We start from the raw sequence: 279,150 nt of genomic DNA, 5'->3' as shown, positions 1-279,150 counted from the left end.
CCACCGTTCCACCCTCCCCAGGAAAGCGCTGTGAGCTCTGCGATGACGGGTTTTTCGGGGACCCCCTGGGGCAGAGAGGCCCCGTGCGCCCCTGTGAGCCCTGCCAGTGCCACGGGAACGTGGATCCCAATGCCGTGGGGAACTGCGACCCCGTGTCCGGCCGATGCCTGCGCTGCCTCTACAACACAATGGGAGAGCACTGCGAGAGGTGCCGGCCGGGCTTCTACGGGGACGCGCTGGCTCCCAGCCCTGCTGGGAAGTGTGCTCGTAAGTACAGCCCCCGGGCACAGCTCACTCGCAGCCAAAATCCTCCCAGCTGTGAAGGCAGAGGGTGGAAGGGGATGCCCTGCAGGTTTAGGGGCTGATGGATGGTCCAGGTTACCCCCACGTGTTCCCCTTTGCCCTCTTGCTCCACAGCCATCCTTCCCCCGAGATACTCTGGCTTGCAGGGGCTCTTTGGAGCCTGGCTGATGGGGGAACGTGGCTCTCCACGTTGTCAGGAGCTCAGCCCCAGAGCACACCATTCCTGCAGTCCCATCCACCAGCCCCATGCTGGGATTTAAGGGTTATTTTGTCTGGTTATTTATGCTGGAATTTAAGGGTTATTTTGTCTCCCATAGCTTGTGACTGCAACCCCAGTGGCTCAGACCCGAGGCTGGAGGGCTGTGATCCTGGCACAGGCCAGTGCCACTGCCTCCCACATGTGACAGGCAGAGCCTGTGGGCAGTGCCAGCCTGGCTACTACGGCCTGGAGCCCACCGTGGGGTGCAGGAGGTATTGTGGGGCATGCCATGGGGCTGCCAGGGAGTGGCTCCATGCTCCCAGCTCTGCTCTCTGCATTGATTGCCTGCTCATGACCCTCCACTTCTCATGCCAGCTGTGAGTGCCACCCAACAGGGTCACGGGAGAGCGGGTGCCACGTGCTGACGGGGCAGTGCTCCTGCCAGCCTGGTGTCACTGGGAGGAGATGTGACCGATGCCAGCACGGCTTCTTCGGCTTCTCTGCCAGGGGCTGCCGAGGTAACGGGAATGGGCACTGCATCTTTGTCCCCAAAGCAGGGCTGGCAGCCACACTGTGATGCCTTTCTGCCCCCACTGCAGCCTGCAACTGCTCCCCGCTGGGCTCCATCACCCCGCAGTGCCACGAGAACAGCACCTGCCTGTGCCACCCTGGCTTCGTGGGCTACAAGTGTGACCGCTGCCAGGCCAACTTCTTCCTGGAGCCGCTGGGCTCCCGCTGCCAGCAGTGTCCTGCCTGCTACGGGCTGGTGAAGGACGAGGTACAGCCTTGCACTGCTGAGACAGGCACAGCACCCCTGTGTGACCGTGCTCATAGGGGTCTTAGGATGAGGGGAGAGACGAGGATCTGACTCCATGTTTCAGAAGGCTTGATTTATTATTTTAGGATATATATTATATTAAAACTATACTAAAAGAATAGAAGGAAGGATTTCATCAGAAGGCTAGCTAAGAATAGAAAAAGAAGGAATGATAACAAAGGTTTGTGTCTCAGACTGAGAGTCCAAGCTAGCTGACTGTGATTCACTATTAATTAGAAACAACTGCATAAGACCAATCACAGATCCACCTGTTGCACTCTACAGCAGCAGATCATCATTGTTTGCATTTTGTTCTTGAGGCAACTCAGCTTCTCAGGAGGAAAAATCCTAAGGAAAGGATTTTTCATAAAAGATGTCTGTGACACCCCTGCAGTGCCTCACTGTCCCCCCATGTCCCCCCGTGTCCCCCTGTCCTGCCCGCAGGCTGACCGCCTGAAGGCCAGGCTGCAGGAGATGGAGGAGTGGCTGCAGAAGCCAGGCTGTGACACACACCCGGGCCAGTCTGCCGTGCTGGGAGATGCACCCCGTGGAGATGGGCTGCCCAGCCCACACCTCCTGAGAGGTACAGGGCACTCTCCTCTCTCCTTCCTCCCACCCTCTGCTCCCTCAGGGTGCTGTGACATGCTGGGGGGGTGCAAGGAGGTCCCAGGTGGGTGCTGGCCTCAGTGTGGTGTGACCTGGGTGGGGCCAGTGGAGGGGACATGCCTTTTTGGGAGGACAGAGCACTGCAGGGATGCTCACACCACTGAGGTCTTGGAGCAGGCAGTGATGGGCATTACTGGGGGCTGAGCACCAACACATGGGTACCCTTTGGGTGCTGAATTCCTGGTCCCCCCTGAGCACCCAGAGGGACTGTATTCCCCTTTCATCAGTAGGTGTTAGGGGCTGGGGCAAGGGGCAGCTCCACTGGGCAGCAGGGAGCCCTGAGCAACCCCAATGGGCAACGAGATGCTTGTGCTGCCCACAGGTGCCTGGGCCACCCTCTTGGTGCAGGTGGGGCAGCTGGCAGGGGCACTGAACACTGCACAAGGCCGTCTCAGCAACGCCAGCCAGGCCACCAGTTGCTCTGACCACGGACCCCCCAAGACCTGCACGCTGCTCTCAGAGATCGGGGCCGTGCTGCAGTCGGCTGAGCAGGAGATCCTGCACGCTGCTGACACCCTGGCTACCATGGTGGGGGCTCTCAGGGGCCCTGGGCTCCTGGGGGGGTGGTGGCAGTCCTGGGGAGCACTGGGATGTGCCTGCCACGACTGTTGGGGTGGGATGTGACCAGCAGAGTGGGGGAGTGGGAAAGCCTGGGGTCCATGTGGGTATAGCGCTCCTTGCAGCTGAGTCAAGAGGAGGTATTTTCCTTGCTCAAGCCCTTTGGGAGGTTCTTGGTGGTGCTGGGCTGGCAGGGTGCAGGGGTGCCTGCTCCCTGCCAGGGTCTCAGTGCTGCTGTTTGCATTCCAAGGAAATTCCCCAGGAAATCCCACAGCAGCCCACAAACTGGAGCCACTGGGCCCTGGAAGCTCAGGCTCTGTCCAAGAGGTAAGATTTGAACAGGCAGAGGAAGCTGTCAGCCCAGCTGGGAGTGCAGGGGGCACTCCTTTGCCAGGAGGCCAATCCTGATTCCCTCTGTCTGGGTGTCCTTGTCCCTGCAGCCACAAGGACTCCGTGGCACAGGTGGAGGCCACGGTCAGGAGAGCGCTGCGTGCCTCCAACGCCAGCTCCGAGCTCCTGAGGAACCTGCTGGAGAGGAACACCACACAGGACGTGCAGCACGAGCTGGAGGCCGGGTGAGGGGCTGGCAGGGCACCAGAGCCCCTTTCCTCTGGCCAGGTCCCTGTTACAGGGCTCAGCCACAGGGATTTGGCTCCTGCCCAACAGGCACGTGCTGAGCACCTTCAAACTCATTGCACCACAGAGCTGTAAAGCAGAGGGACTGGGTGCTGTGTGCTGGGGGGTTCAGGAAAAGCCCCCAGAATTTCCTGCTACATCCATGTCCAGGGCCAGGTTGTCCTCTTTGTCCTTCAAGGGACCAGAGGGCCCTGGCTGACAGCAGTGTCCTGTGTAGGTATGAGGAAATCCAGCGGGCACAGGAGGAGCTGGGTGCTGGCATGGCAGAGGTGGCAGTGGAGGCCAGGAGAGCTTTGACAGCTGTGGAACAGACACATGCTGACCTGGCTGAGAGACTTTTGCAGGTGGCTGCTCTGGGGCAGGTGAGCAGCACCCAAGCTACAGCTCCTGCTGGCATCCCTGCCTCCTGCTTTACCAGTGCTGCCTCCCGAGCTGGGAGATGATCTCATGGAGCCTTTGGCACTCCTGATCCTGCAGCAGGTGCTGCCAGTGCAGGCTGGAGACCTGGCACAGGAGCTGGCAGCGCTGGAGCAGGCAGCAGCAGCCCAGGAGCCGTTGGCTCAGCAGGCTGTGGAGGCATCCCACGCACTGGCAGCTGGATTGCACCTGGAGCTGCAAAGGACTCGTGGCTTCAAGCAGGTAATTGCTTCTCACAGGACTGGGGAGCCCCATCCCTGCTGCTCCAGCAGCTGGAGGGACCACACCTGCAGCCAGGGAGCTGGGAGAAGATGTTCTGGGAGACAACTTCCCTTGGGGTCCCAGATGTCCCTAGGAGCTTGCCTGCCAAACGGGAGCAGGCTGAATCCCACATTTCCCAGCTGCCCAGCCTCATTTCTCCTCTATTCTCCTCTCCAGCTGCAGGACCAGGCTGGCTCTGCCCATGGCATGGCCACCATGGCTGTCTCCCGAGGAAAAGATGTTCTCTCTGATGCTGAGGCCCTCCTGGCCAGCTTGGAAGGTAAAAGGCTCCAGTGAGAGCATCTCCAGCCACAACCTGGCTCTCACCAGGTGACAAGGGGGGAAGTGGACAGTTTGGTGATGGCCAGGTTGCTCCCATAGGCATGAAGAAGGTGCTGGGGCATCAGAAGAGCCAGGCTGCCCTGAGGAGGAAGATGGCCACTGTGCGGGACAGAGTGGTGGTGGATGCTCAGAGGAAGATTAAACAGGCAGAGAAGACACTGGGAAACTCCCTGTCCATCTCCACCACAGCCCAGAGGACAGCTGGGGAGGCTGAGCAGCTCTCTGAGGAGAGTGCCAAGGTCTGAGCTGAGGGATTGGGGTGGAGCTGCTGGGCATGGCCAGGCTCACAGCCATCACCTACAGAACCCAGGCTGCTGCAGGCAGGGCTGTGTCTCCCCAGGTGACTGTCCCCATCTCTATCCTTTGCAGAGGGCACGGGCTGTGCTGCAGGAGAGCAAACAGGCCCTCAAACACGCCAGCCAGCTCGCCATGCGTGCCAATGAGACCCAGTGGGAGCTGTCCCGGCAGGAGCACATGGCTGAGAAGCTCAGGGGACACCTGGAGGAAGCACAGCAGGTCAGTTGGGTTCCCTTGGGCAGGTTGTGTCCTCCAGAGCATGGAAGCAGCTTTGCCCACATCCCAAAGCATAGGGAACAATCTGGTTTGGGAGCTCCACTATTAGGGACAACAGTTTGGGGATGTTCCTGGGATCTCCTCTACCATCCAGCCAAGGGTCAGTGATGTCCCTGATCTGGGTGTCTGTCTCTGTTGGAAGGTGGGGTCAGAGGTGAGTGAGATGGCAAAAAGTCTCCAGGAAGCTCGGGGCTCACTCATGTCAGACATCGAGACCCTGAACAACCTGCTGAGCAGCCTAGGTGAGACCTGGGGGGAAATGGGGTGCAGGTCCACGGGAAGGGCTGGGCTCTCCTGCTCGCTGGTAGTCCTGCTTGATGGCCATCCAGGCTGAGCTGGGTGCTCTTTGCCTGAGATCATCCATGGTCTCAGCAAGGCTTCTTTAAGGCTCATGAAGAATGAATTGGGGCTTGCTGGATGTGTGTGCTCATGTCTGCTCTGGGTACACTGACCTCCCTTGGGATCCTCAGGGGGAGCAAGGCTGGCAAAGTCTCTTTGGAACTGAAGGCTGTGCAAGACTGGGTTTGCTCCTTGTTGCTGGTTGGTCTTGCTCCAGCTCCTCCTGTTTTTATCACATGGGTTTATTTCTGAGCATTCCAGGATTTTTGCATCCAAGAAATTTTGCAAAAGCCTGGAAACCATGACCCATTTGTAAGAATGAGAAGTGCCCAGGCCCTGCCTGGAGCCATAGCTCTGTTTGCTTGTCTGTGATCAGTGAGAAGCTGCAAAGCCTCCATGCTCTGCTGCACCCACTCCTTATAGTCTGCCTGGTGCCATGCAGTACATCCAGAACATCTCCTGTCCCCTTCTCTGCTCTCATCCATGTCCTCTCCCTCCCTGCCCAGGTAAGCTGGAGCAGGACACGGAGGTGGAGGCAGTGCTGAGCACGGGGAGGCTGCAGCTGGAGCAGCTGTGGCTGCGCCTGGCCACGCCGGGTCCCCTGGCCAGGCAGCTCAGCCGGCTGCAGCAGGAGGCAGCACGGCAGCAGGAGCAGATCCAGGCGTTTGAGAGCGACTTGGCTGAGATCCGGGCCGACAAGCAGAACTTGGAGGACATTTTGCGGAGCCTCCCTGAGAGCTGCTCGAAGTGACAGGTCGCTGGCTGCTGCCACATGTCCTCTGTGCCCACCCTGCACAGGGAATGGCAGAGGGAAGGACACTCTGCATTCACCAGCACCAATCCCTCCCACTGCACTGCCCTCCTACAGCATCACACCCCAGGTCCTTCTCCACACCCGTTCAGGCACTCTGCAGCATGACTCCAGCCACCACCTCTGTCCTTGGGATGGGGGGACACCCACCCACCAGGGGCACTGATGTTTCTGTGCAGGATATGGAGCCGTTCCAGGGTTGGTCTCCCACTGCAGAGTGAACAAAGAATCCTCACAGATCTCCTCCATCCCTTCTTTCCCATCGCAGCACGGCGCACAGGGCAGGGACAGCTTACCAAGTATGCAATGTACCCAAGCTGTACTGCCTGGCACTCCCTCCTGCCCCAGGAGAAGAGAGAGGCTCTGACACGTGCTGGAAGCTGGTCCTGCTGCACAGCACCCTGCAGTGTCATGCTGTGGTCACAGAGGTGCAGAGAGGAATCCTGGTGAAGCCAGGCAGAGAGCTGCTCACCGGAAGGGCACACAGCTTGCCTGCTTCCCAAGGGAAAGGAGCTCACAGCAGGGAGGGCTAAATTAATGAGCAGAAACAAAGCAAAGATGCATCCTCACCCAGCTCCTGGAAGGCAGGTGAGACATCCTCAGCCTGCTTCAGTATGAGAGGAGCTCAGATCTTGCTGTTCCCTTGCTCCAGGATAAGACAAGGCCACAGCCAGCTCTGCTTGGCTCACTGAATGTCACCAGGCATGGCTACAAAACAGCCAATTGCCACCAATCCCAGGGAGGTGTCAGAGCAGCAGCACCCACAGCCCCACGAGCCCCACTGGAGAGGAGCTGGCTGATGGCAGCAGGCTGTGCAGCCAGTGTGGACTGGATGGGGAACAGCTGGACACCGCTCCTGCCTGTGTCACTCCCACGGGGTGGCAGAGGTCAGTGGCTGTATTGCCTTTAAAGGAAAGGCATTTATGCTCCTCTGTGCTCCCGTGTGGGCTGGGCTGCAGGACAAGCCAGGTCCTGGCTCAGCCCACCTTGTGCTGGCTGTGCTGGGACTCCAGGTAGCTGAAGTCATTCCCATGAGACCAGAAACGAGTCCCCCAGGCTGGAGCTTGCTTCATTTTTTAACCGGTTTTACCTATGTTTTTTCTGCTCACAGTGCTGCAAATCAGGTTTGCTAAAGTCTTGTGTAATTTATGTAAAATTGCTGCCATCGATGCTGAATTCCCCCAGCAACATCTTTGGCGGGTCCAGTGGCCTGGAAGGAACACAGGATTCTCCTACAGAGAACAAAGCCATTGCCCTTCTAATTCTGCACAAAAGCTGCCCGAGGAGTGGGGTGCCAGAGCTGCAGTGCTGTGGGGGTGTGATGGCAGGGGCTCCCCTGCTGCTGCCCAAGGACAGCTCTGGGAAAGCAAAACCATGGAACAGTGAGAGCACAGCGTGATCATCTCGGCCAGAGGCAGGGGGCCGTGGCCACTTACTGTCTCTCTGGGAGGACAATTATGCATCTCCAGTGAACACACAAATTTGCTGCTCTGACAGAAATGTCAAGCCTCTGCTGTGTGCCTGCTGCTGAAGATGTGGTTCACGCTGCCTCCTGCTCTCCCTGGAACTCTGTGTTTTTCGATGGTGCCACCTGCCTAGAGATGTATCCATTAAAAATTCTTAATATAACACACAGCTGTCCATCCAGGGTGAGTGGCGGCAGGAGAGCACACTGTACCTGAGTCTGCTGCTTTTAAAGAGCAGGGGTTGAAATGTGGCTGCATTTGGGGCGGTGAGGGGCAAATGTCTGAAAATTCTAGCATAAAATCATGCTAGTACATGATTTTAACATAAGGGGTCAGGCTGACACCGCGGGGGCGTGCGACCCTGGCCGGGACATCACCTCGACCCATCCCTTTTCCCGCTGCTCGCACTCCAGGGTTAATCCATCGCTTGGAAGCGGCTGTTCCATCCCGCCCCTGTGACTCTGCCGCCGGTACCGGCGGGGTGATGCTGCTCCCAGGGCAGCTCCGGAGCGATGCCCGGTGTCCCGGAGCCGCGCCCGGCGGGCGGTGCGGGCAGAGGGAGCCGCTCCCTTCCCTCCTGCGGGAAGCCCAGAGGCGGCGGTGCCTCCCCCGCGCTCGGGCACCGCGGGTAGCTCGCTGCCCTCCCGGCGCGGGGCGATGCGGGCTCCGCCGCCGCCCGCTGGGGCGGGGAACGGGTTAAGGGCGGGGGGCGGAGGGCCCGGCCCGGCCCTGCCCGCCCCTATTTAAGGCGGTGGCGGGCGCGGGTGGCTCGGTGCGATGGCGGCTCCGCGCCGGCCGAGCGGCGGGGGGCTGCGGAGAGCCCCGCAGGACGGGCGGCTGGACGAGATCAACAAGGTGGGGCTGGGGCCGCCTCCCGACCCGATCTGACCCCGTGGGGACTGGGGAGGGGGCTGTGGAGGGGGCGGGCGCGGCAGGAGGGGGAAGAGGAGGAGGAGGGGGGCGGTGGGTGCAGGAGGAGCTGGAGACCCCTCTGCCCAAATCCCTTTGGGGAGGGGATGCGGCCGCAGGAGGAAGCGGGGTTTCTACGGGAATCGCTCTCTATCTGGTATTGCCCTCTCAGGCTGCTCTTTGCTCCCCGAGCATCGCACATCGGCAGCTCCGAGCGGGCTGGTGGGCGCCCGGGGGCTGACTGCTATGAAACTCCCTTTGGGAACGTGCTCCGGCAAGAATGGGGACTATTGTTCTCCTGGAAGCTTTCAGCCTCCTCTCTGCTGTATCGAGCGCTTCAACTTTTTCTTCCCCGAATGAGAAGTTTCTGCTGCTCAGAGCTGACTCCAGCCTTCCTAGCTTTTCATTACAGCGGGTGAACGGGCTGCCCAGGGTGGCTGGACGTCCCACAAGCCTCGGGCAGGGGGAATGGAACCTCCTGGATTAGTGCAAAGTGCACTGGGCTTCGTGCCCTTCATGCCAGGGTCAGGCAAGGTCCTTTCCCCCGTGCTCCAGGCTTACCCTGCTCCTTGCTTGGCATGGTTGTGGGGGCAGCTCTGTTGGCGTCCCTCCCAGCTAAGAGCAGTTCTGAGGGTGAAAAGAAGGTTTTAACCTTGAAGCAAACAGTGCTGGGATTTCTAGCACTTCTTAGGTGCTCCTTTAGTTGGTGACACCTTGGTGTTACAAGTGCAGAAATAAAATCACTGTACAAGATGAGAGGAGATGGGCTCACCTTGCCCTCACATTGACTAAGCTCTGAAAAGTGGCAATGTGCTCCACCAGACAGCAATGCTCCTCCAGTGGGACAGCAGAGGTGAAGTTTAGGTCACTGGAGAGGGAAGTAAGTCATTAGAAATTACTCAATTAACTAGAAATCAGGATGTGCTGCAGAATAAGAGCAGAAAAAGAGATGTCATGGCATAAGGTGTAGAATAAGAGCACTTGGTTAAAATGGAGCCTTTGTAACCTGCTGCTGGAAGGCAGACACAGCACACCCTGCACCAAGGTGTGTAGCTGGGTCTAACATACATCCAAGGTGATGTTGGCCCTTAGGCTGGGGATCAAGGGACTGTGTTGTACCTAGTGCTGCAGTTTCTGCTTCACCAGAGCCTCCAGCATCACACAGGCACAAGGTGGATGCATGATCCTTAAGGTGGTGGGAGCTGTAGGACTGAGTCTGGGAAGCTGTGCTTGCTGGGATGCTGGGGGTGTGCCACTGCTGTGTCCCGAGGCTCAGGGCTGCTCCCACGCAGGGGACAGGTTCCCTATCTCTCCCCTAAGCTGACATCACTTCTGGCCTTTTCTTTGGCTGAGGTTTGAGTGACAAAAATGAAACAAGCTATATGACTTCTCACTGACAGAGCTGCTTGTTTGCATCCTTGCTGCCCTGTGTGCTGGCTCAGCGCTACGAGGTGGGGTTTGAGCAGCTCAAAACCAAGCTGCAGATAGCACGGGTGGCAGATGCCCGTGGATCCTCAGAAGCCATTGTGCTCTGGGCAGTAACCCCCACGCTGCTGTGCTCTGCCAGCTCTATGTGGCAATGGGGGAGTGCAGCAAACAGCCTCACACCTCCCTGACAAACAGCTGATACAGAAACTTGGACTGATACTGTGGCTGGAGCCAGGGAGGGGGTTTCCCCAGCACTGAAGAGCCCTAAGGCTGTAAAACAGTCAAGTGCTCCTAATAAAACCTATCAGGCCAAATTCCTATCAGGCTTAATCTCATTGTCTCATCCTAACACTTAGCTCCCTCCAGCCCTGTTTTCCTGGCTGGTTTCTACCCCAGAGCTCTCTCTGGGATATGGGTCTGGCAGGCAGTAGACTGAGTGCACATGTGCTGCTGAAGCATAGCTGAGTCCTAGTGCTGGCTTCTCTCTTCCAGCCTGAACCACTCTTGTGGGCTCCCCTCTTGGTCGTTCCCCTCTTTTCAGGCAATGCAATCACATTGTCCAGCCTCGTGCATCAAGGTGGCAGGTCTAATCCAGCACAGATTAGTTTCAACCTTGTTTTACCTTCTAATGCTCTGGGCTGCAGGGAAGGAATTCAGCCTGTTAGAGAGCAGGTGTCTGCTTCTCCCATCAAGGGCAGGCATGAGCATCCCTCAGCCCTTCCCAGCCCCTGCAGGCAGGGTGGCTGGCATTCAGCACTTAAACATCCCCGTGAGAGCTTGGCCTGCCAGTTGGAGTCACCTTTTTGGGGAGCAAGGATGGATGTGGCTTTGCTCAGGTTGTGTTGCAGGTAACTGGGACTTGTCTGACTGAGTTTATTGGCTTAGAAAAGTCTCTCAACAGCTCAAGAAAGGCTGTTCAGGGCAGGAGCCGGGAGAGGCTTTTAAAGCAGTTCTTATTAATAGAACATGCTCCTTAAAATGGGAACTTTAGCAAAGGGCTCTCGGAGGAACTTCAGTCAGGTCTAGGAGGAACTTTCAGCCACTTTGAATTTGAGTCACAGGCCCTGGGGACTGAATTCCTGTGTGCCATTGTGAGTGTTTTCCTTATCACAGTTACAGCCCAGCTCACACACAATGTGGAGAGTGGAATGCCTTTCAAGTACAGCCCCTTGTTGCTTCCTTGCCCCTGGAGCAGAGCTGTGGTGCTGGTGGGCTCTGCAGCCCCCCTCCAGTTGAAACACAAGGGAACTGAGTCCTAATCCTGTGTGCAGTGTCACCTGTGCTGCTCTTGTGCCACGCTGCCAGGGGCTGGTGGCCTCCTGGGCATGTGTCCCTCAGCCATCAGGAATGGATGCATTCCTTTCAGTCTTCACCATTTCTGTGCTGCTTTTTGCTCCCAGAGAGATGCTGTGCTCTGGCCTCACATCCCCTGTCCTGCTGGGAGGTAGAAGCTGCTTGCTGCTCCTGCAGGGCAGCAATGCAGCTGTGACCTAGTGGCCAGGAGGTGTTTTTGCCCTGTTCTGGCTTTCAGTGATGTTTGCCTTCTCCAGAGGCTGTTCAGTGGTGATGGCAGCAGGTAACACTACTCAGGTCTCTGGTGACTCCTGCTGCTGCCTGGGCCCAGGTCTTGACGCTGAATTGGGCCCTTTGTGTTGGGCTGGTAAATGATACCCCTGGGTAGAAATAACTGAGCTAAATGAAACTGAGTTTGCAAAGGAGAGCAAAAGAAGGAACTGGAAATGTTGTTTTTCACCACAGCTCTCCATTTGAGTTGATGTCCATGGTGATGAGGGAAGCCAGTGTCACACTGGTTTTGTGGCCATGGTGTCTGGTGTCCCATCTGGAGTTTCTGGGGTGGGAGGAGGGGGTGGCAGTCACTTCTGTCCTGGTGGACTTCCTACAAAACCCTAGTTCAGCTGCAGGGAAAAGACTTGCCATAGCAGTGGTTAACTGGCAGTGAAGGTTTGAGGATTCCCTGAGCAGTCCAAGCTCCCCTGTCCCAGTGAGGAAGGAGGGAGAGCTCCAGGTGTGTGGGACCCAGAGCACAGGAGCAGGATTAGGATGGCTAACAGTGATCAGCACACAAGGCTCTGGGTGACCCACTCCTGCCTTCCCCATGAGCAGTGGTGAGGAACACATTCCCAGAGTAGGGAACAGCCTCAGCCCTCCATCCACTAACCCCTCGAGGGGTTTGTCCTGGACAGGCCATGCATAAGCTGTGCAGATGTTAATGATTTCTGCACTGAAGAATGTGGTGTTGTGCTGAACGCAGATCGAGTCATTAAGCTGTGCTGGGCTGGAGCTGGGCGGTGTGGGAGGGCAGGGACAGGAGCAAGACCCTGCTGCTCACAGCTGCAGGGAGTGCTGCTGGCAGGGCACAGCACAAGAGCTGGATGTGCAAGCTGTGGTCTGTTCTCTTGGGCATCTGAAGGTTTTTGAGGTGGGACTAGGGACAAGTGACCAGAAGTGATTCAGGGCTTCCTCTCCAGCCTGAGCAGGGTAGAGGGGGGAAAATGGATATTTGGTATAAGAGTTCCTAAGCCCAAAATACCCGTCCTCTTGGGCATATGACATTCTGCAAACTTTGCCTGCTCTATTTGCAACCCCTCTGAGTTTATCTAAGAGTTTGAAATCTGAGATAAGAGTACTTTTTGTAAGGACTGGGAGCCCTTGCTGGAAATAAGTGCCCAATCCACATGCTAAGTGTGCTTAAGCAGAGAGATGGGGAGCCAAAGCCTTGGGTGAGCAAGAACAGGGGCTTTCATGCAGTTATTCCAAAGGCAGGTGGGGTCCAGTCTTCCCTCAAGCTGCTGGTGGGAAATCTGAGACATCAGAGGGATTCCCCTTGCAGTGGAATGTTAATGACAAGGTGTGGAGGGATTCAGCCCGTTTTCAAGTCTCCTGGTGCTGTTGTTCAGCTGTGACTCTCTGGGAATTGTGAGTCTTCTGGCTAGTGCTGCTTTTGGAGGTGCCCTCTTAGGGTGTTTTCCTTTGCATCTTTAACCTTGAGGATTCTGTTTTTTCTGTTTTAGGAGTTTCTCAGTGACCCAAAGTTCAGTAATGAAAAAGGCCTGGAGGAGAAGTTGGCAGTGTTCAAAGGTGAGAACTGGAGGGTAGCCCTGTCCTTTGAGCCTTAGTGTTTGCTCTGAACCAGATTACTTTCCTCAGCACTTGGATCTCACCAGCCTGAGATTCTCTGCCAAATACAAGTGACTGAGCTGGGATGGATGCCTCCCCCCTTGCTTGTGGGACCTGGTGAAACTCTCTGGAGAGGTGTTTTCCACACAAGCCTTTGTGCTTCTCCCACTTGCAGGGCAGAGACTTGTCACCCTACAGACATCCTGCCTGGCAGCTGCTGTTACTACAAAACCTGCTGTGTGGGCAAAACCCTGGGGAGCAGCAAAGGAGGATGGTTTCTGTCTAGTTACCCAGCAAGCTAACTGGCATAATGGACCATGCAATAGCTGGACTCTATTTTTTTTTCCAATATGTAGGAGGGCCTCATTCTGCAAAGCAGAAGTGTCAGCTGCTTTCTGGAGGAGTTGGGGACTTCCTCTCTCCAAAAGTTTTAGTTCTTTCCCAGCCCCTTCACAGCAGAGGGAACACAGCACTGATATGTCTAGTTCTGGCCAAAGCCTGACTCCATTGGATCAGCAGATCTAGGGCTTAGGTTTGGGCCTTTTGCTGGCACAGGGGATAGAGAAACAGCTCAAAAGCCTGGAGTCCTCTGGAGCTTGTCCCCAGACTGGTTAGAGGACAAGATCTGGCAGGGTTATTCTGGTGTACCCACTTTCTTTCCAAGCAGTGGCTGAAGGCAGTTGGGAAAACATGCCTGCGTCACACTGCCTCGAGGCTTGTGCTCAGCCTGGCTCTAACCAAATAAAACCTGACCTTGCTTCCATTTCAGACATTGTCTGCTATTTCCCTTTGAATTTTGGCTTTGCAATCCAGCGAGGAAGAAGCTGGCTGGCGTTTTGTGATCCCTTACACTGCTGGGCACAGAGGAGCCTCCTGTGCTCCCCGATCTCTTTGTGTTGCCTTTTGTGTAGCTTTGGCTTTTGGCTGCAGCCCCGCATTATTTTTTCCCATCACAATTGGGGCTCTTCAAACATTGCAACTGTAGGTCACAGGCGCAGAATTCCCTGTAACGAGAGCCTTTGGCATCTCTTCCTGCTGCCTCGTGAGTTTGTCTCCGTGGCCTGTCGCTCTCTCCAAGGCCTCCTCCAGCTCCCCCAACAATCAGCTCATTGTGTGATGATGGGGGAAATATTTCTTCTCTGCTGTCCTTCCCACTTCCTCCTCCCAGCCTGGGGGAGGCAAAGATGGAGCCCCCATGCAGTGTTTGTGTAAATTTGTTTGTGAGGGAGGGACTGTGCGTGGTTTTTGCCCCACTATATCCCTGCTGCTGGGTGGAAGGGAAATGTGAATGTGTGAGCTGAGGCTGATGTAAAGCTGCCTCTGTTCTCTGCACTGTTGGCTAAGTGTCAGCTCAGAAGAAAAGAAAACATGGGCTGGGCATGGACATGGCAGAGCAGGGCTTGTGCCCCAGGCATATGCAGAGGTGCCTGACCCTGGTGAGGGAGGTGGCAGCTAAAATGCACAAGGTCATTCTGGTGAGGCAGAGTGTGGGGAGAGGTAGTCCCACATCAAGCATCACTCTGGCCCCTAAACATGTGTGTTACAGCCCTGATTTTTTCTAGGATTGGTTGCTTGATGCTTGAAGGGAGACATTTACTCCAGCCTGAAGCATGAATAGCTTTGGTTTGTACATGGTATTTCCTGTCCATGGTATTCTGTCCTGGTCAGCTCATGGCAGCAGTAATCCATGGGCTGAGACCCAGGTGAAGACATGCCAAGCCATTCCTTTGCCTCCTGCCCATGAGTCCAGTTAACCCAACAATTTCCTTTGGAAGCACAGGAAGACTCCATTGTGTGAAATAACCACTCTTCTCTTTGGCTCCTTAAATTAACCTGTCACTTCTGTGTTCATGCTCATATCCCTGCTGGTGTCCCTGGAGCAGAGGCAAAAGGTCTTTTCCATTTCCCTTCCTGGGGCAAAGGAGCAGCCTGGAAGGGCTTGGTTAATTTGAGTCCTCCAAGGCTGTTGTGGGAAGTGAGTGCTCACTGCAGGGTGATTTCTCAAGCTCAGCATGGATGGATGGTGCCAGCAGGCATCTTGCTCTTTCCATTTAGTAGAGCTGAGGTGATGGGGGCCCCCTGTGGTGCTGGGAGCTGTATGGTCTGTAAGACAGACAAATCCTTGCCTGAAGAGCTTAAAGTCTAAATGGGGAACAGCTATCAAGAGGTGGGTGGTGTGTAGGAAGCTCAGGTGTGCCACTTCAAAGGGCAGAAACTGCACAGGACTGAATTCCTGAATTTTCTAACTCAAATCAGTGCTTTGCCTGTTGCAGCATGCAAGTTTTTGTCCTGCAAAGCTAGCCAGACCTTCTGGAGCAGGCTCTGCCTCTCTCTGACAATGCCGGAGTTGCTCGAGTCAGCAGTGTTTGACAGCAGGCTGGAAGGGCAAACAACCTGCTCCAGCATCACTGTGCCCAGGCATGTTCTTGGCTTCACCCTCTTGATGTGGTCCTTGAGCATCGCTGCTGGCAGGTGCTGCTCTGGGAGGGAGCACAGTGAAGTCTGTCCCTCATTACTGCAGGCAACTGCGTCATTTAATCCCCCTCCTAATCCGATCAAGCTTCATCTCGGGAGTGCTCAGGGGTTTGTTTTCCTTGCTACTCCTTCTGGGAGCCTGTTCCAGAGCTTTGTTTTTCTGGCTGGAAACCTTTTAACGCTGTTCATAGCCAGCTGATACCTTGTTCTCATGCCAGTGTTTTCCTTCAGCTTAAATGAAAAGCAGCCACAATTACAGAGAACTTAACTCTAGAGCCCTAGAGTTGAGATAAGGGTGCTAAAACCAGGCCTTGAGATGGTCTCCCCCTCTGAACTTTGCATTCAGCAGTATATCAATCTTATCACCAAATGCTTTATTTCAGGGCTGTAAGCAGGCAGTGCTCCAAAGCCCTGCACACCCCCCTGCTCTAGAGTCCTACTAACTTAATTCTGTGTCTCTTCCAGAGAAATACATGGAGTTTGACCTGAACAACCAAGGTGAAATTGGTGAGTGGTTCTGAGGGATGCTGGGCTGGAAGAGCCTGTCTGCTGCTTAATCTGCTGCTTCCTTCTGCATTCATGATGTTGAGGAGGAAAACTTGTGGACTTTTCCTACGTCCAGCCTTGCTTGGATCTTGATTGCCAGCCAGAGGCTTCCTTGGCTCTCCAGCCCCTGCCTCTCACCTTCTTCAGTCTCTCCTTGCCTATTTCAAGATCTAAGCTCTTCTCAGTGCTGTTCTCCTGAAGTTTGATTGATCTCCTCCACTTCTTTCTGCTCTAAATACTTTTTTTTTCTTCTCTCTTTTTCTCCACTGAGGCCTTCTTCTCAATCCTCTGCTGCAAAGCTGGGAATTCAGAGCTGGGAAGCTGCAGGACTTGGACAATCCTAGGGCTTGCCTGGCTTGAGGCAGGAGCTGTATAAATCCATGAGCACTTCTGGTGCAGAGAAGCTTTTTGCTTTGCAAGGAAGGGAGCAGAGGGAAGCAAAAGCACTTGGGTGTGAGTCTGGCTCAGCTGAGCAGCACTGCTTTGGGTTCAGAAAGCAGCAGTTACATAAAGTTCCAGCCTCCTGCAGGCCTGGTGCTGACACTGAAGTGTAATCACTTGTGCACTGTGCCCTTCCAGGAGGCAGCTGCCTTGTTCCCCTCCTCCACAAGTCTTCCAGCTGAAGTGAAGCCTGTGTGGAGCTGGAGAGGCCCGACTCAGGGCTTCCGGGAGGGAAGGGGCCCGCAGGTCTCAGCAGGCAGCAGTGCAATGGGAGGAAATGGCCTGTGGCGATGGGCAGGGGCGTCTGCTCCCCACTGCTTGTTTGTCTCCAGCTTTAACCCCAGTGTTGCTTCCCTCCTCCCCATCCTTGTGATTCTTGGCACCACAATCCGAGCTAGAGAGCGCTGTCCCCACGTGTCTCTGCAGCACTTGGAGTTGTCCCTCTTCTCTGAGTGTGTGGCACTTTTATCTTGAGCTGCACGACTGGGAAGTGATGCTCTGTACTGGGCAGACTGGCAGTGAGCTGTGCTGGGAGGCTTCTCGTGGCTTTTGGCAACAGCTTAATGCTGTCAGCCACAGAGTGAGGTGGGAACTTCTGGCTCTGTCCCTAGGGTTGGTCTGTGCCCAGTGCGGTCACCCCTTGACAGAAGTGATTGCTCTTGCAGATTTGATGTCTGTCAAAAGGATGATGGAGAAGCTGGGGGCTCCGAAGACCCACCTAGAGCTGAAGAGGATGATCTCTGAGGTGACTGGAGGGGTCAGCGACACCATCTCCTACCAGGACTTTGTCAACTTGATGCTTGGGAAACGCTCTGCTGTGCTCAAACTGTGAGTGTCCTGGGCTGGAGCTGGGGAGAGCAGCAGCACCTGAGCTGCTCTGGGGGGAAGATGGGAAGCACAGGAAGCACAGGCTGTTCTGTCCGGTGGAGCTGGAGCTGTGCACACTCAGTGTTCATGGAGGGAGACGAGGATCCTTGTGCAGGGGAGTCTGCAGTGTGCCATGAGAGGGTGTACAAGCCTGTGGTGAGGCTGAGCAGTGGCAAGTGCTCCCAGCAGAGCTGCCTGCTGTGTGTTAGCACCAGGCTTCCTCCCACGTGCTCCGTGGGAGCCATCCCCCTCCCTTCCCGAGGGTGTGCAGGCATTCAGCACTGCAGGACTTCTTCCCGTCTCTTCCCTGAGGATCCTGCTGGCTTTGGGGACACAGACTTCCCCTGTGGATGGTGGCAGGACTTGAGTGAATGATGGTCCTGCCAGCGCCAGTAGTGCTGGCTCCTGTATCCCACAGGATGCTCCGTCTCTGCCTGATCTTGAAGGGATGGGCAGTAGATGGAGATGGAGCACATGCTTAAAACAGCTGGCTCGTCCTGGGAGAGGTTTTCTGTGATACAGGCTGCCAGCACTAGCCTCCCACGGCCCCCTCTGCCCTCTCAACAGGGCTCTGAAAGTGCTGCTCTAACAAATGGCTTCCTAACACTTGCTTGGCTCCATCTCCATCCCATTGAAGCCTGGCATTTCCTTTCACAGCTCAGAGGCTGGCCCTGCTTTTGTGTCTGAAACTGCCATGAATAGGAGCTGATCCTCTCCATCCTCCTTACCCCTTTTTGAAGGCAGCTTTAGAAACACAGCCAGCCTTCCAGGCAGGTTGGGAGGAAGAATCTTGCACCCACTTCTCACATGGTTTCTCTAAGCTGGGACACGTTTTCTGGCAGATTCTCCCCACTGTGTGCTATGTCTCTGTTGTGATGCTCCTCTTCCAAGCAGACACAGACTTCTGACATCCCTGCTCCTCCTTTTTCTCCACAGAACCAGACAGAGCCTGCAGCGTGTCCCATATCTCCCATCCCTCCTCCCGACTGCAGCAGCTTTCACAAACAGGTCCCTTCTCTTGCTAACAGACACCCCATTGTCTGTTGGACCCTGTAGAGCAGGAGCAGAAATGTAAAACTCGTCCTAAGAGCAGTACAGCCCTTTGATCCATCGAGGCAGCTGGCATTCCCAGCGTAGCTGCAGTCCTCAGGGACGAAGACGGTGCTAGTGGTTACAAAATGCTTGAGATTCCTACAGCCAGTGCCTTGCTCCTTGTTTTTGCTTTCTCCCCTGGCTGTAATTGCTGTTGCTTGCTCGGTGTTGGCTTTTGAATGTTCTGTTGTGTGCTTGTGTGCAAGGTGGGCCAGGAGTGGTATTTGCTTTTACGCATCAGGAGCACTTGGCATGCAGCGTGTGCCCAGGGGATTTCGGAAGTGGCTGTCTAAATAAAATGTGCTAATCCTCTGGGCTCTGAGAGGAAAACCGGCAGAGACTTTGGGAACCCACTCCTGGTAGCTGCTGGAAAAGCCAGCCTGGCAGCACTGCCCTCTGTTGGCTTTCCCTGCTTTGTTAATTATCTGAGTGCTCTTTGTAGGGGAGCCAGATGCTCTTTTTCAGCAGACAATGCCACTCCCAGTGATGGATAAATATACATTTGTTTTGGTTTTTTTTAATTGGCAATATCTGTTGTGTTTTGCAGGGTCATGATGTTTGAAGGAAAAGCCAATGAAAGCAACCGAAAACCTTCTGGTCCACCTCCAGAGAGAGACATAGCCAGCCTCCCTTGAAGAGGACAGGCTGTAAAATGGGCACTGTTTGCTTTGCTGGTCTGTAACAGAGGTTACCTGTGCTTTGTTACTCTTTACTGTGGACAGTCCTAGTTTTCAACTAACCTGCCTTAGAGGAACAGCAAGGGAAGCTGGAGACCCCCAGCTTGTGTCTTTCTGCTGCATCCCTTAGCCAACTTGATCTGTTAGACAGAAGCCGTAGCACCAAGTGTAATGTGAGACCAAAAAGAACAAAAAATACCCTGTGATTTTACTCTTTCCTCTGCCCTTCCTGCATTTCTCAGACAAGGAGCTACTTTGTTCCCAGCCTATGGATTCAGAGCTGTGCTTGTCATGACAGGTTCCTAATGGTCCTTGCTGCCAGACATGGACAAAGTCGCTGAGAGCGGCTTCATGGGTGCAAAGAAATAAGTGCCTTCTCTGCTCCATCCTCCTGTTCCTACTTTGGACTTAGTTCTTCCCCTCCTGACCTCCCCAAAATGCAAATCAGCCTCCCACATCTGTCTGATCCTATGGGGAATGTGCTTGGACACAGAGATCTGCCTGCACAGCCTGTTGGAGTGGGGACAGTTTCTGCTCTGGGGGCTCATCCTGCAGGCAGATCTTGGGGTCCAACACCAGCCACTGCAAGTGAGGATGGTTAATGCCACCTTGGGGACCCCCTTCCTGATAAATCACCACTTGGGCCCGACCAGGAGTGTAACCTCTGGGCAGGTGATTGTCTGTCCTACCCATGGAGTCCAGAAACAAGCTGTGATGCCTATGCAGCTCCACAGGATTCCTGGGACAAGTGAAACCTCCAGGTGAAAGGAAGCTGAGTGACCAAACTGAGCCTGGCCAGAGCAGTTGCCGATGAGGATCTGTCTTCAGGCAGCTGCTCTGTCCCTTGATTTTTGCAGACCTCCCTGTATGTTTCAGCCTGGTCCCTTGGGACTATCCATTTCCCTGATGGATAAGCCCTCAAATCTGCAAAATAAGAAGGGCTGTAAGTATGGAATATGAGCTGGGACTGTGCTATCCACGCTCTGGGTACTGTGGTGATTCTTGTTCCATACACAATTTCTGGAATTCAGGTGTTTGCTCTTTGGCCTTGCCCTCTTCTTTTCTTAAATGTTCTTGAAAGCTTTTAACTTTTTTAAATCATGGTTTAGTAAGTACATTTTTTAAGGAAATACAGATGATTAACTCGACTAGGCTGATTGTTCCTGCCAAAGGCTGCACTTTTAAATAATTTAAAAACCAACAAAAACATTCTCACTACTGTTTGTGTGAAAACCAAAACTGTAACAGAGAGAAAAATTATGAGCAAAAGCAGCACCAGTCTACTTCAAGGACTGAAAATAAATCTTTTGAAGCTACACAGTGTGTCAGTGTTTACTGTTATCTCCTCTGAAGTTTGGTCCATATGACTGGTTGAAGATTAAGAGAGCTGGTTTCCAAGTCTGTTAATATAAACCCTTAAACAGATCCTGGAGATAGGTTTGGACTGTCTTGATCTGATCTTTATCTGTAATAACTGACTGAAAGCCATGGAGTTTGTGGGATGAAATTCAGAGGCCACATCCTGAAAGCTGGCTCTTTTTTCTGACTTACTGAAAAAGAAGCAGGTTCCAGGGCTTGTTTTAAGGAATAATTTGTTTATTGAGAGCAGACACTTGCAATGCTTGTCTTGAAGGAAGGTTTTTTTATTATTCACTCTGCTCTTGAAGCAATTGCCCAAGGTTCTTGTCTGATCTGAATTATCTCAAGGGGAGACCACATTTCCCAGGGAATGACTGCATGCACTTTTCCCCTGTGTTTCTCAAAAGGACAGAATTTCCCTGAGATCACAGCCCCATGTCTGCTTTCTGCTGCCTGGTAGCCTCTGGGAATGCACCTGCTTTTCTTGGCTGTGTGTTGAAGCTGTTGTTCACTTAGGAAATAAAGGAAGCATATTACACGAGGGAAACTTGGATGTGGTTTGCTGCAGTTCAGGTCACTGCCCAAAGCCATCATTGCTTGGCTCTGTGGAAATCCTTGTCCTTTTTGGTCCTGGAAAAGAGAATGACCTGCTAGAGCTGAAACAGCCCTTCTCAAAATGTCCCCATAGGGCTGAGTGCTGATATTCTGAGTGGCAGCTGAACCCCTCAAAACTTGCACAAGTAACAAAATCGGGGACCTGGTGTGATCAAGGCCCCACATTCTGCTTTTGTGTGGTCGTGGAGCACAATGAGGCTCCTCCAGCTCACAGAGCTGCTGTGTTTGCAGCTCAGCCAACTGGAGCTGACCCAGAGCATCCCTGTGCTCCCACTGCCGCCCATGCCAAGGGAGCAGGATTTTAGCTGAGGGAAAGGCATGAAACTGTGTTAGGGTAGGGTTAGGTTGGAATTAGGAAAAGGTTGTTCCCCCAGAGGGTGCTGGGCACTGCCCAGGCTCTCCAGGGAATGGGCACGGCCCCAAGGCTGCCAGAGCTGCAGGATGTTTGGACATGGCTCTCAGGGACATGGTGGGGTTATGGGGTTGTCCCCTACAGGGTCAGGAGCTCAATTTAATGATGCTTGAGCATCCCTTCCAACTCGGGAGTCTGTTATTCCTTAGCCCTTCAGCAACACTGATACGGGAAAAGCATCAAAGCCGCTCACCAAGGGCTGGTGGCCGGGAGGAGCAGCCGCCTGCCAGGCTCCACCATGGCTCGGCAGGTACAGCCAGAAGCCATCCCTGGTTCGGCCGGAGCCCATGCCCGGTTCGGTCGGAGCCCATCCCTGGTTCGGCCGGAGCCCATGCCCGGTTCAGCCAGAGCCCATGCCCGGTTCAGCCGGAGCCCATCCCCGCTGTCAGCGGGGTCTGTCCCCTCAGGGCTGCTCCCCTCAGGACGGAGCGGGCCAAGGGCGTCCTGCGGCTCCCAGCGCCTCAGAACGTGTGGAGGGCCAGAGCACACAGACTTAAGCTGCGCCAGGGGGGTTTAGGTTCGGCACTGGGAGGAATTTCTTCACAGAAAGGGTGATTAGATATCGGAACGGGCTGCCCAGAGGGGTGCTGGAGTCACGGTCCCTGGAGGTGTTTAAGGAACGACAGTCAGTGCTGTGGGTGACAGGTGGTGTTCGGTCATAGGTTGAACTCGAAGGTTCAGAGATATTTTCCAATCTGACTCTGTGCAAAGAGGGTTTATTAAGCACAGCCGCGGTAGCGGAGGAGCCGCTGGGAGGACCCGGAGCAGCGAGAGCGGCGGCCAGAGCGGCCCCGGCGGAAGCGGAAGCGGCGCGGGGCTCTCCCGGCGGAGCGCGGGCGGCGGGACCGCGGCCGCGGGGCCGCCATGGGGGACGACATGGACGTGATCCCCGAGCGGGAGATGAAGGTGAGGCACGGGGAGAGCGGGGCTGTGGGGGCATCCCGACGGGGGAAAGTGTGGACAGGCTGTTTCACTCGGGCCGGGGGGCCTTGGCTTGGTGCGGGAGGGGAACGGGGCTTGGAGAAGGCTCGGCCTGGGCTGCGAGCGGTGGTGGGTGCTGGGGGAGGCTTGGTTGGGACCGTGGGGCTGATAAACCGGGAGGGTCGGCTCGGGATATGGCGGGGCTGTTTGAGACATCCTTGCAGTGTTTGTGAAACAGCTGCAGGATGGGTCAGGCTGGAAGGGACCACAGTGGTCATCTCAGCAAACCTTCCTGCTCTGACTGGTTCATCCCAGAGCACACGGCACAGGATTGCGTCCAAACGGGTCGGGAATATCTCCAGTGAGGGACACTGGAGTATTTCTGGGCAGTCTTGAGGAGTTTCCAGTATGGTGTGGTACAAGCCTGTGGGGTGGAAAAGGGAAGGCTGGCATGGCCTTGGTATAGAGGGGTGTTTAATGCTTGGGGAAGGAATCACAGAATGATTTGGGTTGGAAGGAACTCTAAAGCTCATCTCGTTCTAACCCGTGCTACTGGCAGGGACACATTCCACCAGACTAGGTTGCTCCAAGCCTCATCCTTGATCAGTTCAGGGATGAAGGAGAGTTGGAGGAGCCTTGTTTTGGAAGAAGAGTGATATATTTTTATGTCTTCCTGTCAGCATGCCTTGTGCTGGGATCTCCTGGTTTGGGGATGTGTGGCTGTGGGGCAGTGTGAGCTGGAGTCTTGCTGTGTGGAGCCAGCCTAGCCCATCCTGTGTCACCCAGTGTTGGTGTGAGAAGGGACACGGGGGAACAGATTCCTGGGGTTATTATTGGTCTTTGTGCAGCTGCCTTCTGCCCTCAAAAAACGGGGTAGTTGGGCAGTTTGTTTTGCAGAAGTTTCTGAGTTCCTACATCCTCCTCAGATTGCAGGAATGTACTTATTTAGTGCAGTTATTTGGGAATAACTCAGGTGCTTTAGTGGAGTTACTGGCACGTGGGTTAGCAAATGTGTGCATGTAGCAGCAAGTTTTGTTCAGTCCTGTCCCATCTTTTCTTTATTCCTTTCCCTTTGTATCCCTTGGCTGGTTTTGGTGTGCTCCTGAGAAGGTCAGATGTCCCAGGCAGATTTTATGAACACAAGCACTGGGTACAAGTGAGATTTAACTAATGAAAAAAAAAAAAAGTGGTGTGATCTCAGTCTTGCATGGATGAGACAGAAAATGCAAGAGGCTGCCTGGGTGTGCAGGAGCCTCATGGAGAGGTTCCTACTGTCTTAGAGAAGCCAAAGTAAACTGTTCCTCTTGAGCAGCATGTGAGCAGCCTCTTCCCAACTGTCTCAAACAGGATTTTCAGTTCAGAGCACTGAAGAAGGTTCGCATCTTTGATTCTCCTGATGACCTCCCCAAAGAGCGCTCCAGCCTCCTCGCAGTGTCCAACAAATATGGGCTGGTCTTTGCTGGAGGAGGGACCAGCCTGCAGATCTTCCACACCAGAGATCTTCTCATGCAGAAACAGCTGGGAGAAGACCCCAATAAAATTGGTAGGACACACTTAAATCTCATGGGTTTGGCAGAGACAGGTTTGTAGGGGTTTATAACATGGAGTTCTTGGCTTCTGATACATGTTACAGTCCTTGCCATTCTCTGTCAGGCATTTGAATTGCCACATTTTCTTGTGGGGGAAGGCAGAAACAGTGGTTGGTGGCCATTCTTTGACCCTGTGCTTGTGTCAGGGATGTGTGAGAGTGGAGGGACACACTGAGGCAGTTTTCACACTGAGTTACCCACTCTGACTAAATGACTGTCCAGGAGAGGAGAAGCAACCACTGCTCCACCACCTGAGTGCAAAGTGGTTTTCATTCTCCTTAGTAACTGTTCCACTCTCTACATACATAAATAAAGCCAAAAATCTTTCCACTTATTATTACTCAGGTTACTGAGGAAGGAAGGTGGCGTTTTCTTTTCTTAGAAATTTGGCAACTCTCAAGATTGTATTGATAGAGATGAAGGGATTTGTTTTCATTCAGTTTTTCTGTGTGTTACCTTTGATAGCTGCTGTTCATGGGACTGAGGATTATTGCATAAATTTATTGTCTCGTTTTACAAGATCAATTCCTGCTATTTAAATTTGTCCCTTTCATTCCATCTTCCTTTCCTTTTGTGTTTTAAGTGGAGAATATTCAGAGTACTCTGGTTCCCATGAAGTTTCCTGTGCAGCACCTGGCTCTGAGCTGTGACAATCTCACCCTGTCTGTCTGTATGATGTCCAGTGAGGTCGGGTCCTTCATCAGCTTTTTTGATGTCCGCACGTTCCTAAATCAGGTACAGCCCATGCCAAGTGGGTTTGCCTTTGGTTTGGGGTTTGGGTTTTTTTTCAGAATACAGTAGAGGAGAGATGTAGCTGGGGTGGGGTTTTCTGTCTCTGTGAGGGTTGTCTTGTAAAGGAGTTGCTCAAAATCTGCTTGTTTTTATCAGTGGTTAATTTATAGGCTGGTCAAGACTGCTTTGAACTGTGGCTTCAGGAGAGTTTGGTTTTGTGCTCCACTTTGACTGTCTTGTGTATTTGTCTTCCCTAAAAGGCAAAACAGCAGAAACATGCATTTGCTTGTCACAAACTGGCCAAGGACTCAGGAGGTGCAGCCATGGTCAACGACCTGAAGTGGAACCCTGCCAGTGCAACCATGGTGGCCATCTGTCTGTCCGATGGCAGCATCTCTGTCCTGCAGGTCACAGACTCTGTGAAGGTCTATGCCACACTCCCATCCTCTGCTGCTGTCACATCTGGTGAGTGGCAGCCTTGGAGGGCACTCAGAATGTTGGACACTAAAGAGGAAACACTGATTAAGAGGTGTATAAACAGAGGTTGCTTGTCTCAGGAGGAGGTTTCTTAAAATTCTTAACAAAAAGGAAGGGTTTAAACTCAGTGAGACTCAGAAAATATGTTGCAGTGGAATTACTCTTTCCCAGTTGATTGCAGCAGCTGAGTCTTGTGAGTTACCACACGTGCCCACCGGTGGTTTGTGCTGTCTCAGGCTTGACTCATTTCCAGGAAAACATGCAAATAAGCATCATCACCTGTTGGGTTTTGACCTGTATAGTCCTGCCTTCTCTGTGACTGGATGATGCCTTGTTTGATTCAGATTCATTTTTTTTTCAGTGAAAAAATTAGCAGTTTTAACTTATTGGTCCTGTTTTTGTGGGGCGTCTCCAGTTCCTTAGGGCTAATGAAATTATCTTTTTTTTTGCCTAGTGTGTTGGAGCCCAAAGGGAAAACAACTGGCTGCAGGGAGGCAAAATGGCACTGTGGTGCAATATCTGCCTGTGAGTATTGGTGGTGTTAAGGCCTTATGAAATATGGTATTCTGTTGGATTTTTTTTCAATTGGTTGATTGGTTTTTGTATCACAAACTGCAAAATTTGGTTAGGTGGCACATAGTGTGAGCCATGTGATGCTACACAAGTGCTTCAGTAATATTCAAGTGTCTTAGGCCAACATTTGGTTTAGTTTAAGGTTTGCACTGGTCACTGAAGTCATGATTTCAGAGTGGCCCATGATGAGTGTTAAAGAATGTGTGAGTTGCTCTAAACCAGTTCTCTGGGCTTTTTGCAAAACTTGCAATTAGATTTGTTCATTGCCTTTTCTGTATATTTAAGAGTTGTTTTATTTGCAGAATCTGCAAGAGAAGAAAGTAATCCCTTGTCCTCCCTTTTATGACTCGGACAATCCTGTTAAAGGTGCATATTTTTATTACTTTTTAACTTCTTTTCTCTTCAAAAGTATTTTGCTCATTGTTCCCCTGTTGTCTTGAGTTATAGCAGCTGTATAGCAATGGTTATGAAATTACAGTGTGATTTTCTGTGATTCTTAAGCTTGGTAGTTTAGGAGTTAGTTGCCGTTTGTTTGTCATTTCCTTTTGTGTGCTGTGCACAGTTACAATCAACAAGGAAGTATTACTTTAAAGTGTTTCTGGCTGAGGTATTTGCTTTCTCTTTCAGTTTTGGATGTACTTTGGATTAGCACGTATGTCTTTGCCATCGTGTATGCAGAGGCTGATGGGACACTGGAGATGTCTCCACAAGTGGTCATAGCCATATTGCCTGTAAGTGCCAGCAGTCACAATGACACAAGTGTCTGTTGCCTGTTCCTGACTTGTTCATGACAATAGAGAGTTCCTTTTGTTGTTGATATTGGCACCACATACAATTTGAGTTTGATATTGCTATAAATCACGGGATTGAGATTGGGGGATTAAGTGGAGGAAGTAGGATCCACCTGAAAATCAATGGGTAAATTGTTTTCTGCTGAGATCCAATTATGATGTTATTGGTGTGCCCTGATACGGTCATATTTAAGGGAGATTACTTGCCCGGTGCATTGAAGGATAAATTATCAATGTTGATCCTACAGAAAAAGGAAGAGAAGCGACCAGAGAAGTTTGTGAATTTCATGGAGCCGTGCTACACGAGCTGCACTGAGAGACAGCATCATTACTTCCTCAATTTTGTGGAAGAATGGTGAGTGGCAGGAATCATGGCAAAGTCCTTCCCTTGGTATGCGTCTGAGGGGTCAGTGCTTCTCCATAGATTGTGTTCCTCCTTTTTGTAGACCTTGCAGTGGACTGTTAGTTTTAACCTGTTTGTGTCCATGCTTACAGGGATCTAGTTCTGGCAGCTTCAGCAGCTTCTACAGAAGTCAGCATTCTTGCCAGGCAGGGGGATCAGGTAATATTTTTACTCCATTTTGGAATGTATTTTGTATTGCATCTGTGCAAATGTGCATTTTCTTTCCCCAAGTGTAACCTATATAAGACCTGGAATACCATGAGAGGATGATTTTTTGAAGACATCCCAAAACTAAACAAGCTTCTAAATTGTACATAATCTGAAGATAACTCTTAAATGAACAAGAGATGTGTGTTGTGAACCAAGTACCAGAAGTCTGTTTTTCATTATTCACTTGGCAGTCTCAAAATTTGGTCAAATTCACTATAATAAAGTGATTGATGTGAGGTCATCAGTTGAAGTTAAGCATTAGAAATTTCTGACCTCTGACATGCAGTGATACATGAGAAGTCACACACAAATCTGTGAAGGACCCTGATCTTTCTGGCATTTGTTAATCTGACAAATTTAAGTAGATACTCTCTACCTGATGTTCCAGCTGTTGTAGGCTGGAGTGCTGAAGAAGGCTGGTCACAGGAAAGCAGTAGTTGATGTAACAATAATTTTCCTTTTTGCAGAACTGGGAATCATGGGTTTTGGAGGACTCTAGCAGAGCAGAACTTCCTCTGACAGATAAAAGTGATGACACTCTGCCTGTTGGTGTTGCTGTGGACTACACCAGTAACATGCCCATCGTGATCAGTAAGTCTTGGTTGTCTTTCTTGTGGAGTAGTCCAAAAACCTCATTATATTTGATATTTTTGACGGAGAGCCTTGTGATCGGAGTTCTGGAGATCATTCTGAAAGGCAGACCAACACACCTTCTGCTGTTTTAATACCAAACCCACAGCACGTGGCTTTACTTCTGTGTGAGGATTCAGGGGTGAAGTGTTAAATACATTTTTTTCCTGGAGCTTTCAGCTTCCTGGGATATGACACCAACAGACATGACAAACAAAGCTCCTGAGTTACATCTGTCCCCAGAACTGAGATTTTAGTGAGTTTAAAGGAGTCGTGTTCCAACACTGGGGATTTCAGGCTGCCCATGAGGTGTTCTTTATTCTTGTCACTTATGTCCTTTCGCAGAACTGTTTTGTATCAAGTACATTTGCATGGATCTAAAGGAAAAGCGGGTTGGTTTCAAAGCCAGAAACAGCAAAGATCGCTGAGGTGAATGCGTAGGTTTTAATTCTGCATTAAAGCACAGGGTCTGTACTGCCTAAACCCTGCTGTGCTCTACATCTCAGCTGCATTATTGCTGTACCTTCTGTGCTGCCTGAAGGCCCTTCAAAGCACTTTGTCAAAGTCTGAAGCTACATCTGAGCTATTGTGTTGCATCTCAGTGAATTCTGAGAATTCTACCTTGAAGGCCAGAGACAGATGGAAATAGAGATGCCTTCAGGCAGAGTGGAAGGTACTGCAGTCAGGAGTTCCTGAAGAGCACAGGAGGGTGCCAGTTAACTGAGACCTTTACCTGAAAAAAACCCCTGCAGTAGGGAATTGAGGTCAAACATTGTACTTGAATGCCAAATTGAATTTGAAGCCTTTTCTCTGTTAATCTATACAGTTACTGGATTAAGAAATCTGTCAGGACAGATTCTTTTAAAGCTTATGTTATGCTGCCTCAGAGTTTTTTAAAAGGTTTTTGGAGAAGCTTTTTGCTAACACATTCTCTGTGTTCTGACACAAGAGTTTGGCTACACATTAATTGGCTTTGCAGTTCACAGCAAGTTTAGGTTGCAGAGAAACCTGATTTGTCCTGGAGCTTGTTCCCAAGTGGAAACTGCCCTTCCCTAGCATGGTTTTCCTGAAGAGCTAATAGTAAAGAAAAATGGCTGTTCACTCTGCTGCCTGACAAACAAAGCACCGTGATTATAGCAGATTTTTCCTGTGCTGTATATGTGTTGGGTTTGGGTTTTTGCATGTAATTAAGCACAGTTAAACCATTACAGAATTTTAGAAATACAGAGAGTGTTCTGGAGCCTTTAACTGTTCTGAGAATTTTTGTACTGAAGCAGACTCACAAAGCAGCTGCATAAAACACAAATATTTTATGTCAGTGGTTCAGATCACGAGGATATTTGTTTGATGTTGGTTTTCTTTAAAGTTAAAAAGCTTCCTCTGTAGCAATTCCATTTTGTAGTTTATGCATATGAATGTTAATGAGGAGACAGGGCCCAATGGAATGTGGGGATTGCTGAAAGGAATTGAAGGAGGGAGCAGAGTATCAGTGAGAGAAAATGACTGCTTCAAAATCTGAAAAAGCTTGGCACAGGAATTGATGGGTGAAAGTTGGGCTTTGTCATTCAGGAGATGACATTCGATTGTCAAACAACCCTTTTATAAAACATGAAGTCAGAAACATAAAGGAATACAAAAGGATAAAGAAAGATCTGAGCACTGACAGAGAAGCGAGGGAACAAAGATGCAAATGAAAGCAAGAAGGCAGAAATGTAAGAAGTATTGAAAGATGCAATTCCAGTAGGAACAGAATAGGAAGCTTTGACTGTAGGACTTATGTGTGGTCTCTGGCAGGTGATGAGAAGATCCTTGCTCCAGCTCCAGTTCTGATCCTGCTCTCTACGGATGGTGTGCTTTGCCCATTTCACATGATCAACCAAAACCCAGGAGTCAGGTCACTTATTGTGACCCCGGAGCCGCTGCAGTTGGCAGGGGAGAGAGTTCCAAAGGCAGCAGGTGAGTGCTCCAGGGGCTCAGGGGAGCCCCGGGATTTGTGGGTCTTTGTCATACTGATCTGTCAGTTCAGTAGTCAGACACATGTGGTCACAGAAAACATTTTGTTTTTTTATAATGATAATGGTGAGCAGTTCTTGGGTATTTTGAGCTCCCAGGACTGTTCTGTCTTTTGTGCATGAGTGTGAAATTACTTAGTCCTGTTCACCAAATCACAGAATCATTTGGTTTGGAAAAGGCTTCTAAGATCATTGAGTTTGTTTGTGGGATCTCAGGCACTTTGCAGGCTGTGCATTTAGACTTTCCTGTGCAATCAGCCTTTGCAGAATAGGGCCAAACCAGTTTTAGGAGGCTCTTTGCCCAGCTCTGAGCCTGACCTGCACCCTTCAGAGAGGTGATGATTTTCCTCCATAGTTTCGCCACAGGAGGTCATGATATGAGCTAAGGTGTTTGACTGCAGAAAAATCCTATTTAAACAAAATTATTTTTAAACCTTATTTAAAGCTTTCCTCAGCACTGTCAAAATTGTGTCAGCTGGTGAATAGGAGTAGTTTTGTTTGAGTTATAGATGTGTTGCCCTGTGTAGTATGATGTAGGCAGGTAAGATGATTGTTTTGCTTGTCTGCATTCATGGAGAAATAATTGCAAATGCACCATTTTCTCCCCTGTGCCCAAATTTGCTTCTCCTTTCCCAGCCAGAAAGCTGTTTTTTGGCAGCCTGCCTTCCTGCAGTGCTGGCTAACTTGTATGCTTACTGCTTATTTTATTTGAGATGGCAGGAACTTCATCAAAATCAATGGAGGAAGGTGAAGTTTTTTCACAGGAAACTGCAGACAACATTAATCTGAACAGATTGTTGTATTGATCATGACTTAGAACAGTTTCTGTATCACTTGCTGGGATTGGGGACTGCAAGCCCAGCTCTGCCATCTCTCTTCCTCACTGTCCAGTGAGAGAAGCAGTGCTGAGCTGTCCATATTAAACAGATTTGGGCTTGCAATACCTTCTGCTGTTACTCAATGCAGCCCCATGAGCCTTCTCCTTTCCCATTTTCTTCCTGCAGGGAGTGCTGCCGCAAGTCCAACCACTCCTCCAACTTCTCTAAAGCCTGACACAGCACCAGCTGTTGCTCCCACTGTGCCCACCTCAAGTCAGCCTCCAGCAGGGAGTGGAGCAGCTGTTTTTTCCTTCATGCCCTCAGCTGTGAAGGCTCCTGGCTCCACAGGCAGTGATCCTCCACCATATTCCTTTGCGACTGATGCCTCCAAGCAAGCCCAGACTCCTGCTCTGACTGGACTAGCAACATTCTCCTTCTCCTCTGCTTCTTCCAAGGCATCCATGACTCCTGCTTCTGTGGGCAGCACTACAACAGCTCCTGCCACCTCTTTTCCTTTTGGCTCCTTGAACTTTAAACCAGCTGCAGACAGCTCATCTGGGCCATTGCTCTCCACAGCACCTGCTGCACAGAAGTCATCTTTTGCACCTTCAGCTTCTTCAGTCAAAGCGAACCTCAATGAGAAGTAAATAGATTCAGCAGTGAATGCAGGGGCTGGGTACTTGTTAAATTGCTGTAGACATGGATATTGTGTGGTGGTTCTGAAGATGGTGTCTGGCTTTTTGCCCTGACAGCAGTTCCCCACATTCCCAGGAAAGCACTGAGGAAGCCCCTCTTTATCCAAGAGTGTTGTGGCTGTGGAAACCCTCAGTGCTTCCATGCCAGAGGTTTTGTTCATGGGTACTAGTCAAGGGACAATGCCAAAAATTTAGACTGATAAATTGCCAGAGACTTAGGGGGGTTTATATCTTTGTTTCCTAGGCATCAAACAGTGATTCCATGCTTTGTTTTGATGCATATCATGGCTGAGGACTGCTGGGAAATCTCTTCTGTCTGGAATTGTTTTAGTGAGGTGGTGATAGCGCAAGTTTCTCTGACAGTTTGTTGAAGGTTCCTTACCCCCAGCCTGAGAGGAAGCTGGAGCGACAGCTGATGGATTGCTTTGCCACTCTGTGTTCAGCAGAGAAGGTGCCAGACCTTTTGATTGTGTTCTTAAATGGACACTTGCTCACTGAGCACAGGATCTGGAACCTTCAAAAGCTTGTTCACACTGACTGAAAAAAACTAATATTGATTAGAAACTATGTAAAATGGGTTTCAGTGTTCTCAGATGTCATATACTCACTCTTCCCGCCAACTCCTGAGACTTGCTCTTTATTTTTAGGAAAAGTGGTTTAAAACACAGAGCTATGTTAATTGGAGCTGCTTTTTAAGGAGAAGAACTTGCGTGTAAATGCATCAAAAAAAATTTCTGATAGTTTAAATGATTATTTTTGAATTAGAAAAATCTTTACTACACCAGAATCTGATGGGAGCTCTTAGGGCTTTTTATATTTTGTGTATAAAGCAAATGATACACCAGTGAATTGGCTGAATATTTAAATTGGCTGCCTGGAGGAGCTGAGTTTGCAAATGAATAGAAATTCATATTTTCTTGCAGAATTTCTCTTTGAGCCTTACTCTGAGATGAGCACTGAAGGGCAGCTCAGATTTGCTATACCTGGAACAAAATGATGAGGTGTATTTGAAGCAGGGTAGTATTTTTTGCTGGCATTTAGCTTTGGCTCATGGGAGGATCTAAGAAGTCTTTGTGGTTCCATGTATTCAGAAATTATCCTGAATGGCTCCTTCCCACTATCTCCAGAAGCTACACTCGTGATTTTGTATCTGGAGCTTGAGTAGCTGCTGATCCCAGGGGATGCTCATTCATTTATTCATTCATTCACTCATTCATTTATTCATTCATTCACTCATTCATTTATTCATTCTGTTGCAGGTTCAGTGCTGTAGACACCTCTTCTCCCACAAGCAGCAGTGGGCAAAGCACCTCCACAATGTTTTCCTTCTCAACCAGTTCCAAAACTGCTCCTGGAGGTTCTCTGAGCCAGTCCACGCCTGTTGCAGCCCCTCCTGCCACGCCACTGAAGACTTCATCCCCTGTGCCTGCCACAGGTAGGAGTCTGATCCCTGTTTTTGGGAATAATGCATTATAAAAAAAACATTCTAAATGTTTTAGGACACAGGGAGCTTCATTTGGCTTTTTGCTTGTTTTGCCTGTTGCTTTTCCTGCTCCAGAGGCCCTCCTGATGGTGTGCCTATATTGGCACACCATCATGATGTGAATCACTTTGTCTTGAAACTGAGCATTTTTTCCATTTGTGCTCTATTTCTGAGAGAGCCATATGTGAAATAATTATATTCAGCTGCTTAAGTTCACCCAGAAGTTCTGGCATTTTCAGTGCTCTAAGGGTTTCTGGGCAGCTGCACAAATCAGTGCCTTACCTTCCATCTGCATTGACCAGAGTTCAAAGCAGTCACAAGAGAAGTTGAATGGAAGTGAAAAGGCACCTGAGGAAGGTGTGTTCTTGCACTGGGGCCCATAGCACTACTGCTTTTGAATTTGATAGTGCTGATTGTTTCTCATCACAGCCTGTTTCCTCAAGCTTTGTTTAACTTCATCAGTTACTGTTCTTATTAAATTCTAGTGGCACGTCCTGCTCAAAATCCTCCTTCAGCTTCCTTGGTACAGAAGACAGCCAAAGTCACCCCGTCAGCAGCAAAGCCAAGCTCTACTCAGGTAACAAGAATTTGACTGGCTTCTTTGGAGGGTGAATGTTTTTCATGGCCCATAAATTGCTTAGAATTCCTTGGACTGAACTGATGTTCTTAGGTCAAAGAATTAGCTAAGTCCTGATTTTGAAACAGTAGCAAATCTGTGGTTCTAAACAACGTTTTCTGCATGTCTTTAGAGAGCTGTATTTTGACTTGTTACAACCAGAGTGTCTGGATGGAGTTTCTAACACCAGGCCTTTTTTGATATTCTCAGCTCCCCGTTGCAATGGATATATACTTAATATTGGTTTTGGTTTTGTCTTTTTTTTTTCCCCAGGGCAAATCAGCACTCCCCAGCACAGCTTTAGAGAAACAGACCCATCAGTGGAAGGAGTCAGACCCTGTCATAGCAGGAATCAGGGAGGAGGTGAGATTTTCAAGCAGTTTTCTTCATAATGCCACACAAACACTTCAGCTTGTGTTCTGATGGTGTCTGTAAGTAGTTTAGGAATCAGAATGGAAATTTTTCCTAAGATGATCAGCCTGGTTTGTAGTTGTTATTTGTGTGTCCTGTTCAGTCATCTTCAGTCACTGTGCTGAGAAGATGGAGTATTCTTTCCTGTTAATGTTCAAGAAGAATTTCCTGCTTTGGCTGCAAAGTGACCAGTGTTTATGGTGTAGTTGAGGCATGATCCAAGAGCTGAGACATTTGTTCTAGTCCCTGCTGTGTTTTCAGCGGCTGCCCTTTCTTCCACTTGGCCTTGCAGATTGCACATTTCCAAAAGGAGATGGAGGAGCTGAAGGCCAGGACTTCCAAAGCCTGTTTCCAAGTTGGGACTCCAGAGGAAATGAAGATGCTGCGAACTGAGTCAGAGGATCTTCACACCTTCCTCTTGGAAATTAAAGAGACAACAGAGGTGAGCAGGCTGTCTTCAAACTGTGAACCACCAGTGACTCTTCCTCACCTGATGGTCCTCCTTAACCTGCTATAGCTGAACTACAGAGGGAATATCTGACTCTGCTGTGTTAATGAGGGGCTGGCATTTGCACTTGTGCTTTCAGACAGATGCTTGCAGGAGCCCTTTTGCTAGAAATGGCAGTAGAAAATGTTACCTTGAACCTTGTCCCATCTGTTCCATTTCACTTTGCAGTCACTTCATGGAGATATCAGTATTCTGAAGACAACCCTGCTGGAGGGATTTGCAGGAGTAGAAGAGGCTAAAGAACAGAACGAACAGAATCGTAGCTCGGGGTATTTACACTTGCTCTATAAGAAACCTTTGGATCCCAAGAGTGAAGCACAACTTCAGGTATGAATCATGTCAGCCAACTTCTGATAGAGAGCTTTAAATCAAATACAACTTAGGCTTGTGTGTGCAAGTTCCTAGCATTCTTGTTCTGCCCTAAGTATTTGCTGTTTCAGTAAATAGTCTTGTAAATGTGTGGTGAGCTTTGGTTTCCATGAGTTTGCAAGAGCTGCTGGAAATCCTCTCCTGAAGCTCCCCTCTGTTGTTGCCATTTGCAGTGATGATTCAAAACTCCTCCTGAAGGGGATGTAGTTCACCTGAGATCTGTCTTCTAATCTTAGAATGTGACTCTTGACATCCTGTTCCTTCTCAGCCTGTAGTGTTTGCTCAGGGATTTAGTTAAAAGAATGTTGGGTTTTTTTCCTACACTTTATAGAAGAGTTCTTAGAATTATTTTTATCTTCAGCAAGTGCCTTATGGAACAATTTGATGATTTATTATGACTTACAGAATTGTGTGGTTAATTTCATGGATGGTGGAGCATAAAGCTTAATGATATTCTGAAAGCTGGGGCACAAAGGAAAATAACCAGCAGTACATAAAGAAGCTTTCAAAGACAAGAAAGAAAGAAGGGGTGAAGCACTATTTGTTACAGCTCTAGTGATGAAGGCTCTTTAACCCTAAGCAAAATAGAGTGAATGTGCCCTACAAATGATACTTGGTCTTTTATACACTGATAAGTTCCCCTCAAGAGGTTTGACTGGCAGGTTGAAGGCATAATTGAATGTCATCTTTGTGGCATTAGGTATCAAGACCATGCATGCAGTTATTAGAAATCAGCTGACACAAAGTAATTTCTTTTAGGTCTGATCTCTAATCTTCACCTGGATTCTGTTGATTGATTCACAGTCTTAATTGCATGCCTGCTTTGATGTACAGCATGTCGCTGTGACATTTGAAGCTTATGCTTGTGACTTCAGAGAGATGATAATCTTGAAGTATGTGTTTCACTGTGTACAGAAAGGACCATGAGGAAAGTAGAACACAGTGGGAGAGAAGGGGAAGTGGATTTGAATGGAATGAGAGAGCTCTTGGGTCAACTTTGTGGAAGTTTGCTTTGAGAAAGCTGTGTGCTGACTCTGAAATTTTGCTCAGTCTGCATCATCCCCATTCTCCTGGGTGTGAAGCTCCCTTAGGCAGCTTTGTGTCTTAGTTTTCAATGAAGTTTTCGATACCCTGAGACTTTTCTGATGTCCAGCTCTACCAGTTTGGTATCCAGAGAGTTGCTGCCATGTAGGTGCTGGGGAAAGGAAGCCTGGCCTTGGCAGTGTTTAACACTAAGCCCACAGCAGGACTGGGTTTGCTTTCAGGTTGGAGAGGTCCCACTAGAATCCCATGCTGTATCTTGAAAGCATTTACAGTGGAATTCTTCTCAAGCTGTGCTCCTTGGCTGCTTCATCGTATTTAGGTGAACATTCTGTTGAGATGAGCTGAAACCAGCTGCAGTTCCCATTTCCATTTTACAAGGTTGGAGTTCAGGCCAGGGCCATGCCATGCCAGGCAGGAGGGATCACAGGAATGAGACTGAGCTCTGGGTTTGCTTAGGGAGCAGAGCTTGAGGCCAGAGGTCTCTGGCATAGCTGCTGCAGTTGTGCAGCTGTGTGGTCATGGATAAGTCTCTTTACTCTCTGTCCTTGCTTTTTACTTATTTTTATTTTCCTACCTATAAAAGTCAAATTAATTCCTTGCCTTATTGTGGGAGCTTGAGCATTCGTGAGTGCTTTCATGAATCATAGTCTGTGAATGCTGATATTCTAGAGTCGTGTGAACAGCCTGCAAAGCTTTGATCACTTATAATTGTTAGAAGTTTCAGTGTTGTAAGATGGGACCGAGTGACTCATGCTCTGGAAGTGGCATTTGAAATAAGGATTGTTTTGTATAATGCCTGGTGTTTGTAAAATCCTTTTTGTAAAGACTTGGCTGTGTTTTGCAAATATTATGGACAGTATTTCTTAGTTGAGAGCTGAGGTGAAATGTCCAGGGCAAACCCTGGACAATGTGTACCCTATTGATTGTTACATAAATTTTCGCCACGTTGAGTTCTGTTGTGCTGGCAAAACTCTCCAGGCAGAAATACAGGCAAGTGTTGTATGGCTTGGATTTAATGAGCCCAAAGAGTCTTCATCTTCTTCAACTGAAACTGAGATTTCTGAAATTAATTTAAAGCTCACTTTATTTTGCATGGCAGGAAATCCGGCGCTTGCACCAGTACGTGAAGTTTGCTGTTCAGGATGTGAATGATGTTCTGGATTTGGAGTGGGACCAGCACCTGGAACAGAAGAGAAAGCAGAAGTAAGTAACTAAAACTGGAGTACAGAACTACATCTGTAAATTGGGAATTAGTCTATAATCAACAGACAAAGATCTTTTTCAAGGGATCTGGAAATAAAGTTTAGTTCAGACACCTAATGGGAGCCATAGGTTCAGACTCTCTGGCTTCATACACGTTACAAGCTTGTTGTGTGTCTGTGTACAGTAAAAATAGTGCTTATAGAAACAAACTGTAAGCTTTGCAGAAATTCATTGATGGTAGCTAATTAAGCCTTTCTAATAGATAAAATATCTTAAAGCAAATAGGCTAAATAAATAAACTGGCAGCACATTCAAAGGAGAAATCTTATGTGAAATGAACTGAACTGCTTTGGTGATTGACCTCTAGTTTCAGTAGCCAGAACCACTAAACCATTGATGTTTGCTTGCTGCCTGTGGCCCAGATGCACAGAATGGTCCTTATCCCTGTCTCTTGATCTGATCTCTGCAGGCGTCTGATAGTCCCTGAGCGAGAGACTTTGTTCAACACCCTGGCAAATAACCGGGAAATCATCAACCAGCAGAGGAAGAGACTGAACCACCTGGTGAACAGCCTGCAGCAGCTGCGCCTCTACAACCAGACATCTCAGTGGAGTGTTCCCAGTGATGCACCTCTCAACAGTGCTCAGAGGTGTGTGAAACATGAATTCCCCCCTCTCTCTTGTCCCCAGCAATGTGCATCCTCCAGACAATGATGTTTTGTGGGCATGGTATGGGAGGACAGGGTGTTCTAAAGATTATACTAAACCATGCCCAGGTAACACATAACTTTATTGGTTGGATTCTTGGACACTGTTTGATGCTTAGCAGAAATTTCCCCTAAAAGTTTAAGGAGTTTTTTTAGTAGATGGGATAATAGAGCCTCCAGGCTGAGATACTGCTAGTTGTCTGTCTGACTTCAGGGGAAGAAGTGAATGACTATTTAAGTTTCCAAAATAGTTAAAGGTGCATCAGACAGTATCTAGAGGAGCCAATTGTTCTTCTAAATATGCCAGTGGTTCTAGTGGCTACTTTGGCCCAGTTTTGTTCCTGCTTTGGTTGGCTTCTTTTTTCTGCTGCTGTTTTTTCACTGCTCTGCCTTGGCCCAGTTTTGACAGTGACCTTGAAAGCCTGCGCAACGATTTGATGAAAACTACTTTGAAATCACATGCAAAACCTCTGCCCAAAGCACCTGGTAATTTATTCTTTCTTCCTGCCATAAATGTGAACTACCTTTTTTTTTTTGACTTGCAGTTTGACTGTAGACTAATAACTGCCTTCCATTTTCCAGCTAAGTTATCCCCAGTGAAGCAGGCACAGTTGAGGAATTTTCTAGCCAAGAGGAAAACTCCACCAATTAGGTCTACAGCTCCAGGTAAACATTAGTGACTATAGAAGTCTGATATGCTTTCTGGGAGGGTGACTTAGTTGCTGTGGGACTGAGACCAGAAATTGGCTTTTGACTACTCAACCCCTACTTCTTCTTTCCTGTTCTCCCATCTGCTCTCAGAAGGACTTGCCTTCAGTTGATGCCTGGTTTAAGGCTGCCTTTCCAGGCATTTAAGAAGTCAAATCTTAAATGCATGAGTTAAACAAGTCAACAGGCGACTGCCCTAAAATAGGGTGCATTTGTCATGGCTGTTACACTGGATGGTTCCCTCAACTTAATAATGAATTTTGGTTTTGATGTTGCAGCAAGTTTGTCCCGATCTGCCTTCTTGTCCACAAGATATTATGAAGATTTGGATGAAGTCAGCTCAACATCCTCAGTTTCCCAGTCACTGGAGAATGATGATTCCCAAGCAGTGGACCAGGAAGAAGAGGCTGCCCCAGTCCAGGTCCCTCGTCATGCTCCCGTGGTCCGAACTCCCTCAATCCAGCCTGGTTTGATGGCTCAGTCTCCATCCTTTGGGAAACCACACCTCTCCCTGGGTACTTTGTGTGAGTTGTGTTTGCAGTGTCTCTTCTCAATGTGCTCTTGTGGGTAGCTTTAACTACTGTGTTATCCATTGCCAGTGCTTCAGGCCCTGGAGAAATGAGATTGCAGGATACAGATTTACTTTGCCAGGTTCCCAGGAGCAGTAGCAGAGTGGCTTTGTAACCTCGTGAACTTGAGCTAAAGGCACTAAACCACCTTGACTCACTGATTGTGCTTTTGTGATTGCCTGGTTCTTTCAAATTGCAGTGACCTAAAATATTGCCCGAAGACTGAGAAACTGGAGTACTGCTGCATCTGTGGCCAAGGTTAGGAGTTCTAAGCCCAGCAAGTCTCCGTAAGAGCTGCATTTGCATACACTCAGTTTTCCTTGTGCAGGAGAGGTTTCTTTAATCTCTGCAGCCAGAGAGAAAAATAAGGTGTCAGCAGAAGTGTCTGTTACAGCAAATTGAAAGTCCTCTAATGCATTGAAATTACATCTATTGAGACTTAGTAAATTCCTTGGGATATACCAAAATCTGCCAGGGACAGATTGTGTTGATTGTTTGAATGGCCTGCACATGAGTCCTGTCAGAAGGAAGCTGTGTACTTAGAGGAACTGCAGTTCAGCAAAGGCTTCCAAAGACTCCCTGATTTATAGAGAAACATTTAACTGATACTTTTGTTAATTTGTTTATTTTTTAGTGCCTACATCTTCAAACAGAATCATCCCACAAGGGGCAGACAGTACAATGCTTGCAACAAAGACTGTGAAACATGGAGCCCCTGCTCCCACTGTCACTGTTCCAGCACCACAAGCAGCTGCTGCTGCAGCTCTGCAGAGGCAGATGGCTGCTAACCAGTCCCCAGGTAAAAGGATGGCTAATTGCCCAAGTGACCTCTGAGCAGCTGAATGGGGCTTTCACAGGGATTTAGTGCTCTCAAAGGAGGAGATCATCAAACAAAATGTGGCACACATCTGTAGTTGTTGCACCTCTGAGCTATCCAGTGTTCCTTTGTCTTCCTTTTTCCTGTAAGCTGCTAGTACAAAATACCTGAGAAACTCCCATTTCTGTTAACAGAAGGTGTTACAATGTTGGTAAGAGAGAGTTCATAATAGATTTGCTCAGCAAACAAAAAATGTACCGACTATATAGATTGCTGCCCACTTCTTTTGTCCTTAATGAAATCTGAGGTTCCAAATGTTTCAGGCCAGGTACACTATATATGTTCTAGAATCTTGGATGGATATTTTTGGAATTATTCAGGCCATATTGAATGAAACTAAATGCTTCATATGGAGTTTTTCTTTACATCTGGTTCTTTTTGTCTGTTTTTTTCTGTTCCTTCAAGCTGTGAGCACCTCCTTGACTGAATCAACTCTGAAGAACGTTCCTCAGGTGGTGAATGTTCGAGAACTCAAGTCTACTGCTCTGACCCCAGCAGCCTCTGCAGTTATAGGGTGAGTGAGTGCTGCCCTTCTTTCTGGTGCCCTTCGGTAGCATTTGCACTGGAGCACATCTGCCAGTGGGGAGCAGTAGCAGTGTTTCACTGAGTCTGGCTGTGTAAGACCTGAAGTGGGTGCATTTAGACAAGAGTATTGGCTTTGTGAGTTGAAAGAAAGAAAAAAAGATCTTACCAGGTCATTCAAGGAATTGCTAATGGCTTGTCCTGAACAAATGATGAGACCAGTATTAACCTCCTTCTCTATTTGTCTGTGAAATGCATTTATTTGCATCCTCTCCTTTTGGGATTCAGTGGTTTTACTGCTAATAAGAAATTTGGGCCTGGTATCTCTCAAATCACTACCTCTGTTCTGCCTCTTTCAGTGAGGGAATTGCAGCCCTCTGTCACTGAGTGTGGTCTGTGACTTCAGGCTCTCCAGATGTTTTCCTTCTACTTTGTCATCCTTTGCTGAGAGAACCTTCTCTGGAGTTATGCCTCTTCTGTCTGTTCCCAGATTCACCCCCTGAAGGGAGGGAGAACTGTGCTCTGGCTTTTCTGGAAACTTGTCTCAAATGTTTTGACATCAGAATTTTGACTGAAGGGTTGGGTGTCACTGGGGGTCAGTCACTTTGGAACCTTACAGAGCTGCAGGCTCTTCCTCAGGAGTAAACTGGGAACGTTGACTTCTGGTATTTAACCTTGAATTTGTTACCATTTCTTGTGAGTTAGCTGTAACACTTGGCTTCCCTACTCTGCTTCCTGCAGACAACAGCCAGCTCAGCTCATTCCAGAGATTTCTTCCTTATCACCAGGCTCTGTCACCAGCCTAGGACTAGGCTTTTTCCCTGTCATTGTAATGACCTTGGAACTGTCTTAACTTAAAGTTCATGCTCTTGCTTAAGACCAGGGCAGTACATGGCCAGTTCTGGGCAGTAGTGAGAAGTCTGTGCAAAGTTGGGCTTACTACATGAAGAGGGATAAATTCACCACATATCTCTGATTATATATGGAGTGGCAAATGCTTTATCCATATAGCAGTGAGCTGTATGTGCAGCTCCTGGAGCAATTGCTGTTGTTGCATCACCACTGGCTTTCACACATTTGTACTTTACTGGTACTCTTCACTGTCAAAGAAAAAAGGTGGAATTCCTTTGATTTAGCTTTTTAAAAAGGGAACAGTCTCACAGTGGTGGTACTCAACTGGAGACCTTGACATTTACTTCATGGTTTCTTTTGCATTTTAATTGAGAAACAGCTTGGGTGCTTTTTGCTATTTTATTTCTTCCTAAAAGTGATAAACTGGAATGGGGAGGGGAATTGCTACATCTTTTGAAAGTCAAATTTGTAGACAGCTGTGCTTGGGAATTTTTTGGCTAAAAGTAGTGTTGTGACCAGGAAGAGCTTTCCACCCTCTGTTTCATCAGAACTATGATGAAAAAAAGTAGAAAGTACTGGCTGTGCACAGAGAAGGTTGTGAGTGAGCAATATGCAATGAGACTGATTTTTACTTGAACTGTTAATGACCTGTCTTACTTTCAAGTAGTTTTAGATTGTCAGTATTGATTGATACCTCTAATTTATAATCTACCACCAGCTAGCTTGCTATCTTGGAGGCTTTCTACAGTTTAACTTTATAGCTGACCTCATAAAAATGTACTTTCTAAAAATTCTACCCAAATGAGCCATGCTTGCCAGTCAGATTCAGCACTAAAATGAAGAGCATTCACCCAGCAAAGTTAATTCACCACTTTTTGCTACTTCAGACATCCTGGCTGTCTCTTGCTGCCACAGCACACTCTTTGGGTGGTAAGCAGGAATGATTTTTCAGTTATCAGTTGTTCAGTGGCCTGTGATTGGGTGTGTTGGTGGTCCCAGTCCAGTTACTAATACATAGTTTTCAGTGAAAAAATAATCCTTTCTCCACAACTCAGCATTTTCACAGCATTGTCAAGTGATCTTGGGATCAAGTCCCACCATCTCATGAATTTCACAGACTTTCTGTTGTTTTCTTTTTTGTTCAGCTTAAGCTTGAAATCTACAGCTGCACCATCCCAACACCAACTTTTTTCCAGTGTTAATCTTGAAGTTTTCATTGTTTGCTGTACTTCTGCTTTGGGCAGAGGGCAAATCCAGGCCAGGCAATGTAGAGAGAGTACTCCTGGCTGGAAGGAAAGGACTTTCTAGTGAAGCAAAGCTGTTCAAGGCACAAAACCATATCCAAGACCAAATGTCCATACAAAATGTGTCATATCTGTGTCTTCTTCCTTTAAAATATGGTAGAAAATTCCTGTGAATTGGCCTGCAGCTGACCAAACAGTAAATGCAGTTTGGGAATCCTCTTGCTTTAGCAGACAGACAACTTTGGATGCCCAAATTTGCTCACTGTCTGGGATTTGCAGCCTCAGCCAGAGATTGATTATTGCCTTAGGGAACTTCTGGTCCCAGTCAAGATGGAAAGAACCTGCCTGGGTAAGAAAGCTGGGCTTTGCCACCAAGAGAATGCAATCATGGTTTAATTTAAGCTTCTGAAATCTGCTGCTATTGGCCACTGAAGCTTCTGAACCTGGTGGGCCACAGCCTTAAGATGCTAAAATTGGTTGGCTGTTCCCAAGTTGCCCTGATTTGATTTGTTGGTGCCCCACAGTGCCAAGGTCAGATCCTGCAGCCCATGAGATGCTGCCATTCTGCAGCAATTGTCTGGGGGTTTTTATTTCATGGTCAAAAATACCAAACTGACAATGTAGAATATAGATTAATTTTATCACAGTTCTTTCCATGACTTTGTCAGTGTTTATAGTGCACTTCAAAGACAGGAAATGCTTCCTCCACCCCCTCCCAACTTACTCAGCATTTCTAAGCATTGCATGTACGTGTCTGGACTCCACATTGTGAAGGAAGCTGCTTAAATTTGTTATCCACTAGGCATAAAATTATAATCCCCTTACCTGCTGATTTTTCATCAACTCCCTGTAGAATAGAAAGCCCTGACTCTCTTCAGGGACAAGAGTGTCTGGAGAAGACTTGATCGTTTCAGTCTAGAGGTTTAAACACATTTACAGACTTCCTTTGTTAAATGTGGCTGATTCATTTAAGAGGTTTATTCTCTAATCAGATTTGTTCTTTTGGAGTTGTGTGTGGAATCTTTAATAGTGGCTGTTGTTCAAGGCTTCTGGGAGCTGGGCTTTCTGAGAGGAGAGGAAATCCTCCTTCAGACTAGTTATTCATATAATTGTTTAATTTTTCTTTTTAAGATCATCTGTACCTCATTCTGCAGCCCAGGCAGTCCATCAAGTTTTGGCAACTGTTGCTACAAATCAAGCTAAACAGGTATTTTGATATAGAGCCCTTTCCCTGTGGAATACTTACGTGGGCATGCTCAGTAGAGTTTGGGGTTTAATTTTCATAGCTTGCCCTGCAATTCTTGACAAACCATTTCTGTATCTGTGACCTTGACAGTGTGATGCCAGGCATATCTTATGTTATGTCTTGCCTTTTCTCACTTCTGAAGACCTGCAGCTTTCTAATGGCCACACCCTTGCTGCAGTGATGGTTGGAGCTAACAGCAAAGGAAGCTGTGTTAGGTAGTTACAACTAAATTTCACACACACAAAAAAAGAAAGTTACAGGAAATCAGGGGAGAGAGTTCTTTGTTACCCTGTTATTCTACTGAAAATATTGCTTAATAGTTGACAAGCTGCTGGGTTTTATATCTATACATCAAAAAACCCCAGTGCAGAAGTCTTTGTCCTCTGAAATCATTGAGCTGCTGCCCACAGAGGCTTGCTGACTTGTTGAAAAGGCTGAGGACTGACCCCCTATTTAAATGTCAAGACATAATGGGCCCAGGAGTGCAGAGCTCTTCTAAGTGCTGCAGCCACCCACCTCTATTTTATTCTTAAGTCGCTGCATGACACTGATAATAGCAAACCAAAGTCAGAAGGACCTTTGTTAATGGACAGACTGCACTGACCTGAAGTGGTGCTGTGTTTTTAGACACCTCTGACAAACTCAATGAAGAGCCAGACTCCACCTTCCTCTGTGTGTGCACCCCCTCCTGTGGCATCCACAGCTGCTCCAACATCATCTGGCAGCAAGATCTCAGGTAAGTTGTCTTTCTCTTGTGGAGATGGAAATAAGGCCTGGATGTCTCTTGCAAGATGTCAGGGTGCACAGTCCAGAGAACAAGGATACTGAGGAGATTTGCCTCCACTGAGAGGTTGCTGTGCCATTCTTGAGGGGGAGAATTTGTAAAAAAAAAGGTACAGAAGTGCAGGAGAGTGGTTTTCTATACTCCCTGTGTTTTGTCTGCTCCTGCATCTAGAATTTAATGACACAATTCCTTGTTCAGAGTGCACTCAGGGCTTGTAACTCTTATCAGGGAATGCTGAAAGCACATCTTCCACAAGGCTACTGTGGCTTGACAGCAAATTAAAAGCAGCTCTTTTGTTTTTAAAACATTGAAATTTTAAACATTTAAAATGTGATTTTAAACATTTTAAATGTGCCGATTTGATTTTTGGCCACACAGCATTATAGGAGTACCTAAACAAGCTTGATCTAATTCCTGTGCAGGATCTATTGAGCAGGACCAACTTCAGAACCAGTTCAGACACAGGGATCAGTCTCATAGAGTTGGGAAGCTTCTAAAGAAAGGAATGCTCAGTTTACGACTTAACAGGGAAAGAGGAAACATCAGGGAAAGGAAGCAATTGATTTTTAATGTGTATTAGATAATAATGCTTGCATTGGACATGGTTTTATAAGCCTCTTGCATAAATGTCTGCAATCCATCTCTGTTGGTCTTTTGCCTTTAATCCATGGATGTAGGTTGCCTCTTAGCCAGGGGTAAGAAGCAGTAAAAATAGCTAGGAATCATATTTGACTTGGCAAATGCTTCTTAAATTTTGGTTTATTGAAAATGTCAGCTCCTGAATTTGATAGCACTTCCTTTTGATTAGAAATTTATTAAGTTACAGACTGTGTGTGCAAGCTAATCTCTGCTTTTCTAATAGATAGATGACAGGATGCCTTGTTTATTTTTTTATTTGTAAATTTATTTTAAAAGTATATTTATTTGTTGTTCTTGTAACTTACAGGACAAGGGACAGTAAAAACAGTTACAGCTGTTTCTTCTACTGTGACATCAGTACAAGCAACAACTTCACAGCTTAACAAAACATCCTTGTTTTCTTCTGCAGGGTCTGTATGAACATTAAGATTTCTTTGTAGTTGACATTAAATATGAGTATTGGCTGTTACAGCAGGTGTTGCCTACAAGCTGTGCAGTACTGGAAAATGGCACCTGCAAATGTTAGACTGGGAGGGCAGGGGTTGTACCAGAGTCCTTTGAAGACCTTGTTTGTGGAAGCCTGAGTGAGGTCTGAAGGTCTTTGAGGCTTTGACACAATATCATGTTGCTCTGAGAATTTTCAGTGTATAACTAATCAAGAGTAAAGGATGACTGGCTTGCTTTTGGGTTTTATCTACAGTGGACTCATAAACAAATTCCCTGTTAGGGCTTGAAATATGTACTGATGGTCACACTCATTGAATTACTTCTTCATTTTAATACAGTAGAACAAATTTTGTGTTTTGGCTTGGAAAAAGTAATCAGTTCATGAAGGTGACAAGAGGGGCCCCAAGCCATCTGGTGATATCTGTTACATAACAATAACACAAAGCAAGGCACATGTTATGAACATACAGTTACTCTGAAATCTCTCTTATGGAATGGTATTTCAGGGATAGCAAAAATGTTTATTTGGTTATATCTTATGTTTAGGGGAGAGGGATAATTCCTTAGGAATGATTGTTTGAAATTCTGCATGTTTACTGGTCTACCACTCGAGTGAATTTCTCTGTGAAGTTGGCAACATTAAGTATTTCAGAATACACCCACATTCAAATGGGTGGTTTCTTCCAGCCTTACCCATTTCTCTGCACTTTTTTTAAGTGGATACTACCCAAATGCTTTGCTGGTCTCTTCAGAGGGCTAAAAGAGTCCTTTTGAGTGATGGAAATTCAGATTCAAAAAGCAAACAACCCTGCCTTTGTCCCATGTGCAGTGCCTCAGTGTGTAAACCATATGCTAAATACAGTGCTGCTGTCAGTGATGTCTTAGTCCCATGGCCTGACTTCTGTATCAGCAGCTGGTCTTTGAGAATCAGAGAAGGCTTAAAAAGCCTCAGGGAATGAAGATCTCTGCAAGACTCATTATGAAAGATCACAGTATTTTTGCAAGACAAAATACTTTCAGTGTAAAATAGTCATGATAACTTTTCATTTTTGTCTTGCTATGAGTGATCTCCTTTTTGATGGATGGTTGTATCCAGTCATTCCCTTCTGCACATGCACTGATTCTTCCCTTTTAGCTCTTTCAAACTGTAGCTGCCCCTGTGGTTTTTCCTCTCACGTCTCTCCAAATCCATCAGATTTTGGTGCATGAGGAAGAAATACACAGCAGAAAGGATGAGGATGGTCAAAAGAACTTTGAACCCTGACTCTCTTTAACCCTCTAGAAGCCTTTTCAGAGAGGGAACAAATGGAGCACAGTGTGTGTGTGTGCTTCTCTCTTCCTGTTAATCCTTGGAGAAACTGCTCCTGTGTGCCTGGCTTTGTGCAAGTCTGTACTGGAAATCTGAGCCTTAGAGTTGTGCTCATCATATGGATGGAAATTTCAGCACTTTGAGCTAAGTCATTCTTCCCCTTTCTCCCCTCTCCTCCTAGGTCTGTGTTTAATTTTAGTGGTGTCACATCAGCTGCTTCATCACAGACGCCTCCCAGCCTTGCTCCCTCACAAGGTTAGTCTGGGAGAGTTGTGCAAACAGCATCTCTTCCCTCTTAACAGAGTGTTTACTCTTCCTAATCCATGTGGTTCTTGTTCTGTGTTGCACTTCTATTACTAAAATTGCAATAGCATTTCATACACATGCTGGGTTCTCCCCTGTAATACACAGAAATCTGGGCCACCCACCTGTCAATTAAGCAAAATATTTGTTGCCAAGAACATTACGAGGCACTAGTTTATGAAAAGGGTAACATCTGTAGTCATTTCCTCTGCTGTTTTTAATCTGTAGATTTAAAGTTGCTGAGGTGGACTGACATAGAACTGTTACCCAGTGAGCATTTAGCAATCAGAGGGAAGTGCTTGGAACGGCTTTGTGTTGCTTCCAAAATTGAAGTGACAATACATAGGCTGCCTTTCTATGTCATAGGTAGACCCTGCTTGTCGAGTCTTATTAAAGGGAACTGATAAAATCTGCTTTGTAATATTTTTGAAGCTTTCTGCCTTTAATTTCAGCCTTGCAGATGAGATCATACAGTTAGAAAATTTGCTCCCAATGTTGTTGGTTCCTCTGATAAAAGATATCACCTCTTCTTACAAATCTTGGCTTGTTTCTATCCTTAGACCATCACAGCTACAGTAATGCTACTGATACTCTTGATGTTAAACAGAGAGAATGAGGTGGGCTTAAAATTTGGAGATGAACATAAAAGCTTAGGTAAATAACACAGATGAACCAGGAGTGGGAGGTACAGGAGGCAGACTTGAAAACCACAGGTTGTGTGAGGGCAGGTACCTCACTCTGTTCTGTGAACTGGTAGGAGCGCCTCTGTCTCTAATTGGTAATGGAAGAATTGCAGAATTTAATTTCAGGGCCTCAGAAGGAAAATAAAGCTACATTATTGAGTGTCAGTTACTTAAATATACTTAATGTAGAGGAAAACACAAGGATAATACCAGATCTGGTAAGAAGCTTTTGCTCTTTGTTGTTTGATCTCCATGCAGATTTCCTGTACTTTGTCCAAACACCAGTGAAGTGTTTTCTAGTCAGAATTTATTTGGTGCACAGAAATGAAATGACAGTACATGAAATAAAACTAGCTCAGTCTCCCTTAAAACTTCAGCAGTTTCACACTGTTGGACAGCAGTGTAGGTTAGAAATGGAGCTACTTTGGTAATTACATTTGAGAGTTTTTCTCTAGTTTTTCAAAGCTGAAAACAAGCTGTATCAAAACTGGTTGGTGGTCTATAAATAGCTGAATTTGTAAAGAAAGATTTGATTTTGTAGAAAACTCTTCAAGTGTCAGAAAGTGTTCTTATGACCTTAACTGTTCTGAGCCATTGGTTTAAAAAGAAAGTGCTGTAGTAAATGTCAGGAATTTTTTACCTGAACCAAGTAAGAAGAGGTGAGAGTGGTGTCAGTAGAAAATGATCTGTAATAACCAGGTCTTTCATGTTTTTATCAAACTGCTGAAAAAGAAATAGGAGCCAAAGGCTGGAGTTGTCTGCACTCAAAGAGAAGGATGGTTAAGTGGAGGCTGTGATGTGACAGTGACGGTGTTTGTCACTGCCACTCTAGCCATAAAGGCTTCAGGTGTCACTGTTGTGTCCTGAATGGATGTGAAGGTTGCAGTTACCTGATGGACAGAGGCTTTACAGCTTTGAGGCAAGAGCACAGACAGTCTCTGAAGCACTAAAATGGGCCATTATTGCAAGAATGATAAATGAGCTTTGCATACCCTAACTCGATTTGTTACCTCTGTCTCTCTCACTGACAGCTCCTGCAAAAGAATCAGCCCAGCCAGACTCATTTTTGTTTGCTGGGAGTTCCAAACTTGGAGCAATTCCCGAGGCCTCCTCCTTTGTGTTTGGGTCCCACAAACCAGCAAGTGCTCCAGGAGGTGTAGTAGGAGGTAGCTCCTCAGCAGATGGCACCCAGTCAACCAAAGCTGCTGCAACATCATCTTCTGCTCCCCCCACAACCTCTGGCAAGTTGGATATTGCTCCATCCAAACCAGGAGATCACTTGTTTCAGGGCAACCTAGCTGGCGAAACTCTTGGGAGCTTCTCAGGACTACGGGTTGGTCAAGTAGATGATAATTCCAAGACCATCAGTAAAGCACCACCCACCAGTGTTGCAGGAACACAGTCAACTAAAGTGTCTACAATATCTTCTGGGTTTAATTTTACTGCTCCCCTGACTTTAGGAAAAGCTGGAGAAGCTGCTTCAACCTCAGTCACGTCAGCTGGCTCATCATCCCTGTCCGTCAGCACCAGTGCCACGGGCAGTCTCTTTGGCAATGTCCAGTTAACCAGCACAGGGTCTTCTGGGGTGTTTAATCTTGGAAGCTCTGGTGGCAGCAAACCCACCTTTTCATTTGGTATTCAGCAAACAAACAGTATGAGCACTTCCACCTCTGCCCCTTCTACTCTCCCTGCTTCAGCATCCCTCTCGTTTGGAGGTTTCTCAAGTTCATCACAAACTGCTGTCCCTGCTGCAACTTCCACTAAGTCTGCAGGGGATGCCAAATTACCACCTGGCTCAGAAAAAACATCTGAAAATGAAGCTGGAGTAGCTGGGTCTTCACCTGCAGTGCCACAGCCCCAGGCACAGCTCTCAGAGCCCCTTAAAGAACCAGCCTTACCCCAGGCCACAGCTGGGGACGCTGTCCCAGAGGGCTGTGGGACCACAGTGGCACCTCCTGCCCCTGACCCCGTGGCTGCTCCCACCTCCACCAGTGATCTGAAGGCCCCGGTGCCTGCTGCTGTCTCCACAGCTGCCCCTCCAGATCAGAATGTGTCAGCAGCAACCTCCACAGCAAGTGTTGCCTCTCCTGCCTCTCCTGCAGAAGCCACAGGTGCTCTGGCTGCTACCTCTGATGTTACTACAGGTGTGCAGAGTCCAGCTGTTGGTGCCTCTGTGTTTGCCCCCACTTCTGCAGGCTCCTCAGTGTTCTCTCAGCCACCAAGTTCCAGCTCTTCTGGCTCAGCATTTACCCAGCCTGCTGGGGAAGCTGCTGCCACTCCTTCCACACCACCTGTTTTTGGGCAGCTCCCAGCAGGTACCACAGCATCCTCTCCCTTTGGGCAGCTCACCACCAGCACTCTGTCCACGGCCACTGCCACCAGCCAGGCTGCCACCTCGGGCTTTGGTGCTTCTGCTTTTGGCACCACCACCACGGGAGGCTTTGGCCAGCCAGCCTTTGGGCAAGCACCAGTCTTTGGACAACCTGCAAGCAGTTCTTCAAGTGGCTTTACCTTCAGCCAGTCTGGATTTGGGACAATGCCAGCCTTTGGCCAGCCAGCAGCTTCCACAGCAGCCTCGAGCAGTGGGAATGTTTTTGGAGCCCCAGCCAGCACCAACAGTGCCAGCTCCTTCTCCTTTGGCCAGCCAGCCAGCACAGGGGGGGTGCTCTTTGGGCAGAGCAGCCCTCCTGTGTTTGGGCAGAGCACTGGCTTTGGGCAGGGGGGATCTGTGTTTGGGAGCACTGCTGCTGTCACCACCACCACGTCCTCTGCTGGCTTCAGCTTCTGCCAGGCCTCAGGTAAGAGCAGAGTGTTGTCCCTGTCCCAGTGCCCTTGGAGTGTATCACTGGGGAAAGCAGGATGGCATTAATGCCTTTTTTCCCCCTATGGCACCTGATGGGTCTCATTTTTTTGGTTTGGTTTTGTTCTGTTTTCAATTAGTAAGAACAAGAGCTGCAGTGGATGTGAGAAGCAGACTAATGGTGGAGGCAAAAGAAGCTTTTGCTCTGCTTCACTATTCATTAGCAGGCCTCTGAATGTAGCCTTGTCAGCCAGTCCTGCCTTCATTTTATACTTACTAGTCTGCCTTAATTTAATTTTGAATTACATATTATCCTGCCTGTTGCACAATAACTGGAAGTGTTGTAAATTGTTGCATGAAAGGGCTAGAGTAGCTCTGAGACCATAACCAAGGCAATGAATAAACACAGATGCAGCACTTCTTCAGTGGCCTGCACTGAACACATGCAACAGTGCATGTACAGCCAGGTGTAATACTGTGCCATCAGCTAGGATGGCCAAAATAAAAAATTAAGCCCTCAAAGTGATAGGTTTGCAGGGAAAAATCTGTTAAATCCACTTCTGCATTTGGAAACATCTCAAAATTAAATATAGCAGTAACAGGAGCATCAGTTGCCTCTCCACACAGTTAGATTGGATTCTTGCACAGACCAAACCTCCTTGGTCAGTCCCTTTTTGTTCTCCACATGCTCAGTATATTGTTGGGGCTTTTCCAAAGGTTTTTCTGTGCAACCTTCAGAGAGCTCCCAGGGAAAAGTGACAAGTGCAGAGTAATAATGGAGAGCATGTATTTCCAATGAAGAAAAACTAATTAGGTTCATTTAATTAAAAATGATGGCACTGCAGGCAACTGCTTGCTCATTTTAACTACAGTAGAAGAGAATAGTTAAATGGTGGGAAGTGAACTCTGCTCGAGAAAGGTGTTCCTAATTATAGAGATGCAAGTTTTATTACAAAAGGCACATTTAAGTGAACTGGGAAATGGAAAGGGGAGTTCTTTTTTTAATCAAAACATTTCATTATCTTTAACAGGAGTCTTCAGGTAACAAAGCTCAGATCCTCTTTACACTAGGGCAATAAGAATGCTCCAGTGCTTGTGCACGACTTGCAGTATTATTGTAGCCATGTTAACAGAAATCAAATTCTCTTAGTGTTAGTAACAATCCCACGAGTGAAAAGGCCTTCTATTGTCTGTTTTTAAGTTGGCCAAAGAGAGAATGAGAATGACTTCTGTATAAACTTTCAGTGTAAATTATTATTTGTATGTTGGTACATGCTTTGTATTTGTCCAGCCTGGATATGTTTGGTAACATCATTTGTATCCCTGTGTTTTGGCATGGAAGACCTGTCCTTATCCTGTCCTGGTCTTACACTCTGGTAATAGTTTTGGTGGTTAATTTTTCTTTTTTTCTCTTAGGTTTTGGTTCTAGTAACACAGGTTCTGTGTTTGGGCAAGCAGCAAATACTGGAGGCACTGTCTTTGGCCAGGCAAGTATTTATGGCTTTTTGTAGGGCTGTTACATGTGGGGGACTTGGTCAAGGTTCTCTATTTCTGATATATTTTTTTAAAATACAGTTTGATGTGTTAAATAAAATGTGTCCCAGTCTGTACTGGAGATATTTGCTGTTGTGGTAAGCACCAAAGCAGCATCTGCATGAGTACTCCAGGGGGCATGGAGACACAAACATTTTATCACATGCAAGATAAGATAGATGCAGTAAGTCTCCTGCCTTTATTCCATGCTATGTGGAAAGTAGGGCAAGTGTAGGGCAAGTCTCAAAGGCATTATTCTGTGCTGTGGACAAGATTTAAGACAGACTTAAATAAAATTTCATGGCATTCAATTTTGGAAAGTGATTGCTGGCAGCCCCTTCAGACATCCAGAGAAAAGGCCCAGGCAAAGCAGCCTTGAGGGGAACATGTGCTGCTTTGACTTTGCTTAAATCCCTTTTTTGTCCTTTTTGTGTTCTAGCAGCCATCTTCTTCCAGTGGAAGCTTGTTTGGAGCTGGAAGTGGTGGGAGAGGTGGAGGCTTCTTCAGTGGTTTGGGAGGAAAGCCAAGCCAGGATGCAGCCAATAAGAATCCCTTCAGTTCCTCCAGTGGAGGATTTGGATCTGCAGCTTCCCAGAGTAAGTGAACAAAACAAGAATACAGAATGTGCTGTGATTTCCATCTGCTTTTGTGAGCCCATCTGCTTTTGTGCTGATTGTTTTTGAGTAAATTCTGTGTTAATATGAAAGGCTTTGAAGGAGTAACCAGTGCATGTGTGATGTGTAATCCAGAATTTTTCTTCTAGGTTTATAGAAAACAAGTAGGGAAGCCATTGAAACAAACAAGCAGATGCAAGAAGTGTGAATAATATCTATATTCTGTAGACAATTCTTGTCCAAATCCTTCCTTAAAATGAAATACTCAAAATTCTTGTCACTGAATTTCTGCTGCCGACTTGGTTGGAAGTTAGAAAGCTTTGATCATCTCTCATTGCCCTAAGACTAAAAATTGCAACGAATCAATATGAGAGGGAGAGAATTTTTGTGAACCTCTGCCTAAAAATTAATGTCTTTATGCAGCACATGCAAGGTACTTTATCAGAATTTGCTGTGACATATGGATAGGCAGGTAGGAAGCACAAAGAGGGGGAAGCAGTGGCTGAACATGAAAGTTGGGAAACAAAGGAAAGCTGTAAAATTAGTGCTACAAGTGGTTAGAAGTAGCACTTCAAGCTTTAAGAGAGAAAATCCATTTATTTTATTACATCTTTAGTGATCCATTGGGATTAATGGTTGAGGTCAGTTTTCTAACCTTGCTGATTTAATCATTTAATGCAGTTCTGGGGTTTGTGATGAAACAAAACAGATGGTTCACCAGAGAAAAGCTTTGGTGGTTCTGTGTCCTGCCTCTAGATGCAAAAACTCCCTGTAGGCTTATGAAGGATGAAAGAATGAGTTATTTCTCAGTAAGGCTGGAGAAATCTGGCTCCTACTTTAAGGTCCTGTTAGATAATCTTGTGTAGAAATATCTGAGCATTGCCAAAACATCTGAGAACCTTTAACTTGTGGTTTGCTGATATTTGTGTTGTCTGGAGAGACTGATTGTAGCTGCTGGGATTTCTCACTTGAGGAATTGTCTTTTCCTGACTGGGGCACAGGATGCATCTAAACAAATCATCCCTCCTGGTGATTTACTAGTTTGCAGCAATAAAGGGTTGTTAGTGGTCTATCAAATCCAGAATGGATCTTGGTGCAACTACAAAGTCCTGTAGGAATTTGGGAAAACTTGGCTTCTCCCTGTGTTGTTGTCAGTGTGATGTTCATTGTGTGCTTGGGGCTTGTGGAAAGAAAAGTCATTTTCTTTTCTCCTGCTTCAGCTAATGAAATGCAGTGTAGAATATTGTCTGCTCTGAGTATTGGCTGTTTATAAATATTCTTCATCTCCCCAGATTCTTCGAGCTTATTTGGAAACAGCGGAGCAAAGACTTTTGGCTTTGGCAGCTCCTCCTTTGGAGAGCAGAAGCCTACAGGCACTTTCAGCTCTGGTGGTGGAAGTGTGGCCTCCCAAGGCTTTGGGTTCTCCAGTCCAAACAAAGCAGGTACTTTGGGAAAGCACCCCCTAGGACAGCCCTCACTGTCTGGGAGTTATTTGCTGTTCTACACTTAGCTGTCCACAGCCTGGACTCGGTGCACGGACGAGAATTGTCTCTGAACAATAAATGAAAAATAACTAATGGCTGAGTGAATGGAGCTTTAACTGGTGGGTCCAAGGCTGAATTTTACTCTTTCTTATGCAGCATCCTCAGGTGTTCATTCCAAAAATTCCCATTGCACTTTAAGAGCTGAGAGCTGTGTAATTTAGTTCTGGTCTTATGTTCTGTGAAGTCAAGAGTACAGAACATGGAACTGAATACATTTTTCTTATTTTAGATACTTCCTTGGAATATTATCTTACAAGCTTTGCTCTGGGTTTTGTAACCTCTTTTATCCCCATTTCACCATTTAAAATAGTGGAAAAAGGAAAGTGAAACATGTTAATATATGTTGCTAAAGAGAGTGTTTGCTGACCAGAGCTTCAGCCCCTGGGATAAATGCTCTTAACTTCCTAGAGATGGAGGTAACAAAATATCTGATCTGCATTTAAATAATTCAGGCCTAGCATTTATTTTTTTCCAGACCTTTTGTGTTTACAGCCAAACAGTATCCATTACCTTGGCATGGACTGGAATTTCACCCTGGGTATTAAAAGGTGCAGTGGTATCCCATCCTCATCCCTGGTCAAGTAAAAGAGCAGGTGTTCTTCATGTTCCACAGTGAAACAAGCCAATAATATCAGCAGATGAACATAGAAAGAAATAATCTGGGTAGAAATACATTCAGAGCTGCAGGAGGCAGTTAGCCCCTGAACAGAAATTGCCAAGAGCAGAGATAAGTTCTCAATTCCCTGCGGGCAGTTCCACTGACCTGGCATTTAATCCTTCCATTTTAGTTTCCACCACTTAAACCAGAATTAAATCATACCCTACCTCCTGAATCTTTGCATCCTGAAGCACCTAAAACCCAAGTTTACATCTACTCTCTGATCTTAAGAGATGGGGGAGACTTGCCAGTTGCAGTTTTCTTTCATGCATTCAGGCACTTCTCTTACCCATATCTCTTGCAACAAAGCACCCTGCAGGTTGGAATTAATTCTATAAATTGGTGTCCATATGATAGGATGAACACCCCATTATCTACCTGCAAAGCTGCTCTTTGTTTTCTCTCTCTGCCTTATTGTTTATGTGATATTCCTGTCCCCTTTTTTGCCTCTGTTTTGCTCAGGTGGCTTCGGTGCTGCTCCAGTGTTTGGCAGCCCTCCCACTTTTGGGGGATCCCCTGGGTTTGGAGGGGTGCCAGCATTCGGTTCAGCCCCAACCTTTTCAAGCCCTCTGGGCTCAACGGGAGGCAAAGTGTTCGGCGAGGGGACGGCAGCAGCCAGCGCTGGAGGATTTGGGTAAGCCAGGGAAAACAGCCTGCTTGCATGACAAGGTTCTGCTTGGTTACCTCTGCTTTGACATGAGGAATATGTTCTGTCACTGACTGGTAAGCGCAAACTGTCCTTGGTTTGTTTAAAAGACAAAAATATTAAGGTATAAAACTAAAACTCGCACCCCAAAGGATGTACGTGATCATTTTAATGCTGGTAACTCCTGTGTTGAATCTTTAGCTTTAGAGATGTCAGCTTGCAGCTGTGTGAGGAAATGCAGGGGTATTTTCTCTGTGTGCATTTCTCTGTGTGCAAATCTAGGACTACAAACTATGCCTAGCAAAGAAAATAACAATTATTGTTATCTGTTACTCTGTCCAGACACTTTATCCTCAGGTTAGATTTGGGCTAGAGATGCTAATGAGAATTCAGGCTGTTCTCTCACCTGTGGGATGAGGCACTTGTAACAGTCTGTGCTCCCAGAGCTCTTCATATTTATCCCTCCCTGATTGTTTTTACCTGTTCCTGTATCCCCTAAGCCTGTGCTTGGCACCAGAGCAGACAGCACATCATTCCTTGCTTTGTTCAGCAAATACAAAATTCCAAACCTTGCCAAGCAGCTTCTGCAGGAGGTAGCAAATGCAGTTCTTCAGCATTGTGACCAGCATTGTACTGCAGTTACAGTCAGACTGAACAGAGCCAATTAAAAAGAGAAAAACTTCCAGTGAGGAGAGGAAACCGGATGTCTCCCCAGTTTTGGTGTTTATAAACTTCACAAGTGTTTGTCTCTCTGTCTGGTTTCAGGAGGAACTGCCCTTATGTAAGGCACAGGGGAGCATCCAGAAGTGTGACTTGTTCATTCCTGTGAGGTGTGGGCAGGTACCCCTGAGCTGGGGCAGGCTTCAGCCAGGTGCTCCTGCTGTCCAGAAAGTGCAGCAGCTTGAGGAGTCCCTTTGGAAAGTGAAAATACCGGCAACTTAATTAAATCTTAAAAGAAGGATGTGTTTGTAGGGATGACTTAGCTTAAATCAACTGCTAGTTTGTTCAGTTCCAACATCCAGCCATTGTGCTGCAGGATTTTGTACTGAGACTGGATGTGCTTAGTGAGAGCTTAAAGATAAAATGGGATTCAGAACAAGCAGCATGTTGATGGAAAAGAGGTCTTGCATAAGCAGTCTGCAGACTCAAGAAAGATAATTCAGTGACTTCACTTGTGGGAAGTTTTGACATTTTTTTCTCTACTAGAAAGGTACAGACTCAGTCTGATATTTTCAGAGTTCCCTGAGAATGTTGATTTTTAAAACTTTAAAAGAGTGTGCAAAATTCCCAGGCATCTTTACAAAAATCCAAATCTCACCACAAAATGTTGAGCTATAGTTTAATTCTGCAGTGTAATGTAGCATCTGTGCAGGACTTCCTTTTTGCCTTTCTCTTGAAGTGAAACTTTAAAAATCCCAATTCCAAAGAAGTTACTTGCAAGTACATGGTGTTGTATTAGCTCCCAGTTCCTGAGAATACTCTGCTGACTTAAATACATGTGATTCATACTGCTTCAATTCTGAAAAATCTGCATCACTCAATAGATTATGGGGGCGTCAGAAATAGAAACCACTACACTTCTTCAGAGCCTGCAGTTCCAACTGTTAGTGGGCAAATAATGTTTTGCTTTTATAAACTAACCTCAAGTGTATCTCAGTTGTGTTTTGCACAGCAGCTTTACAAAAGACCTGAAAATCTGGGCAAGATAGGTTGGATTAAATTGTTACCAGGCAATGACTGCATTTCATGTCTTTTATGTGTCTGGAAAAAAAAATCTGTCCATATTAAGCTGTTTCTTACTTAAACTGTGTGCAGCTTTTCCCACAGGCCTCTTCTTGTTGAAGCTGAAAGGAACAGTTTGAACCACAAGTTTTCTTGTCACTATTTTCACCTCTTCCTTACACAAGATAGACAGGATTTGTGTCGTAGCATGGTCCTGAGAAGATGGAGCACTCTAAAACCTCTTGTTCTAAACACATCACCCAATCTTGCTTCTTTTTTAAAAAAACTAAAAAAATATCTGTTCTGCTTTTCATGAGAAAAGCACATTTGTGGTTCTGAGAGGTGAGAAGCCAGAGCAGGAGCAGAGATGCAGAGTCACTGGAGTGCCCCTGGTATCTGCTGCTGTCTGTGGAGGCAGTGTGCACACTTGGCAGTGTCTGGGACAGGAGAGGTGATGTCCTTTGCCAGGTGAATTGCTTGTCACATTGCTACAAGGGCTGTCTTTTGTCTGCAGAGATAGCTTTTGATGTAGGTCTGTGTTTTGGGTTTTTTCAAGTCTCCTGGATGTGGATGGATGGAGAGGTGGGTTAATGTGCTGTCAGGTTGTGTTTTAAGTGAGAAATGACAGGAGTTTGTGTGAGGCACAGCCTTGCAGAGCTGGCACACTGTGACATGTCCAGCTCTGCTCAGGCTGCTGCTGGGGTTTAGGATTGTTGTGCACTTGCAGAGCTTTAGCAGAGCTTGTCATTTGGAAATCTGCATTTTGCCCAGTTGAAGTTAAATTTGAAGGTTGTTCTTTGAGAACACTTCTTCTGTTCAGAATGGAAGGAAGGGCAGAGGAACACTGCGTGTCATGGTCTCATTAGTGTGTCACACCAAGAGCTTTGTGCTGCCTGGTTGGACAGAGTGGGTGGAGAAAGACACATTTTCTTATATAAAAGTGTTTCTCATTTCAGTCCCCAAAGGCAATTAGGGAAGTGATTAGTTAGAGGTGGTGGGGAGAAGTGCCAGGTTGGTGCAGATCTTCAGGGAAGCACTGGAACCTTGTGTGGTTCAAAATAGGCTGGGGGGAGAAAGGAATTGAGAAATCTGCATATTTCTGGGCAGTGGGGAAGATACCCTCTGAAATTTGGGAATCTGAGCTCTATATCTGGGCTCTGCTTTGTGCTCTGGCTTTGAGCAGCTCACACCAATTCTGTGTTTGCTGCCCTGTTTGTGAAGCAATGCTGTGCTTTTGGTGAGAACCACACACAGGGGTGAATTAAAATATTCCATTTGATGGCTGGAGTTGGTATTTCCAAGCACTTGAAAACACACCCTGTGTGTAAGCATGAACATATTTGCCTGGTGTGTGTCAGGAATGGGAGCTGAACAGACCTTGCTATGTACAATACTCTCCCAAAGCAGGAAATCTCTTTCCAAAATGAACAATCATTCATATCAGCTGGTCCCACCTTTTGATGTATCCTCATTTAAGGGGTGCACTGTTATCATGGGCATGGGGACAAACTTCCAGTGTAAGTGAGAAGATGTTTGCAAACTGAGATTTTCTCTTTAAACCTGCAGGTTTGGTGGTACCAGTAACAACACGGCGTCCTTTGGCACCTTGGCAAACCAGAACACGCCCACCTTTGGCTCCCTGTCCCAACAGGGCACAGGCTTTGGCACACAAAGCAGTGGATTCTCAGCTTTTGGGACAGGTGGAGGAGGTAGGAGAGGCTACAATCACCCTAACAGCCCCCATGTCTCTGGTTTTCCCTGGAAATTGGGTGGGAATTCTCAAAAATCTGTCTGGTGCTGTAGGGAAGGCATCGTGTCCAGGAGAATGGAGGTTCAGGGTGGGGTACAGCACCTTCTCAGCCTTCAGCTCCTAATTCCATCCCTGATCTGCTGGGTGCAATGGCAGCACATCACTACTGCTCTGCACACCTCATCTGATTATTGCTTTTCACCCCTTTTTCTGGAGCTGCTCTTTCTCCTCAAAGGAAAATACAGAGAATTAAGGAATATTTCTTCAGTACCCACTTGGGTATCTGTGCTGTAAGTGCTTAGTGTTAGAGGAATATGCACTGAAAAATTGAGCTGGAACACCAACAGCCAAATGTTTTTGTGCTGCAGTTCAGTGAAGCCACAGTGATTTAGGCAGGGCTCAGAGCAGAGCCCGTGCAGGGCCACGTTCCCTGGTGGCTGCCTGACACCAGGGGCCTGCATTAAGCACAAACCTCAAAAAAGCGGCTGAGGGAGAGAGGAGCAAACCAGGCACATTGTCTGCAGGGCTGCTAATGAATGACCTGGCTGATGAGCAGTGAAAGCCAAGCTCTCTTAGGAGGCAGGCAAGTCACTTCTCTTGTAGATGGAGATTTGACTTTCATTGTTTGCCCATCGCTTTTTTCCCTGGCCTAAGGCAGGAAAGAAATATTTTTCAATCTGTGTGTGGGAGGGGACATTTACTACAAATCCTAAGCATTCATTTTCCCTTTTACCAACTATTTTTCTATCTTGCTTTTCTTTCAGGGTTTGGTTTTGGATCACCTAACACGTAAGTACCATTTTGTGTCTTAACTCTTCCTTAAAAATAGGAATTGAATCAGAATAATGAGTGGAGTGGTTTACAGGAGCAAACTCTGAAAATAGCATTTAAATACTAGCTCTGATTTCCATTTTGGTGATGCTGCAGAGGCCAAAGTCCAGGCTCTGCATGTGAGCTTTCCAGAGAGGTTTACCTGTCTCTTAAGAGAAAATTTTCACTTGGATCATGTTCCTTCTCCACCTCTCAGGGACATGATGTGTGTGCTTGAGCTGTGTGTGTGAATCAGGAGTCTGCTCCATTTATCAGATTGAAACAAGGAATGAAATAAATTGGAACTTTGGTGGCTGAAGTGAGATGATGATTTACAGTTAAAGGTTAACTCTGTCATCTGCTCTGCCTCTGCCTGGATGGATCCCTTCCAGCAAGTTTCTTAAACTTTGTTTCCCTGTCAGATAGAGAGAGCATGGATCTCTGCAGATGGCAGGCTCTAGAATAAGCACAATTATATCTAGTCAGTGTGTGTTGCTGCAGGCTCAGGTAAAAGAGGCTGGAAATACTTGTGTGTGCTCCTAAAAAGCTCCTGGTACTAGGGAGACTGGAGGTTTGATTGAGAGATCTGCTGAATTAATGCTGCCTGAGGGAGGCTCTAGCACTCACTGCTGTGGTTTTCTTTTTATCTTGCTCCACAGATCTTCCTCTGGATTTAGTGGATGGAGAAGCTAGGGACATCCTGAACTCTTCCTGTAGCTCCTGCATTCATGAGTCACCCACATGATTGAAACCCAACCAGCTTTTCTTCTAAATACGAGTTCTCAGACTTTTTTTTTTTTTTAAGAAAAAGATTTCGCTTATTTTTATGCAATACTTGCTCTCGCTCTATATTAAACTATTTTATCTGGCTTGATGTTTTCTGTGGTGGAAGGGTTTATTATCTCCCTGCATCAGGAGGAGATGGATGTGTGCTGAGCTCAGCTTTTTCTTGTCCATCCCTTGCCTGCACAGGGCAGTAGCTCCAGTTGGTTCCTGACATAAACCAGCACATTTTTCATTAATAGAATGCCTGATTATCCCAGGCTCTGAAGAAGGGGCTGAGGTTTGCCCTGCTAATTTTAAGTCTAGGATGGGGCACATGCTTATCTCAGTGAAGTGCTGAAACTGAGTCATGTGTGAGCCAGAGGCTTAGTGGAGAAATAGGAAATTATCTAGGAAGAAGCTGGCAGCGTGCAGAGCACGTTCCCATGGCAGTAACATTCAGCAAAGAGGTGGGAAGTAAAAGCTCTCCTATTTTTACCTTTCTGTAAATCTTACAGAACTCAAAAATTGGAACTCAGGTTCTGGGGAAAACTTCTGGCCCTGGAAGCAGACACATGACCTCCATCTAGAGCCATTAGTGATTTTGCTTTTTTTGGCTTTGATTGTTGGATTCTACTGTTGGATACATTTTTTTTCTAACAGAGGTGAGATTGTGCTTTTTTTCCTGTAGATTTTGGCTTTAGTCAATTTCATTTGTGAAATTCTCATGTGTTTATACTTGAACATACTAAACAATTTTTTTAAAGAATGCCCCCAAGTCTTCTGGCCTAACACTTTTTCTATTTGATGCATCTGACCTTCATGAAACCTCCAAATGATGCTCTGTGGATAGCATGTTTGAAATAGCAGCTCCTGTGTTAGCAGATTGGATGGGGTTTTCTCCTTGGTCCTATTAGGATGTTTTGGGGAGTTCTGCATTTTCTGTTTTCAGCAGAAACATTCTAATGTTTCTTTTTCTCCTTTTCTATCACATGATACGATGACAGGTGACATTTTCTGGTTTGGTGGACATGTGATCATTTTTGGGAATTGTAAATAATTGGTAACTTCTTGTTTTCATATCCATTATAAACTACTTATATTTTTCAACAGTTCCTGAAGAAATTGTTCTTTTTTTTCAAATCAGCCTAAAAATGTTTTCCTAATTCCTGTCCTTGCTGAGCCAGGTGTCCTTCCTGTCTCTGCACCTGGGAACTATGTTAGGCAAGTTTCCTTTAAAAATGAAGATATGTGGGCAATTTTATTAGCTGTGGAGAGGTTTTGCAAGGCCATGGGCTCCAAGGCTTTTCTATATGCCCTGGATTTCACACCCTGGTGTGCCATGGGTCATGTTAGAGGCAGCACTTTGGGGATTTGGTGGAACCTCACTGTCCCTTTGGGGGAAGAGGGAGAGTTCTGGTGATCCAGGGACCACAGCACTGGGACAGAGAGAATACTCCCAAACTGGCTGGTGTGGAGGTGAAGAAAAGCTGGAGATGGATTGAAGCATGCCCTTCCCAGTGTGTTCTCCTTGACAAGACAACATTTCTTAAGGCCTAGAGGTGACACTGCTGTTGTGCTTTCTTTCCTCTTTATAAATAGCAGCTGGCCCAAACCATTGACCTTAAATTCTTTGCATTAATCTCCCCTCTCTGTGGCATGTGACACCTCCTCAGAGGCCATATCAGCTGTGCTCCCCCAGATAGCTCAGAAGCCTCTTGCTATGGAGAACATTGGCTTGGTAAGAATGTGGTGTTGGCAGGCTGAGCCTTTTAAAGTTTCTCTTTTGGAATGAAGGGAGCAGTTGGGGGTGTCCCTGCTCTGCTGCTTGGTACCTGTTTAACTCCTGTGCCTTTAGAACTATCCCAGAGCCTGACTGAACATACATTTTCTTGCAATTGTTCCCAAATTCTGGCTGAAACAGCCCAGCCCCCTGAACTATCTGCCCTTGAGAAGCAGGTGCTGCTCCCTGTTTCCATAGCAGCTGCTGGAGGAGCTGAGCAGCTCAGGCTGATCGTGACCAAGAGCCCACAGGAATATGCACAAAACCCAGCAGAGTCTGCTCTGGAAAATCTGCATTTTCATTAGATGACTCAAGGAGTTGGTGAGTGTGTGTGGCAGTGGCTTGGTGGCTGCCAGAGGCTGTCACAGCTGTGTCACCTGTGCTGAGTGGCCTCTGGTCATGAGGCCTGTGCCCAGTGCTCTGTGGGTGGGCATCCACCAAGGGGTAAAGCTGCCAATGCAGAAAACCCCAGGCTTGGTAGTCCTGGGGAAAGAATTAAAGGTTTGGAGTCTAACTCAGTAGTTTGTCCATTCTGGTTAATCCTTGGATAGCCAGCAGCCCTCACTCCACTGTTCTGGAGGAGCTTTGCCTTCTGTGCCTCTTTTTTTTCCAGTATGAGCAAAAATCTTCCAAGGCTTTATCAAAAGCAAGATCTTAATTATGTCTAATGAAAGCACACACTTATTTTCCCCTCCCCTGAGACCTCAGGGCAGTGGGAAGCCAAGTGCTGGAAGGGCTCTGCTGTGACAGAGCACAGGGCTGGTGTCACTGGTGGGTAGAGGAACCTCAGGCACAAAAAGGATCTCCCCAAACCCATGGGGAGACCAAAACAGGGATTTCTGCTTCCTTGAAGGCTAAAAGAGAAAAAAAGATAAAAGCTTTTTTTTCTGGAAAAATAAGGCCAAACCATAGCTTTGTCACAGAGGTAGAAAAATTAATTACTTAAATCTCATATTTGAAAGGCTTTGAGGTTTAATGCTTGATATTTCAAAATGTGGTCTTGGCCATATCCCTCTGTCTGGTTGTGTCTCCTGGGAAGGAGAGGACATCATTCCCTTGGCCTTTCTGTGCCACAGTGGGGAGGTGACCAGAGGACAAATGCCAGCGGCATCCTGCTGTTGTTGAGCTGGGAGGGGATGGCAGGGCTGGAGTCCATCCTGTGCTGCTGGCTCACATGCCTTGGCCTGCCTGTCCCCCACAGCCACCCTCCTGCCTGGGGCACAGCTGATGTGGCCCTGACCAAAATCCTGGCAGTGGGAGGAACCTGACCATGGGCAGGAAGGGCTGCTCAGCCCCTACAGGGGATGTTCAGGCCTGGGGTGAGTCTCACAGAGGTGATGGAGGTTGGGAAGATGCTGCAGAACATTCCCTTGCTGCAGATGCTGGGAGCAGGGGGTGAGGCTGGGGAAGGGTGCAGGCAGGTGGTGGCACCACCTCTGCTGCCAGCCCTGTGCCCAGGAATCAGGCACTGGTCTCTGCCAGCATTCTGGAGCAGAGCTCCCTTCTCCCCTCAGCTGTGTATGTGCCCAGGATCAGAGGCTGAAATGACATTTTATTTATCCCTTCTTAGTTTTCATGTGTCCCTCGTGCATTGCTTCCAGCATTGCTTACAAGGAAAAATAATCCTGCATGAGGCTTTGGCATGAGTGAGCCTGGGAGTGCCAGGGAAAGTTTTGTTCCTAGATAAATGTCGTGTGGAGCCCCAGGGGCTGGGAAGAGGCAGCTGTGGCTCACAGGGATGAGCAGCCCTGGGTCAGCAGTGAGTCCATCCCTGTCCCCCCTCACAGCCACGAGGCTCTGGGCTCTTGCAGCCATGGAGAACAGGCACTCAGTGCTTTGGTTTAATTGGCATGGGGGTGTTTGGTCAAAGGTTGGACTCCGTGACCTGGGAGGTCCTTTCCAGCCTTTGTGCCTCCATGACTCTTCCTCTCCCAGGAATGAGCTTGGATGTGTCAACACATCTTCCAGCTCTGCACACCCACACGTGCCCGTGGGCTCAGCTCCCCAGGGGCTCTGTGGTCACTCTCAGCATATTCCTCACCTCACCCCATCCCCATCTCCCTTCCTGCAGCTCCCAGTAGGTCACAGAGCTCCTCCTCTGCCAGTGTGTGTCTGTCCCCTGCTGCAGAGCCAGGATTTCTCCTGCCTGCCCTTATCTCATGCAGGCTCTGTGCTGCCAGGGCCTGTTTGGGACTCCTGTGTTCCCTGACAGGAGATAAGCTCCAGTGCTGGGGCTCCACTGCTCTGCTCTGGCCTGGGCTGCAGTTCTGCCTCCTCACAGCCCCATCCCAGCAGGGACAGAAGCAGAGCCCCCCTGCACCAGTGCTGCAGTCACTGCACTCAGGGCTCCTCACTGAACCTCTCTGCAGGTGCGGGGGTGAAAGGGAAATGTGGGACAACCCCAAAATCATGAATCGTTGTTAGTCAGAGCTGAGTCTCCAGTGTTGCTCTCCTGGATTTGGGGTAACCCCGAAGTTATGAATTGTGGTTGAGTCAGACCTGGCTCTCCAGTGCTGCTCTCTCATGTTTGGGTTCTTCACAGAATCATGGAATGGTCTGGGGGGAAGGGACCTTAAAGTCCATCTCATTCCACACCCTCCCACACCTCCCAGTATCCCAGATTGCTCCAAGCCCTGTCCAACCTGGCTTTGGACACTTCCAGGGATGGGGCACCCTGTGCCAGGGCCTCACCACCCTCACAGGGAAATCCTTTTTTCCAAGACTCTGCAACCAAAAGCTTTGTGGGGAGCAATTTACAAAAGTTACTGAAGGTAGCCCTGAGAATCTCAGTGCAGGTTGTTTTGGGAGCTGTTACAATTATGTGTCAATTCATGGCACTGTATTTTTATTTTATTTTTCATAGGTGTTTCAAGGTTCTTCAGGGCATTGCTGAAAATGTTTTGCTTTAAAACTTGAAAACATGAACGAATGAAAAGAGTATTTGCAGCTGCTGCACATTAACAGCTTAAGGAGATGTGAGAGAAGAAATAGGGAACAAAACCTGATTTGCATCAGCAGAGGAAAGTCCCTGCAGAGTTTCAAGAAGGAACTGTGGAGGTCAGAGGGTTTCTTCAAATGAAGGAACCGTTGCCTCAGTCTGCTTAAAACTGAGGTTAGAAAATCACAAAACCAAGGGACAGAACTTGTAAAAAGGCAAAGTTTGAGATGTGCTGCAGTCAAGGATTGGTGTTAGCTGCAGCACCAGAGCAGAGCTCCAGCATCGCCCGGGCTGTGCTGGGCTCAGCAGCTCATGACCTTCCCTGTGCCCTCCTCATCCCCCACAGGGGCTTTTCCAGTCTCCCTGTGCAGGGAGACGTGTCCAGGAGCTGTTGGCTTTTCCAGGATCTCACCAAAGCAGCTGTGAGTTGGCTGTGTCCCCTCCCCACCCCTCCCTCCCTCCCTCCAAAACTGGGACATCTAAATTTAACCTGCTATCAACAGATGAGGCTGGAGTGTTTCCACTGTGGCAAGGAATCCCACTCAGAATCTGTCCTCTCCCCTGCTCCAGCTCCATCCCTGCACATTCCTTCTCTCGAGCTGGGAGTTTCCTTCCTCCTCCTCCCCACCTGCACTTGTTTGTGTCACTGCCACAGCACTGATACCACAGCAGCTCTTTGCTCTGGTGCTTTTTGGAGAAGCTTGGATGCTGCTTTCCCAGCTGGATCAGAGACCAGCAAAACTTCTCAAAGACCAAAACAATGTGAAAAGGAGAAACCTGTGTCTTGCTTGGGCAGAGCCAGTGGGATGGATGGGAGCCTGCAGTGGGGTCAGGCTGTGGCAGGAGGAGCTGGAGCATGGAGGTGGAAGATACCAGTGGGTTTAAGAGATCAGCAGTGGAGCTGTGCTGGCTGCTTGGCCAGGCACTCCCTGCTCTCCAAAACTCAGCACTTTCCTTTACTGGAAAGCAAACAAAACCTGAACGTGAACATTTTCGGGGGCAGGCAGAGAATAACGGAATGAGTACAGGTGGTGTTTGAAAACCAATCATGGACTGCAGCATCTTTCACCCTCTCCCCTGCCCAGGGCTCTGCGCTGCTGCCTCTCTCCAGATGTGGTATTTTCAGTGAACATCTGGCCGGGGTTTTGCTAAATGAGCCAGCGGTGTCAGGAAACCGAAGCGTGCGGAAGTTCAGCCGCTGCCTGCGCCGACCAGCCCGGCCCCGGCTGCCCCCAATGCACAGCAGGCTGGTGATGAAAAATGCAGATTGTTGGCTGGTGTTTCTCACCAGAAACCTCCTGGCTCTGTCTGCTGCAGCCCAAGAGCTGACACGAGAGAGAACTGGTGGTAATAGGGTATTTATCGCTGCCTCTAAACGTGAGCGCAGAGCTATTTGTTTAAAAAACAGCCACCGCCCAAACGACTCCAGGCAGACACGTTTGAAAATTTCACTTTATTTCTCTGTTATAAAAGCAGGGTTTTGTATTTTACATCTCTGTAAGTGTCCAGACTCGGTACATCTTGGTTTTGTTTTCACAGTATCTCTGCAAGACCAAGGACGATTCTTATTGCTGCGCCGGGAGCCAGGGCAGGAGGGCCGGCGGTGCCTCGCCTTCCCCCCGGGCTGGACCCAGCCTGGCGCCGGCTCGACAGGTCCCTACCCCTCCCCAAGGCTGCTGAGGGTCTGTGCTGACTCCCCGAGGGGCTGCCCCTCTCCTCCCACGCTCATCTCGGTGTCAAGGGTAGGGAAGGAGAACCACGAGGTCCGCAACCTACTTGGTGCCTTGGTCACCAAGCAGCCCCTGGGGGCAGGTGAGGGTCTGGGCCAGGGCTGCTGCCCACCCTGGACCACGACAGGGCTGTGACAGGATGGCCAGGCTGCACTCTGAGCCCCTGTGGGGGTTTGGGTCTATAAAGAGCTGAGAGCATCACGGATGGGAAGGGTGAGGCACAGACACGCTCACGTTCACCCGTGTTTGCCGTGTCGGTGCCTCAGCACCTTCCCAGTGTATCCTTTGTGTATTCCTGGTTCTGCCAAAAGCTGCCAGAGAAGAAGCTTGATTCACTTCTGCTCATTTGCTGCTCTGCCCTGGGTCCCCAGACATTTAAGTCCCCACTGGAACCCTGTCAATCAATCCCTGTTCTAACCACCAGCCTTAGCAACAGCGGTGTCTCAGAGCCCCTGTTACTTCCAGCCATCCTTCCTGTTACAGACAATCTGTCCCCATCAGTTTTGTAATGAAGCAGCATTGGAAAAACATCACTTTTAATCACGATGCATGAAATCTCCAAAGAGGCAGCATCACTCTCTCTGCCGTGTCTGGGGATGCAGATGGAGGTGAGGGGGCACATTTCGACCTAGGCACGGGATAAAGGCATTCTTTGGGAAGGGAGAAGTCCATGCAAAGCCGACCCCAGAGTGAAATCTGAATTTTGTATTTACTGCTCAGCTGGGTCTGTTCAGTGCAACAGGACAAATTAGCCAGGAGGTTACTATCAAATTGCATGGATGTATCCAGTCCACCAGGTAGAGGGAATAGGAGGAACCAGACTTGCTTAATGCACTGGGAGACTAAGTCCAACACAAAGCTAAGTGGAAAAGGACATAGGTGTTCCCTGAATGTGGTTTTTGGTGACTGAGAAGAAATCTTTCCTTGGAATTTCTTTGTGCAGCTAATTAAGACAACTGGGTCCAATTCCTTTGACCCAGGCTGACATCAGTGAGAACTCAAAGTACTCAGCACCTGGAGACAAAGTGAATACCAGACACAAATCCCCCTTCTGCTCCCACCCATGGGACTCAGCAGCAGCCAAGATGCATGAGAGCATCATCAGCTATTCACCCACAGCTCACAGTTTGTCCTCTTCTGCATGTATTGCCTCGGAGAAAATACAGACAAGTCCCAAAGGGCTGTGCCAGTGGAGCTATAGTTGGATCTGAATCCAGGTAAGAAAACAGAGTTTAATACAGAGAGTGACTGTGCAAGTCCAAGTCTCCCTAGCTTCATCCTTTATAGTCCCAAAGCCGAGACTGAGGCACCCTTTGGCTTGTGGATTTGGGTTTGATCCAGTCCACTCGTTTCCAAGCTGGACTTCCCACCTCGGAGCTCTGCCTGTGGAAAGGAGCAGCTCCGTGGCTGAGCATCTCTGAAAGCCGGTGCATGAGGAGGGTGGGCTCCCCTGCGGGCAGGGGAATGGCTGCAGAGCCCCAGGATCCTTGTTTGCTGGTTTGAGGCTGTCTTGGTGGGGGACACAACTTCTGGCTGTGCATTCCCCAGACAGGAGTTGGTGTTGAACCTGTTGCCAAAGGAGGTGGTGTGGCTGTGAAGTGAGGAAGAATAATTTCTTGCTGGTAACGTCCTGTGTGGAAGATGGGGGTAGGAATAGCAGCTAATTGGTGCCTCTCCATGGGGAGAGCATTTTGAGCAGCGTGTGTGGGGTTGTGAGACCTGTTCAGACCAGCTCAGCAGGGCCAGGCTTGTACCTGGCATGCAGAACTCTCCTTAGTCCCAGCTCTTGAGGCAAGTTGTTAATAGGAAGAAGAAATATTTTCTGGGGGAAGGAGCTGCAGAGGGAATTGATCTGCCTGAGGCCATGTGCTGGAGCAGGGCAGATCCTCCACTCCCCATCCTGTGCCCTGGCCTCCAGATGCCACCTCTACCACAGAACTTCCTCTGCCTTCAAACCCCTCCCTCCCATTCAAAAGGCTCTTCTGCCTCATCCTCCTCTGCAGAGGAGCATCTGGTTATCTCAGCAGCCATCTGGTCCTTATTAAAAGCTACAGGTTTCACCTCCTCCTCCTCCAAATGCTCCTTCCTCGCTGAGGATCCACACCCAGGGCTCAGGTGCTGCCCTGCCTGCACCTTCTCATGCGTTACCCTTTGCTACAGTGGATGTTTGTGCCGTGACAGGCAGGGACAGTGTCATGGCCCTGCCTGTACCTCGTTCCTGACAGTCAGGTAGGTCATGAGGTCATTGGGAAGAAAATGATCTGTGAATCCCAATGTGATTTGTTACCACAGAAGGAAGAGTTTTCCTCAGCTGTTGCTGTGTTTGCTGGGAGTGGGTCCCTGTTATTTTCAGACGCAGCTGCTCCTGAACTACAGAGCTTGCTGAGTGGGTAAGATCTGCCCTCTCTGACACCTGTGTGACTTCAGAAGGATCCTTTGGACACCCCACTCCTTGTACAGCCCCGTCATTGGGATTTCACAGCAAACGGGGCCACAGAGCTTCACCCAACAGCAGCAGGCACACCAGCCCTTGGCTCTTATCCATGAGAAGGTGAGGCTGTGGGCTAGCTGGGAAAACATCTGTGTGTCCTAAAGACAAATGTCCCAGTGGGACATCCCCCCTTTGACTGGTGGTGACTCCCAGGGCCACAATTCCAGCTGTGAGGTGATTCCCTGTTGAACTGCTAACGGGAGGCTGAGACCACCACGGGTGAGCAGCACGAGGAGCTTCCAAGGCCTCCTGCCAAGCAGGGAGAGGTGGCCTGGGAGCTCCCCCTCGAGAGCCATCCGACAGCAGGGTTGTTATTTGCATTGCTTTGAAACTGAGATTGTTTCCGTGCTTCCTTGTTCCAGGTTTTAAAAAGAGGAGGATTTTCTTGCTTCTTCCAATTTCATGCCCTTTTTATCCATCAGCCCATGCCACACTGACAATCTATTCCTTGTTACAAAACTTTTTCTCCAGAATTCTGTAGAAAGGACATTCTGCCTGGTGGTGTTTTTTGTTGTTTTTTTTGTTTTCAAACATAGCTTTAAGGCAAAAGTTTGGCAATGCAAAGCAAAGTCTACATAAGGCCGCATGACTTGGATTTGCAACTCAGAACCTTACAGCTTAAAAAAAAATACCTTATCTTAAATAGTCAACTTTTTGCTCCAGGAACTTGTTTCATTCTCAACCAAAAAGGAAAAAAAAATTCTTAAAATCCCAAATAAATTGTTCTTATTGTTCTGGGCAGTTCTGGACAAGCTAATGAGACTGAAGTTCAAACGGGAACTAAAGTAGGGAAGAAAAAAAAAGCTATAGGGTAGACATCAGTGTTAGTTTCTTCCCTTAGGAATCCAGTGATGAGACAGACCCAGTCCAAGGTCTCCTCTTTAGCTTTAGCACAGTGAAATCCGTCCCAATGGGAGAAGGTAGAATGGTTGCATTTGTTGAATGAATAAAAAGTGCATTTAGATTTTGCTCAGATTATAGGTGTGTATCCTAATACCTAAGTGATTGTTTTGCTTCGGGTTTATTTTCTCCCTCTCAGTGCCAGGACGCCAGGCGTGCATTATCGATGTTTTGGGGGTATCACCACGAGTGGTGGTCCATCCTTTGGCCTCCACATGAGTACCTGAGCATCATTGGCATTGGGTTTGACAAGGGCACTGGGTGGTATTGGCTCATTCTTGCTGAGGACCTGGGGCTGCTCTTGGGCAGAGGGCTCCTGCAGCTTGGCACGCTGCCCCAGGGGCCTGCTGGGGTTCACCTCGATGCCCAGCCTCATGCGCCATTTGATAGTCTGCAAGGTCACCATCTCGTTGGTGGCCGTGTTGGTTGCCACCAGCCAGGTGGTGAAGCTCTGATCCCGGTGGATGCTGGTGAGCTTGGCCACGTTGCTGTCGCTGACGGGCACGGCCCACGTCACGCTGGGGTAGAAGTTGTCGTTCATGCTGATGTTGAACTTGGACTCCTTCTTGGTGGGACCCACGATGGTGCAGGTTTCTGTGGTGTTCCCATACCAGGGATAGTTCACTCCATCTGAGTCACTGATGGCCTGGATTTTACCGTCCAGTAGATCTGGAAGCTCCCAGCTTGACCTGCCATAATCAATAGCAAATCATGGATAATGAATTAATTAATTAGTTTAGAAACATGCTGGATTTTAGAAAGGAGAGGGAAGAGCTGTGGATGCATTCCCTCTCCAGTTTTTACCGGAATTTGTGCCCTTTGTGCCATCCTGCTCAAAGAGCTCATCCCTGCCATTAAAAGCATCCTTCTCGTCAGGCCTGTTCATCCCCTAAATTTCTCTCTGGATGAGCCACTGTCCCTCCCCGCTGTCTGCCTGGCTCTGGAAGTGTAACCCATCCTCCTGCAGCCCTTGGAAGGACCCAGCTCGAGGGCTGCACTCCAGGCTCTGGGCTGGGGATGGTGTTACAGTAATCAGAGAGCCCCAGGTGGAGCTGCTTGTAAAACTGCCCGCGCCGCTCGCCTGCGAGAGGGACAGAAAGGTCAGTGCTGGCAGCAGGAATGTGAGTGAAAACACTCCCCTGTCACCTTGTACTGCTTGATGCACAACTTGGAGTGGGTTTTTTCATTAGCTTCCAATTTAATTTTCAATATTAGATTTGCCAATAGAGGCAAACTGCTGTAAATGTCTCAGAAGAAGGGCTGGATGTTTGCTCTGAGACGGCACAACCACAGATTGCTTGCTCAGTGCACAGCAGCTGTTTTAAGGACAGTCTTTTAAAAACCAGGCTGGCAGAGGTGCCTCTGATGTACCTTCTCCCTCCTGGTCATGAATCAGCACTCCTCACCACCCAGGGATGGTGTCTCAGCAATGAAGGTGGCAGAAGGGACTGGGTGGCAGCAGCAGGGACTGGTGGCAGCAGCAGTGATGTTCCCACCTGACCCTGCCATAGCACTGGCTGTGCTCCAGTCCCCCAAACCTTGTGGCTCCCTGCTGCAGGCTGGGACATGGGAAATGATTTATCTTGGAGAGACACAGAGGGGACGCCCTGAGGCTCGTCAGGGTCAGGGTGACTGTCCAAGCCTTTCATAAGTCTGGTGCTGCAGCTTAAAATAGCCCCTTGATTGCAGAGGAGGCTGTGGCTGGGGGTACTGGTCGGCCTGGCTGGCTCTTACACAGCTCTGGGATGAGCTGCTCTGGCCAGGGAGATGCGACTGTCTCATAAGGCTGTTTTGACTGTTAATTAGTTAATGACCGTGAAGTGCCTCCATGTTTGCACCCGCTGGATCGTTCAGCACTTAGCTGTGGCTGGCTCTGGCTAGAGGATACCACGGGGGATTTAAAGGTCTCATTTATCTTTTTTTTTCATGCAAGCAGGGGGTCCTGGCAAACACCTCCCCACGGGGGATGAAGTGTGAGACAGGAGGTGGGGTGCCCCGGGGGCTGCAGGAGCAGGGGCTGCAGGGATGCTGTGAGCCGCAGGAGCAGGGGTTATGCAAGCACAACATCTCCCTGCTCAGATTTACAGGCTGCTGTCAGCTACGGCACCGCAGCTGCAGCAATCCCTTCCTCCCGAGCTCATCGCCAGCAGGCAGAGGGAGTCCTTTCCCTGGAAGAAAATTTTTACTGAAGGCAGCCAAAAGGAGATCCCTGAGCAGTCCTGCCAGGACCCTTGTGCACTGCAGAGATGTTTATATGCTCTGCTCTGCAAACCGGAGTCATCCTGGCTCACCACCCCTCGCGCCCTTCAGGCAGAGCTGGGCAGGGGAAGGCTCAGGGCAGGCTCAGGGATGGCTCAGGCAGGCTCAGGGATGGCTCAGGGATGGCTCAAGGAAGGCTCAGGGGATGCTGAGTGACCCAGCCCATGCTGATGCATGAGTGGAGGTCCTGCTCTGCAGCCCCCACCCCTCCCTGCTGCACAGCCCAGCTCCGAAACCCCATCTGGGGGCTCTCCTCTCCCTTTCAGCTGCTGGTTTAGGATTACTTTCCATTCAGACAGTGGCTGGTAGTCAGCCTGGCTGTCACCCAGGGCTGAGATGTGGCAGAGGTTGGCTCTGAGGTGACAGCGTGGTGCAGCCACAGCATCTCTGCAGGTACCGAGGTGCCAAACCAGGAGCTGAGACGCCACAGAGGGTGAGAACCCTCCTGGGCTGCTCCAGCCTGCTCAGATCAGAGCTGCTGGCTGAATGGTAGCAGAACTGGCAGAGTATGCTCAGTAAATGCAGGTCCTCTAAGATCTGCTTGTCCCCATCTTCATTCCCAGTGCCCCAGGTCAGGATGGAATTGCAGGAGCTTCTGGCGATTTAAACAAGAGCACGAGGGTGGAGCTGTCAGGGCCTGAGCAGGATGGTGCCTGCAGAGCCTGCAGCATCCCAGGACAAAGCTGAGTGTGGCTGGGCTCAGGGTGGCCCAGGAGGACACCCAGCTTGAGGAAAGGCGTGGGCAGGAATGGGGAAGGAGACACCAGCCTGTGTTTCTTCAGAGAGCACGCTGTGCCTAATTCTAGCCAGTGTGGTTAACCCCAGGGTTTCAAAACCATCATGCTTCATCTGCTCTGCCTGGAACAAGCAGAAAAACGAGGCCTCATGATGATCCCATGACTGGAGCAGAGCAGAGGCTGCATGGTGGCTGCTGCTGGTGATTGTCCCTCTCCTGATGCTCCAGCAAAGCCTCTGGGCCAGCCAGGCTGGCAGCCTCTGCCTGCAGAGCGTGTCCATGCTAAACAATATGCCAACAACTAGATGATTTTGGAAAGAATGCTGTGGAATGATCTCTGGCTGCATCAGCATCTTTCTCTGGTAGTGTCGAGCCAAGGAGAGACCAGAAAGTGCCCAGTAAACACTTTGCTGACAATAGCAGGAAGGAGGCATGAAAAGAAACCAAGCTATCTGATTTCGTGGGTTCACTGATCAGCTCCAAGATCAGTAGGTTCTGCCTCACAACACTGACAGGCCTGTTTCTGCCTCTTCTGAAACCTTCAGAGCCAGTGTGGGCACCACCAGAGCCTGGAGCTGCCAAGAAACCTCTCCTAAATGTCTTCTTGCTACCAGAAGGAACTTTGAGCTATTTCTTGTGGTACAAGCAGAGCCCTGCTGCTGACAGCCAAGCAGCTTTGTGTAGGTTTTAGCTTCCCAGTTCTCATTCAGACACTTTTTTCCTCTTCTGTCACACAGAACGAATCCCCCAGCTCTTCCTGAGCTCCCAGATGTCTGTCCCACAGCACCCAGCAGGGCAGTGACAGCAAAGCCAGCCCTGGGCATCCAGCAGTGGGGAACATCCAGGTAACCTTTCCAGACAGGCACCAGGCACTACTGCAACCTCAGCTCTAATTGCCTAAAGCCAGCTCCTAATTAGTCACAGGCCAGATGGACTTGCACAACCTTCTGCTTTCCAACACCTTCCTCTCCAAGCTCCCTAAATAAGAGCAGCCCCTCTGGGACACAGCCCCTGCCTGGTGCAGGGACCAGGGCCATGTGTGGGTGTAGTGAAACTCTGTCTCAGGCATTTCACATCCCTGCTCCTGCCTCCCTCCACCACTGGCCTGCACTGGGGACCCACTGAGAGAAAGAAAACCTGATAGCCAGAGCTGCTTAATTTTAAATTCTCCTTTACAGTGCCTCTCTCACCTTTTCCAGCATGTCAGGCAAGTCAAGGCAGGGTTAGAGTGAAGAACAGGAAGGAAATTTAAGATGTTGCTCCCCAGCTGACAGAGCTGTGCTGCTGTGGTCCCTCTTCCTCCCACCCGCCAGCTGCGTGTTCCTGCCTCATCTCCTGAACCAGCAGCAGTGTTTGGGGCTGGGTCAGGGAGTAGAACTGACACAAAACTGGCATTAGGAAAAAGGGAACAATTCCTGCTGGTTTAGGGGAGCAGACTCAAATGCAACTGGACAACCCATGGAACTGGCTAAGGTGGGTGCTACAGCACAAGTGAGATCCTGGGGCCACTGCAGGGCAGCAAAGCCTTGTCCTCTGAATCCCTGGAGGAGAAAATTCCCACAGTGAACTGACCTCCCTCCACTTTCTTTGGAAAAGATGCCCTTGTGGTTTTTTTGATTGTGTCCTCCCTCCTGGGGACTGGGGGTTTATTCTCTTGACAATCTGAGTTCATTATGTCCCTGCTGCAGGGCATGGAAGATTTAATCTCACCGGGGAGAGATGCCTGGGAAGATGAGGTGATGATGTAAGGATGCAAGTGCCCCATCAGGTCTTCCAGGGGGAGAAACATCCACAGGAAAACTTCTCCTGATTCCTGGCTGATCAAATTCCAACTCCAATTTATTTATCTCTCTCTTTTGCATATCTCCATCTGCACAGCTTCTTGCACATCTCCATGGAGATGAAGGAGGCTGGATAATGCCATTCCAGCACGGCCCAGAGCTGGCACAGGTTCCTCCAGGTGCAGAAACCAGCACCCACCCCAGCAGATGCCAGCAGGGACCTGGTCCAGCTGCTGCTGCTCAGGCCACAGCTCTGGCCTGATCCTGCTGCCTCCCTCTGCACAGCAGATCCTTCCCTAAGGACAAGGGTAAAATCCTCACATGTAAAGTAATGCCAGCACTTATGTGTTAGCTGAGCTCTAACTCTGTCCCTTTAAATTTAAAAATGCTGCATTTAGCCCCCAAATTGTCAGTGCCACTTTAAACGTGCGTGTCTAAATTATCCCCTCTGTACTCCCATCCCTATAGCAGCATTATGCACAGCTCCATCTGCTCCAGTATTTCTCAGCTGTTTCCATCCTCAATGTAATGGCCAGCTTATGCACAGCTAACAACTTCCCAGCAGAGAAGTGAAAAATTAATCCAAAGCCTGCTGTAAGTGTTGGTGCTTCGGCTGGATGAGTGATTTTTGATTATTTGGGGGTTTTTGTTTGCCAGTCACCACATGGGGTTAAAAACATGGAGGTGGCAGTGGCCTCTCCCTGCCATGGAAAGTTGGGACTCTGCTGGCATCAATCGATGCAGCTCTGTGGAGGTCAGAGGGATTACATCGAGTTACACCAGCTGAAGCCTTGGCCCATCCTCTCTCTCAGCTTTGTGTCCTGTCTCTCTCTCCTCTCTGTAATGGTCTTCCAAGCCCACGTTTCAATGGCATTGAAGAGGCCTTTCCTCCTAAATGCCTTTATTTATAGCCTTCAGATGGCAATGAGTCTATAGAAAGAGAGTGCAGGAACAGACCAATTCCTGCTTGTGTTTGGGTAACTTTTTTTTTTTTTTTAAATCAGTTAAATGTCAGTGAACCTCCTAGGGAAAAATCTTTGTTTCCATGATTTTCTAGCTAAAAGCTCTCATACATAGCTGCAGTGTTCAATTCTACCAGTTTACAGCAGCACCTACTACTCCTTCTTTTGTTTTTTCCTTTTCTTTTTTGTCCCAAAACATTCCAGCAAGGGCAGGCTGTACCAAATCCTCATTTTAAACACAGGGAAACTCAGGTGCAGGGAAATAAAAGGCCACACTGAGGTTTGCAGCCCAGAGCAGGACTGGCAGCACCACTCTGTGCCCAGTCCCCTCTATTTCAGTGCATCTGAGCTGTATTTATATAAAGTGGACTTTTCTATTTTTCCTTTGCAGCTGGTGGCTAAAGACAGGATTCCTAAATGAGCCTGAGAATTACACATGCAAATCTAAAGGCCTGCAATTGGGAACATCTGAGCAACAAATTGTCCTTGCTAAAGATGCTGTTAGAGCCAAGAAAGCCTACAGATTTCAGGCCTGCTGTAAATACTTTTAAAATCACGATCAGCCTGCACTGCTGCTGTTTGCCAGGTACCTGTTTGCATCTCAGGAAACTTTCTGCTTGAGCAGAGAGGGGACATGGGGACAGGAGGGGGGGCAGCTTGTCACCTGGGGCTGCTCCTCCTTCCCTCGGGTCCGTGAGAGGGAAGGGAAGGGAAGGGAAGGGAAGGGAAGGGAAGGGAAGGGAAGGGAAGGGAAGGGAAGGGAAGGGAAGGGAAGGGAAGGGAAGGGAAGGGAAGGGAAGGGAAGGGAAGGGAAGGGAAGGGAAGGGAAGGGAAGGGAAGGGAAGGGAAGGGGGGCCAGGCTGTGCGTGCAGATGTTCAGGCTGTCAGGAAGGTGCTGCATTCACTCATTCCTGCTCTCCAGCCCACCTCCCCCAGCACTCCTCATTCAGGGATTTTTTAAGCTGCCCAGAAGAACCCTCAGGGGCTGAGCCAGCATCTCCCTGGCTCGGGGCACTCGGCATGAGCAGGAAGAGGATTCTCAGACCTGACCTTCCCGTCCTTCCTCCCTCAGCCCCAGAGACTGGGCAGCATCAGCAGCTCCAGCCACTGACCCATCTGCCAGCACGGTCAGGTTCTGTCCCCATGGCTGGACAGACACATTTCTGCTGCACCAGGAGGCTGCACCTGTGCTGCCCAGCACCGTGAGTTGCAGAATTGCTGTTCTGTGCAGGCATTTGGGGATCAGGTGCTGGGGCTGACTGAGCTGTGGGCCAAAGCCTGCAACGTTTGGCGAACAAGCTGGGGAGAGATGACTTCTCTTGGCAGGGAGGTGACATTCTGATTTGACTCATTCCTGTCTCACTATGACTGTCTGACCAGTAGCACGGGGATTCTTGGTGTGCAAGCAGCCCCTGGATTCCTCCCACCTCTCATATACACCCATATATTCCCATTCACATTAGCCACGGAGGAAGGTAACGTGAAATCCGCACCCTGCTCCAAGGTGATGCAGACGGTTTAATTACCAAGGGGTTAAATCCAGCTTGTGCTTTCCCGTGGGCTGCCTGCTGCTGTGGGCAAAGCAAGCAGGATTCCTCCTGTGACGTTCAATGTGCTCCCAGAGCTGGTGGGCTATGAGCTCTCAGCCACAGCTCACTGCAGCAGCAGCAGCAGCAGCAGCGCAGCAGCAGCAGCAGCAGCAGCAGCAGCAGCAGCAGAGCACTCCAGGGACGGCTCCGTGCCACAAGTGTCAGCCCTGGGCTCTCCCTGGGGCTCCTCAATGGGCACTTTTGGCATGGGGAGGGATGCAGGCAAGAGGAGCTGGAGGTCAGGAGAGCCACTCGTGTCCAACACCCATCAAAGCAGGGGTGCCTGGTGTGGCAGGGCTGCTCCCGGCGTTTCAGGATCTCCTGTGCAGCCCAAGAGCTTTTGTGGAAGAGCTTTGCTTTTGGGTTCCCACCAGAACAAGTGGGGTTTGGTTGGGGCTTGGGCAAATTCCCACTCGAGGAGAAGAACACCCACACTTTGAAAGGGAAGGCACAAGCTCTCCTGTATTTTAAACACATGCCAAAGTCCTGTTAAGTTTCGGAGGGGCTGGGTTTTTAAATACGGATTATAATTTTTGGCCTAATCCACTATTTCCCAAGCAGGCCGCGGTCCTGCCTCTCCCTCTTCCCGCCACACGCGCCCTCCCCTCGGGAATACTCACATCCCCTGGTCCCCGTAGTGATTGTAGAACTCCATGTGGCTGCAAGCCTGGATCCAGCCCACGATCCAGGTCTCCTTCTTGGGGAGAGGGGGCACCAACACCTGGGCAGAGGCTCGGAAGTGAGGGGTGCGGTAGCGCAGCACCACGCTGGAGGACTCGTCAATGCTGGTGGGAATGGGATCAATGGAGGCTTTCACCTCAACCACTGAAATGCTCTCCCGGAAAACTTTGGATTTGCAGCTAATACTCTGAATACAGCCCATGGCATACCCCGAGTACAGTCTGACGCAGCTCCTAGGGTACTCCAGCAATCCTGGGGAATATTAGGCATTGAAATTGTCTGGTGCTAGATCAATTACAGATCTTCTTGGTTTGTAATTTCAAAACTGATATCCATAGGATAGAAAATTCATCACGTAAAGCCTTAATTCGAATATCTGTCTTACAAGTACTGCTTCTATTTTTGAGGTTAGCTGCGCTTCAGAAGCAAAAGGGCCTTTAAAATTTTTTTCCCCTTTTAATGACCCATTAAATCTCTTGCTCAAACAGTCTTTGGGTTAAAAAAAAGTCTCTTGAGTTCAATAAATAAAGGTGGTGTTCTTGGCTGATATATTTAGTCCTTCCTTTGCTCAGATGCAGTCTGTCATTCACCATCAAACATAGGACTAGCCGGTATTTCCCTTTATTCTTTGGATGAAAAGCAGAATGTTGATAGACACATCTATATAAATAATGAAATAGTTTTTAGCCCCAGCTTGTCACAACCGGTGTGGATTTCCACTTCCTGACTTGCAGTTGTTCATAACTTCCTTTCGCACAAAATTACAATAATAACAGAAAGAAACGACGGCTGGAAAATGCAAAAAGTCGCCAAATCTCCGATTCTGGAGGCTCCTCCGCCAGCGATGTCTGCGCTTTGGGGATTAATTTTTTTTTTTTTTCCTCTTCCCCTTAGAAATAGCCGGACGCGGAGGGCAACGAGCGCGGTGCCGGTGGGGCCGGCGGCTCCGGGAGCGCAGCGGGGCAGGCGGCGATGGAGCCTCCCCCGCGCCCGCCGGGGCCGCGCCGCTCCGCGCCCGCTCAGCGCCGCGGCACCGCCGCCCGTGACATCCCCCGCCACGCTCCGGCCCGGGGGGCGCCGGCCCCGCCGCTCCCCTTCCTCCTCCTCCTCCTTCTCCTCCTCGGCGAGCGGCTCTCCGCAGGGGTGTCCGACCTTCCTCCTCCTCCTCCTCCTCCTCCTCCTCCTGCTGCTGCTGCCGCTGCTGCCGCCGCTCCGGGGCGAGCCGGCTCAGCCGGCGGGGCTCATGGGCGGGCGGCGGGGCTGCCCCGCACACGCGTGGGCCCCGCAGGGCGTCACAGCATCCCGGGGAGCCGCGGCGAGCCCCGGCCGCGCCGCCGAGCCCCGGCTCCTGCGCTGCGGGGGCGAGCAGCGGCGCGGGGCGGGGGGGAGGCTCCTTCTTCTTCTTCTTCTTCTTCTTCTTCTTCTTCTCTCGCTGGGTTTTTTTTCCCTTCGCCTCTTTGCTGGCTGCCCGGGGAGGTGAGCGGAGCAGGATCGGTGCCTCCGCCTCCCGGCTGCCGCAGGCTTCCTCTCCCGCAATACATTCGTGCACCCGGGGCTCAGCCTCGCCGGGGGCGCGGGGGGGCGAGGAGGGGCTCCCGCTCCGCTCGCCGCAGCATCAGAAAGGCAACGGGGTCAAACTTTGCGGCAACTCGCTCGCAGCCGCTCGCTGCCCCCGGGCGTGCCCCGCCGGCTGCCCGGGCAGGGAGCGCCGCATGCCCGAGGCTCCCGCGGCCCCGGCGGCGGCACCGGCTGCGGGTCCGGGCCCCCCCCGCCGCCCTGTCCTCCCTCCTTCGCCCAGTCCCATCCCTCCCCCTGTATTTCGCTTTTAAACTGCAGCTGTTGAAGCTAAACCTCCTTTGCAAAAAAACAGCATTTCCTCCCACATGTCCGTGAATTGTGGGTAATGTAGTTTTTTTTAATTTATTTTAGAAACGCCTTCCCCCCTTTATTATTATTATTATTATTATTATTATTATTATTATCTTTTAATTTCACTGCAATGTCCTGTTTCCTAGGTTTTCAGATTAAGATCTTCCTCTCCCGGCTGGCTCGATTTGGTGTCAGCCAAAGGGCACCAGAGGGGATGGTCTGCCTATTTGCAGAACCTGTAGCCCTGGGCTGGATGGGCTGTGATTCCAGCAAGGAATAATGTAAAGCTCTCCATAGCAGCAGTGGGACTCGGGAGCAGCTGGAACAGGGAGTGAGAAGCGTCTGAGGCAGCAGTGGCCTGTGGGAAAGTTGTAAACTTCTCTTACAGGCAGTTTTAAGGGTAATGTTGCCAGCTGGTCCTGCTGGCCATCAGCTGGCTGAGGATCTGAGCACCAGGGGAGGTGAAATTTTTGGCTTTTCAGCAATAGCTGATGGACATCAGGCATTGGGTGAGTGTGTCCTCTGTCACTTGTTTCTAAATAGGAAACCTGGGGAAATGAGAGGTAAAAATCTCTTTGCTGGTGCTGCTTGTGGTGCGGCACAGCAGTGCAGAGCTGCTGCAAATGTCTTTTAGTCCTTCTCACCCTGCACTCAGCAGGCTGGATTGGCCCTTAGCAGGTAGGAGAGACCTGGGCTACCAGGTGATCCTAACAAGCAAATGCCACAGGATGAGGGGAGGCAGATTTGCTCCTTTCCACCCACAGCAAATGGAAAAAACACAGCTCATTGTGATGTTTTTCCTCCTCAAAGCATTGAGAAGTATTTATTTTAAACTTCCCAGCTGCTGTGAAAGGCACAATTTAGTCACTAATCCTGTGACAGAGAGAATCACTAAGAACCTGCTCGAGTTACAAGGCACTTACTATCATGTAGTACCAGGAAGAATGAAATTAGCATCTTCCGAATGAAATATCCAGCAGCCTCCAGAAGGTGCTGAAATCCTTTGACATTTCCAAGACTCTTTCACACTTTTCAAACAAGCTTGTCACAGTTTCCCAGAGCATCCTGAGTCTGGTGAAACTGCATATTCTGCACCTCTAGTTCTACTGAAGCTTCAGCCAGGTCTTACTTCAACTTGGCTGTCTCTGGTCAACTAGGAAATTGCATTATCTCACTCTAATTAAATCAGCTCTTCAGCTGGAGTTTTTGTTGGGTTTTGGTCGTGCCTGTCTCCATCAGGCTGCTGTGAGTGATTAAGGCATTAGCACATCCCACCCAGCTTTTTTGTGTCCCTGGAAGAATCCCGCGCAGGGTTTGCTGGATGCACTTTGGGCAGAGGTTGGGATGCACCAACGCTGCCAGTGAAGGGCAGAGAAGAGGGGATGGGGCTGTCACTGCTGTCCCAGCCACATTCCAGCGCGGTTTGCCCGGCCATGCTGGCCACTGGAATTGTGGAATTGTGCCGGGAATTGTGGCCGGCAGCCCTGCAGGCAGGGTGGGCAGGGCAGCACAGCCGGGCTGAGCGGGGGGACACACGGAGCCTGCCGGATCTGTTTGTCTGTCTGTCTGTCTGGGCGTTCTCCAGGTGCTGGATGACCCCTGTGGATCATGTGTCAGGACTGGAATAGCCCCGCCGAGCAGCGAGCCTGTCTGCAGGGATATTTATAAACCCCGGGTTAGTTTTATGGGATGGGGCTTGTCATGGCCTCAGTGGGATCAGGGATTTTTCCCTCCCGAGCTCAGTTTCCCCAGCTGGGACTGTCAGTGACAGCCCACCCTGCTGCAGGAGAGACCAGACAGTTTTCCTTTCCCACTCCAGCACTGACAGGGCTTTTGCTGGCACTGCATCCATCCCACGCTGCCCTTCCTGCTCAGGACTGGGGCTGGAGCGCAAGGCTGGAGTCTCATGGGGAGGCTGAGGCACAGAAATTCCCTCCTATCAGTGTCAGCAGGAGAGACTGGCACCAGATTAAATTCACTCCCAGGGCTTTCAAGGTATTTTTTAACCCCTGACAGCTCCTGAGGAACGCGTTCATTTGTAGCTGAGCATCCCCAGCACAGCCTGGGTGGGGCTCTCCCTGTTTCTGCAGGGTCCTGGCCACCAGTGCCTTTATCCCTGTGCCCACTGATGTTTGCAGAGCCCCACATTTGCACAGAGTGGGAAAATCCAGGATGCCATGCCCTGGGGGGTGATGGCTACAGCCAAGTGGAAGCAGTGCTGAGGGTTCTCTGCCTGGCCCACGCCAGGTAGGCTGAGATTTTCCACGTGCTGGGCAGTGGGGTGAGGGCAGGCAGGTGGGCCTGGGGTGCTGAGTGCCCTGGTAGTGGCAGCACAGGCAGGGATCAGGCAGGAGCTGCTGGGTGTGGGTGATGTGGCAGCTCCTGTGTGATTTAAGGGCTGCCACAGCCCCACGTGGTACCTGAGGCAGGACAGGTTGGGTTTTATGAGGGTACCTGAGAAGGGAACAAGCTCTTCCTCCCACTGGGATCACAGAATCACATGGTTTGGGTTGGAAGGGACCTTTAAATGTCATTTAGTCCAACCCCCAGCCATTGGCAGGGTCACCTTCCACTCTCCCAGGCTGCTCCAAGCCCTGTCCAACCTTGTCCTTGAACACCTCCAGGGATGGGGCAGCCACAGCTTCTTTGGGAACCTGTGCCAGGGCCCTACCACCCTCATTGTACAAAATGCCTTCCCAATATCCCATCTAACCCTGCTCTCTGGCAGGGTGGAGCCAGTCCTGTCACTCCATTTCCAGCTCTCTGGAGCCCCTTTAGGCACTGGAAGGAGCTCCAAGGTCTCCCTGGGGCCTTCTCCAGGCTGAACACCCCCAGCTCTCCCAGCCTGGCTCCAGGGCAGAGTTGCCTCAGCCCCTGGAGCATCTCCAAGGCCTCCTGTGGACTCACTCCAACAGGTCCAGGTCCCTCCTGTGCTGGGGACCCAGAGCTGGATGCAGTGCTCCAGGTGGGGTCTCACCAGGGCAGAGCAGAGGGGCAGAATCAGCTCCCCTGACCAGGGATAAGTTCCAGGAGGGTATGAATCAGAAATAAATTGATGTACATTATTTTCCCTTGAAGGAGGAAAAATGAACAAAGCCCAGGACCTCAGACACTTGCTTGTCCAAGCACTGCTGCCACCTGGCTGGTCTGTCAGCCAGAAGGGCACAGCCTGGATGCACAGTTCACTGAGGGAATTTGGAGAGCTATGGATGAAAGTGTAAAGAAAATGTAAAATTTGCGTTATTATCTTTGGAAGCCTGAGAATCACCTTTCATTTAGTACTTAAACTCCCCACTGCAGTTTGGACAAGACCTTTAAAGACACCTGGGTGCCCAATTCCCAGGGTTACCTGTGCATCCACTGACCTCTGTAACCAGACAGTTGTGTAGACAAATGTCACTGGCACCAAGAGCCGTGGCTGTTCTGCTCCTCAATGTAATATCCATCTTCAATTCTCCACCCACGGGGGATTTCCAGCCTATTTGCATAGGAATAATCCTGTTTCAGGAGCCTGGGGGTGCTGTGGAGAGCCCATTGTGCAGGGGAGGTGCTGGCAGTGCAGGTGACCTGGCTCAGGGGGTGCTGCAGCTGGGCTGTCACCCTGCAGGCAGGAGGAATGACATGGGTGGTGTGTCCCAGGGGTGCTGGAGGCTCAGACCCACACAACTGCTGTTCCAGGATGATCCTTCAACCCATGAGCTGGAGCTGCAGGCTACCAGGGATGCAGGACGATCCTTCAGCCCATGAGCTGGAGCTGCAAGGATGCTCCCAGGGATGCAGGATGATCCTTCAGCCCATGAGCTGGAGCTGCAGGGATGCTCCCAGGGATGCAGGATGTCTCAGGGGGGTCGGCGGGGAGGGGCGAGGTGACAGTGATGGAGCACAGCGTGCGTGGCAGGAGGGACAGCAGGTGTTCCCTGCCCTCCCTGGGGCCTGGCAGAGCCTCCCTCCCCTCCGTGTTGCTGGGGCCAGTGGCTGTGCCGCTGTCAGGGGACACAGCAGTGGCTGTCACCTGCTGTCACCTGCTGTCAGCTGGCTGGGGACACGGCGGGGACACGTGCGCTATCGAGGCCACGCAGCGCCGGGACAGGAGGGTGGGAATTGAAGGAGGATGGGAATTGAAGGAGGATGGGAATTCATCAGCAGCTCCTTCCAGGCTAATCAGGAGGCAGGTGATGCTTCTCCGGGGTGAGTGATGGAAAACGCAGGGAGGGTGGGATTAGGGGTGCTTTGAAAGGTATCCGTGCCAGGGGGGTATTCAGGGTGCCCAGGTATGGGGGGGGAGAAGTTGAAGAACAGATTAATCAGGAAGATTTGGGGGAGACCCCCTTGAGGGGAAGTGCCTGGGTGACACCTGGTCTTGGTGCTGCAAAGCCAGGCAGCACAGCGCCCCACGGGTGCCCTGAGGAGGGAGGGGGATGCCATCATCTCCAGCTCCGACTCTGGCACTGAAATGTGAATTGCAGCACAAAAAGAACTACGTTTCCCAGTTTCCCTTGCAGCCCAGGGGAATAAGCAATTGGAAGATTTAAATAGACCAGGCCAGAAGCAACCAACCTTTGGCACAATGTTTTTCCCTCCTCTTCTTCATATCTATTGGCTGTCCAACCTTTTTCCCTGGCACTGGAGTGGCTGCCAAGCCTGGCATTAATTTTCCTTCCAAGCTTGCTAGGCCCATGAAGTAAACAGCCATGTGCATTCCTTACTCTATATTTAACAGCTGCAGTCTGTGCTGGGGGCAACTGCAACAGAGGGGAACCTTTGTAGCTTCCCAAATTCACAGCTTGTGAGGGTGGGAGTGGGGGAAGCTTTCTGCAGGGAGAAGAGGGATTTCTCTCCTTGCCGGTATTTGCAAAGCAGGTTGCGTTAAAGAGAGACTGCAATGCCAGCATCCCAGCCACGGTCCAGGGCCAGAGACAGGAACAATGTCCTCAACAGGGCTGAGTTCCTCTCCCTGAACCAGCCCTTGAAGGGGAACCAGGAGGGCAGGAGCTCCAGCAGGAAGCAGAGCGGCCAGGCCGGGGCAGCCGGTGCCCAGAGCAGCGGCCCCAAGGAGCGGCGGCAGTCGCAGCAGCTGCCCGAGGAGGATTGCATGCAGCTCAACCCCTCCTTCAAGGGAATCGCCTTCAACTCGCTGCTGGCCATCGATATCTGCATGTCCAAGAGGCTGGGAGTGTGTGCCAACAGAGCCTCCTCCTGGGGAGGTGCCCGCTCCATGATCAACCTGCTGGGGATAACGGGGCACGGCATCCCCTGGATTGCGGGCACGCTCATCTGCCTGGTGAAGAGCAGCACGCTGGCAGGCCAGGAGGTCCTCATGAACCTGCTGCTAGGTGAGTGGCAAACCTCCCTCCCTGCTGGGGAAGCCCAGCCCTCCTCACAAGGGACAGCAGCACTGGGACTCCTCCTCTGGCTGCTCCCAGCATCAGAAGTGGTCGGGAAGCAGGGAGTGACCTTTAGGGTAAATGCTGCACTTATTGGCCCTCCTGGTGCCAGGGGCTGGGGGTGATGGATGGCACAAGAGGGTGTCTAAGAGGGGTGGAGTGACCCTGGAAGCTGGGGACAGCCGTGGAGCAGGGACAGGCCCCTGGTGCTGCGTGGGGCAGGGCTGCCCTGTCAGACTGAGGGAGTGTCCGTGGTGGGAGGGTGGGTACCAGCAGTGGTGTCTTTTATTTAATCTGTGGTCATCTGCCCTGGTGTTTGATAGGATATCATAAAGATATTCGTCTCTAATATCTGGATTAATTCCTGAGCATGTTATTTCCACCCCCTTGCCACCTTCTTGACCAGACTCCACGTGATGGAGTCCTGTCACCTTCCCTGCTGCAGTTTGCTCTCACATCCTCCTTCCCTTGGGTACCTTTCTTGCTGCTGTCCCCGTTTCCATGTGCTAATTTGACCCAGAGGCTGTGTAGGCAGGCTGGGATGCCTCTGGCTCTCCTGCTAGTCCTTCCTTGCATGGTGGTGGTCAGTGTCCCTGTTTCTGGATGTGTTGAAGGGTTTGGCTTCTCCGTTGTGCAGGGCCCATCCCACCCTGATGTCCCACCAGTGACCAGGATGAGCTCTAGCTGTGACTGGCCTTAGATCCTGGCCCCAGCCTGCCCAGACCACGTGTAACTGAGGACCTTGCTCTTCTGCCTTTGGCACAGGGTCCAGTTATCCTATTTTTCCTTGTGACTAAATACCCTCTCCTCTGGCTGTGACCCACCCTGGTGTTTCACCCTTCCTAAAAACTCAGCAATCCCACTTCTGGTTGGTAGGAGAAATTGAAAACATTGGATTTAGACTCTTTCTTCTCAGGGAGCATTTTGAGAGGCCATAGGGTCACTTTATTTCACAGACACCACAGGAAAGGGACGTCCTGTCTGCAGGGGCTGACTGTGACGTGACACAGCTCAGCAACCCCACGTTTTGGGTTGTTTTTTTTCCACAAGTTCATCCTTCAGAGAGGGTGGAGACTGACCTAGACTGGCTTGAAAAGCACAGTGGTAGCTGCCTTTTCTCCCCTGTGCCTTTGGAGGAGACTGTCCTGGTGCTGTGACATCTCCTGGGGAGAGGCCAGAATAGCTCCAGCGTGATGCAGAGCCCACTGACATCAGCAGCTCCTGCAGGGGCTCCTCAGGGCTGGGGTCAGCCCCTCCTGGGAACAGAGGATCCATCCAAAAGGGCACGAGGATGAAATAGCAGGTGACTGACAGCAACCAGCACAGCTTCCAGATGTCTCTTGACCCAAGAACCTCTGACGGGGTTGGAGCCTGAAAACTCTGACTGCTTTGACTCCAAAATATTTGAGATCCTTACAAAGAGCTGGTGCCCCTTCTGGCTTAAAAACAAGGGAGGCTTTCTCACCCTTCTGTTGCTATATGAGGAGGACAAATGCAAAGCCACTTCAGGGCCATGTTCTAACTTCGTGGAGTGGTGGCTGGGAGAGCTCATCCCTGCATCACTACCCACATCTCCAGGTCTCCTGAGCTCCAGCACGGTGCCCAGGGACAAGTTGTGGGTTCTGGAGTGTTGCATCCTTGCTTAGACACATTACTCCCGCTGCCAAGACAGGAAATAGTTAATCGGTGTGAAGGGCCCGCGGGCAGCTCGGGGCGCGCTGCGTGCCCGTGAGCGCCGGGCGGGGGGGGCGGCGCTTCCCGCGGACACGTGCACAGGGGGCGCGGGGCACGCAGCGCCAGGCGCGCTCGGCGCCGCCGATCGGGAGCTGCCGGGGGCTGCAAAGACGCAGCAGCGACGGGACGGGGGCCGGCACCGGCACCGGCGCCGTGTGGGCAATGGGGGCGAGGGGACTCGGGCGGGCGGCAGGAGCGGCCGCGCTGGCGGGCAGCGGGGGAAGCGGCGGGGCAGGAGGGGGCGGGGCCGCGGTGACGCCGGTGGGCGGGGCGGCGGGCGGGGCAGCGCTGCGGGTGCCGGAGCCGGGGGGGCGTGTCCCGTTCGGGACTCGCGGCACGAGCGGAGCTCGCGGGGCAGCGGCTGCGGGCGGCCCCTGCGGCAAAGAGCCCAACGACCGCCCTGCGAGCTGGGACCGGCTCCGCGGCAGCCGCGTCCCGGCGGGAGATGCCATTAAAGTGCTTAATGCCCCCGGGTCCCGAAAGTCTCTTTACGGCAGTCGCGCATTACGACGCCTTATACGACAGTCGCGCTTCACGGCAGTTTTGCGATACTCGCCCTTCACGACAGTTTTGCGACAATCGCACTTTACGACAACATTATGACACTGCTGCTTTACGGCACCTTTTACGACAGTGTTGCTTTACTGCAGTTTGACTACAGTCGCGCTTTACAGCACCTTTTACGACCGTGGTGATTTATGGCACCTTTTACAACAGTCGCGCTGTACGACATCTTTTACGACAGTGTTGCTTTACGGTGGTTTTACGACAGTTGCGCTTTGCGGCGTCTTTTACGACAGTGGTGTTTCACGTCACCTTTTACGACAGTCGCACTTTATGGCACCTTTATGACAGTTACGCTTTACGGCACCTTTTACGGCTTGGCCCGAGAGCTGAGAGCAGGCGCTGCTCTGCAATGCCTGGGGCTCTGCCCTCCCCTCTGCTGTCAGTAACGTCAGCAGCTCGGCAGGACGGGCTCGTTCATGAATTTCTGTGCTGCAAAGGCAGCTCCCAGCTGCTGTCCCCAGCACGCAGCAGGCTCCCAGCCCCTCCCTGCACGTGGCACTGCACAGGGGCAGCACTGGCCACAGCCCCGGGGAGCTCAGGAAGGGTCTTTGTGCTCTCTGGGCTGTCCGCACCCGAGCTGGCAGCCCCGGGCTCTGCTCAGCCCCTCCCTGCCTTGTCCCTGCCCTCCCGCAGGGGATTCCCGGCTGGAATGCCTCTCTCCGGGTCTGAGCCGGCAGGGAGAGCTCTGCACAAGGAAAGCCATGGAACCTTCACTGTCACAGTGCGAGGGTGGGGAGCAGCAGGGAAACTTCAGAGAAATCAACCTGCTTCAGCAATCCGGCCGTGCAAAAAGTGTTTCCCATCCCCTTGGCTGCCAGAGAGGGCACTGCACGTGGTGGAGGCTTCTTTAACCCCTGGAGGCTGCAGAACAGGGCGAAGAGGGAGAACTGGGAGAGCCCTTGGCTCGGGGCGCAGGGCTGGGAACCTGCAGGCTGCCAGAGCTGTGTCTGTTGTCTCTGGAGCCCGGGGCTCGCTGTGTGCCAGGAGCTGCGAACATCCCACTCAGTGCCCCCACTCTGAATGTGCTGCTTCAATCTGAGCACTCCTCAATCTGCCCCCCGCCGCTGCCCGTGGTCGTTTTCCGCTCCTGCCGCCGCTGCTGCATGGCGGGCCGAGCCGCGCCTTCCCCGCCGCGGCCCCCGCCTCAGAGCTGCTGGATGGCGCGGCTCCGCCGCCTCCTGCAACCACGGAGGTCTCGTCGCTCCCTTCCACGACCGCAGCCGCAGCCCCGTCTGCCGTTTCCGCAGCTCCGCTCCCTCCCGCACCGCCCGGCCCGCACCGCCATGCGGCCTCTCTTCCTGGGACCTGTCGAGGCCCAGCCGCCCGGAGCGGCGTCCTGTCTTGTGTAGACAGGAATGTCACGGCACCACTGCTGCGTCTGGCATCCTTGTTGCTGCTGCTTTCCTGTGGTTCAAATCCACCAGGAGGTGGTGAAAAGCCCTCCTACTTGGGCACAGGTCAAAGGGAAGGGAACCTCCTGGTGTTTCCCAGCTGCAGGAGGGAAGTTGGGGTTGTCTGTGGCACCCCTTCCCTCCTCCCTTCCCCCGGCTGGCTGAGGGTTTGATACATCAAGCAGAATTTCTGATGCAGTCTCTGGGCAGGGAGCCAGCCCATCACAGAGCACTTGTTTAGGATTTGCAATCAGGCTTCCAAGGCGAGGAGACAGGAGACTGCTGAAAGGGGACTGGGAGCCTGGCAGGAGCACCACTGCAGATGGAGGAGGAGCTCCCACCAGGGGCTTTGCCAACACTTGTGGGGGCATTTCAGGTGAGGGGTCTGACCCTGGGATGCCCCATCCATCCCCTCTGCAGATGCTGATTAACAACCCCAAGCAATGTTTTCCCTCCATGTTTGTCATCTGTGATGGAATTTATTGATTCCCCTTCTCACAGTAATCCTTTCCAGCAAATGCCAAACAGCCAGAGAAGCACACACAGCCTGTTACTGAAAAGATGGAAGAAAACCAGATATCTGTGCCCACTGTAAAAATCCCTCTGCCAGGACATGTTTTCAGGAAGATTGTCTCAGCATCACCAGCCCTGGCTGAGCAAAAGTCAGGGAGAAACTCCACAACCCCTTGGCTAAATTGATAAAATCATAACCCAGGAAATCCCCCAGTTATAAAGTTCATTTTATTTGTTTGCCAGCGTTGGAACTTTTAGGGCTATTCAAGCTTTTCTCTGCAATCACAAAGGTTTCATGAAAAGGAAGGTGCTTAGAAAGTAATTTGAACTTTGCAGTTGGGCTTGCAGGGGGGAAGCAGTTATGAAACCTTCAGTAAAATGCCCAGATCTGCTTCAGAACCAGACAGAAATTCCATTAAACCCTGGGGGCAGCAGTACCTCGGTTTCTGGTTCTGATCCATCTGGTGAGGATGTGGATCCAAATTTAGTGATTCATTGACTGCAAAGCCAGCAAAGAACATTTGGATCATCGATCTAACCCACGGCAAAATACAGGCTGTAGCACATCCCTTAATTTATTCCCGTTCAATTTGTTAAGGGAAAAAACCCAAACACTCAATCTGATGTGCAGTTACAAGTGAGGGTGAACTTGTCAGAGCCATTTCTGCATTACTGCAGTGGTTGGGATTCTCAAAAGAGCTTTTAGTTGGACTCTTCCCTTCATTGCGTCTCCATACCCTTCTCTCCCCAGCTGAACAGCTCTCCCAGCCAACATCTCTTCTGCCTTTCAGTATTTTGGATAGTGCTCAAGTAATTTCTTCACCTCCTATTTATTAAGCTAAACAGATTGATCTCGTTAAACTGATGGTCATTGCAGATCCAGGCACCTTCTCACTGCAGAGGGGATGGAATGTGGTCACTGGGGATGGACTATGTGGTCACTCCAGTGAGGCCCCTCTTTTGTGTTTACAGCCAAACCACTGCTGTGTTTAGTTATTTGCCACCCAGCTGGGTGCCTTTGCTGTTGGGAGGTACCAGCTTGGGTCGTCCTTGCACGTAAAATTGTGTTTGTGCTTGGTTTGAAGTACCAGGAATGGTTCTGCTCTCTGGAATAGGCATCCAGACCAGGAGAAGAGAATCTTCTCTTTGCTTGCTGTCTCAGTGACACTGGTCCCAGTGCTCAGCCATCTCCAGCTGGCTCTGCATCCCCTTGGAGGGCAGGATGGCTCTTTGGAGCTGTCACTGAGCATTTATCCCATTAAGTGCAGCACTGCCTCGGGGTGTGGGTGTATCATGGAGCACTATCAGGCTGGGGATGGGTCAATGCCACAGGAGGAGGAAAGGAGGGAGCCCAGGGCAGCTTCTTCATTCCTGGAGGTCAGCAGGGAGGATGTTCTTGCTCTGTGCAGCCATTTTCCTGAATACTGACCTAGCTTTACTCTGACCAGGAGCCAAGCCATGATATTCTGAAGCACAGTCCCTGCAGACCCCTAAGAAAATTATAAATTCATAAAAATGGTCAGAACTCTGTGGTCCCATCCTGGCAGCTTCCAAGCAAGACCAGATTTGCTTGAAATTGGTGGATTAGGAAGGAGAGAGAAAGAAATGCCTTCCCCAAGCCCCTCGAGACCCCAGTGACCCTGTTCTAACAATACAGACGTGCTTCAGGTATTGTCGTGCTTCTCTTTGGAGGATGAAAAATCCAGACAGTGCAGCCTGGTGCTGGTAAAGGTCACGGGGTAGATGAGATGCCCAGGCAGTGCAGAGGAGCTGATCCTGTCAGCTGAGCCTCAGGGCAGCCCAGACCCAGCAGAGAGGCCGGGGAGCTGCACGGCTGATGGATCAGTCTGAATCCAGCAGAGCTTGCTCAGCCCAGAGCCCCAGAGATGGTTTGGGGCCAGATGTGTCTGTTTTTTCCCCTTTCATTCTTGCCCTGTGAGAGCAGGGATTTCCCGAGCCAGGCAGGGCAGAGCACATTCATCAGGAATGGGTAGAGCAGCTCAGGAGCTGGTGCCCTGCAGAACCATCCCTCCTTGGGCAGCCTGGCACATGGAGGGGGCTCAGCTGCTGTCCCACTCCCCTCCCAGCCCTGCCAGTGCCCACCAAGGTCTCACTGAGCCAGCAGCACGTCTGCCCAGTGAGGTCGAAACATTTCAATGCCAAATAACCCAACAGGAGTGACCCATGGAAGGTGCCAGGCAGAGGGAACAGCACAGATGCCCCTGCATCCAGCATTTAGACACAGGCCCAGCCTGGCATTAAACATTCCTCTTCATCACTCCAGGCTGCTAATCTGCCTCTGTTCTGCCCAGATACAGCAGCTGAAGTCCGTGGTCTTTGGTGGGTGCTGTGCTCAGCCTTCATCCCTTCACAGCTGATGAGCTCAGGCATCTCTGAGCAGCCAGCAATGCCCAGCTCTCCCTGCCCCCCTCCTGCCTGCAGGAATGCGTCCTGCTGCCTGCAGTGTCCCCTTGGATAAAGGACAGGCAGGGACAGCCTGGGACTCATCTGACTGTGGCTGGAGCAGGCACTGGGGTATTTCCAGGGGCCTCCATCAGAGCCATGCTCTGATCAGCTCCTCGGGACCAGGCAGCACCGATTTGCTCAGGTCCTGGCCGGCTGCAGGGGATGCTGTGAGCCCTGCAGGCAGCAGAGTGCAGCCCTTGGGGAATGTGCAGAGAGCTGGAATCCAACCCTGGAGCTGGAATCCAACCCAGCACAGCCAGCAGCGAAACCGAGCCTGAATGCAGCGCAAAAGAGAAAAGAAGTGCGAGGGTTGTTGAATGGGAAGAGAGGGAATAAACATGGGAAATGAGTCATCCTTCTGTCTGTCACTCCGGGAACGACTTCCCATTGCCCCTGCCTGCAGCTCGGAGGGGACAGTGGCTGTTCCACTCGGGCAGAGCTGCAGGAGCAGAGCCAGGGGAGCTCCCAGGAGTGGGTGAGTGTGTTTGCCTCTAACACGCCTTGACAGGAGCAGTGGCTGGGGAGAGCAAGGTGGGGGAGTGAGGTGAGCTGGGAGGAGCAGCAGCAGGGAGAGCCCTTAGGATCTCCTGCTCCAGGTCAGGATGGGTGTGGGATGGGGTGGGAAAGAGGAGAATCAGATGGATTCTCCTTTTTTCCTCCACTTTGAGGAAACCTCCATGCTTTAACCTGGAACAGAGAACCAGGGACGCTGGCAGATGTACCTGATCTGGGTCCACACTGGGAGGTGTGATGGTTGGAGATCCTCTGAGCATCACAGCATCAGACCCTTTTTAATTAATTTTTTTTTTACCTCTTTGAAAGCAGTGGGGTGGAACTCCAAGCCCAGACAGCTCTGAGGCTGAGCAAGGATCCCAGGCCATGCTGCTGGTCCTCAGCCCAAGGCACTTTTCTTCCCCCAGCTCATCCCATGCAGTGCTGCAGGTGCTGCTGGGTGTGGCTCTGGGGTGTGCTGATGGTTCCTGTGCTGCTGCCATGGGGTACAGGAGCATTTCAAGCTGTCAGAGCCCTTCTGGGAGGCAGAGGAGCCATCCTCAAGGCTGCTCAGCTCCTTTTCCCCAGAAGCACAAGCCCTTTTCACTGTGCTCCCCCTCTTGCCTGCATCTCTCCCCAGCCTGTGCAGCCCCCCAGTGAAGCCCCCACTCAGTATTTGATGCTGAGTACAAATTTCCCAGCTCCCAGGGCACAGTGTTTCCAAGGGGAGAACTCCAGGCAGCCTGTGTTTGCACTCAGGGCTGCTTCTAATCATCTAGGATATAGCAAATCTATTTTTAGCTGTTGTGGGTTTTTATTTTCATTAATTGCACGATTCTGCTTTTCCACCATTTTATCACCTCCCCATGACCACTTACCCCACACTGATGCTTGTTCAGCCAAAAAATAACCCCCTCCTCAAACAGCAAAATGCCTGATTCATTGGCTCTTCAGTGTGTAATGCCATCTTTGCTTTTTGTCAGCTCTTACACCCAATAGTGCCACATTTGGGGAGCAAAATGGAATGGAGGGGTTCATTTCCAGAGTGGACCTCTTCCAGGTGCTGCTGACTCCACTGGAGGGAGGGTGAAGGCTCTTTTGAAACCTGCATCTTTCATTAATGTCAACGAGATAAGGCTGCAAACAGCTCATTTTCCAGGTCAGGGAGCCCAATGCCTGCAGGAGATTAGGGAAGTTCAGAAGGAGTAGGAGGGGGGCACATAAGTAAAAAGAAAAATGGGGGGGGAAATTACGAATTCTAATTATGGAGCTAAAGAAACTGTTTCCTGGGAGTGGTGGCATTTGTCCAGAGTTCAGCACTGAGTGAGGGTGGGTAACCTGGGCAGTACAGCACCTTCCAAGCCAGTCTTGGCCCCACACCTGGCCTCAGCAGCTGCAGTGGGGAGCACAGGCCACCTCCAGCACGCTGGCTTTGAAGCCCAGGCAATGAGCTGTCCCCAGCTTGGCTCTGCTCTGTGCACATCTTGTCTGAGGCACATCTGCTCCCACATCGGGAGCCTCCTGAGCTCGTGTAATGAGCTCACTCTTCATTCCTGGGCATTCACCTCCCTGTGTTCCCCTCCCCATGTGCTCGGCCATGGTTCTGGGAGGCTGAGTCCAGCCTGTGACTGTTTCTGATCCTGAGCTCACAGGCTCTGGAGAGCAGCCCTGTCTCCTGCAGGCAGCCCCATGTGTGTGGAGTCACATGGATCTGGGCTGCAGGAGCAGATGAGGCCAAGGGCTTTTTTGGCTTTCTCCTCTTTTCCTCCCCCCCTGCCCCTAGAACTGCACCCAGGTTGTTTTTCAGCTTTGGTTTTGATAACATGTTTATATAAACACCCCAGCTGGAATCTGCCTCCGTCCCTGGAGACACTGCCTGGCTCCAACCTGGAGCAGACCACGTCCCCAAGGGTGCTCACACCATCCTCAGCCTCTTCCAGCCTTAAGGGACAGCAGCAGAGATGCCACCCTGGGGACAGAAAGGACCTTATGGTGACAGGGGACATCCAACTGCTTCAATTCCTTTTAAATTCAAGCTTTGGGGTTTGGTTTGGTTCTGCTGCTGATGGTTTGGGTTTGTCCTTGTGCCCTGCCTGCACAGGGCTCCTCTCTGCTCACCTCTCTGCTCCTAATGGGCTCCTAACATTTGGTGGTAGGAGCAAGGCAGATAATTGTTTTCCTTTCCTTATTAATAGATATAAAATGCCTGCCCAGGGGGCTCACTTTCAGCTCATTTACTGTGCATCTGATGCCAGATGTTGGCTTTTTACAATACCAAGGTGATCTCTGATGCTAGAATTGTCACAGGCAAGACAAGACTTGCTCTTTGGTTTTGTGTTTTAAGGAAATTGTAGATGTTAATGTAGGATTTGGGGACAAGGTGGTTTTGTGTTGGAAATCTGAAGGATTGTTTCCCTTATTACCAGGTCAACAGGGAAATTCCCGATCTTTTTTCAGAAAAATGTGAAAGGAGCAAGAATGGGCAAGAGCTAATCCTTCCTTTAGTCTCAAATACAGCACTACCTGGATTTTACATCCAGTGATGCCTCTGGTTTAAATCCAGTGCTACCTGGCTCTGGAGGGGAAAGGCATGATGAAAAAAATGCTTCACATTAAAATTTCTTGCTCCTCTCATCTCAGCCTCAGTCAGGTGGCACTCTGCCATGCCTGCTGTGCTTTTGACAGCCCCAGGGTCCCCAGAGAGCAGCCAGTGCAGGCTGCAGGCTCCTTGCCACGGGCTCTCCTGGGGCTGTGTCTGCTCCAGCCTCCAGCCAGGGCAGCCTGGAGGATTTGCAGGGCTCTGGGAGAGACCAGGGAAGGACAGAGCCAAGGTGGTGCTGCTGATTTGCAGGTGGCACGTGCAAGGCTCAGGGGCTTGGATTTCATCATCAGGAACATCCCCCAGTGCAGAGACACCCACCTGCAGCTGGAGCACCCGGTACAGTTAACCCCTTAGTGCCCACCCGAGGAGGGAGGATTTGATGTGCATTGAGGGGAGGAAGGAAGCCAAGGTCCCAGTGGGAATGTAGGTCATGGGATTGGGAGGGAATAGGGCTGGAGATGGAGCTGCTGGGCAACGGCACTGTCTGTGGCTGTTCCTGAAGGATGGGGCTGCTGGGCAATGGCCCTGTCTGTGGCTGTTCCTGAAGGATGGGCCCTGGCAGCAGCACTGCCTGCTGATTCACCCTGCCAGTGCTGGCAGCAGCAGGAGAGGGAGGGGGGAACAGCAGAGACCCAGCACTGGGAAGGTGAATAGCAGACACTGGGAGGGGGAACAGCAGAGACCCCAGGGCAGTGGGACCCCCCCATGCCTCAGGGGCCAGGAGTGGCTGCTGGGGCTGTTTCATAAAGAAATCTCCATGAAAGGAACGGAAAGTGCAAGGGGAAGTGACAGAAAAAGCACCAGACGAGGGATCTTCTGTGGGTTTTTTTTTTCTTTTAACGGCAAATTAACCCCTGGTTTTAATGCTGTCATGCCTTCCCATCCTGAAATGTGGGCAAACGAGGCTTTTTGCTTTCTGTGCATCATTTGACGAAAATCAAAGCTAGCAGTACTGAAGGCCCATTTTATTCATCTTCTGAATGAAAGGATTATTAGAACTGCTCTTTGGCTTGTTCTCCATGCCCTGAACACCTCCATGCACACATGCCTGCATCCCTCCAGTTGCCCTCAGATCACCTTTGACCGTAAAAAAATATTGCCAGTGCAAAATACTGACAGGCAATGGTGAGCACCACACATTGCTAAAGCACATTGCACTTGTGCTGCTGATCCATGGGCAGGTTTGGTGGGGAATGGTCTCTAGGGAATTTATTGAACACCGTGGAGGAGACACTGGGATCTGTTGGGGTGCCCAGACTTGTTCTGGAACCTTGGCTTGGCTTCTCAGCAATGCAATTGCTGCTGACTTCAGCAGAGCAGCTTGGGCCAGAGTCTTATCTTGGCAGCACTGGTGCATCATCTCTCTGATGCTTCTGGGTTCCCGAGAATTTGATGAGTCTGGGTTCCCAAGAGAGCATCGTGGAGCTTCAGTTTCACACAGTTCTCGTCCAGGGTGAGATGGGGCTGGTGGGAAATGCAGCTGATAAGCTCTGAAAATCCCCTCCTGAAGCACTTTGCTGGATCAGTGCTGTCTGGGGGTCACTTAATGGGGTGAGGAGTTGGGCTGGGGTGATTTAGGAAGCCCAGCATGAGCAGAGCCCTGTGTAGCAGGGCAGCCCTGCAATGGTCAGCCAGGCCTGGGCTCACAGCATTTGACCTTAACAGGGAGCCAGGGTGAGTGGCTGCTCCAGGGCTCCACAGCCTGTCTGAAATCCCTCCCTCCCTTTCTCCCCACAGCCAGCCTGTCAAAAAAAATTGCAGACAACCACTCTGCTGAGTGTGGGGGTCCTGGTGGGCTGCAGACCTCCCCCTGCTCTCTCCCTGCCTGCTGGTCACATCCACCAGGAGCTGGGCAGCCCCTGGTTGTCCTTGTCCTCCTGGACCCACTGGTGTGACTGGGCTCCTTGCAGCCCCTTGCCAGCTGCAGCCTCAACACCTTTGTTCAGGTGCCACTCATGAGCCTTTGCTCTGTGTCAATCTCCTGCTTTTTGTGTCTGTCCTGGATTCCTGCTGCTGTCCCTGCCAGGGAGGAGCTGGTACCCAGATCTTTTCCTCTGCTCTATCTGCCCTCCACAGCTCTGAGAGCCCAGGGCATGCATGACCCATTGGGCAAAAGGTTCCTGCTGTCCCACGTCCCCATCCAAGATGCCCTGCAGATGAGGGAGAAAAGCAGTCTGCCACAAGGAGAGGGTTCTGCCAGGATAAATACCAGCCCCTTCCCAAAGCAGTGCTGGAGCTGGAGGTGGCACACGGGGAAGGTGGGTGAGCAGAGCTGCTGTGACAGCTCCTCACTTCCAGCTCCTGCCAGGTGCTGAGCAGGCAGGTGGAGCTGCCTCCCATGTGCCATCTCATTTCCCATCCCCACCACCACCACACTCCCATCCATGCTCCTGAAACCCTGTCAGCTCTCAAGGAATGGTCTTTACCAGGGCCTGAGTACCAAACAAGTGCCCCTGGCATTCCTGCTGAGGGAGCAGGCTGTGCTGGTGATGGCAGATATGTCCTTGTCATTGCTGCAGGGAGCTGAAATCAGCTCTCTGACTAATTAGGAGGGTTGGGGAAAAGCAGATGAGGGGATTAAAGAGAAATAAAATTGATGCTAGGAAATAGAAATGACAGCACCTGTCGGCTGGGACGAAGCGGGTGGGCTGAAGAGGAGGGAGATGTAGACAAGTGCTGATGGGTTTCACTCCTGAAGCTGTTCAGGAAGAATGTTGGTTTGGCGTAGAGAGCTGCAGCTGCAGGGGCCTGTGCCATCACAAGCCTGGCTTTGCTGGGGTGGGAGGTGTGGTACCCCCAGTGCATTTGCACAGGGAAGGGGCTGTGTGGGGTGACTTGCAGGCAGAAAGTCACAGGGAGCAAGAGGTGAGCAGAAACAAGAAATGGCTTGTGGGTGTTTGGTGCTTTGGCAAAGGAAGAAGAAGGATGGGTGGGGGATGTCTGGGAGGATGTTACCCACCCTCCAACACACCGTGCTGCTGCTTCTAACACAGGAGCCCATTTTTCTTTATTGTTCCCCTTGGCTCACTGGCTCCTAATGCCCTGTTCTTAGTGAAATCTGCCAGCATGGTGAGAAATCTGTCAGCATGGTGTGATCCCCTGGCTGCTCTGGGCAGGAGGGGGTGGTGGGCTTGGGAGAGGACAAGGGATAACCCTATAAAGTGCTGTTGGGCACCTCTCCTCCAGCAGACTGCTCACTGCAGCCTGGTCAGCCTGGCAGGGACCTTGCTGCACGAGGTTTCTAAAGCACGAGGTGGAGGCAGCAACAGGAACACTCAGAGTGGTGGTTTGAGGGCCAAAAGAGTTTCAATTTTAGCTTTGCCAGCTGCTCTCTTCCTGCCCAGGTGGGTCGCTCGCCTCTGTGGTTTGGGGCTCTCCTCTGTCAGATGGTGACAGTGGTATTTGCCTCCTCTGTGGGCAAACTGGGAGAGTTGATCAACATTTGGGTGGTGATGTGAGGATGGGGAAGCTGTGTACAGCTGCACCACGGACATCTTACCAGAACCAAACACAAATTTTCATTTAAAGACAATGACAACCCTTTAATGTTATGCCTTGAAAATTGCCCTCAACTCTTCTGCCTCTCACTGCTCCCTCTCTGTCTCCTGTTTTGTAGCCCTGCTCCTGGACATCATGATCGTGGCAGGTCTGCAGAAGCTGGCCAAGAGGAAGGGCCCCTACGACATCAACCCTGGCCTGTTGGACTACCTGACCATGGACACCTACGCCTTTCCGGCCGGGCACGCCAGCAGGGTGGCCATGCTCTCCAAGTTCTTCCTCAACCACCTGGTGCTGGCCATCCCTCTGCGCATCCTGCTGGTGCTCTGGGCCCTCTGCGTGGGCCTGTCCCGCGTGATGATTGGGCGGCACCACATCACCGACGTCCTCTCCGGCTTTGTGTTCGGCTACTTGCAGTTCAGGCTGGTGGAGTTGATATGGATGTCTTCCAACACGTGTCAGATGTTGATATCCATCTGGTGAACGTGGAGGACTTGGAAGCTAGAAGATACTTTGAGAGTCCCCCCCCCCGCCTCAGTATTTTCTACGTGCTGTTTGTTGGAAGCAGTTGTAACTTCCATGAGTAGTGGTGTTTTTTAATGTCGCTTCCCCACCTTTAAAAAAAAAAAGTTTCTTGTAATGGATTGGGTTTTAGAAATCAAGGGCCATACCTGTGTTTTGGCCATATTCTCAAGCTGTGTTTGGACAGCAGCCTAATTAAGCTTTACAGGTGAGAGAAACGAGCTCCATGTCTGCCTTCTTTAGGTGGTTCACATTGGCACCTTGGTGTGTCCTCAGGATGGGCAGTGCCTGAGAGCTTCCTGAGAACACATTTGTGAACTTTTTAGAGGATAAATTATTTTGGCCACAGTGCTTTCTTTCTTTTTGTAAGCCCAGCAGTTGTGTCTTGTACAGAGTCAGGACACTGCTGGTGGTTTACAGATAATAAATAATCATAAAAATCCTGCCCTGTTTGGTTCTTATCATGAGGGAGGGGAGAAAACGGGGCAAGTGTGGCTTTGAGATACACATTCAGCATGGAGCAGGTCCTGCAGTCTTGCTGCCCAAGGGGATGCAAACTTTTGCTTTGGGTGGGATGGGTCTAGGTGGGTGCTCAGGATGCTGAAGGAAAACCTCTTCACCTCTTCCGTGAGGGTGCGTGAGGAGTTTTTGGTCTGGTAAGGGACACACAATGCCCTGATGTGTTGCTGTTTCTTCCCATCATTGACAAGTGGCCCCCTTGAAGCCTGGTGGATCCTTATCTATGTGATGGCCATGCTCGGTGTGCTGTCTCCTAAGTGGATCCCCCCCTCACAACTGCCATAAGAAAATCTCATCTTTTGAACAGAATGTTCCAGTTCTCTGTGGTCTAGCTGTCTCTAGAAGACAGTTTGATGCTTGGCAGGTGATGGATACTATCAGACATCTTTCCTGACTGGATGAATCCTGCAGAATGGAGGGGTCCTGTCATCCCTGTCCTCCTGTGGATCCCAAGAAAAATGCACCAGGCTTGCAATGCCAGGGAGGAGTCAGCTGGGTCCTGTGCTGTCATCTCGCCCTGCACGTTGGGAGGCCTCTTCCTCCAGGGGCTGGTGAGAAGACATTCAGCTAATGACTGTTGCAAGCTGCTGACATTTGTTGCTCTTTGATGATTAATATGAAAAGAAGCTAAACAGAAAATCTATCCCTGGCATGAGTCTCCAGCTGGGATGTCAGCACAGAGCCCTGGGAGCTGCTGGCTTCCCGCGCTGCCGGCTCCGAGGCGGGAGCGGGAGCGTGGTGAGGGGGGCATCCATGTCCTTCCAACACAAGCCTCCCACGGAGCTCACAGATGGGCTGTCCCCTGGGAAGGGCTGTCACCGAGCGTGTTGGGAAAGGGGAGAGCTCAGGGTTGTCCCTGGAGGCTGGAGCAGCAGCAGGCAGAGCAGTGGGGGCGGCGGGTGCTGTCCTGCTTCCCTCCTGCTGCTGTGTGTGGGAGCAGGGATGTGCTACCCTCCCATCGGGGTTTTCCTTTGCCAGCCTCCTTCTCCTGCAAAGATTTCTGTGAAGAAGTGAGCTGTGGTGCTTTTTCTTCCTTCCAGGCATTATTACACGTGGCAGAGTTTACCCTCATCCCTAGCAAGGATGGCAGCACGTTCTGAGCTCTGACTGTGGGTGATGCACCAATGTGTAGCTGGAGATGGCAGGTTCCTTAAGGGGCAGGGAGCAGGGATTGCCTTTTCTCCCATGGCTTTGTGGGAAACTCTCACTTTGTTGCTCCAGCATTTACTGAACCTTTGCAAATAGATTGGATGATTCTTCAGCCGTGTCAGCAGGTCCAGGTTTCCTTGCACTTGTGTTGTCTTCTCCCGGGATATCCAAGGTGGCAGAATGGCTTTGTAGGAGTTGTTCCTGATCTTTGCTGGTGTAATCAGGAGAGCATGGCCTGGAGAAGCTGCCACTGTGGGTTACATCAGCTGAGCTGGTCTCATCCCAGCAAAGCAAGGCAGGAGAGCAGGGGGAGGTGAGCTGGGGCAATTTCCAGGGGTGAGGTGGGCTTCACAGGCTAGGGCTTTCTCCCACAAGGAGTTTTCCAGGGAATCTTCCTCCCCAGCCCCCTGCAGCCTGTGCCCCTTATCCCCCACAGTACTTCAGTGCCCTCAGCAACAGAAGGCAAGATTTTGGGAGACCTTGTACAAGATGAGTGTGGATTTGGGCACAGAGGCAGCAGGAGAGGCCTGGCATAGCCTTGCCTTAGCCATGGCTGCCTTCCCAGCAAGCCAAGACATTCCTGATCCCTCTCTCCCTGCCTGCCACGCTGAAGGTAGTGCTCAGAAACAGCCAGCATCGCTGTGGAGGAAAGCAGCTTCTGTCTCTATAGCAACAGCAAGGGATGGTGGGTGCCTGTCCCCTGTCCCTGTGAGCTGGAGCAGGACACTGGGGCTGCTCTGTGCACATGCTCGCCATGGCAATGTGGGGAGACAAAAAGCCAAATGGTTTGAGCTCCTTCAGGATTGTCCAGGAATGGGAGTGTTTTGCCTGAACCTTCAGATCCCCAAATTCAGCCTGTGAGGTGTGGGAGGTCCTTCCAAGCCAAGACCTGTCCAACCAGAAGGACTGAAGAAGTCCTGATCATGGCATCTTCTGCCTTTCAGTTCATCTAAGAGATTAATTAAGAAAATGGCCAGGAGGAGACAAGTGCAGTGTGTGGGCTGGGGACTGCTGCCATCAGCACTCCGCTGGGAGAGTCCCAGGATGCTGTAGTGATGATTTCGTGTGTGATCCTGCAGGGGACAGTGAAAGGCCCCTCCTCCTCTTACCCTAATGCTGATTATGCTCAGCAGCAAAAAGAGATTTTAATTTATTAAATTCAAAAAAAAAAAAAAAGAGTTCCAGGGCCAGGGCAAGTAGCAAATCTGGATTATATCTTCGGGCATATGTGGCAATCACGCCTGGGGTGTTTAGTTCTCCTCCCCTCTCCTCAACCTAAGCTGGTGTTTTTTCCCTGACAAGCTGTTTTGTACATTTGTGGCTGGGGCTGTGCTGAAATGAAGGCAGGACAAATCCTTTCCCACATCAGGGCTGCGCTGCCCTCCCTGCCATGGCAGGGTCCTCTCTGCCCCCCAGGACTCATTCATTGTCCATGTCCTTCCCAGGATGGGGCAGCTGAAGGGGAGGGACCTGTGGGACATGGTGGAGGGTGGGTTGGCACATTTGAGGATGGAGGGGAGAATTAAGAAGGCTGTCACACAAGGTCTCCCAGCAGTAGCACAGGTGTGGCTCTAGTTCACCCCAGGCTCGGTTTTCTTGGGCAAACACACTCTTTTTGTTCAGTCAGGATGTCTCTGAGGGGGGTGGAAGGATCCATGGGTTTATCTGGCTCCCAGGAGCTCAGTGCAGGAGCCCCAGCTCTTGTCACAGCCCTGGCACTGCTCTCTGCAGCACCAAGCCCTACAGGATGTCCCTGGCAGCCACAAACTCACTTTTGAAGCTCTAAGGTTTCATTCCAATTAGGGGGAATCACCTGCATCGTTTTCAGTTAAGATTTTTAATTAAAGTGCTAATCAGCCATGTGATTTCCAGGCTACACATTTAATGTATTGGGCAAAGCCTAAGGAAATGGGATGGTGTCTCCCCTTCACACACATATATTCCAGAGGGTGCTGCAACACGAAAGATACACAAACATAGATGATGCCTTTTATGTGATTTTGGTCACCTGAACTAGAGATGCAGCCAGTTCTTGCCTCAGCACACTGGACTTCAGGCAGAGACATGGACTGCAGGTGGGAGCAGGTGACCAAAGAGGTTTTTTTCTCTGGTGTTGACCCAAGTGCCTGGCTGATGTGCCTGTGTCTGCAGACAGTGCTCGATTTAGGGGTGCTGCTGGGGCTCTGCCCCCTCAGACAGGCAGGGATGGGGTTGTTTCATTCCGTGCCTCGCTGGGAGCAGCAAAGATCTCTGTGCTCGTTGGTTCCCCAGGACACAGGAGTCAAAGCGGATTAAAGGTCCCTCGGCTGATCACATTTATTTCATTATTTGAGTGAAATCCCTTGTAAATACCGCCTCCCTCCCTTTTCTTTTTATAAAAATAGAAGGCACGAAAGAATTGGAGATTTAGGAAAAGTTAATCACAGGAGTCGCTTGAAATCCATTAACCTCACACAGCCTGAGCGAGGCTGATCCGTGCCTGAGCTCTGCGGCAGAGAGGAGATGCTGGATGGCCTGGGGCGGCCCCAATCCCACCAAAAAAGAACTTTCACTGAAAAATACCTGGTTCTTAGCAGGCTGGGTGGTATTACAGCCTTTGTTCACAGTCTGGCCATGATGAAGTGCTAATTGCAGAGCTGGAACGAATTGGCTGAAGCTCCCAGGAGGCTCCAGAGCTCTGGGATCACGTGTGGGAACCCTGCAGCAGATGCTGCTGGCCAGCCCGTGGGCTCAGGGCCATTGGAAATGCCAGTGCTCTTCCCTTTTCACTGTGATTCCTCTGAACTTCTCTGGAGGATGGGACTTGGGCTTTGCAGAGGGATCTATCCCAGTTTTTCTAACAAATTTCAAACAGGTGCAGCTGGTTTCCATTCCCCAGAAGCTGCCCTGAGTCCCATCCCTCCAATATCCCCACGCCCTTGGGACTCTTTCTGACTTCCTCTCTTCTCCCAGGACCAGCAGTTTTGTGCAAGACCATCAGTGCTGGTAAGCCAGACCTGCAGAAATTAATTAAATGAAAAGCAATGGGATCAGAAGCTGAGAGCTAAAATGATGCATGTTCATGAAACACTTGCCCAGAGCCCAAAGTGCTCTGGGCATTTGGTGATGTTTGTTTCCAGCCAAGGAGCTGTGCAATAGTTAAACACTCTCAATGTAGTGTGATTAAAGAATCAGCCTCTGATATCTGGATGTGGGTGCCCTCTCTCCATTGCAATTTGCACCTTGGAGCTGCCAGCACTGGTTTGTCATGGGTTGCTTCTCCTGGCTGTGGGGGGCTTTATTTCCTTTAAATCCTAACCCTTGAGTTGTGTATTAATAGCACAGTAATGCGTCGCCTTTGTGTCCAGCACAAGCCAGGGGTTATATAAAACACAGATTAATGGGAATCAGCAAAATGCAGGAGCATGTGGAGGGATGCCATGAGGATGCCTTGGAAGGGGAGGCAGGAGGGAGGTGGCAGGCCCAGAGGGTGGAGAAGGTGGCTGAGTGGGTTCAGAGCACTTCCTGGCAGGATTTGCTCCAGTAATTGTTCTGCAGCCCCCAATTCAGGCTATTTCCTGAACCAGCATGTCTGTGATCAGGGGTCTTTTGTCCCTGGGTGATAACAAGAAGGCAGAAAGGGGGTCTGGGAATTTGAGTGGAAATGGCTGCTTTTTTTTTTTTTTTTTTTGCCTTTTTTTTTCCTAGCTGATATGCATCATTTCTGCAACTGCAAAAAAGCAAGCATAGTGCAGGCAGGAAGATGAATGAACAAGCAGTCGTCCAAAGGAAAGGCACATCTTTCACTAGGGGTAAATGAACCTCTATTCCCAACCTCTATTCTCCCATCACAAAAAGCAAGGTGATACTTGGGGTTAAGAAAGGCTGAGAATTCTCAGGAGCTCCTTTCCCCTCTTGCAGTGATCAGTGGGAGATCAGTGCTGGTTTCCAGGGACCCCATGCACAACCCACAACAGCAGTTCCTCTGTTTTGGGCAGAAAAGCTTCCTCTTGCAGACTCCTCAGCCCAGAAAAAACTCAAGATGTGCTGAAGGGGCAGCAGGGACGCTGATCCAAACCCCTCCTGCTGCTATTCCTCAGAGCAGGGGCAGAAGAGAGGGAAAGCAACAGGTTTCTGGGCACCTGCCTCTGCTGTGACATTCCCTGGGAGGGCCTGACCCCGGCAGCTCTGCCCTCCCCACGGGAAGATGCCTCCCAGCCGGGGAGGAAGGCACAGCTGGACTCCAACCATCAATCACGTTCCAGCGGGAAGGGCTTGTATTGCTTGTGGGATTCCTGGTGGGGTGACTTTTTTTCAAAGCCTCCTGCAATAACAGCAACCGTTGCTCAGCTTCCTTTCTAGATAACCTCTTTCCTGCTGCCCAACATGCTTATCTGCTGCAGACAGGCTGGCAAGATGAACCGGAAAGCTGATACCTTATCTCTCCCTCTCAAGGAGCCTATTTAAGTGCTGGAATGTGTTGAGATGGTTAATGATTGTTAAAATCCAAGTGAGGAACACGGACCTCAGGACAGGTCCTGCTGGGAGGGAGCATTTAGTCAAAAAGGAGACTTGAGGGACTACAGCCTTTCCAGGCTCTTCTATCTTTTTTCTGCCAAAAGATGCATCACCTAAAATGTAAAATATTTATTTAAAGCTAAAAGGTATAGACTGAGTTTCTGGCTAATCTGGGGGTTACCACTGCAGGCTACTCCTAACTCAATGAGGTTTGCTATGTCCCTTGGATATGGTTTTATCTGTGTCTCAGTTTATTCACTGCAGGAAATACACTGCTGTGGGTCTGCCCTGCAAGGGATGCAGTGTGTGATTCCTCGCTCACCCCTTAATCTGCCTGCTGTGGGAAGCAGCAAGATGCTCACACATTCATAAAGGTAAATAGGATTGGAGAGCTATCGGGCTAATTGAAATGAACGGGGCTCAGCGGCTCAGGCAGCCTGATACAATGAAATGAGACCTCTCTGGGGACACAGGAGTCAAGCAGAGCTTCAGCACTTCACTTATTTCAGCCACTGCAAGTGGCAGCTACAGCAACAGCAATTGCAGGCGCTGGGATCTGAGCACCGTGACAAGAGAGGGGCCAGGGAACACCGGCGTGGCCGGGGTGATGTCTGTAACAGCTGCTGGGGATGGGTGAGAGGCTTATTTTGGTCCTGACCTGGGTGAAAAAATAGCTGTTGGAACTGTTGCCAGCCTGAAACACTCTGCCAGCAAGAGCCAGAGCGCTCTTCTTCCTGACAGGCAACTGTGTTCCAGCACACCCGGGGGTGGGTAGGATGGGGAAGGGGGAGCAGGGCCGGGCAAACCCTGACACCAGTGGGTTGTGGGGCCGAGGAGCTCTGGCAGTGCCCAGATCCCAGCCTGATGGGAGCAGCTTGTGTGTGTGAGGGGTCCCTGCACCCCCTGCTCTGGCAGCACCCCTGAGGGCCAGGCTCAGCCCTGGGGATGGTCCTTTGCCACTCCATCTGCTCTTGGACTGTGTTTGTGAGAGAGAGAAGCTGTTCAGCTGCAATGCACACTGCTACCATGGGCTGCTGCATCTGAAAGTTAATCTGTTCCACATCACTGACTACTTTTCCATAGTGATGCATAAGGAATCACCCCAGAGCAGAGCTCAGCATGTCTCAGCCAAGAGCTTCAACACAAAGTGAAACACAGAAACACAGGTGATGCTGGGGCAGCCAGGCTGGGACAATGTGCTTTCTGGGACGTCTGATCCCATCCCAACCTTGCTAGAGCTGCCCTATCCCCTCAGGCTTTTCATCCCCTGCAAAACTCTTGAAATTAGACACTGAAATACAACATCCTCCAAATTCTCTTTGCATCTTATGAGGTCCTTGGCTCCATCCTGTTGGGTAGGAGCAGATGCCAGCCTCAGTCACAGCCTTTTTGGGGGTTGCAAAGAGGACCCTGCAAGGAAGCAGGACGGGAGGACTGTGGTACTAATTTTTCTCTTCATGATGTGATTTGATTACATTGATGAGGAGCAGGGCTGTTATGGCTGCTATGTCCTGACATAGCTGATCTGTCCTTTGTGTCTCTGCCCCTGCCCTCCTTGTTTAATTCCTTTAGTTCAGCACTTGTATTTTTGGGGTCGTTGCAGCTCCAGTCCAAACCCTGCATCCCTGCTGGGTGCAGTGACTGTCAGGATGGGGCAGAGCTGTCCTGCAGAGAGAATGAGGCCATCTTAGCAGTTGTCCCTGTCAATGTAAAAAGTAGGAATGAGGGAGATCCATCTGAGCTGCTCGGCGCCTGTCTTGTGATCCTGAAACCCAAGAGCCCCCCCTGACTCAGCAGGTTATTAATAACCCCCTGGCTGTGCTCCCACCGCAGCGCCTGCCAGCCCTGGCACCGCCTAGCTCTCCTCCATGCTGAAGTGAGATGCACATCCCAGGCAAGGGCAGGAGATCCTTCCTGCCAGCCCACGCACCCCATGCTCACCCACGGGGCTGGGCAGGAATGGTGTGAGGTTCATGGAGGGATCTGGAGAGACTCAAGGCCTCTGTACCTCCTGCAGCAGAGGTGCAGCCTTGGGAGAGAGCTCCTGCTGAAGTCAGCCTCTTTGCATCCTTGTCCCACATCCTCTGTTTTTATGTCTAAAATCAGTTCTGGTCCAGGCTGCAGGACAAGTGGGTTTGGCCTCCTGGAGTGTGGGAATCAGCAGTGCCACCTACCCCCTCCCCAGGCTGGGACACACTGGGTGTCCCCAGGCTGCTGCAAACCCTGGTGGCACTTGGCCCCTGTGTCTGTTTGGACAGGACAGGGTCTGCCAGCCACTGAGTTTCCATCTGTCTCTGCTGAATCTTTTTTGTGGTCACAGCCTTTTCCTCCTTTGCTCCTCTTCCCAGGCTTGTGAGGGCAAATCAGATGAGTCACAGAACCCTTGGAGATGAGCTGAGGGGAAGGAATGGCACCTTCAACAAAACTGCGGTGATGATGCAATCTGACTTTGGTCAGTTCCAAAGGAAGCACCCGGGCTGCAGGCAGCCTGCTGGGGGTCCCTGCCAGCCCTGGTGAGCACAGACCAGGGCTGCCCAGGTTTCTTATGTCTGTAGCACATCCCCACATTAGACAAAGAGCCCTGGCCCCAGGGGCTCAACAAAGCTGCGGGGTGATTTGATGTGAGGCTGAGTCCGGCTGTGCTCACCAGGGCTGTTGCTCACTCGCCAGGTTCAGCGCTGCCTGGGCTCCGAACAGCAAAGCGGAGGTGCCCACAGCACCAAGACAAACCCACTCCCACGTGGCACAGCATCTGCTCGACACCTCTGCCGCCTCTTTGAGCACCAGCGCGGGGTGTGAGCCCAGCGTACCGCGGGGACCCCGGGCTGTCCCCCCGACACACAGGGTGGAGATGCGGGAACGGCGCCGGCCGCTGCCGGGGCCACCCTCCGAGCCCTGCCGGGACTGGGGACACGGGGGAGAGCGGGGCTCGCCCGCCGGCAGCTCCAGGCTGGGTTTGTCGCTCCATCTAGTGGGGACGCGGCGGGATGTCGCCGCCGCCCCGGATCGCGGCCCCGCGAGGGCAGCCCCGAGCAGCCCCCGGGACGGCGGTGCCCCGGCTCCTGCGAGCCCCCCGAATCCCGGGAACTGTGCCTTGTGCCCCCACCACGAGCCAAAGTCCCGTGGGAAGTTACACCCCGAGCCATGGGGCCGTTCCCGAAGGGAGCAGGGATACAGGGATGGAGAGGTAGGAGGGATGGAGCTTCTGGGGCTAATGCTGTGTTTTCCCTGAGCGGAGGTGGTCAGCACCCACTGAAATATTTAGGAATTGTGTTAATAATTAAAGGAGAAGCTGAACTCAAAAGGGACCACGTGTGATCTCCTGAGACGGAAGGGACAAATCTAGTCATGAGAAAAAAACACTCAGTAGAGAGTTATTTCATGAATTCCCCATGAAAAAGGAAATTCTGCAGCTCCAAACAACGGCCTTGGCTTCAGGGCTGTGGAAGTGCATCCTGCAGCCTGTTAATTGCAGTTGCCATTTCTGTCTCTGCACGTGTGCAGGATTCACATGCTGGCTGGGCTGTGATCATCCCATCACTGATCAGAGCCACACTCGGCAGGGACAGCAAGAACTGGCTTGTTTACAGCAGGGGCTGAAGCTCTACCAAAAACCATCCATTCTCATCAGCTCCAGAGCATTCAGAAGCAGCTGATACTTCCCTTTGTCAGGGTGAAGCAAGATATTTTTGAACTGTGAAACAGCAGCTGTCTCGCCTTGCATGGACGGGAGGAATCAGATTGTTGTGATGGAAGGTTGGAACCATGAACCCAAATGTGTCCTTGAACTCACATCCTGACCACAACTATAGTCATGATGAGAGTTTCAAGGTAGGAAACAAAATTACTTTGTAGTTTAAATCTGGACTGATCTTCAGATTTAGAGTGAAAGAAGTTTGATATGTTTATATTATTAATTGTCATAAGAGTCAGGCTGATCTAACACAGGAGTGTTTTGCCTTCCTCAGAAATACTCCTCTGTGTTTTGAGATACACCTTGTAGGACCCTATGTTAAATAACTCTATCCCCTTATTTGTCTTGGATTTTTTTTTCAACCTCTTTGAAGAAGGGGCTTTGATAGAGTGAACAGATGTGCTAACTGAAAAAACCTAGGCCCTTCTACAAGTGTTTTTCTGTGCGTTTTGGAAGTGTTGTATTGAAAAATACACCCAAGTCTTTCCCTGACAAAACTTTAGTACTTGCACCTCCATCTCCCTATTTCCCCCTCTTTTCTGAAGGTGCTGGAAACTCAGCACGCCACCAACAATCTTTGGAGTCTTTTGAAGAACACAAGCTGTCACATTTTAAGAGAGGTGTGTGATGTTTCTTGGTTTTTTTTCTTGAATCTCTTGCTATTTAAGCAACCAAGGTTTTGTGAGGGCTTCCAAGTGAATGTAGCAAGAAAGGCTAGGCTTTAAAATCTGCCTAAAGAACAGCCTTGCTGTCTTCTGAACAGCCCAGCCAAAGGAAAAATCACTGAGCCAGGGTGAGCAGAAGAAGTAGACTTGTTTTGCAGTTATGCACAAGGAAAAACTGAAGTCATGGCCAATGAAGTGCCTCCAAAATACTTGCACTATCAGGCAACTGGTATTTGGGTTTTGTTGCAAGCAAAGCTCAGTGCTCAGGCCAGCTGAAAGCAATTCACTTCTCATTGGAAGAATAGTTTCTTCCTTTTAATCAGCTCTGTTTTAAATGATTTCCATTTTTAGTGCCTTAAATAGTCATTTTGGTTTGTCCTTCAGGCAGCCAGCATTTTCTCATGAAGAATGGAGTGGGTCTGCAGCCTTTAAAAGGACAAACAATAGCCTGGCAAACAAACACTTCCATGGCATCTTGTTTTCATACAGAGCCTGCAACTCCCATGGGCTGCAAAGGAATAAAAATCAACAGTCTCTACCTGATCCAGCAGCTAGAAGAAGCAATAAGGAAGACAATTATTACAAGTAACCCAGTTTGGAATACAGGCCAATATTCCTGGGTTTTCATACACTTTTTCCATTCCTAGTATTTCATACTCTATTTCAGCTTAGACAGGTGAGAGACTCCAGCTTCCTCTCTCATCAGAAAAACTCTTTCTTCTTACAAAGCATCTCTACTGATATTCGGTCTTAAATAAGAGGGGAAAAAAAATCTTTTCTATTTGAGACCCAATGTCCCTTTGTTCTGCTTGAGGTCTGGCTTTCAAAACATTTCCTTATATTTGGATAACACAGCCTCATACGTGGGATTACAGAGAGCTGCCAGAGCTACTCATGTCTTCTCTCCTACCTCTCAAATATGACAGCTCAACTCTATTGATGTTCTTGCTGACTGAGTTTTGGGTCCTAAGGCCCTGCTCACTTAGTTGCAGGCTTGAATTTCCCTGTAGCTGTCTCAGATAAGCTAATGAAGTCAGTGCAGGCATGAGGCACTCTTGATTTAGATACAACTGAATTTGAAATGATTTTCATGCTTCAGGGCATAAACAGCTCCTACCTCATGGAATTATAAAGCATATTTTCCCCTGGAGAGGTTATTCCACAACTGACCATTGAGTGTTTCTCCTGCAGCAGCTGAGGTTGGCTGCTGTCTGAGACAGATGGAAAACTGAAGGACTGTGACCTGACCCTCTAAGGTAAATGTGTACTTTGTGGTGCCAAATGGCCTCTGGATGGGGAACAGAGAAGGATCACTTTGCTGTTTCCAAGTGTGTTGTGGAGTTTTGTGAATGACTGCGAGGGCAGTAAGGCCCTGTCCTGTGGTGCAGGCTGCCGTTTACAGCTGAATAAAGTGATAGCAAAATGGCACAGGAGCACTGAGCCTGTAAATCACCCTGCTTGGTGCAAGGCAGGGGCAGGGATTGATGGATTCAGAGCAAATTTTTGTAGAAGCTGCAGACTATAATAGAAATTCTATTATTTCTAGGAGGCCTTATAGCAGAAGACATTTCTGTGGATGTATATCCTATATGAGGGCTCTAAGTCCTCTGTAATGGATATTTGGTATTTGGCAGATTTCTCATGAGTGGAAGGATAAAGCACACAGCAGGATTTCTGCTCTCACTTGTAATTAGTCCTGCAAGGAGGAAGCAGAACACTCCTGAGCTTGACTCTCTTGTTCAGGGGATAATTTGGTAAGGACTCTGGAACAGGTGAAAAATCAGAGTGGGTGAGTTGTTTTTCCAGAATGGATATTGCACAGAGCTATGCACTGAATTTCATCCAGATGAAACCTGTTCTTCAGTCTCTGCCCAAACTGCTTCTCATTGTTGACACTCCTCCCTCTCAGTCTATTGTGGGTCTAATCCTACGAGCTCTCACTTTACACCAGTTGTTTGGAATCATACACAGGCTGGTGAGAGGTGGTGCAGGTCTTTCAAAGAGCACCAGAAGGAACTCCTCACCTTATGTCAAGGTCTGATCCATGTGTATCCCCATGGACCACATGTAGTTGACCTGGATGTAGAGGAACCACACCCTCCCCTGCGGTGGCAGAGACAAGCTGTGTCCTCTGACTATCCAGACTGTGCCTAGCTTTGAACAGTGAGGGGGTGGAAAATCCAGCCCTAATGCAGTCCTGAGCCAGACTTGCAGAATTCCAGAGCTGGCTCTGGCACACTGCTGGGCACAGGTGGAAAAGCCAGGAGCTCGTGGGCACTGCAGCGTACACACCTGGTAATGAATGTACAATTGTCTTTCATTTGTTTACTTTGGCCTTTTGATCGCCACAACAGTTTGCATTAATTTTTTCTTTAATTGCTGCATCTATTCCCTTGGCCTTGGTTGTTGCCTTGGAGATGCACAGGAGACCTTCAGAGAACTGCTTATTACAGCAGCAGGTGTGGATAGTGCTGACCTGGACAAACCTGTGTGAGCCACCTGCTGATGGGGGGGGTTGTAGGTGTCTGCATGAGTCACTGAAAGTGAGGGGATCCCACATTCCTCATCTCCTGAAGGAAAATGTTAATGCCTTTGGGTGGCTTCCTGTCACTGTGCACCTGTAGCTGCTCCTGTGGAGGACATTGAGATTTGCATGGGCAGGAAGCAGGTTAGAGGAGCTGCTTGTATGTGTGTGTACTTGTCACAATTCTTTCTCAATGGAGAAAGAAAGAATTAAGTGGACCAGACTAATGCCCCAGCTGCCAGCGAGCTGATGAGAGCTGGATTTTGGGAACGTTAGGAAGGAGGGTTGGGCTCCTGGAGGGAGAGAAGTGGAGAGCATTGACCTCCTGTCTCTGGACAGGCAAAACACTTCTAGAGAAACGAAATGAGACACCAAAGGGGCAGGAGTGCTGTAATACTGTGATATGCAGAAAAGGACAGCCAGGTGATGGTTTTCAGCAGTGCTGGTGCATCTCTTGGTAGCTCAGTGCCTGGCAACTTCAATAGCAGTGCAGATCAACTGTAGGAACATCCCATATGGTCCAGAGAGCTGTTCATGCATTTCTTCCCTCTGCATTACTCTTGATGACTGTTTGAGATCAGACACATCTCTCATGAGCAGCGATCTGGCTGCTCGGCCTTAAGCTGTTCCTGTAAGAGAGGTGGGAGCTGTTCCTCCTGAGGCATTGCCTGCTCTGGGAAATGTGCTGCAAAATTCCTCTAAAGCCACCTTTCCTTCATGGGCGAGGGCATGTGGGGTGACAGCATATGACTGGTGACCCATGAATGAGCTAAACAGTGCATTTGCATGAGACCAGCAATTGCCCAGGTGCTTATCCCCTATATATAATATATATATGTGTGTGTGTGTGTGTGCACAATTTTTCTGAACTGCTGGACAGTCCCTAAGAAATAAATGCATGTGTGTACCTGCAGTCTGGCCTTCTGTCGCCAAATGTCACACTGACAGACACCTGTGTGTCTGACAGGGAAGGAGAATTAGAGAGAGAGGCTGCTCTGTCCTTGGGTGCAAGGAGACCACATCTCCAAAGCTATAAAAGATCCACTGGGCAGAGGATTTGCAGTAACTTTTACAACACTCTTTTCAGTGCCAATTTCTTGCCAGTGCTGCTGCTGCTCAGGTTGTGTTGACTTGAAGCTGAAGCAGGGACTGTGTTTGCTGGTGAGGCTGTTGGTATTTTATGGCTCTGTGGAGTGTTTTGGGAGAGGAGTGACTGCTTTGCTCTACTGCATTCATTTCCATCATCCTTGGTGACAGAACAAATTAAAAGATATTTCTGGACTGAAGTCCTTCCAAGGGGCAGCTCCTCCAGGATGCCTTTGAACCTGCTGCCCATGAAACCATGGGGGAACAGCAGGCAGCTCTCAGTGGTGTTTTCTGCTCCCTCTCAGGCTGGACAGGAATCTTCACGGGCTTGTCATCACCCCACGTCCCTGTCATTGCCCTATGGCTCTTGGGTCATAAAAACGTGAGGGAAAAATTTCCAGTATCCCCTCAGAGACATCATCCCTGGCACAGGGGGCTGGGATGGTTGTAGGAATGAACCCTGCAGTGACAACCCTTGCCTCATAAGAGATGCTCCAGTCCTTCAGTCATCCTTGTTGCCCTCCTCCAGACCCACTCCAGCGGCTCGGTGTCCCTCTGAGGGGAGCTGACAGAATCACGGATTAACTGAGGTTGGAAGGGACCTCTGGAGATAAGTGCAGGGTCACCTGGAGCAGGGCTTGGGATGTTTCCAGAGAGGGAGACTCCATGCCCTTTCTGGGCACCTGTTCCAGAGCTCCGCCACCCTCAACCTAAAGAAGTTGGGGGAAACTTTTTGTCTTCTAGTTTATGCCCATTGCTCCTCATCCTGTCAGCGGGCACCACTGAAGAGAGTCTGGCACCATCCTCGGACACGCCGGGGAGATACTGACATGGATTGCTGAGATCCCCTCTCAGCCTCCCCTTCTCCAGACTGACCCGGCCCATCTCCGCAGTGTCTCCTCATCAGAGAGCTGCTCCAGCCCCAAATCCTCTGGGTGTCCCCTCACAGGACCCTCTCCAGCCGCTCCTTGTCCATCTCCGCAGTGTCTCCTCATCAGAAAGTTGCTCCAGGCCCAAATCCTCTGGGTGTCCCTCACAGGATCCTCTCCAGCCGCTCCCTGTCCCCCTGAGGGAGCTCCCCCTCAGCACCGCCCCCGCGCTGCCGGCGGCGCCCTGCAGGTGGCGCTGCGCGGCGGGGCCGGGCCGGCACGGGAGGAGGGGGAGGAGGAGGAGGCAGCGAGTGCCCGGATCGGCCGCAGCCGCCGCCGCCGCCCCGCGCAATCCGCCGCCATCCGCCGCGCCCCGCGCCCATCGTCCCTCCGCACCCGGCTCCGCAGGCACCCCCGGCTCCCCGCCACCACCACAGGTGGGTATCGGGGGCCGGCGGCGGCGGCGGCCGCGGATATTCGGGGCGGTGAGTGGGGCCGGGGGGGAGGAGGAAGGGGAGGGAGAGGGAAGGTGGGACGAGGCAGCGCTAAAATGGAGCCGGAGCCAGCGGCTGCGGTACCCCGCGGCCTGCCGGCTCGGGCGGGTCCCCCGGGCGGGTTGGGGGGAGTCTCACCCCGGTTTCTCGCTGCTGTACCGCCGGTGTTTATTGTGCGAACCGCCCCCCTTCTCCCTGCGGGGACGGGGCCGCCGCGGGGCCTGGCCGGGCCCATCCCCGGTGGCGCTGGCGGGGCCGCCCGGGCTCGGGGCCCCTTGTCCGGGCTGCGGCCCCCGGGCCGAGTCGCCCCTGCCTCGTTGCGCTCCCCGGAGGGTGCAGCCGGGCCGGGGGGCTCCCCGCCGCAAAGGCAGGTTGTTTTTTTTTCGTCGTCTGGAGTGTGACACAAAGATATTTTTGTCGCGCCGTGTGTGTGTGTGTCTCAGCAAAACAAGGGGGGGGTGGCATCCAGAAGGCTCGGCCGGTTTGTTATTGTGCGGGAGCTACAAAAGGGCCGCTGAGGCCGAAATGCGGCTGGGGCGGGGGGGAACGAGGATGGAGTTTGTGCGCTGGGCGAGCTCGTTTGGTAGGTTTGGAAAGATGTTTTAGGCCCCTTTTTTTTTTTTTTTTCCAAGAGGGAGTTTCTAATTTTTGTGTGGGAGCAGCTGTGCTGCAAGCTGGGGAAATCCTAATGCGGGTCCTGGGACACGTGCTGAGCATCTTCTCCGGGGGGTGGTTTTAGTGTGTTGGTTGTAAATTTAGAGGGTTTTTTCTTCACAAAAACCGCCTTGATCTCTAAAGTCAGTGCTGCCGTAAGGGGTTTGAATGAGCTGGAAATTATGGGGTTTGTTAGGAAAGTTGTTTTGTTTGGTTTCTGGCTTCTGGGTGTGCGGAGGGCGAGATACACATTGAGTATCTACTCATCAGATAAATATCCATTTACTGATGTTGCTGGTGTTTGGGGTTATAAGGTACAGTACACATAAACGTTTAGGGATTTAGTAGTTTTGTTTCTTTCTAGGAACAGGTATAAAGTGTAAGCATATTGCAGTGTCTGCATCATCTCCTGGGGGGAAGGCGTCCCACCCCTCCTAACACTGAATCCAGGTTTATAGTGGAAGTTTGGGTTTTGTTAAGCCTTGTCTTACAGATTCTTTTGACACCTTCACTGGAATGGGCTCTTCCACGGTGGATAAATAGCCGGTCCCTGTTTTGGAGAGCTCAAGTTTGGAGAATCAACTCCTGATGAGTAGGTTTTTCAGATACAAACTGGCCACGACATTACCTTTGTACTTGCCTTTTCCATGTTTAGTGGTCACTGAGATAGTGAAACCCCAGTGTTCCAAAAACCAGTGCTCTGAGCCAGAGACTGGGAGTAAAGTCGCCTGGAAGAGGTAGGGAAGGTAAGGCCATATTCTGAAAGTGGAATTTAAAGGGAGGATGGAAAGTGATGTTTTCAGGCTGATTTCTGACTGAAAATAAGAAATACTTACATGCATTTTTCACTCCCAGTGAAGCATTGTAAGTGAGCCTAGGTTTTATCTGTGGTCCATGAGATCTTTGTGGGTTCACCATGGGTGATGCTGTTTCTTTTGGATCTCTGGCTTAAGAAGCTTTTTCTAGTTAGCAGAATATTTTGGGGTTACAGTAAACAATCCGTAATGTTTTTCTTGTTAAAATTTAAAAGTTCAGATAAAAATCATACTCAGAAAAATTGCAGATACTGTTTGGAGTTGCTGCTTTGTTAGTTTTGCCAGCCAGTGTAAGTACATCTACTATTAGCTGTATTTTGATTTTGTGCTTAATTTTGAGTACAAGTTCATTACTTTTTTTTTGTTCATTAGTCTGGTATGCTTTTCTGCATGGTTGAGTAAACTAGGTATCACACATTTCAGGATGCTTTCAGCAGTCTTCACTGTTGAGAAAACAAATTTTTACATTATTTGACAGATACCTTTCTTAAAACAAAAAAAGAGAAATTAAACCACGTGTTTGGTATGGGTTTCCAAATTTGTCATTATATAGTGCCTTGGTGCCTTGTTTTTTCTGAATTCTGAGATTTTTTCTTTGGTCTTACAGTGCATTTTTTGGATGCACTCTGAGCTTTTTTTTCTTTCTTTTTTCTGTGTGTGCATGAGAGCTTAAAAGGGCAGCTCAGCCAGCTGGCTGAAACTGGAAAAGTGAGTAAATAGTCCATAAAGATGCTGGAAGGGATATACAGGGTTTAAAAGTATTTTTGTTTCAGTAAGTGAGTAATAGCGCTAAAAATTTTGTATTAAAGTTATTTCACTTTATAGTGACATCTTAATAAAATTTTTTAATGAAGCTTTGTGTAAAGCCTGACTTCAAAGGCTAATTTATTTATTGAAGGTAGTGGTGGCATTAGAGGCTGTGTTTGTGTGACTGCCTGGGTGATGGCACAGGACAGACAAGGCTCAGTGCCCGTCTGTGGCCTCCTCCTGCTGGGGTCACACCTGAGGTGTGGCTGAGGAGAACAAGGGCCCTGAGCTGTGCTCTGCAGGTGTGAGATGATCCAGGTCAGAATTACCTGCCCGTTCAATTGTGCTTCTTGCTCAAGCCCTTCATTGTGCTTACCTGAGTAATTGAAAGTATTTAAGAGCAAGTCAGCCTAGCTTTAAATGCTGAAAATAATAGTAAACCTTTTGGTTTTGGTTTTTTTGGGTTTTTTTTTCATTTATGATGGTAGTCTACAAAGAGATTTTGCTCTTGTGGTTTTTCCACTTAAAATTGTGTATTTTCATGTTGGAAAACATGAAACTTCAGGAATAAAAGCAGTATGAGCAGGAGAAACTTAGTGATACGGGATGGTAACTTTAGGAGAAGGGTTATTCCAAGGGCTGGACCTCTCTGGTTCCCTGTTTCTTTTTACTACATTCCTCATTTATTCTGCAACTTGGCACTGAGCTGTTGTCTCAGTATCAGACTTTGCTCTTAAGCTGATCCTGCCTTGTTGAGTGGGTTTTGTTTTTCGTGTGTCACTGACTCATTCTCCTAATTGGTGGATAATTTCACAGCTCCTTATCACTAATTTCTCATTTGGAGCAGAAAAAATAGAAGGATGCTTCTGTCAGGTATCAGACAATGAGGTGAGGACACAGAGAACAGGTAAAGGCTGGGGAGCTGCAGCTCTCTCCATCACAGTACAGCCTTTTCTAACTTCTGAAATGAAGTGACTTTGTTACCACTACTGAGGGTGGGTTTTGCACAAGTCTGGGTTGGTTAAAGAGTTTTTCCTTTCCCCAAAAGGATAAAATGGGGCTAAAGCAGGACATAGCATTATATCCAGCCTCACTGAAACATTTATTTGGCTCATGTTCCATTAGTAAGTTGTACTAGAATTCAGGGTGTTCCCTGCCTGCGTGTGTACTTGTGCAAAAGTAACAGAGCAGTTGGAGCTTTTGAGCTGTTTGTTTCAGAGCAAAGCTGTTCAGATGCTGATCTGTATAACTATTAAATCCTGATCTGGTTTTTTATCTGGGGGCATTTGGACAATAACAGAAGTGGACTGGAGGCTGCTTTAGTAGCCCTGTGTTGTTCTGCAGTTGCCTGTGGCGCTGGTTGGTTCTGAAGCTGTTTGTGCCGCCATTCTGTGTGGTGTGTGGGGACCGAAGGTGTTAAAAGGTGTATATGGAGCCCTGCAGTGGGTTATTTAACTTGCAGCCAAAATACAATCTCTGTGGTCTGAGTCCAACACTTAAATTTTCAGGAGAGTGTTGGTAGGCTGAGAAGGTGATGGGGGGTGAGCTCACTGTTCCATGTTCGGGAGACTGCAGATATTAATTTGTGGGGGACTGATGAAAAGTCATACCTTGGGTGAAAGGGAAGAGATAATGACCAGGTTTGAAATGGGCAGCTGAGCCAGGCTTAAGTGTGATGAAGAACTACAGGAAAAATAACTGGGAAGAAATCGAGGACTTCATAACAACCTCTAGGATCTGGTCAAGAGGCCCACTGTGTTGGACTGTAGCATCTCAGATGTCTGCCAGGCTTCCATCAGCTGTTGGGAGCACCCTCAATAGCCTTCAGATTTCAGGTGGGTAGCACTTAAGAGGAGTGAACTACCGAGTATTTGCGCTGTTAACACCCTTACTGAAGAGGTTCGGTGGAGGAATCCTTCCCAGGTAGCCATTGAGACGTTTAGATGGGAATTGTAGTGATGGTGCTCCAAGGAGTGAATAGAGACAGATTTGAAGAGCTTGCACTGGGACTTTGCCTCCCCCAGGCACTTATTGTGTGGGAATATAGTGATTTTTTTGGAAGAGTTCTGCTGCGGGGTGAGTTCTTCAGCTCTTCCTACCTGTATGTGGGCTGGGAGGCTGCACAAAAGCCTCGAGTGATCTTGTTCAGAGTTTGGAGTGGGCTGTGAAGCAGGCAGGGGAGTAGGGACATGTTCAAGTGGTGCTCCTTCTTTGGCTGCAATAATAACTCTGGTTTTATCTTTTATTGAAATAACCAAGCTTCAAGAACCGTCATTCAGAACCAGATTCATGTGATCTTGAGTGTTATTACGGTGTTAATGTTCTGCATCTGAGCTTAGTGTTGCCTCTAACGATCCTGTTGCAGTGTAAGCAGCGTATGGGGTTGCTCATGTAGGAGGTGTTTGCAGCATTCCCCATCCCAGCATGCAAGGACCTGCTCGTCCCAGAACTTCTCTGGAGCAGGGCTTCATGCTGCTGCTGGCCCCACAGCGTCAGGCAGGCAGTGTGATTCAGAGGGTGCTTTTCAGCCCCACAAAGTGGGAGATGAAGGCTCTGTTTCTTGCTCTGCCTCTTAGCAGAGCTGCAGAGTTCTGCGGTGTCGTTTTCCTATCTGGAAAATAGAAGTGATGGCGCTTACACACCTTGTCAGTTATGCGCTGCAAATATCTATGTAAATGAAAGCATCTGTGAAATGTTTTCACTTCCTGTCTGGCTCGGAGTAGTCCAGATGTCCCGGGCATAGTCCGAGTTGCTCAGCTCTCCGGAAAACCTAAAGAAGCTTCTTTCTTCAGAGTACTGAATCACAACACATGTAAGGTGCTTTCTTACCGCTTTGTACCTGTGTCCCTTTCCCATCACGTTTCTCTTAACGTCCTTGGCACTCATTTGTGGTGCAAATGGCTCCCATGAATAGGCTTCCTGTTAGGAGAATTGCTGTGCAGTGCTGCATTGCCTTAGTGCTGTTCAGACTGGGAACCTGGAGGAAGACTTCCTTGGAAGCTTCAGCCTCTGCAGTGTTTATGAACTGCAGGCGTGTCCAGACTTCTTGTCATCTTATTAATGGCTTGAACCAGCTGCATCAGTCTTTATGGCTGTGGGAATTGGGAGAAATCTGATAGAGAAAGAGCTGTTCAGCTCTTACCAGGGCAGCTCTGTGCCTTGCAGCATGTACCTGCCAGGGGAGCTCCCAGCAGAGCCTTGGGGAGGAGCAAGGCCGGAGGGATCTGCTCAGCAGGGGTGGAAAGGAACCTCTCCCTTGCTTGTGCAGTGAGGGATTAACATTTGCTGCCTGCTGATCAATAGCGTTGGGTTTTCTCTCTTCATAAAGAAAACCTTCTCTGTATAACCTGAGTGGGAGCTCAGGCCCTGAAGTCAGCAGACAACCTGAGAGAGTGGAGAGCTGTTGCCAAAGTCCAGATTTTGTTGTGAGGCTCATCAGGCACAGGGTAAACATCCACATCCCCATTCCACTGTGATCCTTCCTGAGACTGCAGAGAATACTGAGCAGCTTACTCAACAGATGATGGCATTTGTGGAAAGAGCTGTTTCTGTTCCTGAAAAAAGGACTGTTAACCCAGAGGACTGCCAGCTTTGCTCTGATTTCATCTCTTGGAGCTGTGACATCTCTGCTTTTCTCTCTGCTTGGTGGCAATAAAATTTATGTTCACTGCTGAGAGATGGACTAAGTTGCTGAGCTTGGGACCTGTGAAGGAATTGTGAAATGCTTGACAGAGAAGCATTCTCCAGTGGCCAGTGGTAGCTTTGGATGGGTAGTGCTCTGCAAGATAAGCTACTTGCAGCACAGGTATTTCACCTACGCTGCTCTTGCTATGTCTCACCTGGTTATATGGGTATCATGGCTGTGATGACTTTTAAAGGTCTGTGTAGGCAGAAGTATCAGGACTAAGGGACTTCCACAACCTTTACATGCAGTGGTGTTTATTTTTAGTGAGGGAAGAGTCTTTGCTTCCACCTGTCAGACCTAAGGTGTTGTGCAGTGCCTGAGAGCAGTTTGTGCTTGTGTGGGTGTGTCCTGCCCTTGTGGACTCCTCCGGAGCAGTAGGCAGGACTGGGTGCACTTTCTGTGCCAATGGACAGCCTTTTCCACTGGAAGGAGTGTTCTGGACATGGCAGGTGCTGCTGCAGTGTATTTCCTTCTTGTTTGACATTTTCTCTGGGGTTTGGGTGGCTGAAGCAGGCACCTGAGTTCTGGGACTTCTTGCTATCTACAGTCTTAGTTGAGCAAGGTGTTCCTCTGACTTGGACTGATAGTGCCAGTCCTGTTACCCATCAGGAGATCCCCACCGGCTACTCACAGTCTGTGATTGTTGCTCAGATACCTAAATGCCCAATTTACCTTACAGTTCTGCTGAATGTTGCCAGGAGCTTTCTGAACAAGTTTTGCCAACAGAGCATTATGCCAGGTATTTCTTTTGTATTTGGATTTAAATTGCTTGCTCGTGATCAGCCTCCCTGTTTTGGTGTTGAGGGAACAAGATGTTGTCTGTGTGTTCCTTCTGGACACAGATCTCAGCAGGGCAGAGTGGAAGGCAGAATCTATGTTGGAGGCTGGAGGTTGTGTGTTTCAGCTCTGCCCCTTGGTTGTAGGGGAGCCAGAGTGAAAGTACAACTCTGAAGGGTACAGGTTTGCACTTGAATGTGAGCCTTGTTGGGCAGGCAGCTCGTGCAGATCACAGGGTTGCTTCCCTCTCCTCTTGTACCAGAGAGCTTGGGATCTTGGATCTGTTGATGCCACAGGTGATCCTTGTTGAACTGAGCTGTTTGTCCTCCCTGGGTTTTGACTCTGAAATCTGCAACAGCAAAGAAATAACTTTTTACTTTTACTTCAATTTGTGCTGAGCCTTGCCTCCTTTAACATCTTCTGGGCCTGGATGAGAGGGTAAGGAGTGTAATGTTGGTAGCTGGTGCCTCCAGGTTGTTCCCACATGAGACACCTTCCTGCTTCTCTGCAGGTTATGAAAGCCCTGCAGCACTTCCTCTTGGGTTGGAGATAGGGTTATACCTTCCTGAGGAGCTGGCACCAGTGGGTCAGTTCCTTCTCTACAGCATGGTGGGGCAGATGGATGAAACTGCTTGTTTCTTTGGTGGGTTGTTGTAAACAGACACTCCTTTCAAGGGAAGAATTATCTGCACACCTTGGGTTTTCTGTTGCTTGAAAAAGTGGGGGAGTTTCATGAGCACAGGATGTCATAAGTACTTTCTGTGGGCTGTGGACCAGCCTTCTGACTGGTTTTTTTTTGCTCTGTGCCATAGTCTTGCATACTCAGGATGAACTATTTCTTTGTCTGCATCCTCAATTACTGGAGGTCAGGGCTCCTTTCCAGGGTGTGGTATTGTCTGTCCAGCCTGCACAGAAAGGACCACAGAACTCATTAATGTTTTTGTGTAAATACAATTGAGCTATTCTCCAGACTCCAGTTTTCTTTATCTGTTTTACAGTAAGTTACAATTCCAGCCTCTCTGGCTGCCTTTGCCTTGCCTGCCTTTCCAGCACTAGAAAAGCTGTTTAGCAGGGAGGTGAAGCTTTTGTATTTTAAGGCCAAACCTGGCATTGCAAAGACCTGTTTTCTCTAGAATGTGCAGTGAGTCACTGACAGTAGTTGTGATTCCCAACCTGTTCGTACATTCAGAAGAGGGGGGAGCAGGTGAGCTTGGTGAAGGCAGAACTGAGAAAATTAGGTCAGGTCATCAGACAGGACATGCCCTTTCTGTCTCCCTTCCCTTTTGTCAGGTTTTACCACTGTCTGTAGAGCTCCACAATGTGGAGTTAGGATAGATCTACTGTCCAGAAGACTCTGCCTCTCCTCTTTGTAGTCCTGCTCCACGTTTCAAATCCTGGGAGGCTTGGCTTTGAGGTCTGAGGATGGGGCTGGACAGCAGGCAAGTGCTCTGGCAGACAGCTTCCAGCAATATTGCTTGGCTAAGAGCATAACCTCTGCAACAAATATGGCAGATACTGTCCTGGTCTCCCCATTCCTTGAGCCAAGGTTTGTGGGAGGTGCAGAGAAGCTGGAATTGTGCAGGATTAAAAGAACTGGTATCACCAAATTTGCCTATTGACCTAAGCAAGGAGGGTCCCTCTTGTGAATCAGGAGCTCAGTGATGGAGGTTTGTTATCTCTTCTCTGCACTGCAGACACCTGACTTGCTTCTCCCTGTCTGGCAGGATTTGGTGCGGTTTTCTGGCACTATGTTTGGTGTTACATCCAGATCTTGGCAGGGCCTTTTTCAGGTGTACCAGCAAATCTTGGCATCTCCCTCTGGAAGTGATGCAGTAGAATGAGAGCAAGAGGTTTTTTTGTGCCTCTTGCTACAGCCTCTGCCTGCTGCACAGCTCTTCTGCATTGATCCCATTGACTTTGTACTTGGATGCTGATATTCTCCTGTTGCTCCCTGCCTTACTAAGCAATCTCTGCTGGGAACTGAGTGCTCATCTGATCCCTTCCTTGCTAGGCGCTTGGTCCCTGCATGGCCCAAACAAGCTTTAGCAGGATATAAGTGCATCTGACAGCAAGTTCTGGGCAGGTGATGACAGTGTCTCACCAAAGCCCTCCCAAGGGCAGCCAGTGGTGTCCTTCATCACTGAGGCAGGTGCTGAGTGTTTCACAAATAGGTGGTTCTTGGTGGGACATGTTCCAGAGGTAGTGGTATCTTTGTGTTGACAGATAAATGTTCAGCTATGGAAGTACAAGTAAAATTGACCTCTGTGTGTATTTAAAGAGGAGTGAGCATCATTAATTTCCTGTAAAACTATACTGTGTTTTTTAAAAGGTTTCACATTGCTGGTAACATTAGGAACCACAATGTATTCCAGTTTAACCTAACTCCAGACACTTTTCTCTTCTGAAAGTACTGTTTAGGTTTTCCAACCTGTGAATTTCTGAACAATTTGTATAAAATTACATCAGAAATTTTCCTGCTTGTGAAGAAAAACCTTCTCCCTGTTAATCTCCATTCTGTTGCTTTTTGTGTTGTTGACTGCTGCTGTGAAGTGAGCAAGGAGTGAAGATCTGCAGTAGTCAGGACTGTGCTCAGTGTAGAGCTCAGTGGTGTGTGAGTAGCTGAAATGATTCCTTCTAGTATGTGTGTTACCTTTCATAAATCTGTTTGCCCTGCTCAGCTAAGGCTGGCTGACTTCCAGATACTCAAGCTCCATTGAAGTCTTGTGAATAAAACACCAGCAGCCCAGCCTCCTGCATACATAGATTTGCAAAGAGCTTTGCAGACAATCCTGTTTGTCAGGAGTCCCTGTGTTTGGCTGTGTTTTCAGCTCAGGGGTTTCCAGTTCTTACCAGTGCCAGTAACTCAAGGTTTTCACCTTTTTTTGCAGGACAGGCTGTAGCTCCAACACTTGCATGCTTGTAAGTCTAATGTCTTAAAGATGTTAAAATGTCACTGTTGCTTTCTGGATTAGAATTTACCCCTTTAAAAGGCAGTTAGGGTCAATACCCAAAAATTGGATCCAGGGTAGTATGATGTGGACGTGACTATGCCTGGGCACTGGAGCTCTCTGCCTAAGTGCTTCAGTGCAGTTGTTTGTATCCTGGGATCTCTAATGGAACTGGTCATACTGCAGTATTTTATGATTGCTCAGACACTCAGTGTTTTGCTGTCTGGTGCTGTCCCTGGATATAGTAGGAAAATGAGAAGAGCTACCCTCCGTGCTGAAACTGATAGCAAGCCTTCCCCCACAGACCTCTATAAACCCAGAGAGAAACCTTGCAGAAATGCTGGTGATTGATTTTTTATGATTTCTCTGTAACAGGGGATATTGCTTTCTTCAGGGTCAGCTGTTGGGCACGAGAACCCTGAGCACAGGTCAGAGGCTCTGCCAAGGCTGTCAGTTTTCACTTGTCAGTATCAGCATGTGCCTTCTAGTTCCAGCTCAACTAATAATGAGCATGCAGGCTGGCAGTTCAGTTCTAAATGAGCCACGATTTTTATCAGAAATGGCTTTGCTCTTCAAGACTAGAAGGTCTTTATGATCCCTACCTGGATTCCCTGCTTAACTGTGTGATGGGAAGATAATGCAGTGTTGTGCCAGCCTTGGAAGGCTCTGTGGCCTCTTTGAAGTGCTGTGGGTGAGCTGGGTGCTGAGTGATCTCCCTGGCTGATAACACCCTTGGAGTAGCTGGGATCTGCAGGAGGGACAGGCAGCAAGGTCCTGCCAGTCCAACAGCTCTGACCCAGCTCAGTGCTGCTGCAGCCTCTTTGCACGGTGACTATGGAAATTACTTCACCTCTCCATGGTCTCCTTTTCCTCTTTGGAGCACACATATAACACGTGAACAAAGCTGTGTTTCACGTCTTCAGAGCATTGAAGGAGTTGAAAGTAATTTTCATTTATCCAGACAGCAGTTTTGTCTGTCCCAGGAAGTTTGACAAGGGGCTTTATCCTGACATGTCCCCAGCTCCTCTGTTGTGCAGTGGTTGTTTATTCTTCCTGAATCCTTTTAATGATAGAAGATGTAATCAAGAGGCAGCTGAGATCTGGTTATATAACTGTTGTCAGGGTTTCTCTTTGGCAGCATTGCCCTGTGTGCTGTTTGCACACTGACTTTCAGGAACTCATGGCTTTTCTGTTAACCAGATAACTCCTGAATCTGATCTGGGTAGGTGGTTTGTTGTTGTTGGTTTATTTTTAAACACCTTCTAATTTTGTCTGGTTTGAGCTTTCTAAACTTCAGAGTAGATTTTACTGCTTTTATTGTGAGGTTGGTACAGGCTTGACATGGTGTGGATAGGCCCTGAGCCAGGCTCCCTCTGCAAGGCTCAATATACCTGTAAAAGCAGGTGGTTGTGCTCTTGCCAGCACAGCACCCTCTGCTCTTTGTTCTGCTCTGGGGCTCCCCACAGCTCTGCCCCTTCAAAAAGCTCATTGTTCTCAGTCCAACTTGTGCTTTCCTGCCAAGTGTATGCTAATCAGTGTGTTTTCTCCCTCTCTTTTATGTCTGTCCTACTAATAAAATACAGTGCAAATGGGTAAGTGAGGGAGGAGCTGTTGTTTTCTTTGGCACATAGCGGCCATCTGAGCAAAGATGAACCAGACTGGAGCCAAAGATCTGTTTGCTACTCTGCAGGAAGAGGTGCCTCAAGACTGCCAGCTAGCCCTGTTACCCCCACAAAGCCTTCATGCTGCAGCCCCGTGTGGTGGTCCAGCAGAAATGCTGTGAGGGGCTTCTTGGGGTGTTTTTGCTGAGCATCCTGTGGATGCTGTTGTTGAGTGACAGAAAACACTTTTATTTCTCTGTCCTTGACCAGCTAGCACAGTCCATGGCTTCTTGCTCCTGACAGATGTGGTTTAAATCCTGCAGTGCAGGAGCAAATGCTGTATAGTGCCAGGCCTATTGGTCAGACCCCTGCCCCAGCAGCAGCCTGTAGATGGGTTTTACTGGGCCAGTTGCAGTTGGCACTGCATTCCCAGTCTGGCTCTGTCCAGCATGTTCACAGTCCGTGCTTTAATTTGTACATAATGTGTGATGGACTAATCCTCTTACCTGCAAATCGTATTTGATAAGGCATTGCTGATGGGAGCTGTAGCCTTTGGTCAGTTACAGTTTCTTTCAGAAAGAGTGATTGCTGTGTCTGTTGGAAAAGGCTTTCAGCTGGCTGAGTTTCAGAAAGTGTGAGGTGTGGGAAGATCAGAGATATGGGTATGTGTGTATATATATACACACACACATGTATATAGTGTTTTGTTACTCCCAACACAGAGTTGAAACCCTAGAATGGTTTCATTTTACCCTAACAGATGGTGAAATGAAACTGCCAGCAGTTTTGGGCTTGAAGTAGAGGCTTTACAACAAAAAAATCTGGAAATCTAAATTATGTGAGAAAAGGTTAGATGAAGCTCCTAGATTTGAGAAAATTTAGAGCAGAATGATGCTTTAAAAAAATGTAAGATAGGTCTACTGAAAGTAAGCAAAGTGTCTTTTCTGACATCAACTCTTGATGTACAGTGTGAGCACTACATGTTTCAACTTTATCCCAGGCTCCAAGAGCCAAAAAGTCAAAGTAAGGAGACTGCCTGCATGATGGGTGTTACTCACTGCATGTTGTGCCAGCAAAGATCAGATTGAAAAATTAACAAACCACATCCATTATGGAAAGTACATTTCAAGCTAAAAATTATGTTCAAGATGCCAGCAACAGAGGAATATAATTTTTTTGGTAATGTGTTTGGAGAATTCATAGTAGAACAGCTGAACTCAGAGGCTCAAGAATCTGAATCTGGTACAGCTGAGCAGATTTTTTCTGCCTCCGTAACTCTCTTTCATGGCCAGCTGATGAGAAAAGAGAATTTGGAGAAATAGTTCTGTTGTCTTCCAGTGATACTGTCAGATTAATTGCTGGTATAACTGAGGCCATTGTGGAACCATAATCTAAACATTACAAACCCAATGCTTCAGGGGAAATGCAATGATAAATTCCAGTGTGGTGTAAGATACAAAGATACAGTGCTTTTCTGGCATTTATGTTTAGGAATCCTTGTGTTTAGCTGTTTATTGTCAGCCTTACTCATTTAAAGCAAGGACTTGTTGACCTCCCCCCTTGTGTTCTCATACTTGAAGAATCTCACTTCTTTCAGCACTAGAGTGGCAGAAAAAAGATGCCATGAGAAGTGTATTCCTGCAGTTCTTTACATTGTTTGTGAATCTTAAAGCGCAAAAGCTTCTTGTGACTAAAGAGGAGGGAGTTAAAACTTGCATCTTGGTGTGTGTGCTCACTTGTGTGTTCAGTTCTTGCTGTTGTGTGTGTTCTGTGTTTTGCTTGTGCATCCCTGAACAATCCATTTGATGGGGTTTTCTTGTTCTCTTCCATTCAAAGGCAGATCGGGAGCGGCGCAGAGAAATTTCCTTACTAGATGACATTTCATCGCGATGTCCGATCGTTTGGGGCAAATAACCAAGGGAAAGGATGGGAAAAGCAAGTACTCGACTCTCAGCCTGTTTGATAAGTATAAAGGAAAGTCAATAGAAGCTATCAGAACTACAGGTAAGAAACATCTCCAGAAAGCTCCTTTTGATGTCTTCCAACTCTATTGTTGCAGAGCCTGTTCAGGTTGTTGACCCTGTGTGACGCAGCTGGGTTGCACTGCTGGTGCAGCTGTCAAAGCCTGTGTTTCCTTAAGATCTAGAGGAAAATCTCCATGGCACTTTCATTGTGCAGACATAGAGGAATTACATGGGACAGATGGGGGCTCTTGCCCCTTTCATCTAGCGTCCTGCAGAGTGGGCAGGTAGCAAACTTGAGTGGAGGCCTTACCAGGGCCTTAGGCTGTGCCAGGGCAGGGCACCTGAGCTGACTGAAGTGCCTTAAGACCTTGTGTGAAGTGAGAGTCAAGGACTGAGGGCCACTGGGAAAGAGCCCGAGTTGGTTTTGTAGTGGAAATACGACCAAAAGTAGATAATGTGTTCAAAAAAATGACGTTGCCTGGTCTGGCTCTGGATTTGGTGTCAGAATAGAAAACAAAAAATAAAATACTTCCTTAATAAATGTGGTCTGGTGTATAGAGGTGGAAAATGGAGACCTCAGAATTCCTGGGTTAGGTGACCTGTTTGTCTGCTAAAAGGTGGACTTGGGGGGCCATTACCCAAAGCTATAAAAAGGTGGTGCTGCTTCTCCTTGGTGAAATGAGAGAGCTACCTGTGTAAATCCTCCTGAAAGGCTCTGTGAGCACTTTGTTGGGGAGAATGATTTTTCTCCCTCCCACTGCAGGAGCTGTTTGCCAGCTGCTACAACAGACGGCTGCATCTGTGGTCCTGTGGGAAACAACCTGTGTGTTGACATAGCAGCAGCACTTCTGCTGGGGCTGTGCAGCCACAGCTTCCTAATTAAGGTTACTTATCTAGCAGGATACAGCCCTCTGACCTGCTGCTGTTCCTTTCTCACCAGTTATTCCTAGACATGGCTTACAGAGTCTTGGGAAAGTTGCTGCTGCCCGGCGCATGCCACCTCCTGCAAATTTGCCTAGCTTGAAGTCTGAGAACAAAGGAAACGACCCCAACATCATTATAGTACCCAAGGACGGTACAGGATGGGCAAACAAGCAGGATCAGCCAGACCAAAAGAGGTGGGTAGAGTGAATCTTTGAGTTTTGTCAGGCAGGCAGCAGTGGTTTGAGCACTGCTGTGCTTGGTGTCAGACCTTACAGGGATCAGTTCTCTGTTGTCTGTGCCAATGTAGAGTTGTTTTCCTGCCTTCCTCCCCTCTGGTCTCACCTCTGCTGTCTGTGCTCAGTTCCAGTGCAACGGCTGCACAGCTGCAGGAGTCGCTGCCGCAGCAGGGTTTGCAGAAATCTGTCTCCAATTTACAGAAACCGACACAGTCAATCAGTCAGGAGGTAGGTGCCAGCAGTCTCTGACTGCCACCCTGCTTCCCGTCCCCAGGCAGCTTGAGGACTTTAATTGCCTGTGTTGCCTTGCTCTTAAGAAAAAGCTCCTGTACAATCAGTTATTGTGGAAGTGACTCTCTTGAGTCCAAGCTGCTGTGCACCAGCAGCGTTGTGCTGCAGTTACAGAAGTAAAATACACAGAACTGTATTTCTCAAATGTGTGCAGTAAATCTAGTTGCAGTCTAGGAAAAAATGGCTGGAATGTGGGATGGCTGGTTAGCACTTCTAAACTATTCTGCTTTGGTTGTAATTCAAACATTGCTTGGTGACAACAGATCCAGCTCTTGCTCCTAGCCTGATGAGACTTGATGGGAAGAGATCCGGTCATGTGGGAGAAGTAGCCAATGTTAGGACCTGAAAAAGCTGCTGGCAACTAAGAAGGTGTCCCAGAGAGTGCAAGGACCTGACCCCTTATGTGTTGTAGATTCACACTTCTGGTTTAAAAAAAATTCCCACCCCATGAGCTTCAGGGAAATCAGGGCAGAAGTTACGTTTTGAAGAGGAGAAGAGTGGTTAATGCATGAGAATGTAGGGTAGCCTTCAAGCTGAGGTGTAGCATGGAACAAATCTGGAAGATTAAGGAGACCATTTTTGAGAATGCAGCAGAACAAAAGGAAAGCTTGATGAGAGTACAAATTGAAGTAATAGTTGGTGAAAATGGGCAGAGGAGACATTAGGGCAGAGCAGAGGATTTTTACTGTAGCATTGTAGTATACTGGAGTGAGGAACAGCTGACTGTAGTCCCAGCTTGAAGCTGTGGAGACCTGTGGTATCTGGGGGATCTGGAGGCCTGAACCATAGCAGGTGCCAGCTAGGAAATGAGAAACAGTCATGGATCTTAACTGATCCATGTTGGGGTTTCTTTTTGCTTTGTTTTGTTTTCAGAGTACAAATTCAGTGCCAGGTGGACCAAAGTCATGGGCACAGCTGAATGGAAAGCCAGCAGGACAAGAAGGTGGTGAGTATGATAAACAGAGCTGGTACGTGCCTGCTTTTCCCAGACAGGCATGAGCTGGGATGGGCTCCTTTTCTTCCTGCCCTCCCTGTCAGCCTGGTGCAGAGTGGGAGTGAGGCCTTGAGTCCTGTTTCCAGTCTGTGTGCTCTGTTGGCTGGAATGATGCAGCTGAATCAGTTCAGGGCTGCCAGTGCAAGACATGGCTTGAACAGAATATGTCTCATGGCCACATGGAACTGCAGAGCAAGTCATGCTCTTGGGGATGCAGCAGGGGGTTCTGGGAGGGGAAGGTTCTGAAGGAGAAAGGAAACATTTGCCCCCATCATGAGCATCTTCTGTCAGCCCAGAGCAGTGTGTAACAAAGGTGCAGTAATCAACTTGAAATAGGGGAGGGAGTGGTTTAGAAGAGAAGAAAGGGACATTGGAGAGGGGAAGTGTAGGTATCTCCATGAGCAGTAGCAAGGGGATCATCACCTAACTGGGTAGTCAGAAGTGAGACTGGAATGTTCTTGTACAGGATCTGTGATCCAAGGGAATTGCAGTGGCAGTGGGTGGAAGTGGCTGTGGAGCTGCTGCAGGGTGCACTCGCCTACACATTGGCTGAGGCCTTGCTATTAAGTGTCCCTCAGTAACTGTGCTGCTAATGGCTTCTGCTTGACTGAGAATCCTGAAGCAGTGTTAACATGAATTGGGAGTTTAGCTGTGTTCAGATGCATCCATTTCCACACAGGAGGTGGTTTCCAGCTGCACTGAGTAGTGCCATTAAAACCATAGTGAGAATAACAGCTCAGTTCCACTGTTACAATGTGAACAGACCTGAAACCATTCACTTGTCAAGTGAAATTGCAGAGATATTTGAAAGAACAGACAGCTGCTGATTGCACAAACAGAGGGGACAAATTTATCCTAAATTAAATGAGGCCCTTAATGAGAGGGTGTTTCTCAAAGGCTAAATGTTAAAGCAGAAACTTGTACTTGCCTGAGGCTGGTGGCCAGTGCAAAGACTGTCTTGTTTATTAATTGGTACTTTTTTGACTCTTTATGTGTAGACCTTCTGTACAGTCATTTTGAAATCTGATCATCTAACAATGTTCTTAAAGGATTTTTTGAAAACTCATTCTAGGTCACACTTAACAATATAGAGTTCTCAACCCAAGAAAACAGTTGCCTATGTGGCTAAGAGCAGCTTAATTAGAAGGTAATTGAATCACAGAAGCATCAGAAATCTGTCTGAAAGGATTTCTTAGGCCATCCCATGCTTGCACCTCTTCTCTAGTGGCACTGAACAATTGCTTTTCCTTCTTAGCTAATTCAGGTATTACAGACAAAGAGGAGAATCTCTTGCTTTTTCCTCTTTTTAAGTCTTAGAGCTGTAAAATCTCTTTTGGAGGGTGTATCCTGAAGAAAAGTGGCCTAATAAATTAATTATGGACTTCTCCATGCCTGTGTCTTTGTATAAAGGACATTTGGAGAAATAAAATGGGCACCAAACTTTTTTTCAGTGTGGTGCTGCTTAGTGTTAGAGTACAAATTGTTAATGGCTGCATGTAAATAGTCCTTAAATGGTGCAGCCTCACCTGGGGGTAGATGTCTCCCCTGGAAGACACATACCTGTGCCATTCTAGTTCAGTAAAAATCAGAACTCTTCAGCAACTCTTAGCTACTTTGCAGTAAATTAGGCAATGTCCTTCTCAAGTATTTTCATCTGTCTAAAATTCAGAGTGTTTCATGCAGCTGTTGCAGAGTCTTTCCTGGAAATTTCACATGGGAGGTCTTGTGCAGTGTGCAAGTTCCAGAAAACTGGAAAAAAAAGAAAATTACTTAAGCCAGTCTGTCTTGATTCTTCAGGGCAATGAAGGAGAAAGATAGAGGAGACTCTTGTCAAGTCTTCAGTACTCATGGCTGATACTTCTAATAGAATTCTGAAATGCCCTTTTTAAGAGAGCTTCAGCCAAGTAACACTAAGAAACAGTTCTCAAAAAAGCAATTCTTTTAATGTGTAATAGTACAATAATGCTTGTAATTTCCTTTTATTCAGTGTTATCTTGCCAACAGATTTAGGAGAATTGCTGTGTTTCATGTTCCAGTCACTGGCAGATCTTTAGAATTGACAGAACTCTTGTTCTGGAGTGACAGATGACTCAGCAAGACAATTTGCCAGTGACTAGAAATGAACCTGGCCTGATCTGGCCAGTGATCTGCATCTTGAAAATGCTGCAGCAGGGAGGAGAGCACAGAACATCTGTCCTTACCTGTGATGTTTCACTGATACATCGACAGAAATTTCAACAATAGACTTCCCTGACAGAGTGAGGTCTGAGCAAAAAGAGTCTGAATAGAGATGTCAGATACTTGGTAGCAGGGTATCATTTATGAGTGATCTTGCAGAATTTATATCTCTGCCTCTGTCTGAATTCTGTACTTCCCAAAAATAATTGGAAGCTGAGAAAGTTCACTGACTTTGTTGAATGTGAGAATTTAAATGAAGATCCTGAGTGTGGGAGTGCTGGGTGAGGACACGTGTTGTCGTGTTGGTGACAGTGTCTGAGAGTGTTGGGGATGTGAAGTGAGGTGCTGGTACTGTAGTAATTTGGGTTTAAATGTGCCAGAGGCCCAGATTCCCAGGAAACACATTTCCAGGCTGATCTCATCAGAGAGTTGAAGCAGTGGAAAGATCTTCTCTGAGTGCCACACTTATTTGTCTGACAGGTTCAAGGGCCTCAAGCCGACTGTTATCCTTCTCTCCCGAGGAATTTCCGACGCTGAAAGCAGCTGGCAAGCAGGACAAGGTTGGCAAAGAAAAGGGCGCCTTAGATCCGTCGTATGGGCCAGGACCAAGCCTCCGCCCCCAGAGTGAGTGAAGGAGTGTGTCTGTCTGCCTTATCCCAGTCCAGTAACCCCACTGACCCTGTTTTGTACCAAGAACCTCGTCCTTACATTTTTTTTTAATCTTTTTATAAGCTTACACATGTCAGGCTGCTTGGCAGGTGATCACAGATTGGCACATGATGCTGATATTCTGTGGTCCAGACAACCAAGTATGGGCTGTCATCTACTATACTGTTAAATAAAAATTGCTGTGTGATGTTGCAAAGCAGGCCCCTTCCCGGGCTGGAGGAGCCACAGTAAAATCAGTGTGTGGTGTAATGTGGCTTCTCTTTCACAGTTTTTGCATCTAATTGGCCTTAATTCCGCAGGGTAAGGACTGTGGAGATGGGGAACACTCTGCTAGGAGTTCAGGTTTATTGGCAAATAAGGACACCACTGGTGCAGCAATTACTTAGTAACAGCTGATGCTGCTCCTCTCTTAAGAAAATAAACGCAGTTGGAAATTCTTCTTGATCCTTGATATTTTTCTACAACCTTGGGGTAATTGTGTCTTGACCAGAGTACTTGAGCTTTCGAGACTTTCTGGCAGAGTGGCTGCCTACATTTACAAATATTAACATAATAATTACCTCCTTTCCAGATGTCACCAGTTGGAGGGAGGGCGGTGGGAGGAACGTCACCTCTGCCACATCTCTGACCGCCTCCCCTGCTGAGCTGGGCAGCAAGGCCCCCAGCTCTGGAGACGGGGCCCCCTCCTCAGCGAGCGCCAGCGATGCCAAGGAGCCGTCTCTCCGCCCAGCTCAGCCCCTCCGCAAAGGGGCCTCGCAGTTCATGGGAAATGTCTACCAGCCACCCACCTACCATGACATGCTGCCTGCTTTTGTGAGTGAGCCTTCCTCCTCACCTTTGTGATGCCCTTTGTTCTTAAGATAAGGGAGAAGTTGAAGGCAGCTGGGATGTGTTTTCTGGACTCTCAGTTGGCTGCCAGGGCTTGCTCAGGGATCCTTCTCTTGACATGTTTTTAGTTTGTGTAGCACAGCCTTGCTCAGCCCAAAGAGAAGTTGTCCAGTTGTCCTTTTTCCTCTGGAGCTGGAGAGGGAGCCATTAGCATGTGGCCTGTTGGGCAGCCAGATGTGAAATGTTTCTTTCCCTTTTGTGTGGGTGCAGCTACCTAATTGTAACCTAATCTGGGTAAACCTTCCTGTGGCAAGGATTAAAACCAGGCTGTTCTGCTTTTCCTCATTCCAGATGTGTCCACAACAGCCATCTGAGACCCCTGCACCACTGGAGCGAGGGTCTTTCCCTGTTCCTCAGCTTCGGCTTGAGCCCCGGGTACCTTTCAGACAATTCCAGATGAATGACCAGGATGGGTAAGGCTGCCATCACTTTCCCACTTGACAGGCAGGTTGAGGGTGTGACATGAACCTTAAACTAGGCAAGAATTTGGGTCAAGGATGCAGTTGCATGTGTGAAGCTGCAGGCACCAAAGGGGAGCCCTGTTTTTTTACTCAAAGCAGCAGTGCTTTTCTCCAGCTACAACAGCAAGACTATGAGCATTGTGTGTCTGAAGAGCAGGCAGACATGGCAATTGGGCTGTGATCCTAGACTAGAGGGGTTGCAGCTCTGATCTAGTAAGTTCTAGGTACCAGGTAGACAAGGGGAAGAAACCTCTGGACAGGGAGAGAAACTTGGATGCATTGTATATAAGTTCCTATAAGTGTATATAAGTATACAAGTGCATAGTAGAAAAGGACTGATTTGGCATTACAAACTCAGCTCTGCATTCTTTAATTTTCTTTTTACTGCTTCTGACCAGTTTGTTGTTTCCCTACAGCAAAGAGAACAGGCTCAGCCTGTCTCGCCCAACGCGCCCAGTTCGGCAGCAGCTGGAGCGAGTGCCCCGGCCCACCATCATCAATGCAGAGAACCTCAAGGGGCTGGATGAGCTGGACAATGATGCAGATGATGGATGGGCAGGTAAAGTGCCTTCATGCTCTGGCTTTGTGTAGTTGTGAAATTGGTGTAAATGATGACACAATGGATCCTTCTGATCCTTCCATCACATTGTGCTCAAGGAACTGGATCTGAAGACTCCTAAAATCTGAAAACACCAAGCACAGCAGGAAGGATAGTACTGTGGGTGCTGGGATGGAGAGTTAGTCCTGCCCTTTCAGTCATGGCATTCAGTATCCAATTGCACACAGTCTGGCTTGGCAACTGCCCTCTCATTTGCAGCCCCCACTCCCAGGCTGTTTGCTGCCTCTCCTCTGGGACCAGTCCAGCTGTTCACTAGTGTGTGTCCACACTGCTCATGTAATTTCTTGCGTGATCTAGCTGGAGTTGTCCCTGCTCATTGAGGGAGGTTGGTAGATGACATTAAAGGTCCCTTCCAAGCCAAGCTATTCTGTGATTTCCAGGACCAGTGCTGGACATTTGGCTTTGTGAGTAGTTCATGCCAAGCCTGTGTGTCCTGTAATTTAGTGCTAAAGGGGGGCATAGGCTTTATCAGGACAAGGGACCTGTTTCTCTTCTCTCATAAATCTGTTCTCTCTTTGCTGCCTTTGTAGGCATTCATGATGAAGTGGATTATTCTGAGAAACTAAAGTTTAGTGAAGATGAAGAAGAGGAAGAAACTCTTAAAGATGGGCGACAGAAGTGGTAAGAAGTCACTTTGTTTGCACCTACAGTTCACCTTTAGTAAAAGTGAGAAATACCAGGATCTTTAAAAACTTGTTCTAAATGCGGAGTCTTGATCCCTCTGATTTTTTACTGTGACTTCATTGATTTTACTGAGCAGTGTTTGATTGGTCTTCAAGGCTTTGTGTAGGTCTAGCAGCTGACTTCCAGTTTGCCAGGCTTTTTTCCTCCTCTTTTCTCACCTTTATCCTGCTGCACTATAGTGGAGTTGATCCTTATGCGCCTTAAGAGAAGTGCATCATTTGTTCTGGTGTTTTTTTGTGATATTTCCTTTTTATTAGAGTCAGTTGCCTTTGCCACTTGATTAGGCTCCAAGTGCTTTTTGAAGCAAGTAGCAAATGCAATAATAAAGCTGTTTATGTGACAGGAACAGCTGGGATCCCAGAAGGCAGCGACAGTTGTCCCTGAGCTCTGCAGACAGTGCAGATGTCAAGCACACCTTGGAGGAAGGAAAGAATTGGAATGATTCAGTTGGTTTGTCCCGGCCAGTCCGGAAAACGCAGGATTCACAGCAGCCTCCAAGGAAGCTGAATGGCTGGAGCTCTGCCTCAGAATACCAGGTAGGTTGAACTCATGAGGGTGAGCTGGAAGCCCATCACTGTCCTTAAGAGGCCAGTTTAACATTTTATTGGAAATGGGATGCTGATGAATTTCTCTATTCTTAGTTTATATCCACCTGGAGAGAAATCTATCTGCATAGCACTTCCACTAGGGAAAAGAAATTGAAGCTGGTCCAGAACAGTGGGGTTGTCAGTGAGAAAATGGAGTTACTGAACCAAATATCAATAACTCTTCCCAGTAACTGGGGGATTTGTGTTTGAGGATAGAGGGGAGGGAGTCAGAAGGGAATACTGTCACCATGGGATGCAGATCTCAAGATAGAGGCGCTGGTTGGGTCACGCTTATGGAGGAATGTTTTTTCTCTGGCAGAAACCCGCACCGGGAAGTGTTCTCAGACAGCAGTCCATAGAGGATAAAGAAGAAAAGGTGCCTGTGAGACAGAAGTTTGTGCACTCTGAGATCTCTGAGGCTGTCGAGAGAGCCAGGAGGCGACGGGAGGAGGAGGAACGGCGAGCCAGGGAGGAGCGCCTGGCAGCCTGTGCTGCAAAGCTCAAGCAGCTTGATCAGAAATGCAAACTGGCTCAGAAGAATGGGGAGACACAGAAACACACGGAGAATGAGGACGTGCGACCCCCCAGCACAGAGAAAAACACTACACAAGAGAATGGCCATGCTTTCCGTAAAGGTACAAAAACACTCTCTGCCTCACCCTGTAAAAATTGCTTTTTTTGCTGTTGTGCTGATATTTTAGCTGGAGTGGGGGAACTCCTGGGAGGGAGTGTTCAGAGGGTCCTTCAGCTGCCCTTGAGAGATCAGCTGCTGCTTGTATTCTGCAGAGTATTTTGTGTTGTTAACAAAGGTTGATTAAATAAAAAAAGCTATTAAAACGAATGCAAACTTCTTCAGTTGCCTTTATCTGTGCTCAGTGAGCTGTGCTAGCAGAGGGCTTGTTGGAATGGGCCTCATGGGCTTCTCATGATAGGATGATAATATTAAGTGCTTGTGGCCATAGATGGAAAACCAGTAAGTGCTGCCAGGTTTAAGGACTAATGGGGAAAAGGACTTTCTCCCCAGTGCTTAAGCAGAAGGCTGATAGCAAAGGAGGATCTCAGAATTTATCATTAAAATAAGATGGACAAAACCCTCTATAGGGCTGTCAAGGTAAAGGATGTGCTGTATATGATTGTAGTAAGGTTTCAGCCATGTGTTACAGTCAGGACATGGCCTGCAGCTTGTTGTGTGATGGTGGTGCAATCCCAGTTCTGTCATGAGCAGGCTCTTGAGGGATTGTTTTCTTCTCTGCAGCAACCCCTGAGTTTCACACACAGGATGCCTCTGTTGGCTATCTGGAAGAGGAGAGTCCTGCTCCAGCAGCAGCAGCCCAAAGCAGCAGTGAGGAGGAGCTCAGAGAACCTCCCTCGCCAGCACAAGAATTCAACAAATACCAGAAGTCTCTTCCCCCACGGTTCCAGAGGCAACAGCAGCAGCAACAGCAGCAGGTAGATGGCTCACAACACATTTTCTGGACCCCCACTAAACCATTGTGTTTGCTCAGCTCTCAACACCACTGGTCTTTGGGCTGGGAGGAGATAAATGGGGTTTTACCCTGGCCTTTTTCAGTACTTCTGATCATGGAAATATCCTGTCTGATTGGGTAGAAAGGTTCTCTGAGGGTTACATGAGTTTTCCTTGCGCCCTGTGATGCTTGAGCTGTTGTGGGTAGAGCTCTGCCAGGTTTGTCACTTGCCTGGGAGAAAAATACAGTGCTGTCAGAAATGTTGACTTGTCTTGCACGGTTGTCTGGTCATCTCCTGACAATTGGAACTCTTAGGACTCTGTGTGGTTTGGGGCAGAGCTCTGGTTTGCAAATGTTATGAGCAGGAGAAGCTGCGGATGTTCCCACATCCAAAACCATGAGTGGCTGTCTTGGTGCTTGTATAGGCCTGGCCCAGGGGAGGCTCTGTTCTTGGGCTAGCCTTGAACCTGATGAACATCTCTTTTTACTCTCTGGCACAAGGTGAGCTGCTGCTCTTCAGCACTGCTGCAGTGCCTGAATATACAGGACAGGGGAAGGGGAAACCCTTGGGGTTCAGCTGCTTCCATTTCACTCAGCACTTGCTGTATCTTTACCATTGTAGATATGGGCAGCCATTTTCTTGCCAGGGCAAACTGTGCTTAGTTTGGCAAGTTCCTGGACTGCTTCTGGACTTGGAGGGAGTTCTGGAGTGGCACACTTCTCATTCCACCTCCTGCCTTTGCAGAGGGCTGGTCCTTTGCTCAGCTCTCATCTAATACCTACTTAGATTTTTTTTCTGTGAGGCTCTTTGAGATCATTGTTTTCTTTGCACTATAAAAATGTTTGGTCTTAAATGTTTCATTTTTGTTGCATTGAAAACTCTTCTGGGGCGCTGAGACATCAGCTGAGCTGCTTTGTGCATCTTGGCTCTTGCCTGACCTTTCAGTGCTGTATGTGCCATACGTGCTGTGCAGCTCTGCTGCCAGATGCAGTGAGTCTCTGTAGAGCAGCAGAGCCAAACCAAGGGACAGAGTATTCAGGCTTCAGATAATGCAAAGTTAATTGCCATTCTTCATAAAATAACCACTTGAAATGGGATATCATCAATGCTGCTGCAGATCTTAGCGAAGAGCTCACAATTGGCTTTTGCTCAGTAATTGCTCTTTTATGGATGTTCCCCGTGCTCATTGCTCGGCAGTTGACATTTTCATGATTCAGATGTACAGCAGCAAATGCTGCCTAATGTTACTCTTGAAAAGAGATGCTCTTAAACTAAAAAGAATTGGATGTCTTTGCTGTCATGCTATTAATACCACAGGTCATCACTAGTGGAAGAACATGAAGTTTTATTTTATTTTCTCTTATCCTCTGTGATGTTAGTATGTATGAGGCAGTGCATGTTTTGGCTGGCTTGTATTGCTGCTTTGGTAGCTCTATGAAGAGAATAAAATGGAAAAGTGATGGTATTGTGAAGGCAATATTTTCTCCAAGGTACCAGAGGACTAGGTAATGTAGATACAATCTGCATTTATCAGAGCTTTCCTTGCTGTAATGATGTGTCAGATTCAGATTTAAAGGTGTCTCTTTTGCTCTGCAGTTGGGGATTGGCTTTTTTAATAAACAATTACAGTATCTGACACTGTTGTAAGCTTAGCAAAAAAATATGGCGGCATGTTTGACAAGTAAGTAGATGCATTTGATGTTAATTGGAACTGTTTAGTGTTTGAAAGCTTTCTTCAGTACACAAATCTCCTTTCAAATATATATTATTTTTGGACCTTCAGCAAAAGTTAAATGTCAAATCAAATTAGCATCATGACAGTCCTCAGCTAAGGGAACATGGACTGGCTGTGTGGGAGATGGGGAAACAACCTGCAAGTGCCAGCCTGTCTCTGAAGGATGCCCAGGAAACACAGTAAAATATTAATAGCTCTCTTAATGTGATTTAGGTTGTTTTTATCTAATCTCTTAAGCTGACAGGGGTGGAACTAATATATCTACACGCTAAATAAATGAGAGATGCATTTCCTGAAAAATGTAACATCTTCTCAAGTATTTGGTTCCAGTTATGAAGTAGCGTTTGACAGGAAGCTGTCCTGTATTCATTCAGGAATGTTGAGAAGATGCAAATTGTGGCCTTAAAGGTGATCCCTTGTGTTTGGCCACATAGCCTGGCCCACAGTGGTGTGATAGAATAACAACTGCCAAATTCCCAGCTGGGAGTGAATTACCCCTGTCTGCCCCACTCTCCCATCTGATCAGAGATTGATCCTTTGATGATGGCACGTATTTTCCTTTGGCTGACCGGTACATCAGTGGGATTCCTGGCCCCACAGCCATGTCCAATGGCCCATCCTGTTCCTTGCAGGAGCAGCTGTACAAGATGCAGCACTGGCAGCAGCAGGTCTATCCTCCCCCATCGCACTCCCATCCCCAGAGGACGTTCTACCCGCCGCACCCGCAGATGCTCGGCTTCGACCCCCGCTGGATGATGATGCCATCCTACATGGACCCTCGCATGGCCCCCAGCCGCACCCCTGTGGATTTCTACCCTTCAGCCCTTCACCCTTCAGGTGAGGTGTTGGCAGTGTTTATCTTGGCTGTTGAGTTGGTTCATAGCTGGAGATTTGCTGTGTTGTCTTAACCTCTGTCCGGACTTTGCATTTCTGGCTGGCATCCCTTCTCTGGGGATGAGAAGGGATTGCAATGGGAAGTTGTGGGAGACTGGGAGGGAGGACACGTAGACATGTGTCTGTCCATTCTCTGCACTGCAGTGGCAGACCTTCCCTGACTGCTTTGCGACCTTAGTGGATGTGACTGATCTTGCCCCTTGGAGGAAAGGGTAGCAGATCCACTGATCTTGCCTGTTGGAGGAGAAGGATGAGTTTTGGAGTTATTGTAATAATGTGAAATCTTAATAGACCCCTTTTAGGCAATGTGATGGAGAAACCCTGTAGTTCCTGAACTGTGCACTTCCTATATTGTCCTAATCTTCAGAGGTGTGAATGTAAACATCAGGATGTATAAATCATTCCCTGGAGTTGGTGGATTGCTTGATCCCAAGCCAGTGATGCTGTGTAGTGTCTGTGTGGGCTGGGCTCTGAGAGCTGTGTCATCTTCTGTATCACTCCAGGTGTATTTCCCAGCTGTGCACTTTCCAAGCGCAGGCTCCCCTTTACAAGGGAAGTTTCCATGGCTGCAGCCACCTGCTGCCTGAGAAGGAAGGGGAGTCAAACTAGGAGATTGTTAAATTCTTCTTGTTTGTGAAATCCTGGTGCTAATGGCATGAACTCTGTTGTGACAGGAATTATGAAGCCCATGATTCAGCAGGACTCCATCAGTGGGAGCAGCTGTCGGTCTGAAGATCAGAACTGTCAGGCAGGGCAGGCAGAGAGGAAGAGTGCTGCCTTGGATCCTGTACCAGTGTGGGGCCAGGACAGCTACACATCCCTGCAGAGCAAAGGATACTCCCTGTCACATCAGAAACAGGCTGACAACATGAGCATGGAGGGGCTGCATGCCAGGTGAGTGTAGAATTCCCCTGTCCTCATGCATGCTGGGATGGGAGGTGCTGCTGTAAGCCATCTGCTGAAAAGCAGGTATAGAGTTGGCCTGAAAGATGTCTGTGAACAGGCCCCGGTACTGATCTGGGAGCACCCTTACACTCCTGAGTGTTTTAGCTGGTTTACACAGAGCTATTGAGCTATTCAGAAGTTTTCTATGTGACCAGCTTGGAGCCTGTTTGGAGAGAGAGAGGGACTTGTCACCTACACGAGAAGGTATAAAAAAACATGAGTCAAAAAATCTGATGATTGCTAGTTTGTCTCCTACTTTTTTAGATATACATCTTCCTTCATTTCTAAAGTTTGCTGCTCATCATAGGAACTGTTTTTCTTTATCATGTATTGATTTAACAAACCAGACAGTACAGCCTGGGGCCACAGCAGCTCTGCCCAGCATTTTTGTATTTATAGGTTAATTGCCTCATGATTTACCGTAAACCTTAGTTTATTTCTTTTCACCTCTTGTATCCAGCCTGGGCCCTTGGATTTGTGCTGTGCTCTCCATTACCTGACTTTCCTTTGTTGTTTATTTTGTTCTCAGGAATGAAAGTTACTCTGCTTCTGGAAGACCGGAGAGTCTGAGCACTCAGCGAGATCTCTTTGAGGAGAGAGGGGAAGAATATTTGAATGCTTTTGACAAGAAGGCCCAAGCAGACTTTGACAGCTGCCTGTCTTCTCAGAGGATAGGCCAGGATCTCCTGTTCCAGCACCAGGAGAGTGTGCAGGAAGCCTGTCCTGCTGGCAGCCGCCATGCAAACCTGAGGTGCTCACCCCTGGAGCCTGATTTTATCCAAGCAGAGAAGAAGCCTGAGTATAATGGTTGGGATATCAGCCACCATCAGAAACCTGCAGAGACAGCAGCAGAAGTTGCTGAAGAAGTACCCCGGGATGAGCAGTCCTTCAGTGCTGACCCCTGGAAGAAAGAAGGAGCCAATCCCAAGCAGGCCACTGAAGAGACACCAGAGTGGGCTCCTGAGAGCCGCAATACCAGTGGGCAGCCCCAGGAGCAAATGGGGAGGACACGGCGGTCAGGCCCCATTAAAAAACCAGTCCTGAAAGCCCTCAAGGTGGAAGAGAAGGAGAAGGAGATGGAGAAGGTTAAACTGGAGGGAGAGGACAGCTCACGCCCGCTGAAGGAGAAGGCAGCTGTTCAGAAGGTGGAAAATGAGTCAGATGACTCTGCTGCCTTGCTGAACTCCACGCGTTACCTGCTGGATGACAAAGGTTCTTCCCAAACCAGCCTTGCACGAGAGGCTGAGAAATCCCAAGAGGAAGAAGAGGAGGAGGAGGAAGAAGAGAAGCCGGAAAGAACCTGGGAGAACAAACTATCCAGAGAAAGCAGCGATCTCCCTCCCACAAAAAGAAACAACTGGATCTTCATAGATGAGGAGCAAGCCTTCGGTGGGAGAGGTCAAGGGCGTGGGCGAGGGAGAGGCTTCAGAGAGTTCACTTTCAGAGGCCGAGGCACGGTTGTGAGCAGCAGGGGGGTCTACAACAACAACAACCAGAGGAGCAGCCGGGGCCGAGGGCTCCGGGAATTCAACCAGCCAGAGGACTTCCCCAGGGGCAAGCCAAGGCGCCGGATTGCCAGCGAGACACACAGTGAAGGCTCAGAGTATGAGGAGCTGCCCAAGCGTCGCCGGCAGAGGGGCTCGGAGAACAGCAATGAAGGCTCTGTGCTGGACAGGGAGGACAGTGATTTGAAAAAGGGAGACTTCAAAGAGTCTTGGAGGTCCAACAAAATCTATTCAGATGATCACAATAGCCTGGATCCTAAGATGAGGGCTCCAAGAGCCTTTGGGAGATCACTGCCACCGAGACTGAGCAACTCTGGCTATGGGCGAAGGGGGTTCATGGGTAAGGAGCCCACCCAGTGGCAGGGCAGGAGTGGGGGAGGAGGGTGGCAAGAGTACAGCCACTCATCTCCATCAGACACTTTTGGGAGCAGGCAGCAGTGTGACAGGGACTACATTCAGGATTCTTACAAACACACGGATTCCTTCTCCAGCCGGGTTTTTGATGAGAGTCATCTGGATGACAAAAGGCACTTTTTCCAGGAGGATTACTCAGCAGATCAGGAGAACATAGAGAACAGGCCCTTCAGGAGGCGGCGTCCTCCCCGCCAGGACAAACCTCCACGGTTCAGACGCCTCAGGCAGGAGAGGGAATCAGTCGGGCAGTGGAACCCCGAGGAGGGAGGCCCTAATCTGCTGCCCAGCCAGTGGCCAGGCAGACCCAAACTGGGCACTGCAGAGAAGAGCAGCATCTCGGGCAGACGCTCTCCTGAGCTGTCCTACCAGAACTCTTCAGACCATGCCAACGAGGAGTGGGAGACAGCGTCTGAGAGCAGCGACTTCAGCGAGCGGCGGGAGAGAAGAGATGGAGCTCCAGAGAGTGAGGGCCAGCTGGAAGGTGGCCTCAGCACTGGGAGCTTGGGAGAGAAGAGGGAACTGGCAAAGAGGAGCTTCTCAAGCCAGAGGCCGCTGGTGGACAGGCAGAGCCGCAAGGCTGAGCCGGCAGGGTTTGCAGAGCAGTCCGTCAGGACTGGTGTGGGAGCAGCTTCCAGATATGAGAGCCAGCAGAATGGGACCCTGATTAAGAGCAAAAGGTAAAGTTGTTTTCTGCTCTGTGATAAGTGCAGATGTTGGAGTGGACATACACCCCATGCATTTTCTTCTTGTCACTCCTATTTGCATTCTACTGACAAAACTAAATCCTTTCCCTTCTTTCTTGTGTAGGTCTCCAGAAGAAGGAGGAGGCCTTGGCAGCACCAGTGGTGGGAGCAGCCACTCCATTTATAGCTTGGATAGGGCCTCCCATGTGAACTCAGAGAGTGCTGAGGGGCCAGGTAAAAAGCCAGAGAAAGAGCACAAATCCACTGCACAAAGAGCAAGTGAGAAGGGAGAGGCCTTGTCACAGTTTGAACTGAGTTATGGAAGTGAGTATCTTGATTCATTTGTTTCTTTAAGAGGATAACATATTATGGCTGACTGATTAAAGCCAGACTGATTCAATCCAGTGTAATTTTTAATATTAGGTTAGGGGCTTTTTTCCATTTATTTAAAGAAACAAGAAAATTCTTGTGTATCTAAATACAAAAATGGAAGGTAAAATTGTTGTTAAATTTTAAACACAAACTTTTCAGCCTGATCTGACAGCGTCTCTGATGTTTCTTCTATAGAAAGTTTGTGTTTAGGGAGAATATTTCTGTATTTCTCTCTAAGATGCTAATGTGTTTTAGGCTTGAAATTTATGTTATGTGAAGGAAGTTGAGAGAGGATCCAGAGTGGGGAATTTGAGGCTGAGCTAATGGCAAGGAGAATGGCAAGAAATTAGTATCTCAGAAAAGAATTACCTGAGTTATCACACAGCTCTTCCAGGTAAAGTGTGCTCATCTTGAAACAGAGGAGACAGCAAAGTCCTGCAAGATAAAGTGGCTGGTAGATGTCAGCAGACTACATTATTTTGTTTTCTAAATGTAGCTGCTGTCGTACTAGGTGAACTTATTGCGGCATGGAGTCTCTTTGGAGTGCACTGTTTAAATTATTGTACTTACAAAGTTTTATATGCACACACATGTGCACTGTGTTCTCTCTGTGTGCTTTGTTCAGGTACCATCATTGATAATCGGGTGTCAAACACAGCAGAAGAGAATGAAGTTGGTTCCATGACAGGGGAAGGCTTCATTGAGGTTCTTACTAAAAAGCAGCGTCGTTTGCTGGAAGAGGAGCGAAGGAAGAAGGAACAGGCTGCTCAGGTGAGGAACGGGAGGCAGAAAAGTTGGACTTGTTACATGATTTGGATTGTAGTCAGAGAAACAGGGCCCCAGAAAGTGTTTGTATGAACAGAAAAACATCCAGTTGACAATGCCAAAGTAGTACAGATCCTGTATTGGGCCCCAGAAACGTGTTCAGGGCTGCTGGTCTGAAAAGGAGAGTTTGATTTCTGACTATTCTTGGCTTGCAGCAGAATTGCTAATTGAGAGTTAAGTTTCTGTAGTGATCTTCATCCAAAGCAGCTTGGCTCTCTAAGCCAGCTGCTGGCTGTAGTTGGTGGGATATTGGGCAGCAGGAGCAGTGGATGATTTTGCACTCTGACTGTGTTGTTGCCAGAAGAAAACCTCACACTTCAAAAGGCAGCTCTTTCCAGCCTTGTTAGACTGGGGGACCCTCCCAGCCTGACACCTGTGCCTTTCCTGTCACAGGCACCAGCCAAGGCCCGCGTCCTTCAGTCGCGCATTCCTCCACGATTTGCTAAGAAGCAGAACAGCCTGTGCTTGGAGCAGAGTGATGTAACAGTGTCTGGAAACAGCCTGGGCACAGAGATCTGGGAGAGCAACAGCCCAGGTAGGCTTGGGTCTGTTTGTTCCAAAGGGTTTCACAGAGCTGGAGTCCTCTGGGATGTGCAGCAAGGATGGGGTCTGTGGTTCAGAGAAGAAAACCCTCTCCTGTCTGATGCTGGGAGTGGGAGGGGAGCTGGCAGACATGTGGAATAGCCTCTGTTCTAAGCTCTACTGTTCAGCCATCCTGCTCCTGTTGCTGGCCGTGTTAGTCTCCTAATCTGCTTCTTGGGTCTTTGTTTCACATCAAGTTGCTACTATACAGCATTTTATAGCTGCTTGGGCTGGATCTACTTTTTCTTATTTTGCTTTCCTACATTTTCTCATATCAAGCCTTGAGCGGATAGTGCCTCCCTTGTTTCTCTCTGACCTGTCTTTCTTTTGTTGTTATGTTCCTTAAGAAATCTCCCTGTTCTCTACTCTCACTCCTCATACCCTGTGTTCTCTGCTGCATCATGTCTCAGATGTCTGGGCAACACTTCATGTTCTGAGGTGGTGAAAATACCCTTTCTCATGTCTAGAAATGGAAGGTGGATGGTGTAATGTGTACAGGGTGTGCTCATAGCTGTGTTTCAAGCAGCTGAACCCTGCCCTCCATTCTCTTCCAGCACTTTCCGTTCAGTCTCCTGGCAGTGATTCCTGGAGCAAGCCTGTAAATACCTTTAATGGTACTGAGTCCAGCACTGAGGTAAGTGGCTCCTAAGGTGCCCTTCAAGGTATTGTGTGTATAAAGTATTAATGCAGGTGGCTTTTATGCTTCTCATTGCTCCATCTGTGCTTAGTGACTCTCAGCTCTGCTTGTGCCATTTTAAACCGTCTCTTTGCAGTTTTGAGCTTGACGCTGTTCAGATCTTGACCTAAAGAGCCAAGCCAGCACTGCTTGGTGTTGTGTGTGGGTATAAATCTGGAGTAACTGTGTGATAGAGCTATTCCAGGGTTATGCTCATCACTGGGTGCACACTGTGGTCGAGGAGGGTGGAATCCCTTAGGTCCTGTTTGTGCCTTGTGCCTGTGAGCAGCGTGTAGCTGTAGCCTTAACGCAGGGAGGGCAGAGAAGTTCCTGAACTCTTCACCTCTGGAGACCGAGTTAAAATTTCATTTGGGTCCCATGTGAAGTGAGTTTGGCAGTCTCAGCCTAGTTGTTCTGTGGGACACATTTCCTTACTCTTGAAGCCATAGTCTGGTTAGTGCATCAGTTCACCTGTCTCAGGGCTGTGTAGAGCTGAAGGAGCAGCCAAGGGGTGCTGCAGGTCAGGCCCAACTCCTTTGCAGTTAACCAGGATGTTGATTTGAAAAATGGACGTGGTCTTGCTGTTTTCTCAGATGTTTTTTCCTCGGTGGTGCTGGGTTGGAGTCCGGGGCTTTAACACATTTCGTGCTTTGCATAGCAGGGATTTAAAGGCAGCCAGGGGGATAGTGGCATTGACTTGAGTGCGGAGTCTCGGGAATCCTCCGCGACCTCCTCTCAGCGCAGTTCTCCATATGGCACCCTCAAACCAGAGGAGATGAATGGGGCTGGCCTGGTGGACTCCAAGCCTGACTGCCAGAAGGAGCAAGTGCAGAAGCAAACTGATAAAAAGGTAATCTGGATTCGCAGCCAAGCCAGAGCACAGAGTGAGAGACGTTGTGAAGTGGCTGTGTTGTTCTTGATAGCATTTTTAAGGCTTGAGGTTGGGTTATTCGGTCTTTGTGTCTCAGCCTCTCTGCTTTCCTGTTAAGGATTCAGATCAAGGCTCAGGACAGAACAAGGAACACAAGCCCGGACCAATCGGCAACGAACGCTCCCTGAAAAACAGAAAGGGTTCGGAGGGAACGGAACGGCTGGAAGGGAATATTCCCCCTGTTAATGGGGTGGAAATTCACGTGGATTCTGTACTTCCTGTGCCACCCATTGAATTTGGAGTAAATCCTAAAGTGAGGATTGAATTTAATTTTATCTTCTTGGTGATTTGATCTTGCTGAGGCATGAAAAGTGGTTTGAGGCAGAAGGATTATTTAGAGGAAGCTTCCAGCTGTAGGTTTGCCTTAGATTTCATTAGTGACACAGGCCAGTTACTCAGGATGTCCTGGCAAACATTTAGTATCCACTTGGAAATACTGTCCCAAGGACCAGCTGGGGTGGTAACAGAGGTGAGGGACAAAGTCATGGCCAAGCTTTCATGTGCCTCTGGGGGTTGCCTGCTGCTGAGTGCTGAGAAGTGTTTTCTGTTTCCAGCAAGGCTTACTGGAGATCAGTCTTTAGTTTGTAGTGTCATAATTCAGGCTAGAGTCATTAACCATGAAAAACAGAGGGGTGGCCCATGGATCTGGATTTAAATTTTATGTATTTTGCTTTTTCAGGACTCTGACTTCAGCTTGCCACCTGGTTCTGCCTCTGGCACTGCAGCTAACCCTGTCACCAAATTGCAGGATGCCTTGGCCAGTAATGTAAGTATCTTTTTCTTTTGACATTGATTCATTGGAGATACTCCTTAGGTAAATCTCAGATGCTTCCAAAGAGAGCAACCATGTCTGCATCTGACTTCATATTTCTTGCTTAGGCAGCACTTGCCACTGAAATCCAAAATGGAAGTCTCATGATACTGTGGTAAAATGAGTGTCTGAAACGCAGAAGTGATGTAGAGAGCAATTTCATTATCATTGTGACCTGTGTAAAGCCATCTCTGAGATGGCCAGTCTCTTCCCCTGAGACACACAAGTATTGGACATGGCCATGGTCCAGATGGTGACATGTTTAGACCCAGACTGCCCTGCTTCCTCAGAAGGTTTCACCTGTCACAGCAAGGCAGAGAACTGTAACATGGTGGTCAGGCCTTTTTGGAGGTTTCCCAGCTTATTCAAGCCCTCTGGGGATTTCATTATTCTCTGTGAAAGAGTGAGCACACTAAAAGCCCAGCTGGTAGCTCAACTGTAGACAGCAACGTGAGACACACACAAAGTTGCTTTTGAAATGTCTTCAAGTTTGGAGGCTGTCTGGTTTTGATTTTGGAGATTTGTCTTTACAGGGTGGTTCTTTTCAGAAACAGGTTTTGTCTGAAACTTAGGTAGTTTCTAAGTATGGGACAGGCAGGAGAACTCTTCTGCAAATGGAAGTTTTTGGATCAAACTGATGGAAGCTGATAAAGTTCAGCATAGAGTGTGTCTTTGCACATAACCAAAGCCTCCCATATTGCAAGAGCAGAATGGACCCTAGGTGAATATGGTACTTGGCTCATGCAGTACCACCAGGGACTGAATTCTTTGATGTGCACTTAATGGAGCTGCCCAGCTGAAGCTCTGTCAGCCTTGGTGGCTCGTACCATTCTCCTAAGAGTTCACAAATATTCACCTTTTATGACTCTCCCCTCAGGCAGGGTTAACACAGTCCATTCCCATCCTGCGAAGGGATCATCACCTCCAGCGCTGCATCGGCCTGAACCCCATGTCCTTCCCCACTGCTGACCTTACTCTTAAGGTAAGGAAGCTGAAGGTGTGTGGATACCATGTCTCTGTGGGGAGATCACTCTGAAGGTGTGGGATACCACGTTTCTGTGGGGAGATCTTTCCCAGAGTATTTTGTTAGGTGTTGCTAAACTTTAATTAGCTTTTGTAAAAGTTGTGCATATGTGCCGTTCAACATGAGTGCAGGAGTGTGTGTTTTAAGTCCTGAATGCAGGAAGTCCTTATCCATTGTAGAACCAAGTGCAACAGAGCTTTGCTATTTCTGTACTGAGCAAGGTGGCTGGTCAGGGGTCCTGGCAAGCCTGGTAGTGTAAAGAGAGGGAAAAACCAAACAAAGCCCACCTAAGTGTACCAACAAGAACAACAAAACCAAATAAAGCAAACCAAAACCCACTTCCATCCCAAACCTGAGAAGCTCAGCAAATACCAAGGGATTTGAGTATTTGTGAAGGGTTCTTGTCCATTAGAAATTGTTGTAGAGCCCCCTGGCCTCAGACCTGTCAGCTTTCCACTATGCCTAGAGTGCAGGGAATTTGAGCTCACAGGACACAGATGAGCAAGTGTGGGCTTTGGTAGTGTCCTCCCCATTTGAACTGTCTGTAGTTATTGTTCTTTGTTTCCATAGATGGAGTCTGCTCGTAAAGCTTGGGAAAACTCTCCAAGTTTACCAGAACAGAACTCCCCTGGAGGTGCAGGCTCAGGCATCCAGCCTCCTTCCAGTGTTGGAGCTTCCAACGGTGTCAGCTACAGCTCTTTTGGTGGAGTTTCTATGCCTCCTATGCCTGTGGCATCTGTAGCACCTTCGGCATCTATTCCAGGTACCTGCAAACTGCAGCAACATTTGCATTGTCTGATTGTTATCTGGGAGCCATCCCCTGGTTCTGGTAGATGAGAGCATGGCGAGAAGAGCTTCTGTGTAGAGTGACTGGCTGGCTGGTGTTTGACAGATCCTTAACAACCCAGGCAAGGCAGAAAGAGGGACTGTCTCCCCACTTTAAAGAATGTGACTGGTGAAAGCTTAATACAAAGACAGCTTTCCCTCTGTGTCAAGTCTCTGATGTCTCAATAGATCTTGCTTACCGTTTACTGTGTGCTCAGTAGAATAGAAAGGAAGAGAACTGTGTCTGAGAGGCTTCAGCAGTCCCAGTATCATTATCAGCCATTCCTCTGCTTGTTTTGCTTTTGAAGCCACAGGTTCTGAGCACCTTTTGCTTTTAGCAAAACAGCAACTGGTTTATAGCTCACAGAACTCTGGGAGGGGGGAAGGTGTTGCTGCCTTTTAGTTAAAGGAAAAGCTTAGCTCAGTCATGTTAGTGTGTGTAATTAGGGAGAGCATCTGGAAAGAGGAAATGTACTGGGATGCTCTCCATGGGATGACTTCTGGGTCCCAAAGGGCTTCTCATGTATGCACTGTCTTTCTCATGTCTCAGTTCAAGAACAGAGTGAAATGTGTAGTGACTCTGTTGTTAGCTTCCACTTGATAAACAGATTGTTCCAAGTCAGGTGATTTCCTTCCTCACCCACCCTAATCTTGCTGCTTAATCCTGTGGTTTATATCTGCACAAAAGCACAGGAGTGGCCACAGCAGTTACTAATTGGTGCCACCCTTGGGGTGAATATGGCTTTTAGATCTCATGTGTCAAGCCCTTAAACACTGTTTGCTCTTTCTGTCTGTCTGAGCTGCAAAGATGACATGATTGCAGAGCAGATTTCTGGCATTTAGTTCAGAGTACAGGTTACCAACTTCTGAGCTGCTAGTGTCTGACTCTTTTGTGGAGGTGGGAAACCTGTATTTACATTTAGCCTCTGACAGGAAGGTATGATTAATTCTCAGCAATCCTGCTACTGCTGATGTTATGTGGATTTAGGAGCTTTACAGACACTTCTGAATCAGTACTATGTTTGTGTTAACTTGCTGAGAGGTAGGAAATAAGTCTTGACTTGCAGATCTGTGCAGGCTACTGTGCCTGTATCTCCCCTGTACCTTGAATTTACAGCCTGCCTTTTCTGCTGTCCAGGTAACCATATTCCACCCCTGTATCTGGATGGCCACGTGTTTGCAAGTCAGCCCCGCCTGGTCCCTCAGACGATACCTCAGCAGCAGAGCTACCAACAGGTAAGGGAGCAGTACAGCTTGAAGGTGGTATTTCAAGGATTCTTCATGATGGCACTTAGGAAACAAGGAGTAATTTTTTAGTTTCATAGCCCAAAGGAAATTAGATGGGTCTCCCTTTAGGTTCCTTGAATGCTGCTTCCCAGTGGGTGTCAGAGGTTAGTGGAACTGAAGGGAGGGAATTGAGTTCTTCCCCTTCTGTACCAGTGCCCTTGGACTGGTTTTAACTGAACCAGATGCTGAGGCCTAAACGAGATTAAGTGACTTTGAGTGAATTCCCCAGCCAGTCAATAATAATGAGTAACTTCACTAGTAAATTGTGTGTTGATAGGGCTGGGGAGAGCTCTTTCAAGGTGGAGTACAGGCAGGTGAGAGCTGGGATTGTCACTGCCTGCTCTGTGTGAGGAACGTGTTGGTTTCCTCATGTCCATCAAGTGCCTCTTGCAGGCATCAGCCTCTGGGTGCCTGGGCAGTGTGTTCCCTGGCAGTGCTGCTGTTCTGGGGAATGATGCAGGGCTGGCTGAAGGCCCAGTGTAGGTAATTGTCACTGCAGATTGACTCATGCAGGAAACTGATGGGTTTTTAACAGCCCTGGAGAGTTTCTGGCTGCTCTTGTACCTCTCAGTCATATTAATTTCTTCTGCAGGCTGCTGCTGCTCAACAGATTCCCATTTCCCTCCACACATCCTTACAGGCCCAAGCTCAGCTTGGACTGAGGGGTGGTCTGCCTGTTTCCCAGTCCCAGGAGATGTACAGCTCCATACAGCCCTTCAGGTAACTGCTTCCCATTTTCCTTTCCTTGTGGCTTGCTCTCTTATGTTCCTGATGTCTGGGTACATTGGTCAGATACCCCACACTCATCTTCCCTTTCCCCTTTGTTCAAATGTTGTTTCATTTCCCTAATAACAGTGCCAGTGTAGGGAGCATGAGACTGAACAATCTGAATTAGCAGTTAGTGTTTCAAAAGCCTAAACACTGAGGTTTAAAAAAACAACCCTTCTTATTTGATAGAGCTGTTGGAATCTTTAACTTCTGATTTTTTCCTGCTTTGCAAAACTGCTGCAGACTTTAGGTAACCTGAATCTTCCCTTAACTGCTAATGCACAGGTTGTTATGTGGGATATTGAAACATAAATATCAGATACTGCACAATGTTATTCTGTTGAATATTCTGGCAACACAAGGACGTGGTTGTAAAAGCTTAAGAGTGGAAGTAAAAAATCCTGGTAACTAAAATGGAAAGTGGCATCACAGTTTATTTCTAAGCTGTCAGTTTAGTTGTCTGACAACTGATGGCAGGCCAGATACGATTTGGCAGAGTGTGCTTGTACAGTCTCCAAAGTTTTTGTGCATCATGACTGAAGCATGTTTTTTTTCCTGCAGGTCTCAGGTGTACATGCACCCCAGTCTGTCCCAGCCCAGCACCATGGTCCTGACAGGAGGCACTGCTCTGAAGCCTCCATATTCCGCCTTCCCAGGCATGCAGCCCTTGGAGGTGGTGAAAACCCAGTCTGGGTCCCCCTATCAGCCCATGAACGGAAGCCAGGCGCTGGTTTATGAGGGGCAAATAAACCAGGCTGGTATGGGAGCCTCCCAGATGATGGACTCTCAGCTCACACAGGTTAGGAGCAGGACTGGCGAGCCACTCCTTTGGTCCAGGCTAATTCACAGCCACATGTTTCTGAGGATGGGTTGTAACATGTCTGTCTGAACTAAACTCTTTGTAAAGAGGCGGAAGATTTCCCCGAGACACTGTTCTGTGAACCATGGTTTCACATATGCAGCACCTTATTTAATGAGATGGTTGCTCATACCTTGTCTGTCCCTGCTGAGACGTCATTTTGTCACTTGGAAGTCAGACCTTCCAGTGCTGCATGCATAGGAGGCCATGATGCAATGGTTGTCCTAAAAGCACCTCTTCTGAGAGCCAAATCCCAGTCATCTCTCCCAGCACCTCAGCTTCCAGGGCAACTAGGAACTTGTATTAAAGGCTCATCCGTCTTCTCAGTTCATTTGTCGTCCAAGTCTTATTTACAGCTTCAGCTGATCTGTTTGGCAGAATCCTAACAGGAATTTCAATGTGTGAAAATGTTTTAATAAAGCATGGTTCACATAAAAACATTGAATTCTACTGTGACCATAGCTGTGTTTGTGGGCATGTGCTCTGATTCTCTGGAGAAATTTGATAATTTTATTAAACTCATCTTACGTTTATCTTGTGCAACTTGTTAAGGTTTATTTTTTGTTTCAGAGGGATTTTTATGTTGTGACTGACGTAAAGAGTTAATCCTGAAAGTAACTTAGGTGAGGAAAATGCAGAGAACACTGACAAGCAAAATATTTGAAGAAATGCTTTATCCATCATAAGCGAGTAACTTGGTTTCTTTTGCCAGCCTTAGATTGGATTATTTATTTATTCTAAAGTGTTGATAGAACCTCCCAAATCCAGCAATTGTGAGAAAATCGGAGGGAACAGGAGGTGCCTCAGCCCCGAGCTACAGTATTTTTTTGTAATTGCTCTTAATTGTGTCCATCATTGGTTTGAAGCTCACTGTGAATCATGGAACTGAGGTCCCCATCGCTTTCTCTGGAGGTCCAGTCCTCAGAATGTTTTGGTGTAAGAGTGTAGGAGATTTTCAGAGGTGAAAACAAAGCACTTGACACTGCACTGACACTGCCATTGTATGAAGGGAAAACAGACCCATGAAGTGACCATGAGGAAGACTGGAAAACCGGGCTGTAGGAATGGAGAACAGCCCCCATCCACGGGCAGTTAGGTTAACTTGATGGCATGTTAAAAACCCAGCTGATAAAGAGTGTTGGCAGCACTGCCACAACATCCATTTCAGTGTGAAAGTCCCTGTGTTAACAGTCATTTGCGTTTATTCCGTGCCAGACTGCGCTGTTTGGGAGCTTCCTTTTGGCAAGGCTGTGCTTTCAGGGTATTGGGAGGCAGCATGTCAAACACGAGACTGTTACTGCCTTTAAGGTAACTACATGTCCTTGTCACACAGCTGACAATGCCTGTGCCTGGCTCCCAGCTGCCTCTGCCGCTACGGCTCTGGCCAGCAGCCCCTGCTTCTGCCACAGTCCATCCAGCTTCCCCAGGGGCAAAACCTGCCTGTAGGAGCTCCCCGAAGAATCCTCCCTCCTGGATCCCAGCCTTCTGTTCTTGCTGCCAGCAGGGAGGTAAGGATTAACTCCTGGTGCTGCTCATGGCATTCAGTAACCCCTCCTGCGTTGAAGTTTGACTCCTTGCTTTTTAAAGGGGAGAATGGCTTGTTTGGGATCCTTAAATATCCAAGCCAAGGATTGCTGTTAAAATGAAGGAACCCTTTCCCCCTCATCTCCAGAGTGCAAGCCAGCAGTTTCCAGGTTTTGCTGCTGGTCATCATTCTGTTTCCAGGGAGCCACATCCTGCCTTGATCCAGTTTGGAGTCTCCAGTTTTATTACATGTTTACACAGGTTTCCCCAGAGTGCTTGAGGGGTGGTGAGCTCCAGACACAGTTGGAATACTGCCCAGATATTTCACTCTGTTGTGAAGCTTGTCCATTTGAGTAGGTATATTAATGTCATGTCTGGTTTGATGGATTCATATCATAAGTTTGTCTTATTATAGGGGAGAGAGAGCACAGCAGTTAACTTCCAGGTTCTGTATTTGCTTGTGCTGCTGGCTTGGTGCTTAAATACAAGCAGATTATTTCACTTACAAGCCTCACTTTCTTCACCTGAAAAATATTTCTTCTTTTAAATGGGCATGATGGGGAGAAGGGCAAACATTTGGCTTAAGTTTTTATATGAAGTAATGAGCAATTTGTGAATGCAAAGATGATACTCTATCTCACTCATTTTCCTCTGTAGTCCTCCCAGATGGAAATGAAAGGGTTTCATTTCTCCGATGGTAAACAGAGCATGTCCTCCGGAGGGTCAGTCCCGTCCCCACACACGTACAGGTGAGACCTCCACACAGCTCGGGCTCCTTAGGATGGGAGAGAAATGTGGTGCACCCATCATCCCTGCACGAGACCCACCTGGCTTTTCATGTCTAGAACGTGCTGACTTCAGTCCAAGCACTTGTGTCTAAATGCATGGTCATGGCTTTCATTCTGGGTGTGGGCCAGTGTGTGTACCTGACCTGGTGCTTTGTGGAGGTGCATGAAGTTACTTGTTCACTGAATCTCAAAGAAATGTTGGAATTGGTGTGTACTTTTGTTCCTTCTGAAGGTGGGAAATCAAAGGATCACTGAATAAATGTTTTTGGTCCTGAAGATGGGTGTGCTCATGTCTAGACACATCAGGTCATCGAGGCTTTTGCAAGACTAATTTATTTTTTTTTCTCCTAACCGACCCGTGTGTTGTCACTTGGACTGTGGAGCTCACTGATCTGCACAGCACAGACTTGTCCCCTGTCTATTGCTGCTTTGCTGTCTTTTTTTTTCTTTCACACATGAATAAGGCTCTCATTCCATTGTAGAATTTACTCCATGAATGTTGTCGACTCTTCGATTTCCAGGCCTAGCTCTGCCAGCCCCAGCGGGAAGCCGTCGGGACCAGCAGTGGGCATGGGCTCTGTGCAAGGACACTACGTGCAGCAGGTAGTGTACCTGAGTTCTTTGTACAGCCCAAAAATACCTGCTCTTCTGCACTGTTGTGCTTGTGCCTTGGGCTGCAGAGGAAAGGCAGAAAGGCCTATGTAACTGAAGCTCGATATGGGAGTTGGTGTTTTACTGAGTCCAGGAGTAATTCTGTGTGATTTGAAAGTCAGGAGAGATTAGTTCTACTAAGTTCTACTGTGGAATTATTATAAGTTACTTGTATTGCCAAATATGTGAGACACTGAGATCCTTAAATGTGAGGTGTTACAGAGCAAATTCAATGTCCTGCATGAATGATGGTCACAGTTTGCTTGTTCTGCCTGCCTAGAGGTGTCTGTCCTAGCTAATGCTTTGGTTTTTGTGTCAAAAGGCAAAGCAGCGGGTGGATGATAACAAAGCCAGTCTGGGAGCAGTGAAGCTGCAAGAAACAGCCTCCACAAACCAGATGAAGCCGGTGCGCACAGGAGCGATCAAACCTCAGGCAGTCAAAGTGGAGGAGAGCAAGGCCTAGGAGCACCTCTGATGCCCAGCTGGTCCTGCTGCCTGAGAGGCACCACAGCTTAGACTGGACCCCACTGGATCTCCTGAAAATCTCACCAGATATATCCCCACCCCACACTGACTGACTACAGCAACATCATTCAAGCCCCTCTCCCAACAAAGCAGTTTGAAACAGTGGATATGACATTGACCTGCTTGCTTTAAAACAAACCAATCATGTGACTTTTAAGTGGCTTTAGCCATTTTTTTTTTATTTTCCCCCCTCCCCATGCCCCATCCACAGGTAGCTATGATTGCTCACTTGGCAAAGCCCGTCCTTCTCCTTCCCTACTTCTGTCTCAGCAGAGTGGCAACTGGGGGAGAGGGGTTTAGTTTGAGGTTTTTCATTTTAAAGGCAGCTGAGGTTTTTACAAAAAAGCTGTATCTTTGTTTATAGCAGAACTTTTATATGTTCTCTCATTCCCCCCCTTCTTTCTGCTTTCCTCATTCCTTTCAGAAAAGAATTCCCTTCAGCTAAAACGGTGTTCTGACAAAACTCTGCTTAGTTTTGTATATGGTTCTGTGCTATGTTGAGAGTTCGAGTTTGTTTGGGTGTATTTCCCCAGATGATTTAGCCTTTCAGACTATTTGATTAAAAAAAACAGGACAGATATGACATTTGTTAATTTTTCAGTATTTTTGTTTTAAGCTAGAGGCAGTGCTTGCAGTAGGAGGAAGTGTGTACTAAATATATATAGTACATCAGTGCATAAATCCTGAAACTTGCACCACTTCAACACAGCTTTGGGGTGCTTTGTGCACAACAAAATTTGGCATTTTCATTTTAAGGGAAAAAACTCAAACCACCAGATTTCTGTTGCAAGCTCATACAGATCTAGGTGTTTAATTTTTCCTTTTTGTGCGTTTCGGATTTTTTTAGTGACTGCAAAACACTCGCCAAAATGTAAATCATAGATTTACAAAGTGTAACATTTGTTAGGAAGAAAAGAAATTCTCACAGCGCATGGGTCAGAAGAGTTGGCTAGAGCCAACAGGTCTGTATGGACTACTTTTTGTAGTTGTGATGCTCTCTCATGCTCCCTGCCTTGGCTGCTCAAATTCTTCGTGTCTCCTGAGACTTGTCCTATATTGTGTTCATCCCTCGGAGCTGCTCTCCTAAGCTTTGCTCTTTTCCCTGAGTCTTGCTTTCTATTCCATGGCCTTCTGTAAAATTTGCATAGAGATACGTTGGTAAGGGAGCCCCTCTGCAAGGCACACTTGGAACCTCCTGTTTTGGGTTGGAAGCACGTGGTTTCAGAGGCAGATTGGAATCATCCTTCTCCTCTCCTTCCCCAGGTGAACAGCAAAGGGTTCTTTACTCTGATGCAGTTGCATATAGTGTGTGTACAGCATCGTCACCTCACCACTCCTCTCCAGTATTTGATGATCTACACAAGGAAGATCCCAGTGGGAGAGGTTGGGTTTTATTTCTTTGGCTGTTTGGTTTTGGTTTATGTGAGAGTGTGTGCGTGTGTGTGCGTGTGTGTACGTAGATTTTTTTAGGATGGACCTAAAAGTTCCTGAAAGGACTTGAAGTCCTTCACCTGATGGTAGTCTAAAGTAAAAACTACTTTCAGCTAACTTGGTTTGTGTTGTTTAGCTCTTTCAAAATGTAAAGTAGGCTGGTCACTCTGAAGTGAGGGACAGAACCGTTTCTGGAGATGGTAGCTTGCTCATGGGCTGTGCGTTGGCCTCTGCTGGGTGGCAGAAAGTCATTTGGTGGTGGTTCCAAAGAAGATATTTTGAACAAAGAATGTATTGGGGAAGGGATCTGAAAGGTGTTCTTGTTTCTTTGTTTGCTTTTTTTTTCCCCCTCCCCCTCCCCTTTCTGGAAAAAGATCCTTTGTAACTTTGTAAGGATGCATTTGAAGTTTTAAGCTAGGCATAAATATGATTTTTATACAGTAGCTTTAAAGAGCTTAGAAATCTAAACTAACTTAGGCATAGTAATGTCCCCTCTCCATAGGTGTCCCCATGGAACATGGCAGAGAACCCAAAGGGAAAGGGATAGGATGGTACTTTAAGAAAAAATAAGAGCTCTTTTTTTCTTAGGTTTTATGGATTTTAATTTCAGAGCAGAGTGTGCCAGCATCTCTCTAGCATCCTCCTTAAAGTACAGGGTTTGAGATTTAGTGACAAATATTTCCCCAACCTTCAGACATCTCCCAGATCTGCATCCTCATCTGCTAGTCCTGCTCCCAGTGTTTTCCAAAGATTGCACCTCCAGTAAGTCATCCCACTCTTGTTTCTATTTTCTCCCTTGAAATACCATTAACAGCAGAATTGTCTGTTTGGGATTTTTTTTATTATCCTTCTGCCCAGCTGGCCCTAGCTAATACAAGCCCAGAATCTAACTAATGGCTAAAGAGACTTACCTGAGCCCCCCTCTTCTCATCTCTTCCCTACTCTAGACACACTACTCAGCTTTACAAAGACACTAACCTCCTTCCTCCCACCTGTGTGACTTCAAAATGGTCAAACGTGTTGGAGAAACTGGGTTATTGCAAGATCCAAGTTACTGCAGTCCCTCTGGTGTACATGCCATCAGAACTACAAAACTTCCTGTTGAGAAAGGTCACCCTTCTTTCTCTTTTAATCCCTCCATTCCTTCCCCCAACAGAATAAAACACTAGAATTTATTTATACGTATTTGATGTTGTAGGTCTAGGTGAAAAAGTAATTGTTTCACTGCTCTATTTATATATTATGTCTGAATTATTCTGTGCAGGAAAGGCCAAGAAATGCATGTGAGCTTCATTCCATTTCTCAACTTTGCGTGACTGTCAGCTGCAGTTGGCAAGACTCTCTCTCACTTAGTGGAGTTTTGTGTGATGGAAAGCAGTTTTAGAGCCCAAATTTCTACGGTGCAATATCCTTCTCTGGCATATATTTTTGCTTGTTTGTTTGTTTGTTTAAAGCTAGTCCAAGGTTAGTGCGGTTTGTGGTGCTCTGGAGTTCAAAAGGAAAAGCCTCTGATCCTCAAAGGAGCAGAAAAGCCAAGGGAGCTGGAATGGTGATAAAAATCCAGCATGGAGAGGAGGATGGAGATGTACAGAACAGATCAGTACAGTCACAGAGGGTCCTTCTGCTTGCTGTCTGCACTGTTTAAGGGTTGATTTATTGCTGATTGTGAGTTGCTTTTGCTTTGACTGGATGTCAGCTACCAAATCTTCTGCTGGGAAAGGTGCAGGGTGCAGTGGGAGGGAAAGGTGGAGCCCATCTTTGCAGCAGGAATGTTGAGAGGCTGAGTGCTGCTCTTGTTCAGCAGAGGGTCTGGAGCACCTGTGTGATCAGGTCCCTGTCATGACCAGCAGCTCCAGTCAGTGCTGCTGCCCTCACCCCTTCTGCTCTTGGCTCTTCATTTAAAAACAAATCAACACTAAAGTCTGGAAATAAATAAAAATAAAAAGATGGCGAATAAAAAGGCACTCCAGTATATTTTAAAAGACAAGCAGAAGCAGCACAGTCACCAGTGGCACAGGTCTTGCTGTTGATGTCCCATAGCTTGCTCTTGGCTGTGCCAGCACCTCTGGATGCGTTTGCTGCCCCTTGCCACTCCCGTGTGTGGTGTTCGTGCAGAGCCACTCACTCCATCCACACCTTCCTTGCAGGAATGCTACAAAGCCACAAGCTGCCTTGTGGTTCCTGTGTATTTAGAGATAGGCATTCCAAATGAGCTGAGTGTTTTTGCTGTCTCTCATCTCTTGGCTACACCAGTCACATTGCAGCCAGCACCCTTGCATGCCAGGACCTCCTTCTGTTGCATTTTCTTAACCCTCTCTTTTGCTCCAGGCTGGTTAAGCACAGGTTAATTCCTTGTAGCACTGGTTATTTTTTATTCAGCAACCCAGTTTCTTCATAAGAAAGTTGCATTTGTGAATAAAATTTCATTTATGGCAGCCACCAGCGTGCTTAGTTGTGGCACATGGGCAGAAAAAGTGCATTTTGCTGAAAAAAGAGACAGTAGCATCCAGCTGTTTTTGTTGTTTATTTTAATCCAAAGACCACCAGGTTTTCCAGTGGCCATAGACACTCCCTTGGATTTAGTGGCTTGTTCTGGCTGCTCCAGATGTCCTTGACTGTCCCCAGGAATCGCAGCTGCAGCAGTGAGGCGCTCACCCCTTAGCATGTCTTAGGCATTGTCCTTAGCTGGAATCCTCCCTCTGGTTCTGTAGAAATTGCATTTGTTGTTTCTCAAGGGGATATTGTCCTCCTTAAAGCTTTTAACTTCATGACCTGTATAGTAAATTTTTTTTGGCCTTTCCTCTCTTTGTCTTTTCATGTAGACCAGATATTTGAAAGGGCAGACGATGGATAATTGTGTAACGTGCAACCTGTTTATATTTTTTGGAAACTTTAACTCGGACCGGAATTCGAATCACGGAATCACCAGGCCAGTTGCGGCACACTCTTTATTGCCCTTCTCCTCGTTTCAGTACCTATTGTTTCTCCTTTCAAATATGTGATTGTATTAGCTCTTTCCATATGAAAGAATTCTCCTTATTTAAATAAAAAAAAAATTAAAAAAATAAAGCAGATTATGCTTTTCTCAAATTCCCCAGTCCCTTGTCTGGTTATTTTAGTTAATAATAAAAAAAACAAATCCAAAACAAAAAAAAACCCAACAAAACACTAACAAAACACCCCCCCCCCCCAAAAAAAAACCAAAGAAACCAAACACAAACAAAAGAAACAAACTAAACACACAACACACAAGCCCCAGCGGCCGGGTGGGTGGTTATGACCATGAGCCCAGGTGCTGGCGGGTCCCTCACAGCCGCCATGTCTGGGAGGCCAGGCCCAGTCGCCGTACGCAGCATTGCCATGGCAACGCTTCCTGGTTCCGCCCCGTGCGGATCCGTGTGTCTGACGTCACATCCGGTATCGGCAGGTAGGGGCGGGTGGAGCAGGGCGCGGGAAGGCCCCGCCCCCGGCGCCTGTGGGGCCGTGAGGGGCCGTGTGGGGCGGGGGGTCCCGGTCCTGATCCCGATCCCGGTTCTAGGCTTGGTCCTGGTCTTAATCCTCATCTTGCTCACGATCCCCGTCTTGCTCGATCCCAGTCCTAGTCCCGATCCTAATTCCGGTCCTGGTGCTGGTCCCGCTGTTCACTCGCCCCCTTCACCCCCGTAGAGCTGAGGGGGGTGGGCGAGGCCCCGGGGCTGCTGGGGTTGGTGCCCCTTCTGCCCCCCAAAAACGCCCAAGGGAGGATCCAGGGCTGGATCCAGGGTGGGTGGTGGGGCTCGGTGACCCTCTGAGGGCCACCTGAGGGGTCAGAGGTGACCCCCGAGAGCTTAAAGGGGGCACAGGGCGGGGTGGGGGGCGCTGGCCCTGCTCCCCCCTCATAAAGGGGTGCAGAGGTTTGAGTGTACCCCGAGGAGGAGCCTGAGGTGGTGCTGCACACCTGCCCTGGGCCCAGCTGTACCCCAGGGCTTCCACCAGGAGCTCCCGGGCTCACAGGGCCTGCGAGGGGGTGACAGAGCCCGGGTGGGAGCGCAGCTCTGCAGGGACTCCTGAAAACCTCGGCTCCACGCAGCGCTTGTGTTCTGTAGGCACAGAGAAACCAGGCCAGTGGCACGGCTCTGGATGCTGGTGATGTGCTCACATCTCGCTTTGTTCTCCCCTGATCAAAGCCACGCTGATGGATTTGTTCTGGTAACTTTCCGTTGTGTTGAGGTGAGGAGGCACGGCACGGATTCTCTGCTATTTTCTGACCTAGCTCTTAGCACTTCTGCTTAAACAGCACCTGTACCTGTGCTCCAGTAATCAGCTTTCTGATGCAGAGGACGTTTGGGGGATTTGCTCCTCCCTTCCCCACTCCCAAAGAAATACCTCCGTTTGTAAGGAATTAACTTATTTGGGGTTTTTTTTAAGCCACCTGGGCTCTAAATAGTTCAGTTAGTGAGATCATCTGGTGCCTGAGCACATGGGTTGTTCATCAGTAGCATCAGAATTTGGGCTGTGAGGTTTGCTTTGCTCAAAGCAGAATACAGGCTGGAGAATTCAGCTGCTGTGTTTCTGCAGAGCCAGTGTAAGAATAAACAAGGTTTCTAGCTTACTACTGCAGGCAGAAGCAGGGTAGATGAAAAGTGTGTCAGTTCAGTAACTTTATTTTTACAACTAGTCCTGTAGGTAGAATAGAAAAAAAAAACATGAAAAACAAGAGAATTTTGGGAAATTAATTACCATGAGCTGCTTGTAGCAGAAATCAGGCTTGATGCTTTCTGTGAGCCAAAGGGTGACTGCTGTTCTCTTCTGCTCTGGAAGGTTCAGACAAACCTCTGACAGGATGTTGGGATTTCTGAAGGAGCCAGTTGTGGTCACTGCAAAGATCAATGTGAGCCTTGTGGCACTGACTGTGATGGGATTAATAAGTCGTCTCTGGGGGCTTTGCTATCCACGGGCTGTGGTGTGAGTAATGAGTTTCTTTTATTCCTGAATGACACAGACTTGTTTTTCAAACATTTGTGAGCAGGAATGCAGGAGCAGAAAAGCACAGCTTGACTGATGTCAGCCTCTGTAAATCATAGAATCACAAAATCTATTGGTTTGGGTTGGAAGGGATCTTAAAGCTCATCTTATTCTGCCCCCTGCCGTGGGCAGGGACAACTTCCACTATCCCAGGTGCTACAGCCTGGCCCTGGACACTTCAGGGATCCAGGGGCAGCCACAGCTTCTCTGGGCACCTGTGCCAGGACCTGCCCACCCTCACAGGGAAGAATTCTTTCCTAAAATTCATCTGAAGCCACTCTCTGTCAGAGTGAAGCCATTCACCCTTGTGCTGCCATCCAGGCTCTTACAGTCTCATCCCACCTTTCCTGCAGGCTCCCTTCAGGCACCACAAAGCCACAATTAGGCCACCCCTGAGGGCCTTCTCTTTTCCACGCTGAACAATGCCAATACAGTGATAATCTGTCCCTCATAAAACCCCCTGAGGAGAAGGGGCAAAGCCTCAGTGCTTCATTGCATTCTTAGCTCTCTGCCAGCAAGTTGGTGTTTGCTTTCTGAGTATCCCTGCAGGATCATTGCTGTTAGATTTGACATTTTTCTGCCTCTGGTGTTTCAGTTTCGATGAAGTTTATTACGGCCAATTTGTTTCACTCTACATGAAGAGGATCTTCTTTGTGGATGACAGTGGCCCACCCTTTGGCCACATGCTGCTGGCCTTGGGAGGTAGGGTCTCCTGGAACTGGGAAGTGCCTGTTGCTTGTTGCTGGTTAGAAATTAATCATTAAATCCACTTATGGGGGAAAGCACAAGGCAGATGAGAGACTCTGGTGTAGAGAGAATTGGGTTTTCTTTTATTTAGGATTGTTAGGGAGCTGTTGCACGAATAGAAGGGGGATGATGAAGCCATGTATCCATCACCTCATTTTATCCAATCCTCTTTCTTGGATTTTATCCATCACCTCTCCTTTGGACAAAGACAAAAGTAAGATGAGAACTGCTAGTGCAAGAAATAGCCTCAGTTCCTTTCTGTACAACATCAAAGTGTCTGTATGGGAGGGAGGGATTAAATATACATCTGACTTTGTCACTGAGAATCCCTTGTTCCCAATTTATAGTCTTCGTGCCTCTGCACATTCTCAAGTACTGCTGCAGACAGAACAGTATCAAAGAGGACCCTTTTGGGAAAGAGGGCCTTCATGCAAGGAAAAGCTGTGTGTTTGGGAAATGGTTCCTGATTTAGCACCAGGTTTTATATGTGCTTTGAGACTGGAAATTCTCTTGTTTATGTTGTAGGTTACTTAGGAGGATTTGATGGAAACTTCCTATGGAACAGGATTGGAGCTGGTAAGAGTTGTTTTTAACTGTCTCATTCTTTAGAGAAAAGAAGCAGAATTTCAACAACTGACAGATTCCTTTTGCCTGTCTAGTAGAAATAACACTTTTCCAATGCCTTCACTTCTCATTTTAAACAAGTCTTCTTCAGATGTCTAGCACAAATTAAAAGCGTTATGAATTCATAGCACAGGCTTTCTAAATCAGCTAAAACGTTTAAGCAATACAAGATGGACAAGTGCAAGTAGGAGTTAGATTCCTCTAACAATGAGGAAATTCTGTGTTGGTCTGTCCTCTCTGCAGTTGTGTCTGCAGCCTGGTGGATCACTGTTTCCTGTGTTCTGTTTCAGAATACAGCATGAATGTTCCTGTGTGGTCCCTGCGACTCCTGCCAGCCCTGGCTGGTGCTCTCTGTGTGCCTTTAGCCTACCAGATTTTGGTTGAACTGCACCTCTCCCACTGTGCTGCACTTGGAGCTGCTCTTCTGATTCTCTTGGGTGAGATTGTTCAACTGAGCCCTATTCTTCATACATGGGGAGAAGAGTCCCTTTTCCCCTTAGGAATGTTAGGGTGGAGTAGCATCTCCCCAGAAAACATCAACAACAGATCAGCCCTGGCCTGTGTCAGTCTGTGCTGAGCCTCCCTGGTCTCCTCCATCCTCACAGCCCTGCAGCAGGCTGCCCTTCTGGGCTTTATACAAGTTATTTTCAATATTAACCAAAGCAGGCAGCCTTAACAGCCTCACAGGAAACCACATTTCTTGTATTCAAGGAGGCCTGAACTCCCTTCCTCAGAGGTTTACAGGGTGAGTTACAACATTCTGGCTTTTAACAGCAGGACAACAACTTGCAGTCAGAGCTCATCAGATTTCTTCAAGTCCAAACTGCAGCAAACCAGCCTGTGTCCTTAGCACTGTGATTTGACACCTTCTGGGGCGTACAACTCAGCTGGTTTTGTTTTCTCTGAGGGGCTGCTGGCAGCTGCCTGAAAGGGAAAGAGCCTCTCAGCAGCTCTTTAGCAGCCTGATAAGAGAAACCTCTCCTAGCTACCAGCTTCTCTGATTCTGGCTCATTGCATCTCCCTTTCCTGCAGATCTGTTGTGGTGCTCATTGCTTGCTGTGCTTGCTGCCTGGACTCTCTGCTTTGAGAAGCACCTCTCTGGATTTCCCAGGACTAATCTTCTTTGCCTTTGTAGGAACTGCAGCAGCTTTATCTGCCTCCTGATAGACTTCACTGCTTGCCCACCTCTTTGTCTTGGAAACAGTTATGTCCATGTAATTTGCTGCTGCTGGAAGGTTTTTGTCCCTCTAAACCCAGCACTGCCCATTACAGGCAGTAGGAGCTGCCTGTTCCTAAAAGGGAAGGTCCTTCTGTTGGGTAACAGTGTGATTGTCTGAGGTAGCACTTGCCTATAGACAAGTTTCTCTAATTTTGTGTCTGTCTCTCTTTCCAACAGAAAACTCTCTGATCACTCAATCAAGGTTCATGCTTCTGGAATCAATACTGATTTTTTTTATCCTGCTTGCAGTTTTGTCCTACCTGAAGTTCTACAATTTGCAAAAGCACAGGTAAAGCTGGATGGTCTCCTACCCTTTTGCATATTCTCATGGTGACTTTATTTTTTTTGTCACAGACTGTGTTTTTCTATGCCTCTTAACCATTCTGAAATTCGCTTCACCTGTCTGTAAAATCCAATGCTTCACCCTCTCATATGGCTGCCCCAGAATTTTTCTCCTGAGCAGTGTTAAAGACTGCTTTTACTGCCAGCAGGGTTGTCTTTTTAAATTTTAAAATAGAAATAAAATCTCTTGGGAGCATTTCTTTGCCCACCCAGATTTTTTACTGGAAGGTTTCCTTCTGTGCACAGGAACACTGATGATAGCAGGTCACTTAATTCTCCTTTGTAACTGTTTACAGGCACTGAATTTAGAGATATTTGTCTCTTTTGTTCTCTGATCCTTGCAGAAGATGAAGTAATCCTTAGTAAAGTAAAATTATCTTTAAATCGAGCCTAGCAAGTGATTTAATACATTTATCTTTAAGTGCCTTCTCTGGAAGCTGGTGGTTTTGGCTCCTGCTGACTGGAGTAGCCTGTTCTTGTGCAGTTGGGTAAGTGATGGTGTCTTACCTGGACTTTAATGCCTACTGTTGAAGAGAATGTTAGAATATTTATATCTTGTATTAGGTAATTGTGTAGTTTTTAACCATGTTCATTTTTTATGCACTTTCAGAGTGAAGTATATGGGCCTGTTTACCTATATGCTGCTCTTGGCCACTGCAGGACTCCACTTCTGGCACATGATAGGAGACCAGAACTTGTCAAATGTACGTAGAACAGCATGCAAAATATATTATTTGTCACTTTTCATTGCAGGAGCCTTTGAAGCCCACAGATAACAGTGCAGTCTGTAGCTGGTTTTTGTCTAAAATTCTTGTCTTGTCTGGAAACACTCCTGTCATAGTACAGTTCCCAGCTCAGTTGCTGAGGAAGATGGAATTAAGTTTAACAAACATATGTGTGTGTGACTGTCTTTTCTGCTGTTTTCCATTTCTTGGTGATGTGTGGCTCAGCACATGCACTTGTCTCACACACTCCTGCCAGCTCCACTTCAGATCCTTGCTGGAAGTTACCCAGTTGTCCACAAAATTACAGCTGAATAAGAACAGTGGAGAAAACTTAGAAAAGACAAACAAATAAAGCTAAGTGCTCTGGAATTTTTTATATCTAGAGCATGAATCCAGTGAGCTTTCTCTGTTTTTCCAGGTTTCCTTGGTGTGCCATTTTCTTGCCCGGGGTCTGGCCCTCATCATCATCCCCATGGGGCTGTACCTCTCCTTCTTCTACGTTCACTTGGCTTTGCTCTATCGCTCTGGGCCTCACGACCAGATCATGACAAGTGCTTTCCAAGCCAGCTTAGAGGTAAAGCAAATGTGGTCTTGGAAATGATTTATTAGAGACAAGAGGGGAAAATGTTCACTATTAGATGCTGTTTAATCCTGTTCCTTTGATCCTGCATATTTTGCCCTTTTTATGTCATTTAACTATTTTGCTGCTGTAGTACTGCTTTAAGGTGAAGCAATAATGACTGAAATCCTAATAACAGATGAACACCTTTTCCCAGTGAAGCAAGAGCAATATATTCAGTCTTCTGCTGGAGGTTTGTCCCTTCCTACAGGAAACTCCACAGAAGTAGATACAGTACAGAACTCTCACACGGTGACATGGTGTACTATAGGAGTGCTTAGCTGTCTTTTAGAACGTGGCTTTACGGATATTTCCTGAGACCCTGCAGTATTTTAGGTTTTTAGGTGTTGGTGTATTTACGAGCTATTGAGTATGGTGCTGCAAGACTTGATTTTAGTAGATAAAACCAAATGAGAAGGCACTGTGTGAAGATACTGCTGTGTTGAGGTGGGATATGACTCAATAGAATTTAAACAGCCTCTGGGTTGTTTCTCTTTTGTACTTCCCCTGTCCTTGCCCTTCTCAGGGTGGGCTGGCTCGAATCACCCAGGGTCAGCCCTTAGAGGTGGCCTACGGCTCTCAGATCACCCTGAGGAACGTGCTGGGCAAGCCCATGCAGTGCTGGCTCCACTCTCACACCAACACTTACCCCATCAGGTGAGGAGTCTGCCTGGGTCTCTGTGGGGAGGGTCAGCTCTGCTTCTTCACCTGCCAGTCCAACTGTAGCAGTTTGGGTGCTGGCGGTGTTTTCATTGATCCTTCAGAGTCCCCGTGCTCTGTGGGAATGGTCAGTGATATGGTGCTGGCTTGTGCTGCTGGCACTGGAGAGCACAGAGTTGTGCCTTTACACCTCTGGGGGGTTTTGTTACTCCCTGTGCAGGTATGAGAATGGCCGAGGGAGTTCCCATCAGCAGCAGGTGACCTGCTATCCCTTCAAGGATGTGAACAACTGGTGGATTGTCAAAGATCCTGGAATGTGAGTATGCAAGAGATTTAAATTCAACCTATATTCCAAAACCCAACGAGGGCTTGGATTGGACATAACTCTTCTCTGCTTATGGGTGCAGAAGCCTGGTGTGATCTCAGCAAGTGTTTGCAGCTCTTTGCACAATCCTTCTCAATGTGGTAAAAGCATTACTGAGGACTCTAAAATCCTCTCTAAACTGCTCCTGCCAGAACATGGGCTATGCTGTGCACAAGTGGAACTTGAAAGACTCACAGGACCACTGGAGATTCTTCAGGGGTTTTGCATGAAAGGGAAGCTCTGCTTTTTGAAGTGTGAGCCATGGTGTTAGAGTGTCATGATGAGTTTTATCAAACTTGAATGAGTCTCAGAAAAGAGTAGAAAACACTTTTGAAAAATGAGTAGTTCTTTGTATTAGAAGTGTGGAATGAGCTGTAAGATCTGCCACATAGGGAAGGATTCCAAATGGTGCCTGTACCTGGGGCCTGGTGTGTGCTGAAGTGTTTTGCCATTGTCACTGTCAGTGCAGAGCAGGACTCTCTGTCCTTGTTTTGTCAGTAAAAGCCTTTGAGTGACATAATTCCATATTGATCAAAAAAGTTGCTTTTGTAGGTTTCTTATGTTGTTCTGAGAACTGTATAAAGAGTCCTGTCAGAAGGACTGTGTGCCATTAGAAGTCATATCCATGTTGGGAAAGTTTGTCCATAGTGCAAACCTTTCAAGTTTTGCACTAGTGCAAGATAGTTGCGCTATCTAACAGAACCACAGACCCCAAATATATTCTTAAAATTCTTCAAACTCAGAAGACTCCTATGAGCATTGGAGGATGTGAAGTTCTTCTATGGAACAGTAAAATACAGGCAGCAGTTCAGTGACTTGCAGTTCCCCCTTGCCATGGCCCTTTCCAGAAGCCAGCTGAGAGTTTAAATGGTGCAAAAGCCAGTGATTTCTCCTATAATTCTGCCAAAGTGACACCAGCTGTCATGCAGCACCCATCAGACTCAGTGAAGCACTCAGTGTTTCACATGAGCCACCAAACAGCTGTGTGACAGTAATAACCTTAATTCACTCCTGACTGACCTGGATTCAGACCACTGACCTAATGCCTGGAGTGTCAGTATCCCATTACTGATCCTCTGACTCATTCTGCCCTTAACTCACCTTTGCCTTGATGAGCTTTGCTTCCATTCTGGTACAACCTATATATTGCTTTAATTTCTCATTTTCTTCCCTAAATTTCTGTCCCCGCCTGCAGCTTCTTGACCTAACAACTTGGTCATGACAAGGTTGTGGTCTATATAAAGATGCATATAATTTAAGCATTTCCAATTTAACCATTTGCTGTCCCTTCCCCAGGCAGCAGCTGGTGGTGAGTAACCCCCCACGGCCCGTCAGGCACGGGCACATCGTGCAGCTGGTCCATGGCATCACAACTCGCTACCTCAACACGTAAGTCCTTTCCTCCTGCTCTGCTCTGCCAAGCCTGCTGCCTCATTCTGCTGGGTTGGCTCTCAGAATAACCACTTAGTGACCTTGCATTCAGATATGCCATAAACTGCCTGTTATTTGTGGATTTTTACACCAGTGTGCCTTGGAGGGACCTCATGTGGTTAGCTCCATATGCCATCCCTGTGGCCCAGAGGAAGGATGCTGTATGCTTTTTTATTTTTTCTGATTGACTTGGCAGTGGGATTTGATCCTAATTACAAACTTCTTAATAGTTGCTTACTGCTTCTGTTCTTCCCTACTAGTGGCCTTTAGAGAATTTTACAGTTGTTCACATTTCATGGTAGTTCTGCAGATTCCTAAATACAGAGTCCCCTCTGTCAGTCCTCATCCTCACCCTTTCATTGCCCCCACTCTGGACAGGTGCAGGTATTCAGTATTTTGTGTGACTAAACCCAAATCCAACTCCACTGACTTTGATGGCATGCTCCTACCTGAAGGATATGTTAGGAGGATGTGCTGGAGAATCTGGAATGCTTTGGCTGATTGCCAGAGATTCTTTCCTGTTTTGAAAGCCTGCAGTATGAAGTTGCCTCCTGACTGCTTACCAAAGGGCATCTGTGTGTACTTGAATATCACTCAGATTAGGAAGGGGGTTGTTCTGAGCTTGGGTTTTTGCTATGTCCCTTCCAAATCTAATTTGTTCATTATTGGAAACCCCAGTGAACAGCGTCTCTGTTTGTCACAATCAGTGCTTGTTCTTCAGCCTGGCATCACAGGCATCTGCATTGGCTTCCTCTGAGCCTGTTCCTGGCAGCTCTTGGTTGTGGGGAATGCTCTCTCTCAGAGTAAACAGTGCTATCCCAATAAATTAGTTACTTTTTGCTTTATTAATGAATCCAGTCTAAGCCAATTCCATATGGGTTTGCTTTTTATATGTATTTGGGAAATGGTGGTAGAGGACCTTCCTTTATTTGTCTTCTAGGCATGATGTTGCTGCTCCTCTTAGCCCCCACTCCCAAGAAGTTTCCTGCTATATTGATTATAACATCTCCATGCCAGCACAGAACCTCTGGAGAGTGGTGAGTGGTCAGAGGGAGGGGAGGAGCTGATCATGCTCCAGCAGAAACAGCTGAGACCACATGGATCACAATCATCTTTCTGTTGTAGGAAATTGTAAATCGTGAGTCTGACACAGATGTGTGGAAGACAATTCTGTCAGAAGTGAGGTTTGTTCACGTGAACACCTCTGCAGTGCTAAAGGCAAGTGGGGTTATGTTTATTTGCCTGTAGTTTTTGCTTCATGCAGTTCTTGTACTCTCAAAAACTCTGCTCCAAAATAGCTACACCACTATAACGAATAACCAAGTAAATTAAAAGAAACAATTGCTCAGTGTGACAAAAGAGCATGTTTTGGGTTGTCACACTGGTACTTCATCCCTTTCAGTATCAAAGCTGTCCTGCTTCTCAAGAGGCTGTGACCACTCTACCCAACTGGGGCTTACAAACTGATGCTGTCTATGTGCCTGTGAGAGCAGCTGGAATAATTAAGGATCTTTTTCTTCACAAAGTTTGCCAGAATCACTGATTTTATGGCTGTAGCATTTATTGAGACAGTTTTGCATGGTGACTCTTCACACACTTCCTGGCAGTCCCTTGCTGTCATCCAGTGCTCAGGCAAAGCCTGAGAACTTCTTCCATCCTGAAGTTCAGATTGGTAGAACTTTGAGTTTACAAGTTCACAGTGGTCTTTGTCTTTTAGCTCAGTGGAGCATCTCTGCCTGAGTGGGGATACCGGCAGCTGGAGGTGGTTGGAGAGAAGCTGTCCAAAGGCTACCACCAGAGCATGCTGTGGAATGTGGAAGAGCACAGATATGGCAAAAGTATGTCTCAGCCATGTTCCTGGAGCAGGTTTCACTTCATGGTGGTGGGAAGGTGGTACTGTGTGTGTGTTCAGTTGGCTCTACCATGGAGTCAGAATCCTTACAAAGTCCCTTCAAGTGCTGTTGCACTTGGATGTTTTGGAGAAGGGCTCCTGGGAGAGTGAGGAGCCTGTGTGCTCTCTCCCCTTTCTAGCTTTCTGCCTGTTCTGTGGTTATTTCTGAGCTTTGCTGTTTTCTTCCAGGCCAGGAGCAAAAAGAGAGGGAAGTGGAACTGCATTCTCCCACACAGATGGACATCAGTAAAAACCTCAGCTTCATGGCAAAGTTCACAGAATTGCAGGTGAGTGTCTTGTTATTCCCTTCATTTTTCCTTCTGCTGCAGAGCAGGAACCTGAGCATTTCTGCAGACTCTGAGCCTGAGAATTCATTGTTTAATCCTTGCTGATAGTTTGGCTTCCTCACTGTAAAAAAATGTTTCTGAATGCACTTATAAGGGCATTAAAGACCTGGGCTGTCCAGTAATGAATACCCAAGTGATTGTGTAACAAAAAAGGGGGAGGAAAATTGCTTGGGCACCCAGAAGCTGCCTGAAACTGAACTGCAATGTGTGGTACATGCAGGGAGTAGTGTTGATGCCCCTTACTATCTTTGTAGAAACCCATTAAGGAAAGTGCATTATTAATAACAAAATAAAACAATTGTATTGATCAGTATCCATATGAGATGTAAAATATTTCTCCACTCCCAGCTTAGGAACTTAACATCTTTCCTATGGAGCTGTTCACCCATGCCTGCTGTCCCACCTGTTGTTCCAATGCTGAAAGCCTTCTGCTTACCTTTTTATTTTCTAGTGGAAAATACTCACGTTAAAAAATGAAGACACAGAACATAAGTACAGCTCCTCTGCCCTGGACTGGATCACAATGGACACCAATATTGCCTACTGGCTCCACCCCACCTCGGGGGTAAGTACAAGAGGCAGTAGCTGTGAAACTGTTGAGAAAGCAGAACAGCTCAGATATAAGCCCCAGGAGCAGGAGTCAGAGCAGAGCTGCAGCTTCCAGCCAAGGACTTTTCCTGTATTAATATATTTTCCATGAGGGGTGAGGTATTTGTTTTAGCATGAGATATTGCTTTGACAGTAGTTGCTTTTAATTAAATCATGTTTGCTTGTGCCTTTTTTAAAGGTAAATTGCAGTTTAATAGTTTCCACTATTGATTTCATTTAGAAGATGAGTTCATCTCCAATAGCATCCTTTAAATGCTTTCCATTACACAAGAGTCCTAAAGCAGCAAAGTTTATCAACCAGCTTTGTTCCAGGTTACTAGGCAGGCTCATTCTGGAGCTTAATTTAGCAAGTTTGTGTAGGTAATATTTAAACTTACCTAAAAGAACCCCAGCATGTTCCTGCTTCTGGCATAGACCATGATCTCTCCTGCAGGCCCAGATCCACCTCCTTGGGAATGTTGCCACCTGGGCTTCAGCTAATGCTGCTGCTCTGGTTTACCTGTGTCTGTCCCTGTGGTACTTGCTGCGGCGAAGGAGGAAGATCTACGACATCCCTGAAGGTCTGGCTGCACTCTGTGTGTGTGTCTAGGTGGAGCCTTGTGCCTTGCTCTGCTCTCAGATGCCATCTCCTGTCTCCTGCAGATGCCTGGCAGCTCTGGATGGCAGCAGGAGGCATCTGTGGTGGAGGCTGGGCTGTGAATTACCTGCCCTTCTTCCTGATGGAGAAAACACTTTTCCTGTACCACTACCTGCCTGCTGTCACATTCCAGATTCTCCTGATTCCTGTGGTACTGCAGCATCTCAGAGATCACCTCTGCAGGTATTTGGCTTCAGCAGAATAGTTCTCTTGAACAGGAGGACTGGCACAGTTCTTTCTCCAGGGCTGTCTCCTGGGTAAAATGCTGCAGGGAAAGCAGTGGTTTTTCCAGCAGTGATTTTTCCAGCAGTGGCCAAACTCTGTCATTTGCCTTTAGGGAAGCCAGGCCAGGCACAGGTCTTTTGGATGAAGTATTTGGCCAGCCTTGATGTAACTTGAGTGCTCTTTCCCTCTCTGATCCCAGATCTGTGCTGCTCAAGAGCATGTTCAGTGCCCTGGCTGTGGCCTGGTTCTCCTGGGTGTACTTTGTGTACTGCACCTTCAGCCCCCTGACCTACGGGCAGCCTGCGCTGGCCCCCGCTGAGCTCCGGGCCCTGCGCTGGAAGGACACCTGGAACATCCTGATCAGAAAGCAGTGACCACTCCAGCCTGGCTACAGCAAGGGAAACACTTGTGCAAAGCCAAGAATTTATTGTTAGTATCATGGAAATCTTAACAGTCCCTTCAGGTATTTTGTAATAGTCCAGATCTAATGATTACAGGAGGAAATAAAGGAATGCTGTTACAGAAAAGGCCTCAGCAGTAATACAGCTGTTATGAGCACAGTTCCCAGTTTCTGCCCTTGTTACATTCACCCCTCATTGCCCCTCAGGGTGTGAAGGTTGCTGACTTCATCAACAGCATCCCAGCTCCTTTGCTGGGAAGAGCTGCAACAATTTCTTCTCTTTCCTGGAAATACTGTGGTGGTTTCTTCCTTCTGGCACTACATTGCACTTGGGGCTATTTCCTATCACTGTGGTCTGCAATCCCATTATATGCTTACTATAAATGGACTCTTTCCAATACATGAGACACTTTTTTCTGTTTTCTTTGTTATGCCTGAAACCCAGGTTTTCCCTCTCTAAAGCTTGCTCATCTTTAACAATCAGTAACTGGCCCTGCAGCCTTACAGCATCATTCCATGACTCTATTCCTCAACAATGCATTATTTGCCCCCAACTTCCAATGCTCTGCTATCATTTGTATTTATGTAAACACAGCATTAAGCTACATTTATAAATAGTTCATTCTGCATAGAATAATGACTTGTTACTATTATCTATTTATAATCATCGGACATAAGCATCACTTTTAAGAAGATAAGCAAAATAAAAAGACATTAAAAATTGCTGTTATAGCTAAAGAAGGCTTCAGGCAAGCCAGGAATTGAGCCAAAGCCAGAACAATCCTTTGGCCATGTGGCACTGATGTGAAGCCTGAGGCCTGTTACCAGCAGTGCCAGTATTGCCATTACACCTCAGATCCCATAGGAAAAGGAACTCTGGGCAGGGTAGGACTGATCCTGCCGACAAGAAAACCTGCTCCAGCTTGTGCACACGGGTTCAGGGTGAAAACACTGAAACCCAGCCCATGGCCTAGCCTGCACCAGCAGAGAATTCACAGAGAAGGCAAAGGTGAAGCACTGGGGACTCAGTGGGGAATTTGTCATGGCTCTGCCCAGGTGTCTGAGCAGGGCTGTAGTACCTGGGCCACATTCCATTGCTGTATCTCCACGTGGCTGCAGCAGCAGGTCCTGCAGGGCAGCACAAAGCTGCCAGAGCAGCATTCCCACACCCCAGGGGCTGTGCAGTTCCCCACTGCTCTAAAAAATTCTATTCAAGGCTCCCCCACCCCCGAGGAAGGTATGACCCAACACCACAGTCATTCAAAGCAAGTTTTAGTGACTATTTTGCTCCTACTGGAATCAGCCCTGAGAGCTAATGCTTCAGTGCAGTAGCTCATAGTCTAAGTCTGTCACCCTGAGCTAGACAGCAGCAGTCAGGAAATGCTCTGCCTTCTCCTGGGCACTGCACAAGTACCACTGGACTGAGACACCAACCCTTCACCCCTTTCCAAGGCTGATAAGACTGTAGGGATGGAAGTGCAGACTAATTTCTTAAGTTTGGGGTTTTTTCTCTAAATTTTCAGCCACAACAGAACCAAAGGTAACAATTCTGAGTTAAGGGGAGAAAGAACTGTTGAATATAAGAGCCCCTCCAGCAATGTTCCTTTCTGTGCTTTTTTTGCTGGCATAGTGAATGTCCCAGAATTACCTTTTATAGAAATGGTCATTTCTGATCACTGTTCATTTATTTATTAGCCAAAGTAACACACCCACAACCAACACAGCCAAACCCTGCTTTTAAAAAATTACCAAATATTAAAAAGTTCCTCTTAGTAACAGTTCCCTCCCACCCTCATTCTCAAAATTACACCTTAAGTCCAGACTCAAGAACAGTATCACAAGGACATTTTCAAAGGTCCAACCAGCACTTCATTGCAGTTTTTTCCAAACAGACTCTTCATGCTGCTGCAGTATCACTTACCTGGGGTAAACTACAGAAACTAGGATATCACTCTTTGTACTTCTTGTCTGCTTTTTTTAGAAAGCCAGACATTCTTGAGTTGAAGCTGCTGGAATGCAAGGCAAGTGCTCTGACCCTGTCTGAGGGTGTCCAGGCAGCTGCCAGTGCCAGCAGGAGGAGGATCCTGCAATTCCCAGTTTCCCCCCTTGCTGACCTCACCAGCCATCTCTGGAAGTGGACGGATTCTGCCCAGCAGAATTTGCAACCAGCAGTACAGAAATGCACTAAAAGACACTAATACTGACAAGGTCAGGGTTCTGTTTCCATGAGCAACTCAATCCAGTTGGAGCTCACACATTCAGTAACTGTGGTAAAGCACACTGGGTACAAAAAATAACCAAACAGTGTTGCAAGATTCAGGAGCTTGGAAAGGAATAAATTAGGAATCACTAGAACCACTAAACTTCTTGGGCATGTCCCCTGGTGAACTGCAAGTTCCCATCTTTCCCAGTCAGTCTCTGTCTCACCCCTATCTCAAGGGAGAGGTGCCTCTACAGGCTGGAAGGAGGTGGCCAGCAGCAGAGCATGACCACAACTCAAGGTGCCAACAAGGTGGAGAAGAGTAAGAGCCTGTTAAAATTAACAGTATGTGAGCTAGTCTTGGAGAGAAAGAAAAACACCCAAGAGGCAGATTTTCCTGCTACAGACGACCATCATCAGGGAAATGGGGTATCTTGCTAGTCACCTGATAGTGCTTAATTTTCAGGGGAATCTTCAGCATTAGATCTCATTCTGAAAATTAAAAAAAAGGCGAGTAACACTGCCTTTAACCAGTTCACCAAGTAACAACTCCAGACATCTCAGAGAGAACAGGGAGGGGTTTGAGGGAAGCAGGATGGAAGGCCAACCCATTCCTCTCCCCTCTGCGAGAAGATTCCCACCAGGATCCCCTCCGCTGCTAGGACGACTTAAGGGGCACTTCACCAACCATTCCGTGGAAGTCCTTTCCCAAAGTTGTCTTCAGTGTTGGTGTGGAGCAGAGGCAAAGCCTGGGGCCGTGCCGGGCTAGTGCGGGCGGCTGCTGGACTCGAGGTGGGAGCGCTTGCCGGCCGCCAGCACAGCGGCGCTCTCGGCCTGCTCCGGGAACGGCCGCTTGTACGTCCGGCCGTGCCCGTTCAGTGCCCCCCGCTGCCACTTGCAGATGTCCCCGTTCAGGATGTCCTGAATGTGCTGCACGATCAGGTTTATGGCAACTGCAGAGAGGAATGGAGAATAGAGGACGTGAAGGCTCTCCTGGATGAGTTATCTAGAAAATGTGGAGCATCCAGCCCTGATCAAGTTTTAACAAGCCCTTAAATGAAACTCTGCCTGCTGTCTGCAGAGAGGTTAGACCTCAACAGGTCACTTTTGCAGCCCTCCACAGGCTGAGCACAGGTCCTTCTGATCAGGCTGAGCAGCTCCTTCCCCTCCAGCAAAAACCCCTTCCTCAGGAGCAGGCACTCCTGCTCTCTTCCCAACCCCAAAGGTGTCTCCCCAAGGAAATGAGGGAACCCCTTCCTCAGGAGCAGGCACTCCAGGCAGCAGGGTGCCTCTGCTCTATTCCCAGCCCCAAAGGTGTCTCCCCAGGGAAATGAGGGAATTCCTTTTACCCATGTTGTCAACTCCTCTGGGGATGATCACATCTGCATACTTCTTTGTCTGCAAAACAGAAACAGTGGAGGAGGAGGCTGTTAATGGGAAAAGTCAGCTTCATTCCAGGAAGAAGCAACCAGAAAACTGGGCAAAGATGGAAGCGCTCCAGGGTTGTAAGTTAAAGCTCTCTCTCATGCTAACAACCTAAACAAATTCCAATATTACAATGGCAAATGTGCACTGATTTAAGCTCGGGGATTCTTCTTACTGTCCCTTTGCAGAGAATCACCAGGTAGAAACAGCAGGTCAGGTGTGGAGTCCTTTGCTTTTACCATTTGAGCTGCCTTCAAACACTGCCCATGTCAGGCAAGGTCTGTTTGTCAAGAGCTGGTTTTAATCAGCATTTCGCAAGCCATTGTAAATCTCTGCTGAGAGCCAAGGTATCCAATGTGCATGTGAAATTTCTGCCTGCCTCTGATAACATTTTATTGATCTTTACCACCACAGCACTCCTGCTTTTTCTTCCTCCCCACAGCTCAAAAAGGCCGACAAATTCAGCATTTCTAATGAGTAGTTTCAGAATCCCAGAACTCCTTTGATCTAGGGCAAGAGGCGCCTGAGTTAGCCTTTTCCAATTTATTTAATCCACATACTGGATTTTGTTCTCATAGGGTTTTTTACAAATTAATTTGATCATTTGAGTACCTAAATTGGCCTCACACTACATGGTGTAGCAAGCAGAGCTAGAATGGTCTCCCCAGGTTTTCACCAGTGTTCCCTCTGAGAAAGGCTGCTAGAAACCAAGCTTTTCTTTCTTCCTACAAGACTTAAGAATAAACTGAGAGTGGGAGTCTTTCATTCAGAGAGACCCATACTTAAATAGCCCCAGCAGCCAGCAGTGACAAAACCTGCTTGAGGCATTTCCATGGTGCTTTGCCAGCAGAAGGGACCATTTCAGTTCCTTAACAACCAGCTTGAAATGGTTGAAGACATGAGGCAGAGAGGAGAACGTGGGATTTGTGAAATACAAATGCCAAAAGTCACCACTGCCGCCCCTACAGCAGCTAATTCCCAGACAACCCTGGCTCCTCTACCCCTCCCCAAAACAGAAGACCCCACAAATGAAATTAGTGAGAGGCTTTGTACCGGCAAGCAGAACTCCTCGAAGGCAGGCTTGACAAACGTGGTGTACTGGGTGAGGATCTGCTCCAGGTCCCTCCCACGCTTCATATCTCGCAGAACTGGGAAGGGGAGATAAAAGCTCTGACTGTTGTCCCATGGTGGGGACGGATAAGGAGCAGGGCCACGGCAGGGCTTTACCTCTGCGGGACAGCCGGACGTCAGAGTCTGTGTCCACAAAGAGCCGCAGGTGGAACATGTCCCGAATGTCCTGGCTGTAGAACACCAGGATCCCCTCAAAGAGAACAACATCAGCAGGATACACCACTGTTGTCTCTGCCAGCCTGCCAGGAGAGAACACCCAGAGCTGTTAAACAGGCTCTGTCCCCAGGCTGGGGACACCCCGACACAGCCCAGACAAAGGCAGAGCCTACCGAGAATGTGTCACGAAGTCGTACGTTGGTACCTCAACCGTTTTGCCCTCAACAATGTTTTTCAGGGTTGAATGCATCAATTCGTTATCGAAAGCATCTGTGAGAGGAAAGTTCAAAGAGAAGGACTTTCAGATGCTGTTGTAGCAAATGATCTGCTCAGATTTTTCCCGACCCAAAGGAAAAACCCTCTGCCCAGTATTTCACCAGGAAAAAAGGAACTTGCAGCCTATTCTTTCCTACCACTAGCACCACAGCACTCTCTGCCCAAGTGACAATGGCTGTGTTTGGTTTCAGAGATAAGGAAGAGACAGTTTGCTGTTCACAAGCAACTACAACACAATGAAATTAAGAGCTCAAAGGTGAAGCCAGTTATTTTATAATTTTATCAACCCGCTTAGTAATTGCGCAATTTTGTGCAACTTTGTTCATCTGTTAATCAAGAGCCAATTGGAAAACCCCAGGCATCTTTCACGGTTTCCATTACCCACCCAACAGGCACCAGACTTCAGCCAAGGGCAGCTCCCTGTCCCGCCTACAATCCACAGCACTCCCCCAGGCAAGGGGAGCAGCTGTTTGTGTGGACAAGAAGTAACAGGAAAGGATTTGGGGAATGATGTGGTTCATTAGGGAGCCTCTCAAGAGCAGGGAGTGGAGCAGGGAGCAGGCTGGGATGCTCAGCGCCTCTCCACGGCTCCAGAACAACGGGCACAAGGGAAGGACAAATGGATGTTCTGGCGGGGGAAAGCACATTTCTGTTCTCCAACACTTCCCATTTCCTACGGGGACTTCCCGTGAGACCCAGCTGCGCTCCGAGCACGGACCGAGCCCTGCAGGGGCCGGGCCGGTGGCGGCTCACCCGGGTGGTCGAAGTTGTACTGTCCCTTGAGGGCCTTGGCCTGCTGCTCGGCCGTCAGCACCTTGTAGAAGCTGTCCTGGCTGAGGATCAGCACCTTGCGCTGCCGCTGCTCCACCTCGTTCTGCCCCAGCAGCTCCATGATCTTCTCGCACACTGTGGACTGAGCGGGACGGGGACTCAGCCGGGGCGGGGGGACCCGGACCTTTCCCGCGGCCCGGCCCCCAGCCCGCCCTCAGCCCGGGGCGCAGCCCGGCGCCGCCGCCGGCGATGCCCCTGCGGGCGCCGCGCAGGTCCCGCGCCGCGCGGAGCTGCCGGGGGCGAGCCCCAGCACGGTCCCGGCAGTGCTCCGGCAGGGCCCCGGCACGGCGGGCTCACCTTGCCGCTGGCAGTGCCGCCGCTGACGCCGATGAGGAAGGGCTTGGGGTGCGGCCGCTCCGCGTCCGGGCCGCCGGCGGACGCCATGGCGGGATGGACGGCAGGGGGCGGGGCCGAAGGTGGAGCGGGGAGGGGGCGGGGCCTGGAAGGGGGCGTAACCACAACTGGGCGTGGCCACGTGCGCTGAGCGCGGCCGGCCTCAGCCCCGGGGCCGGAGCACCGGCACGGACAGACGGACAGATGGACAGCCGGACTGTTCTGCCCTGTTACAGACAACGCTGTCTTACTACACACCTGTGTGAGCGTGTGTGTGAGTGCGCGCCTGTCCCGGGCTGTGTGCTTGACACCTGTTCCGTGTGTTTCACACCTGTACCCATGTGCATGTGTGAACCTGTTCTGTGTGTTTTACACCTGTTCCATGTGTTTTACACCTGTTCCCGAGTGCAGGTATGTGCAAAGTGTGGTACATGAGAACTGTGAACAAACACCTGAAGGTCCAACACAGAGACACCAGGACATATAAATACACATATGGGTAAAACACCTACACACAGAGTGTGCACACACATCCTATGCATGGGTGCGATAGAAATAGCCACACAGACATGTTAAATATTAATAGCTATAGCTACAATATACAGAATTTTATACACATTTTGTGTGTAAATAGAGCCGGAACACACACCACATTCTACACGTAAATACAATATTCTAAAATAAAACCAAATCATATGTTTAAACACGAACAAATTGAAGCTCCTTGACTGCCCTGCACCCAGCACCAGCTCCATGGGCCGGACGGACCCGGACCCACCGACCACCCCCGTTTGCCTGCCCGGGTCCCGGCCCCTGCGCACCCAGAGCCCCCGGCGCTGCGGGCCGGTGCGGCCGGTGCGGGGCGGCTCCGCCCGCGGGCCCCGGGCAAACAGCGGGTCAATGATTAACCGGCCCGGCTGCGCTCCCGCCGCCCGCGCGGGCCACGCGGGGCTCGGGGCCGCGGCGGGGCGGAGCGGGCCGGGCCCGAGCGGCGGCGGTTGGGACCCCGCGGGCACCGGCGTGAGTGGGGCCGGGGATGGGGCGCCGGGGGGAACACGAGGGCAGCCCCATGGCACCTCGAACTGGGGGTGACCGTGCTGGGAGTGTCCTGTCCCATTAGAGCCTCCCTGTCCCCACAGGCCTCTCCGCGAATGGACGGCGAGCCGCCAGCCGCGCCCCAGGCCCGCGGCCCCGCGCGCGCGGGAGCGGAGCCGGGGACGGCAGCGGGCGGCCGGGGCTCCCACCGGGACAGCCGGGGCTCCCACCGGGACAGCCGGGGCTCCCACCGGGACGGCCAGAGGGCTGCCCACCCCCGGGGCTCCCACCGGGACAGCCGGAGGGCTGCCTACCCCCGGCACCCGCAGCGGCGCCCCCGCGGCCCCCGGGGACAGGCCCGTGGCCGTGTCGGTGGTCTCCAACTCAGCCTTCGCGGGGGCCCCTCCACCATACTCGCCCCCGGACCCCAAGAGCTTCCACCTCCTCTACCCGCCGTTCCCAGCCGGCTATGCCCAGCAAGGCCCCGTCATTTACCCGCCGGGGCCGGGACCGCGGCCTTTCCCAGGCCCGGGCTTCCCCCCCGGGCCGCTGCCCTACAGCGCGGTACGTATCCCCCACCCCAGTGTGCTGCTGCCCCTCACCCCTTATCTCCCTGCCGGGTTTGTGGGGCTCCCGCGGTGCCCTGAGCAGCAGAGCCCGGGCGGGGAGCAGCTCTAACCTCCCCCTGCAGTACCACCCGCAGCCGGGGCCCTCACCCGCCGGCCGCGGGCACCAGCGGCCCAAGGACTACACGGTGGAGTCGGTGCTGGTGACCCTCTTCTGCTGCCTGATCACCGGGGTCATGGCCCTCGTCTACTCCCACGAGGTAAGCAAGGACTCACCGGGCAGCCCCGAAGCCCCTCCTGGTGCTGTGGGTCTCCTCTAAGCGCTCCCCTTCTCCCCCTGCCCCAGACCCGGGCTGCGCTCGCCCGTGGGGACATGGCCCAGGCGTACCTGGCATCCAAAAAAGCGCAGTCACTGGTCCTCATCAGCCTCCTCTTCGGGTTGTTTGCCTCCATCAGCTGGATCGTCTACGTCCTGGTGTCCCTGTACCTGTGACAAGGACCCTGAGCCCCAGGGTGCCGAGAGCTCCTTGTGGCTCAGCACCTGGGGGGGGGTGTGGGGCACGGGCAGGTGAAGTTGCCACAGCCTTGTATAAAAATGAGTGAAAACGAAGAGTTTTTGGGGCTGTGGGGCAGCGTCTGTCCTTCCCGGCAGGGTGAGGAGCTGCCCCAGAGCCTTGAGGCATCTGCTCAGCCCAGGGCAGGAGGAGCCCGGAGCAGGGAGATGCTGCATCCTGCTGGATCCAGCTCTGGGCAGGGAGCTGTGTGGGGTCCATGGGCAGGATCAGGCTCTGCTGCAGGATGCTGAATCCCATTGCTCTGGGCTCTCACTTGGAGCTGCCAATGGGACTCAGGTGCAGAGGGAGCATCTTGTAGGATTGGGGTTGGAGGTGAAGCAGAAGTAACAGGAGTGTGGGAAGTCCTCACTGGTCATTAGTAGTGTGAGAAGATACAAACTCATGTATGCAGTTCTACAGTAATTCTGCACGCACACACCCCACCACACAACATCCCCCCTGTACTGCCACCTCTTGCTGCTTCCAGACTGAAATAAAATACAGCTGTAGCCAAAACTTCTGTGTTCTCTGCACACCAAGGGCCTATATCTCCCCTTGCCATGGCCTTTGCCCACCACAAAATTCAGGGCAAGTTCTCCTGCAACAGCTGAAATCAGGGTTTAGCAGGTGGGCACCAGGGAAGGGGAATCTCCACGTGGCCCTGGCCTGGGTGTGCCACTGGCTGGGCAGTTTGGGGGAACCCTGAGCTGTGGGCAGACCCCTCCTCTGCTGAGCTGGTTCCCTGGGATGCAGCCCCACATTCCAGCCCTGGCGCAGGGGGCACGTGCTCAGGTCAGTGTCTGGGCACTCTCCTCCTGAGCTGGCCCGTGACAATTATTTCCAGAGGAATTTTGAACCCTGTCCAGGACTGAAATAGCTCCATGGAGGGGTTATTTATAGCCCCTGGCTGCGGGCACACGGCCATGCATGGGCTGGGCACACGCTGGGAGCTGGGCAGCCAAAACCCTGACACAGGGACACCAGAGCCCAGGGAAGGTGACAGGAGAAGATCTCCCCTTGTATTGAGGCAAAGCCATCTCGGCAAAGAGAGGGAAGAATTTATAGTGAAAAAATAGAGGGGAAAAGAGGCATGGGCAGAGGAGAACCACGGGGGGCACATGAGAAAACACAAGGCCACACCAGCGCCAGAGGCGGATTCGATTGTCACTTTAATCCACAGACTGTGCATGCACTGTAAACAGGATCATCAGGCAGGCTCGTTACTGGTGTTTTATTTGTCTTTAATATAAAAGTTACAGGTCTGAAATGTTTGCAGGAAGATGCCACCATGGGGGTTAGTGGTAAATCTATAATACAACGGAACTGCTTGGGGGAGAGGCCCGGGGCAGGGGGCTGGTGACTGGGGGCATGGCTTCTCCCCCACTCCCTGCCCCGTGTGGAGAGGGCACTCAGACTCTTCCCTCTCCCCAAAAAGAGGTGATGGCCTTGAGGATGCTGCCTGCAAGATGGGAACACACTCATGGCCAGTCTTGCACAAGGATGTTTGGGTTTCTGCTCCCCAGTGACTGCTCCTGGAGAGTGGGGGGGGTCTCTGGTCAGCAAACCTGAAGCTGCTCCAGGCAAGGGGACCCTCCTCTAGGGTCCCTCCAGCCCTGAGAGCCTGGCCTGAGGGTGGGACACTGCTCAGCTGGGGATGGCAGCAGAGGAAGGGCTGAAGGGGGAGGAAAGCTGGGGGGCACTCAGACCTCCCATCCCCACGCCATGGGCTGAGCCTCCAGCTCTGGGCGCTTGGCAGAGGGCAGAGAGCGAGACCTCCTTCAGTGCTAACTGGACTGGTGGGCTCAAGTGCAGGGAAGAACCTGGAAATGGCTCCTGCTGGTTGGGGATCACAGAATTTGCTGACTTGAAAGAAACCCATCAGCATCACCAAGACCAACTGCTGGCCCTGCACAGGTCAACCCAAAAATCCCATCCAAACACTTCTTGACCTCAGACAGGCTTGGTGCTGTACCCCACCACCCTCTGGGGGAAGAACCTTTTCCTGATTTCCAACCTGAACCTCCCTGCCACAGCTGCAGCCGTGCCCTCAGGTCCTGTCACTGCTCACAGGTGAACAGATCTGCACCTCACCCTTGTGAGGCTGCTGAAGACCACAATGTCCCCCCTCCGTCTCCTCCAGGCTGAACAAACCAAGTGCCCTCAGCTGCTCCTCACAAGGCCCCTCCAGACCCTTCCCCATCCCTGTGGCCTCCTTTGGACACTCTCTAATAGCTTAATATCTTCTTTTATACAGTGGTGCCCAAATTTAGTGTTGTCAGCAAAGTTCCTTAGTATCCCTTCCAGTCCTGTGTCCAGGCTGTCAGTGAAGATGCTGAAGAGCACAGGGCCAGGGCTGGAGCCCTGTGGAACCCCAGTCACTGCCAGTTTTGGGGTGTCCTGTGTGCCCGAGCCACTTGCTCACCCCTCAGGTAACACGGTCATTCAGCTGGATGAAGACAAGCTGCCCCCTCCTGTCCCTCTGAACCCCCAGGGCTGTGATTCCAGAGCCACCAGGGTGAAGCCCACACCACATCCTGGGTGTATTCATCACTCTTTTCACCATGCTGGGCTTTTAAAAGATCTTATTTACAAAGGAATCATGGATATTACTTCCTGGGAAGCCTCTGGGGATTGCAAAGCCTTGGCTGGACAGAACACACAGCTCCAATGCCCTCAGTGCCATGAAAATAAACCACTTTTGAAGTGTTCTGGCTCAGACACCGTGGTTCAGCACAAAAAATTCCTGCTCCTCCTGCTCTGGGGCTGCACAGGACTGTGCTGGACCCCACACTGCCCTCCCCCAGATGCCCTCAGGGGCAGGGGTCTCTCTGTGCTTGGCCACTGTGTGAGCTTCATGCCTAAGTGTTCAGGAAAATCACCAAGCTGGGTAAAACCCCAGGCTGTCACTCCCTCCTGAGAGCCAGGCAGAGCTGGCCAAGGCTTTGCAATCTGTTTGGAGAAGGAAAGGAGTGCAGCTCTGATTCACCCAGAACAAACAGAGGCTTTAGCAGGCACAGAGCTGCTATTGAGAAATAAGTTAAGGATGCCCTGTGAAACTCCATGTCTGTATTCCTTGGGAGCTGGTGTCCTAAACGTGCAGGATTTTGTCAGAACCCTGCAAAAACCTGTGACCATGTGACAGGGAGCTGAGGAGGGTCTGGCAAAACCTGCAGGACACACTCACACACGATGCAACTGCAAACCACTGGAGCAGGACAGAGAGGAGGGATGTGAGATGGCCTGGCTGGGGCTGTGCTGGGTGGGACACAGAGAGGGGACAGAAGGGCCGAATAAGGCACACTGAACAGATTGGGGTTAACACTGTGTGTGTGGGAAATGACACCCCTGCCTTGCCCTTCCATGCAAGGCTGTCCCTGCCCTGCTGGCAGCATGGCAGGACTGGGGACAGGGACTGGCTGGGGGTCCTGCCAAAGCACAGCTCTCAAAGCACAGCACTGAGGGTCCAACAGGGACCCCCAGAGAAAAACATTTGGCAACAGAGAGAGGAGTGAGTGGGAGGACAGGGTGGCTCAGCTGGGCACAGGGCTCCTTCCTGGTTCCCACTTCCAACCCAGAATTGGCTCCTTCAGGAGGCTCCTGCCCTGGCTCTGCAGCCAATGCCCACCTGGCTGCCCTGAGCCTCCTTTATCCAGCACTCGGAACAACGTTGTCACTGGTTGTGGATTTTATACAGACTGGTTTGCACTTGTCTTTGTTGTTTTTTTTTTCCTATAAATTCATCGGTATTCAGACATGCATCAAAAATCCCCAGGGGGTTCTAAACACTAGGTATGTACAGTCTGTATCCTACAGCATTTCCTGTGCAAAAGCTAAGTACCATCGCTAAGAGACACGGGGGCACAGGCAGGTGACCCCCAGTACCTGGGCAGTCTGTGTTTCCAGGTTCAGAGGGATTTACTGTTGCTTAAATAACGAGATCTGAGAGGAGGAGGGGGGTGTGATGACTGGAGATGGCGGGTCCCTGCCCACATTTTCAGTGCCTCTTCCGTATCTACGACCGGTGCCTTCCTCCCGTGAAGAAGGCCCAGAGATCTGGGGTGAGCCGAGACCCCTGTAAACACAAGCAGCTCTCTGGAAGCACAGCTCCTCTGGCAGGCAGCAGGAGACACTTCCATCCTCACAAACACGTTGGGAAGGTGGCATTGCAGGGGAGACTCCAACCCTTGGCTTCCACGGCCGCTGCTGCCCGACGCCGCTCTGGAGATGAGTCAGTGGGCGCTGAGCTCCTGCTGCCCCTGCTCGGGATGGAGACAAGAGCCAGGGTACACCTGAATGCAACAGGCCAGCAAACCAGCAACACGCTGGCGTGGGACACTCCTTCCACACAGCTCTATCCCCGGGGTTAAAGCTGGTTCATGGCACAGAGGGGCGGGAGGAGGAGGAGGGCGAGTGCAGCGAGCACCGGCTGATCTCTGCCCTCGGCCGCTGCGCCGGCGCCTCCGCGCCCGGCATTGCCACCCCCAGGGCTGGCTGCCAGCTGGGAGGGAGGGTGTGTCATCCAGTGACAGGTACAAACATTGAACTCCAGTCTCATAGCTGCCCTCGGCGCCTCTGCGGAGCAATTCTCCTCGCACAACCCCTCCTCCTAGGTTTTCTCTTCCCGATCTGTTTTCCGCCTTGTGATGTTCCGCGGTTTGATTTTCAGGGACAGTTCCCACAGGGCCTCCTCAGCCAGGTGGTCGCTGAAGTCGTTGAAGAATGACACTATATCGTCGTTCCTTTTGATGTCGTAATGTCTGGAAAACCACAGAGGAGCTGCAGTTACACAAGGGCTGCCTGGGGTCCTCTCCTGCCTTTGGGCCACCCCTGTCCCTGTCCTGCTCTGAGGACACCGAGCACTGTGTGTGGGCTGTGCCCTGTACTCATGGCAGTGGTGTCACACCACAAAGGGGAAAACCTGCTGCTGAACTGAGGGGAAAAAGGCACTTGTCACACAGGAATCAGCAGTTAGATCTGCTGCCTCTGCTGCAAGACAGCACTGAAGAAAACCCCGAATATCCCAGAGAACACAGGAACCAGCAATGGCAAAACCTGAAGGCAAAACTTATCTGGATCTCAAAACTAATATCAGAAAAATGCCCTTACAATGTTTATGTAACCTAGAGAGGGAAGGAGACTGATTAGAGCCTTGCTGCTCCCAGCTCTCCTTCCAACTCCCTTCCCCTTTACATTCCCTTCTCCTTGCACAGGAGTTTCCATGTCCAAGCCCCTGCCCCAGTCCCCACCGTGGTGCCCCAAAGCCACCTCTGAGCCCCACTGCTGCACTTACACTTGCTGGAAGCACCTCATGCTGTCCAGGATGTTAAACTGCTGCCAGCGCTTGGAAAAGTTCACTTTGCTGTCAATGTAATCAGGGTTTCCCAGATGGACAAAGGTCAGGTCCTGCAGAATCAGGCCTCTGAAAGAGGGAAAGGGGCAGCAGGCCAAGGGAGAAGGCAAACAGACACAGAGGTTAGTCACAAAGGGCAGGGTGGCCAGCCAAAAGGCAGCCCAACAAAATCCAACAGCCTCCCACTGCCACCAGAATGGCAACCTTAACCAGAGGGAAACATTCCCCAGCAGCAGATCTAAAGGTGTTGAGATGCAAACAGCCCCAGCTGGCCACCCTGCCCCAGCCAAACTGCTCCAGAGAGCACCCATGGGCTGATGTGGCACGGTGCTGCCTTACCCTAGGTGCTGGGCAGGAGGCAAGGGCTGAGCTCAGCAGCAGCTGCTGAGAAATCCTTAAAGGAGGCATTTTAATGTGCAGAGCAGTGTCAGGGGAGGGAGCTGCACTCACAGGTAGGGGATGCAGGGGGGCTCCACGTCGGCCAGGGCCGCTCGGTAGGCGCGGAAGGACGAGGAGCTGTCGATCAGGGTGCAGTACTCAGCCAGGCCCTGCAGGACACAAATCCCCTGCTGACACCCCTGCTGCAAAGCCATTCTCCTTGTCACCTCCCCCCTGAGAGCCACACAGAGCAGGGAGTTAATGCCACCCTGCAAACACCTCCAGCTGATTTACTCAGGGTGTTGCATGGAACATTCCTGCCTTCAGCCTCCCCGAGACTTGGGCTGCAGGAGGACGAGGAGGAGGAGGAGGAGGAGGAGGCTGTTGTCCCCTGTGACTGTGCTGGCACTCCTGCAGCTGTCAGAATGCCCAGCCACACTGAAGGCTTCCAGCACTGTGGCATTTTACCCACTGGAGGGGAGTTATCCACCATCCCTCCGCCCTGGGACACTGCTGGGATGTAAAACCACTCGGCTGTTTCATACATAACCACCACACTCAGCCTTCCCCCAAAGATCAGAGGCCCCACTGCTCCTCACCTCTGAGGTTTGCTTCTGCCACTCCAGCCTTCGGATGGGTGCAGAATCCAGTGCAGAAAGAATGGCCAGATAGGAATTAAAATTATTCAGCTTTCGTAAGTGCTGTGAAGAGGGAGAACATTCCAGTTACTCGAGAGCTCTGAAAAGCCTTCTAGCATTAAACAGCTCTACCAAGCAGAGGGCCCCACTCCCCTGCCCCTTTAAACAGCAGTGTGTGTGATTCACAGGAAAAACCAAGCCAGTACCTTCATAATCTTTATAAATTTAAGGAGCAGCCTCTCTCGGTCCTGGGCTTTCTCTTGTAGCATAATTATTGAACGGACCCTGGAAGAACAGAGAGAATAAAAGATAAACCTACTTAAGCAGAGATCAGATTTCCTCTTGTTTCATTAAGAAAACTGATCACTAATAGAGATGGGCCAATGCAAAAATGTTCACAATACCTCCCACTTAAATGGAGCACTCTAATCCACAGCAAAGACAGGATACTGTCACAGAGAGCATTTATTTGCAAGGGGAATGTTTGTTTCAAGAGCTCAGTGATACTGATAATTAATTCCTCTGGATTACAAGACCCTCCTTATTTTATTTCTGCTGTGCTCTGGGGTCTTAGATGTGCTCTGCACCTACTTCCTGGCCAAAAATATACATTATCCAATTTGTAACAAAGGAACCCAAGTCTACGAGGAACACTTGGAATATCTGCAAGGCACTGGAGGTTAGGCACAGTTCAGTGCCACGTTCTGAGCTCCTTACCAGTAGGACATGTTATTAAAGTGCTCTGTGAACTGTGTCAGGTTGGGGCTCTTCTCTTCATTTTGTTCCTTTGCCCAAAGCAGAACTTCTGGAATCTGCCAAGGAAGGAGAGGAGAGGGGTGGGAAAATATCACACATTAAAATGGGATTTCTACCCCAAGATTCCCAGCTGCAGCCTTTGCTCACAGCCACTCGCTGGCACAAGATCAGCTGTGTCCTACAATCCAGCAGGTGTCTGGGAGAGCTGGCAGGGAGCACCAGACACTGCAGAAGGTCCAAGCCCTCCCACTGCCCTCAGCCCATCCTCATCTCCGTACCTCAATTTTATAGAAGAGTTCAGCATCCAGCAGGGTCAGCTGCTCAGCTATTTCATGGCTGTGGAAATCATGCAACGTCCCTGGCCTGTGGAAAACAAGCAGGAAGTACCAAGGCTCAGCAAATGTGACCTGTTTTCTTATCTTTCTTGTATTTTGAACTGAGGAAACTCTTGTGTTCCCAGGGAAGGGGTGCCCTGGCTCTCAGAGGACACAGATGTGGTCACATACACCTCCCCTCACCTGGCTGCCACCCCTCTGGCTGCGAGAGGTTTGATGGAGTTGGCGTAGCTCAGCATTTTCTTCTGATCCACCTTATCCAGGATGTTCTTGCGCAGCACCCTGGCCAGGCTCAGCTCCCCACTGCACACCAGCCTGAACACCAGGTCCATCAGCAGCTTGAGGATTTCCTCTGTCAACTCCACCAAGCTGGGAGGAAGGTGGAAAATGCAGGGAAGGGATCAGAGCTGAGACACTGAGCTCTGGGGTTTGTACCTGTACTGAGTCTCATTGCTCTTTCCTACCACCAGAACTGGGTGACTGAAATTCCTCTTTTTCCCAGCTCTTCCTTTACCAGAGATTCCCCTTTTAATTGTTATTTTCAAACCACTGACCCAGTTAGGACACACAGGAAGAATCTGTTCTTCCAACAGAGTTCAGCACTACAGGTGTCTCACTGGTCAGGGTTGGGGGATTTCAGCTGTCATTATAGATTGGGTTAAAAAAATACATCTTCCCTAAAAACCACATTTTCCCAGCTGCCAGATTTCCATGAGTTACTGACCCTGCATCCCAAAATGAAGAAGGGAACTCACCACAGCTCATCCACCACTCTCACCAGCACGAAGAAGGTGTTCTTACTGACTCTCTTCTTGAACGTGTCTGGGAAGTGGCAAAACTTCTCATATGTTGGTTGCAAATTAAAGAATTAACTCAGTGTAGCCAGATCAGCATCAGTGCAATTCCCAACTGCCTCAAGGAATCACAAAATCATTGAATGATTTGGGGTGGAAGGGACCTTAATAATCATCCAGTTCCACTCCCTACCATGGGCAGGGACACCTTCCACTGTCCCAGGTTGCTCAGAGCTCCATCCAGCCTTGCCTTGGACACTGCCAGGGATGGGGCACCCACATTAGAACACTGTTCTGTCCTGATGGAAACTGGTGTTTGATTTCCAGGAGATAAGGGACGCTGAGATGGCTCTGAGATGGCATTAAACTGACACCAGCTGCTGGTAGCAGGGGGTGTGAGGAGGTACTGACACCTCACAGAACTGAGAGCAGGTGTACCCTGAAATTGTTCTCTCTAAGGTGGCATTTAATGAGCAGCCCTTCCCCACAGTGATCTCCCCCACTGGTCTGAGACATCTGCTCTCAACAGATCTCAAATGTCACCTCCACCTTCCTGGCTGCCCAATCTGCTGCAAGGAGGACAGTGACAGGGGCGACAGCACCGGCTGAAAAACCTTCCGCCAGGTGGACAAAGGGACAGAGACCAAGGTTATCAGTAAGGCAGCACTGGCAGGGCCTGCAGGGGTACCCCAGGCAGGATTGTCACCTGGCTGAGCCGTGCTGTGTCCCTGGCTGCTGATCCAGAGCAGCAGCTCTGCTGCAGATGGCACTGACGAGCTGCAGCAGGACACGGTGACGTCAGGCTCCCTGTGATGTGGCTGCACAGCACCAGAGCCACCAGAGCCACCAGAGCCACAGCCTGCCCTGCTCTGCTGGCAGGGAACAGAGCCAAGGGCAAGGAAAGGCAGCAGGGTGCTCAGGGAGAGGCCCTCTCCATCCTCTGCCAGGAGTGCTCCCCCTGCACATCAGGGCCCTGCCTCGTTACCTGGTACAAGCTCAGCTCAGGACTGGGAGGCCAAAAGCATCTTCAGGGCTGAGTTTATTGCAGTAAGAGAGAGAAAGCCTTGAGGTTTAATCATCTCTAATGTTAAACTATTTCCCATGCAGGCAATACCCACGGCCCCTCTGGAAGGCAGATGGTTCTCTGGTCCCCACTCTACAAACAAGATGTCCCAAATAAAACACCAGTTCCCCAGTGACATACAGAAAAGCTGAATTGCTCCTCTACCCTGACAGGACCCCTCAGGAGACAACTCAGGTCCAGTATCCACTATGACTGGACCTGCCCTGCAGCAATTCCCACTGGAGAGAGTGGAGGTGAAGGAATTCCTGCCTGGGACACCACCAGGGCCAGCACATCACTGACCATGCTGCCAGCAGGCTTTTCACCAAAAACCTTGCCACCAGCTCCCTCCACAGTGACCATCCAGCTCTGATTCCTGATGGGAGTGAACTGCCTCTGATAAAAGGATATCTGTACTGCAGCTTCTTGATGAGCTCTTCAGGGGTAATAAATGTCCTGTATGTGGTCAGAAAGGCTTCACAGTACAGCACCAGATCTAGGCAAAAAAGCAAGAAAGCCTCAGTCAACCCTGCTTTCAGAAAAATGAGCTTCTTGTGAGGTTGAATGCAGATGTACAGAGGAGGGCATGGACACATTTTGGTGTGAGTGAGCTTCCCAGCAATGCTGTGCTGTTGGTCCTTACCAGCAGATGGACCCTTTGGCACAAGAGCAGCAGTGACACTGCCCTGTCCCACTGGCCTGGCCCTGGCTCCCACTCGGGCTTGTGCCTCATGAAAGGGTCAGTGAAAAACACCTGCTTGTGGGACAGGAGCTATCAATAATGTGTCATGGAAAAACGTTTAGACCTTGGGGATGCTTAAAAAAGAAGATCTGATGGCAAGAGGTGATGCCTGCTCTGTCTTTGGGGCTCAGGCACGTCACTCTGCCCTCCCAATGAGGAACACAGGTGTTTCAATACATGCTGTGGTGCTGCACATCCTCTGCCCTTGCTGAGTTCCAGGAAATCCATCCCAGGACAGTGTAAATAGAAGATTATTTCCAGCCAAAAGAAAAGCAAATTGCACTACAAAAACTGATGCTGCCCCAACAGAGATGTGGTGCACACAGCCTGTGCTCATTCATCTGCAGGACAAGGTGCTGTAGGGCCTGGAATTGCAAAGGCTCTGGGCATTATCATGGGCACAGAGGATGGAATTTGAAAAAAGCACAAACTGCACACAGGAATGCAGATGTCAGGTGAAGACTGCAGAGCACTTGCAGTCCCAGTGCCTGGTTCTGTGGACAGGAGTGCCAAAATGGGAGCATTAGGCACTAGAGGCAGCACAGGGCAGGGGCAGGGCAGCAGGGTGGGCAGGGGATGGCACCCTGCCCCTGCCAGGAGCACTGCACCAGGGGCAGACAGAGAAGAGCTCCTGCTGTGCCTGCCCAGGCTGGGCTGTACATGCAGGGCTTTGTTCCAGCCACAGCAGGCATCACCCCACATCCACGTGCTGGAACAGCCACTGCTGGGAGGTGGAAGGAGCAGGGCACAGAGGGAGAGCTCTGCCTCTCTACCTGCAGTGTTTCTCTTGGCAGGAACCTCACCTTCCTCCTGCCCTGAAATCAGGGAGTGCTGCTGCCTCTGGGTTACAGAAACAGAGGCTGGGTGCTCAACCAGGCCTTGTCCAGCTCTAACCCTGCACTCACAGCAAGTGTGTGTGGCTGTGAGCACTCAACTGACCAGGGATTTTATTCCTGAAGACCACAGGTCTCTCTTTATTCCTTATGCCATTTAGCTTTTTCAGAAAACTCAAATGGACAAGAAGCATCATGCAACAGGGCGTGGAGTTACATTTATTCTGAGTTCCCATCTGCCCCAAAGGCAACGTGAGGTAATACAGCTGGTCTGCTCTGGCACTTGAAGCTGCCAAGAAATTCATCTTTAAAGGAAAGCCTCTTAACTCTACCCCTCTGTGCCGTTTGGCTGATTGATTTACAAGCCTGGAATTCTTCTCATTGTAAGCTTAATTCATTAACCCTCTCAGTCACCCAAGCAGTGGGTTAGCATAGCACAAATTCCTCTGTGCTCCATTCAGCTCTGGCTTGGCAGGCTGAGCTCAGGCACTGGAACTGTCCCCTGCCCCAGCTCCCTCCAGCCAGCTCTGCACAGCTGCACCACTGGGCACATTCAATCCTGCTCTGGCTTCTCCCAGCTCTGAAAGGTTCTCCACAGCACTCACCCCACTGCCTGCAGAGCCCTCAGAGCCCTGTTCATGAACTGGAGGTCCAGCACTCACCCCCTTACCAAGCAGCTGTCTTTCAGCAGGAAGAGCAGGGGAGTTTTTTGTTGTGATGCTTGTCCCAGACAACAGAGCAGTTTCTCTATCCCACTTTCAGCATGTTTATGAGGGGTATTTCCATCATCTCATTTAGACTTTTCTTTATTATACATTTCCAGCCTTGGCACAGTCAACTGCTTCCTCCTCTCTGGTGTGTTCCTACCTTTGGTTCTTTCTGCCTGCATTCTATGCCCATGCAGGCTGGGAAACACAGCTGTCAGGGGAAGGATTTTCTGGCTAGCTGAATGGTGCTGGTAAGTAATTGCAAACATCTTATGCTACAGTAAAACCCCTGCCATTTAAAAATGTACATGGAAGATATTTCCCCTTTGACTATCAACCTCTAAACTGAGCACTGAGTGATTCACAGGGTTAGTGCTTTGCCTCCCAGGAGATAAGGAGATCAATCCTGGTTAAGGCCATCAGCACAAATGTGTTTGGCAGCTTCAAATAATTCTCTGGAAACACTGCAAAGGCTGTCTTTGCCACAGGTCTTGGAAAGGAGCTGCTTCATGTGTGTGGTGCCTGGGTTTGGACAAATGAAGAGGGGTTTTAACAAATCTGGAGCTCAGGGTTGCTAATGTGCCACATCTCTTCTTTTGTACTGTGGATTCCCTCTCTGAACTGGTCTGGGTGGCTGCCAGGACACAAGTGGTACAGAGTGGGACAGGAGGGGGCACAGTAAACTGAAAATACAGAATGTCAGCAGAGCAGCACCTGGGCAGCCTCCCAGTGCCCATGGGTACTGCATCAGACCCAAACCAAGATCCCTTTTTCCTGCTTTGATGCACAACCATTCCATAACCCCTACATCAGCACTGCCCTGAAATTCAAAGGACAAGGAGCACCTCTGGAAACAAGATCCAGGCTGCTCACAGCAGGCAATGGCCCAGCTCAGCAGGTACAGGGACACAGCACTGTCACTGCTGTGCCAGTGACAGGCAAGGGCTGGGAGGAGTTAATCCCATCCCTGCTGCTAAATGGAACCACCAGGGGCTTATCCAGCTTACCTCCATCTCCCAGAGATAAACACAACCCCCCAGGCTCAGAGGATGCCTGCAGACTCCCCCAGCCCAGCTGTCAGTGGCCCTGGGGCAGAGGAGAGGCAGCCAAAGCCGTGCCAGGCTCTGCCCTGTGCCCCACCTACCTTTCCTGTCGGTCTCTGTGGCATGCACCAAGAGAATGTCTCCAGATCCACCTCGGACATCTGGCCCATCATCCCCCTGCAATGGCAACACAACCACGTCAGGCACAGCCCAAGCTCCCTCAGGCCTGGTTTAACATTGCTGAGATTCCAGCTCAGCAACAACTGGCAGGGCACAAAGTGTTCCTGGCACTGCTGGCAGCACAAGCTGGGATGTGGACCCCAGTGCTGGGATAATCCTGGAATCTGCACAGAGCATTCGGTGCCCCAGATGAGGAGCTGGGCTGATCCTTACTCAGGGTCTCCCTAAGGCCTGGTTGTGGAGCTCAGGGAAGGCTGAACCTTCTGCCCAGAGGAGAATGAGCAGAAATGCCACAAACACTCCCAGAGGACCATGAGCAGGGCAGCAGCACTGTGTGAGCTGTCTCAGAGTGCAGGATCACGTAGCACAGTGGCTCTGGGGTGGGAGGTCATGCATTCAACTTGCATGCTCCTGGAACATCAAAACCCAGCAGTTAATTCCCTAATCTGGAGCCATTTGGCCAGAGGTCACCTGAAATGATCCAATAACTGGCAGAAGAAAACAGCCCTGCTAATTGCTTGACCCCTGCATTACCACTCTCTAAAACACATCTTTCTTTTAGCTACTGCATTTCACAACTCAAAATATGCAAAACTGATCCACCACTCAGCCAGCAGTTCCCACACTGCAGGAAGCAGCTCCCAGTGACAGTTCTATACTGCTTCAAACACGTAGATCAAAAAGAAAAGAAAGAAAAAGGACACTAAGACACAGATCTGCTAGTCCCAAATGTTCAGAAATCACTGATTTTTATATGTTTTTTAAAGGAAACAATCAGTCAAAGGAGGCTGGAGTTGTGTCTGGCTTCCCTTAGGAATGTCTTTATCATTTCAATGTGCAAAACAGTGAAACAATCATGCATTACAGCCATGGAGCAGCTCTGTGTAAGATGTGAATTTTTCAGGTGACCCTCTGGCAAAACTCATGAAATACTACTTAGAGAACATGTAAAAGCTTCTCACTCTCTCCTGCACATCTCAGCTGACCAAAGAACACCCCTGAAGTGGCAGTGAATGATCCATTCTCTCTGTTTCCCAGCCAAGCCCCCTGACAGCCTGAAAGTGCACCCAGGGCTAGACACAAAGCCATGTCTCAAACACAGAAACAACTCCTTTGGCTGCTTTTCCACATCATGTCCTGCTCATTCACCTGCTGAACCTGCCCTCAGAGAGGAAGGCCAGCACCATCACCCACCCCTGCATGGTTTGTGCTCAGGCTCTCAGGTGATTCATTTCAGACTGTCAGAGCTGAAGAGGTGGCAAGGGGCAGACTGGGAAAAGGGCACAGGATGTGCTGGTTTTTAGGGAGATATCTCACCTTTGTTAAACCCTCCCTCATTGCTGGTGCTCCCTGCCTGTACCAGCATCTCATACTTTAACAGCAGCCTTCACACACACCCCACTTCTGCTGCAACCTAGTTTTTCCTATCTAATAAAAGCTGATGCCTTGTTTGTGCACACAGAGAATCAGATTTCAACCAAAGAGTATGAAAACAAACCCTGAAAGCACCTACCTCTTGCTTCAGTGTTAATCTAGACATGATTTCACTGTGGTCAATAAGGGACAGCTCATCTACCTCTTCCTCCAGCTGTGATGACTCCAAAGCATCTGGTGACTGTGGCTGCCTGTGACAAAGAAAAGGGAAATAACCTTCATCAAATGACAGTAAGTACACAGACACTCTGGAGGTAAATCTTTTGCAAACAAGCCCAAATGTCTCTCTCTAACTCTGTTGTTTTGTGCATCTCTTGAAAAAGAGAAAGATAAACCTTCAGGACGTGAACACTTGTCAGTCTGCATTTCTGGCAGACAGGGTTTTACTATAAGTACACACTTCCACGTCTCCTTAATCCACCAAATTTTTAGTGCACACAAATCTAAGCCCTTCCTCAAGTGCACAGAGACTGAGCACACTCTCCTCATACACATCTTAGTCAGTTCATGACCTGCTGTGCTGAGACAAGGGGAGATGACAGGGAAAATAGAGCAGAAAATCATAAACATTTTTTTTTGGTCATTCCTACCCCCAAAGGCTGGTACTTTTGTGCCAGGACATGTCCTCTCTGTGCCTGTATTTCTAAAAAAAAAAAAAACAAACCCCAAAGTACTTATGTTCCTCATAGCTTTCTCCAGGCCAAAATCCAGCAGTCAGTATTTTGGGCAGATAGTGAGCTCTGCAGAGCACTCTTGTGCTGTCTCCTTCACTGCAGGGATTAAAACCCTCAAACCAGCTGCAGGAAAATGGGGGAGGGAAGTTGACTGTCACACACAAATCAACTGCTGTTCTCTGTTTTTGCTTTAGAAATGCAATTGCAGAGCAATCTCAAGCAGCAGGGAAGCACTCACTGCACTCCTCCTGAAGCCCATCTGTTACAGCTTGCACCTCTTCATTTACATAGGCAAATGACAGCTAAGAGCATTAGGAGGGATATAAAGCCTCCTGCTCCAGGGCCTCAGCCAGCCTCTAACTAGCAGGGTTAGGAAGAAATTTCCCTCTGGAAGACTATTCCAAACAGCAATACAGATTCTTTTCACACATTTCCCTGGAAGCAGAAGGGAGCAGCCAGTGTCAGGGACAGCACAGCCACTGACATGGACTGAGGATGCCAACACAGGCTGCATTAACCCCATGGGCTCCTTGAGCTCAGCAAGGATGTCCTGCCAGGGTTCTCCTCGTTCAGCAGGGTCCCACCAGGCACTGGCTGTGCAAGACAAGTGGGCTCAGAAGTTTAGACAACATGGAGGAGGTTTAGGGCACACCAGGCAGCCCCAAGGATGGTTTGGCAGAGGGGATGTTGGGGCTCTGCACCCTTTGAACCTGGAAGGAGGACACCAGGGGTCAAGGCTCACCTTTCAGCACCATCTTTGCCCTCCTTCCCCATGGCACTGCTGTTCAAAGCAGAGTCTTTGGAGTGGCCATCTTTGACAGGGGGAGATTCCTGACAAGAGAAAAGGAGTTTTTCATCATTACACGGGGTCCTTGAGCCCAGCCAGCCTTGCATTTACAGTCTGCCTGCCTCTAAATGGCCCTTTACTGTAAATTCCTACAGAGCAGTTAAAGATTGATGCAAGTTAATGCCAAATGCCAGGAAAACACAGAAGTTAATCAGACAGGAAATTTGGGACCATCTCTGGAGACCAGTGTAATTAGTACTGTTTGCTTTTAACATTGTGAAATGATGCTGAAAGTTACAACATAAGTCAGCTGTTGTCTTGGATTTTAACCCTCTCATGACCTTTTACTTTTCCTCCAGCCCTTCCTGCTGAAATACACTTTGCCTCCTGCTTTAATCCAAACAGACACAATCAGCTCGAAGCTCTCCAGTTTCAGTTCCCCTCCTGACCACAGCCCCCCTGCCTCAGGGGATGGATGCTCACTGCTCCCTACCTCCCTTCTCTCCCATCAGAAGAGGTTTTGCAATGATGCAAGGTTTCCACTCCACAACTCAGGGCTGTGGAAATGAGGCTAATGCAAAAAAGCAGAACCAGCTGAACCCGCGGCACGGAACAGCAGGTAGAGAGCTCAGAGCAAAGATACAGCATTTTAAATTAGCCATTTATTAAGGAGACAAATAGCCATGAACAGCAAATGGGAATATTAATCCAAAAGTGTCAGAGTTCAGAATTATTTAACATCATGCAGAGTGAAGCTTGGAAATGCAAACCTAGTGAACAGACAGGACTGAAACCACCTCCATGCTATCCACCCAGCAAGGAAACACCCTGCTGAGCCTGGGTTTCTTGGGGTCTGCAGGATTTTTCCAGACTCTATCTGTGAAGCCCTTTGCTTCAAAGTTGAGAATCTGCTCAGAGCTGCCCAAAAGGATGGGCCTGCCCAGATGTGTCTCCTGAGGGGAAGTGATGGCAGCACTATCTCTTGGCGTGTTTAACACCACCATGGATACAGGTCCTGGAGACATCCTGCAGGAGATGTGCCTTCCAAGAGGAGGGCAGGCAAAAGGATCACCACATACTGCTGCCAGTTTCCTATGACCCAACAGGAAGATGGGACCTCCCTGGAATGGAAAACGCCCTGGCTCCTCTAGGAAATATCAAAGATGCAAGGCTTGGGTAAAGGAAGAAACAGCGTGTGAGTACAATGCTAAATCAATCATTTACTTTGCAACCAAACAGTGAAGGAAAAAATAAGTATTTAGTGCAGAAGGCTTTCTGTATTAAAATAGGGAAGGCAAAGCAGTTACAAGAAAAGATGTGGCCCCAGGATGGCTCAGGGTGCAGCTCTCTGCAAGGGAACTTCACACAAGCAGCTCCAAACAGCCAGCGAAGCAAGAGAAGCCATCCCTGACTCCTGCCAGGGCTCAGCATCACCCCAAAAGCATCTCCTGCTCTGCACCTGCACCAAGAGGGCCCCCAGAGCTGCAGCCAGCAGTGGGCAAGCAGAGGGATGGCCGGGGAGCTGGGGCAGCAGAGGGATGGACAGGGTGAGCAGAGGAGCCGGTGCGAGCGGGAGCGCCGTGCAGTCGGCATGCACCGGGCAGGGCAGCCCCTCCCGGGCCTCTCGGGCTGTTACTTACTCCTTCAGAGCCTGGGAGTTCCCCGTTGCTCTGGCCAGAGGAATACAGATTGACATATTCACCCTCACCAGCCTCCTCACTGGCGTTTTCACTCTGAGGGAGACAGGATGAAAGGAAATACGTGATGGTGCCCCCCACCAGCGCTTTGTGGCAGACAGAAGCAGGGAGCAGAACTGCCCTGGCAGCTGCTGTCACCTCCCTCGGAGCTGTTCTCTGTCTCTGTGGCCAACAGCGGCCACTGAGGCCGCACCATCGTGGGGATCATTATTTCTGGCTCTGGAGGACTATCCTGGAGGCCCTGGTCTGCAGCAGGCACTGCTTTGCAAGAGCTGTGGGCTCCAGGTGAGAGTGCCAAGGTGCAGTGGGCGGATTTCAAGGTGCTGGAAGCAGAATGTTCAGAGCTGTGCACAGAGCTCCTGTCCTAGCCAGGGCAGTCCTGCTGAGTGCAGACCAGCCCTCAGCCCCATGGGTATCAAAGGTATCCCCCAAACTAGGCTACAAGCATGGACTGGACCCATCAGGCCAGAATAAACCAAACTCAAGGCCTTTTGGGATATAACAAGGACCCAGTGCAAGGAAGATGCAAAGCAAGGTCACATCCAAAGCGTGAAAAGCTGCACATTTACTCTGTAATCAGTGACCCTCTTCCAAACTTGGCAGAGAGGCAGCACTAGCATGCCCTGTGCTGACAGCTCTAATCCCATCAACTCTCAGCTTTGCAGCAGACCAAAGAGGAACTGTCTTGAAAATGAGGTGTTCAAAAAAGTATCTGTAATGGACAGACCTGCTCAGTGATGTGCAAAGGGATCTGGGACCTCAAACTAGCAGAGTGGGAACAGTGTTAGCCTCACTTCACCAACATGCGACAACCTGCCACCAAGCACTCAGCTGGGGCTGATGGGAACTGGGAAGAGCAGGAACCTGGAGAGAACAATAGGTTTTATGCACAGGAGAGACAGAGCTGGACTGGACCCACTGCTCCTGGTGACTCAGGAGGGAGCAGGTGGCAACTGCAGGATGTGAACTGCTGTTAGGAGCCTGTATTTAGTAACTACCAACCTCACAGAACACTCCTTTACCTCCCTCAGCTTTATCTTACAATTGCAGGAAGCTACAGCCAACTCTCCCCTGCACCAGCATTTGACATTTCGTGTTTCCTATATCTGCGTAACATTTTCTAAAACCTACTGAGGCTGTCCATTTTTTCCCTAGCCACTTTTATATGAAATTTCCTCTCTGCAATCCACACACATTTGGAAACCAGACTAGACCACAATTCAGCACGCATCAATACAAGAGACATTTTCTTTGAAAGCAAAACCCCAACAAACAAAGGCAGCCTTGCGTGAAGGCGCGTTATCATCTCTTTGGATGGTCTCACCGAAGGCGTCTGGAGAGAATCAGTGAAAGAGGTTTCAGAAGGAAGGCAGACAGGAGCATTCCCATTAAAGCTGCTCTCCTGAGAAGAGGAGTTTGGCACATCCACAGTGCTGGGTGACTGGCTGGCTGCAGCGGGCACCGCTAGGTCGGGGCTCTGGGACAGATGGACAGGCGGAAAAGGTGGAGTGGAGCAGGAGGAGGAGGTAGAAGACAGGAAAGGAGGTATGGAGACTTGGTTGTGAGGCACAAAGTCCTGGGAGTAGGACCTAAACACAGATTTGTACTGCAGGATGCAGAGAGACAACACAAGAAACAAGGAGGATGGGGAAAGGAAAGAGACAGACAAAAGAAAAAGTAATTAGATTGGCAGCAGCATAGCAGTGACAGCACAAGGCATTTCTAACACAGGCAGCACTATTTCACCATCCACACACTAGAGCAGGAATTGCTACCTGGGATTCATCAGCCAGGCTTTTCCTGGCTGTTCTTGCACCACCAGCAGCCTGGCCGCTCATCTCACAGACGGAAAGTGAGCAGCAAGGTGTGAGCTGCAGGTATCCAGCCTTTGCTAGGCAGGGGAAAACCTGGATAGCTCAGAACTGCTAAAGCAGTGACCCTGAAAATCACCTGAGTGGAGGAAAGGATGTGAAGGCCCACAGAAAGCACAACTCTGAGCATGCTGGAAGTATCTACATAGAGAAAACTACTTCAAGTGCTGATTGCTTTTCTGGGATTTTCCACAGGATCCAAATTTAAGATGCTTTTTGCTCCAGCCCTGTAATTTAACAGCTACTGTGTCAAGTCTGTTCCAGAACACACAGCTCCCAGGGAGGAGTGGCTGGATACTGCCTTCAAAGTTACACTGAAGGATAAAGGAGATTATGCTGCTACTCCTTCCCATTCGTGAAAAACAGGGAGCAAAAAATGGTAATTGCCCTCAGGAGTGATGAATTCCTTATCAAACCAATCCTTTAATGCAGTGCCTTGAAGAGTCAGCTGAAGAGATGAAAAGAGATCATCTGCGTAAAGCTTTATTTCACTATCTCTCCTAATCATCAGATTACTGTTCAGATAATATTAAACAGGGTGCAGTGGGAATATATTGTGCCAAGAAAAACAAGAGCAACCCTCTGTCTTTTAACATCTGGTGCTAGTAAGATTTGCCATCAGGGTAAGTCCAAAACAAAGCTGACTACCATTAAAAAAAAAAAAAAAGCTACATCTGCTGGAGAGGAGTTTATTTTAAATCTTGCAAAGCTGGTCATAGTCAAGTGGACTGAAAGTAGAATCACATCATCCAAAAAACCCCAGGCTGGAACACAGTTGTGGTGCTGCTCCATTGAGGGATCTGCGGCAGGACAGTGCAGTACAGAGCTCTCAAGAAGCACTGACACAACTTGCTCAAACCAGGCTGAAAAGTGACACCACTGTGATGTAGAAAGAAAGGGAATCAAAGGCAGGAATCGGAGAATTCAGGCTACATTTTCTCAGGAGAGTTGAGCAGGTAAGAAAAAGCAAAGCTTAGTCCAGCACCTGAGCCCCAGCAGCAGCACCCAGCTCAGCAGTGGGATTTTTGTTTCTACCTAGGAAACATGTGGGCTTAAAAATTTAAACTGATAACAGCCTCAGGCCAGAAGCCTGGTCAAAAAAGCTTTTCCACTACAAAGGAAAGGAAATGTAAAGGTCAATGATTAGGCTTTACCTTCCACCACCTTAATCCTTGAGTGCCTGTGCCTTGTGCCTTGTGTGGAGTCCAGCAGTGCTCCGGGTGTATTCTCAGGGCCCAAAACAAATTGCAGGCCATAATACAGAGGAGAGGAGGGGGATGCTTTGGAAAGAGATCTTAAAAGACTACTGAAAAATAATTAAAATGCAAATCCCCACCATGTGCCTGTGGCTAAAAGGAGACTGGCTCTAGGACAGGCTCCTCTCTCTTCCTGCCCATTTCTTTCTGGATGAGCGGCGCTGGCTCCAGGGACACTGTCAGCTTTTGGAGCTGCCTCAGTAACAATGACAACTCTAATCTCTGTATTTACTTTCTGCCTGGATAAATGCTCTACATTTATTCATTTTCACTTGCATGGCACAAACCACTAAATCCCTGGTAAGACCCTGGGCTCATGACATCACCTTGGCTCAGCAGATTCATTCTGCCTGCCTGGTATTTCATGATCTCACTGGCACTAATATTCCAATGATCACCCCAAGTCCCAGCCTAGACCCCAAAACCACTGCTCAACAGCTCAAGAAAGCACTCAAAAAACTGCTGTGCTGATAAGAAGATGCTTTGCCCCTGCAGAGGAAATGATTAGCTCCAGCAAAGCTCTGTGCCAGCTCCCCCATTGCTGGATTTCCTGCACCCACATGACACGGGCGGCACACGCTGTCCTTCACTTTGTACTTGATGGACATCTTCCACCCAGGAGGTCCAGGGGGTTTTGTCCCTGACCTGCTGAACCCAGAGGAAAAGGCAGGCTTTTGCAAAGCAGCAGTGGAGCTCACGCAGGGCAGGACTGAAAGGAAATGACTGCGCTCAGCCAAGTCACTGTGGGACAAGCCCTGCGTGAGGTGCTGGCAGGGTTAGCTCAGGGCAGGCTCTGCTTCCCTGCCTGCAGCCTGGACCAGCAGCTCAGGGACATGAGTTACTGCTTCTGGGGCAGGAACATTTGCACAGCTCCTGCCTCGAGGAGTTTCACACACATTAATCCTAATTTGAAGGCAATTTAGACCTAAATATAACATAACACTGAAGAAATTTTAGAAGTTTGAATGCAGATAAGTCAGTATTGACAACCACTGTATGCTTCTCTCTCCCTGGTCTCCTAATACACCTTCAGAACAACTTCTTGGCATGAGATATGTTGAAAAGGCCAGCTTAAGGCCCAGGTACCCATGAAAATGCATTAATCTTCATTATGTGATCCGTGAACAATCATTTAAGGATGCAGACAGGCTCTCAGCATGCTGTTAACAAAGGGAACAGTGCAGAGAAGCCTTTGGTGTGCTGGCATTAATTAGTCAGCCTGCTCTCAACTTCCAATCTTGTTGTAAAGTTGCATCTTGTAGAAAGGGAGCCAGGGAGCCCCCTCCTTCCTCCGGAGCCTGCAAGCAGCTCTGGAATTCCAGCTATGCAGCCGTGCTGGGACAAGAGCCAGGAGTGAAGCATACTTTTCAAAGGGAAAAAAAACCCACCCTGCAGTGGAGATGATGTCCATATGGCACCCATTCCTGCTGCTCCCCAGTCTGACCCAGCCCAGCCAGCAGCTGCCCCAGGAATTGCAGCAATGGCTTCCATGGGATCTGGGTGTTGTCCATCTCCTGGAAGCCTTGTCATCCTCTAAAATAAATACTTTTTTTGGGAGGGGACAGTCCATTCAGCACAACTGTCACAAGAAAACAAGCCATCCTTTAGTGCTCCCCCCCAAGAGGCAACAGTTTATCTTGGAAACAAATCAGGGCTTGTTTTCATCAGCTTCTCAGAGGTTTCCTGCAGGGTCAGTCAGTTACGGCTCCACGGACACAACCTCCTACTCCATGGCTCTGGTTTAAGTGAAGTGATTTCTGGGAAAGCTACAAAACAGGGAAAGGATGCTCTCCTGTCCCCAAACTCTGGCCACACTGCCAGCTCCCACCACAGGACCAGAAGAAGCTCCCAGCATAAATAACTCTGCCTTGTGACAGCAAACGGCCAAGACAGGGAGAAGAGGGAGCTCCCTCTCCTCTTACCAGTGCACTGGTTTTTTAGAAAAAACCTTTCTGCCACTTGGGAAGTGCTTGCACAAAGTCAGCTTTGAGCTGGGAGCAGTCTCATCTCCTGGGAGCAGCAGGAAGCAAACCCTGAACATTTACCACACACTGTGACACAGAGGTCTCCCAGAGACAGCATCTTTCAACCTTTTCAATTTGCTGCCTTTGATTTTTTGCAACTGTGAATATTTCAGAACAGCTTTCCATCATTAGAAGCCTTGTTCCAAGATGTCCCAAAGGTCAGTGACATTCTGGCTGTTTATTTGGATTAGATGGCAGGAGATAAGCACTTTTTTCTATTAAAACTTATTTCAGGAGAGATGCTTCTTCACACTCAGCAGGCATGGCTGAGCACAGCTAACAGGCAGACAGGGGTATATATGCAGAGAGTCAGTGGTTCCAAGTTACAGCAGTCTCCAGCCCAAATCCAAAGTTGAATTCAATTATATGGCTGACAGAGCATCTGCAGCATCAGCAGACACAGTCTTTACCTTTTAAGCACAGCCTTCTCAGTTACCCCATGGACTTCTGCCAAATTAATCTGCCATCCTGGCAGACACTCCCAGATCAGGTAAAGCATCAGACTCCCAAAGTATGAAGCTATCAGAGGAAGGGATCTATCTTTGAGATCTCCCCTGCTAATGTTATTAAGGGAACTATGTGGGCAGCACGCCAGAAGTGGATGCCCAAATTGTAACAGTACAGAATTATGTTCACAAAATACTGGGTGTTGCAAAGTCATTAGACCCTAAGAATATAATTGCACAGACAACTATTTGAAAAGACTTCCTATCTCATAACACAATGCTGGGCTTCCAGGTACTTTTGCTAATGAGGAAGGAAATGCTCCTGCAATGAATGGCTGGAAACACAAGCTGCCAACAGAATGGCTTCAAGCACTGCCACAGGAAAGGCAGCAACTCCTCAGGCTGGAATGTTTCTCAGCAAGGCCTCTGACCTGGCTGCAGAGCTGACCTCCCTGGTTTTTAATGATGGTTACCACAGTGCAGGGATGGATGGGGCTTCGTGTGTCTCCTGGCTTCTGCACAAGAAAACACAAAATGCAAACTTTTCCTTGTGGAGGAGAGATTCCCGCACATCTTTGCAACAAAACAAATAAGGGGGCAGCAGGGGAAGAAAACATTTGTAAGATTTATTAACCATGCTGCCATGCATCCCTCTTTGGAAAATATCAGAATTCAATTCAGTTGCACCTCCAGCATCAACTCTTGAGCTTGTGGACAAAGCCCCCAGGTCAAGATGGTAGATCTGGAAAAGACAGAGTCTGGAGATCAAGACAAGACTTCTACAAGATCAGTCACACAAAGAACATGGGGTGTGTGGCCTGTGAAGTCCACATGGGACTGGTCAGAAAGACCTACAGAGACCTGCAGTGTTCCAACTGCAAGGAAAATGTATAAACCCCCAGGGGAAGTGGTTTTCACCACCCCAGAGGATCCAGTGATGCCAGCAGGCAACAGCACTATTAATATCAATGTCCAGGCCTGCCACAGTGGAAATGAACACAAACACAGAAGGAATGCTAAACAGGAAAGGCAAAACAATACCTAAGTCAGAGCAGCTGGTTAAAGGGATGCAAATCTTTTCAATCCCCCTTCCCTCTGCTCCAAATTAAGGAGTGAAAACCTCAGGACAGAAATGACCAAACACATTATGACTTCCCAGCCATGGGGAAGGCCTTGACTGAGGCTCCCACCATATGAATGAGAAGAGCTCAGATTCTGCTGAGAGCAGAGCCTGGTGTGTGCTGCAGGCTGGGGTGAGCTCCAGGAATGGGAACCAGGCAGGGAAAACGTGGGAAGCACATGGCTGTGTCATGCACGCCTTTAATCACTTATCTGACCCCCCTTTTCCTGAACACACGTTAGCACACACACAAGAAAGAAGAACAGTTGCTGTGAATTTTCCGTGCTCTTGTTCAATTTGCTCAAGAATGGTGAGAACAAGTGAGAACAGAAGCACTGAACTGGAGCTTTCACAAGGAAATCACTTGCGCCTTCTGCTGGAATCTGACAGCCAATTGGTGAATGGCAAATTACTGGAAATGTTCCTTAATTAAAAAGAAAACATAAAAAAAAACCCCAACATTTTGAGAAAGGCAACTTATTTCTCCACAGTGAAGGATGCAGCCAAATTTCCCCTAATGGCATGTACATGCCTTGGAGATACAACTGCTCCTTGTTTCAGTGAGGAAAAGCTTCCACAGGAGTTTCTGCAGCCACCAAGGGTGGATGGGCAGCAGTGGAGCTCATCACTGGATATTTCCTCTAGCATGCAGAGTTCTCCAGCTGCCAGGAAGCAACGAGAGTTCAAGATCTGATTACTGCTGCTGCTGGGAGACCTGCCCACCCATTTCCAGGCAAACAGCACAAGGATAGATTAAACCAAGGGACAGCAGCTCTGTGCTCTCAAGGAGGGAGGGAGGTGATCAGCTGGAGAGAAACCACTGCCCACCATAACCAAGGATGATGCTTCTTGTTGCAAACCTCCTTCCCCACTGCTTAGAACTTCCAAAAGAGGTGGGAATCTCTTGAATGATTTTTGACAGTACAATCCAGCTGTCCCCCCAGTGTGGCATTTAATGGCTCAGCTGTCCATGGGATGGGGAACATGCTGCAGTTCCTTAAAGCAGCAGCCCACACCACCAACACAAGCCCTGCTGGCACAGAGGCCAGACACGAGTCAGACTCGGATAAAAAACAGCTCAGCTTGCCAAACCTATGAGGTCTGATCCAGTTGCTCAAGATCTGCCTCTATCCAGTAAAAGCTATTACCTCTGACACAATTTCCTGCAAAGGAGGGAAAAGCACAATTAGTGGGCTGACAGAGCAGTGGTGGCAGCTGAGCTGCAACAGCCCCTGCAGTGCTGGCTGGAGAGAAAGGAGTCAGGGCTCTGGAAAAATTCATCCATTAAAAATTAAAAGATGCTCTGAACAACTTCACCTCTTTTCTGCTGTCTGAAAACAGTCTTGTTAAGCCATGTAAATCAGGAGTAAGGCACTAATCCTTCACCTGGAGCACAGAGCTAAGGGGATAACAAGCAGAACGTGGTGCTGGCTCAGCCTCCCTGCTGCTGGCACACGAACAGATGGGGACAGGGACAGGTCCTCCCTGGGAGTGACTCTGTGCCCTCCCTAGGCAGGCTCCAGGGAAGGGAAAAAAGCACAAGGCACTTTCTGAAAACTGGCTACACTTGCAGGGCCTTGCTGACACTGGGTCAGGGGACAGCCATCGAGTTTAGCAGCTCGGACTTCCTGGTATTGATCCAAGGAGGTTTTTGCTTCCTGTGCAGAATGAACAACAATTTATGTGGCAGACACATAATTTTAGGAGATCTGATAGCCACTGCTGCTATCTGGGTACACAAGAGGCCAAGTGCTCAGCTGGCAGTGTCTGAAAGGTGCTCTCTCCCTGGCACTGACTCCTCACTAGGGCTGGTGGCAGCTAATGCTGATTTTTGCCAGGTTTATTGTTCACCAGCGCTCACTTGAGTGCCCTTTCTCTAGGGAGAGAGGAGAAATGAAGACAAGAGGATATGAGGAGCAGAGCAGCATGCTGAAGTGCTCCTGGTGGCATCCCTCGAGTGAAACCTCCTGGGGCAGATGGCAGGAGGGGCTCTGCTCCTTCCAGGGCTGATGGAGGGTGGGTGTCACCCTGGGAGGGATCCAAACCCCCACAGCTGTTTCACATCTCTGTCTTATTAGGGACAGGGGAAACAGGATAAACTGTGGCTATGGTATGACACGGGTCAGCTATGATGCATGTAAGGACATTGGTATTCTGCAGCTCAAAGAGACACTTTCACAGTGAAAATCTCATTTTTGGCTGTGAAAAAATAGACCAGATAAAGTAATGAGGAACTATGAAGTGATACTAATTTAAAGGCACTAATGGAAAAATCACCATTTTTAATTCAGCTTATTTCATTTGACAGTGCCCTGTCTCATTGTTCTCATTGTTCCTCATGCTCCAGTCATTTATCTTATCCCTCACCAAATCCTTGCAAAAATGAGTAAGGATTTTTTAATGAAGTTTTAACATTTCTTAAAATAATATATTCACAGTAATGTAGTCCAAAGTAAGATGAGAATGGGTCAGAGCAATTTAATAGGTAGTAACCATTTAATCCAACAAGGACACTTTTTAAAATCAAAGTGCCCACGTATTTTTAGAACATTATAGAATCATATTTATAGCCTCCCAATTAAATCAAAAATAGTCAAGAACTTTTATCTAGTCCTACAGTTCCATGTTTTGCTAGCAAGGACCACTACCAAGTAAGAGAGCTGTACAATTCAGGACTTTTACTTCAAATTTTACAACTGTTTACCACAAATTTATGCAAACACTAACCTTGCCACCCCTCAGCCTTTTCATCTGTGCTGCAAAGCTGTGATAGTGCTCTCTCTCACACAAGTGGAAGCCAAAAGCTTTCATCCATGGCTTGTGAAGTAGCTCTACTTGTAAAGCACTTGAATACTTTCTTCTTCTTTGGACCAGTGATTATCACTAATTTTTAAAGAATGAGTAAGTGCTGAAATGGGAAGATAGCAGTGGCACAGTGGGAGGATACTGTTTTCAAACATTTAATATTAAACTAATTGAACACTTCGGAATCTTCTCAAGTCTTGCCTGATAATTTCTTCTCCAGAAGAAGCCTAATTTACTAAACATCCAGGTCACTGTCAAAAAATAGTGTATTCTCAGTTGTCATCACATGGCAATCAGAGCATAACCACACAGTTTTACATGAAAATGAGCACTGATGAGCTGGTGGAATCCCATGGTTGAATTTAATTTCATTATATTAACACTTTGTTATTACTACCATTTAATTTAAGCAGCTGATCAGAGATTTAAGCAGTGGTCTGATACTGTTTTGATTTAAATGATTTTCAGCTCCTCCTGCCATTTTCTCTTCAGGCTGCTCACAAGTGCTGTGGGAGAGAAAACCCTGCTCATCCATCAGCAAATCATACAAGCAAACTGAGCTTGTTTGGGACCATGGAGACGTGAAGGGAAGCAGACAGGCAAAAATGAGATGGAAGATCTAGCAGAGGCTGTTTTCTAGAAAAAAAATTAAATAAAGGAGCTGCAGCCCCTGTTCCACATCTTTGATTAAATCCATGGATTTTGGGGACAGCATCTTGTTATTTCTCCCAAGGCCAGGCTCACACAGCAATCTTTAATTGACTCATCCACATCAGTGGCATTATGCAATGGGACAAAAAGACTTTGCAGCTCCAACGTGCAGCCTGGGGCACGCAGAGGTCACAGGAGTGTGCCTGGGCACACAGGCCAGCCCTCCTTCCTCAGTCCCCTGCCACAAATGTCAACATGGAGAGAAAGCTACACCTCCCTTGGCTTCACTTGGTGAAAAGTGTAAATCTCACCAAGACTTACATTTGGCGAGAGTTACACCTGGGCAGAGTTACACCTGGGCAGAGTTACACCTGGGCAGAGTTACACACCGTTTCTCCCACCTGGGTGGTGACTACAGGAGTTCAAAAGCCCCCAAAGGAACCTCCAGGTTCACCTGAGAGGGCAAGCAGAGAATTGGCAGAGCAGTGATCAGCAGTCAGACAATACCCACGTGTTGCAGCAGTCAGAACTCACCGAGTGCACAGGAAAGGAGCTGTGCCTGCTGAGAAAGGAGTTAGAGACTGACATAGTGAGGCCCTGAGTGGCACCGCAGTCCTCGGGGCTGAAGGGCACTTTGGGTTGCTGGACACAGTAGGAGACAGAGGAGAAAGAAGAGGCAGCATAGGAGGCCTGCTGAGGAAGGGGGAGAAAGCAGGAGACACAAGACACAGAGAAAGAGAGCACAGAAAAGGCGATGAATAAAGGGCAAGAAATGCTAACTGTAAAACAATGCATATAATGGCTGGCTAAACAAACAGCTATTCATACAGCTCATCAGAGCCAGACACACCAATATGCCTTTCTTGAGCTCAAGAGGCACCACAAAAATCACAATTCAAATCTCCTTTGTTTCACAAATCCCTTAAAACGTGAACTCCTGCCTCCCCCTCCCTGCTCACCCTGGACAGCTGCTCCTGGCTGCCCTTTTGTCCTCTTGCTGTGGGGACAGACACCCAAAGGAGGAACTGGCTCTAAGCACACAGTTCTTGCACATTATTGTTTTTTTTTTCTGGCAACCTGCACATTGGGAATTTGGCCTCTCCAGTGTGAGCTGTGGATCCTCACTGGTACTGCTGAGAGAATGGGTGACAGTCACATCCTGCCATTTCTCTGTCCAGTCTAAAATAATAATCATTTGCACAGGAGGCAGCTATTACACTGTAAGAGACAAATCCTGGCAAGGAATTTCTCCTGAATTTCCCTATGGCAAGGAGACTGAGAGAGGATAAGGTATTTCTCAGACTTGTTGAATAAAACATACAATGTAAACACACAATCTTAATCTGAAGCTAACAAGAAAGGACTTCCTCATTATTATATATTACAGCAGAGTCCATCCAGCAAAACTTGCTGCTGCTAGAGCAGCTGATGCCCGTTTGATTAGCCAAATCACAATCTCCCAGGGCAGCAGGAGCAGAGGAACAAGAGTCTGGTGCCTTTTACAGGGACTATTGAATATTGAATAAGCCATCACCTGCTTGCACCTCTTTCCCAACGGAGGGATGAAGGGTGGAAGGCTGCACTTGAAGAAACCTTTGCTTCAGGGGAACTGCAAGCAACACCTTGATGGTATCAGCTTGTAAAATGACAAGAACGGCCAGCAGGCAAAGCAGTGACATCTTGGCTGTCCAGAAAATGATTAAAAAGGGAAGCAAAGAAATGTTTTGCTTCAGCCATCAAATTCAGGACAGGAGCAGAATTTCCCTTCTGCACAATGGCTGCTGCAGTAAATCTGTGCTTTGCAAACTCTGATCATGACTGTGCAGCCCAAGTCACCTCTAGAAACATCCCTGAAGTGCAGCCACCTCCACGAGGGGAAGGCAGGCAAGGGACTGCAAGGCACAAGTGACAGTGCAAGGGTCACACTGATGGGGACCACAAACCCCGGAGAACTGCCTGATCCTCAGGAGATGAGTCCTGTAGACTCTTTAGTATCTCTGCAAAGCAAATGGGATGCCAGCATTTAAAGTCTTATGCCCACAAATAAATATAATAAATATAAATATAAATATAAATATAAATATAAATATAAATATAAATATAAATATAAATATAAATATAAATATAAATATAAATATAAATATAAATATAATATTCAGCTCAGCCAAAAAGGTCACTTTATCTTTTCAGGACTCTCCTTGCATCACAGGAATGTATTTATGCAAATCCCAAAATTAAGAGTTAAAAAGTAACACTCTGGGACAGTCAAACTTCAGCATATAAACATGAAGAAATATTGCAAGAGTCACCCTCACAGTGGTAAGATCATGGCTCTGTTCCTACATTTCCTCCCATTTTGTTAATGCCATGGCCAATTTAAGTAAGCTACATCAGAAAAAAAAAATTAAAACAGAATAAATAAGACAATTCATATAATCAAAATACCTTAAGTTGGAGTTGGGAAAAAAAAAAAAAAAGAAAGAGAAAAGAAATGAAAGGAAAACCCTTAAAAGGAGATGGGACAAAATCCCACCCTCCACTGAGGTCGGAAACAAAACTGCTGCTGCCATCAGTGAGATCAGGATTTCATCCCCCACATGGAAAATGGCCCTTTCTGTGCTGTTAAACCCAGCACCCACACACATGTGGATGTGGATGTGGAAACAGCCTGAGGGGCCAGCAGAGCACTGAGAAACAGGTAAAATCCTGACTCACACAAGGGGACTAGGGGGAAGCAAACATGCAGAGTGAAGCAGTGGCTGTACCAAAGGTCTGAGCATAATAAAACAGCAGTTATTCTGTTCAAACAGTTATTATTGGTGGCATCTCTGACAACAGTTTCAAAACAGCAGTGGGAACAACAGTGCAGCAATCTCTTGAAAATAGTGCTGCTCAGTGTGGCAAAATCTTCCAAGCAGTTGTCGTTACACAAGCCTGGCACAGATTCAGCTTCAGCCCTGCCATGTGCAAGACAAACATTTCATTTTTAGGGCATTTTAGGACTTTCAAAGCTTATGGGGAACGGTCTGAACGTGGGGCTGGAAAGCAGCAAAAATTCACAAAATGCAAAATGCCTAAAACCACGTTCACAAGCTGCCAAGGAGCACGACGTGGTGACAGCAGTGAGACATCCTCCCACCACCTCTGCCTGTCAGAGCCAGGAGCAGGGAGAGCTGAGCTGAGCCTGGTGGCCCTGGGGTGTCACTCACCAGCTGCCTCTGCTTGGGTGGGAGAGCAGGAGGAGGTGCCAGATCTTGAGGGGGGTCTGAGCTGCTAAAGGTGTCATTGATCCCATAGACTTCCCTGAGGTACTTGTTCTTCTTCTGGTAGATGTGCTCGTTCTGAGGGGTCTGGTAGAACATGGAGGGCTGTGGCTCTGAGTAGTCTTCCACAAACTGCATGTAGGCCATCACTGCAAGGCAAAGAGAGGTGGCACTCACTGTCCTGCTCTGCAAACCCCAGCTGAGGGCCAGCAGGCAGCTGCTTGTCCTCAGAAGGGCACCCTGCAAATCCAGATATCCCTCCTGCCAGCCAGCACGCAGCAAACACCATCCCAGGCCACAAACACAGCTCTGGAACCATGAGGTCTCCAAACAGCAACATGAGAAGTCTCTTTCACTGATGCTTAGCCCAAATCCTCACATAATCCATGGCAATTCTGAGAATATTCCTCAAAATGTCCAAAGTCACCAAAAACCCAGAATAGCATCAGTCTGATTTTTAGGAGTGTAACAATGCAACCCTGACAATGAATCTGTAATAATTCTAGTGCCTACACTAAGTGTGATGTCTGCAGTCAGCAAGATCTCTAGAACCAGCAGGCATACAGTGTTTCTCCATTCTAGCAAGCTGATAAAACTGTTATCAGAGAACACCTACCTGTGAGCCTGGCTGTGCCCCTCCCTCAGCTCTTTAAATACCACAGCCAATCCTGGTACAAAATACTTACAAAACACTTCCAAAAGTGCCACTGACCACGTGTTCCTACCTCCTCAGCCCAAATCCAACACCCTTTGCTCCCACATCCCTTTTTAAAGCAACTTACCATCTCCAATTTTCAACTTCAACTGATTCACAAGCTTTTGTGAGAGGTGGCTCAATAGAAATGTTAAATAGGATCAAACCTTGTCTAGAGGACCTTTCCCTCTGTACAAAATTCCTTCCAAAATCTATTTAAAATCCCACACAGGTGAGCCTGGGCAGCTCTGACAGAGGATTAGTTATTGTTGCAATATTTTAGTGTTGAAGGGGGAGGATGACATCCAGCGCCACAGAAAGACTACAAACCCACCTCCATTATTAAGGATCAGAACTGTACTGAATAATATAAAACAAAGAAAGAACCCCTTTCTGTACACCTGAGAGCAGGAGAAACAGATGTATTCAAGTGTCATGGGAAGGAGTAACCCAGGCCTTCTTGTAAACAAGCTGTCATGCACAAGGCACTGTGAGCATCCCTCCCTTCCTCCTGATAAACAAGCACTTGTTACTTTTTGTAAATCCGGTCATTTGGTGGCAATCATTCATCTTCTGCTGGCATTTCAGTTGTACAGCTGAAAGGAGTGGATGAGTTCAGTGAAAGCTATAAATACAACGAGCACAATGCAGGATTTGCACATCATGAAGTTGGTTCCCACACTGGCTGCTCCTCTGTTCACCTGCCAAGGCAGACCCCTGGGCCAGCCTTTACACAGGATACAGCCCTGCACATGTGTCAGCAGGAAGGAGTAGCTTTGCACCTGTCTTGGGCACCTTTTTTCAGATTTCCTCTAACATTTTAAACTCCATTTAGAAAGGGAGCTAACACAGCTGCCCTTCCCCAAAAGAATTATAGCCCTCTTCCAAAAAATAGAATAAAGAAAAAAAGAAATAATGAAAAAAACTGGTTGGAGCAATGGGAGCACAGGAAATGGAGCTGATGGACTCCAATCCTGACCGGTAGCACCTGCTGTCCCCATCCTGTGACCCCACAGCCCTGCCAGTGCACAACCTGCAGTACAGCCAGTCCTGCACAGCTCTGCCAACACTGCTGCAATCCTGACCTCCAGCTCTCCCTGCCACCTGAGCCTTGCTCCTCCTCCTCCCTCAGACTCCCTGCTCCTTCCCAGCACCACCTCACAGTGAAAAGAAGCACGTTCTGGAAATACTGTCTTATTTGGAATCATGGTGATGGCACAGGATATACAGAATTGCTAAAGTTGTCTTTTCAGGTATCAGTGATTCAGTTGGCTGAGGTGCTCCTGTGCCCTGGAAAATGCTCTGGTATCACACAACAACTTCAGGAGACAAGATCTAAAGAAGGCTGATGAAAGATATTTCTCTGGCAGCAAAAATGAACTAAGGATCAGGAGTCCTTGCAGAAATGCAGAGGACAAGAGCTTGAGGGAAAGACCACATTTTGAGAGCTCATCAACTGAGCAGGACAACAGCCAAGAAGGCAGGCCTGGCAGTGCTGGCACAATGCAGCAGCCACTGCTGAATCCAGACCAACCCTTGGTGCTGAGTCACCTACAAAAGCTTCAGTGAACACCCAGAACTGCAGACACCAGTGGGGATCCAGAGCTGTGAGCTCCTGGAACAGCCCCAAACTCTGCAATGACACCACAGCTCAGAAGTGTTGGTGAAAAGGGCATCGCGTCAGACACTTGTGTAAAATTAAATCACTGCAACTCAGGGCACTGAGCCTGAATGCTCAATCTGCCTTAACTCAATCTGCAAGGGAATAATGAAGAGCTCTTTTATCTCAGCTCTTTATGGGGCTAATGCATCCCATTGTCATGGCAGCTCCCCTGCCTGGCTTGTTACAACTAGTCCTGGGCAGGTGAGCATGTCTCTGCCTCTACTTTGTCATCTCTGTTTTTAGGCAAAGTGAAAAGCAGTTGGGATGGTGAAACGCAAACCTGGCACTGCAGAGTGCAAATCAAAACAGGCATCGTTAAAATCCTGCCAATCTTGAACAGGAGAGTAAGAGAGCAAGAGCATTCCCATGATTCCTGATTGCAAAGGGTCTCCTCTCCCCCTCTCCACTGTGGTTTTTAACAAGGCAGAAATTTAAAAGCAGATGGGAAATTACATCAGCAGCTCAGCTCAGGCTGCACGCCCTGCAGCAACTGTGCAGAGGGAGGGATGGGGCTGCAACTCCCCAGTGAGCAGCTGGGGTGGAGTGACAGTCTCAAGGCAGCACCCCAGGAGAAAAGGAGGCGTGAGAGAGAAACCTCTCCCACCACATGCCCAGTTTATGTCAGTTCTTAACCCAGACAGAAAATATGTGAAATTTAAAAAACCATGGAATCTCAGACTGAGGCACCTTCCCAACAATCTGCTCGCAGTGCCTTGCCTGTCATTTCTGAAGGAGCGAAAGCTGCTCGGGGATTTGCAGCACACACCAGCTCTGCCCACACGGCAGAAGTCACAGGTACTGCCCTCCCAGGGCCAGCTCTCCTGGAAGCAACACTCATCTGCAGGAGAGGACCAGGGGCTGCTGGAGTCCAAAGGGGTTATTAGGAGATGATCAGCACTAAGGCACACCTGCAATAAGGTGAGGCACTCCAGCATCCCCCTGAAGGGCTCCCTGACAGCCCAGCCCGACCCTGGGCCCTGCACAGCACAACAGATTTGTGTGCATGGCCAAGAGCCAAAATAATGGACATTCTTAAGCTGTACCACACAGCAGAAGTCAAGGTCAATGAGGCAGTGGTTGCTGTCACCTCTGGGAGGAGAGCTGCTCCTCACAGAGCTGGCATTATCCGCTGGCTAAGCCCAGCCTGCCCTCAGCGTGGTTCCTGCAGTTAAATACCAGCTGCTCACTGGGCACCAGGCTGTGTTTTGTTCCCACTGACAGGGAGGGAAACATGAATAAGTGCCTCACCAGTAGTTTCCAAGCCATTTGGGGAAAGGATCTTGTTATTTCTGACTCTGGGCTCTTAATGGCAGAAGCTGTTCCATGTCTGAGTCTCGTTCAGCAGGAGCACGATGCTGGTGCTCAAGCAGAAGTCTGGAGTAATTTGCCCTTAGCACAGTAAAATAACCATAACTCATGCCAGACTAAAAGCCCTATCACTCCTCTGTGTAAATTATACAGAAGTCAGCTCTTGGAGGTCCCTCTGAGCACAGCTCACAGCAATGCACAAGGTTAACTCAAGCAGATCTTTCTTGCATTACCAATAAAGACCATCAGTGTCTCTGCTGCAACACTGCCAGCTACCAAAAGATGACCCACAACAAAGGCACTACCACCAAGTCCCATCTGTGGGTTTTTTTTAACAACTCCATGCATCTCCTCCAGATCCCAGGAGCTTGCTGAGGTTGTGGAAGCAGCCCTGTGTGATTACACAAGAATATCTACATGCATCAGCCTCTGGGCAAAAAATATCCTGGGTGTCACCACATAGCCTGAGTAATGTTTGACTGGCCTTTTAAATGCTGAAAAAAGTAAAACTAGCAACCACAAATCCATGGTGTGATATACTGTGGAGTAAAAACAACCTAAAACAAGTTCTCAGTGTCACATAAATGCAACTAAAAAAATTGCAGTGGTCAGGTATCAGCCCCAGGACTACCTACAAGTTTTGCTGCAGGGATGCTTTATCAAATCATCAGAGTTGACAACACTTTAGGTAACAGTTCCTACCTCTCCTAACAATGCAATCTGATCAATACTCCCAAAATTTCTGATAGTGCCAGATTACAATTAACTCTAATCCAACATCAAAGAAAATTCACACAAGGTCTTGGCACTGAGTTTAAAGTTGTGCTCAAGCAATAATGCAGATTGCTTTTAAACTTGTTGTCAACTCTTTGGCATCTTGTGTGATACCAGAAAACAAAGACATGGGGCTTAATGACACAAGCAAACAGCTCAGGTGTCTCTTGCAAATGTCAAATTTCCTCTTACCCAAGATTCACCCAGGAATCTCCCCTCCTGCCTACATGCACAGAGGTGCATTTCCCTGCATCCCTCCCAGCCTGAGTGGGGTAACAGCCATCCCTCATTAGCAACAGCAGATCCACAAGGATCTGACCCTGTACTAACGTGCTCTGTATCACAGCCCCTGGCAGCTCACACTCCAGGAGAGGATTTTGAACTGTAACACCTTTGCCTGTGCCCATTTGCTTCCTCTCTGTTGTCCACAAACAACCATCTCAGCCTCTTTTTTAACTGATTTTAGTGTCTTTAACTGCTTGTTTACCAGAGAGGAACAAAAGAGATGTCCTGCATATAGGGACACTTGGATGACCCTCACTTTCAGGTGGGTCAAGCCTTGTGCTCTGAGTAAAATCCCTGTGGACTGGTCACTCAGGGATAATGGAAATGCTTTTAGACAAGGCACATTTTTAAAGAAGTGACTGGCAGAGTGCACTGCATAGGAATGGAGAGAATGACACCACACACGCCTCTTACTCCCACCTTATCCACAGAATTGCAGCATCTTGGACTGGTTTGGGTTGGAAGGGACCTGAAAGAATCCAGTTTCAACCCCCCTGCCATGGACAGGGACACCTTTCACTGGGCCAGGTTGTTCAGAGTGCCATCCAGCCTGTCCTGGAACACCTCCAGGGACGGGGAGTCCACAACCTCTCTGTACAAAAATTATTCTCAGTGAGAAATCCATAAACTGCAGAAAGGAGCCAAAAGGCCAACTCAGCTCTTTGAAATCAGCTCTTCTCTTGGGCTGCCAGCCATGCAATGTAATGTTCTTCCTCCAGATCTTGTATACATCACCTCCTCATGCAACACACAGCTGCAAAGCCAGCCAGTGACCAGTAAAGCAGTATCTGCTGGACCTCACTGTGCAGTCCACAGCCTTCCCTGGCAGAGCACTGTGGCTGCCTGTTTGGCAAGGGGTTTCACATTTTTCAGCCATGAACATTAAGGAAATCAGAAGAAGGTTGTGAGCTTGAGATGTGGTCGGCCCTGGTGTGCCAGGAGTCTGGCTGTGGACAGGAGCCTTTGCTTTTAGAGGCTGCCTGTTTTAATGATGTGGGAAATTCTCAGGCATCCAAAGGAAATGAGATGCTGTAGCAAAACAGCAGTGCTGGAATCTAGTTAATAGTGTTGTCTTGCACAGCTATGTGGGTGACTGTGCTCCTATTGCCAAGTAACTGCTCTGGCAGGGCTAGGTTTTGGACAGAAAAGCAGTCCTTTCTCTGAGCTCCTGGAGAGGACCCAACTCTCCTCTGCAGTGGGAAAACAAAATTGGGGAAGGGGGGGAGGAAACTGACTTAAAAAGGGCGAATAGAGCAGAAAGATCTGCAAGGCAGAGTGCCTCAAAGACTCACATTCAGGTGAACAGAGAAATAACACGGTCTCACCACAGTAATGAAGATGCTGTGTGATCCCAGATCCCTTGGGCCTGGAGCACTCTTGGCCCCAGGAATCACTCCCTGCCCACCACAGCACTGCCATTTCCCCTCCAAGTCTCTGACATTGACCAACGGCTTTGGACACTCAGACTCAAATGAGAGCACCACCATGATCACCACTACTTAGTGACGATCAGAAGCGCAACAACTGCAAGGTAAAAAATAAACTTGCTTACTGTGTTTGCTTTTCTTCTCTGGCAGAGGTGGCGGCTTTTCTGGGTCACTGTTCGAATCTGGAGCAGCAAAATCACCAATGTATTCCACTGGTGCTGAAGAGTTTCCTTGCTGGAAAGGCAGAACAGCAGCAAAGGGCGTGAAGGGCATGGAGGGGACAAGGACGGCGCTCTGCAGGTCATCCTCGGAGATGTTGTCATACTGGGACGGGTGCCTCTCGTAGGACACCCTGCAGCCCGAGCTCTCTGAAGTCTGGGAGGCTGCACTCCTCCTCTTCTTCTCTGGTAGAGCTGGGGGAGTCTCTGTTGGCTGTGCTGCTCCTGAGAGGCTGCAGAGTTCCAGTGGAGGAGAGGTGCCCTGCGGGAGCTGGAAAGTGTGTCCATGGAAAGGGGAGCCAGACTCGCCCAAGGACTCTGGCAAGGGGCTGAGGACACTGGGCCCCTGAGGAGGTATCTGATCAGTGTTGGAGAGGTCCTGCTGCAGGAATTCATAGTCTGGATCATAGTGATCTGATTGATCTGGGTAAACAGAGGATGATGTATTAGTTTCTCTCTTTTACTGTTTAGCCCTTCTCAGTTCTGTCCCTCCCATTCTATCAGTTAATTAATCAGTTCATTTTAATCAGAGTGGAACTTCTTTGCAGCTGGGACCATCTTTTTACACCTTCTGTAACATCCAGACTTCATACAACTCATAATTAATTCTTTACACTAGCAAACAAATAACAAAAATTCAACAGGCAGACATCTGCAGGCTTAATTTTTGTCATATTTATATTTTTATTTTCTTTCCTAGCATGTAGAAACCACATTGCTTTAGTCTACCAGGACTGTAATTTCTGCAGACAGGGCTGAAATGAAGAAAACATTCCACTTGAGAGCTGAATTGAGTTTGAGAACCATCACCTACAGCAAGGGAAACACATTCCCCTGGGCTTTTTCCTCTCTGAAACAGCTCTGCACTGAGCTGCCTGCAGCAACTCCAAGACAGCAGCTGCAAGTGCAGTGCATTGAGTCCATCAGCTCCTGCAGCAGAGCTCCCAGGGCAGGGCAGGGCCCCAGCAGCCCCTCTTACCCAGGGTTTCACAGCTGGTGTTGCGGGAGCACTGCCCGCTGTCGCGGTCCAGCGAGGAGAGCTGCTCGTCAGACTTGCTCAGCTTGCCAATGCTGCTGCACGGGGACAGCCGAGGAGACTCCCCCCCATAGGAGTGGCTTCCACCTGACAACCTCCTCTGGGCATAGCAGTCAACATCAAAATCCTTCAGGACAGAAATAAAAAAAATAAAACACATCAAATCATCATCACTCTTGGCAGCTCGCTAGTGAGGAAGATGCAGCTCGAGGAGCAAAGACCTCCCAGGAGGGGAGAGGATCAGTGCTGCTGGCCCTCTCTAAGCTCAGGGAGAACACAGAAACCCTCTGATGTACTAAACAGCCCATGCCAGGGAGCTCTGGGTGTTCTTGATTTCAAGCAGGGGTTGCTGTAACCACACTGGACTCTACAGATGCTGAGAAGATGACCAAGTCCTTTACAGCCACCTGTGTCTGATGACTGCTTGTCCCAACACTGACACAAGGGAATGACACTGCAAGATCTCTCATGACATATCTGGGCCTTTAGCAAATACTTGGTTACCTCACACAAAGGGAAAATAAACTACAGTGAGATACAGCTTTCTGTGCCTATGGCTATGGTCCCATTTCAGAAATCACCTCAAGCTTATTAACCCGTGAGTAAACCCCCCACTACTCCCACTCCATCAGAACAACTTTAGTGTGACTGTAGTTTCAATTGAAGAGTGGCCACAGCTTTATCTGAGTCAGCCAAATGACTGTAGAGGCTCCCTAAGTCAGAGCAGAGGCTTTAGGGATGAGGACAAGATTTGATTTTTGTGCAATTTGATATGATTCAGGTCCTCACTGCTGAGCTAGTAAGTTCCTGAATGGGTAAAGCAAACCCAGCCATTTACAACCTCATAAACCCCAGACAAGCACAAGAAATGGAATGTGATTAACACACATACAACTTTCCAATTTTTCTACCAGAAAATGTACAAATTTCCCCAAAGCACCAGCAGCGGTCAGAGCAGCAGCTCAAACTACTGATTGAGTTAAAAGATGCTTTAAATTGTGACTGGATGAAGACAGACTTCTGATCTGAGAGAAAACCCTGGTGAGATGTCAGGGAGCTCGGCCAGCTGCTGTCCCCTGATCTATTGGCCATGGCAACACTCAGCCACCCCCATCCTCACACTCTGCCACCCCTCAAGGCAACGAAGTTTGTAGCAATTTGTCAATTAAACACAACAACACTGTAAAAAAAATAAAATTAAGCTGCCAACATTATTTATGACAGCGCTGTTCCTGCCACTGCCACTCCCACTGCAGAATGCCTGGGACGAGCAGGGACCTGCAGCTCTCAGCATCTCCCTGAGCTTTTCCTCTGCCTCACAGCACATTTCCCTTGGCTCTCACAAAGGGGTTATGCCATTACCTGTCTGTTGATCCCAACAGGTAAACTGGACCCACTGGTAGCTCTGCTCATGGGGGCCACCACAGCCACTCTGGTTGGGGAAGGCGCCGACTGACGTTTTTTAGGGGGCAGTGCTGGTGGAGGGCTGCAAGATACAAACACAACAGGAATTGATGTTTCCATCACTCTTCCAGAAAAAAAACGATTTTCAGAGGCTTCACAAGATGTTTTCCAGAAAGCTTTTGTCAGCCAGGAGCTATTCAGCAAAATGTATCCACTAAAAATATCGATTTAAGAATACTCTCACAGGTAAGGTAACTTTCCTGTTAAGTCATTTATTTTTTAAGGTTGGTATTTCTCAAACAGAAACAAATGCTGCTGTAAAAAGTATTTTTAATGGAGCTAATTAGCATGGTAATTATATCTTAATAAAAGCAGTGAAAATCCAAATTAAATGTTTTGGTTGAGCCAAATATTGTTTCCATTCACAGAAGTCCCTCCCCCTCCTCAAACCTTCCAGATCTGAAGAATGCTCAAAATTTCACATATTTACAGGACAGGAAAATTCTCTTTTTTGGTCTTTGCTTTCTTGGTGAACTTCAGGGAACAAAAGGGTCAGAGCTGCTTTCACTGTGCACTGTGAGGGCCCCCTGTTTTGGCATGAATCTGTGTCAGACCCACACATTTACAGTAATTTGTGAGAGTTTAACCCTTTGACTTTTAGCTTTTGCTTCTAATGACACGTAATTCTGGTAGTCATCAAGCCTGAGAAGTTCCCAAGAGCTCACATAGTCTGTTCTTGGAACATACCACGAAATTTTTATATAACCTTTGAGAATTCATAAAATACACAGAAATGTGATTCTTTTTGTCAGCCACAGCCGCATTTGCAAATTACCACAACATGTATTTTTCACACCAGCCATCAGCACCAGTATTAGAGAAGAAAAACAACACACACAAACCTGCAAACTGGGGGTTTTCTCTTCCTTCTCAAAATAGAACATAGAAACTTTCATGTGGTTACTCTTAGAACAGGGTAAGAACAACCAAGCACAAGGGTTTTTTCACATGCTCCTGGCTTTCACTCTTAAGCTGATAGGCAAAGCTGAACAATCTGGCTGTGCAGGACAGATTGGTAACTGCCCCCTGAGGTTAAAGGAACATTTCCCATGTGATACAGCAGCCCAAGACATTTGCACAGTGTGGAAATCACACGGTTTTATGTGAGGTTATTATGGATTTATGTGATGCCTCTCATGTGTGGGTATCAGGGCATGGCATTATCCTCACATAAAAAGAAGGAAAAGACACAAAGAAATAAGAGAGAACACAAAGAGTGCAGGAGCAGGGAAGAATTGCTCTGGAGGACTGGAAATTCAAAAGCAACACTAACCCTCCTCTCTTGTGCACATTTTGGAAGATTGTTTAAAAAACAGCAGGCTGGTAAGGGGCCCTGGTGCTCTTTGGTCAGTGGCTGGGCAGTGTTACCTGTTCTCTGCCACACGAATGCTGGGCAGAGGGGGTTTAGGAGGTGCAACTTCTTCATCCATGGAGTCAGTCAGCAGCTCATTGGATTGAGTCATGTTAGTTGTTTTGTTGAGGATCTCCATTTCTCGGTCTGTAAGGGGAAGTTCTGATGGGCTGCAACATGCAAAGCACAGATTGTAGATCACAAACCACAGCTGGAACACAGCCCTGACAGATTCAAACCTATTTTAAATCATGTGCTAGCAGACAGGCACCTAGAGCAGAAGGCAGAATTTGCATCTGCAGGTGGAATTCCATGTATAATCAGAGCTCAGAGTGCATGTGACACAAAGGTTGTTCCACTGCCAGATTTTGGTGTTTTTCCTATCATAGCATATTCTCTTTTAGTGATCCTGCTGAAATGAAAGGAGGGGCTACATAAAGAACACTACACCACCCTCTGTGAAGAACAGCTGAATGATTTAACTCAACTGTCAGCAGTCAGAAATTATCCCTTCTACATCAGTGCTGCCCACAGAAGAAATCAGTGACCCACCTGTCAGATTTACATGCTGGTAAACTGGGTTTAACTGGGCTTGTGGGAGAGGGATGCTCCTGCTTTTCAATCGTCAGTCTGACCAGCTCCTGATGGGTGGAGAAAAGAAAAAGAGAATAATCATCATTTGCTGAATGCTGCACTTAAACACAAAGGGAAGCTACTGCAGTAAACTCTTGGTTATGGTTTAATGATGGTGTGGACACAGAGAGAGCTGAGCTGGGTTTAAGTCTGGTACAGAGCTACACAGATGATGCAGAACAGCTGCTAAGGAGCAGCCTGCACCCAGAGGAAGTTTTGGCAGTATTTGAGTGAGGTTCATTACCCTGACTGAATGGGGATTCTGCACAAACCCACACGTGTGTCTTTTTGCTATGCTTCCTCTTTCCTCTGTCTCACAACTGTGCTCCAGTCCACACAACACCCTAGATAATGGTAAATTGGCTTTACATAAACAGATCTAAGTACAAAACAGCCTTACCCACTGGAGTACTTCATCTAGCCAAAACCAGCATTAAATAATTGCTTTCTATTTTATAAATAGGAATGAATTTGTTTCAAAACGCAAATTTTCTGTAAAATGCCCAACCAAAAATTAAACAGAGAACACCTTCATTAAAAGGCCTGGTTGCCCTGAAGCCACCTTTTAACACATTAGCAATAGAAGACCTAATCATTCAAGAAGCTACTGCAGTGTATCTGTTATAGGCAGATAAGGCTCTGGATAAAGAGATAAGGGCATGATAATCCTGAACTCTAAGTCTGCCAGCAGTCAAAGCAACAATCATTCATGCCAGAAAGACAGAGAGAGCATTTCATGGATGTCTGAGGCTGACAAATAAATCTCCTGCTCACTGATACACACACATGCCCCTCTTACAGGCAGCCTGGAAAACTGGCACTGCTTCCTGCCTCTATTGGCTTCCCAGCATATTACACAAAGGAAACTGTAAGGGATCAATTTTAATTTTATTTATTTTAAAACAGACTGAAGTACAGCGTCATCATTCCAGTATCATCTTTGTGTCCTTGTCTGTGGAGCTTGGAAACAACTGGCATTGCCATCATCTCTCTGAGGAAGGAAAATACTCCAGTTCTGGCCCTTTTACATAAGGCTCTACTGAAAGCTGAAATTCCATGGGTTAACACACACACAACAAGAGGAATAAAGAGCAAACACCATCCGAGTGTCCACACAGCTGACTTTGGTCTCCATGCTCTACTTACACTCCTGGTGTGAGCCGGTGCTCCAACACAGTGCATTGTGTTACCCAAAAACTCAGCTCTCCAGAAGCTGTCCTGGAACATCCCACACAGGGGGAAGGAAGAGGGAGCACAAACAGATGTCCATGGAGACTAAAATATGAAGATGTCCCTGCTGGGACAGAGAGCCCTGGTGGGAACAGTGTGTTCTGAGAAGTGTCCTGATGAGTAACATCACTTGACTCTTTTGGCTGCATTTGGCATCATGGGGCTGAGTGATGACTCAATGGATTGCCACCTTTCTGCCCTCTGGACAAAATTCCACTGCTGAAAAGGTTTTTGGAGATTCTCATGTACTTTAAGAGACTCAGGGTTGGACCCTGTGGGCTCTGGGGTAGCGGCCAGTGAGGACTGCAAATGCACAGGAGCACAATAAGGGAAATAAAATGTATGGGCACTCAAACCAAAAGCCAAAACAGTCCTTAAACATCCCCCTGAGAAGGCTATGGAAGGGAAAGTGTAATGTCTCCTTTTCCTTCACCTGAAACCAAAGCCAGGCCAACACTGCAGACTGTTGGTGGCTGTGCTGCAGCAGCACTGAGGAGCCCCACTCAGGGCTGAAGGGCTCAGTTTTCCTGTTTTGCCAAGCATAATGGACACACAGTTGTCTACCACATGGAAATGTAGGTTAAAATGGGAGAAAACCAATCCAATTTGGCTCAAAAGTATCTTCAGAATCATTCAAACCATTGGGACTGGGGGGAAAAAAACCCCAAAGCACCTTCCAGTGGAGGCACCAAGGCATGACTGCAATTAGCTGAGAGGATCACTTTCCCTTCCAACTTTGACAAATATCACCAGACCCTGAATGTTTCTCCTCTCTGCTATCCCCAAAGGAGAACTAGCATTTGGAAATCGAGCCAGAATCTTTAGCATACACATAGAGGTAATGTGCAGACAACTGAGCTAGATGCACATTATGCTATTCCTTATCAGCAAGGAAAGAGATTCCTGCAGCAGTAATTAGAGATAATTAAAGCCTCTCTACAAACTATGCTACTTCAGCAAGCTGAAAATTCCACAATGAGATGGATTTTTGAGAAGTTATGTAATCAAACCAAGGATTTTTTTTATGCCTAGCAAAGCCCTAAAACCTGAGATCAAAATATCAAGTAACAGAGGTGAACAAGAGTCTCCTTTATGTTTAATTCTGAAAATAAAGAAGTAAGCATTGAAATGTGGAAGTGGATCTTGTGTGATCTGCCAGAAAAACAAAACAGGCTCTGCTGTGGAGAGAAGTGTCCATCTTCTCAGTTCTGCTTCCACCAAATGTGGCTGGGCCTTTCTAAAATAAACCCTGTTCCTTGCTGTGCAGGAGGTGAAAGCATGCTGCTTCCAAATGCTGACCTCTTGATGGGCAAATACTCTCCCATCTCCCCAGACAGCCACACATCTGCTCTAAGGCTGACCAGACATGAGCCAGCTCCAACTGGAAGGCCAAAATAACTCAGTCTAAAAAAAACAGCAGAGCCTGATACAGCCCTGGTGCTGAGCAGGGCTGCACAGCCAGGCTCAGCACTGCAAGGACGTGTCCATGGCTGCCCCCAGTCTGGCCTGGCTCATGAACAGATATCCAAGACCTTCCTCAGTCCCAGAGCTTCTCCCAGTGTGCAGAGGACACAGCCCTGGCCGAAAGGCAACAGGTACCACGGACTTAAATACTGCTTAAAGTCAAAGAACAACTCCCAAGTTGTGTGTCCAAGTCTCCTGCAATGAGACCACACAGCTCTGATCCAGATCTGGGGATAACACATCTCTCTTTGGGATTGTGCAGATTCAGTCAGTGGTAACTCACCATTTGCTGGGGAATTACAGCAGAGATTTTCACATCCTCCAAATTGCTGCTGAATTCCAGACTAACAGCAGCTGAGATTTTAGGCTAAACTCTTTTCCTCTCTCCTGCTGTGCAAATTTAAGGCCAGCTTTACTTTTAAAATGTGTAGCTTAAAGTTAAAGAGCATATTGTGCAAAATAATCCTAGAAAATCCATCTTCTTTAGGTGCTAGAAATGATTTGTTTCAAAGATATTTATTTAAAAGGCTCATAAAGTAATAGCAGATTTTAGTAGCTGTGCTTGAGCGTCATGACAGAGATATCCAGATGATGCAGACACCAAACCAAGAGGCCTGAAAATGTGACCATTAAAGCTTGGGAGATCCACTTCATTTTTACATTTGGCTCCATTTAATAAAACTGAATCTGAGTACAGTGAAAGGTACCTGTTCCTGATACATAACTCCAGGTAAAGCTGCAGTTCTTAAAACTCTATGCCAGTTTTTCTTGTGTAGTAGATTTAAACTAAATTCAGTCCTGCTCTTGAAAGAGCTTTAACTTCCTCTACAGTTTCCAAAATAAGATTCCCAGGAGATAAGACTCCCCAGTCTGTCCATTGGTGCCCTAAGCCCAGATCACCCAAACTTTTACCAGCAGTGCTAGGACAGGTGAGTGATCAACCCAGAGCCAGCCTGGAACACAGAAATAACAGGCACAAGAACCTTCCCAGGCAGGGGGAAAGCCCACAGCTTGTCCAGGGTGGAACAGGGAGGGAATGCTACAAGCAGGTCTGACAACGGATACAAAGGTTTCTGTTAAACGTTTCCATTAGCAATGTAAAACTAATCTCCAGAAAATCAGTTTAGCTCATCACCTGTTCCACACCCTAATCCAGCTGCTTATAGTGGTGATGTATCACTGACAAATCCCTTGAAATTTCTCTTAAAAGATGGAGCTGGAGTCTTTCATTCTCTGTGGGCATTGACAAGGGAGCATTTTCATTTTATTTTGCTGAGACAGAAAATGTGCAAACCATGTCTTGTAATCTGCATGGGAGACTGGGAATGACTTGCTGAAAATTTAATGCAATACTGAAGAAAGATCCATTGCTTCTTCCAATTCATCCAAATGCCAGGGTGAGCATGCCAGAAGTTCACATTCAGAGCCAAAGTGTGCTAGTCTTTAACGAGCACTCCAAAGAGGAACACTTAACTTATGGAACAATTGATTTAAGAGGTAGTTTACTGAAAGCAGAAATAAGATCTTCATATTTTACCTGCATTTAAAAACCTAGAAGAGGTTAACCAGAAGTCTAGTTTACAGTAGAAGAGGTCTAATTTAAACTGGAAGAGGTCTAGTTTACACTAGAAGGGGTCTAGTTTACAGAGATCTCTTCTAAAATACATTATCATATGCTCTTTATAATAAAATTTACAATGTCTCCTGTACCTTGACTCCATCCAGAACAGCTTTAATGACATCCTTCACTGTTGTGACCATCTCCTTGTCCTCTGAATTCACCCCCTCCAGCATCACCTGATCAGACCAGCGGATGAGGTTGGCCAGGCTCTGGTACACTCGGCTGTAGCAGGACGAGATGGCAGAACTGCACAGCAGGAGAGGGAGCAGTTGAGAAAAAAAAAAAAAAAAAAGAACAAAAAGAAATTTTGGAGATGTTATCAAATGTTAGGAGAGTGAGTTTCACACTGTGCATTTCAGTGCTTTGCTCTCTGACACTCAGAATTTGTGTCAAGCAGGTGACAAAGCTCAGGCTGCTCCTCCAGTGCAGTTGCTCTCCTGTTCTCTAGCACCAAATGATGACAGTTTGAAGGTACAAACCACCAACAGCTGATTCCCAAGCATCAGAAGGAATTATCTAGGATGCAGGTTAACAAAGCAATGCTAAACAAAAAAATATTTCCATCTTAATTTACAGCTCCATCCTATGCCTTAACGTTTAAGGTAAGTATTCAAGCCCTACATTTAAGTTTAAGCTATGTTATTTCAGTATTATCCTTCTTCCTTATTAGCTCTCCCCAAAACCACCTTGGACCACTAAGAGCTGACTCTATTCATTCCTTTACAAATCACTGCCTCACTGTTTATAATGCCTGAAAACATGTAATTAAAATTACTTCTTCAGAGAAACTGAACTGAATGAATTTCAGGTTTGAAAGAGGAAGGGTGTTGCTTTGTTTTGTTTTTAATGAGAAACAGAATTGAAGCTATTGTTCTGAAGGGGGGAAAAAAAATGAGTTTTGGAAGGATGACAACTTTAAATAAAAGTTAACTGTAACAACAGTGCTCCCAGGCATTTTCCTGGCCATTCTGAAAACACTGACTTCATTACTAAACAAGGTGTGTTAACAGCACTGCTGATGGCAACGCTTCAGCAATTCTTTGTCACGTTAAATCAATTTCAAACTGCATCAAAACCATAAAACAGATAAGAGAAGGTGTAATCTTGCAATCATTACTGATACAAGTTGTTCCAAATCTTCCCATTTCTCTCTGGTATCCATTCTGCATTGGCTTAACTCCAGTAACTTCATTATCTGTGAGAAAAGAATCAAGCCCACGAGCTCCAATGTGTTTATTTAGGTGAATGAGGTTTGCAGGACTGGGGGAAGAACTACTGTCAAGTTTCAACCAGGGAATACAAACAATAGCAAGGATTTGATTGTTTGGTTGTTGTCTGGGTTTCTTTTTAAGGTTTGTTGCTTGCCATTTGTTCTCATTTCAAATGAAATTAGCCTGGAAGGAGATATTTCCTAAACAGGGCCCTCCCCCATCTCTTTCTAAGGCTTTGATTTCTTTGCCATTAATCTTCAGTCTGCTTCCTTCTAAGGAGGCAGTAATTGAAAGCCCATTTTGTGCAAGATTTAATTACTTTTTTCCTTGATGCAAATGCTTCCCCTAAAGCAAAAAAAAAGTCCAGCAATAATTGTAGGGCTTTCTTTGTCACTGACACAAGTCTTGCTCACTTTTCTTGCCATCAGAGTCACCCCTTTATGTCCTGCCACAGGTAGGGAGAAGGACATGGCTTTTTGAGAAAACCAGATCCCCTTTTGGGTTTTTTGGGAGGCTAAGCAAGGCAGGGCATGGACACGGGATCTGTGCTTTAATGCACAGTGTTTCCAGAAAGAGAGACTTATCATTGTGCAGAGGACATTTCCATTTTAACAGATTTGCTCACTATGATTCAACAGAGCCAACCTCAACTGGATCTTACCTGTCCCAGCCACAGGTGTGATACTCACCCATTTCCTCCTTCCTTTTGCCAGAAGCAGCCCTGGCCCCAGCACTGGGGCCAAACACAACTGAGCATCTCTATTTGCAAAGTATTTGGCACCCAGTGCTACCCCAACTACATTATAAACCTTCCCTGTGCCAGCACTGAAATAAGCATCTTGAAAGAAAAAAAAACCTGGAGCTATTTAATGGGAAAACAAACAGGAACAGCACAAAAACTGGCAGGGTTTCAGGAACCAAACACCTGCATTTCTCTGCTTAGTTCTGTGCTTTTCTCTGTGTTAACTTTGCTCTTTCAGTATTATTCAACAATGTTTGTTTGTTTTCTGTAAATCAATTGCTCCAGCATCCACGGGATGAACACCAACAATATCTCTGTGGCTTGGCAACACCACAGATTCTTATAAACCATGCTGAGCTTGGCTTTGGCAAATTTCTACTTCTTTCCTGGCTTCAAACCCACTGCCTAACTGGTAAAAACGTAATACACATAATCTGTTAAAACATAAAACAATAATCTGTTGAGTGAGGCAGGAATGAACTTGGACTGGTTAATCTGCTGAAGTACATCTATTTACTTCTGTATCTGATCCAGCAAAATCCAAAAAAAAGCAGTTAAGAGTGCAGGCTCAGACTTCTGTAATATCAGGGTGGATAAACTGAGCACAAAAAAGGATTACTCTGGAGATAAACTCTTTTTTCAGGTGAAGCTATTGGATTTGTTAGCTTTTAGGATACCACCATGGACTGCAGAAACAGGAATAGCATCTGAAGAGAATCTCCCTCTAGAAAACAATGAATTTCCAAGTTTATGCTAAGAACCATCCCTTCCTCCACTCTGAAAGCAGCCTGATTTGCTTTATCTTTCCATGGCATGAGCTTCTTCACAGCAGGGAATCTGCTTTTAAATGATGTTCGAAAATAATTAGTGAAAACAGGAGTCACTTCACCAGCTCCTCCTGCCGTGAGGTTCCTCAGATAAAGCAGGAGCCTGTTGGTCTGTCATGGCCCCAAAACCCAAGGAGGAAACTCACCTTTGCTGGATTCGTGGGTCAGTTTGCACCAAGGGCAGGATGGCTTCCAGCACTTTACTGGCTGAGCCTGGCAGCATCTCCAACACTTTGTTATCAATTGCCATTTTATCCACTATAGTCTTAAAGTAGCGCAGTGCACTGACCACCTCCTTCTCCTTTTCCTCTAGCCATGATACATTCTGAAGAGGAAGGAAGAAAAGGAGAGATTTGTTAAAATTTCAGTGTTTTTAAGGGCAGGGTTCCTTTAACAAACTCCAAGTTTGGTGACACTGAGGTGTGTTCCAGGAGGAGTGGAAAAACCTCCTTTTACCACAAACACTTTTAAATTGAATTACTACTCTTTCGAAGGAATAGTCAGTGCAAAATCACACCCCTACTTCAACCTTCAGAATTACCTGCATTCCAAACTGAAGGCTTATCTTGATCAGTTTTAGGCTAAGATTAGCACCACTGATGACATCAAGGACACTGCTTTGAAACCCACACCCAAAACTGGGACAGAATGGTTTGGGTTGGAAGGGACCTTAAAGCCCATCTGGGCAGGAACACCTTCCACTATCCCAGGCTGTCCAAGCCCCATCCAGCCTGGCCTGGGACACTTCCAGGGATGGGACAGCCAAAGTTGCTCTGGGCACCCTGTGCCAGGGCCTCACCACCCTCATAGGGAAGAATTTCTTTTTAATATCTAACCTAAATCTGTCCTCTGTCAATTTAAAGGCAATACCCCTTGTCCAATTACTACACGTCCTCATAAAATACATGAAAACACCCAAATAAACTCCACTCTGATGAGCCTCCAACCTAAATCATTTTGTGATGCTGCTGGAACAAGAGAACTCACTCACAATTTCCATGAGGACCAATTGTAAAAGCTAAGTTTTGGCATTGGTGAATGAATGTTGCAGAAGGGAACAATTCATTGGAATAAAGCTGAGTTGTGGTCACTCATTTCTGTGCCACCACAAACACAAGAGGAGGAAATTCAGAAGTGATACATGATACCTCAATGGCATTCTGGACAGGGATAGTTTTTAAAAGTTTACAACAGCATGCCTGGAGGACTTTTAATGCCACAAGTAGTTTCTAAGTGAGATTTAAATTGACTATTGAACACTGCTAGAAAAGGAGCAGAGAGCTTAGCAGAGTCAGATTTCATCCATTATCTCCTCAGTAAATTCAGCTTCAGGAATTAATGACCTATGGGCACTGTGTGCTCCCCATATTCCTGTCAGCTGTTAAACTGCTGCTTTTCTGCAAAATCAGGCCAGCAGCCCAAAAGGTTTTAGGAAGAACAATTTATAGGCAGCACTGGTTAGTAATTTGGGGTCGGTTGCATAAAAAGGTTAGAATCCCAAGTTCCATCTAGCTCCAACTTCAGAAGTCTAAGTCCCAATCCAAGAACTGCAAACCACCCTGTCATTTTCCATCTCTTCTGGGCAGTGCCCAAAATCTGCTGCTGCTTCCCCTTTGGACAACACTTCTTGCCAGGAACCTCAAGTTCTGATCTACAGCCCACAGTGCCCTGAACTCCCTTCCTTGCTGAGGAGCATCCTGGCAACTCAGTGGGATAAAAAATGACATTTCCCATTTTGCAGGGATGTGCCCTCACCACTGCAGAGTTTATTCCAGGATACAGAATCTTAAAAACATTTAGGTTAGAAATGACCTCCAGGATCACTGAGTCCAACCATTATCTATGGAAAGCCTCAGCCTCTTCCAAGGTTTTGCATTTCATATGAAATGATCACACGTTTTAGGGATCAGAGGGTCTGTAAATTCCCTGGGTAAGTACAACCATGGTCCAGCAGTCAAAGCTCTCAAACAGAAGTGAAAAAATGCAGACTGCAGTTCCTGCTCCCATGGCTGTTTATGGGTTTCATTCAACAACTGTTTCCTGTAGAAAGGCTTGTGACTTAATAGCTTAAACACTCTCCTGGTGCACAGAAGGGATGGGCCTGACAGAGTTCAGGGCTGAGAATGACAACTGGAAACACAAATCCTTCCGCTGAGCACACCAAGGGATGTGAATCCAGCCACCAGACACTGCCTGGGACACAGCCCTTTCTTTCTCTCTCTCCTTTTTTTTTGTTTTGTTTTGGTTTTTTTTCCTTGCTAGTCCTTTGGGTGACATTCCCCAGGAGCACTTTGTAATGAATTCTCTTCCAAGGTCCAAATCATACATAGATGTGCACAGAACCACGGAATGGTTTGGGTTGGAAGGGACCAAAAATCTCATCTCATTCCACCCCCTGCCACAGCTTCCACCAGCCCAGACTGCCCCAAGTCTGTCCAACCTGCCCTGGAACACCCCCAGGGATGGGGCAGCCACCCATTTCTCTTTTGTGCATTAAATGGGAAAAGGTTACAACTCAGGCAAAACAGCATCTTCTCTCCTCTCCCTGCCTGACACATATAGATGTTTTTGGATGATTTCTGAAATTTTCCCTTAATAATCAAATTGCAAATGCATCATGTATGAGACACAGCTGACCCAGAAAGGGTCACAGTGAGCTGTACAGAATACACCCAATTACAAAAGCTGGAATCATCCTTTTTTCCCTTACATTTTGGCAGAGTAAAACCTATCATAAGTCTGTATATAGCACTGAAGGACAGTCCTGTTCCTACAACAGGATAAGAATCACAGAGTTCAGGGGACAAAAGCAGGTTCTGAAAAGAACACCCCCAATGCTGCCCCCATCCAGATATAAAGAGGAACAGGAGATGATGATGTTGGCATGAGCTGAGCATATCCTTCAGCTTACACATCGTGATTTTACATTAATTTGTAGTATTGCTATTTCTGCTCTACAGTGATTATCTACTTCAGGAGCACAAAAATAGCATCTTAAGTACTTAAGAGGGAGAAAAGGATGGTATTTGGTTTATCAAGTGAGCCTTTTGACAGAAGATCTCCCATTTGTCAACTGATGTCCACGTTCCAGTGAGAAAACCTGGCAACAATCCAGGCACATCCTCTTCCCCACTCCCTCCACTAAAGCTAATGAGCTGACTACATCCAGCTAATTGATTAGTTGGGCAGTAGCTATTAAAATAGGTAAGGAATGAGCCAGAAATCAACAATATTTCGCAGTATAAAAATGAATGCAGATTAAATAATCATGTACACTAATAAAAAATATTTCAAGTGTTTTGTTTTCCAATTAAAAAATCCCAATCTGTACATAAAAATGATTTTAATGTCCAGCATGGCTTATTAGTAAATCCTCTTGCACTGTTTTTAGGGGAAAAATAGAAAAGCAAAAACTTCATATATTATTAACATGCATTTGCTATAGACCACATTTTGAAAAGGGCTCTTCATTTTCTAATGTGTTTTATGTGGTCACACATCAATTTAAAGGAAGGCTGCTAAATTATCTCAAGATACCATGCTGAAACATCATTGGAATTAAAAGCCTTCAAGGAGTACTCTCACTGTTGTTTTGGGGTTTTTTAGTTTTATTTTTAAATAGCACTCAGCCTTGCAAGGTGTATGGCTCCCTAGAAAGCATTTCCACAGTCTCCTGGGGAAAAATCCTACAGTCTGGGGAAAAATCCTTCTCATCTTCCACCTGGCAGAATAGGGTGAGGAAGGCTGCAGAGACTTCTCTGGGTGTTAAGCAAGTCACACAGCCTAAGAAAACTTTATCTTGCTGGCTGCTCTCAGTAATTCCACAACAACTCCCAGCAGAGATAATCTGAAAAATTCTGCATGTCTGGCACTGAACACTGGATGAGACTTTTAACAGCTGAGAATGATGTTTAATTATCCTAAACAACCTCAACTGTTCTTAACTTCTGGCTTCGATTTGTACTTGAAAGCTGACTGCAACAGTGCTGTCACAGAGAAAGTCTCCAGCTACACGATCAGGTCACAACAGGAGGGGAGATAACACAGATCAGGTTGTGACCTCATTTCTTAGAGGACCTGGAGTACATTTGGTCTGAGGAACATTGTGCTGGATCAGCAGCTGCTCCAACACTTCTGTGGGACTCTCCCTGCTGGTGCGACCAGAGATTGAGCACATCTTTGGAGCAGCTTCAAGGATGTGCTTGCTGGGGTCTGGGGTTTTTCAGAGGATCACACCCCAAACCAGGCAGCTCTTTGGAAGCTGTAAGCATAACCCACAGGGTGTGCATGTGGGGACGATGTGTCAGCCCATACACCACGTTCCATAATGAGATATTTAAATGCTTGTGGAAGGAGGTCTCATCATGCTCTACAAAGGGAAGCACATGTCTTGATTTAATAATACACAAGTGCTGTTTATAGGTAACCATAAAATGACCCTGAGGATCCCTGAGCTGCAGAATTATGCAGAGGACAAATTCACACACCAGATTATGATAAACTGAGTACCAGAAAGCAAGAACCCATCAGGATAGCAGAATATGGCCTTTGCTTACTTTGTTCACTGACTTCTCTGGTGTTTTCACTGTCAGGTCAGCTTGCTTTCCTTTCTTTGAGGGTGTTCTCTTTATTTTTGGTGAGTGAAACTTGCCCTTCAACTTCATGGTGAACGAGGAGAGATGGGAACGCTCAGAATCTAGAAAGACACAGAAAAGCATTTCTGGATTAGGGCAAATATGTTGAAACCAGGGATGTGTTACAACATTATTTGGAAGACACTTGCACCACGTAAATTTATTGAGTGGAACACAATAAAGAAAATTAACAAACTGCTGCTCTATATTATGTTTCAAACCACAACACCACCATAATTTCCTGCTTTCCTCAACCACAATATCAGCATCATTTCCTGCTTTCCCTTGGAGGCAGGGACAGTGGGACTGCCACTGCTCTGTGCCTTGGAGGGAAGAGGGAAAACACCTCTCTCCAAAGCACTTATCTCCAGAAGGTCCTGAAGTACTTTACAAAGGAGGCAATCATCGTGCCTCTTTGGCAGAGGAGCAGTGAGCCCAGGGGATGAAGCGACTCCTTCACAGCCCCTGGCTGAGCAGAGCCCTTGGCTGTGGGTCAGTGCAGGCAGGCTCTGCCTGGTACTGGGATCTGGCTGCTTCAGGCATGGAGAACTCAATGCCAGGTCATGCCCTTCCCAGGATGCTGATCTCTACCCACTCTGCAGCATCAATTTTGAATGTGGCCCCGTGGATTATGTGAACAAAACTGCCAGTCCTTGTCATCTGCAATGGATTTCACTTCCAGTGTACCAGAAAAACACAGAGGAACTCCTTTGGTACCTAATACTGGGGCATCATCCTTCAAGGAACTGAACTGCAGAAATGTTCAGCCCTTTGAAAAATTTGTATTTTCATTGTTTTTTGAATACCTAAAAGAGTAGTCTCAAAGGTTTGCAATCATGCCATATGCAGACTTACCGTTGAAATACATTTTTATCTGTTTAACCATGAAGCTAAATAAAACTAAGCTAAAAACGAAAAACTAATCTGCCTTGCAGAGTGCAATTTAGAAAGTATTTTGAGCAAAGAGCACTTTAATAAATGAAGGTCTGAGTTGCTCTCTAGCAACCCAGATAATTCAGCAGAAGTTACCCAACTTGTCTCTAACTACATTATGAAGAAAAGTACACACTTTTGCTGTATGCTTCATTTTTCTTTTAGATTATTTGAGCATTAGCTGCACTGGCTGTAGTGAGTCCAGAGGACAGCCCCATGCATGCAGCACTGCAGCGCCTCGTTAGCATGCAGACTGCAAACAGCAAAGGCTGCTGAGTCAAATCTAGCAACCAGCAGCTAAATACCACAGAGCAAGTGCTCTTCCTGGTACTCAGAAACCACCTAGCCACAGCTCAAGGAAAGGAACCTGGCTCCCTTTGAACCCGGTTTCCTGGCAGCATGTTCTGACCCTCTGCGAGCACACTCACAGCACTCAGGTTAGGGATGTCCTCCAGAGCAGCATTTTGCAGGCATCCTACAAATGGAAGCTGTGTGAGCACCCATCCTAATCCAGTCTGGCTGCAGAGCTGTTCTCCACTTACAGGAGTAAATGTTTCCCCAAGGTTTTCTTTGTACCCTAAAGTCCTGTTTAGTGCTCTGAGGAGGGAGGCACTAAAAACCTTGGCCAGTGCAGACAAATCCAGGCGTATCAGTTGGCCTCTGAAGAATCACTTACAGCAGCTGGCACCCCAACTTAGCAGCAATTTACGTCAGTGCTTTACATCCACAAGAGGATCTCCAAACCTTTAAAACCTCTCTGTCTCCACAGGGTGCTGAAGGTCACCACTGAAGAGAGTTCCTGGCTGCTGTGATAACACTCTTGAGCTCCTCCCCAGAAAATCATTTGTATTTATTCCATACACCATATGAGAATTTCCATATTTGCACGCATATGCACGCTTGCCATGAAAAGTCATGGCTCTGAATTAATTTTTTGAGAACTGGCAAACAATTACAATAACTAATCTACAGGGAAGTAATGGTGACAGGAACAAATTGTGTCTGGCTCCTCCACAGGCTGCAGTGAGATCCAAACTCCTGGTCTCAGTAAGACAACACTCAATGCCTACAAAACCCTTGGTCACCTCTGGTGATAATTTTGCATTGTAAGGACAAGATATTTGAAAGGGAGAAAGACTTCAAAAGATTAATATTTCCTTTTCTCCTTGCCACCAGACATCTCTACCCACTTGTATGGGGCAAGCACGTGAATGGCTGAATCACCATGTCTGGGTGGTCAGGAACCTCCAAAAGGAGATGCCACCAGAGAAAGTTCCCTTTCTGCTGACAGCACATCCTGTCACCACCACCACCAGCCAACCACTGCTCCTTTGCTCTTTTTATCCTTTGGTCACACCAAACACCAAATCATTTGTGTGCCACGCTCTGAGAGGAGATAGACACACAGAGCAAGGACAGAAGCAAGTGGCTTGGAGCAGAATAGCAACTGCTTAAAATAGTACTGAAGTAAACCAGCTGACATTTGCAAAAATAATAAACGTTATTGTTTGAACAGCCCTGCTAAGTCCTGCTTTGAAGATCACAAATTAATGCAGCTTTTTACAGCCATGGCTTTCTGTCTACACCAAGCACTTTCCAGCTCTCATCTGCTCACAAGTTTCTGATGCATTTGCAGTTAAACAAATGAGTCACAAACCAATATTCTCTCACACTCAATTACACTTAGCACTTAAAATAGCGCTTTTCTTGTTCCAAGCACATTACAAACACATCCTTCTCATCCTTAAACAGTCAGGCCTTAACCTCACTCTGCAGATGGGAAGCAGGCACAGAGGTGAAGCAACTTGTCTAAACAGAGCAGAGGGTGAGTCAGTGACTCTGGTACAGCATCTCCATCACTCTGCAGGCCCCCAGCCTCTCCCCCTGTTCAGGGATCGAGCTGTGGAGCTCCTGTGAATATGTTCAGGGAATGCCAACAGAATTATTCGGCACACTGGGCTTTACAGTTTGCAAGCTGATACATCATTCAAGCATTATAAACAGAATTTGCTTTGTAATGAATCTGGATGAAGTGGTATAAAAGAGAAGTGACACTTGAGCAGGGAGGGATTCCAGCTCACAGGTGTAAGGGACCTAAGCTTTTACAGATGAAGCCTGAAACTCTTCTCCAAAGAGCACAGCTGAGCAAGACTTCCTAGACTTGTTACCACAGCACTGGTCTGCTTTGAAAAAGTAACTTTTTAAAATATTATATCCTAATTGAAATAGCTTACCTGTCCTGTGTGTCTGTCCAGTTAAAAAGTTCAAACAGCACAGCATGCCTTTACAGATTAAATAATTTGATAACATACACAGAGGCAGAAAACAGCGCCATGGCAGTGGCTCAAACCACTTCTGTCCCTCTGCTCCTTCCTGCCTATCTACAGTAACCAAACCCCTTAATGCAGCATTGAGATTGTTCTTAGCTTGGGAGTTTGCCCACTGGAAATTATTCTATCATATTACCCTTGCCTCTTGTTGATGAATAGCCAGCAGTGTTTAGCTGGAGTCTCAGCACTGGCTTTCTCCTCTCTGGTGTGCAGGAGGAGGGTACCCCATGCTTACTTCTATGAAGTGTCCAAATATTTGTGAGATGAATGGGAAAAGTCAGGGTAATAAACTCAATGAAGTGATTTCAACTGGAAGGGGGAAAGAAAAAAGTTGTATCAAAGTGTTTCTGTCTCAAAGGAACCACTGACTTTCCATCCCTTCATATTTCATCTGGATGCTCTCTCCTGCTGGAAAAAAAAAAAGCCCTTCAAAATGACTTTATTACAGATCTGAGTTTCTTGATTTCTGCCTGGAAGCTTCACTACGTCACTGGTTTCACAGCTAATTCCATCCCCTGTCAGTGAGGCTCCTGCTGCTGAACGTGCTCCAGCTGTTGAGTCACGGCCCTGCTCAGCTCCAGGCTCGTCTCCCCCGGCACGTGTCTGGGGTCTGACCACACACACACCAGCACAGAGCTGCTCTGACACGTCTGCTCCAACCAGCCCTGCTGCCAGGTGTGCCCAGAGGGGTTTGCAGTGTCCCTCCAGCCCTCGGGCCAGGCAGACCGTGGCTGAGGAGACCACGGTCAACCAGGAGCCATTGATTCCCCACCAGCTCCCCAAGCTCCAGCAATTGCTGCTGCTCCAGTTTGCCAACAGAAAGCCAAACCTGGTGAGGAAAGAACTGCAGGTTTAAAACAACAGTGGATTAAAAGGGAAGGCAGATAAATCAGCTTATGTGCTTGTGGGAGAAGAAACTAAGGCTGCTTAGGAGTCAAAGCCCAACATCCACCTCTGCCATAGTCAAATGGTTACTCTCCACTAGGGTTCAAATGAAGGCCAGGATAAGTCAAAACACACACTGGCTGGTGAATTCCACCAAGCTAAGCCAGAAGCAAAGTATTTGCTTTAAAGTCAAAGTGAAAGTTCAGCCTTTTACACAGCTCAGTCACAGCAGAGTTTCCATCTGCTGGGTCCCACTCACCAGCCTCCTGTAACCAGCACAGGGGAGCTTCAGAAATGGGAAATCATGCCCTGCCTGCTTCTGCACCTCCTGCTCCTGTTTCTGTCACTACTGTTCCATGGCAGGGAGGCTCCAGCAGCTGGGACAAGCTGCTCAACCTGTCTAGTGCTTGGATCATATAAAACTAATTGAAAATAAACTTATTAATCAAAACCCCACAAACTTCAGAATAAAGTACCTTTTCTTTCCTTCACCTGAAAAATGAAACCCTCCATCTTCTCTCACTCTCTGTGTGTTCAGACACCAAAACCCTGCAACTTTAGAGGAGACACAACCTTAAAAAAAGGGTTATAGTTCATTTTCCAGCTTGTCCTGACTCTTGCAGCTTGTTAGAAAGAACGAAGCGAAGTCTAAAAACCTTATTCCGCAAATGGTTCCTTTTTCAAAGGCCATTTAGGTCTCTGCTGGATGCACATATTTTAAAGCTATCAGATTAAAAATAACAGGGGACATCTCTCCCCATGTCATAATGAAGCTATTGTGCACATTTTTAATCAACTGCTCCTGCCACTTTTGCCACGAGTCCTTTGAAGGCAGCAGTGACTTATGTAATGAGTTACACAACGATGCCCATTAAAATGGCATTTGTTCCCTTGGGCTCAGCTCCATCATTTGAGAAGACAAAAGGCAAGTTGCAAGGCTTCAGCTAAACCCTAGCTGACAGGGGCTTTAAGGGTTCTGAAGCAAAAGGCAAAAATAACGAGGCAGAGTTCAAAACGACCTTTCTGCTGAGGATGTCTGTGCTGTGATGCAGCACACAGCAAGAGGCTCTGGGGCTACTCAGGATGCAGTTGTGCTCTCAGAAACACAGGAAAACAGGTGATTCAGGATGGGCAAACAGGCACATGAGAGCACACCACAATAATCACAAAACATTCTGCAAAGCAAATGCCTTCCCAGATTCTATATGGATATTACTAGAATTCCCAACATCTTCCTTCCACCCTTAGGGCAAGGGCTGTATCTGTTACATAGCTGTAAGCTCACAGATCTGGGGGACTGTGCCCTGGCTAAAGCTTCTGGGCTCTCTTGTAATGTAAATACTAAAATCAGTGACTGACAGAAAATCCAAGCCTTTGAGCTTTGCAGGAAACAGCAGAGTTCCTCTGCAGAAGAGCTGGCACAGGAGGCACAGTGTGATGCTCACCAGTGAGCTGTGGGCAACAGAAAACGACTGTAAAAATAAATTCTAATAATCCTGTCTTGTGACAAAATGTTTGAGCCTGCCAAAGGCCTATGAAGGTGGAGAGAAAGCACGAGGCTTCAAGGAGGGTTGAAGAAACAGATGAGGAGGACCCCAGATAAATTCTCCACCCTTTCACACCTGCAGTGTGTTGCTAGCTCTCCCATTACACTGCACACAGCCTTCAGCTACTTTTCACACCCTCTTTCTCCAGAAATCCTGAGGATGTTTAGAAGCCTAAAAATGCTGATATGCAGCACTTGTGCAATGCTGTGTGTTCCCAAAAGGATGAACTGGGATCCTGAGTACAGAAAAGACAGAATGCGACAGAACAGAATTAAAATATCCCTTTTAAATGTACCAGCATATCACTGCTGCATCATGGGTGCTCAAAAGCCTCAGACCTACTACTCCCAGCTCTGTGAGTTTGCTTTCCCCAACTTTGCCATTATCCCCAGAGACTGAAGCAAGAGAATTAAAGCAGAAACAAAAAAAGACCTGGTAGGGGAGCTGGAAAGGAAAAAAAGAAGGGAGGGTCCGGTGTCAATCAGGAAGTTTGCCCACCCTAACCTTTGTACCTTAGGTGGAGTTGTTTGTAAGCTGCTCCAAGTCCTTCTCCAGGGAATCCAATTGCTAGGAGAGCCGCCAGGTTTTAGAGGAAAACCATGGAGGAAGGGCAGCTGAGAAGCAAACAATCGTTCTCGAGTGCTAAAGAAACTTTCCCTCTAACATCACGTCACCTTGGAAGCAGCCAGCTTTGGGGAGCGGAAAGACCGACTGCCCTTTTTCTTTTCTGGCAACATTACAGTGAATGAGCATAAACCAGTGAGCATTAATGATGTGCAGTGACAGCACACAAACTTCTCTGGAAAAGGGAGGCTCAGTTCCCTCTCAGCTGGCCAGGCAATGCTCACTGACTCACAGGCTTCATTATTTTTATGCCGCCCTCTGGGGCCTCCAGAGGAAGGAAAACATTTTTATTTGTCAGAGAGCACATTTTTATTTTGATTTTTTTTTCTTTCTAAGCAGCCATGAATGAGGGATCTCCAGCTGCAGCAACCTCACGTGGAAAGAGCTCACAGTGTTTGCAAGGGAATTGGAAGGCAGAGAGGGTAACTTATCAATTCAGCCACGTCTCCCAACTGCTCTGAAAGGACTGGGTTAGTCAACAACATTAATTTTATGGTGCATTAGCACTACAGCTCTTCTTTCTTCCAGTATCATATCTGGAAGCAAATCTTCAGGTTGCAAGGAAGATGAACATCATCAAGTAGCAAGTTCAGAGCAGCTGACCAGATTCCCCTTCACCCTTCTTTTTGCCTGGTATTTCAGGATAGAGAAATCTCCCTGTATGCAGATAAACCAGGAATCCTTTACCTGCTGAAAACTGCAGCAGTATTGCTCAACTGATTTACAGGAGGGGAAAAAAGAAAAGAAAAAGGCAAAAAGCTACAATAAATCAAACAAGGAGAGATTTAAGGAAGCAAAACTGCTACCCAAGTTCAGTTTCCCGCAGCACACCAAAGCTGGCTTTGAGATTTCTTTTTGAACAAGATACTGTAATTTATTGATAAGCAGCAGACAGGACTTCTGCTGTGGTTTATCAAAAGCTGCTCCAGCAGACTGGTGCCATATCAACCCCCAAGCAGAAACACCAGCAATCACCAGCAAACCCTTGTGCAGCATCTGGCAAGTCTCTGGTAATTTCCCATCTAAGAACTGATTTTGCACAGCCCTGCAAGCCCCTGAGAACCGATGGGATTACAACACTGGTAATGTGACTCGTAACTCTCCCAGTGCCAACAGCACTAGAACAACAAGAGACTCAAGTAGCCTCCAGCACCAACATGAACTATGTGGTCCTTGCTCACCCTGTTCTACCCATGAAAGCCACCAAGGATGTTAACCAAACATTTAGTTTTAAATGAAAAAAATAATCCAGCTACCAGGCATAGCATCTGCATTACTTCAGCAAACAGCTCCTAACACAGAAATTGCAACGGCTGGGAGGGAATCTGCTGAATTTCCCTGCTCACCAAACATGACTTAATATGGGGTCTGTGGGCATCCCCACTTGTCTAGCAGCTTTTGGAGGATATGGTCATGACAGTGATTCAGACATCTAAAAATAAAGCCCTGCAGGCACAAGTGCGTGCGCAGCACCTGAGTCACTCCGGGCTGCAGGAGCCAAAGCTCATCTGTTTCATTGACACCACTGCCATGGCCAAGCAAAAACCCTCATCACTGAGCTCTGCTTCAACTCCTGCTCCCCTCCTCTCATTTTCTCAAGCATGTTTAAGTTCTTCCCAAAAAAATCTTTGCCGGGCTTGGGTTTCAGTCCTGCGGCCGTCAGCTTTGAAACTCAGAGCTGAAAGATTATAACCCAATGTTGCTGAAGCTGTTTATTCATCTCCAAGGTGACAGGGTGTCGTCACAGGCACTCGGCAGGACACCAAGCAGAAAGGCATTATTTCAGATGCTTTAGGGAAAAGCCTAATTGCTCACAACCTGGCCATAGGTTCAGCAGCTGACAAACAAGGTTGTAAATGGAGCCTTGGCTTCTTGTCTGCCCCACAGCACCAGCTCTGAATGGGAAAAACTCAGCCCTCTTTCATCCTTGGAGAGTAACCTCTGCTCTCATTCATTAGGCAATGGAGAAAAAAAAAGGAAAGAGAAGCTGGCTCAGATCAGCCTGACACAATTTCCAGTTGCTTTGGACATTACTAATTATAGTCATCTTTATTTTTGACCTCTGATTACAGACTCTTTGCACATTCAGTCAGAATGGCAAAGACAACCCCTCTTTTCTAGTAGGCTTGGGAGGAACCTTATACCCCACCCAAAAGCCACCACCCACACTCATCCAAGCTGAGCACAAGAAATAAGATGAAAACATGGAAAGCATCTGCTTAAACATGCTCAGTTTTACTTCCTTCTTTAGCAAGTGCCACGGATCAAGGGCAGCAGTCCAGGTGAGAGTGTGATGTAAGCTCTTTTCCATGCATGTCCCAAGATGAGCTAACTGCTCCACACAGGAGCCTTGTTTCTCACTGTTCTGACTAGCACTGTATCCTCAGGGCTCAGATGCTGAAAAGCAGATATTCACTTCAGTAAGATTAAACATGTCTGCACAACTCCAGTGCACCATGCTGCGGGCTCACATCTCTGCACGAGAGAGAAAAATGAATTTCAGGAACCAAGCCAGCACTATCTCCTAGAGGCACTGCAACACCAGTGTAAACTTCCCTAATATTGCTTACTCAATAAAACAAGGCATCACAGGAGGGCTATGCAAATCCCTCAACTTTGAAGTAGTGCTCTCCTGCTGCCCCAAAGGAGCAGCTCTATCTCCACACACCAGACAAGTGTGTGTGTGTGTGTGAAGCGATACAGCGGCACCGCAGGTGTGAAATTTCTGATGTAATCAGGTCAGGAGCTGCTTTGACATTATTGTTGTGCTGCTCCATAAAGGGTTAAGAAGCTGCAGGCCATATCCTCAATTCCATACTCTGCTCTGTACCTGATAGGATCTGCAACCAAACCACCAGCTTTATTGCCTGCCTACGGGCAGGAGAAAATATTAGTCTTCTACAAGCATGATTTGAAACATCAGTGCCTCCAGCAAGGGGAAACTGAGATGTTAATTGAACTGAGCAGCCCAGGAGGGAGCTCCCTCTTTCTTCCCTTCCTTAGCTGTAGGATTAGCACATCTCTACACCACCATGGCAGGAAACATGAAGCACCTTAGGGAGTCTAAGTGGGATGTCTGTCTTTCACTCTGCTGCATGTAAACATTAAAGTTACTTTAACAGTAAACAATTATTTGTGGCAGCTTTCTATTTTATCCCACGTCCTCATGCCTGAATTAAAATCGCCCGGTTACACTGGTCTACGGACAACAGGTTTCAAGGTAAAGGCACGCTGACACCAACACCTGCAGTTCTCCCCACTCTTTTTGGCAAATCCTGACTTTCAAAGATACAGAAGACTGAACTTCTGCAGCAGCAAACCCCAGCAGATTTGTCCAAACATCAACAACAACATGAAGGGAGTCTGAAGGAATCCATCCCATCTCTAACTCATCTCAGCCTACTGAAGATTTGAGCTTTCAGTAGCGGGAAACAGCCACTAGAATTTTACTTGTTAATTTAATTTTGAAGAAAAAGCAGCTATTCCCCAGCTGCTTCAGAATATTACTCAGCCTAATGCAGTGACAAGTCTGAAAACCCACTTAACAAGGGGATACCTGAGCCTGATTTCTTTGGCACATCACTCTTTTCTGGCATACCTTGTATCACCCTATCTGTATTTAACAGTTACTGTCATCTTTAATGGAAATTCCCAATAGGGGGCCCTACTGAGAATCAGTTTCAATTTTTCGAAGAACTTTCAGTTTGCTCACACTGGAAGCTGGCCTGAATCTCAAGAAGAAATACCTTCCACACTCATATACAACAACCCAAAAGCCAAAGGGAACCCAGCTCAGGCTGGATTTCACCAAAACCAAAGCAGAACCTTATCTCAGCATCTCTTTACAATCTTGCTGAAACTATTCTCTTATCACAGAATAAATCTTGGTGAATTAATAGCTACTTGAGTGATGTTTTTAGCAACAGCCCATTTCCTGATCATATCCCATCCCATTCAAAGCATGGCATCAGGTTTCAAAAGTGAGATCTTGCCCATGAGCCAGCCACGAAGACACACGAATGCATTGAAAGACCATGACCCACTCCAAGAAAAAAAAAAAAGTTTTAAAAGCCAGTGCCCAGATTCTGTGGTAGAGAGACCTTGGGATTCTATACATAAGAAATAATTTTGTACAGTATTTCTATTTAATTTGGTTTTGACAAAACAGCAAACCCACAACTGCCAGAAGCTATTTAAGTCTGTGCAACACAACGTGCGACTGTGCGGCGATCCTGCCATGGGCCCTGAAAGGTGAATCAATACTAATTTCAGTTTGTGGTCTGCTGAGCAATACTTTGGAGCTTTAGGAGGTCTGTTTGGAAAACAGCAGCCAGTTTGTAACAGGAAACTTCAGCTCCACGAGGCCTCGAGCCATGCGGTGCGGGGTCAGGCCAGGCTCTGCTCCATGGCCCCTTGGTCAGGCTGAGCCTGGTGCCTTGTCAAAGCTTCACTGTGATTAACTTCATGCCTTTTCACTGTGAAAAACAGGCAAAAACCCAGTGATTTCTGTACCATTCAGTATGTCACACTGCTGGGTTCTGAGAGGCATCAGGAGATGTTTACAGAATTACCTGTGGTATTGTTACTAGAATGGTGAACACCTCCCAGATCTTCTGGGATCAATACTGCCAACTGGTAATGCTCAACCTGCCTGCAAAAACTTCACCCCAAATGGGTTTTGAGTCTCCACCTGGAGCCAGCCAATGAGTACAAAAATTACACTGCAGTAAAGCAACAAGAAACACTATAAACCATTTTTCAACTAAAAAACAACCACCTATAATGTTGCAAGCACAGAACTGACTTCGCATATATGATCCACGTTTATTAACATCACTTTAGTATAAGAATCTAGCACTGAGCTTTGTGTCAGTGTAGTAAAAAAGCTTTTTTTTTTTCTGCTCAGTGGAAACAACCTCGTGTTGTGGGGAAGGGGCTTAAGGGAATCAGACACTGCAGTCAGTGACTGCAGGACCTCCATGAACATCTGCTCCACACAAGGACCACTCTCCCACAACGCCCTGCACGACTTCACAAGATTTGCCATCTGAGTTTGGACTTCATTTATTTTAGCACATGTTTTCAGGAAACTTCCCTTTCCTTTCTACCCTGTTTACAAATTTACACAGCAAACTCCCTCCCCAAACAAACACATAAATTTTGCCTTTTTTCTCCTCTGTGTACTCATGAACTCTGAAGCTCAGCAAATAAACTCGCAGCTACATCCACTTCTAAACTGCTGATTTCTGTAGAGGAATGACAGATGGAAGAGAGCTCTCCTGCTTCATTTTTGGCAACTCTACAGCCAGAAGTCTGAATACACTCAATGTACCCTCATTCCTCATTAACCTGAGAGCCACTTATGTATCTACTGCAAAGAGCGCAGAACTGGAATATGGCTGAAACAAATCTTGAAAAAGGCAGTTGGTTTGGGAAAAGCTGCTTCATTAAAATGTATTGAAACTTTTAAGTCCATCTGCAAAAGGCTCTTACAGTTTTGTATTACTTTAACCACTACCTCTTCCATGTCTGTCCTGAGATATGACACACCATAGGTATAAAACACCTCTCAAGGCTTGATTGCTGCTTTTTGATAAAAAACCAGCACCATATATAGCAGTCACAATCATAATTATGAAGCTGAACACATATGGGAACTTTGAAAGATGGCCCTCACAGAAGATACTTTCAACAGGGATTCAGATCACTTGTAAAAATAGAGAATTTAAAAATATATAGAAAACACTTCTTCAAGTACAGTCAAGTAAATTTGCTCTTTATAGGCAGAGCAGGTGAAGAGCTGAGCTGGTTTTCTGGCAGTTGTACAAATCTACTTTTAGGGAAATCGCTTCAAACTATAACACACACCAGAATTTATCATGATAAAACAGGCAACATTTAAAACCACAAGAACCCTGTAGCTCAGACTTTATAATGAGAGGGCTTCTCCATCCTGGAAAGGTAGCTTAAATCAAGGTGAAAGTTAGGAACTCACACATATTATTCCAAATTAACTCCCTATATAGTTATATTTTTGAGTTTGACTGTCCACTTGCAGAATGGATTTATCTATTTAGAAGGCAAAAGGGCAATATTTAGAGATAGTTCTCATATATATATGGGAAGTTGTTTCTCAAAGATAAAGTCTAGCTTTGTTGAACAGAAGTAGATAACAAACCTCAAAGGAAGAGATTTTTCTTGTATGAACTGTCATTTTTTTTATTTAAAGGACGCTCCTGTGTTATAAGAAATCAGGACAACATAACCTCAACATTTTCCATTGTAAAGCAGAAATGCCTGGTTTGTGCTCTCCTGTTAAGAACTGGGTCTGCATTTGCAAAACAACCCAACAAAGAAGTGCCAGCTCCACTGAAATACTTTGTCATTCATGAACTTAGGGTTGGGAAAGTCAGCTCCAGACCCAGCAGCAAAGCTCCAGGCTTACATTTGATCAATAGAATAAACAAAGCCTGACCTAGCACCAAACAGGCAGCTGGTTTGCACACAGAAATTTGTAGAATGTTACTTTTGCCCCTTTAATGAGAAAACTGCCATCTCTGTGCCTCCAAAATGACCTTGGGATGGTTTTTCATTGTAGAAGCCAGAAATTCACGGCACAAATTGATGAGGTGGGGACTCAGAGCAGGCTGCATCAGTCACAAAACACATCACCACTGGCAGATGACCTACCTGGGTGATGGCAGCTCCACTCCTGAAGTCACCAGGAGCAGCTTTAAAGGACAAATGGAATAACTGTGATCCTGAAGCCACACAATATAATGGGCTTGAAACATGCTGCCTGTCACAGGCAGCACACAGTAAACAGTTTGGCCAAGCTGCCCAAGCAATAAGCAGGTTACTGTGGAAGAAACGACCAATGCTCACAGCGAATGACCCAGCAGAACCCATCTCACCACCCCTAACGAGCTCTCCAGATGTAACAACATGAATGCTTACAGTCATTTTCAATATTTCAAACCAAGAAACCACTCCCTCATATTCTTAATTACCTCCCACAGCAAGACAGACAGGGATTTGGAACCTCCATAAATTCTCAGTAGTAGAGAAATCAACCCATTAATTTTCTAACATTAAGGCTACTAGGTTTATTTTATAAAATTATTAGCCAAACCAGAGTCCAATAATGAGATGATCTATTTGGAAATAATATTTTGCTTGGAGGAAAGAAAGAAACATTGTTTTCATCTCTAATACCCATAAATCACTGTGTTTACAGACTCCAGCTTGGGAACTCAGGGCCAATCTACTGATAGGATTTCTCTTCTGTTTGCACCGTGTCAGCATCTGCTCTCTTCATGTGAAAACAAAAAGCTGCCCAAGGAGATTATGGCACTTTCACACCCTGGATCACCCAGGTCCCAAAGAGTCTGCCTAGCTCAGCTCGTTAGGAGCACACCACACTTTGCATTTCCTACTACTTTAATATTGTAAGTGTTTAGTGCATATAGGATAACACAGGTAAAGCAGCTCTTGTTCAACTTCAAACAAATATAATGCACTTCTTTATTACAAAAGCTGAAGTCACATGCTCCAAGGCTCCTTTCACGAAGTGATCATGGGCATAATAAGGTGAACACCAATAAGTACAATCAAAGTACATCCTCCTCTCCCTAGACATGTTCCTACTGTTCAATTACACTGTGGTAGACATGGCTTATTAAAGGATTTTCACACACCTAAGCAGCCATGTCTGGCAGTGATTTCTTTATTTATTTAAATAAACATTTTACACCTATATTTACATAGTGCTTTTAAAGAGAACCTCCAAAAAACATCAAAAACCATTCACCTCCAGGGTAAAAGGTAACAGCCAAATATGAGAAAAAATCTCAGGGAAGAAGAGAAATTAAATTCCAGAAAAAAAAGAGCAAATTACATGGATTTGAAAGCTTGCTAGGGGCTATGCAGGGCTATACAGAGCCCACTTATCACAGGTAACAATTCAGATTGAATTTTGGAAGTCTAATCTGAAATATAGAGAGCCATATTATTCCTGGGGGTAAACAGCTCCAGAGAGCATCAGCATTACAGGAGGCTTCCTCTGCCAAATTACCACCACTCTTTTTTGAATTCACACCTCCTGGCTGTGTATTAACACAACCATCCTGTATTATATTAACCTCAGTCAATCATTTTACATCCACAGAGGCACAGGCTAGGAAGGGAATTTCAGAGTTCAAGCCCATTCTCTTGCTGGATCATAAAAATCCCAGCATTACTGTATCACACAAAAGGTCTCCCACTGGGACTTGATGCAAAACAAGGAAAACCAAAACAAGGAAACAAAGCAAACAAGGAAAAATCCTTAAACAAAGAAAGAAAATCTCTGAAATCACTGGCCCATCCACTTAAGTGCTGTTAATTCATAATGATCTTGATTCCAGTAGCTAGTTCGAAATTTTCCACGTAGTATGTGTCAGTTTATTTTAAAAAACACGACCTACATTTGAATTTCTGAGTAAGATCACAGACGTACACAACGCTTTGCATGCTAAAGACGGGGCTTTATAGTGGCTCAGATTTCACACGTTCCCGTCTTTTGAACAGCAAAACTGTTCTGACTCTGCCCATTGTTACGGGGGTCTAAAACATCCAGAGGCACAGAGAGCACCTGACCTGGGAGTTGTGATAAAAACCAGGCTATTGCAGAGAGACAGCAGGAGAAAAGAGGCCGCTCAGTGTCAGTCAGATGCTCTTTAATCAGGTTGAAACGCTTGGCTGTGGAGAGGGGGTCTCAATCTCTCCAATCCACATTCCCATCCCTCATGCTGCTTTCTTAATTAGCAGCAAGTGGACAACAGCTGTCAGTAGCCTGGAGGCCAGAAAGTTATCAGTAAAAAGGGAGAGAGACACAGAACGGGGCTGTTAAATCACCAGTGGTCAATACAGGCAAGAGATCCACGCACAGCCAACATGGAATGCTTTGGGTTGGAAGGGACCTTAAAGATCATCTCATTCCAACCCCCTGCCATGGACATGGCCCCATCCACTGACACTGAGAGGATGCTCTTCCTGCTGACTTTAGTCTGGTAATTTTAACATATGACTAACTGTAATTCAGGGTTTTTTTTTTTTTTTTTTTTTTCAGTATTCCTGTAACAGGAAAATTTAAGCTGAGAATAGAAGGAAATGGGAAGGCCATCCTAATGTCTTGATGAAAATACATGGGGGTCAATTCAAAGGCACAGCAGAATAAAGGCTTCAAGATTGTTTCAGAGATTTTAGACATAAAAGTTGAAGCACAGGAGAGAAGGGGGAGAAAGGATGTTTTACTTGAACAGTAGATAGAAACTTTAGCAGAAGATAGAAACTTAATCTAGAAGCCCTAACCTCAAATAGCACAAAAGTCTCTACTCAGTCATTAATATCTGTGTATTAAATCCTGTGAACCCAAGTCATTGGTTTTGACCTTACTGTACCATGTATTAGACTAAAGTGGGTCAAAAAGAAAATTCATTTCCAAAGAGGTGACACCCTCTGGTCAAACCATGTCCTTATCTCGTAACAAAACTCACTGACTGCCTGGATCATCAAGAAATAAAGTAATTGCTTCCCTGTTGGATGTCCTGATTACTGTCATTTGTGGCAATAGGGAACTCAATGCAATTGCAAGCAATAAAATGTATTATTAAAATTCCCCGCTGCCCGTTTGTTACTGATAAATTGTCATCACCCCAACTTCTTCAGAAAAGCCAGTCTTCTTTTGAATTTGGCTTTATCCTACCCAGAAAGCAGAGATTTGGAGCAATTTTCTGAGGCCTGGCTGGCAGTTCTGCCAGTTCTAAATATATCCCAGCTTTCTGAGCTTGAACCTATGCAAGGGAAGCCGGGAGGAAGATGGAAGTATTTCCCCAAGCTGCCAGTAGACTAGCAAGACATCTAAAAGCCCTCATCAAATTAACTGCTTAATTACAATTCAGACTTTGAGACTCTGGAAATTAGGATAATCTTCTGGGAAATTTAACAGTCTCCCACAAAAGAAATTGCAACATACAAGCCAAAAAAAGCACAGAGCTTGGAGAATGTTATCCCATCAGATCACACCTTGTACTACATTCCTGATCCTAATTCCTGGAGAATGCAAAGTGAGATCCACAACTTAATTTCAGGTTCTTGAGCCATTGGGAAGGATGAGGGTCAACATTTAGGAGGCTAAATCAGGAAAAGCAGTCTTGTGTAAAAAGCGGAGAAGTGTTTGTTGAGTGGATGGAGAGCTGCCTGTGAAGGGACCTTCTCTCACTTGACTTCATGATGGACTTGGAGAAGGTCTCAACACAGTCACTGGCACAACCACCAAAATTTTGGCAGCACAGCAATGGTTGCAGGCTTGCCAGCTCCATTCCTCTAGGTGGCATGATCTGTGCATGCATCACCTGGGTCTTCCCACCAGAGAGATGTCACCACTGCACAGCACTGGGGCTGCGACACTCACATCCTAATGACATCCCTAAAAGCATGAACTAACAACCCACTCAACAGGCTACACAGCTCCAGTGATGACTGAAAAGCCCACAGAAGCTCTTGGAGAAGTAGAGATCATCTGACCACAGTACCAAGTGGAAACACAGCAGAAAATGAAAGGAGGGCAGGAGTTGAACTCACTGTCCTTACCTCACTGCAGACAGAACTTTCCATCACCACCCATCATGAAGTCAGAAGTACAGAAGAAATGTTTGCACAATGCTCTAAAAATGTAAAGTTCTAGGTGATTACTAAGCATTACACATTTTCCTTTTTGATTCATGAAATTAATGCAAGGGAAATGAAATCTTGATCTCAAAATAAGCCGGAACATCCCACACTTCCCATTGTTACCACTCATGAGCCATGACCCCGGAATTGCATTTAGCAGCAAGAGGGGCTCTGCTGCTTGGGCAAGATGCGTAAGGATGTTCTTTTGCTGTGACACATGTACCACTGGCACATCCCTGTACATCTCCAGGACAACACTGCTGAGTCAAAACCTTGTGACACAGAGGATGCACTACAAGCAATGTGAGTGTTACCATCCAAAAAACCTGCAAACTAAGAGGAACAAAGGGGAGGGAGAGCTGACAGAGAAGAAATCATATCCTGGTATCGAAGACAACAAGAGACAAAACAAACTGAAAAGCAATTCAAACCCAAAGCTGAAACGGAGAATGAAGGAAGTGACTGAACGTGGGCTGGAGGTATCTCAGAAGCTGATCTATGACTCTGGGTTCACCTGGATAATGCAAAAGCTGTAGGGGAGAGGGTGTTTCCATCAGCAGCTTATCTCTGCACACTCAGTTTCCAGACAGGTTCACATCTGGAGCACTGTACTCCTTGCTCATTGTTTTTTCCGTGAGCCAAAGGTCAGCAGTGCTGCTACAACCTCCAACACCCTGGATGAGCCCTCTGGAGCCTGCTGCTCACACCTGGTACTGATCAGAGGGGTCTGGGCCAAAATCAGAATTTATTTTTCCAGAAAATGTCAACTACACAAATTCACAAAAACGTTCATTAATTCAAAACAAATCTTTTGGCAGAAAGCTATGGAAATCTATATATAATCTCATCAGAAGTCAGCTCTGTGATTAAAAACAGAGAATATAACAAAAAAAGTCCCAACTTGCTCATTAGGAAGCTCAGGACAGGGAGCTGACTGCATTTCCAGTGAGTGCCTGCCTAACACGGGTCCTGGTAAAAACCCAGGCGAGGTCACAGGGAGCTACAATGGCAGAGAATGCCCAAAGCCACGCAGCCAGCAGAGATGCCTACCTGCAGAAAAAGAAACTGCTGCATTAACTCAACATGGAATAAATCAATTAAATTTGTACCCTGGAGCAAGAGTCTGGGGAGTGTCCAGGCAAGCCTTAACAAACATTAACTAGCCTGAAGTTAAATACCTCTCTATAAACTGTCCTACAGACTTTGATACCCTAAGAACCAGAATTTTTTTTCCCCAATATAAAATTTCAGGCAAGTGAAAATATGGAAGCAGTTCTTCATATAGCTTAACTAGACTGATCATTTAAGCTCGAGCTGCTTCCTAGAAATATTAGGGCTTTCAGAAGATTTTTTCTGCGGCTTACTCATAATGAACAGCTGCTCTGGCAACTGCTGGAGTCAGCAGGTACTTCCTGCCCTGAAAAATAGTCATCAATATATCTCAGTACAGAAAATCATACTCTCTTTAAAACAATTCATGATAGGGTTTAGATATCAACTGGCTCCATGCCACAGACACTCCCTTAAACAATGGTTACACCCTGTATACAGCTAAAAATGAAATAGCTGAAAAGGAAGACATTTCACAGAAGTTCCCAGGGTAAAACACATCTGAGAAGCACTGGTCTGGGACTGACATTGTTCTATTGAAAGAATAAATATCTTGAGTCCAAATCGTATTTCCTTCACCACCTTCCCAGACTCGCACAAGGAGAAAATCCCTCCGAGCTTTCCTTTTATACTTCTGGTGCTCTCTGATAGAACGAAAACCCAGCGTTTTATAAGACTGTAAATAAATTAGAAGTGCTGCAGATTATGATTTGCCCTTTTGTTAACATCACTGGTAGCACCAGTGAGCCAGTTTGCCAGCTTAGGAGAGGTCTGAAACTCTTTCAATGTTGACTTTAAGCTGAATACAAATATTGAGTGAGCTGCCTGTACACGGAGCCCTCAACCACAGCGATCTCCTCGCATAGCAATGCTGCTTACAATGCTGCCAGTGAGCCAGGGTGTCAAAACAAACATCATTGTATTAATTGCATCTGTTGATGAACCAGCCCAAGAACAGCCTTGTTTGAATCACTGGCTTTATAAGACAGTACTGAAATGTTACTGTGAGTGTTGAGATGGATGAGTCAACAGACAAAACACAAAAGCATTTGTAAAGAGAGTCTCGCTGGAGTAATTTGAAAAGCTGCACAGCTACACAAAATGATGGCCTTTATTGACACAGCTTGCTCATCATAGTCCTTCACCTAGTTTTAAGTTTCAGTTTTGTTTTCTGCAGCCTTTCCAGTCAAGGACAGGCAAACACACAAGTACTGTTACCTTTGCAAAGGTGAAAGATCAGTAGACACATAACCAATCTGAAAATAGTTCAAGAAGTCATGTCACATACTAATCCTCACTTGGAGAGTTACAAATGGCTCTTCCCTCTATTCTGGAAGCTTTCCTTGACCTTGTGGAGTGAAAGACCTCTCAAACTACCAGGTAAATATAACACTGGGGCTTCAGGGTCAGCCCAAGGCAGGAAGCACTGGCCACACATCCCCAGCCAGCCCTCCTGGTCTTACTCGGCTGAAATCATCTCTGCAGTGTCACGTAAGGTCAGGAGATTCAGGTTACTGAAAGAATGACATTTTAAACCTGATCTCTCTCCCTCTCTCATCCAAAACCATCTGCAACTCATCTTTTAAGGCAGAGATTATTCATTCTGGGGGAATTATCCACTAATCAGTTTTTATCTCCAAACTAGGTCCTCATGCTCGTAGCTAAGTCTGGCAGAGGTTTAGGTCCCTTCCACTCTCAGAGCAGTCTCCCACTGGACAGATTTTAAAATGCAGTTGATGGCAGCTCCATGAGCTAAGAAAACCAGCCCCAATTTACCAGCCAACACCATGTAGGTACAGAGTGCTCCAGTTATAAGTCACCTTTACTGGGCTGGGGTTAGTTCTTTACACCTTCATGCCCAGGGAACTGCCACGTGAGGTTTCCCACCACCCTGATTTTCTGAAGTAGGACAGAAGTAAGGAAAACCACCCTGCACAACAGGAGAAGGAGACTAGGACTCTGGTATTTCTTCCCAAAGCACATGCACAGAGAGAGGTCAGCACAGACCTCTGCTCTCAGCACACTTGCTCACTAGCCTGGCTGCTAGCCCCTGTGATATTTGTCACAGCCAAGTGTGAAACTCAAGAGAAGCACGTGGCCAAGTGAGTCAGACCCCTGCATTCTGCAAGTGCTTCTCCCCTACTTATTATAGCTCATCCTTCAGCTTTGCCCTGGGACACCAAAGCATTTTCTATCCCCTACTCAATCACAGCAGTTCCTCCAGTTCCTTTCACTCACCAGCACAAAATTCATGCCCATCACCTCCCAGAGGTGACATCCCTGGTATCTTCCAAATAAGATGTGCTCTTCATCTGCAGTTATCATGCAGAAATATCCCCATAAAAGCCCAGGCAGATAAACTGCCTCCTGCATTTCACCCAAAGGCCAAGGCAATTACTGCAGAACTTGTAGTGTGCATCAGTAAACACAGATGTAATAGTCTTGTGTTATCTGATTTTCAAATCTGAGCACTATGTTAAAACAAAAGCAAATCAAAACCAAACCAAACTCACCCGGATTTCTCCTGACAAGCAAATTGTTAAACTGGCCCAAAATCATATTTTACTGACTGCAAAAGAGAAATTCAGGAGATTCTTCAGCTGGTATGAATCAGGATAAAAGGCATTTCACAGCTGCAGAAGTGAGAATATTTTGGGAAAAAGAGATGTTTTTCATTCCCTCTAGTTCATTTAATAAATTCTAAACATCATGGCTTAAAATAATCCTAACAGACAAAGCAGGCCAGACCTTCCTGTCTAACAGAGTACAACTCTGCACTCACTGCCTCAAAACTATTCTCTACCCTCTCTTGGGTAAAGTAGCAGGGATGGAGGGAAAGAAACTATTTAGACTGAAGAGGAGAAACCTCTACTCAGACCCATTTGTTTTACTCCGCAAGTATTGACAGATGAGTAATGAAAACTTTGCTGCAGACACAGACTGTTCTTCAAGGCAGCATCAGTTAATAAACCACAACCACAGCTGCAAAAATATTAAGGAATTTAACTAAATGACTCCTTCAAGGGCAGAGAATTGTAGGAGGAGCCAGTTTTTTGTGCTTTGTTATCATCCCAAAGGTTAAGATCAGAGCATGCAGCATCAACACAAACCAGTGTTACTGTTTTGGACATAAAAGCTTTGAATAACAATTCCATCAAATGTATACAACTGGGTACTAATATTTCTAGTATGACTCTTTTCCATTATGATAATATTTGAAACTTAGTGTACTATGTTGCCAAAGCTTTTAGATGTGAATTATCTCATCTGAAAAGAATTAAATGGTAAAAACAAATTAACAGTAATAATAAAACTAACAGCCTGTTTGCTGTCAGAACCACAGGAGCATCAAGGCTGCAAGAGACCTTCAAGATGATCTGATCCAAGTGTCAGCCATAATCTCCCCAAAACCACATTCCCAAGAGCCACATCCAGACATCTCCTGAACATTTCCAGAGACAGAAACTCCACCACTTCTCTGGGCAACTTATTCCAAGGCCTGACCTCTCCTTCAGTGGAAAATCCGAGCCCTCTCACAGGACAAGCCTGGTAGCATGGCTGGGAAGGGTGTTCTGCAGGCATCGCAGACAAGGATCAGGATGCTGATCCACAGCCATATTAACAGCCCATGCATGCTGGGAATAATTCCAGAAAAAGTTGTGCCCACAGTGGATGGGGGAATTTTTGGTGACATTACCAGTGGAGCTCCAACAGAGTGGATAACCAATGGCTCTAACCTTAGGTACAATTATTTAGTCCTTTCAGAACTTGAGAAGTATCCAAACAATGACATGGGCAATCAACACCCTTTCAACATCCTTTTTAGTGTTACTAACACCCTTACACACCTTGTTGCCAAAAGACCCTCAGGATTTATAGATAAATTCCTCTACCCAGGGCAGAAGAGGGTTTGGAGCTTGGAGCTTGGCACTCAGCAGGCTGCCAGCCAAATGGAAGCTCAGGGAAATTCTCCTGGGTATCACTTGTGGTGCACCTGATGTCCCCAGGGAGCCCTCTGAGTGAAACACACACCTCGCCTCTGAGGTCTAATGAAGCAGGTTGTGTTTCAGGATAAAATCTAAGAATAAGTGCTGCCAATGAATATTTAGGGAATTTATACAAGTGCTTTCACCCAAGACACACAGGAACAAAACCATCTTTGTTTAAAGGCTACCTGGAAATAGGCACAGAGAGTTAACAAGAACAAATTCTCTCCTGGCATGGTTTTTAAGTGTTTCTTTGCCCTGCAATTGTTACCAGCCTTTTATGGCAGCCCACCCTTCACTGCCCTCGACTGGTTCCTCTGAACTGTCTCCAAAACACACATATTTGCTTTTTTTCCCCAAAGATTTTGCTTTTCCTTGGCATTCCCCATTCCAGGCCGTTCACAAGTCACATTTGCCAAATGGCTACAAACATGGGACAGCTACATTCTCAATTTTGCCATAATGAAGGCCCTATTTGAAGCCTCTCTGATCTCCTCAGCCTTCTTCAGAAAATGTAAAGAAATTTAAATAAATTTCAATATCCATTCCTCCATGAAATTTGACAGAAATTGGCCAGTAAGTCTGAGAGCTGTAACAGAGGATGGATGAGCTATCACACTGCCTTATGTAAGGATGTTACAGATTAAGGAAGAGAGGTGCAGACAAGGAGCAAACTTATCTCTGAGAGATGTGCCAAGTTATGCATGAAGACTCACTGGCTCTTCTTTAAAGGGATTTTGTGCACCTGGGTATCACAAAACCTCCCAGAGTTGAGAGTGCCAGCTCATGTACTTTAAACACCATCCCTTAAATCCACTCCATCATTTTAACAGCGTGGTTCCACAATGTTCCAAAGAGTTTCTCCTGTAAAACAACATCCCAGACAGAGCAGGGGACAGAAGCGCCACTGATTCCAATGAGAAAGAGCAAACAGCTACACACATAAAAAGAACAGAAAAACCGAGCTGAAAACAGAGAAACTCCCCACCTCAGTTTGTCAGTTATGTTCTAGCTATTGCTTGTAACAATACAAGATTATGGGGTTTTTTTAAGTCATGTGACTTTCAGATACACAATGTTTTTGGGTAACACAATTTTTTCCCACACAGCAGCTCTGGAGAGGCAATTCCAAGCAGTAAAAGTTAAACTCAACCCCTGCACTGCTCCTACCATGCTCTGTCAAAAATCTGGCATCAGCCTTAACATCTGATTTCATGTGACCTTTCAAGGGTATTTATACAAACAAACCACCTCCTGCACAAACCAGTGCTCTACATTTTCTGCAAATCCCTGTAAATTCATAGATGAGTTCTAACTAAACCTTTTGGCAGAATTCCCTAGTTCCTCAAATGTATTATTCTTATACATAATTCTACTAAGAAAAATAGAAAATGTAGACTTAAAAAAATTAAGATGGAAAATATATATCCAAAAAGGGATATTTCATTTTCTTGTGTATGAAAGCTGCAGCACACATCACTGTCAACTGTGAAATGCAAGGCTGCATTAAGCATTAAAAATTTTAAAAAAAGGCAAAATGCTCAAATTGACAAAGTTAATATGTTTAGAGAACAACTGAAAGGATCATAAAACACCCAAGAAAAACTGTGTTTAAACAATATTGTCCTGCTAGCTGAACCCACTGTCAGATGGATTCACTGTGCTCTGCTCTCCAGAATTGATTGGAATGTACTCTGCAACCAGAACTGCAATATTGATCTCCCTGGGTGCCCTTTGCTACATTTGGTTCGTAAAGGAAACTTTCTAAATATGGAATTAATTCCTGAGGCTACTGTAGAACCTCTTGGGCAGCACAGACAGGACCCAAAAAAACCCATCAGAAGATAAGGGATAAAACAATATGTGCTGTACATTTGGAACACACTTGTTTTGTTTCCTATTTTAATTATTGAAGACTCCCTGCAAAGTACAGCTGAATGGATACAGAACTATTTATTCAGTCTCCCAGTAAAATTCTATCAAGGTTTAATCAACCAACCAAGCTGCTTCTTCCAACCTGACCAGCTGTGAGTAACTATTCTTTGATTTTAACCTCCACTGATTTTTTTTCCTTTCTTTCCAGAAGCCTAAAAAACGAAAATTTTCTTTCAAACCCCAAGATTTTGTACACGTCAGGGATGAAATTAAAGATCTTGTTTAGAATATAAATGGGACTGGTTCAGTGAATATGTTAAGTACTCAACAAAGGGCATCCCCCCATGAAGCCTTCAGAGAGAAAGAATGAGAGCATGAGAGTGCAGGCAAGCTTTAACCTCTCTCCCTGGGCAGAATAATGGATTAGGATTTCCTCAGAGGAACTGATGGCCATGCCAAGATGTTAACTTACATCACAAAGTGCACAGCATTTTCATGGCACCAGAAAAACTCTACCCAAAGGAGCAGACACTGTCACCCAGATAAAGTAAGATAATACAAAACATGTGGTTTTTTTCAATTCAAAAAGCCTTTTCTTGTAATTAAGAAATCTCTTCTTCAGTGCCACCTGTGCTCATTCGACCCTCAGAGTGGTTATAAAATTGGAACAAAAAAATTATTTTGAATATAGCTCTTATCAATTATCAGATCTTTTAGATAGCTTCCTAAATATGATACAATATAAAGGAGGTGTAGGAGAACCAGTCCTCCCAAATCCGGTATATTGTACCTCCCACAACACCAAGTGAACACTTACAGATTTTTTCCCTCTACTTGTCTCTATTCACTTCTCCCTTGCTCTCACAAGGAAACATTTTCTTACAAACCCCAGAGCAGGTGAGCTGTGCTAGCAGCTCAAACAGCAAAGGGATTTAACATGAAGAGACTGTTTCCAAGCTGGAGAGCTTTCACTGAAATATGCAACCCAAATAAAAGCAGATCAATAATGTGATCCATCAGCCTTCTCAGGCTGCTTCACAGAACATGTGAGGACATCATTTCTCACTCAACAGATGAAATTGTTTGCTCTGTCACTGCCAGTGTCAGATACCTTAAGAAAGAGACTGGAAATGTATTTTTAAGAGTGGATGCTGTGGGCCAGGGAATAAAGCTGTAATTTGTCAGGATGCAGTAAAACGTGAACAGCACAAGTGCAGAACATTCCTTTGGCAGCACGTCCCAACCTGCAGGATTCCTGCAGCTTTTCCGGATTGCTGAAATTCATCTTCTGTCTCTGTGCCTTGGAACAGACTCCACGAAAGCCGCTGGGAACGTCCTCCTTGCCTGATTTCCCCCTCTGCCATCAGTCTTGTCCTCTCCTCTCTGCTCTCCTCGCACGCAACTCAGCCCCTGCTCCCTCCTCTCCCATCACTGCTGGGTTGGACATCCTCTCAATTTTCTCATCTCTCAACCCATTCCATCAACATGTGATGCTCCTTTTTCCTTCTCTGACCACCTTTTTATACACTTTGCAGTGCTAGGGCTGCAAATTCAAACTTGCAAAGACAATAAATCTCATTTTCCTCCAACCTGTTCTCCCTTTTCCTGATTTCAAGCCCTGAGAATGACAGACTGTTCTCCCTTACCATCACCTCTTCCCATTACATTCTACAATATTTCTCAACTGCAACCAGTAAGAAAAAAATTACAAATAACCAAGCTAATATCCTTGCAATAGCTATGTGATTTTAATACTCTTTCCATGACACTGGCTGAATCCCACAGTCATATGCTAACAAACAAAAAGGAAAAATACAACTCCAAAGCAGAATTTTTCAAGTATTCAGGCACTTACAGCATAATAAATTTTCAATTCTTTTCGGAGAGAAAAGCCTATTCTGTCACAAATCTGAGAAGCCGAAGGATCCCTCTCCATGCATAGGATTTTTCTCTAGATAATGTAATGTCTCTACAGGCAGAATTCAAGCTGGAAGGATTAATTTCATGCTAAGCAACAGTACACAGAGGACAAGAGCTTCCCAAACTAGCAAAAGATCCCAAATCTGGAGTTCCAGCAGAAAAAATGTTGTGACTGTATGCTTTGGAAAACTGAACAAGTTATATCCACTACATGTATTCAAACTATGCAAAATGATGGGTGTGGTGAGGAGGGGGAGAGAGGAAGGAGGCTATTAAATCACCTTACCTGTAACTCTGACATGTAATTTGTTATTTTTAATATACAACATAGTTTCAGGTGTTTTATCTGGCACAAAGACAGAAAATGTTCTTTATCATCTTACCTTTGCTGGGGTACAAGGGATCTTCCAAACTGGGTGCTACGGTAACAAACAACTCCAGCTCCCACTAGCTCAACTGAGAGCTACCTATAATACACATAAATGATTGAGTGATTGAATTAAACCTGATCAGCCACCAAATGCCTCTGCCAAGGAAGGGACAACATCTCTCCAGCTTCTTTAAAATGAAGTTTAGAAAGTTAACTCCTCGTGTTCCTTCACCTGCAGCTCAAATGCTGCTAAGATTCTGAATGGAATGCTCTCCTTCCAAAGATTGTAAGTCAACAGAAAAGCTCATTTTGCCAATTCTACCCTCAGGCTTTCCACTTTGGAATAAATAAGGTCTTAATGTACATTTCTTTAAAAAGACCACACCTTTGCATTAGAATCTACCTGCACCTACACTAGAGTTACTAGAGCATCAACTGCAATTCAAAACTTCGAAAAATATGAACAAAACCCCAAGGAAACCTGAAAGAGGAGTTGCAGACTGACTCCCTTCCCTAGAAACAAACACCCAGGTTTCTTCCACTGAGGCAATACATTGCAGCAAGCAGAGCCACACAAGTGAATCAAGAGATCTAAATGAGAGATATTTGTTTTACGGTCTTGACTGACAGTGAACTTCCACTCCTCTCTCTGCCTGCCAGGAGGTTAGCAAGAGCCAGTGAGTTACCACCACATAAAAATCACAACCAAGAGATATATTTAGTCACTGTGGTTCAAGGAAAACGATTGCTTACGCTGAAAATAAATTTAGCAATTGTTTCCAGTTTCTGATTTTCACTGACTAAGGCACAACCCAGCTGCTTCACATTCCAGTAGCCTTCAGCTGTCTTCTTTCTCCACTCCTTGCCCACTTCCTTCTTACAACTGCTAAGACCATCTCAATCCTGCAGCAGTTATCCCACAGGCTGCATTTTGGAACACACCACCTGTCAACCTACAGTGGCTTACAAAAGATGCCAAATTCTGCTCCTTGTGCCATTTTGTAGAAACCAGCAATCATCTTGTACCTGACCATGTGATCAGTGCAAATTACCAAACACCCAGTACAAAACCAACAACTAAATAAACTATTTAGTGCAATACAACACAGCCTGAATGGTTGATGCTGTTTAAAGAAGCTACAGTAAAACACACGTGGGATGTCTCTATGGGAGCAGCACACAGGAGGAAACAGGAGGTGCTAAAAGCCTGACTAAGGAAGAATTGAAACTGAATTACCTTTGAGGCTGAGAGGTAAGTTTTTTGAAGGGTCTAATTTTCAGATTTGCAGGTAACTCCTATTTTGCTTGAAAATCACAAGCAGAGAAGCACTTAAGCTGGTCAACTGCAAAATTTTCTAACTTGAAACCCTCACTTAGTATTGAGAAATATGGCACAGCTGTGAATGCACAACAGGACTCAGAGAGTCCTGCCTAGTAACCCACCTAAGCAAGGCAGACAAAGAGAAACTGCAAAAACTGCACAGGTATATAAAACAGGCAGGCTAATTTCCATAAAATGATCCAAGGCATGATGACAGCTCAAAATATACCCTCTGCAAAAACAAAATCTCCAGGAAACTTCACATTTGTACAAAAACATCCGCAGATGAACAATCCAGTATCACATAAATTGGCCCGAAGGACTCCAAATAGAACATTAAATTCCTACAAAGATGGGAATAATGTGACCTCCTGAATTGCTTCTTCAATTTTGTCATTTTCTTAAGAACAGAGTTCTCCTGGAATTACCCCTAGATGTTTATCCTACCAATACTAAAGGGTGAGAATTTGAGGTGAATTTGCTTATCAGGCAAGTGCTTATGAGTAAAGGTAAAGCCAACAGTGTTTGTGGTCTGCTGGGAATAAACACATCCCACTGAGTCCTGAGCAGGATAGAGATGACTGCCTGCACTCCAGGTAGCTAACACCTGAAACAGCTGTCTCAAACAACCTTTAGCAGGCAGCTATTGGAAAAGCAAGTTCACAAGGGAAATGAAAACCCTGAAAGAAATAACAAGACTAAGAGTGAAAACACCAAGAAGAATAAACCTTCAAAATATGGCACCCATATGTTCTTTGGTTTTAATAAAAGGGCATTTTTGACTTGTTTCATGACAAGCTTTTGGTATGTAATTCCTCCCTTACTCTCCCTGAATGATGCAGAGTACCTGAATTCCCTGCAGCAGGTAATCCATCAGGTAAATAAAAACAGGAATTCGTGCATCGCCATGGTAACAGGAAACCAAAGCAGAATCTGTGACCTTCTCTGCTCTTTCTTGGCATCTCCGTTTTGGATTTCACATCAAAAAGGGAGAGAGTAAATATTTTCTGAAAGTGAAGACAAAAAGTCACAGTTCTGGAGTAAAGAGAAGCCAATGGCCATGCCTTCTCTTCAAGCCAAGGATGGCTCTGCTTTGGAAAAGTGTCTGGAAGTCTCCTGGTGGGAGCCTAACAAAGCAGGGGCTCTAAACTAGCAAACCCCAAATATACCATCTTCTCCTACGCTACCAGATGGCTGCCCTTCACACCAAAGCACAGCTCTGAATTGCTCTACAGTGACCCTTCTGTTGATTAAACAGCAGCACTGAGAGGCTCCAGAGGGAGCCTTGTCTGCTCTTCCCTCATGGACAGGATGGAAGCTGTTATCTCTAATCATTTATTATTGTTTTTTATTGAGTGCCAACAAGGTGTTTCAGTTAAGGACCCGGGGAGCAGATGTTTGAGGGTCTCTGGGGGTCTAACCCTGCAAGGGGTAACACATTTTTTCCAGCAGGCTGTCTAGATGGACATACAAGTTAAACCAAAGCCCACTCCAAAGTCTGTCACCATGGCTTGTGACCAGGCAATAGTCTATTTTATTTATAACATAATGCATGCATTTCTGTCCCTGTAAGAAAAATAAATTCAAATGTACACGAATGCACAGACCTTCTGTATCCTTTGTTCTGCTACTGTACACGTTTTGACAAACATTACCCCTGCGTGGCTGTGGTGTTACAGGCTGTGTTTATTCGGTGACGCTATTAAGCAAACTGTTTGTGTCAATCACAAGTTCAAACACTCAGGAACAGAGATGGAGACAGTCCTGCTCTGGAACAGCTGGCTCCCAGCCCTCCTTTCCTGCCTCTTCCCATTTATATTTGGACTGGATTATTTTTTTTTTAATATCCTTCCTAAAGAAATGAAAGTACAAGCAGTTGAAAGAGGAGAGATTCCCAGATTTACAGTTTCTCTTGTTCAGCAAATCATCACTGTGATAGACTTGCACTAGAACAAACGTCCCTGCATCAGGGCTTCTCCCACTGCATCTTCCACCTGCACATTCACACTACCGACCTGGGGATGGATCATGTACGATCCATGAATTCTTCAGTGGGAGCACAGTGTGGCTGGTCTCTAGATTGTACAGGGTATGACTTTTATATGGTATTTTATTGCTATTTTATGGTATTTTATATGGCATTTATATTTATATGGTATTTCTTGGCCTCTCTGTTCTATTGTTTATGGAACCATGCTGAGTTTGTGTGTGTCTCCAGAGTGATCTTCCTGTGCCTGAACTCCTCACGCTGCCTCTCTGGTGTGGAGCTCTATTTACTATTCTCCCAGGGTTATTTACTGCACACGAATAAACAAAACGTGATCACTTATTTATACGTCTGTAATTACTGTCTACAGTTACTAAATCCCAAGCCAAATTCACCTCCAGCATAAACAAGTGGCAATTATTCCAGAGCTGGCCCGAGGTCTGTGTACTCTGCTAACACCTTCCCTGCTCGCTGGAGTAAGGGACAAGCACGGAAAAGCTCAGCAGGAGCAAAACTACATTGGGATCCTCTGAAAGGGACGGTGCACGGGATTAACCTGGGATATTTCTGGAGTAACATTTGTCCCCTGATGCCGAGCACACTTGTTAGACAGTAACTCAGCGCGGAGAGCTGGAAGCACGCCGAGGTGCTGCACGGAGAGGCTGGCTGGCAGGCTGCTCATCCCCCGGGGCCGCTGCAGAACACACGGAGCACACCAGGCTGCGATGAGCACAGCCAGAAGGAGATGCTACCGACCGCACTCCCTGGAACCGGGGATCCTTCCTGCATCCCTGGCTGCTGTCCTGGAGAGCCTGGATGCTCCTACGCCGCGTTCCCCAGGAGGAGACAGCCGAGCCATTCCCCACAATGAAATATACAAAACAGCATCGATTTTTTTTCCTCTGCTAATTAAATGCAACATAATTAAACTACGTAACTTCGCTGCTTGATTTGCACAACACTAATTGAATCTTTAAGCGTACTACTCCCACTACAGAGAAAAACAGGGTCATTCAACCATCTAAAGTGACAACTGAGAACCAGGCACGACTCCAGAAGCACAGAGAGACAATATGATCCGTGCTTGAGCGTTTCCTTGTGAGAGCTGGAGGACCCTCAGCAGCCTCCCCTGGCTCTGGCTCTCGTGAGCACCCCAGGCAAAGGGGAAAAGGGAGGAAAAAAACCTGCAAGTTCCCTCTGACATTTGCCCGCGGACTCATCTTTTCGCATCCTGCACAAACACCAGGAGAGGAAAGTTGGGAGAAGTTGAAATTAATCATTGCGCGTTAGGCCCCAAAGCGCTGCAGCGCCCGGCTGTGCTGATGCTCGGCTGCACGGCAAGGACGGAACGGGTGCGAGAACACAAAAAAATAAAATAAAGGAACTAGGGGGGAAAAGAGGCAAACAACGAGGAAAAAGGAAAACGCGGAGGAGACACAAAGCCCGAGCCAAACAGCGCTCGGGCACCGCAGGCGCAGCCCCCGGGGGGACGCGCAGAGCATCCCCCGCGGCCCCGGGCCCAGCCCCGGCCCCGCTGCCCGCCCGCGCTGTCAGGAGCCCCCGGGGGAACCTGGCCGGGCGCGGGGGTCCCTGCCCGGCTCCCCCGCCGCGCCGGGCCCGCCAGGCCCGCGGCACCGCCGGCACCTCCCGCAGCTCCCGCAGCCCCGGCGGCTCCGGCTCCTCCGGCGGCTCCGCGGGGCGGGCGGCGAGCGCGGCCGCCCCGGCGCGTCCCCCTCCCGCGCTGCCCCGGGCCTCCCTCCCGGCGCTCACCTGCTTTCTCGATCTTGCCGGACATGTCGGAGCCGGCGCTCGGCGCTCAGGCCCGGCGGCGCACGGAGCCGGCGCTCGGGGCTGCCGGGCTCCCGCTGCTGCCGGGCGCGATGCGGGAGCGGCTCCAGCGGCGGCCGTGGAGCTGCGCCCGCCCCCTGCCCGCTCCGCGGGCCGCGACGGGAAGGGGCGGCCCGGGGCTCCCGCCGCGCACGCCCAGCGCCCGGCGCCGCCTCCCGGCCACAAAGGGAACCGCGGGGCGGGGCCGGCGGCGGGGCGGGCACGGAACCGGAGTGGGCATCGGGCCGGAGTGGGCATCGGGATCCTGGGATGGGCATCGGGATCCTGGGATGGGCATCGGGATCCTGGGATGGAACGCCGGGGTGGGCATGGGATACTGGGATGGGCATTGGGATCAAGGGATCAAACACGGGGGGGGATGGGATCAAACGCGGGATGGGCACCGGGATCGAGGGATGGACATCGGGATCGAGGGATGGAATCCCGGGTTGGGCATCGGGATCCTGGTATGGACATCAGGATCCTGGGATGAGGATCAGAATCCCGGGATGAGCATCAGGATCTCAGAATTGGATTAGAATTCCAGGATGGGCATCAGAATCTAGGGATGAGGATCAGGATCCAGGGATGGGCATCAGGATCTCAGAATGGGATCAGAATAGTGGATTTGGCATCAGGATCCAAGGATGAGGATCAGAATCGAGGGATGGGATTGAAATCCCGGGATGGGCATCAGGATCTCGGGATGGGATCGGAATCGCAGGATGGGCATCAGGATCCAGGGACATGTTTGGCCAGAAGGGACCGCAGCAGGTCCAACCTCCTGCTCAAGAAGGGTCATGTCAGCACCTGTGACCAGACAGGTCTGGGATATCTCTGGTGAGGGACACTCCAGACCCTTTCATGTCTCTGTCCCAGTGTGTGGGCATTGCACAGGCAGGAAATCCTTCCTCATGTCCAGGTGGAACTTGGTGTGCATCCGTTTCTGCCCATTTCCTCATGTCCAAGTGGTTGGCACCACCAGGAAGAGCCTGGCTGTATCTTCTTGGCATCCCCTTTTAAATAGTTACACACATAATGTGGCCTCTTCTCAAGGCTGAACAGCCCTAACTCCCTCAGTCTTTTCCTAGGAACCCAGGTGGTTTTCCCCCCAGAATGCAATCCTCGGGATGCACAGCTGGAAGGAGCAGGGACCCCCATCCTGAGCTGTCCAGGAATGTCCTGCTGATGCTCCTGACCCTTCAGCATCTCCTCAGGCCTCACAGGTTCTATCTTTTTCCAAATCCATGGCAGAACCTTTCTTTTGGAGCAGTCAGCAGCAAAATTAAAATTAATCAATTACAATTTACTCTCTACAACTGTCTGAAAGAAGGTTGTGGCAAGGTGAGGGTCAGCCTCTTCTCCCAGGCAGCCAGCAACAGAACAAGGGGAAACAGTTTCAAGTTGTGCCAGAAGGTTCAGATTGGGTATTAGGAAAAATTTCTTAATGGAAAAAGTGGTTAAGCATTGGAACAGGCTGCCCAGGGCAGTGGTTGTGTCACTGTCCCTGGAAGTGTTCAAAAAATGAATAGAAATGGGTTAGTGGGCATGGTGGTACAAGAAGGTTGGACTTGATGATACTGGAGGTAATTTCCAACCTTAGTGATTCTGTGATCCTATGAAAAGGGAGCAAAAGTGGGATTTGTGCAAAGCTGACTGCAACAGGCCCCCAGTGCTGCTGCCCCAGAGCATCCTCACAGCATCTACAGACACCCCAAACCCACACTCGGGCCAGGCATGACAAACACGAGCCCAGGTTGGCCAGCAGGGCTGCTGGAAGCCCCAGAGCAGCCCCAGCCAGCTCTGTGATCCTGCTCCTGCTCCCTGACAGCCCCAGCTCCGTGTCTGCCAGCCCAGCCTACACACACTGGCTTTAGTCTGAGCCCAGGGAGCAGTGGCAGCTCCCTGGGGACAAGTGGCTTCACTCCCCAGGGAGGTGACAGCAGAGCCTGGGGAGAGGGCTCCAGGCCATAATAAAATAATTATGGTCCTGTTTGAAAATGAACTCATTTCTACAACTTAATTAGGGACAAACATCTCAACAATGACTTACAGGTAGCCCTGTGCTGTGGGCCAATAAATATGCAGCCTGGTGAGCTGTCAGAGGCTGTTTGCTTCCCTTACCAAATAAATCATTCACGAGGCTGCTATTTCTGTAAGCTTTCCTTATACACAACTTTGAAAGTGACTTCATGAGCCTGTTTAAACATCTCACACACCCAGGGCCAGGCAGAAGGTATAGCAGGAAATGTCTAAGAGGCAGAGTATGCATTTTTCTCTAGCTAATTTTATCGTTGAGAGGCTTGTGGAGAGCTCCTGAGTACATTTGCTTAATAAATCCAATTTTTAAAAAAAGCAAGATTTAGGTGGAGGCTTTCCCCTGGCTCACACAGATGTAAATGGTGGCTGTTGCAGCCACGCTGAGCTGTGCTGACTCACTGGTATTAGTGAGCAGTAGTAACAGGGAGCTGCAGAGGGTGATGCTAATGAGAGCAGACCCGACTGGGAGTACACACAGGAAGCAGACAGATGAAGTAACAAGCTGCTATTCTTACACCCTCCCGTTTTCAGACTTGGGCAAGGGAGAAGGAGCTTGTGTGCAATAATGTGAGATATGAACAGAACAGCTACTAAATTGGAAGGTCTTTTCATAGTCTCTGATATAAAAAGCCCCGTTGTGCCCATGATGTGCTGCCTTCCGGGGGATGCTGGAGTTTCTCTTGTGGTTTCTGCATTGAGATGTAACTCACAACGCTGGGAAAACCTGATGCTTCTAAATATCCCCAGGAGTCAGCTGGGGAAAAACAGCTCAGAGCTGATTGTGTCCATCTGATCGTGTTGTTAAGGGCAGAGCTGTGGCTGCAGAGCAGGAGGGGGATCTGTGGAGAGAGATGTCACTTTCCAGGCTGGTACAGAGCAGTGCGAGACCCACAGGGATGGTTCTTGCAGCACATTTGGGTACAGGGAAAGGGATGGCAGGAGCTGGGCGCCTTCAAGAGGGAGCAATGCTGGAACACCCTACAAAGAGCCATATTTTCAGGTGCTGATGCTACATCAGGAAGAAGAAATGAAGAATATGTTGGGTACCTGCTTTGTTATTGGATGAGAGCGCAGTGCCAAAGCTCACCTTGTTGCCAGATGTGGAGGCAACATCTGGAGCCTCCTTGCCCAAATATTTCTTGGCTGGGAGAAACTCCCTGGCAGCAAAACATGCAGATGGTGGAACCCCTCTCTGGAGGCAGCCCCAGACGGGCTGACACCACCTAGGGAAAGCCACAGCCACAAAGTGCAGCCCCACAGGGTCATTTCCTGAGTCACTGAGCTGTGCAACTGACCCACTGAGCGGGGGAAATTGTGCAAGAAATGCCGGGGAGGCTGGAGCTGCACAGTTACAGAGCTCTCCTGCCCTCTAGTGAGGCTCAGCCCAAATCCCGGCTGATCCCATCCCAGCCCTGCTCTCCTGTTCCCCTCCAGGTTGTGGGATCAGGGCTCAGGTCCTGCTGGGTCTGTCCCTGCAGAAATCCCAGGGGGAAGTGACAATTCACCTCCCAAAAAAAGCTGTTCGAGTGGGCTTTAGTAGCATGAAATAACTGGGAAATTATTTAAAGGGAATAATAATAATAACAACAATAATAATAAATTTATTATTATATTTATTATTACACTTATTGCATTTATTTTTATTATTATTAAGGGAAATTATTTAGGGAAATGCAGTTTAGCCAAATACCCTCTCGCAAAACGCCTTCTGCACCAGCACTGGCCTTGATAAAATCGCTGCTCAGGGTGGTTGCAGTTTGATTAAGACTCCTAAGCTCACTGAAAAACCTTATCCAGTGTGACAAACACTCATCCCAAGTGACAAACACACCACAGTGACCCCATGTGCCCCACCCCTGCTCAGCCTGAGGGGTGGGAAGTTTTCCCATTGGGAAATGGTGAAAACAGAATTTATTGGAAGCAACTAAAGTTGAAGGGCAAGATTATCATCTCCTATTAATGGCTGCAACTCCTCCGAGGTGGAAAAAATAGGAGTGGGATGCCAGTATGAGGTGGAGGAGAGGAATTGTTTGGGAAAGGAGAAGCACAGTCATGGGGGACACACTCTGGGTGAGAGACTCAGAAAGGGACAGAGCTCTGTGTCCGTTCCCTGGAAAATATACCTGATGTAATCTGCATCAAAGTTCACATGAGCAAAAAAAAAAAAAGGCAAATGGGAGACACTGACTTTGGGCAAATCCCTGCTTTCCCCACCTGGAGGAAGGGTCAATGTTCAGGTTTTTTTGGCACAGCAGCTGATGGTACCTGGCTGGTGGTCCCAGCTGTGTGCCAGACCCCTCTGCTCAGTGTGCTGGGGTGAGAGACAAGTTATTCTTATTCTTATTCTTATTCTTATTCTTATTCTTATTCTTATTCTTACCACTACTACTATTATTGTTGTTGTTTTGTTGTTGTTATTTTATTTTTATTTTAAATTTTAATTTTATTTTGATTTTGTGTTTAATTTATTTTTATTTTTATTTTTATTTTTATTTTTATTTTTATTTTTATTTTTATTTTTATTTTTATTTGGAGAGCTGATGGTCTGGGCAGATTGTCCAGGCTCCCCCTGTGCATCCCCCGTGGCCCTGGGTTGGTCCCCCTGAGTGCTCCCACCCTGGGGGGAGTTTCCACCGATTCTCCCATTCTCTCAGGATTGTCAGGACTCGCTTTCTCGCAGCTTTTTCCTTGGAAAAAGGCGAGATTTGGGCGCAGGCTCTAGAGGGCAGCATCTGCCGGCACATGGGGCTGGGGGCACCGCCGGTCCCCCCGCCCCGCGCAGCCCCAGCCAGGAGAAGCCTCGGGGCGAGGAAGAGGAGAAAAGCCCGGCAGGGATCATCCCTCAGGTGCCTGCAGGTGGGACAAGGAGCGATGGAATCACAGAATGGGCAGGGACCCTTAAAGGCCATTTAGTTCCAAACCCCCTGAAAGGAGTAGGGGACACCTCCCACTGTCCCAGGCTGCTCCAAGCCTGTCCAGCCGGGCCTTGGGCACTGCCAGGGATCCAGGGGCAGCCCCAGCTTCCCTGGGCACCTGTGCCAGGGCCTGCCCGCACTCATTGTAAAGAATTCCTTCCTTATATGTAATTTAATTGACCCTCTTCCAGTTAAAAGCCATTACCCCTTGTCCTATTGCAACATCCCAACCTTGAAACACTTTGGTCCCTTCCCTGCTTGGTCACAGACCTTTGGTTTGTTGTTTTGTTTTGTTTTGTTCCCCAGACAATTCTCCAGTCCAACAAATCCATTGGGTGTCTGGAGTGGGTCACTCAATGTTTTGGGGCTCCCCACCTGCAAAACACCAACAGCCAGGTGGGCAGGAGGGAGAGACTCAGGTCACTGGGACTGGGGGGTTAATCAAAAAATAAAAAATTGCACTTTCACGTACATCTGTTAAAGTGGCAGCTTAAAGTAAAGCTTTTTGATGTCTTTTTCTTAGTCTTTGTGAAAAGAAGTAAATAGGGGGGAAAAAATTGTTGGCCCCACACTGCCACAGGAGGATGAGGTGGATCTGAGGAGGACGCTGAGAAGAACCCCAGGCCCTGGGATTATTAAAAAGAAAAACTGAGAGAGAGATTAAACAGTTTATGACAAGGCCTTTGTACATTTAAAATAATTAGGAAGGTGAGGGTGGAGGGAGAAAAGGCTGTAAAGGTTCTTTCTCTGGTTTAATCTTCCCCCTCTACTGGGGACTATATTTCACAGTGGAAACAAAAGTGTGTGAATCACCAGCACAGGATTCTCTGGCTAACGAGGTGTCTGGCACTCCCAGGTGTTCTGTCAGCACTTCTCAGTGCCCAGACGTCTGGCTGTCCCTTCACCCCCACACGTGGGAGTTCACATCGATGGCTCATCCTCCTGGGCTTATTGGCATCGTGGCAGATAATTGAATAAAGATCTTTGCTGTGCGTGGCTGGAGCTCAGCTGCTGACTCTGCTGACCACATCATGGTCCATCTGTGCTGTCCCTGAAGAGTAAAAGCAGCTCTGAGCAGGGTCTCTGAAGCCTGCCCTGACTCCTCTGGCTTCTGGAATTTGTGTTGCTGAGGGCAGAACAGGAGGGAAGACCCTGCTCCTTTCAGAGGAAGGGAACAGGATATCTGGGGCACTCCTTTCCCCTTGCAGATAATGAGGGCATCTTCCCAGAGCCACAGAGACATCTTCCCAGAGACACAGATGCTCCCAAACCCTTTGGATGGCTTGGACATCACCTAGTACCACGCTGCATCACAGATCTTTGGGCACTGAGCAGGCAGGGGAGAGGAAAGTTTGTCAGTTTGTCAGTTTGTCAGTTTGTCATCTCGTGGCACAGGCTGCTGGACACACCAGGATTGTAGGAAATGCACTTTAGACTCTGCCTGCTGCAACTGAGTTCTTCCTCCATCTGCAGCATCATCACTGGTCACTGCTGAAGATGGAGCACGGGGAGATGGACACATTTCTGTGGAAAACTCTCCCTTCCAAGCAGAAGATGCTCCTGCTGAGGAGCTCCACACCCTGAGCCGCTTCATTGCAATGCAGTTCCCATCCACCTCTGGATGAGGGAGACAACTCACCATGAAGCCAAGGGGTGTTCAGGAAGGACAGGATGGAGGGGCCCAATTTAGAGCACCAGAAGCAAGCCCAGCTCATACACAAGCCCTCTTTAAAACCTTGCTTTTCTTCCAGGTCATTTCCCATGGACAAGTGACCCTTCCTGCCTCACACCACAGAGCAAGCAGATGCTGAAGGTGAACCAAGTCACTCCCTGCAGGAAAAGAGCGAAAGGAAAACGAATCAAAAAAGGAAATCAAAATCAATATTACAAAGTCAAATCATAAAAATTGTGTTATGGAAACAAAGGTCACCCAGGGAAAAATGTAATTGGACATGACAGCCTAGATTGCCCCTCCCTGCCAATCCCAGGTGGGGAGACCTTGTGCCCAAGCCAAAGTGTCACCTGGCCATGCTGCTGAAGCTCCTCAGGGTCTGTACAGCTGTCAGCAGCTGCAGGGAGGGAGGATGGAGGAGAGAAACCCGGGGGAGCTGCAGGCAGCCTGGCCTGAAATAGCGGAGGTCCTGCAGGGCAGGAATGAGCTGTGCTGGCAAATCCAGCTGGGGAGCCCAGCAGGGAATAAAGGAGCCTGTGGCAGGTCAGGAGGGAGAGGTGCTGAGTCCTGAGGGCTGCAGGAGATCCAGCCTTGGGAAAGGCAGCACTGCCTGGCAGCACCAGCACAGGGATGTGCACAGCACAGAGGGAATGTGTTTGCTTTCAGTGCAACAAGGTGACTTGGGCAAGGCCAGCCTCTGTGTGCCTCAGTTTCCCCTTTTGCAATTAGACAGGGGAGGCACAGACACCTCTGGACCTCATTAATGAGCACAGGTATGAACATGAACCAGTGATTCTCACCCAGCCCCTCCAAGGTCTCTCTCCTGCAGGGTGACAAGCTGCAATGCCTCATGCAGATCTCCATTTTGGCCCTCCTGGTCTTGAAGGAGGGTCTGAGTGACCCCCAGGTTGCCCCCATTATGCTGCACAAGCCCTGATACATTTCAGAGAGCATTGTAAATGTGGGGCACGTCCCTCTGATAAGGATGCAAACTTCAAACCATTATTCCTCAGCCCACAGCACTTCTCTTCATCCTCAAGCTGGTGCTGATGGGTTGTTTGGTGCAGTTTTTTTTTTTTCTTCCTTCCTTTATTTTATTTTATTTTTAAACTTGACCTCCTGATTCCTCCCAGGAATTTATGTTAGATTCTTTTTATTATTATTACTTTCTTTCTCTTTTTTTTGTTTTGTTTTGTTTTGCACAAAGTCAGCAGCAGGGAGATAAACTTCCCATGAAGTCTATTTGCCAACAAAGCTTTCTTTAGCACAGCAGACAATAGGAAAGCAAAGCAAATGCTCTGGCTGGACATGACATTTCCAGCACCATGGTGACCACATTGCTGCTCTCTGTCCCCCCACAGCTGGCCCAAGGGTGACCTTCAGCTCCATGAAATTCTGATTTTCATGTCAACTGAAAGCCTGCCTACCTGTGCTGGGGGGGTCCCACTGCAGGAGCTGGAGCTTCTCAATTCTTTGGCAGCCCCATCTCAGCAATCTCCTCTTTCAATTCCTCTTAGCAGCTTTGTTACCTTGTTTTGGCCTCCAGTGCTTCCCTGCAGGCTCTGGTATTTGGGGGATGGCTCCTGCATGCTATGGGGCAGCTGGAGTTAACCAAGGAATAAGAAAAGAGTAAAAAAGTCACTCAGCCTTCAGTACAATTAGCATGGGACCAAATCCTGTTTTCCCCCCAGCTTAAAGGTGGACAGGGTTTAGCTCAGCTTCTGATAAAATTGACACTGCTGTGGTCAGGATGGCAGAAAACCCAGCATGCAGCACACTTCAGATGGACATCAAGACTCATTTCCTTGTGGCTGAAAGAGGAGTAAGATAACCCCTCAGCAAGCTGGAAAAGCAGTAAAAGCCAAACTTGGAGGAAACCCAGGGGATAAAATCAGGGATTCAGCCTGGTTGCCTTCCAATAACGAAAAAAAAACCAAAAACGAACTGGTTTTACTACTAATAATATTTAACTAGTAATAATATTTAACTAATAATAATATTTAACTAATAAGTATCCAGGTGAGCTAGATGAGTGGGGAGTGGGGAAAACCCTTTGACAAAGGGGATTTCTCCCCCTGAGACCCCCAAGGAGAAGGCAGTGGGGAGCCCTGCCTGCCAGCCCTTGGCCACAAATAATTCTGTATAAATTGGGCCACCTGCCCAGTTAAAGAGGAGCCTGTGCACTGCCTGCATCACCCCTTGGTGGGTTTGGATTTGCAAACACAAGGAGCTGCTAAGGCTGTGGATGTGATGGGAGAGAGCTGGGGAGAGTCAGGAAGGGGAACAGGATTGCTCCTCGTTACACAGGGATGCTGCTAAGGGATAATGGGGAGCAGCAGCAGCAGCATCTCTGTGTCTGGGGGGTCCAGAGAGGCTCTGGACCATGCAGCAACAAGGCCTGGGGGGACTCAGAACAGCTCTGTGAGTCCCAGCAGAGGCTGAGCAGTCAAGAACTCAAAAAGGAGCCGGGGCTGGGAAACGCGACTGCGGATCTCAACTGCTGCAACAAAGCACACAGAGAAAAGCACAGATCCTTCTACTGCTGGATGGGGGCTCTTCCTGAGGGATAAAACCACAGGGAAGCAGCCTGGCACTGGTGCAGGGAGGCCCAGGAGCAGGGGGTGTGATGGGGAGCAGCTGCCCCTTCCCAAAGTTTGGACAGAGCGGGGAGAGGCGGCAGAGCTGCTGTGACTTTATAAACTTCACCTTCAGCAGAGGCTGCTCATCACCCCATCATCCCTGCCAGCACAGAGCAGAAATGGAAAAGATCCAAAGAATTGCAACAAATAGTATCAATAATCCATGAGAAGAGATTAAAAAGACTTAAGGCTATTTAGTTTTAGAAGAAGAGGGGATGGGATAGAGGTGAAGACAAGGAAGGCAGAGGCATACAAAGCACTGAGTGAGGTAGAGGAGCACAAATTAGCCCCTGTAGCACCAAAAAGGAGACTTTCAATGCAGTTAGAGGAGGGTACCTCCCAAACCAGGAGCAGGCAGAGCTGCAGGGTTGCCCTGCCATGAAGATCCACAGGAACGTGGAGCTCAGCAGGATCTCCAAACTGGGCACAAACTGGAACAACAGTGGTGTTGGCCAGGATTAAATTTAATAAGCCACAAACTGTCTTGCCCAGGATTTTGTACCTCTGGGGTCTCTGGCATGGACTCTGCTGAAGACAGGACATGGGGTAGGGATTTAAACCTCTGTGGGTAATTCCTGTCCCTTCCATGTTAAATAGCCCAAGGACAGGCCTGGGGCTACTGATGGGGAAACAGGAGCTGCATCCCAGCATCTGCCTGGAACAGATCCCACAAGCATCCTTGAGGGATTGAGAGAAATCCTTTAGAGGACCTATAAAAAAAGAGTGACAGTGAATAATTACTGTCATCTACAAGGTGCCCTTCATCTTGGACCTCAGAGTGAGAGGCTGTGCCTGGGGAAACTGAGGCACGATGACACAGGTGGGAGCCCAGAGCTCCTGCCCACACTGCAACAAGAGCTCTCCCTCCCAGAGTTGCACACCTCCTCGGCAGCAGGGGCACAGCAGAGAAAGGAAAGCAGGTTATAAATTCAGGGTGGGTGCTCAAGGGGGCTCAGGGGGATGGAGGGAAGGATCTGGGGGGCTCCTGTGGCATCAGCTGGGTTGGTTTGTCCCCCTGGCCTGCAGCTGGCAGCACCCCCAGGCTGGGTGGGACAGGGGGTCTGCAGCCAGCACAGCCCAGCTGTCCCCTGGGATGGTGGCACCAGCAGGAGGAGGGACAGGGCACCCCTGGCACCTGGATCAGCCGCTCCTCATGGTTTGTTCAGAGGGTTTTGCTGGTTTGCTGCAAGAGGCCAAAGCAGAGGAGCTGTCAGGAGGCCAGTGACATTTATGAAGTATTAATCCCTGCAGTGTGTCACTCGCCAGCCTGTTTGATAGTGCCTCTGTGCTGGCTACCACGGCTTCTCACCTCTCTGCTGCTCAGGACAGCGTTTGCTATGCTTCAGGGACTTGCTGGATATTTTTCCTACCTTTTTCTACCTTCTCTTCCTCCTGTCCCACAGCTGCTCTCCCCTCCTGGATTCACCCACAATTTGCTTTGATCATCTTCTCCTTCCCTCTTACCCTAAGCCCCCAGCTTCTCCCCAGACACAATCCCCAGTGCTCTCTGCCAGCTCAGCCCTATTTCATCTTTAAACGAGGCTTAAAAGACTCTTTACCGGGGAAGAAACAAACATTCCTCCTCCCTCTGCCCCCGTGGATTCCCTGCCAGCCCAGCCCAGCCCGGAGGCTCCCGGCCAGGCTGGGGCTCAGGGAGCATCACCACGGTGACACCACTTCTGTTCCTCAGCCGCCCTCGGGGAAGAGAAAATGAGCAACTGTAGCTTTAAAACAAAGATTAGATGCCATTTCCCCCCCCACCCCTCTCCCTGCCTTTCTCTCTCCTTTTTTAAAGGGAACTTGTCAAGGTTTCCATCAATAATAGATAATGGTGCATCACTCTGGCAGGTTACACCCTCCGGCTGTTTTGATATTTTCCAGAGAATTTGTCAGCAATCTTACAGCAAAGGAGGGCTGGGGGAAGGGTGCTGGTGGGGGGAGAGGCCTCATTAATTTTTTGTCATTTGCATTCCTGCTGCTAAATAATGTATTGATTGCTCTTTCTCTCTCCCTCTTTAATTCTCTCTCTTCTGCAGCGTCTCGCAGCCCGTGGCCCTCACTCGGTGACAGATGAGTTTGTCACAGGCACCAGACAGCTCCTGCTCCCCAGCACTGGGCTGGGAGAGCTCAATGTGACCCTGGCACCAGCTCCAGGCCTGGTGACACCAGGGGGACACCGAGGGCTCTCCCAGAGCAGCTGAGACACCCCACTCTGTGCCTGGGTGATCCACACCCGGCTGCTGCAGCCCAGGAGCTCAAGGACAGCAGCACGGGGGTCCCAGCACCCTGGGTGTCACCAGAGGAGGGGTGGCAGCCATGCCCAGCCAGGGAAAGCAGCCCTGGTGCCCTCTGCCAGGCCAGCTCCACCGGCAGCTCTGGGCATCGGCAGGAAGGAGCCGCTGGAAAATCCAACGTGGGCAGCTCTTACCTTGGGAGGGCAGGAAAATGGAAATTTTGGTCTCCATACTTCAGGAATCTCCTTCCCTG

At 48.3% G+C, this 279,150-nt stretch overlaps 10 protein-coding genes and 1 non-coding gene across 21 annotated transcripts in view; 8 read left to right on the top strand and 3 right to left on the bottom strand.

The window, feature by feature from the left end:
• Positions 1–7,544, top strand: part of LAMC3 (laminin subunit gamma 3) — a 19,043-nt gene extending 11,499 nt beyond the window's left edge. The window contains exons 14-28 of one of the 2 annotated variants that reach the window (XM_030961317.1): positions 22–267; positions 621–774; positions 878–1,020; positions 1,102–1,280; positions 1,764–1,902; positions 2,308–2,513; positions 2,794–2,870; positions 2,984–3,118; positions 3,397–3,541; positions 3,657–3,818; positions 4,035–4,137; positions 4,239–4,438; positions 4,569–4,715; positions 4,915–5,014; positions 5,618–7,544. In XM_030961317.1, coding sequence (XP_030817177.1) covers positions 22–267; positions 621–774; positions 878–1,020; positions 1,102–1,280; positions 1,764–1,902; positions 2,308–2,513; positions 2,794–2,870; positions 2,984–3,118; positions 3,397–3,541; positions 3,657–3,818; positions 4,035–4,137; positions 4,239–4,438; positions 4,569–4,715; positions 4,915–5,014; positions 5,618–5,862 — 2,381 coding nt within the window. In that variant the 3' untranslated portion in view covers positions 5,863–7,544. Of the gene's footprint in view, positions 1–21; positions 268–620; positions 775–877; positions 1,021–1,101; positions 1,281–1,763; positions 1,903–2,307; positions 2,514–2,793; positions 2,871–2,983; positions 3,119–3,396; positions 3,542–3,656; positions 3,819–4,034; positions 4,138–4,238; positions 4,439–4,568; positions 4,716–4,914; positions 5,015–5,617 lie in introns of those variants that run through there. The other variant, XM_030961318.1, reaches the window with a different exon arrangement.
• A 572-nt stretch (positions 7,545–8,116) lies between these two features.
• Positions 8,117–20,279, top strand: AIF1L (allograft inflammatory factor 1 like). The gene is made up of 5 exons (XM_030961301.1): positions 8,117–8,243; positions 12,758–12,824; positions 15,804–15,845; positions 16,991–17,153; positions 18,832–20,279. Exons 1-5 carry the CDS (start codon positions 8,166–8,168, stop codon positions 18,917–18,919), a joined length of 438 nt encoding a protein of 145 aa, XP_030817161.1. The 5' UTR covers positions 8,117–8,165; the 3' UTR covers positions 18,920–20,279.
• Positions 20,280–22,148: 1,869 nt separating this feature from the next.
• Positions 22,149–60,672, top strand: NUP214 (nucleoporin 214). 3 transcript variants are annotated; one of them, XM_030961401.1, is made up of 36 exons: positions 22,149–22,253; positions 23,616–23,811; positions 24,441–24,592; positions 24,850–25,054; positions 25,521–25,591; positions 25,942–26,005; positions 26,267–26,370; positions 26,679–26,785; positions 26,926–26,992; positions 27,511–27,634; positions 29,468–29,629; positions 30,690–31,146; positions 32,458–32,633; positions 33,167–33,258; positions 33,571–33,660; positions 34,001–34,150; positions 34,385–34,543; positions 36,729–36,832; positions 37,302–37,481; positions 37,939–38,024; positions 38,121–38,204; positions 38,525–38,761; positions 39,450–39,614; positions 40,098–40,206; positions 43,442–43,517; positions 44,184–44,292; positions 45,287–45,389; positions 46,917–46,990; positions 48,753–50,519; positions 51,938–52,008; positions 52,494–52,650; positions 53,961–54,110; positions 55,333–55,504; positions 58,805–58,947; positions 59,753–59,777; positions 60,458–60,672. In XM_030961401.1, the coding sequence occupies exons 1-36, from the start codon at positions 22,212–22,214 to the stop codon at positions 60,489–60,491; spliced, it is 6,264 nt and encodes a 2,087-aa protein (XP_030817261.1). In that variant the 5' UTR covers positions 22,149–22,211; the 3' UTR covers positions 60,492–60,672. The 3 variants fall into 3 exon arrangements, with proteins under 3 accessions (XP_030817261.1, XP_030817260.1, XP_030817259.1); XM_030961400.1 differs by having other exon boundaries at positions 38,525–38,770; positions 52,497–52,650; XM_030961399.1 differs by having other exon boundaries at positions 38,525–38,770.
• Positions 60,673–66,759: 6,087 nt separating this feature from the next.
• FAM78A (family with sequence similarity 78 member A) lies at positions 66,760–79,284 on the bottom strand. The gene is made up of 2 exons (XM_030961385.1): positions 78,350–79,284; positions 66,760–71,091 (listed from the first exon to the last, which is right to left on the bottom strand). Exons 1-2 carry the CDS (start codon positions 78,610–78,612, stop codon positions 70,563–70,565), a joined length of 792 nt encoding a protein of 263 aa, XP_030817245.1. The 5' UTR covers positions 78,613–79,284; the 3' UTR covers positions 66,760–70,562.
• Positions 79,285–85,158: 5,874 nt separating this feature from the next.
• On the top strand, positions 85,159–99,409 carry PLPP7 (phospholipid phosphatase 7 (inactive)). Its single transcript, XM_030961493.1, has 2 exons — positions 85,159–85,612; positions 99,045–99,409. The coding sequence occupies exons 1-2, from the start codon at positions 85,162–85,164 to the stop codon at positions 99,407–99,409; spliced, it is 816 nt and encodes a 271-aa protein (XP_030817353.1). The 5' UTR covers positions 85,159–85,161.
• A 15,351-nt stretch (positions 99,410–114,760) lies between these two features.
• PRRC2B (proline rich coiled-coil 2B) lies at positions 114,761–161,279 on the top strand. The gene is given in 33 exon segments (XM_030961152.1): positions 114,761–114,936; positions 128,009–128,176; positions 129,077–129,254; positions 129,422–129,524; positions 130,461–130,533; positions 133,240–133,383; positions 134,000–134,241; positions 134,608–134,729; positions 135,194–135,336; positions 135,927–136,017; positions 136,424–136,616; positions 136,987–137,302; positions 137,923–138,116; positions 140,502–140,706; positions 141,438–141,657; positions 142,238–144,304; positions 144,435–144,634; positions 145,308–145,453; positions 145,901–146,042; positions 146,644–146,723; positions 147,424–147,615; positions 147,755–147,949; positions 148,376–148,462; positions 149,385–149,489; positions 150,102–150,294; positions 151,495–151,592; positions 152,236–152,363; positions 152,973–153,210; positions 154,604–154,639; positions 154,641–154,778; positions 155,452–155,543; positions 156,104–156,185; positions 156,556–161,279. Coding segments are annotated over 32 exon segments (6,699 nt in total). The 5' UTR covers positions 114,761–114,936; positions 128,009–128,061; the 3' UTR covers positions 156,697–161,279.
• LOC115911086 lies at positions 150,528–150,608 on the top strand. Its single transcript, XR_004061233.1, has one exon. It is a non-coding gene; the product is annotated as a small nucleolar RNA SNORD62 (small nucleolar RNA).
• Positions 161,280–161,454: 175 nt separating the features above from the next.
• On the top strand, positions 161,455–174,155 carry POMT1 (protein O-mannosyltransferase 1). Its single transcript, XM_030961553.1, has 21 exons — positions 161,455–161,616; positions 162,275–162,398; positions 162,990–163,133; positions 163,789–163,895; positions 164,466–164,516; positions 164,855–165,001; positions 165,961–166,072; positions 166,548–166,613; positions 166,736–166,829; positions 167,269–167,424; positions 167,996–168,126; positions 168,350–168,445; positions 169,790–169,882; positions 170,865–170,961; positions 171,050–171,142; positions 171,642–171,762; positions 172,005–172,102; positions 172,614–172,727; positions 173,205–173,331; positions 173,414–173,591; positions 173,833–174,155. Exons 3-21 carry the CDS (start codon positions 163,012–163,014, stop codon positions 174,005–174,007), a joined length of 2,178 nt encoding a protein of 725 aa, XP_030817413.1. The 5' UTR covers positions 161,455–161,616; positions 162,275–162,398; positions 162,990–163,011; the 3' UTR covers positions 174,008–174,155.
• A 1,544-nt stretch (positions 174,156–175,699) lies between these two features.
• Positions 175,700–180,454, bottom strand: UCK1 (uridine-cytidine kinase 1). The gene is made up of 7 exons (XM_030961555.1): positions 180,350–180,454; positions 179,975–180,134; positions 179,119–179,215; positions 178,886–179,028; positions 178,712–178,806; positions 177,583–177,631; positions 175,700–177,186 (listed from the first exon to the last, which is right to left on the bottom strand). The coding sequence occupies exons 1-7, from the start codon at positions 180,434–180,436 to the stop codon at positions 176,999–177,001; spliced, it is 819 nt and encodes a 272-aa protein (XP_030817415.1). The 5' UTR covers positions 180,437–180,454; the 3' UTR covers positions 175,700–176,998.
• A 684-nt stretch (positions 180,455–181,138) lies between these two features.
• PRRT1B (proline rich transmembrane protein 1B) lies at positions 181,139–183,048 on the top strand. Its single transcript, XM_030961745.1, has 4 exons — positions 181,139–181,409; positions 181,506–181,984; positions 182,112–182,246; positions 182,333–183,048. Exons 1-4 carry the CDS (start codon positions 181,139–181,141, stop codon positions 182,477–182,479), a joined length of 1,032 nt encoding a protein of 343 aa, XP_030817605.1. The 3' UTR covers positions 182,480–183,048.
• A 643-nt stretch (positions 183,049–183,691) lies between these two features.
• Positions 183,692–267,472, bottom strand: RAPGEF1 (Rap guanine nucleotide exchange factor 1). Of its 8 annotated transcripts, none has more exons than XM_030961217.1 (26): positions 267,341–267,472; positions 235,892–236,031; positions 231,482–231,660; positions 228,645–228,801; positions 224,160–224,248; positions 223,625–223,777; positions 222,155–222,278; positions 220,736–220,919; positions 219,664–220,179; positions 213,334–213,536; positions 210,659–210,817; positions 201,276–201,557; positions 199,895–199,987; positions 198,210–198,298; positions 196,873–196,984; positions 195,281–195,356; positions 192,266–192,350; positions 190,753–190,845; positions 190,181–190,366; positions 189,941–190,025; positions 189,624–189,718; positions 189,113–189,191; positions 188,868–188,969; positions 188,341–188,438; positions 187,831–187,959; positions 183,692–187,297 (listed from the first exon to the last, which is right to left on the bottom strand). In XM_030961217.1, exons 1-26 carry the CDS (start codon positions 267,363–267,365, stop codon positions 187,147–187,149), a joined length of 3,684 nt encoding a protein of 1,227 aa, XP_030817077.1. In that variant the 5' UTR covers positions 267,366–267,472; the 3' UTR covers positions 183,692–187,146. The 8 variants fall into 8 exon arrangements, with proteins under 8 accessions (XP_030817077.1, XP_030817078.1, XP_030817079.1 ...); XM_030961218.1 differs by having other exon boundaries at positions 210,659–210,814; XM_030961219.1 differs by lacking the exon at positions 199,895–199,987.
• Positions 267,473–279,150: the final 11,678 nt, after the last annotated feature.

This window comes from Camarhynchus parvulus, chromosome 17 (genome assembly GCF_901933205.1).
Source record: "Camarhynchus parvulus chromosome 17, STF_HiC, whole genome shotgun sequence".
NCBI classification, from domain to species: Eukaryota; Metazoa; Chordata; class Aves; order Passeriformes; family Thraupidae; genus Camarhynchus; species Camarhynchus parvulus.
This window is presented reverse-complemented; position numbering and strand designations above follow the sequence as displayed.

Coding starts and splice junctions, on each gene's coding strand:
- PRRT1B (XM_030961745.1), top strand. CDS start 181,139: ATGGGCCGGACGGACCCGGACCCACCGACCACCCCCGTTTGCCTGCCC. Junction 181,410..181,505: donor CCCCGCGGGCACCGGCGTGA/GTGGGGCCGGGG, acceptor CTGTCCCATTAG/AGCCTCCCTGTCCCCACAGG. Junction 182,247..182,332: donor CCCTCGTCTACTCCCACGAG/GTAAGCAAGGAC, acceptor CCCCTGCCCCAG/ACCCGGGCTGCGCTCGCCCG.
- AIF1L (XM_030961301.1), top strand. CDS start 8,166: ATGGCGGCTCCGCGCCGGCCGAGCGGCGGGGGGCTGCGGAGAGCCCCG. Junction 8,244..12,757: donor GGCTGGACGAGATCAACAAG/GTGGGGCTGGGG, acceptor TTTCTGTTTTAG/GAGTTTCTCAGTGACCCAAA. Junction 15,846..16,990: donor GAACAACCAAGGTGAAATTG/GTGAGTGGTTCT, acceptor TTGCTCTTGCAG/ATTTGATGTCTGTCAAAAGG.
- PLPP7 (XM_030961493.1), top strand. CDS start 85,162: ATGCCAGCATCCCAGCCACGGTCCAGGGCCAGAGACAGGAACAATGTC. Junction 85,613..99,044: donor CCTCATGAACCTGCTGCTAG/GTGAGTGGCAAA, acceptor CCTGTTTTGTAG/CCCTGCTCCTGGACATCATG.
- NUP214 (XM_030961399.1), top strand. CDS start 22,212: ATGGGGGACGACATGGACGTGATCCCCGAGCGGGAGATGAAG. Junction 40,207..43,441: donor GCAGCCTCTGCAGTTATAGG/GTGAGTGAGTGC, acceptor TTTCTTTTTAAG/ATCATCTGTACCTCATTCTG. Junction 58,948..59,752: donor TTTTGGGACAGGTGGAGGAG/GTAGGAGAGGCT, acceptor CTTTTCTTTCAG/GGTTTGGTTTTGGATCACCT.
- UCK1 (XM_030961555.1), bottom strand. CDS start 180,436: ATGGCGTCCGCCGGCGGCCCGGACGCGGAGCGGCCGCACCCCAAGCCC. Junction 178,807..178,885: donor CGTCCGGCTGTCCCGCAGAG/GTAAAGCCCTGC, acceptor TCCCCTTCCCAG/TTCTGCGAGATATGAAGCGT. Junction 177,632..178,711: donor TCGAGGAGTTCTGCTTGCCG/GTACAAAGCCTC, acceptor TCTGTTTTGCAG/ACAAAGAAGTATGCAGATGT.
- RAPGEF1 (XM_030961217.1), bottom strand. CDS start 267,365: ATGTCCGGCAAGATCGAGAAAGCAG. Junction 231,661..235,891: donor CAGAGAAGTCAGTGAACAAA/GTAAGCAAAGGC, acceptor CTTCCTCTTCAG/AATGTATCATGGCTAGAGGA. Junction 190,846..192,265: donor ATCAAGAAGCTGCAGTACAG/ATATCCTTTTAT, acceptor TTTGCAACCAAC/ATATGAGAAGTTTTGCCACT.
- POMT1 (XM_030961553.1), top strand. CDS start 163,012: ATGTTGGGATTTCTGAAGGAGCCAGTTGTGGTCACTGCAAAGATCAAT. Junction 171,763..172,004: donor AGAGCACAGATATGGCAAAA/GTATGTCTCAGC, acceptor GTTTTCTTCCAG/GCCAGGAGCAAAAAGAGAGG. Junction 173,592..173,832: donor CTCAGAGATCACCTCTGCAG/GTATTTGGCTTC, acceptor CTCTGATCCCAG/ATCTGTGCTGCTCAAGAGCA.
- FAM78A (XM_030961385.1), bottom strand. CDS start 78,612: ATGGGCTGTATTCAGAGTATTAGCTGCAAATCCAAAGTTTTCCGGGAG. Junction 71,092..78,349: donor CACTACGGGGACCAGGGGAT/GTGAGTATTCCC, acceptor TGATTATGGCAG/GTCAAGCTGGGAGCTTCCAG.